Source organism: Hemitrygon akajei, chromosome 22 (genome assembly GCF_048418815.1).
Source record: "Hemitrygon akajei chromosome 22, sHemAka1.3, whole genome shotgun sequence".
Taxonomy (NCBI): Eukaryota; Metazoa; Chordata; class Chondrichthyes; order Myliobatiformes; family Dasyatidae; genus Hemitrygon; species Hemitrygon akajei.
In genome coordinates this window covers 14,848,511-15,136,868 of record NC_133145.1, presented here as the reverse complement: position 1 = coordinate 15,136,868, position 288,358 = coordinate 14,848,511, and the positions used below count along the sequence as shown (strand labels likewise).

General features: G+C 41.7%; 3 protein-coding genes across 4 annotated transcripts in view; 2 read left to right on the top strand and 1 right to left on the bottom strand.

Annotated features, from left to right (window-relative positions):
* The window catches only part of LOC140714922 (transmembrane protein 94-like), a 190,401-nt gene extending 103,936 nt beyond the window's left edge, over positions 1-86,465 (bottom strand). The window contains exons 1-16 of the mRNA XM_073026590.1: positions 86,313-86,465; positions 46,294-46,410; positions 45,215-45,342; positions 38,379-38,515; positions 36,781-36,983; positions 33,124-33,275; positions 31,613-31,715; positions 26,583-26,669; positions 24,659-24,775; positions 23,633-23,689; positions 22,202-22,306; positions 13,719-13,892; positions 12,527-12,730; positions 11,943-12,258; positions 8,625-8,798; positions 7,301-7,403 (exon numbers count right to left, since the gene is read on the bottom strand). Coding sequence (XP_072882691.1) covers positions 7,301-7,403; positions 8,625-8,798; positions 11,943-12,258; positions 12,527-12,730; positions 13,719-13,892; positions 22,202-22,306; positions 23,633-23,689; positions 24,659-24,775; positions 26,583-26,669; positions 31,613-31,715; positions 33,124-33,275; positions 36,781-36,983; positions 38,379-38,515; positions 45,215-45,342; positions 46,294-46,410; positions 86,313-86,339 — 2,204 coding nt within the window. The 5' untranslated portion in view covers positions 86,340-86,465. The remainder of the gene's footprint in view (positions 1-7,300; positions 7,404-8,624; positions 8,799-11,942; positions 12,259-12,526; positions 12,731-13,718; positions 13,893-22,201; positions 22,307-23,632; positions 23,690-24,658; positions 24,776-26,582; positions 26,670-31,612; positions 31,716-33,123; positions 33,276-36,780; positions 36,984-38,378; positions 38,516-45,214; positions 45,343-46,293; positions 46,411-86,312) is intronic.
* Positions 86,466-122,068: 35,603 nt separating this feature from the next.
* On the top strand, positions 122,069-234,060 carry LOC140714990 (transient receptor potential cation channel subfamily V member 6-like). Of its 2 annotated transcripts, XM_073026730.1 has the most exons (15): positions 122,069-122,205; positions 137,455-137,552; positions 153,158-153,280; positions 154,213-154,353; positions 158,561-158,659; positions 168,374-168,540; positions 178,625-178,774; positions 184,390-184,602; positions 190,478-190,564; positions 198,422-198,498; positions 213,151-213,316; positions 223,341-223,407; positions 224,792-225,060; positions 229,643-229,749; positions 232,924-234,060. In XM_073026730.1, the coding sequence occupies exons 1-15, from the start codon at positions 122,075-122,077 to the stop codon at positions 233,159-233,161; spliced, it is 2,133 nt and encodes a 710-aa protein (XP_072882831.1). In that variant the 5' UTR covers positions 122,069-122,074; the 3' UTR covers positions 233,162-234,060. The 2 variants fall into 2 exon arrangements, with proteins under 2 accessions (XP_072882831.1, XP_072882832.1); XM_073026731.1 differs by lacking the exon at positions 184,390-184,602.
* Positions 193,998-195,294, top strand: LOC140714991 (high mobility group protein B3-like). Its single transcript, XM_073026732.1, is given in 2 exon segments — positions 193,998-194,375; positions 194,377-195,294. Coding segments are annotated over 2 exon segments (558 nt in total). The 5' UTR covers positions 193,998-194,040; the 3' UTR covers positions 194,600-195,294.
* Positions 234,061-288,358: the final 54,298 nt, after the last annotated feature.

The following is a 288,358-nucleotide window of genomic DNA, read 5'->3' as shown; positions in this document are numbered from 1 at the left end:
CAGAATAGGATCCCTTTATTCCCACCCTTTGCTTTCTGCCTATTCCAATATTCCACCCATTCCAATATCTTTCCTGTAATTTCATGGGCTTTCATCTTATTAAGCAGCCTCTTATGCAGCACCTTATCAAAGACCTTTTGAAAATCCAAATACACAACATCCACAGCCTCTCTCTTGTCAATCTTATTTGAGATTACTTCAAAAAATTCCAATAGGTTGGTGAGGCAGGATCTTCCCCCATGAAACCATGCTGGCTTGGGCCTATCTTGTCATGCACCTCAAGGTATTTCATAATCTTGTCCTTGAGGATCAACTCCAATAACTTTCCAACTACCGATGTCAGACTAATAGGTCTGTAATTTTCTTTTTGCTGCCTCCCTCCTTTCTTAAACAGTGGAATTACATTTGCAACCTTCCAGTCCTCTGGAACCACGCCAGAGTCTACTGATTCCTGGAAGCTCATTTCCAATGCCTCCACAATCTCCAAAGCCAAATCCTTCAGAACCCGTGGGTGCACCTCATCCGGTCCAGGAGACTTATCTATCCTTAGTCCATTGGGCTTCCCAAGCACTTTCTCTCTAGTAATCTTGACTGTACCTAATTCTATTCCCTGAGACCTCTGGCTATCAGGTATGTTGCTAATGCCTTCCACTGTGAAGACTGATGCAAAATACTCATTTAGTTCCTCTGCCATCTCTGTTACCCATTATAATTTCTCCAGCATCATTTTCAATCTGTCCTATATCTACCCGTGTCACTCATTTACTCTTCATATATTTAAAAAAAACTCAGTATCCTTTTATGTATATTGCCAACTTACTTTCATAATTCATCTTTTCTTTCCTAATGACTTTGTTTCCTTCTTTAAGTTTTTAAGTCGTCCAGTCCTCAGTTTTCCCACTAATTTTTGCTTCCTCTTTTGCCTTAACCTCGCTCGTTAGCCACATTTGTGCCATTTTTCCATTCATGATTTTCTTTTTCTTAGAATATATTTTTTCCTGCCGTTTCCTTATTTCTTGTAGGAATTTCATCCAATTCTGCTCTACCGTCCCTCCATCTAGCTTACTTTTCCAATCAATTGGGCCAGTTCCTCTCTCATACCACTGTAATTTCCTTTGTTCCACTGAAATATCGACACACCTGATAACAGCTTCTCCTTTTCAAATTTGAAACTGAACTCAATCATATTATGATCACTACTTCCAAGGGGTTCCATTACCTCTAGCTCCCTAATCGCCTCAGGTTCATTACACAGCACCCAATCCAAAACAGCCGATCACCTGGTGGGCTTATGGACAAGCTGCTCCAAAAAGCCACCCAGTAGGCATTCTATAAACACCCTCTCATAAGATCCAGTACCTTCCTGACTTTACCAATTCACTTTCATATTAAAATCCCCCATAATTATCATGACATTTTCCTTCTGACACGCTTTTTCTATTTCCAGCTGTAACTTGTAGTCCACATCCCAGCTGCTGTTTGGAGGCCTGTATATAACTGCTATTAGTGTCTTTTCACCCTTGCCATTTCTTAACTCGACCCATAAGGATTCTACCTCTTCTGATCCTATGTCCATTCTTTCTAGTGATTTGATATCGTTGCTTACCATCAGGGCCACGCCACCCCCTCTAACTACCTTCCTATACACTGTGTATCCTTGGACATTCAACTCCCAATCACATCCATCATTTAGCTATGACTCAGTGATGGCCACAATGTCATACCTTTTAACCTGTAGCTGTACAACAAGGTTATCCACTTTATTTCTAATGCTGTGTGCATTTAAATACAGTACATTTAGATCAGTATCTGTTACCGATTTTGCTATATTTCTATCGCACAGCAGATTTTCCTGTCTGTTCATCTGCCTGTCCTTCTTGCCATCTTTGCTGCACAGTACCTTTGACTTATTTCTATCTTCCTCTTCCTCGACCCTAACACCCTGGTTTCCTTCCCCCTGCCAACTTAGTTTAAACCCTCCCTAACAACTATATTAAACAATCCCGTCAGGACATTAGTACCCTTTGAGTTCAGGTGTAACCCATCATTTTTGTACAAGTCATACCTCCCCCAAAATAGATCCCAATGATTCAAGAATTTAAAGAGCAAACACGAGGAAATCTGCAGATGCTGGAAATTCAAACAACACACTCAAAATGCTGGTGGAACACAGCAGGCCAGGCAGCAACTATAAGGAGAAGCACTGTTGACGTTTTGGGCCGAGACCATTCGTCAGGAATAACGAAGTCCTGACGAATGGTCTCGGCTCGAAACATCGACAGTGCTTCTCCTTATAGATGCTGCCTGGCCTGCTGTGTTCCACCACCATTTTGTGTGTGTTGATTCAAGAATTTGAAGCCCTGTCCCCTGCACCAGTTAGCCACACATTCATCTGCTTAATTCTGCTATTCTTACCTTCATTAGCACGTGGCTTAGGCAGTAATCCTGAGATTATTACTCTGAAGGTCCAGCTTTTCAATTTTCTTCCTAGCTCCCAGAAATCCTCCTTCAAGACCTCCTCTCTTTTTCTGTCTATGTCATTGGTACCAACATGTACCAAGACTTCTGGCTGCTTGCCCTCTCTCCTCAGAATACTCTGGACCCGATCTGAGACATCCTGTACCCTGGCACCATCCGGGTATCCTTGTCCGGCTCACAGAATCTCTTGTCTGTTTCCCTCACTATGGAATCCCCTTTCTTTTCAAATCTTTTTATTGCATTATAATCAGTTAAATGAACATATCAATAATAACAATATCAAGAGAACAGGATTACAATAATAGCTATAACACATAAACATAAGTTCCAAATATCATATCCAGACATGTCCACCTGATTTCTTGATAATAGAAACAGGAAAAAGTTCAAAAGATTTGTTCAGAAGAAAAAAACCAAAAAAAACCCCCCAAAAATCCCCTAAACAGAAAACAAAACAAAAAAAACCTGGGCTGCCATAATTTGTTAATTATAATCATTCTGTCCTTGACTCCGTTCCTCCTTCCATAAAAGGTTAAGTATTAGGAAAAAGAATTTTAAAAAATCAACTTAAATCATATCTATGGAAATATTGAATAAAAGACTCCCAAGTTTCCTCGAATTTAATCGAGGAATTAACTGTGCCACTCCTAATTTTTTCTAGGTTTAAACAAGCAATAGTTTGAGAGAACCACTGAAGTGTAGTGGGGGATCAAAATCTTTCCATTTAAGTAAAATGGATCCTCTGGCCATCAGCGTAACAAAAGTATCAAACGGCAGGCTAAAGATGATAAATAACTATAATCAATTATTGGTAATCCAAAAATTGCAGCAATAGGATGGAATTGTAAATCAATATGTAAAATTGCTGAAGCAATATCAAAAATGTCTTTCCAATATTTTTTCCAAAAGAAGGCAGGACCAAAACATATGGGTTAAAGAAGCAACCTCAGAGTTACATCTGTCACACATAGGATTTATATGGGAATAAAAACGGGCTAGTTTGTCTTTTGACGTATATGTTCTATAAACCACTTTAAATTGTATTAAAGTCTGTCTAGCACACATTGAATTAACTAATTTAAGAATTTTTCCCCATTCTTCTATGAATATACTTATATAGGAAATCTCCTATAACTACTGCATTTCTCCTTGCTCTCCTGATCACGGCACTGGGCAGAGTGCCAGAGTCCCGTTCGCTGTGGTTTTCCTCTGTCAGGTCAATCTTTCCAACAGCATCTAAAACGATATATCGATTTTTGAGAGAGACTGACACAGAGTCCCATCTACAACCACTCTTTGCCTTCTGTGGGTAAGCCAGTTCTGGATCTACAAAGCAATTTCCCCTTGGATCCCATGCCTCTACTTTCTCAATATGCCTTGCATGGGGTACTTTGTTAAATACCTTGCTGAAATCCATATACCGTAGATTCCGGATTTTAAGCCGCTACTTTTTTCCCACATTTTGAACAGCTTTGAACTCTGCGGCCTTTAAAACGGAGCGGCTAATGCATTATTTTTTTTCATGCCGCCGAAAACATTTTGCCTCGTAACAGTAGACCAATAAAATTGATGAGTAGTTCACAGAGGTCCAATGAAATTGTACGATAAATCAAGCGCACTTTCACAATTAAATTATTGTAAATCAGTCATTTGTACTCACCCTCATCAACATGGAAAACACTCGAAGAAAAGCATTGTGCTGCCTTTATGGCAGTTATTTAGTTTATAATATTTTCGCTTAGTAATTCATTTTCTAGTTAAAGTTAGAAGAGTTTTAACTATATTTGTTTTCTGTACTACATCGCGGGATGCTATGACGTCACACCCGGTTTCGCCGCGTCTTGTGGGATACCGGTTTGCGATAAACCGGAAGGAGGGGGCATTAGACCCGAGCGAAACGCTGCTTTTAAATGCCGTTTGCGATAAACGGGACGGCGGGGGGGAGCGGCGGAGCGAAAACGCTGCTTTTAAGTTAAAGGCGATCAATAACTTTTCCTGGTAGGCTGCAGTATATATATTTTTTACCAGTCGTTAGGAGATATTGGAATGTTGTTCAGTAAAGAAGTATACGCAACGTATATTTAAAAGTAGCCGCGTTACGGGCACGGTTCGAAAAAAAGCATTTGCAATATGTATTTGTTTTTGTTACCATATGGATTTAATTAAAAGTTAAAAAATCCTCACGTGTAATATCTTTCTGTGTAAATATCTCATATTACAACGTGGGACACCTGCGGCCGAAAATCCGGTGCGGCCTTTACAAGTAAAAAATTGATTTTATTTCTAAAATTAGAGCCAGCGGCTTTTAATCAGGTGCGCTCTGTAGTCCGGAATCTACGGTACATTACATCTACTACTCTTCCTTCAATATGTTTAGTTACATCCTCAAAAAATTCAATCAGGCTTGTAAGGCATGACCTGCCTTTCACAAAGCCATACTGAGTATTCCTAATCATATTATGCCTCTCCAAATGTTCATAAATCCTGCTTCTTAGGATCTTCTCCATCAACTTACCAGCCACTGAATTATGACTCACTGTCTGTAATTTCCTGGGCTATCTCTACTCCTTTTCTTGAATAATGCAACAACATCCACAACTCTCCAAACCTCCGAAACCTCTCCCATCCCCAGTGATAATGCAAAGATCATTGCTAGAGGCTTAGCAATCTCCTCTCTCGCCACCCATAGTAGCCTGGGGTACATCCTGTCTGGTCCCGGTGACTTATCCAAATTGATGCTTTCCAAAAGCTCCAGCACCTCCTCTTTCTTAATTTCTACATGCTCACGGCAGTCTGCTGTAAGTCATCCCTACGATCACCAAGATCCTTTTCCACAGTGAATACTGAAGCAAAGTACTCATTAAATACCTCTGCTATCTCCTCGGTTCCATACACGCTTTTTCACTGTCACACTTGATTGGGTCCTATTCTCTCACGTCTTATCCTCCTGCTCTTCACATACTTACAGAATGCCTGGGGGTTTTCCTTAACCCTGTCTATCAAGGCCTTCTCATGGCCCATTCTGCCTCTCCTAATTTCATTCTTAAACTCCTTCCTGCTAGCTTTATAATCTTCTAGCTCTCTATCATTCCCTAGCCGTTTGAACATTTCGTAAGCTCCTCTTTTCTTTTTGACTAGATTTACAACAGCCTTTGTACCCTACCATCCTTTCCGTCTCATTATGCAGAACTCCACACAAACACTCCCTGAACATTTGCCACATTTCTTCTGTAACTTCCCTGAGAACATGTTTCCAATTTATGCGTCTAAGTTCCTGCCTGTTAGCCTCATATTTCCCCTTACTCCAATTAAACGCTTTCTTAAGTTGCCTGCTCCTAACTCCCTCCAATGCCATGGTAAAGGTGATCACAACCATCTCCAAAATGCTCTCCCACTGAGAGATCTGATACCTGACCAGGTTCATTTCCCAATACCAGATCATGTACAGCCTCTCCTCTTGTAGGCTTATCTACATATTGTGTCAAGAAACCTTCTTGAATACACCTAACAAACTCCACCCCATCTAAACCCTTTGCTCTAGGGAGATGCCAATCCATAGCTGGGAAATTAAAATCTCCCACCACGACAGCCCTGTTATTAATATACTTTTCCAGGATCTGTCTCCCTATTTGCTCCTCGATGTCCCTGTTACTATTGGGTGGTCTATACAAAACACCCAGTAGAGTTACTGACCCCTTCCTGTTCCTAACTTCCACCTCCGGAAACTCTGTAGATAATCCCTCCATGTCTTACTCCTCTTTCTTTGGTAGGAAGATCAATGGACAATACTCCAGGTGCAATGTTCTGCATTAATTGAAGCAAAATACTTCTAGCCTTATAATTAATTCTGAGCATACCAAAAACCAACATACTGCTCATCTTTAGTTGTGCTGATTTGTTGCACCATATTGTTAAACTCTCAGTGTGCAAGGACACCTATCTCTTTCTTAACACAAACATTTTTCAACCATTTAAATCTTTAAAAATACATTATTCCCAAAACCTCATTTTTTCCACATAATAAATATCTGGAATGTCCATATCCATTTAATGAATCTATTTTTATTGCAGTAGTGGAACACAATTCATTATCTCCTAACCAACCCTTTCAAAACACAATGCAAGTCATCAACTCTAGAGATTTACTGAATTTCAGTAACTCTACTTTCTACAGTTTTTTTAAAACGATGCTAATCTTTTAGCTCTTCACTCACCAGTCTAGACTTATCATTCTCTATTTTACTGAGCATCTTCTTTCAAGACTTCAGACTTAATTGCTCTGCTAGCTCCTTATTCTACAATATAAATTCTGATGCCTCAAAAACTAAGATTCTCACATTATTTTTCACTAATCATTTCCTTTTTACACATCAATAGGAACTTGTGCTTCTTGCTAACATATTCTTTACGTTTCCTTACCAATTTTTCGTTGTCTTTCAGTGAATTCTGAAATCTTCCAAGTCTTCAGATTTACTTTATTGGCGACATTATGAACCTTCACTGCTGACTGCACCAGTTCTTACTTTATTGATAATTATGGCACTTCTCTTGCTATATACAACTCTAATTTCATGATTATACCTCACATTGCCATTACTGTTTGGGAACCTACTGTCAATATACACACCACAACCTTGCTGTCTCTTACCCTACCTCAACTGGATTCAAATTCTATATGATCCTTTCTTTGTACCATTTTTATTCCATCCTTTGTTATCAGGGCTCTATCCATTCCATTTTACTTTTCCCTCTAAGTTAAATAGCCCAGAATATGGAGAGATTTATTTTACTTTGTGTATCACATTAAGCAACAATGACACACCTGTCAGATCCAGAGAGGGGATAAATATCTGCACCATCCCAGAAATCTGTGCAGGCCTCCAGGATGACATCAGCTGTGCCATGAGATAACATCTGTACACTATCTGTGAAAGAGCACAGTAAAAGGATTTTCAATTCACGGGTCAATAAAACATTTCATAATCTGTTAAACACATCTTACAGAAAGACTAAACTACAATGAACGAGCACATTGATCTATATACTAGCGTGCACTGTTTTCAGATAATATCATCACTCTAAGTCAATTAATACAGTTTAAAATAAACCAATATCAGGAGATTAACAGGGTCTTTCATCTCCAAATTCATATGCTGGGAGCTCACATTAAGTTTTGGCGAATTAAGTTTTAATTCACTTTCTGCTTAAACTTTAAAATGATGTTTTACAAAAAAGATCAGTGTGCCAAATGATCCATCAATTACACTGAAAACTTCCAAAATACACCATTACCTAGTGATGTTTTGACATGTGAAATGCAGCAAGATCTCCTTGATTTACAATAGCCTGGATTTCTACTAGATTTTGACAGCTCGAAGTTACCCAGGTAACTGCTGCAAAATTTGCAACACCTATCTAAATGCAAAAGCTCCAAACCACTGGCTATGCTGCATCCAATTACTCAGTGTAAAAGTCTGGACAATCTGCTCTCAGCTACTCTATCGGTTTGCATGAGCAGATGCACTTCAATAAGGTATGTTATGGTTTAATTTTACATGTTATCTTTCAATTATTGAAGTAACTTTGTTTTAGGTCACTGTTTTAATAATATTGATACCTATTTTACCTTAACGTTTCTGCATTTATGTGACAGTGAGAAGTATTGAAAAAGTTAACAATTTTTAAGAAAATAATCCTCATCTGTTAATGGCTTCTGGGATAGTTTCATTTAAATAGATTTGCTAATAGCAAAAACATTTAAAAAGTTTTGCTTGGTCAAAAATGATGCACATTTCCTCCAAAACAATTGAAAAAGTCTTCTACATAAAAAGTAAATTAATTACAAGATGAGCCAGTACTGATTTAATGTTTGGAGTCTTACACCTGGAAAAGAGGCCCTTTAACCTATCATCATACAATCTCATTTTTATATCACAGCGTGGAAGTTTTTGTTGGTATGAAATTCATCCATCAGTGTTCTCGCCAAGTCTCCATTTTTCTGAGTTTTGTTCAAGATATTTGAGGAAGTGGTTCAACAAAGAGATTTCATCTGAATGCGAGGCCCATTACTATGGCTTGTTGCAAAGGTTAGCACTAGAGGAACGTTTCCAACATTACAATTCAAGTATTTTAATATTAATATTCACCAGTTAATGTATCTCTAACAAAAAGGCTAATCATATGACTGAGTGGTGGTCGCCTCTTGGTTACATTCAAAAGTCGCCGAGTTACTGGTTCTTTGACTATTTCTGCTGTTGGAAGCTGATACATGGTCAGATGATTCTCTTGTTTGAAGAGTTCTTTAGCACCAGGAGTAAAGCCTATAAAAAAAAAACAACACTAAATTTGTTTCTGTTTTCTTCAAAAACTTCTTTCCTTCCTTCCTCAGGTCATCCTACAACTATGGGCTGTGGTCATTGCCTTGAGTTACTTATTGAAAATTGTTCACCATATTTAGATTCTTTTGCATTCATTCACAATTCACAAGTTTTGGCAAATAAAAGACATACAGTCGGCCCTCCTTATTTGTGGGGGATTGGTTCCAGGACCCCCGCAGATACCAAAATACACGGATACTCAAGTCGGTGGACTTTAGGACCTGGTGGAGTACCGGAGCTTATTTAACCTGTCTCAGTGCAGTGGACTTTAGGACCCAGCAGAGCTCGGGACCCGCTGCCTGCAGTGTTTCTGTTCTGGAAAACAATCATGATTGAAAATAAAGTGGAAATAATAAAGCGATCGGAAAGAGGTAAAACGCCATCAGTCATTGGAAAAGCATTAGGCTACAGTCAGTCAACGACCGGAAAAATTTAAAAGGATAAAGTGAGAACAATGGAGCATGTGAAGGCCCTGCCCCGATGAAAGCTACAATTATTACTAAGCAACACAGTGGTTTAATTATTGAAATACATACTTAAGCGTTTTATATGCATAGAAAGGTAAAATATACACTATATACTGAGACAAACGTTTGATTAGCTGATGCTAAATAATACCGGATGCACCTGTTCCGACTTAGAGAACTTCCTTTTTTTTTGATTCCTGATCCGCGGTAACCTATGCATATCCTCCCGTATACTTTAAATCATCTCTAGATTACTTATAATACCTAATACAATGTAAATGCTATGTAAATAGTTGTTATACTGCATTGCTTAGGGAATAATGACAAGAAAAAAAGTCTACATGCTCAAACAACAAGTGCTGGAGAGAGAACTTCCGGGTTTCCCCGATCCGCGGTTGGCTGAATTCGCGCATGCGGAACCCGTGGATAAGGAGCGCCAACTATTCTACAAGCAAAATTGGGAAATTTAAGCTGATCTTAAAATTTCCTCAATAAACATATACAAATGCTGCATCATCTAAAACAGTGGTTCTCAACCTAGGAATATGCCACCCCCAACCAGGAAGCCACACCAGATTTTGTAGGAACAATAAGGAAAAAAAACAAGGAACTGGGGATACAGGAGTTTCTGAATGGGCTGTAAGTTTCCTGTCTTAATTACTGAAATATAAAGTATAAAAAATACATGAATGTAATTTATTTAGAACCCTGAATGAAATGAATGGAAAAATATATTAGAAGATGCAAATAAGGCATGTGAATCTTTGTCTCTGCTCCTGCTTGACCATGCAAAAAGTACCATTCAAACCCTTCAGGGCAGCCTGCTATTCTGAGCTATTAAATAGTTTTAGTTTTCATATACAGTGGTAACTTTATAATAAACATGTAATACCTATAATACGTGAAAACAGATATTGACTGTATATTAAATTAGTATAGTTAACCGAAGAAAAACTTTAGCAACTAACAGAGTCTATGGAGGACGAGGCCCACAGAGTTAAATGAAAGTCACAAGTGTGCCGCAAGCAGAAAAAAGTTGTGAACCACTGTTCTAAAAAATAAATCAGTGCTACTGAAAAATACCAGATCTGCAAGAACATAATACATATGCAACTTCTCTCTCACATACTGTAGTATTCTAGTATTCTAAATCAGGGTTCACCAACTTTTTCTGCACTGCGGACCGGTTTAATATTGACAATATTTTTGTGGACCAGCTGACCGGGGCGGTTGGGGGGGGGGGGGGTGTCAATCATGACCGAAATATAGATAAGTCAACTATGAGTCACTTAGAAGTGGCTAATACGCTCAATTTAGTTTCTAAAAGGGTTTATCTAACGAATTTAATTGAAACACATAGCGCGAATTTTCCTCGCATGAATGTAGCGATGTCAATTATAAATCACTTATAAGTCAATAGCATTTTAAGTAACTTTAAGTAACTTTTGGATATTAAACACACAGCGCATATTTTCCTTGTATGAATCATTGCAACACACCAATATCGCTAAATCAGTGGGGGCCCTGGGCTTGTTTCCCTGCAACAAGACAGTCGCTTCAAGGGGTGATGGGAGACAGCGATACTTGAAAGGGATTCTTTATGTCCAGTTTATTCCGCAATTTAGTTTTCAAGGCTCTCAGCACTTGCTTCTATCCCACTTGCTCACGTTTTTTCCGTTTAAAAGACTCAAAGGGTTTGTCTTTAAGTGCGGGGTGCTTGGACTTAAGGTGCCGAAGCAGTTTTAAGGGCTTAATTGCCTCAATAGACAGCCTCCGGGCCCGAACTCCAGCATCCCACCTGCCCACCGTCAGATGCCTTGGCCAGGTGTAGCTGGTCGTGGGTGGGGTGAGAGGACAAGGTAAGGGCCGGAGGTCCCCGTACTGGGGCTGTGGCGGTCACAGTCCAGAGACAGCGACCGATGTGCCCGCCCCCCTTGTAGGTAGGTAGGATCTATTAGCCGACAAAAGTTTGGCTCGAGGGATGACTTTCAGTAGATCGCAGCAAGATAGCTGCTCTGCTACTTACGAAACCCTGAACCCGAATTAGGTTGTCTGCGAATATTTTAGCACCTGGTTACCTCACATGGGTAATGACCTTGTGTGCGTTTAACTTCAACAGTGGGCATAACAGGGAATAAGGAAAGGTGCAGCTGACTCATATCGTTAAATCATATTGTTTCCTCACGGCCTGGTAGCACATGCTTTGTGGCCCGGTACTGGTCCGCAGCCCGGTGGTTGGGGACCACTATTCTAAATGATAGCATGTTTGCAAGCTGCAAGAATAAGTTATAAACCAAATATGACATGAAGTCTACATCCAAGGACTGAGCACCAACACCAGAATTGAGTACTTTACATGCAAATCAGAACAACATTTTTGGGCAGTCGTTTACGACTGCATTTTCTTAAATTATGAATGAACTATTAAATTATGCATTATAATTAGTGTACAATGCAATGTAATAAATTTCATTAAAGATGGCAATGACAGGGTGTCACATATATGCAGATATTCAAATATAAAATTAGGATAACAAATCCAAGAAGTGTTAAATATCCTCAGATGTTTAATCTTAAAATTAACACATCTATTAGGCACCTTAGAAACACTAGACCATACCTATGAGCCTGGCCAATTCACAGAGCCCCCAAGGAACATGGACTGGCATGGCTGCGCCGGATGTCTCTTGCAGGGCGATATTGGACAAGTGATCAGAGAAGCGGCACACTTGCTCGGTAACAGTGGAATAACAGAGGTTTAGGAGGATGTTGAGACCCAATGGTTTCAGCGAAGAGATATGGAGTTGCCAGTTCGAGTCATCAAACTGAATACTGGCCGGGTTTTGCTGGTCCTGTGAGAGACTCAGCATTTCCAGGTGGTAATCACAGATATAATCTTCTGCTTCCAAGTCCAGGTCTTCGCCAATACCACTCACCTGCAATATGTGCAGAATCAGATATATATGAATTTAGTACACATGACACATTTCTTGTGGAATCAAAGTCTGCTGAAGAAAGATGGTTGACTGATAAAGAACTGATGTCAGATTCAATCTAAATTGGAAAATAATCTATGGGTTATAAACCATTGCCACTTCTGGCCAAATTTAAGCTATTAAACAAAAAACTAGGATAAAAAATTCATTCAAAAATAAAAACACTTGGTTAACCAGATACATCTCAGATAATTTTAATCTTCATTACCTGTGTCATATCATCCTCTCCTCCTTCTATGTTTTTGCTGAAGCTGACGTTGGACCCTGACAAATGCTTACATTGTCGATTCTCACTACGTTTCCTCGAACGTGGAGTGCTTTCAATCTTTTCCTCTTTCTCCTGTCCAACCTCATTGGTAATGTTTACAAATTCCAGGCCGGTGTTGGGCAACAGAGCATCAGCTTCCTTGGGCTAGTAATTATTAAGTGTCAAAAAGTCAACTCATTTAGAACAATTTTGAAGCATACAAGGACTTCGTCTTTGAATGTGGCCATTCCCTTGCTCTTATGATACACGATTTATTTTCTTTAAATACCTATCCAACTACCATTTACATTAAGATTATATTTGTTTCTACTTTTTAAAGACATAGAATTTTGAATATAACAATATTTTCTCATCTTCCCTCTGATTTATTGCCATAATCAGAAATCTGTATCCCTTCATTTCCAGCCCCAGACTTGCCACTGGAATTTTTACTCCATTTGTTCAAAACTTCTAAGAGTTCCTGAATGCTGACACGCCCAAGATGGTAACATTAGATCACAAAATTAAATACCTAAGACAGTAATTTTGACTCTTTAGTCAGTGAAAAGTTACAATGGATGTTGTGCTCTTTTTGAAAGCAGTTTCACACCCCTATTGATTTAGTGCCCATCCAACTTATCATACAGACATTGAGCCCAGGGTTTGATTCCTACTCAAACCACACCTATTTTTAGAAGCATGCTAAGGATAAGGATGGAGAAAAGAGCAACAGGTCATCTGTTGTTCCACAAAGTGATGTGGAAACAAGTTTAGTGATGAATGCAATCTGAGGGAAGAATCAGATCTGGGTACCATGAAAGATGGAGTAAAACAGAAGCACCAAAAACATATTCAAGGCATACTTTACAACACACTATGCAGGAAGTGAGGCATGCTCAGGTGCTGAGTAATACATGAACTTATCAATCCTTCTATCCATCCATTAATAAAAATCATTGTTGCAATTACCTAACATTTCTCATTTCAAAATTGTGTTTTTAAATCTACACTTTAGATAACAACTTATTTTTACTTAAAAATGGAAGTTTTAAATTTTTAAGTAAAAGCATTAAAGTTTCCTGTAGGCCACACAGATATAGAACTGACAATCTGAACAGCAGCTCAGGTTCTAACATATCAGGAAAAACCTTACCTCATCCTTCTCTTCTTCCATCTCTGTGTGACAAAATGATCGCAGGGATAAGTCATCTTTCAGGTCCTCTAGGCTGTCATGGGGTAGCTCCACACGTCCACTGAAGAACAGAACTGTTTCCGGACTGGGATTGGGCCAGGACAGTATTCCTTGTTTGTCTACACAGCAAAGTACCTAACAATTCAAGTTAACATGATAATTATAACCTGAATTTTCTACCAGAACAAATCCAAGCTACCTGTAATGGTAACATGAATTTCAGGTATGATCTAGATAAAGGGAAGATTTTGAAAGGAAGTGATGAAAAAGTGTTTTTTTACAGGTAGTGACAAGTTCATTGATTGCCTCAGCCTCACAGACAATTCTTCAAGAGTAGCAGAGTACTAGGACTAGGGCACATAATAACAGGATCATGCCATTCTAGAGAAAAGTTAGTGTTGTATGCAGTTCTTGTACAACCCCTTTACTCTTATATTGTATGTCTCAACCAGTAAAGCACAACATATCATCTTATTTTACTTTCTTGCTACTTAGATTCCTGGGCATACAGAACAACCTTCATTTGCTCTTCCACACTGTTCAATATCTTCCCTTTTGCTTATTCTTTTGATTTTGTTATACCCAAATAGCGGTATCTCGTATTTTTATACATTAAATTCCATTTTTCACTTTCCTGCCCAACTGATGAAACCATCTACCGTACAACTTACATAATCCTGCAACTCTTTGGTCTTTGGTAGTGTTGCACTACACTTTTGGATGCTATTCTTACCAATAGCCAAACACTTATTTCAATTTTTTTTTACATGCTACACTGTAGTAATAAAATCTCTAGTATATCCAGTTTAAAAAGGAGCGAAGAATATACAATTTCTCCAGACCCTAATTCCAATTGTAATCCACCCACATTCCTGACCCCAAACCTGGCACCAGCCACAGCTCAGAGTTCAGACCCCAGCTATACACTGGACTACCAGCTCACATTCCAAACAAACATCTGAACTAGACTACTGGATTTTTTCTATATACCTTTCTGCTCTGAAGTCTTTTTCCTCAATACCAATAAACCCATGAACTATTTACTTGCCCAATCTCTCAAAGACTATATATTTAAGGACTTCATGAAGTCAAGTAATGCAAGCAGCAGTAGCTAAAAGTCCTTCAAAGCTAAAAGTAGTTGAAGGAAAACATAATTAAATCAAAATTAAAAAGCTACACTTCCACATCGCCAGGCTGCCAATTTTTTCCCCATTTGTAAGGATTTGCTGTACTTGCAGATTTAGCTGCCAGCACGTGTCCTGCCTAAATGGCTCACATCCATCATCATGAAGTGTTTCGAGAGGCTCGTCACGAGGCAGGTCAAGATCCTGCTGTCCCCCTCACTGGACCCCCTGCAGTTTGCATACCATCCCAACCCCTCAACAGACAATGCCATTGCCATCACCCTCCACCTGGCCCTAACCCACCTGGACAAAAAAGATATGTACGTTTGGATGCTGTTCATATACTTCAGTTCAGCATTCAACACAATCATCCCTCAGAAACTGATTGGAAAGCTGAGCCTACTGGGCCTGGACACCTCCCTCTGTAACTGGATCCTAAACCTCCTGACTGGGAGAGTTCAGTCAGTCCAGATCAGCAGCAGCATCTCCAACATCATCACACTGAGCATGGGGCCCCCCCAGAGCTGTGTGCTCAGTACACTGCTGTTCACTCTGCTGACCCACGACTGTGCTGCAACACACAGCTCGAACCACATCATCAAGTTCGCCGATGACACGACCGTGGTGGGTCTCATCAGCAAAGAACGACAAGTCAGCTTACAGAGAGGAAGTGCAGTGGCTAACAGACTGGTGCAGAGCCAACAACCTGTCTCTGAATGTGAACAAAAGAGACGGTTGTTGACTTCAGGAGGGCACGGAGCGACCACTCCCCGCTGAACATTGACTGCTCCTCGGTAGAGATCGTTAAGAACACCAAATTTCTTGGTGTTCACCTAGCAGAGAATCTCACCTGGTCCCTCAACACCAGCTCCATAACAAAGAAAGCCCAGCAGAATCTCTACTTCGTGTGAAGGCTGAGGAAAGTCGAACTCCCACCCCCCATCCTCATCACATTCTACAGGGGTTGTATTGAGAGCATCCTGAGCAGCTGCATCGTTTGGAAATTGCACCATCTCGGATTGCAAGACCCTGCAGCAGATAGTGAGGTCAGCTGAGAAGATCATCTCTTCCCACCATCACAGACATTTACACTACATACTGCATCTGCAAAGTAAACAGCATTATGAAGGACCCCATGCACCCCTCATACAAACTCTTCTCCCTCCAGCTGTCTGGGAAAAGGCACTGAAGCATTTGGGCTCTCACGACCAGACTATGTAACAGTTTCTTCCCCCAGGCTATCAGACTCCTCAATACCCAGAGCCTGGACTGACACCTTACTGCCCTATTGTCCTGTTTATTATTTATTGTAATGTCTGCACTGTTTTGTGCACTTTATGCAGTCCTGGGTAGGTCTGTAGTCTAGTGTAGCTGTTGCTTTTTTTTTTTACATAGTTCAGTCTAGTTTTTGTACTGTGTCATGTAACACCAAGGTCCTGAAAAACTTTGTCCCATTTTTACTATGTACTGTACATAGCAGTTATGGTCAAAATGACAATAAAAGTGACTTGACTTGAATTCCACAAATGATGGCAAGTAGCAAAAGCAGCAAAATTCTCAGTCCTATATTTGAGCATTTTTCACATGATTATCCTTCCCCTTTAAAGAGTATTGACTTAGCCTCATCTGCTAGCCACCCATCACCTATCCCCCACAATTTCCCACCGATGGAATGCTAACAATTTGCCACAAATTAATGTTTCCCAAGTCTGATTAAAGATTCTCAAGCTGAAATATTAATATGATCTTTCTCTGCAAATTCTGCCTTCCAATATTATCATGAAAATTGTGTTGTCCAAGGGTAACAACGATTACCTCAAAATAAGTAATGACAATGGAATCTTGACCAGGTCCCACCATAGTAAAATTGGAGCAGTGCTAATGATTCAAAAATTGCTAAACCTAGTGTTGGGTTGCAAGCTTGAAAGTGCTTCACAGAACGATGAGATAATGTGCCTTCAGCTTCATTAATCAAGACCAAGAGGAGAAAGCATAGAGAATTGAAGTGACAGGCAATAAAATGGAGGCAGTCACAAAAATGGAGACTAAACACAGGTGTTAGCAAAGCGGACCCAAAGTGTACTTAATACAAGGGAAGCCATATCATGAGGAATGAAGACAGTATGCCAAATTGATAATTGCCATGTCGCAAGTAAAGAATTTTTAATGACCTTGATAAAGGAAAGGAAATTAACAAGCCTACACAGTAAAAGCTAACATCATGAATGGCTGTGGTAATTTACTCCCGGGTGAGCTCAGCACCTTTTATGCACACTTTGAAAAGAATAAAAAAACTACACCCAGGTGAATCCCGGCAGCATCTGGTGACCTTATGATCTGTCTCTGAGACCGACATCAGAACCTCTTTCAAAAGGGTGAACCCACACAAGGTATCAGGTCCTGTGGCATACCTGGTAGTGAAAATGCGCCAACTATCTGGCAGGAGTGTTCAAGGACATCTTCAGTCTCTCACTGCTGCATTCTGAGGTTCCCACCCATTTCAGAAGGGCAACAATCATACCAATGCTCAAGAGCAACATGAGCTGCCTCAACAATCATCACCCCAGTGGCACACACATCTACTATAATGAAGTGCTCTGAGGTTGGTCATAGCTAGAATCTCTTCTCAGTTTCTTCACCACCGCTGCATCTGTTCCCAGGACACGGCTTTCCATTCAAGGGCATCTCCTCCATCTTTTAAAATCAGGGTTTCCCTCCCTCTATCATTGATGCTGCCCTCATCCACATCCTCCCTATTTCCCATACATCAGCACTCACTCCATCTTCCCACCATCTTAATAGTGATAGAGTCCCTCTTGTTCTTACATACCACCCCATCAACCTCTGCATCCAACACATTCTCTGCAACTTCCACCATCTCCAAAGGGATCCTACCACTAATTGTATCTCCACTTTCTGCAGGGGTCACTCTCTCCACGATTCCCTTGTCCATTTGTCCCTCCCCACTAACTCCCTTCAGGTACTTATCCCAATTCATCGAGCATCTCCATACTATCTGCCACAAAGGTGACTTACAAGTGGACAAACATTTTAATGCCTATTCTCATTCCAACATGTTGGTCCGTGGTCTCCTCTTGTGCCAGGATGAGGCCACCCTCAGGGTGGAGAAGCAACACCTTATATTCCATCCGGGTATTGTCCAACCTATAGAGGTCCACAATCTGGGCCTCTATACCTCTCTCTATAACTGGATCCTCGACTTTTTCAATGGGAGACCACTGTCAGCGAGATGATGTTATTTCAATATGCACAGACTATCAATATTGGCACACCTCAAGGATGCATGCTTAGTCCACTGAGGTACTTTCTCTACACCCATGACTGTGTGGCTAGGCACAGCTCAAACAGTATCTATAAATTTGCCAATAACACAACTATTGAATTTCAGATGGTGACTAGGTGGCGTAGAGGAGCAAGACAGATCAGCTGGTTGAGTTTGTGACAACCACCTTGCACTCAACATCAGCAACACCAAGGATTGATTGTAGATTTCAGGAAGGGGAGTCAAGGGTACACGCACCAGTTCTTATCGTGGGACCAGCAGTGGAAAGGGCGAGCAGCATGAAGATCTATCCTGGGATCAACACATTGATGCAATTAGAAAAAAGGCATGACAGCAATTATATTTCATTAGTTGCTTGAGGAGATTTGGTTTGCCACCAAAGATACTTGCAGATGTACCCTGGAGAGCATTCTAACTGGTTGCATCACAGACTCTTTTGGAGGGGCCATTTCACAGGATAAAAAAAGCTGCATCATAAACCACTTACAAACTCAGCCAGCACCATCAAAGACACCTTCAAAAGACAATGCCTCAAAAAGGCAGCATTCACCCACATTATCCAGGATATGCCTTGTTCTCATTTCTACCATCAAGGAGGTGGTACAGGAGCCTGAAGACACATACTCAATGTTTCAGGAACAGCTTCTTCCCCTCTGCCGTCAGATTTCTGAATGGACAATGAATCCATGAATATATCACTATTTCTTTTCCTTTTTTTGCACTTTTTGTTTAATTAATATATACTCTTACTGTAATTTTTTTTTAAAATATTAAGTATTGTAATGTACTGCTACCTCAAAACAACAAATTTCACTGCACGTGCCAGTGATACTAAACCTGATTCTGGCACAAGTGGAATCTTGCATGCTAATGACAGAGTAGACAGAGACCTAAAGAATATCAAAGTGAAATGTAACATTCAAAGCAGATATAACATGCAAAAACTGAGTTTTTTTACTTTAGTAGCAACCTTCTCTGGAAGGCAAATTACTGACATACAAAGATTAGATATGCCAGAGGAACCATCTGTTCAGGAACACTCCATTTAGAGTTAGCAGTTGCTTGTAAAAGGTAATAATTCAGATATTATTTGAGTAACATACACAAATAATATCAATAAAGCAAAATATCCACAGAATCTGAAATCATATCTGCTAAACTGGCATGTGTGTGTGTGCGCGCGCGCCCGTCCATCCGTCTTCAACTCCTGGTGGAGTCGTTGGGGCGCCGTAATAACAAGCTTTTTGCACCGATCTTTTTGATGATTGCTCATAATGCATGACTGGGGCATCTGAAAACTGCCGGAGCCCATCCCTCTCTAGGTTTTTGGAGCCAGCTGCATTCAAACTCGGGAGCCTTTGCTCCAAAGTCCAGCGCTGATGCCACTACGCCACCAGCCGGCCTATCATAAGTGCTCATTGGTAAAGATGGACAGTGTTATGGCTCCAGCAGCACAGAAACAAGCATGTCTACACTGCTTGATAAAAACATTTTTAACCAATGCCACTTAAACAAACTTTCTTACAATATACTGGTGTTTTACCTCTTCCACTAAAATTAAAATAAGCAAAAGATAATTTATTTGCTGATTTCTCAATGATCATATAACAAAAGGCCTTTAACATGATCATGGAAAAGGACAGAATCAGAAAGGACAGGAAAATTTTTGATTGGGGAAGGGCAAATTATGAGGCTATAAGGCTAGAATTTGCAGGTGTGAAATGGGATAATGTTTTTGCAGGGAAATGTACTATGGACATGTGGTCGATGTTTAGGGATCTCTTGCAGGATGTTAGGGATAAATTTGTCCGTAGAGGAAGATAAAGAATGGTAGGGTGAAGGAACCACAAGTGAGGTGGAGAAGCTAGTCAGATGGAAGAAGGCAGCATATGTGAAGTTTAGGAAGCAAGGATCAGTTGAGTCTATTGAGGAATATAGGGTAGCAAGAAAGAAGCTTAAGAAGGGGCTGTGGAGAGCGAGAAGGGGGCATGAGAAGGCCTTGGTGAGTAGAGTAAAGGAAAACCCCAAGGCATTTTTCAATTATGTGAAGAACAAAAGGTTGACAGGAGTGAAGATAGGACCGATTAGAGATAAAGGTGGGAAGATGTGCCTGGAGGCTGTGGAAGTGAACAAGGTCCTCAATGAATACTTCTGTTCAGTATTCACCAATGACAGGGAACTTGATGATGGTGAGGACAATATGGGTGAGGTTGATGTTCTGGAACATGTTGATATTAAGGGAGAGGTGGTGTTGGAGTTGTTAAAATACATTAGGACAGATAAGTCCCTGGGGCCTGACGAAATATTCCCCAGGCTGCTCCACGAGGCGAGGGAAGAGATTGCTGAGCCTCTGGCTAGGATCTTTATGTCCTCGTTGTCCACGGGAATGGTACCGGAGGATTGGAGGGAGGCAAATGTTGCCCCCTTGTTCAAAAAAGGTAGAAGGGATAGTCCGGGTAATTACAGACCAGTGAGCCTTACATCTGTGGTGGGAAAGCTGTTGGAAAAGATTCTTCGAGATAGACTCTATGGGCATTTAGAGAATCATGGTCTGATCAGGGTCAGTCAGCATGGCTTTGTGAAGGGCAGATCGTGTCTAACTAGTCTGATAAGAGTTCTTTGAGGTGACCAGGCATATAGATGAGGGTATTGCAGTGGATGGGATCTACATGGATTTTAGTAAGCCATTTGACAAGGTACCACACGGTAGGCTTATTCAGAAAGTCAGAAGGCATGGGATCCAGGGAAGTTTGGCCAGGTGGATTCAGAATTGGCTTGCCTGCAGAAAGCAGAGGGTCGTGGTAGAGGGAGTACATTCAGATTGGAGGGTTGTGACTAGTGGTGTCCCACAAGGATTGGTTCTCAGACCTCTACTTTTCATGATTTTTATTAACAACCAGGATGTGGGAGTAGAAGGGTGAGTTGGCAAGTTTGCAGACAACACAAAGGTCGGTGGTGTTGTGAAAAGTGTTGAGGATTGTCGAAGATTGCAGAGAGTCATTGATAGGCTGCAGATGTGGGTTGAGAAGTGGCGGATGGAGTTCAACCAGGAGAAGTGTGAGGTGGTACACTTTGGAAGGACAAACTCCAAGGCAGAGTACGAAGTAAATGGCAGGATACTTGGTAGTGAGGAGGAGCAGAGGGATCTGGGGGTACATGTCCACAGATTCCTGAAAGTTCCTCACAGGTAGATAGGGTAGTTAAGAAAGCTTATGGAGTGTTAGCTTTCATAAGTCGAGGGATAGAATTTAAGAGTCGCGGGGTAATGACGCAGCTGAATGAAGCTTTACTCTCTGGAGAGATGGAGGATGAGAGGAGACATGATAAAAGGTATACAAGATATTAAGAGGAATAGATAGAGTGGATAGCCAGCGCCTCTTCCCCAGGGCACCACTGCTCAATACAAGAGGAGATGGCTTCAAGGTAATGGGAGCAAAGTTCAAGGGGGATATTAGAGGAAGGTTTTTTACTCAGAGTGGTTGGTGCATGGAATGCACTGCCTGAGTCAGTGGTGGAGGCAGACACACTAGTGAAATTTAAGAGACTACTAGACAGGTATATGGAGGAATTTAAGGTTGAGGGTTATATGGGAGGCAGGGTTTAAGGGTCGGCACAGCATTGTGAGTCGAAGGGCCTGTACTGTGCTGTACTATTCTATGTTCTATGTTCAAAGAACATCATTACAACTCCTAGAAATGGGGATGAAATTATGATTTTGGATTTCTTTCCTATGGAGTTATCATATTTTCCCTGTGATTAGTTAGTTTTTTCCCAGGTGCTCCAGTTCCTTCATATTTACGGGTTGTTGGGCTATTAGCTAATGTAAACAGTGCTTCCAGGATAGCAGCAAAATCCGAAGGCACTTGAGATAGGTTACAGGGAAATATATGGGGCAATGGAACTGATGAAAATATTGTGACAGCTAGCAAAGATCTGACAGACCAAATGGCTTATGTCATAAAAAAATGTGAGTTAATTACACCAATTTTACAACATGCTCAGATAAATGTACTGACCGTTACAGAGCCCAAGTTCTGAAGCAGACTAGAAGTGTAGCAGAGGGTAAGAGATTTTCCTCGCAGTAGTGACCAGAAGTGACTCCAAATACAGAGCATCATTTCCTGTTGTGGAAGATCAATATTTAACCAAGTACAGAACAGAAAACAGGAGCATTCCTGCCCCCCCCCCCTCAAAAAAAAAAAACATTCTGGTGCACATACAAAATATCTGCATTACTGAAATATTTGGGAAATTTATATTATGGTTATTCAACAGCTATTGCATTTCCCATAGAAAAAGTGGAAAATGCAGGCTCCTGCCTCCCCTTTGATGATCACCAGATCCCCTTCAGTTCACAGCCTCTCCATTCAGACTGCAGCACCCAATCCCTTGGCTCAAGCCAATCACTCTAAATCCATCAACACTTCTTTTGCAAATCATTCTCACAAATGCTCTCTCCATGTCATTATCTGGATAGCTCTAAACTCAAGAACAGGGCTGCTCATAATTTAAAACAGCATTCTTTTGCCCCTTATTCTGCAGAACTAGCAAAATATATTCCAGAAACTTGACTGAGTAATGAGGAGAAAATTGTAAGAGATTATGCAGAATATTGTTTATAAAGTTCCCACAGACATCCTCATTATGAGTATGATATTACACATTTTTCTTTCTCGTTCCAAATATAAGAAAAAATGCAATCAAAGCAGTTGCATAGGTAGGTCACATCACATTATCTTCCTTGATTTCTTTCAGTCTGTAAAATAATATCAAAAATATTTAAACAACCAGACAGCTGGAGCTGGCATCTAGCTGAAGTGCATTAGCAATTCCAAAATAAAATATAAGAAATGTCAAAATCTTAACTTGGTTTAGGACCATTTTTTAAAAGAAAAAGTTCCTTCCTCCATGGGTAATCCAAGAGCTTGATCCCAGGGAGGAAGGATTACAGTAGGGGTTTAGCCATTCACAGAGGTATAAATGGGCAACATTATAAAATCTGATAAATAATTTATGCAATTTTTCAATGCTCTGTCCAAGGCCATAGCTCTTGTGGCAGACATGTGATTTCACACTGTTCAAATGACAATTCTGGATAGAATGGGAAATTAAATTCCACATTGTAATTGGTCACCACACTGCCACACTTGCAGAAGGGTTTTAACCACAGGCACTTTACATCCCAGTAAGATTGTCAGCAACCAACTTGGTTGGATACAAGGAAAACAAGAGCACACAGAATGAAATATGAATCTGACTGAAATACAAGGTTGGTAATAGTTGTCAAGGAAAATACCAAGTATTATTGAGAAATACATATTTCTTCACCCCATCTTCTACAACACATGCTTTGCTTCACAACAAAACCTAAATGAAAGATTGCATCAGATGAATGTAGATTCAGAACCCAAGAAAGCCTGGAGCTTGGTGTAACCAAAAGACTCTACCTTTGAGGAAACCACTTCTGTGTAACTGCTGAGTGTATCCTCCGAGAATTTCGCCAACTGCATGGAAAGAAACATCAGTAAATAGCAAGTTGAATTACTGAACTCACACCCCAGTAACATGGAGTATCAAAACTAGTGATCAATGGTTAAATTAGTAATCTACATTATATTTAGCTACAGTTTAGCAGTGCAACACAAAGAATCTGACTAATTTGCACCAAAATGGGCATTTTTTGTTCAAATTACATTTTCATGTAAAATATTGTATATAATTTATTTTTCTGTTGAATGCTGCTTATTTGATGTTATGTGCCTGTGTTGACGCTGCAAATAAGTTTTCACTGCACCCATGGATACATGCACTTGTCCATATGATAATAAGCTTGACTGACAAAAGGCAATTGTCCTAATGAGTTAATTCACTTTTTCTATCTCCACTGACACTATTAGACCTGCTGAGCATTTCTATTATTTTGCATTTGTATATCAACTTGAATCAGAATAGCCTGCTCCTGCACTGTACACATTATTAACCTGAACACATTATCGAAAATATATTAATCTTCCATCTTGAAGAAGTTACCTTTTGGGATTCCTAAAATTCAGCAAGTTCAGGCAATCTGGGATTAACACCCAACACAGGCTACTCACATAGCACCCTTCACGACCAGACGGTGGAACTATAAACTCCACACAATATAAACACATTCAGATACACTCCTTATCAGGTCCAAGAACTTTGACAAACTATCACAGCATCCTTGAATAGACATTCCTGCCTGATCTAGGGATATATTTTCATCCCACAAATACAACAAATTTTCTGTATCAATTTAATTAATGAGCAATGATTTCACAAAGCAGATCTAAATTTATATAGCTATATCCACAAAAGCTTTAACTATTTTGAATGTTCATCAAGAAAGGCTATTAAAAGTTTGTTTAAAATGATGTCAGCAAGCTTTGGCCTCCTCTGCACCTATCTAAGATATTGGCATCCACTGTTTGAGACAGGAGAAAACTTACCAGGCCAACAGGAGGAGCCTTGCTGAACTGTGCCAGAACTCTAGCTTCTCCATAGGCTGTGACCAACACCCACACCACAGGGAAGAACAAGGGAAGAATTGGCAGAACGCCATTCACCTAAACATAAAAAATAATCATTGCAAACTATAATTATCTTCTTCAATACACACACATGTCCCCATTAAGATCAAAATCAGCAAACAGCATCACTTGTGAATGGAAATTATTACGGAAGCAAGGATACAAGCAGGAGACAACTCAGTAGTGATGTTATGTCTTGGGAATAGCATTCTTAAGGTATTGATCCGAACACAGGTTCATATACACTACAAAAATAATTGGATTTAATGTCAATTAATTAGATTAGTTATTCTCCGCCAATAACAGAGAACATTATTCTAAAAAGTTAAAGCATTCTGATCATTAATATCCTTTAGCAAAAATATATCTGCCATCTTCAAGAGGACTTCAGTACGATTAGTTCTTAATGCCTCAAAATGGCTCAGTTGTAAAAATTCACAAATTCAGAACCTGATATTGGATTACCAGAGGCAAATCCTACCTAGTTAACCCAGAAAGTCCTCCTTTCTGAGATCTTGGGACACATATAAAAAATGATAAGAGCTGCCTCAAAGACTAGTCAACAAACATGCAGGCAGACAGGCACAAAAAGAATATCAGGACACCGTAACTAAAGAGTCTCCAGTTAAACTTTAAAAATCTTCAAAATACATCTGTTACGAATGTGCCACAACTCTGAGGGGCCGAAGGATACAAAGTAGCCCCCTCCTTTTTGAGAATCGCAAGATCGCTATTAATTTGGGTCTGGGACCCAGGAAAAGAGAGAGAGAGACGTCCAGAATACACAGGGGTTGGAATGTCTCCTGGCTTCAGCAAGGCGGAACCATTGATAACGGCTATTGTCTCTTGGAGACGGAATTGTGTATTGAGTACTGTACTATTCATTGAAGCCCTCAGGGAATGACCAGAGTGGGCTGGTTGAGGGATTGCATCATCCCAACCTGATTGACATCTGAGACCCCGTAAGGATAAAAGAGGGTCTGGGGAACAACCCCTTTAGACACACCAGGAGAAACGTATGAGACCGGTGGAGGCTTGTGTTTGTGTCCATCCTTGCCCGGATGACAAGTCCTCCACGGAACAGCCTCGCTAAAGGACGAATACGGATCAAGAGCGGATAAAGGAAAGCTGGCAAGTTTCTATTCTCAAACCCTCTCTCTCTCTCCAACAATTGAAAACCCAGCGGTCCCCAAAGGCTGAAGCCTGTATGAACTGAGTGACTTTTATATTTCCATCGGACAATACATTATCCCCTAGACAACGATAGAGCTATTTCTTATTGATTATTATTATACCCGCACTTTTAGATTTAGTATTGACGACGTTATTATCTGTATGTTTGCATTGATATTATTTTTGTGTATTTTTACTAATAAATACTGTTAAAAATAGTACCATCAGACTTCAACGGACCTCTCTATCTTTGCTGGTAAGTAACCCAGTTACGGGGTTCGTAACACATCTAAAAACAATGAATTACAGAGACTGGCATATAAACACACAAATAACTGCCAGTTAGCTCTCAAATATATCTCACAATAAAGTTAATTTTATTTTAGCTGGGTTAAATTAATCAGGATATACTGAGCTCCTCATATTTGCCCCTAACAGCAGCAGTATGAAATCCTCCGTTATGTATGTGATCTAGAGATACAGGACTCAGAGATTCATTTGCCTTAAAAACTGATGTTATACCTTTCTGTGCAGTGTGGCTTATGAGCAAACCACTGAAATAACAGCCCAACAAATAATGCACTTAAGACTTGCTGGGAGACATTAAATGCCAAACTTCGGGATTATCAAGAATAGCACAAGCTTTACCGCAACTTAAAGATAAGATTACCTGAAGTTGGAAGAAGGTAAATTTCCAGTTGCTTATTCCAGGAGCATCAAGTGCAAACCGCACAGTATTTGTAATCAGAAATGCAACCTACAACAAAAAAAAAACTGTCGATAAAAATCCCTATTAATAAGAAACCCTTCATCATACTACAAGGTAGGAGAACCCAATTGCTGGCCAAACTAACCAAGACCAATTATGAAACTGATTTCAGCATTATTTTAAATCATGTTAGAAATTTAACCGCTCGATGAAACTTCACCAGACATTTGCAATTAATACCCCTCATCATTTATTCTGCAATGATATAATCAAGGTTCCTTAGGTTATTATAGCTGGGGGAGGGGGGTAATGGAAATAAGCACCCACTAACTTATTAAATGCTCCCAACAAGTGCACCTCAAATAGTCTCTGACAACCAAGTCCAGTTCCGGCCTCCACATGTGGCTTAGCTGTGGAACTGTTTTTACTGACATGAGAAGGGGCAAAGGAAGGTTGCTGGCACCTTATAACCAGTCACTTTGGGCAGATGGGGCTCATTAACTGTGGTTGGCAGCTCATTTAGGAGAAGGGAAACTCTGCAGCCTAGTGGAAGGCTTTGGGAGTAAAGCCAAGGGGAAAAGTCCAGAATCAGAGTTCCTAAGGCTGTCCTACATTGAGTTCAATGCCGACTGGAAACTCCTGCAGTGCAGCTGGTGCCATCCTGTATCAGTCTCTGCTCTTCCTTTGGGTTCATCAGATACATTGGGGGGGGGAGGGGAGGAGAGGAGAGGAGCTTGCTACATGGGCAACAGCTTGCTCTTTATATTGTACTGCCCAGGCTTGTGTATCCAGACAGTGGTCAACCCTGACCAAAGGAGGCATCAAGATATAACACACTAGTTATTTCACTTGAGTTGCGGACACATTATAATGCACACTGTAACTAGCATTGGAACACTTCTATTTATGGTCAGTCTTACTCGACCGCAGCGCAAATCAACAGCAGACTATATCCTCCAAGAATGAGGCTGCACAAAATCTCTATTTGCTTTGAATTTTAGCCTTGCATCTGGGCAAAACTATATTTTTACCTTTTACAGTTTGGATGTAAATGCTTCAAAAAGAACACTGGGAAACCAGTTCACCTACTGCATTAACGAAAAATATGATATTCACCAAAATAATGTCAGAGACAACAGATTTTGCTGATGCTGGAAATCCTGAATGAGACACAAAATGCTAGAGGAACTCAGCAAGTCAGGCAGCATCTAAGGAGGGAAATAAGCAGTTCAGATTGAGACTCTTCATCAGGACCAGAAAGGATCAAGGGAGAGACAACAATTAGAAGGTAAGAAAGTAAAGAGTACACGTGACCATGTGAGGGGGAATTGAGGGTGGGTGATTATGTGAGAAGCAGGTGGTGATAGGTCTAAGAAGTAGAGGGCTGAAAAAGAATCTGATAGGAAAGGACAGTGGACCATGGAATAAAGGGAGGGAGGTGATGGGCAAGTCCTCCCCCCTCCACACCTCATTCTAGCTTCCCCCCATTCCTTTCCTTTCTTCGTCTGAAACATCGACTGTGTATTTCCCTCCATAGATGTTGTCTGACCTGCTGAGTTCCTCTCCCATTTTGTGTAGACTGTGCAAAATAATGTCAACTGCTGAAAGAGCATGCAATACAATGCGTCATGTCAAAGAATAACAATGTAATACTCCCTCAGAACTCCAGAGGTGGTGTGGATTTTTATATTTGTTTTCTGGGGAGAGTACAAGATCCAGAACATAGTGATCCAAAAGCAATCTTCCTTCAATCTGAGCCAAGTGATAAGCCGTGACAGTTGACAATTGTACCATCACTACTAAGCCGCATAAAAACTCAGTTCAGCACATAAATTGATTTATGTGTTTCCTGCTGAACATAAGCCTCTAGAGACATGCATTTAACAATACACACATGCTGTTCCCCCCTACCTTGTGTGTAGATCTATATCAGATGTCCTAACTACTCCACACAATGACCTTAACATCCTAAACTTTCTGGATACATTTTTTTCCCAGAATTCCACACTATAATGACTCTTAGTTTTAATTTCAACAAATCTGACAGTTTCCATTAATAGTCATTAAGAATTAAAGATAATGATTAGTTTTATTTGTCACACGCACAGTGAAGCATGAAGTGAAATAGGTCGCATACGTCAAAAACCAACAGTGGGACAGCCCACAAGTGTCATCGCGCTTCCGTCGCCAACACAGCATGCCCACAACTTACTAACCCTAACTCACGTATCTTTGGAATGTGGCAGGAAACAGAGCACCCGAAGGAAACCCACACTGTAATGGGTAGACTGAACCAACTCCTTAGAGGCAGTGGTGAGAATTGAATCCCAAATTTACAGTTGCACTATTAAATGTTATGCTACCTGCTATGCTACTGTGCTGTCCCAATTATAGCAATGAGATCACTAACTCAAAATGTTTCCAACCCAATGCAATTTTACAGCATAAAATAAAATCATGTTTATAACCAATCAAGAACTTAGCCTTTATTAGAAGGATTAGCACTGCATTCCTTAGCTTGATGGGTAGGTTATTTTAATCTGTAGACGTCTCCAAGGAAACACTACGGAACTGATCCAGACCATGAAAGGCACAAGTCTCAGCCGGATGTGAGAGGGAGAAAGGAAGGGAAAAAAACACACACACTCAATGTGAAACTGTACCACAAAATCAGTGGTCATATTCAGGCTTTGAGTTTTGGGTTTCAGAAGTTTACAGAGACCATCACATCCACGTTAGACAAAAACTGAGCTATTTCAAATTCCCCACTACCTGGCTCAAGATATGCAATCATGTCAGTTAAAGCCTTACTGCAGGTCCTTTTTAAACGTGGTGTGGGTTTTTCTCTACCATAACAGCAAGTTCTGGACCTCCATGTACCATCCACACATGCTAAATGTTTAATTTCTGTCTCTGCAATAAATATCAAGATTCTACAGTCTATACTTTTCTTTAGGCATCACTACACAATCCACTTTCATCTATACTCCCAAACGGCCAACCATTCAACAATTCCCTTATGCTGTTTGTTATCACACTTTCCAAGATAGAATTAAATTTGCCACTTTCTTTACTATCAATCGTACAAGTAAACATCTCATATATGACCCCTACAGTATAACTACAAGAAGGGGACCTTAATGGGCCCTGTAAATCCCCACACCACCTAGTCTTGTTTGCTTCTTTTTACTGTATCGAACAGCCAATTTTGAATCCAATGCTATTTTCAAGGACTCCTTGCACTTTCACATTTTCATAACTCTGACAGTCTGGATTTAACAAATGTTATGCAAGTATGTACACAGAGTATACCAAGTGCCCGGTACTCATTAATTGTCAAGTCCTAAAAGTTAATTAAGCTCAGATATGCTCACTCTTAACAAGCCAATATTGAATGACCTTCGTAAATATTATGCTATCTCTCAGAACCCATTAAAATGCCTAACACTGATGCAAAGTAGAGGCCAATTTACAAAAAAAATCATACATTAGCCATCTTCTAATACCAGCTTGAAATGAAGAACACTCTGCTCATCATTTCCATTGCTTCTTGCTCAATGTCAATGTTTGTATAATCAACCCCTCTTCAGCAGTTCAAAATATTTGCTTAGAAATATCTACATTTTCTGTCTTCACATAGATTTCCGTCTCAAATAGGAACTACTATTCTCTTTATTTTTACTTTTCTCTATTTAAACCAAAAGTAGTCTTCCTTGATTTTACCTGTATTTCCTAATTTTTGCTTGACATTTTAATTTCACCTCTGCACCCTCAATGCAACACTAGGCCTTCTATAGTGCTGAGAGCTCAGTACTAATAAAAATCTTCCTGTTTTATGCCTCATCTTTATGTTCCTCAATTGCATAGAATTGGGCACACTTGCTTTCATTTTACAGGGAACATTTGCGGACCATAACCCCTATCTTCTCTTTGTATTTTTCCCATTGCTGACAATGATTTTCAACAGCTGTTTGCAGTCAAAACACCAAATCATATTTCAGCCTAAACTGCCTGACCAACTTAAAACATTACTAGTCATTTTCATAACTTTTGAGCTTTGGAACAGTGCCTTCCATTCCAATCCCTTCACTTATATTCCTATAATCCACAGCTCCAACTGGGAATAAAATGACTAACTTGTCAGATGCTGCATACATCTTCTGCCAGTTGGAATAGGATATTTCGTGTCCCTTCTCATCCCATTCCTAACTACAATCGGGACCTGATTGAACTGAGCAGACCCACTGATTGAGTCAATGAAACTGGCTGAAAGCCACTCTTCCTGAGCCTGCTCACTCTCCCAACACGGCTGTTTCTCTGATCCTCTCCCACATGTGGTTTCTTTTCATTTCAGCTTATAAATAGTTCTCAGAATCGGAACTCTGTCATAACCTGGGGACTGCCTGTATTCTCTTTACACATTAAATGTCCTTCCATCTACTGGGATAAATTGATGGTCAATTAACCTACCAAGTAGCAGGCTATTGGAATGTGGGAGGAAATCTAGAAGAAACACATACCACCCCAGGGAGACCATGCAAACTCCACATAGACAGAACTGAGGTCAGAAGAAATCCTGGATTAATGGAGCTGTGAGGCAGTAGTTTCACTTGCTACACAACTGCACCACTCCTTAGCAAAAATTAATGCAAAGAGAAAAAAATACTTGAAATATACATGTTATATATCTAGTCTGCTGTGAAACAAGGAGGCCTGCTATTTTGGATTCAAATGGTCCTTTGGCTATGCACACTAAAGGATACAATGAAAACCTGGAAAACAGGTTTGGAAGCTGGAATTTTAACTTTTCCCTGTCTTAGGGGAGAGAGAGAAATACTCTGGTAACAAAGAAATATTAAATGAGCACAATATGCAACATTTTGAAATACATTGCATCCCTGCTGGCAGTTGAATGAGTGTTCAAGCCATTTTCCTACAACGTAGAAGTAGTTCTCCATCTCTGTATTGTAAACTGATGTGATAGAACTTACCAGAACACAAGGAACAGTGTATTTTTCCATCGCTGATTGCACTGTGTAGCGTTCGTTATCGAGTGCAGTGACCGGTCGAGAGAGCGCCAGATCCAAACTCTGCCTGATAGGCAAAACACAACCAACACCAAGATGATGCCGTGCAGGCAAACACAATCAAATCCTGTGTACGACTTATTCCACTACTTCCCCATACCCCTTCAATCTATTCACTTTCACTGGTTCATCAACACCTCTTTGGGTTTTTTTTCGCCACTTACCTACACAGTGGACAATTAATTCAATTATGATGACAACAAAGCAGGACTGAAATAACACAGCCCTGTACTATTAATGACACAAAAGCTAGAATAACAAACTGTTTAAGTGACTTCTATACAGTGCACTATTAACTAAACAATACATTGCTTGGAAGAACTCAACAGGTCAAGCAGCACCTGCAGAGGGAAAAGGACAGTACAGAAGAAAGATCTTTATCTGAAATGTTGACTGTCCATTTTCCTCTATGGATATCTAGATTCAAACATCTGCGGTCTCTTGCATCATATAACTTGGTCCACACTGCTCCTTAATCAGTTCTATATTACATAGTCTAAAAGTTTAATTTATATTAGGATTCATTCAGTACTGCACAGAAGTCCATTACCATACAGTACAATAATTTATAGAATTCCCCATACTCAGAACCATGAGCTGGAACTATTCTGTTACCTGCATTACCTGCAGCTACTCTCTGTACTGATTAGTCTAGAGCCTCCTCTATTCTTTGACAGCATATGATCTAGAACTTTCCATGGCCTACTCTATATAGTGAGTACAGTACCCTTTATGATCCATTTCTGAAAGGGAGCAAATGTTTCATCAACCTCACTGCCCAAACGCTCAAGAAACAGGCTTCTCTCTTCCACCCACTTGTTAACTCAGAACAACACAGCTTTATGTATACACAGCCCTCACTTATAACACCACTTCCACAATAATACACATGCACCAAGCGGAAGTGATCTGGGTTTAATAAATTAAGATATTGTGCTTCACTTTAATTATTGCTAAAACCCACTCCATTGTGAGGGTCACACAATTAACAATAACTACCGATTCTCCAGTGTCAAGTTTATTAATAAGCATTGTTGTAATTAATTTACTACCTTACATGCTGTACTAAAAAAAACACTGCACACCTGGTTAACTATAAATTCTCCAATACAACACAATAATTAAAAGGATAAATATAGCTACTTAGCATGAGCATTGCTTATGTAATCAACTCCTTGTTTATCCAAGGTACAAGGTTTTGCATTGTCTACTGCAGCCGCATGCAGATCAGATTTCTTATTTTATGTCCTGCAGTCATCTTTATACAATAATATTTGTCAGAGAAAAACTTAGATATCAAATATCAAATACATAAATAGTGACTGTAAAACTTAGTGTATTCCACAAAGTCACTCTAGGCTGACAGATGAAATTGAAGTACTTTCACTCACACACGAGTAACTAACTTCTCATACCTAACATTTTCAAGAACTGGAGTCCTCACTACTCTGAAGAGCCTATGCTGTTGAGGAACCTCGGGCCCTTTCTTTCCTTTTCCTCGGGGTGTTGGTGGGGGAGAGAATGGTGGAAACAAATCACCAGGTTCCAGTACTATGTGCTTGTCATCCTGCTCCAAGAAAAAACGGCAACAGACACAAAGAAGAAAGATAAATGATACACATTGTTAGCTGTTATCACTAATGTTAATAAAATACAGTCATATTAAGCAATCTACTTCTTGATGTTCAGGGAACAATATTCACTTCTGTCACGTTAACACGTTTTGCAATATTCACTTCCTTTCATCAGGATGCTGTTCAGAGATTCTGATGACAATATTTATCTGATCATGCTTTAAATTTGTTTCACTCAAGACTGAAAGTAAACCATTACCAATAACTTCCAGAAAATCCTACAGTCACACGGCTCAATCAACCCACATATTTCAATTTCTGCAACTGTATTCCTTCATCTATAACATACTAATGAATTTACATTGCATCTTTTCAATTTTATATGCAGACAAAATTAGTTTAGGCTAAGTCACTAAAATGATAAAAGACATTACTTTAGATGTAAAAGTTTTTAACATCAATGTCCTTGTATTCTGGAATGGAAACATTTCTGTGCCTGAATATCTGGGCAAAGTCTTCTCTCAAAAGTTATATTAAATTTACTTCCTTTCATAATCCTAATGTCAAAAGTGACTGCACATTTTAACACAAGTATCAGCAATCAGCAGGTTCCACAAGCCTATCCATGCCCCACTGCAGTTTTTTTTAAACAAACTTAAAAACTGGTAATAAGCTACTTTGCCCTGCAAAGCTGTTCCATCATTTAGTCAAATAAATGATCTACCCACAATTTTTCATACATTAACTGAAATACCAATACATCACTACCTTAACACTGCTTCCAAAGGCTTGAACCCCTCAAAGAACTACACCACAACTCTGACCTAAATGAATATGCCTTCTATTTTAAAGACTGGCTCATAAAAAAAACAGAAAACCTACAGCACAATACAGGCCCTACGGCCCACAAAGTTGTGCCAAACATGTCCCTACCTTAGAAGTTACTAGGCTTACATACAGCCCTCGATTTTACTAAGCTCCATGTACATATCCAAAAGTCTCTTAAAAGACCCTATCGTATCCACCTCCAGCACCATTGCCAGCAGCCCATTCCATGCACTCACCACTCTTGAGTAAAAAAACTTACCCCTGACATCTCCTCTGTACCTACTCCCCAGCACCTTAAATGTGTGTCCTCTTGTGGCAACCACTTCAGCTCCGGGAAAAAGCCTTTGACTATCCACATGATCAATGCCTCTCATCATCTTATACACCTCTATCAGGTCACCTCTCAACTTCCGTCGCTCCAAGGAGAAAAGGCCAAGTTCACGCAACCTGCCTTCATAAGGCATGCCCCCCAATCCAGGCAACATCCTTGTAAATTTCCTCTGCACCCTTTCTATGGCTTTCACATCCTTCCTGTAGTGACGCAACCAGAACTGAGCACAGTACTCCAAGTAGGGTCCGACCAGGGTCCTATATAGCCTCTCAGCTGCTAAATTCAAATCCACGATTGATGAAGGCCTTCTTAACCACACAGACAACCTGCGCAGCTGTTTTGAGTGTCCTATGGACTCGGACCCCAAGATCCCTCTGATCCTCCACACTGTCAAGAGTCTTACCATTAATATATTCTGCCATCATATTTGACCTACCAAAATGAACCACTTCACACTTATCTGGGTTAAACTCCATCTGCCACTTCTCAGCCCAGTTTTGCATTCTATCAATGTCCCGCTGTAACCTCTGACAGCCCTCCACACTATCCACAACACCCCCAACCTTTGTGTCATCAGCAAATTTACGAACCCATCCCTCCACTTCCTCATCCAGGTCATTTATAACAATCACGAAGAGTAAGGGTCCCAGAACAGATCACTGAGGCACCCCACTGGTAACCAACCTGCATGCAGAATATGACCCGTCTACAACCACTCTTTGCCTTCTGTGGGCAAGCCAGTTCTGGATCCACAAAGCAATGTCCCCTTGGATCCCATGCCCCCTTACTTTCTCAATAAGCCTTGCATGGGGTACCTTATCAAATGCCTTGCTGAAATCCATATACACAACATCTACTGCTCTTCCTTCACAAATGTGTCTGGTCACATCCTCAAAAAATTCTATCAGGCTTGTAAGGCACGACCTGCCCTTGACAAAACCATGAGACTACTCCTAATCATATTATACCTCTCCAAATGTTCATAAATCCTGCCTCTCAGGATCTTCTCCATCAACTTACCAACCACTGAGGGAAGATTCACTGGTCTATAATTTCCTGGGCTATCTCTATTCCTTTTCTTGAATAAAGGAACAATATCCACAACCCTCCAATCCTGCGGGACCTCTCCTGTCCCCATTGATGATGCAATGATCATCGCCAGAGGCTCAGCAATCTCCTCCCTTGCCTCCCACAGTAGCCTGGGGTACACCTCATCCGGTCCCAGTGACTTATCCAACTTGATGCTTTCCAAAAGTTCCAGCATATCCTCTTTCTTAATATCTACATGCTCAAACTTTTCAGTCTACTGCAAGTCATCACTACAATCATCAAGATCCTTTTCTATAGTGAATACTGAAGTACAGTAGGCCCTCCTTTTCTGTGGAGGATTGGTTCTGGAACCCCTCGTGGATACCAAAAACCGTGGATGTTCAAATCGGTGGACTTTAGGACCTGGCGGAGCTCGGGACCCGCTGCCCACAGTGTTTCTGTTCTGGAAAACGATCAAAATTGAAAATAAGTGGAAACAATAAAGCGATCAGAAAGAGGTGAAATGCCATTGATCATTGGAAAAGCATTAGGTTACAGTCTGTCAACGATTGGAACAATTTTAAAGGATAAAGAGAGAATAATGGAGCACGTGAAGGTCCTGCCTCAATGAAAGCTACAGTTATTACTAAGCAACGCAGTGGTTTAATTATTGAAATACATACATTTCTTAAGTGTTTTATATGCATAGAAAGGTAAAATATATACTATACACTAAGACAAACATTTGACTAAACAATACTGGATATACCTGTTCCGACTTAGGAGAACTTCCGGTCTTTTTTTTCAATTCGCGATCCGCAGTAACCTATGCACATCCTCCCATTTACTTTAAGTTATCTCTAGATTACTTATAATACCTAATACAATGTAAATGCTATGTAAATAGTTGTTGTACTGTATTGTTTAGGGAATAATGACAAGAAAAAAAAGTCTGTACATGCTCAAACAACAAGTGCTGGAGAGAGAACTTCTGGGTTTTCTCGATCCGTGGTTGGTTGAATCCGTGCATGCGGAACCCACGGATAAGGAGGGCCGACTGTATTCATTAAGTACCTCTGCTACTTCCTCTGGTTCCATACACACTTTCCCACTGTCACACTTGATAGGTCCTATTCTTTTCATGTTTTATCCTCTTGCTCATTCTAGGTTATATCTTTTTTCCTTCCCACTCCCACCAACCCCTCACTGTCTCCTCTTTGAAAGAGTGACAACACACTTATCACCACCCAGTACACAAGACAAATTTTCAAGACTGATGCACATAAATAAAGGAAAATAGCTAAGTTTACCTTAATACCTCTCAAAGAAGCAAAGGACTCTTGACCTGGTCTTAGTGCAATGATATCACCTTCCACTAACAAACAGACAGGAAGATTAACCAGATGCCCATCTCTATAGGCCCAGTGGAGTGACCAGGATGGAGCAGATGGCATAAAGAGGTCTGGGTATGATGTATTCTCCCATTTCAAATCCTCATTACCCACAAGAGTTTCTGCAAACATTGAAGAAGACATAAATTAGAAATTAAAACTAACTTTTACTTCACACAAATAAAAAAATAGGAGTTTTAAACATTATTTAATCGGGCATTCATAAAAGCTATCTGTTTTGAACATTCTCAATGTATTATGTATAAAAATACAATTTCAAAATAGTTTGAACAACACAGGGGGTACATTGAGGGTGCAAGTTACAAAAATAGCATGTTTTTAGAAATGGCCATCCCACAGTTTAAAAAAAATGCATTCAAGGGAACAAGTGACTGCAAGGCAGGTAAGGAAGGCAAGCAGGTAATCAAGGTGCATTGCACTTCAAAACTTTCTCAGTATTGTTAAATGGGAGAGCAAAATTTAACTTTGGATAGTCTAGCAAGGGTCCAAAGAGAATGGACAGGTACTTCTATGATCCTGGCACCAGCAAGACAACACACATGCCTGGACTCAAGGATGTCACAATTGAAGAAAGGAGGGTTAATAGCCAGAGGTCTTGACATACTATGGTATGAACAATGTGGATAAGAGGAATAAAGTCCTGATTGAACAGCAAGGATGCCCAATGTTGTATTCTCTGGAATACTTCAAGTGTTGTATACCGTTATATAGGAATACAATTATAGTACAAATGAATGGGTGACAAGAGGGGTGTAGGAGGGAGGGCTTCAGATTTCAGAATCACTGTTTCTGGAGAAGGTAGGAACTACAGAGTTTCTTCTGAAAGGGTCCATCATCATTGGGCAGAGATTCTCTGGTGGTGCTTTGGAGGAGGCTACAAAGGATTTGGTAGAAGACAGGGGCACGGTGAATATACAACTGGAGGGATTGTAGAATTAGTTATAAGAAAATTAAATCTGTCCAATAGGCAGAGTAGACATAGATTTGGCACAGAGAAAAATGCAAGATAAATAGGCATCATTTTTAATGTAAAGAGTCTAAGGCTTATTGACAAGCGCATGGGAATGTTATTTTTGCTAATACAGAGAATGGATTAAAGCAGGGCAGGGTTGGCAAACTCAACTCAAACTTCAGGAAAACCAGGAACAAATATAAAGTGATGACTGCACTGCATTAACAGTTCAGGAGCCCATTACTGCAATTCTGAGGGTGCTTATTCTAGATGGCTCTTCAAATGACACCACTTGGAAATGGAAAAAAAAATGGAGGGTTATGGGGTAGTGTGGGTTTAGTACTTTTTTTAAGATTATATGGATTGGCACAACATGGAGGGCTGAAGGGCCTGTACTGTGCTGTAGTGTTCTATGGTTCTATGAGTAGGGCTTAGAGTTTTTAAAAGGGAATGGTCCCTTTGCTGGGGTTGCACTGCACAATGCCCCACTTATTTTCTTGTTCAGAATGGTTATCAGATCCAATAAATGTTTGAGTTTATTCACCGTTTAGCTTCTTGATGATTTCTTGTAGTCTGGCAACGACCTCTCCCTTTTTCAGTCGCCCCTGTCTTCCAATCACATACAGGTTGAGGAATACCAGAAGGAACAGAACTCCTGCATTCAGTACTGCACTGCCCTGGCTATCAGAAAGTACAATTATCTGCCTTTAGTCAAAGATAGACAGTATCAAGAGCATTCAGTAACCTGAAGCAAGCACTGTGATCCCAAACAGTAATCTGCTTAAGGCCAATATTGTGAATCCTTACTTTAATTAATCTTTTCCAATATTTACAACATCTCTGCACCAATAATGTTGCAAGCTTTCAATGAAGGCTCACAGACAAAGAATTGGGAGTTAGAAAGATGTCATACTAAGCTAACTGTGATAAGAACATAGTAGTAACCCCTTTCCTTCCCCCCCCCCCCCACTTGTATCTTACTGAGTGTACAAACAGACGTTTATTGCACTGGCTCAAGAATTCATGTAAAGACAGACAATGCTAAACCACAGTAGAGGTGAAATATCTAATCTGAGACAGTTGTCAACCTAGGAAACGTTTCTATATGATCATGACATTGGAGCAGAACTAACCCATTCAGCCCATCAAGAATGCTCTGCACATATTCCTAAGCAATACTTTGTAAATGTCAAATCTCAAAAGTAGCAAAATGTAGAGGACGAGTGGCAAAATGCTTGATCAGCTACTGGATCATTTTATGAATCTAGTCTACATATAAAGATTAGCAGCCAATTTTACATAAACATAAAAGAAAAAAAATTAGAAATTGAGATAAGGGAAATCGCAAACATCTTTTTCTTAGTGTTCTAAGATGAATGCAGCATCAACTTTTAACCATTATAGAATCAGCTAAAAGTAAAACCTGAATGGCAAAAACAGAAAATGGACATGCTTACCTTATGCAACAATAATTTATATTCATTCTTACCACCTCGTTTAAGAATGAAGCTATTTATGAAATAGTTAAAATATTTTATTCACTAAGGAAAATGCAAAGTAAATCTGGCGATATAATCCCGAAGGAACTCGACCTGACCTTGACAGAACCATAGAACATTACAGCACAGAAACAGGCCTTTTGGCCCTTCTTGGCTGTGCTGAACCATTTTTCTGCCTAGTCCCACTAACCCACAACTGGCCCATATCCCTCCATACACGCTCCATCCATGTACCTGCTCAAGTTTTTTTTAAATGTTAAAAGTGAGCCTGCATTTTTACAACTTCATCTGGCAGCTCATTCCACACTCCCACCACTCTGGGAAGCACCCCCCCCCCCCCCCAATGTTCCCTTTAAACTTTTCCCCCTTCACCCTTAACCCATGTCCTCTGGTTCTTTTGCCTTCCCCTAGCCTCAGTGGAAAAGCCTGCTTGCATTCACTCTATCTAAACCCATCATAATTTTATATACCTCTATCAAGTCTCCCCTCATTCTTCTACGCTCCAGGGTATAAAGTCCTAACCTATTCAACTTTTCTCTGTAACTCAGTTTCACAAGTCCCAGCAACATCCTTGTAAACCTTCTCTTTCAACCTTATTAATATCCTTCCTGTAATTCGGTGACCAAAACTGCACACAATACTCCAAATTTGGCCTCACCAATGCGTTTTAAGAAATTTAAAAGTGGATAAATCTCCGGGTCCTGACCGGATATTCCCCAGGACCTTGAGGGAAGTTTGTGTAGAGATAGCAGGAGCTCTGACGGAGATCTTTCAGATGTCATTAGAAACAGGGATTGTGCCGGAGGATTGGCGTATTGCTCATGTGGTTCCATTGTTTAAAAAGGGTTCTAGAAGTAAGCCTGGCAATTATAGACCTGTCAGTTTGACATCAGTGGTGGGTAAATTAATGGAAAGTATTCTTAGAGATAGTATTTATAATTATCTGGATAGACAGGATCTGATTAGGAGTAGCCAGCATGGATTTGTGCGTGGAAGGTCATGTTTGACAAACCTTATTGAATTTTTTGAAGTAGTTACGAGGAATGTTGACGAGGGTAAGGCAGTGGATGTAGTCTATATGGACTTCAGCAAGGCCTTTGACAAAGTTCCACATGGAAGGTTAGTTAAGAAGGTTCAGTCGTTAGGTATTAATGCTGGAGTAATAAAATGGATTCAACAGTGGCTAGATGGGAGATGCCAGAGAGTAGTGGTGGATAATTGTTTATCGGGATGGAGGCCGGTGACTAGCGGGGTGCCTCAGGGATCTGTTTTGGGCCCAATGTTGTTTGTAATATACATAAATGATCTGGATGATGGGGTGGTAAATTGGATTAGTAAGTATGCTGATGATACTAAGGTAGGAGGTGTTGTGGATAATGAGGTGGGTTTTCAAAGCTTGCAGGGAGATTTATGCCGGTTAGAAGAATGGGCTGAACGTTGGCAGATGGAGTTTAATGCTGAGAAGTGTGAGGTTCTACATTTTGGCAGGAATAATCCAAATAGAACATACAGGGTAAATGGTAGGGCATTGAGGAATGCAGTGGAACAGAGAGATCTAGGAATAACAGTGCATAGTTCCCTGAAGGTGGAGTCTCATGTAGATAGGGTGGTGAAGAAGGCTTTTGGAACGCTGGCCTTTATAAATCAGAGCATTGAGTACAGAAGTTGGGATGTAATGTTAAAATTGTACAAGGCATTGGTAAGGCCAAATTTGGAATATTGTGTACAGTTCTGGTCACCGAATTATAGGAAAGATATCAATAAATTAGAGAGAGTGCAGAGACGATTTACTAGGATGTTACCAGGGTTTCAGCACTTAAGTTACAGAGAAAGGTTGAACAAGTTAGGTCTCTATTCATTGGAGCGTAGAAGGTTGAGGGGGGATTTGATCGAGGTATTTAAAATGTTGAGAGGGATAGATAGAGTTGACGTGAATAGGCTGTTTCCATTGAGAGTAGGGGAGATTCAAACGAGAGGACATGATTTGAGAGTTAGGGGGCAAAAGTTTAAGGGAAACACGAGGGGGTATTTCTTTACTCAGAGAGTGATAGCTGTGTGGAATGAGCTTCCTGTAGAAGTAGTAGAGGCCAGTTCAGTTGTGTCATTTAAGGTAAAATTGGATAGGTATATGGATAGGAAAGGAGTGGAGGGTTATGGGCTGAGTGCGGGTAGGTGGGACTAGGTGAGATTAAGAGTTCGGCACGGACTAGGAGGGCCGGAATGGCCTGTTTCCATGCTGTGATTGTTATATGGTTATACAACCTCACCATAACATTCCAACTCTTATACTCAATACTTTGATTTATAAAGGCCAATGTACCAAAAGCTCTCTTTACTACTCTATCTACCTGTGACACCACTTTTAGGGAATCATGTATCTGTATTCCCAGATCCCTCTGTTCTACTGTACTCCTCAGTGCCCTACCATTTACCTTGTATGTTCTACCTTGGTTTGTCCTTCCAAAGTGCAATACCTTACACTTGTCTGTATTAAACTCCATCTGCCATTTTTCAGCCCATTTTTCCAGCTGGTCCAAATCCCTCTGCAAGCTTTGAAAACCTTCCTCACTGTCCACTACACCTCCAATCTTTGTATCATCAGCAAATTTGCTGATTCAATTTACCACATTATCACCCAGATCATTGATATAGATGACAAATAACAATGGACCCAGCACTGATCCCTGTGGTACACCACAAGTCACAGTCCTCCACTACCACTCTCTGACTTCTCCCATTGAGCCAATGTCTAATCCAATTTACTACCTCACCATGTAAACCTAGCAGCTGAATCTTCCTGAATAACCTCTCATGTGGGACCTTGTCAAAGGCCTTACTGAAGTCATGTAGACAACATCCACTGCCTTCCCTTCATCCACTTTCCTGGTAACCTCCTTGAAAAACTCTAATAGCTTTGTTAAACATGATCTACCACACACAAAGCTCTGTTGACTCTCCCTAATAAGTCCCTGTCCATCCAAATACTTGTAGATCCTATCCCTTAGTACTCCTTCCAATAATTTACCTACTACAGACGGCAAACTTACCAGCCTATAATTTCCCGGATTACTTTTAGAGACTTTTTTAAACAATGGAACAACATGAGCTCTCCTCCAATCCTCCATCACCTCACCCGTAGATACCGACATTTTAAATATATCTGCCAGGGACCCTGCAATTTCAACACTAGTCTCCTTCAAGGTCTGAGGGAATACCCTGTCAGGTCCTGGGGATTTATCTACTCTGATTTGCCTCAAGATAGCAAGCACTTCCTCCTCTTCAATCTGTATAGGTTCCATGACCTCACTACTTGCTTGCCTTATTTCCATTGACTCCATGCCAGTTTCCTTAGTAAATACAGCCGCAAAAAACCCATTTAAGATCTCCCCCATTTCTTTGGGTTCCATACATAGCCAACCACTCTGATCTTCAAGAGGACCAATTAATATACCTGTAGAAGCTCTTTGGATTATCCTTCACCTTGACTGCCAAAGCTACCTGATGTCTTCATTTAGCCCTCCTGATTTCTTCCTTAAGTTTTTTTTTGCACTTTTTATACTCAAGTACTTTATTTGTTCCCTGTTTCCTATACATGTCATTCACTTCTCTCTTCTTCTTTATCAGTGTTCCGATATCCCTAGAGAACCAAGGCTCCTTATTCTTATTCACTTTGCCTTTAATCCTGACAGGAACATACAAACTCTACACTCTCAAAATTTCTCCTTTGAAGGCCTCCCACTTACCAACGACATCCTTGCCAGAAAACAACCTGTCCCAATCCACGCTTTTTAGATCCTTTCTCATTTTTTCCAAATTTGGCCTTTTTCCAGTTTAGAATCTCAACCTGAGGACCAGATCTATCTTTATTCATGATCAAGTTGAAACTAATGGTGTTATGATCACTGGAACCAAACTGTTCCCCTACACACACTTCCGTCACCTGTCCTAATTCGTTTTCTAACAGGAGATCTAATACTGCATTCTCTCTAGTTGGTACCTCTATATATTGATTTAGAAAACTTTCCCAAACACATTTTACAAACTCTAACCAGTCTAGGCCTTTAACAGTATGGGAGTCCCAATCAATATGCAGAAAATTAAAATCCCCTACTATCACAACTTTGTTTCCTGCAAACACAAAGTACACTGCAGATGCTGTGGTCAAATCAAGACGTACAAAAAAGCTGGATGAACGCAGCAGGTCCGGCAGAGTCCTGACGAAGGGTCTTGGCCTGAAACGTTGACTGCTCCTTTCAACAGTTTGTTTCCTGCAGTAGTCTGCTATCTCTCTGCAGATTTGCTCCTCCAATTCTCGCTGAATATTGGGTGGTCTGTAATACAACCCCGTTAATATGGTCATACCTTTCCTGCTTCTCAGCTCCACCCCTATGGCCTTGGTAGACAAGCCCTCTAATCTGTCCTGCCTGAGCACTGCTGTAACATTTTCCCTGACTAGCAATGCCAACCCCATCCTTCATCCCTCTGCCTCTATCATATCTGAAACATCGGAACCCTGGAACATTGAGCTGCCAGTCCTGCCCCTCCTGTAGCCAAGTTTCACTAATGGCTACAATGTCATAATTCTACGTGTCAATCCACACCCTCAGCTTGTCAGCCTTCTCCACAATACTCCTCACATTGAAATACACACCTCAGAAGATTACTACCACCACACACAACCCTTCTATTTGTGACTTTGCATGAAACTTATTTACTTATTTATAAACATAACTTATTTAACCCCCGCTCCACTATCTACCCTGGCACTCTGGTTCCCATCCCCCCGCAAATCTAGTTTAAATCCTCCCCAATAGCACTAACAAACCTCCCTGCAAGGATATTGGTCTCCCTGTAGTTCAGGTGTAACCCGTCTCTCTTGTACAGGTCCCACCTGCCCCAGAAGAGGTCCCAATGATCCTGAAATCTGAAACTCTGCCCCCTACACCAGTTCCTCAGCCATGTGTTCATCCTCCAGAGCATCCTATTCTTACCCTCACTGGCATGTTGCACAGGTAGCAATCCTGAGATTACCACCCTCGAAGTCCTGCTTTTTAACTTCCTACCAAGCTCTCTATACTCACTCTTCAGGATCTCCTCACTCTTTCTTCCTACGTCATTGGTACCGATGTATACCAAGACATCTGGCTGCTCAATCTCACATTTCAGAATGCTGTGCACGAGATCAGAGGCATCCCTGACCCTGGCACCTGTGATGCAACAAACCATCTGGGAGTCTCTGTTGCGACTACAGAACCTCCTGTCTGTACCTCTAACTATCGAGTCCCCTATCACTACCGCTTCTCCTCTTCTTCCCTCCTCCCTTCTGCACTGCAGAGCCAGAGATCCGGCTTCCGGAGCTTGTCCCAGTTAAGTCATCCCCCCAACAGTATCCAAATTGGTATATTTGTTATTGAGGGGTATGGCCACAGGGGACATGCTGACAGTGAAGCTAGGAAACGATTCCCTTTCAAGATCAACATTTCTCATCTTAAGCAGTATACAACTGCCAGCATTACAGTCTCCACAAGTAGCTGTTGTACACAACAGAACACTAAATTCCTATCTGCAAGTCTACCAAACAGCTGAAACAGATAACCAAATTTAAGAAGCATCTTACATGTGACAACAGATGTGTTCAAGGCATGTTTATCAGTAACCTTTGATGTTTAGATACATTATTCTTAGGAGTTTGTGATGTTAGGTGGCAGTTTTTTGTCATTTTCTTTGGGTTATCATAAACTTATTGGTAATTAGTCATCATCAATTAGCAGCGATGCTCCTAATTGGTTTAACAAATATTTGCTCCACTGCATCTTGTTTCTGCACCAAAAAAGATCACTAGTCTTATGACAAACACTAGATTCAATGAGATTCTGCTTACCTTCCAATTGGCTGGTTGTCATAGCAACAAAGCAGCAAGACTGCTGCTAGCAGCATGAGAGCTGCCCCTGGCCAGTGGAAGCTGGAGGTTCGGTTGCTTGGGTTGAGGAAGCCCTTAAGCCACACTTCCTACAATTAGATGGAGTGGAAGTCACATTTCCATAGAAATTACACACAGTTTAAGTATTTAACAAATATGTAAAATGCCCACACCAGCTGTGTAACTCAAGTTCCTACATGAAGCCAAAGTCAAAATAAACTCTGCATTTCAAGACTGTGAGACTGCTAACACAGAATCAGTAGTGTCATACCAAAACAAAGGGAAGAAAGATTATAAACTGACTCAGTTGTGAGTAGTAATATGTATAGTGCTATCAGAAATTTTGACTGAGGGAGTATCATCTGCAAGACTAGTTTGTGTCAACTACTAATGGAGTCTAGACCCACAGCTTCCAATGAAAGGCACCATCTCCCAGCTGAAATGTGAAAACCTCCTTGTCCATTCCTGTCTTAACTGCAGCAGGACATAAGTTCAACATGCAACAAACACCTAATGATGTGTGAAGGTATTTAGGTGTCCACTGAAGGTACAGAATTAAGGAAATAAAATTATCTATGGTTTGAATGGTGGAATGGCTGCAAAGACACAAAACATCAAGACTGTGGAAGATTGAAATGCCTCAGCTTGATCGTCGTTTCTGAACGAAGCAGTGATGAAGATAGAAGATGAGTTGATTATCATCTTCATAAATCCTATATAACTTAACTCCTAAATACTCCTAAATTCAGAAGTAGCAAATGTAATTCATTTGAGACAGAAGAGGAGATTAAATATAACCCAGTTTGACATCAAAGTAGGAAAATTGCTAGAATTTATTAGTAGGATTAGGCAAAGTCAGTACAGATTTATGGTAAGAAAACCATGCTTGACAAACTCGTTAGTTCTTTTTGCAGGTGCAACGCATTGGATAAGGGAAACTAGTGAATTTGGTGGATTTGAACAAGTGAGAATGGCAACTGCAGCCAGAACAGACAGCAATTGTTGTGGACCTTAGCTTTAGAGCTTTCATTACTCCTGACCTTCCAAGAATTCTTTTTACTCTGCTGCTTCTGGTGATCTTCTAGGATTGCAGTGAGCTGATTACGTAGCATCATCAGAGCTTGTCTGGTGGAAAGGCCCAAGTTTGCCATCTCATCCTGTAAAATAATAATAGAAAAATCTATTCTTCCTATCAAAAAGGTAGTTAAATGATCATACCACAAAAATACTCCTAAATGGGCTGAGTCTATCCTGGCAACATAGATACCAACAGTATTTCAATTAAATAAGATTGAGAATGTAACTTAACCTACGGTCATGTCAACTGCGTAGATTTGCTTTCCCGGTGCAACCGCAAATAGCAGTAATATACTGGGTTTATATATTAACATGTACAACATGCTGGAGGAACTCAGCAGGTCGGGCAGCATCCGTGGAAATGAGCAGTCAACGTTTCGGGCAGAGACCCTTCAGAGGCCAGGGGCCCTATAAAAAAGGTGGGGGGAGGGTGGGTAGGAGAAGGCTGGTAGGCGCCAGGTGAAAAACCAATAAGAGGAAAGATCAAAGGGGTGGGGGAGTGGAAGCAGGGAGGGGATAGGCAGGAAAGGTGAAGGAGGAATGTAAGACGAAAGCACTGTGTAGTAGAAGAAGGCAGAGTGAAACTGGGATGGGGGAAGGGAGAGGGAGGTTATTACCAGAAGTTGGAGAATTCAATGTTCATGCCGAGGGGCTGGAGACTACTCAGATGGTATATGAGGTGTTGCTCCACCAACCCGAGTTTGGCCTCATCATGGCAGTACAAGGACATATCCAAATGGGAATGTGAAGCAGAGATGAAGTGGGTGGCAACTGGGAGATCCTGTCTGTTGTGGCGGACGGAGTGGAGGTGCTTGACGAAGCGGTCCCTTCCCATTCCCATTTGGATATGTCCATAAATGGCCTCCTGTACTGCCATGATGAGCCAAACTCAGGTTGGAAGAGCAACACCTCATATACCGTCTGGGTAGTCTCCAGCCCCTCGGTATGAACATTGAATTCTCCAACTTCCAGTAATTCCCTCCCTCTCCCTTCCCCCATCTCAGTTTCACTCTGCCTCCTCCTCCAGCTGCCTAACACCTCTCTCATGATCCTGCCTTCTTTTACTACACAGTGCTTTCGCCTTACATTCCTTCTTCACCTTTCCTGCCTATCCCCTCCCTGCTTCCACTCCCCCACCCCCTTGATCTTTCCTTTGATTGGTTTTTCACCTGGCACCTACCAGCCTTCTTCCCACCCTCCCCCCCCCCCCACCTTCTTTAAAGAGCCCCTGCTCCCTCCCTCTTCAGTCCTGACAAAGGGTCTCCGCCCGAAACGTTGACTGCTAGTTTCCACAGATGCTGCCCGACCTGCTGAGTTCCTCCAGCGTGTTGTACGTGTTGCTTTCACCACAGCATCTGCAGTGTACTTTGAGTTTATATATTGTTGTTTAATGTCTTGACATTGATAAATGCAATTATAAATACCATCTTGTTATAGTAGGAATTTTAAATTATTCACTGATGTTTATTGTTTCCTGGGGCCTGGTTCCACAATGATTTCGAACATGCCTCTGTGCATTGCTGAACGAATTAGCAAGGAGGACAAGGGCTTCTGAGGGCTTGGAAATGTTGTGGAAGCCATCAGAAGTGGTACCCAACAGGATGATACCACAAATGTACTGCAATCCCAATACAAAGAGCTTACTTTCCTAGCCAGTCCAACATCAGACAAGGCAATGCATTAAGACAGGAACATTGAATTATAGAGAACTTGCACCCAACATAGATTTAATTCCAGTTCATCAGTGAGTGGCTGATACTTGCACTGAGTTAACTATTGTTCATGGGCACAATTCCTAGATAGCTTTATTGCAAGTGATGTCTTAGGCAAATGGATGCAAGTAAGTGATGCATGGTGAGTTATCACTTTTTTTTTCAGCAGACTACATGGCATGACCCCTGTTCACAAGGTTTTCAGCAGGTCAATCAGATCAGTTTTGAACAGAACAGAGGATGTTCTAAGTTCTGCTTAACTACAGTATGTTTGAACCTGCACAATTGCTGCCTGAGAAGCTTTCCCATTTTGGCTTTACTTTTACTTTATGACTTCTGGTAAGATGGCAGTACATTCAGATGCAGCAGCCTCTCAGGAACCAAAGGTGTTTTTGTCTTTATTTTTTAAAATTGCAAGACAATGCTGGATGTTAAGAACATCAAGTATGGCAGGTCTACCCCATCAGTAAGCTGCTCATTGGCAGAGGAGCAGGACTTGGTGTAGACTGTGTTACTGCCTACTACAGAAAGATGTCAGAGGCACTGCACAGTGTGCAATGTGCAGTCTGACAGCGAGTAACTATCTTGGAGGTTTCGCTTTGTGATTGCAAGTCCTTGTTGTGCATTGATAATGTAAAATGACGCAAGTTCATTTCCCCTGTTTATTGGTGAGAAAAAGTGGGGGAGTTGTGTGGCCTTGGTTGCAGTCTTGAGACTAAGTCTTAAGCCGTAGGCTTGCTTGTTGTAGCAGTCCAGGGGAGGGTAGCACATGAGCTGGCCCTCCTGATTCACCAGATGCTATGTCCATCATCAGGAGATCAGAATTTTAAAATAAGAGCTGGCCATCTGGGCTGAAATAAGGAATTACTTCATACAAAGGATAGCAAATTTTATTGGAAACAAGAAAAAAATCTCATCTTTTTTTCTCCAGTCCTGCTGAAGGGTCTCAGCCCAAAATGTTGACTTTACTCTTCCATAGATGCTACCTGGCCTGCTGAGTTTCTCCAGCATTTTGTGTGTGGAAAATCTTACTGGAATTACTCGAGAAAGCTGTAGAAGCTCAGTGGCTAATTTCAAAGCAGAATTTCATAGGTTTTTAATACATCAAGGGAATCAAGGAATAATTGTAAGAGCAGGAAAACAGCACCAAGGCAAAAGAAGAGCCACCATCTTAGTGGAAGGCAGAGACACTGAACAGTTTAGTTACGTTCTTACAAAATGGATTTTTGGTGGAAGTGGAGAATAGATTTAACAACAGGTTTCCTTTGCTCTGGGTAACTAAGAAGAGAACTATGCACAAAAGCAAATGTACTTGGGATTTAAGAGGGGTGGCAAGTGGGGTAATTTGCCAAAAAAATAGCCATAACATTGGAACCCTTAGTGAGGTAAGTCAGTTACCTTTGACAAGTGTATTGCATGCATTTGGAGCATCAAATTACAGTGAGGAGCAAGCCAGCAGCAGATCAAGGCAGTGTCCTGAGTAGTTTATGAAGGTGAAATTTGGGCTTAGCACTTAAAGCAGGAGCAGAGGCTTAACAGCTTTTATCCTATAATATTAGAAAAATTTTAGTGCAACCTGAAACTGTAGCACCAGCCTAATGTATAACCACTGCTTTCTACAGTTACAAGAAAAAGTTTGTAAACCCTCTGCAATTACCTGTTCTTTTGCATTAATTACTTATATTGCGTACTGATCTTCATCTAAGTGACAATAGACAATAACACAAATAATTGTACTTCTCGTAAATACTGAGTACACCATTTAAACAATCACAGTCTAGCTTCAATAAAGAAAGTAAACTTTATTGCTTTCTATTAAAGCTATTCGGAGTCAGGTGTTCCAATCCATGAGTTGAGATCGGAGGTATGGGTTGTAGAGGTGCCCTATTCTTAAAAAAGTCGCACTAAGTCAGGTTACTGACAGAGCCTGTGTTTCTCAAGAAAGATCTGTTTATGTGCACCATGCCTTGAACAAAACAACTTCCAGAGGACCTTAGAAGAGGAATTGTAGAGATGCATTAAGCTGGAAAAGGCTACAAAAGCATTTCTAAAGGTCTGTGTATTCATCAGTTCACAGTAGGAGAAATTAATCGACAAATGGAGGAAATTCAGTACTGTTGCCACTCTAAGAGTGGGCATCCTGCAAAGATTACAGCACAACATGCAATGCTGAAGGGAGTGAAAAAGAACCCAAGGGTAACAGCAAAAAGACCTGCAGAAATCTCTAGAACTTGTTAATGTTTTTGTTCATGTGTCCACTATAAGAAAAACATTGAACAAAAATGTTGTTCTTGAAAGGACACCATGAAGGAAAGCACTGCTCTCCAAAAATAAAAACCATTGTTGCACGTCTCAAGTTTGCAAAAGAAAACCTGCAATGCTTCTGGGACAATGTTCTGTGGACAGATAAGACAAAAGTTGAACTTCTTGGCGGAAATTCACATTGCTATGTTTGGAGGAAAAAGGGCACTACGCACCAATGCCAAAACCCATCCTAACTGTGAAGCACGGTGGAAGGAGCATCTTTGCTGCCTCAGGGCCTGGATAGTTTACAATTGTTGAGGGAACAATGATTTCAAATTGTATCAAGATATTTTACAGGAGTATGTTAGAGAAGCAGTCCATCACCTGAAGCTTAATGGATGATGAAGCTTGCATGATAGAAGAAGATCCGAAACACAAGAGTAAATCAACAACGGAATGGTTTAAAAAGAAGAAAATGTGTGTTTTGGAATGGCCAAGTCAGAGTCCAGACCTTAACCTAACTGAAATGCTGTGGCATGACCTGAAGAGGGCTGTTCATGCAAGGTAACCCAGAAATATTGATGAAATGAACGGCCTAAAATTCCTCCTTGCCATCGTGCAAGTCTGATCAGCGGCTACAGGAAATGTTTGGTGGAGGTAATTGCTGCCAAAGGAGGTTCTACCAGTTATTAAATACAAGGGTTTACATACTTTTTCCAGCCTGGACTGTGAATTATTAAACAATGTTCAATATAGACATGAAAAGTACAATGGTTTGTGTGTTATTACTTAGGCAGATTGCGTTTGTCCATTATTGTGACATAGATAAAGATAATATTTTTTGAGTATGTTACGTACCCGTGACAGTGGTACCCTTGTCCCGTGACTGGGGTTGAAGCTATACTGGACTTGAGGTAATGGTCTTGTGATGGTGGAGTGATGTCATTTTCCTGCCAGTAGAGGTCATGTGGCAGGTTTTTTTTAAAACAGGGTTTAAAAGGAGGACCCCTCCCTGTGAGGAGGGGCAGTTTGCGGCTGGATTTGCCATGTTGACTTCATGCCACTGCGCGATTTAATGTTATGACGCAGTTTAGTTGAAAGATGAAGTCTTATCTAATGCCTAAAGTTTAAAAGGTCATTGCCAGCAATTTCTTTACAATACTGCTAGTTGAGAATCAGTGGAGAGTGAAGATCGGAGTTCGGGAGTTAAAGATCGAGGAGAATCGATTTTGACGGTGAAACAGGTTCGACCTTGTTTGATCCTTATTCGGAAGGAATTTGTTGACTGTTCTCGTGTTAATCCCTGCGAAATAGCAGAAAGGATTGGGAATAGTTCTGTAAAGGAAAGGTTAGTGCCTTTAAGCCGTTTCGTTTTGTAAATTCTTCGTGGGAAAAAGTTCGATCTTGGGAACCGAAGCAACACGACGGAAAAGAGAATTTAAATCATCTTAAAAAGTCTCTCCCTTAAATGGACTGTGAGCATTTTGAACGTTTGGCAATACTACTTTGAAGAACTGTTTTTGCAACATCGCTTTAAGAACTGTTTACGCTGCCGCACAGCAGCTGATTTCCGGTTACGTTAGTGATTTGTTTACTTTTGGGGGGTTTGTTTTCAGTGTTTAATAAACGTGTTATTTGTTATAAAAACCCCTGCCTAACTCATATTTATTGTTGCCTGAATCCGTAACAAGTAATTAATGCAGAGAACCAGGTTCACAAATTTTGTCTTGCAACTGTACATCTATCCATTGGTTATTTATTTCCAAAGATGCTGCCTGCAGAGCTCCTCTGGCATTTTGGATATGTTGCTTTGGATTTCCAGCATCTGCAGAATTTCTCATATTTATGATTTTGGATGTTTGTAGTTTGTGTTATGACCCCAGCCCCCTCCTTTGTGAGAATCGCAAGAGCCCTAGTCAAGGGGGGGGGGGGGGGGGGGTCAAATGACCCAAGAGAGAGGGAGACGTGCGGAAGACCACGTTCCCCCGGGAAGCAGAATAAAGTGACTCTGACTATTGTCTCATGAAGACCACGTGTAAAGCCCTCGGGCAACGTGGGCTGGTTGAGAGAGAGATTGACACCGGTGATCCCGTGAGGAAGTATAAAGGAGGGTCTGGGGGGGACGACCCCTTCAGACGCACCAGAAGACATGCTAGAAATCCTGTGACAGCGTTTTGATAGCGACAGCCGGTGGTGGGGTTCGTGTGCGTCTTTTCCTTGCCTGGGATTGGCGACCCCACAACGGAAGAACGGCTTAGCTACAGGGGAGGCCACAGATGAGCGTTCATTCCCCCAACGAGGCTCCGACAAACCGAACTCCTCCAGGTTGGAAAACCGGTCGGGTAACTGTTTCATCCCATCTCTCTCTCTCTTTCTAACAAAAGTGCACCAACGCGACACCACAACGACGGCAGCTGGTGGAACTGCAGTGACCGCAAAAGACCTTTAGATATCCAGTAAATAATATATATCTACATTACCCCTAGACAACGATAGAGCTTATTTCTGATTGATTATTACTATACCTGTGCTTTAGATTGAGTTGTGTCGACGTTTATGATCTGAATGTTTTGTATTAACCATACTTTTGTGCCCCTTTATAAATAAAAACGTTTGAAAATAGTAGCATCAGGCTTCAGCGGACCTATCTATCTTTGCTGATAAGTCACCCGGTTACTGGGGAACGTAACATTTGCAAACTAAAATGACAGTTACCTAGGAATTGTGTTGCAGCTACTATTTACTGAAGAAGCCTGTTACTTGTGGAACCACATGAGCAAAGACCTGGTTATTCATGGATTTCTAAATTTGTTGGGTATCTCTCATTTGACTCACTTCCAGTGCTATAGTTACAATGTGATAAAAGCATTTTTCTACTTTTCATACTTGGGCAAAATGCCCCTCACTGCCATGACATGCTTCCTCAGGTCACAACGTACAGGAACAAATCTCGCTGCACCAAAATAAGCAGTATACTGGCTGTCACTGACAATCATTTTAGATTTAATGAAATTCCACCCAATGTTTTTCTTGTTTAAAATTTATCTTCTATATATCACTGCCAACTTTGAAAATGAGAAGTCAAAACTTTTTCAGCTAACATGGAGAACTGAAACTAACAGAAGCTTGAAATGGTGGTCTTCAGAACCATAACTTCACAAGGAGACTGGTTAACGTCCTCTACTGTTCTAAATACAATGCTTCCATGCTTCAGTAGCTCAGTCCGTCAAAGGTTACATGAAAAAACCCTTTGAAAAAAGCATTACATTTGTTAATTGCTACCATAAGGGAGGAAGTACAGGAGACTGAAGACTCACCCAATGGATTCAGGAACAGCTTCTTCCCCACTGTCATCAGATTTATTTCTTTTTTATTGAACTAATTACTTTGTAATTTAGAGATCCTGTATCTTTGCACCATACTGCTGTTGCTGAACAACACATTTCATGTCATATATAGCAAGTGAAAATCAACCTGATTTTATTCTAACTGCTATAAAAACACATTCCATATGGTGACAAGGAGGCATAAAGAAAGGAGACAGTTTGACAATAGAAATCTTGCACTCAACATCAGCAAGAGCAAGGAACTGATTGTGGACTTGAGGAAGAGGGAGTTGGAAGATCACACACCAATTCTCATTGAAGGGTCAGCGGTGGTAAGGGTGAGCACCTTCAAGTTCCAAAGCATCAACATCTCAGAGATCTATTCAATTATGAAGAAAACATTCCTTCATTACGAGTTTGAAGAGATTTGGTATGTCACCAAAGACATTGCAAATGTCACATTATCAAGCTAAGGTTAACTTAAGGATTTTACTCAAATCATTCATGGACCAATTCTTCTCCAAACCTCACCCTTCCTGAAGTGGCTATTCCTTGTGCCTGCCCACAAAGATGTGTTTGTCTAGCCGCTGCACACGGCAAGCCTGTTCCATTGGTTTGCAATTGACTTCCACAGACTTAAGCATGGATCATTACATAATTTTCGGAAGCTGTGGCATGAACGTTACAAACTATTGCAATTACTTCATCAATCAGCGATAACATCTTTTTATTCAGTGTGCAGAAGTTCAACTGGACACTCAAACATGCAGTCAGGAATTTTTAAAAATTTTTTTTAAAAGGCAAAACCCCTGCTCCAAACTTCAAAGTATGCCCATGGGAAGCAAATATTTTAGTGATAATATTTGGCAAAGTAATAGTTGAACCATCAGATTCTAAAAGTAGGAGGCTATGAGAATACAGCTTATAATTCTCCAACAATGGACTAATAATTTGCCCGGCTCCCAAACGGACAGACTCATGTCTGCCCCTACCAGACCACACTTGCTATACAACATTCATTTGTCCTATTCACCTACATTTCAACAGGATTACTTCGATGTAATTCTAGATCAAGCAATGTAGAACCCTGCAATAGAAACATAGGTAATCCAGTTGTATACCTATTTTTCATTTTAATACACTTAGCTTTTAATGGAAGGAAATATAGGGAAAACATTCTAGTGCCTTCATTATTTACAGGGCAATGAGAGGAGAAGCTACCTAATCTCGTCACAGTTCATTCCCTGTAGTTCACAGGGATGCAGGAAACAATAAAAATTCTTTCCATCTCCTGAGTTCTGCAGGCTCTTCCTACTTTCAAAATTCAGTTGTATTTTACACCAAGTCACTGACAGACTCTGCAGTTACACTATGAATAACCATAGCAGTATAGCAGAGTGTGTAAGAGTTAGTATGACAAGATTAGGTAATGAAAGATTAAATAGTAAAGTGAATGCACCAACTATTTTTGTTGTGTACATCATACTATTTAGTGCCTCTTGTATAATAAACTGGGGTCAATAATTCCCAGTCGTACCAATCTGGATCAGTTTGAACATTAAACAAAAAAAATTCATAATGAGTGTGCCCATTGTGAAATGTGCCCATTTCCTTTCATCTCAGTTGCTTTTCCTGGAACAACAGTAATGATATGCAGTGGATTCTGGTTAAGAAGACCAGTAGTTAATCAGAGCAGCCATTTAGAAACATAGAAAACCTACAGCACAATTTATTTGGGATAATTCTTAAAGAACAAAAATTAATAGAGAAAATAACTGGGATTCTCTTTATTTATTTGGGACACTATGCCACTTAATTAGGCCAGGAGACTGTTGCTAAACAGCTTCTAATTCGTGTCAGTCGCATGTATTTATGAGGCCATTAGACACTACATTGTGCTTTAGAGCAATTAATTTTTAAAAATAATGCTGGATGTGAGACCGTGTTCAAAGAGCAGTGATTTTTGCCACTGATAGCAGACAAGAAATAAGCAGAAATTCAACGTAGAACTGCTTTGCAGTTTCAAGCATTCAGGCTTGGAGAAGTCAGAAGCAGCTAGAAGAAAAAAGATGAAATAATTTCACTACAAAATGTCAGGAATTATGAAGATTTGAAGGTTTCAACTAGCTTGAATGTTACAATGAAAATGAAGATTTGGAGGATGCAATCGTCTAAAGCACTGCAGATCAAGGCAGTCCACTACCCGCACTGATTTTGTTCATTTATAGTCTGTCAAAAGAACATGGCGGATGAATTCTTTCTTTGAAAGTATTCGAAACGGGAGATAAAGAGGGCAGATATATTCTGGTAAGGGGGAATATAGACGGCAATTCAGTTACTCTGTTGAATATATACACACCCCCGGGAAGTGATATTGGTTTCTTTCAGAAAATTACTGATATTATGGTAATGGAAACAGAAGGTCTCCTGATATGTGGGGGAGACTTAAATTTACAATTACAACCAAACTCAGACTCTTCCAATAGAAAAACCTATGAAACAAAACTTTTACATAAGAAAGTCAATACACTTTTTGAGGATGTTGGTTTAATTGATATAAGGAGGGACCTTTCCCCTGACAGAAAGAATTACACTCAATATTCTGTTCCCCATTCTGTACATACAAGAATAGACTATTTAATAACATTTGGAAAAGACAAAGACAAAATAAACACCTGTGGAATTGGGACAATAGATGTAAGTGACCATTCACCTATATACTTATCTGTTGATTTTGACCTACAACCAAAGAATACTATTTGGAAACTAAATTCAAGTCTACTCAATGATCCGTACTTTAAGGAACAAATTAAAATAAATTGGTCTCTACTCAGAATTTAATGATAATGGAGAAGTTTCACCTCCCATTTTATGGGATACTCTGAAGGCAGTCTTAAGAGGGAAAATTATAGCGATATTTTCATATAAGAAAAAAAATAAGAAATAAAACATTAGAGGAATTACAAAATAGGCTGAAGGAACTAGAGAAAAAACACAAATTGAATTTGGCACAGGATACATTAGGGGAAATTAAAAGAATCAGGAATGAAATAAATAATTTGGCTACACAAGAAATCAGGAAAAACAATGTTTCTGAAACAGAGACATTATGAAAGTGGATCGAAATCTATGAAAATACTGGTGTGGAAACTGAAAAAAAAAGATAGCAGAAAATACAATTCATAGAATTAGGGACCCAAGAACGAAAATAATAAAAAATAAGCTCAGTGAAATTCAAGAAGCTTTTGAAGTGTTTTACAAAACTCTATATTCCAAAGTTCCAGGGGGAAGCATAACCCAAACTGACTCCTTCTTGAATTCTCTAGAGTTACCCACTTTAAGTGAAGAACAAAATAGAACGATGACTGCTGACATAACTGAAGTTGAATTAAAAGCTGCAATTAGTAGGCTTAAATTAAGCAAGTCACCAGGATCAGATGGGTATACGGCAGAGTGGTACAAAGAAATTAAAAATGTTTTACTCCCCACGCTGAACTGGGCTCTAAAAAAAGGCACAAATGCCACCCAGTTGGAAGGAAGCGATAATCTCAGCTATACCGAAAGAAGGCAAGGATAAAATGGAATGCCGGTCATTTAGACCAATATCCGTTCTTAATGTAGATTATAGGTTATTTACCTCCATCATGACCAAACGATAAGAGGAGTTTCTACCCATATTGATACATAACGATTAGACAGGTTTTATACGACAACGCCAGACACAAGATAATATACGAAGGACACTTCACATTATGGATCATATACTAAACAAAATAAAATCGAAGCAATAGTGATAAGCGTGGACGCTGAAAAAGCATTTGATTCGGTTAATTGGAATTTTCTTTACAGAGTTTTACATATATTTGGTTACCAAGACACAATTATTAAAACTATACAGACACTATTTGACAATCCTACTGCTAGGATTAAAATCAATGGATATTTATCAAATAGTCTTACCCTAAAAGGGGGTACGAGACAGGGTTGTGCATGGTCACCACTACTCTTCGCGTTATATCTGGAACCATTAGCTCAATACATCAGACAAAATGAAGATATCAGGGGGATTACTATTAAAGGGACAAAGCATAAATTGGCTTGTTATGCGATGACATTTTGATCTATCTAGGGCAACCAACATACTCTTTACCTAAATTGATGCAATCCTTTGAACAATATGGTCAATTATCAGGATACAAGATCAACATAGATAAAACCCAATTACTTTCATATTACTATAGCCCACCAAGAGAAATTGAAAGTCAATACCCCTGGGCATGACACACAGAATCTTTCAAATATTTGGACATCATTATGCCAAAAGATTTGGCAAAATTATCAGAATGTAATTATCAGACTTTATATTGTTACGAACCCCGTAACGGGGTCACTTACCAGCAAAGATAGAGAGGTCCGTTGAAGTCTGATGGTACTATTTTAACAGTATTTATTGGTAAAAATACACAAAAATATCAATGCAAACATACAGATACTATACATCGTCAATACTAGATCTAAAAGTGCGGGTATAATAATAATCAATAAGAAATAGCTCTATCGTTGTCTAGGGGATAACGTATTGTCCGATGGAAATATAAAAGTCACTCAGTTCATTCAGGCTGCCGCCTTTGGTTGGAGTCAAGAGAGAGATTTTTAGAACTTGCTGGCTTTTCCTTTTATGATTTCGATCCTTCCAGAGTTCCGTTGGTGTTGGTTTCTCCTTTAGCTAAAGCCGTTCTTCCGTGGTAAGGCCCCAATCCCGGCAAAGGGAAAGGACGCACGCAAGCCCCCCACCGGCTGTTGCTATTAAACGCTGTCACGGGATTTCTAGCGTCCCTCCTGGAGCGTCTAAAGGGGTTGTTCCCCAGACCCTCTTTTATCCTTACTCACGGGGTCTCAGATGTCAATCAGGTTGGGATGATGCAATCCCTCAACCAGCCCACTCTGGTCACCCCCTGAGGGCTTCAATAAATAGTACAGTACTCAATACACAATTCCGTCTCCAAGAGACAATGGCCGTTATCAATGGTTCCACCTTTCTGGGGCCAGGACACACATTCCAAACCTGTGTATTCTGGACGTCTCTCTCTCATTTCCTGGGTCCCAGACCCGAATTAATAGCGATCTTGCGATTCTCAAAAAGGAGGGGGCTACATTGTACCCTTCGGCCCCTCAGAGTTGTGGCACATTCGTAACAATATAAAAAAATTAATGAAGATGTGGCAAGATGGAACCTGATTCCTTTTTTCAGTCTCAGTTCAAGGATTGAGTCTATTAAAATGAATATACTGCCCAGACTGTTATATCTCTTTCAGACCTTACCAATAGAGATTAATCAAAATCAATTCAATTCAATGAATGGAACAAGATGCTATCAAGGTATATTTGGCAGGGTAAAAGGCCTAGAGTTCATCTCAAAACTTTGCAATTAGCAAAGGAAAGGGGGGGGGGGGGGGAGAGATGAGGCCTACCTTCTCTTAGAGATTATTATTTTGCAGCATAGTTGAGAGCTGTGATATGTTGGTGTAACCCATCATATGACGCTCAATGGAAAAACATTGAGGAGCGGGTACTTCCCATCCCCATACAAGCTATTTTGGCTGATAACAACCTGCAAAGGTACATAAATACTATTGATAACCCATGGGTGAAATTGACTCTTAAAATATGGAAAACTACTATAAAAGAATATAAGCCAGAGGGAGATATTGCAATTCTTAAATGGCGTGCATATGACTCAGATTTTACACCAAATAAATTGGATGCTAGATTTAAGGACTGGACAGCTAAAGGAATAACAGTTCTTTGCAACATAATGAAAGAAGGAACACTGTTCAGTTTTGAAATGCTTAAAGAGAAACACTTATTAGAAAAACAAGATTTTTAACGGTATTTACAGATGCGACAATATGTTAATAAGACGCTTAAAAATGTAACCAAAGCAAATACATGCTTGATAGAGCTTTTTAGAAAAGCATATAATTCAGATAATGGTAGTAGAATCATTTCAAGCATGTATAAGGGGTTGTCAAATCTTAAAACACATTCGACTTCATACATTAAAATAAAATGGGAGAAGGAAGGAGGGATAATTATATCTGAGGAAGAATGGACAATATGGAGATATCAATGGAAGTGTACCAGTTCACAGAAATGGAGGGAGTTTGGATGGAAAAACTTAATATATTTTATTACACCCTCTCAGAAATCCCATTATGATAGTAACCTCCCTGTTTGCTGGAGAAATTGTGGAAATCAAAATGCAAATCATTATCATATTTTTTGGGACTGCCCTGTTATCAAAAATATTGGAGGGGGATACACAATGCCCTACAAGACATCTTTAAATGTGAAATACCCTTTTCACATATTTCACATTTATTATATATATGAAGTATATACAATAAATAAATATATATAACATATATGTTTATATATATATATAAAACAACATATATGGAGTAAGACCATATATTTTGGATATATACCTCAAGAATGGTTGAAAAGAGTTAAATGTTTAATGAATATACAGTTGGTGGCTGGTAAAAAGACTCTTACTAGGAAATGGTTATCACAGGAGAGTCCAACTTTAAATACATGGATGGAAATTACAATGTACATTTACAAAATGGAGAAGATAACAGCATCTGTTAACCATAAGCTGGAACAATTTGATTCATACTGGGAAAAATGGTTTAACTACATAATGCCTCATAGGCCTGATTTTATTCTCACAAGTCAATGAATCTGTTGTAAAAAAAAAATCACTTCCTACTTATACATAGTTCTTTCCTTTTGCTTGTTTTTTCTTTCCACTCTTTTCTATAAGTGTATACCTCAAATATATACTTTGTGGAGATTTGTGATATATATGATTATATGATATATATGTACAATGTCTGAAATGCATCTTATGGATACATTTGTTTGATGATGAACTTCAATAAAAAAATAAATTACAACTTTGATAACTACTAGGAACTAACACAGTTTTATAGACCTGTAGAGATAATGGTAGTGTTCAAATTTGTTATGTATTTTATTTAAATACACAATTTGTTACTCAGTTAAACAGCAGATTATCTCTTAAAAAAAACACCTTTTAACTATTTGCATGAAACTTCAGCTAACTGGGGCAGCCACTTAATTGGGCCAACATGTACATGTCCCATGATGTCCCAATTAACTGGAATCTGCTGTGGAGGTAGTCCCTGAGTTACGAACATCCAACTTACGGTCAACTCGTACTTACAAACCGAGAAAGGAGAATGCCGTCCGCCATTTTAAGTTGTATCGCGACGCCGTCCACGATTTTAAGTCATTGCCGTTGACAGTGCTGAGTGTTTAACTTCGTATTTGGCTTAAATTTTTCTTAGTAAGATTCACCCTGACCCCGACCCACCCACCCCCTTCCCCCCCCCCCCCCCCCCTCCCCGGGTTCTGGTCGGCTGGTGGCTCGAGAATGGAGGTTCCTGAGTTTGATCTAGTGACAGGTTGATATCGATCCAGTGACTCCTGTAGCATTCGTGCTGGGTTGATGTTGAACTCGCAACGTGACCTCATTAAAAAAAACACTGCCACCTCCAGTTTAAATTCCCACATGGAATATTGTGGAGGATCAAATACCCAAACCCAGCACAGCCCCCACTTGTCCCATTTAGCTTGTTCAGTGCGGTGGAGTTTAGGACCCAGGGAATCCAATGCAGTGGTCCTTAGGACCCAGCGGACTTCGGGAGCCAGCATAGCTCGGGACCCGCCGCCCTCAGTGTTTCTGTTCCATTGACGCAAAGCGATCGTGATTGAAAATAAAGTGGAAATAATAAAGCGTTTGGAAAGAGGTGAAACGTCATTGGTCATTGGAAAAGCATTAGGCTACAGTCGGTCAACGATCAGAACAATTTTAAAGGATAAGGGATAAAGTGAGAATAATGGAGCATGTGAAAGACCCTGCCCCGATGAAAGCTACAATTATTACTAAGCAACGCAGTGGTGTAATTATTGGAATACCTAAGTGTTTTATATGCATAGAAATGTAAAATAAGTACTATATACTAAGACAAACATTTGACTAACTGACGCCAAATAATACCGGATGCACTTGTTCGACCTACATACAAATCCAACTTAAAGACGGAGTCAGGAACGGAACTCATACGTAACCCGGGGACTGCCTGTATTTGAAGTGAGACATGGATGAATGATGACTATGGATATAAACGTAATTTTGTGTAACCACTTAAATGTGGAAAATTACAAATTTACTTCCAGATTGCTTCAATAAATTAAAAAGTGACACAGCCCAGTTAACCCTTAAAATTGTTAGTGTTTCAAATTTCAAGTATTTTATTTTTCACATCATAATTTTTCATAATCTAAAATCCATAATACAGATACAATTCTAAGCAAACTGGAATCTGCTACAAGCATTTGGTATTTGCTATTATTAGAAAAATGAACATTCAAATTGGACTACACAGGGACCAAAGGGAATATTTCCTGGAATATCATGTAAAATAATCATTTGTCTGCAACAATATCCTTTGCTACAAGCTGATAGTGATTAATGATTATGAAAAACAAACAACATCTTCACTGTTAATTTTCAGGTGGAGTAAACCTCTGTAATCCTTTTGGGTAGAGAATTGGACCCATTTGAAAAAATTTCGTATCTTAGACCTAAAGTGCACTGCAGATGCTGTGGTCAAAGCAACATGTACAACACGCTGGAGGAACTCAGGCCAGACAGTATCCGTGGAAACAAGCAGTCAACGTTTCAGGCAGAGATCCTTCATCAGGACTGAAGAGGGAGGGGGCAGGGGCCCTATAAAGAAGGTGGGGGGAGGGTGGGAAGAACGCTAATAGGTGCCAGGTGAAAAACCAATCAGAGGAAAGATCAAGGGGTGGGGGAGGGGAAGCAGGGTGGGGATAGGCAGGAAAGGTGAAGAAGGAATGTAAGGGGAAAGCACTGTGCAATAGAAGGCGGCAGAATCATGAGAGAATCATAATAGGCAGCTGGAAGAGGTTTGGGGAGGAGGGCTTAAGTAAGAAGCTGAAAGATGATAGGTGGAAAAGGCAAAGTGCTGGAGAAAAAGGATTCTGTTAGGAGAGAAGAGTGGACCATGGAAGAAAGGGAAGGAGAGGGGCATCATGAGGAGGTCATAGGCAGGTGAGGAGAAAAGGTTAGAGGTCAGTGGGGAATAGAAGAGAGAAAGGAGTAGGGATTTTTTTAAAACCAGGAGAAATCAATGTTCATGCCATCAGGTTGGAGGCTTCCTAGACAGAATGTGAAGTGTTGCTCCCCCGTCCTGACAGTGACCACATCGGGGCGGTAGAGGAGACCATGCACTGACATGCTGGTATGGGAATTGGAATAGGAATTAAAATGGTTGGCCACTGGGAAATTCCGCTTTTGGTGGATGGAGCAGAAGTACTCAACAAAGCAGCCCTCCAATTTACGTTTGGTCTAACCAATGCAGGAGGCCGCATCGGGAGCACTGAATACAACAGATGACCTCCAACAGATTTGCAGGTGAACTGTTGCCTCACCTGGAAAGACTATTCGGGGCATAAGGAAGGAGGTGAATAGGCATGTGTAGCATTTCTGTTGCTTGCAGAGATACATGCCGGGGGGAAATTAGCGGGGTTGGTGTGGTATAGTCCAGATAGCCATGGGAATCACTATGTTTATAACAGATATTGTTAGACAGTTTGTCTCCAATATCCTTATCCTGGGAACAGATGTGGCAGAGATGGAGACAGAGAGAGATTGAGTAAGGAGAGAAGAGTTAGAAATGCACCAAGTAAATTTAAGGGCAGGGTGGATGTTGGAGACAAGTTGATGTGGAACTTCCTGATTTCCATAGCTACAGTATCTTGACTGTAACCCTTCACAATATCTCCAGTAAAAATGCTATTTCCTTTCCAGGACATCAGAGATGTCCTTCAAAGAAAGGGATTTCCCTTCCTCTATCATAGATGCTGCCCTCACAGCATCCCCTCCATTTCCCAGAACCCCCTGCTCTCCCTATCTGTCATCTTGCAAAATGAACCCTTGTAAGGTGACAGGCCCCCGATGGGGTACGTGGTAGGGCTCTGAAAACTGGGTCTTGTTCAAAGACATTTCAATCTCCCATTACTACAGTCGGAAGTTTCTCCCTGCTTCAAAAGGGCAACAATCATATCAGTGCCCAAGAAGAGCAAGGTGGATTGCCTCAACAACTGTCGTCCAATATCACTTACATCTACAGTGATGAAGTGCTTTGAGAGGTTGGTAATGACTAGAATCAACTCCTGTCTCAGCAAGGACCTGGTCCCACTGCAATTTACCTATTACCACAATAGGTCTACAGCAGATGTGATCTCATTGGTTCTTCATGTGGCCTTGGATCACCTGGACAATACTAATTGTATTGCCAGGCTGCTGTTTTTTGATTGCTGCTCAGCATTTAACATAATCATTCCTATAGTTCTAATCGAAAAGCTCCAAAACCTGGGCCTTTGTACCTCCCTCTGCAACAGGATCCTTAACTTCCTCATTGAAAGACCAGAGTCTGTGCAGATTGGAAATAGCATTTCCACCTTGCTGATAATCAACACTGACACACCACAAGGATGTGTACCAAGCCCACTGCTTTACTCTCTCTACAGCCATGACTGTGGCTATGCACAGCTCAAATGCAAACTATAAATTTTCTGCCAGCTATTGTTGGCAGAATTTCAGATGGTGAGGAGAAGATGTACAGAGGCAAGATGTATCAGCTAGTTGAATGGTGTCACAGCAAGATGAAGCCAGTAATGCCAAAGAACTGATAGTGGACTTCAGAAAGGGAAAGATGAAGGAACACACACCAGTCCTCATAGAGGGCTCAGAAGTGAAACAAGTGAGCAATCTGAAGTTCCTGGATGTCAACATCTCTGAGGATCTATCCTGGGCCCAGCATATCAATGCAGTTACAAAGAAGGCATGACACTAGGAGTTTGAGAAGATTTGGTAAATCACCAAAGATGCTCACAAATTTCTACAGATGTACAGTGAAGAGCATTCTAACTGGCTGCATCACCATCCGACATGGAGGCCACTGCACAAGATAGAAACAAGCTGCAGAAAGTTGTCAACTCAGTCAGCTCCATCATTTGCACTAGCATCAGCAGCACCTAGAACATCTTCAAGCAGCAATATCTTAAAAAGGCAGCACCCATCATTAAATATCACTATCTTCCAGGATATGCCCTCTTTCCCAACATATGCCGGTGATATTAAACTGGATTCTGATTCTTCCCACGGCCTTAACAGGAATCGAGTTTCTCATGTGCTCACCTACCACCCCATGAGCCTCCACATTTAACATCATTCTCTGCAACTTCCACCATCTTCAATGGGACTCTACCACTAAACACATCTTTACCTCCTACCCCCCAGTCCCCACTCTCTGCTTTCCACAAAGACTGCTCTTATGTCCATTCATCTCCTCCCTCCCCTCTGTTCAGAGCCCCAGACACCCCTTCCAGGTGAAGCAATAACTCACCTGCAAACTTGTTGGGGTCATCTACTGTATGCGGTGCTCCCAATGCAGCCTCCTCTACATTTGTGACACCCAACATAACTTGGAGGATCACTTAGAGAATTTCCCAGTGGCTAACCATTTGAATTCCTAGCCCTATTCCCATTCTGACATGTGAATCCAAGGCCTCCTCTTATATCATGATGAGGCCACTCTCAGGTTGGAGGAGCAAGACCTCATTCTGTCTGGGTAGCCTCCAACGATGGCATGAACATCCAATTCCTCTTCTAGTTTAAAAAAAATCCTCCCCCCCCCCCCCCCTTCTCCACTCTGGCTTCTTACCTCTTCTCCTCACTTTTCCTCGTCCCTTTCTCCCAGGGTCCACTCTCCTAGCCGATTCCTTCTTCTCCAGCCCTTTGCCTTTTCCAGCCTCTTATTTCACCCCCCTCCCAACACACCTGTCTTCATCTATCACCCTCTAGCTTGTCCTCCTTCCCCTCCTCCCATCTTCTTATTCTGTAATCTTCTCTTCCTTTCCAGTCCTGACAAAAGGCTTTGGCCCGAAATATTGACTGTTTATTCAATAGATGCTGCCTGATCTGCTGAGTTCCTCCAGCATCATGTATGTTGCTGTGGATTTCCAACATCTGCAGAAACTCTTCTGTTATGGAATAAAGATTGCATAAATCTATTCTTTTTATAGATTTGGTTATAAACTGCTGATTTTCTGGTTGCTCTAGGAGGATCTACGTCATGCTTTTAAAATTGTAAAAGCCAACATCTCAAAATGTTTTTGAATCCAGACCGACTTTACTCAAGTGAAAATTAATGCTTACTCATCTTTGCAAGTTTTACATAAATTAATCTGAGCTCGTCGACAATTATATACTCAATGGACACTTTATGAGGAGCCTCCTGTACCTACATTTAAATTGCAGTAAGAGGCAGAGAGGGAAGAGGTAAAAAAAGCTCGGAGAGAAGCTTTTTTTTAACTGATCGCAGCAAAGAGGCTAGACTGCGCAGGCACGTGATGTAGCGTGCCAAAGGTTTAAGGAGAGGAACTTTTCAATGGTTATTTAAATCGCAGCAAGAGGCGGAGAGGGAAGAGGTAAAAGAAGCTCGGAGAGAAGTGTTTTTTTAAACTGATCGCGACAAAGAGGCTAGACTGCACAGGCACGTGATGTAGCGCGCCAAAGGTTTAAAAAGAAAGACCGCCATACGGCCATCGTTGGAGTGGACTGAGGCAGAGTGGGACGACTTTGGCTCAATCAGGCTTTGGTGAGAACAGGCAAAGGCGAGGTTTGAACGGGATATGACTGCGCAAGCGCATGAGGCAGCGGGAGAATTTAAAAAGCAAGCAAAGGCTGAGTACAAGCTTCACTCTAGGTGAGGAAAGCCCAGGTAAGCTCCTTTAATTAATCTAATTAGATTAGGAGTAGGTAATGGAGGCAGCAGTTAGGGCAGTTGAGTGCTCCGTTTGCAGTATGTGGTGTCATGACCTCAGCCCCCTCCTTTGTGAGAATCGCGAGAGAGAGAGAGAGAGAGCCTTACGGTTTGGAATGTGGGCTGGTCGCTCAACAAGACAAAAGCCTTGGACATAGCCATTGTCTTGGGAGACACCTTTGTGGAATAAGGAACTGGCCTACGTGCAAACCCTCAGGGCAATGTGAGATGGGTGATGGGGGAAAGATTGCCTCGCCCCCCACCCTGATGGACATTTACAACCCTGCCAGTCCAGATAAAAGGTGGGCTGCCGAGGCGGGGCCTCAGACGCACCAAGGAGACACACGAAGAAGACACGATAGTGCTTCACGTCGGAGCGGGAAGCCATTCTGAAGGAAGCCACGTGCGTTAGATTCCGGATCGGGAGTCTGTGGCTGGACCCAAGAGGAAAAACCGCTTTAACTAACAGCAGGGATTTGCTTCGCAAGGACGACAGGCAAGTGTTCCTCTTCTCTCTCTCCAACACGTGAAATGCCAGCGGTTCCCGAAACGGGGAAGCATGCAGACTTTGAGTGACTCTAATATTCAATTGGACTCAGTATCCCCTAGACAACGATAGAGCTCATTTTTGATTGATTATTACTACACCTGTGCTTTAGATTGAGTTTTGACGATGTATATGATCTGAATGTTTTGTATTAACCATACGTTTGTGCCCCTTTATAAATAAAACGTTTGAAAATAGTAGCACCAGGCTTCAGCGGACCTCTCTATCTTTGCTGGTAAGTCACCCGGTTACTGGGGAACGTAACAGTGGGAAATCAGGGCGAGCACTGTTGTCCCTGATGACTACACCTGCAAAAGGTGCATCCAGCTGCAGCTCCTGACAAACTGTGTTAGGGAACTGGAGCTGGATGAACTTCGGATCATTCGGGAGGCAGAGGCAGAAATAGACAGGAGTTTCAGGGAGATAGTCACCCCTAGGAGTCAGGAGACAGGTAGTTGGGTGACTGTCAGGAGAGGGAAGGGGAGTAGACAGGAAGAGCAGAGCACTCCGGTGGCCGTTCACATCAACAATAAGTATACCGTTTTGGATACTGTTGGTGGGGACGACCTACCAGGGACAAGTTGCAGTGGTTGCGTCTCTGGCACCGAGACTGGACCCTCAGCTCAGAAGAGGAGGGAAAAGAGGAGAGCAGTAGTGATAGGGTATTCGATGGTTAGGGGGACAGATAGGAGGTTCTGTGGAAGAGACTGAGAATTTCGGATGGTCTACTGCCTCCCTGGTGCCAGGGTCCGCGATATCTCGGAACGAGTTCTCAGTATTCTAAAGAGGGAGGATCAGCAGCGGGATGTCATGGTCCATGTAGGGACCAATGACGTGGGTAGGAAGAATGAGGAGGTCCTGAAAGGTGAATTTAGGGAGCTAGGCGCCAAGTTAAAGGACAGGACCTCCAGGATAGCAATCTCAGGATTGCTACCACTGCCACGTGCAGGTGGATTTAGAAATAGTAAGATAGTGCAGATCAACATGTGGCTGAAGACATGGTGCAGGAGGGAGGGCTTCAGATTTATAGATAATTGGGCAGTTTTCCAGGGAAGGTGGGACCTGTTCCGGCGGGACGGTTTACATCTGAACTGGAGGGGGACAAATATTCTTGCAGGTAGGTTTGCTAGACAGGCTCCAGTGGATTTAAACTAGATACGGGGGGGGGGGGGGCACCAGAGTGTAGGAACAGATGTATGGGAGAAGGAAGAAAAAGACAGTAAAGTTCTTTGTACTGTTAGAGATAAACAGAGAGGAAGAGGTGGAGAGTTTCTTAAATGCATTTATTTTAATGCTAGGAGCATTGTAAGAAAGGTGGATATGCTTAGAGCATGGATTGATACCTGGAAATATGATGTCGTAGCTATTAGTGAAACATGGTTGCAGGAGGGGTGCGATTGGTAACTAAATATTCCTGGATATCGTTGCTTCAGGTGTGATAGAATCTGAGGGACAAGAGGGGGAGGTGTTGCGTTGCTTTTCAGAGAAAATATTACAGCGGTGCTCTAGCAGGATAGATTAGAGGGCTCATCTAGGGAGAGTATTTGGGTGGAATTGAGGAATGGGAAAGGAAAGCATTGGTAAGGCCAAATTTGGAGTATTGTGTACAGTTCTGGTCACCGAATTCTAGGAAAGATGTCAACAAAATAGAGAGAGTACAGAGAAGATTTACTAGAATGTTACCTGGGTTTCAGCACCTAAGTTACAGGGAAAGGTTGAACAAGTTAGGTCTTTATTCTTTGGAGTGTAGAAGGTTGAGGGGGGACTTGATATAGGTATTTAAAATTATGAGGGGGATAGATAGAGTTGACGTGGACAGGCTTTTTCCATTGAGAGTAGGGGAGATTCAAACAAGAGGACATGAGTTGAGAGTTAAGGGGCAAAAGTTTAAGGGTAACACGAGGGGAATTTCTTTACTCAGAAAGTGGTAGTTGTGTGGAACGAACTTCCAGTAGAAGTGGTAGAGGCAGGTTTGGTATTGTCATTTAAAGTAAAATTGGATAGGTATATGGACAGGAAAGGAATGGAGGGTTATGGGCTGAGTGTGGGTCAGTGGGCCTAGGTGAGAGTAAGCGTTCGGCACAGACTAGAAGGCCTGTTTCCGTGCTGTAATTGTTATATGGTGATATGGTTAATAAAGTGCCACAGAATGTAAATTCAATGTTTGACACATTGTGCATTCATAGATGGCCTTCTGCGCACCATTGTTGTAACGCATAGTCATTTGAGTTACAATCACCTTCCAGACACCTGGAACCAGACTGGCTATTCTCCTCTGTCCCCTCTCATTAACAAGGTGCTTACACCCACAGAACTGATGCTCACTGGATATTTTTGTTGTTCGCATAATTCTCTGTAAACTTGAGATTGTTGTGTATAAAAATCCAAGGAGATCAGGAGTTTCTGAGGTCCTCAAACTACCCTGTCTGGCACCAACAATCATTCCATGGTCAAAGTCACTTAGATCACATTTCTTCCCCATTCAGATGCTTGGCCTGAACAACAACTGAACCTCTTGATCTGAACCTCTTGATCATGTCAGGCACATGATTGCCCAATTAGATATTTGCATTAAGGAGATTTTACAGGTGTACCTAAAAAAGTGGCCTAAAAGTGTACCTAAAAAGAGTGTAGACTTAAAATGAGACTACTTCTTGAACGAAAATCTGGATTGCTTCTTTCCTAAGATTCACCCTAGCCATCCTGGACCTCCAACTTGGTATATACAGTGGGCTCAAGTTAATGGGACACATCGGGACCAGTAGTGCGTTTTGGCCCTGTTGTCCCAACAGCTGAAGTTTCATGGAAATGCTTAAAAAGGTTTAAAACAGACCAACGGCCATTTAACTAAGTAACAAATCATGCATTTAAATGAAATACAGACCAAATCAGGAGACTAACAATACTATATTAAACTATACATTAGTTCCTAATAGTTATCGGAGGAATTTATCCAGTGTACGCTCCCATGTTCTTTTCATTAATTGTAAATGAACAAAATCAGAACAAACACCTTTTTGTGGCATCTTGGTAAGTGTCAGAAAAATTTTTAAAGTCAAAATAAAAAAATATTATCAAGATCACTTTTCTTGGATTGCTGTCCAAGATGATGAAATAACACAAGCTCATGCAACTGACTCATTTAAAAAGTGTTTGCTCTAAGCATGTTGTAGTGTCTAATCACCAACAAGTTCACACAACTGATGCTAGTTAGAAACTGATCAGCAATAGTCTCCTGACCCAATTAAGCGCATAGTGTCCCACTCAGATACACGCATCACTCATTAAATAAATCCTGTTTGCTGGAGATGCTACATTATTGAATATTACCACAGTTTAACTTCTAATAGCCTAAATCCTATATGGCCTGATTACTTATCTAAAGCTGAATGAATCGAGTAAAACATTCTTCCATAACTTCCTCACTCTTTTAAAAAAAAATTGTAACCTGCTTCCAATTGCCCAACAGCTGCAATAAGAGTTTAAAAAGCTCATTTACTAAATAAGACTTTGAAGTGCCTTTCATTCCAATACTAACTTGCAGCAAACCTTTATTTCTAATTTCTGGACTTTTTTTAAGGCTCTAAGGACACCTACCAGCTGCTATTGGCCTCAGATTTGTAACAGGACTGTTAGCAGACAAATCAGCTGTGGAAGAATCACAAACTGAGCCTACTCCTCTTTTTATCTAATGACAGCAAACAGTCCAATTTACTGACAGTGAGGACAACTATCTTATCTGATTTTTGCTCCCTTTCCTCTAGGCACTCTGGCTGCGGCACCTAAACAGAATCAGAATCAAGTTTATCATCACCGGCATGTGACGTGAAATTTGTTAACTTAGCAGCAGCAGTTCAATGCAATACATAAACCAGCAGAGAAAAAAATAATAACAAAATAAAAACATAATACGATTTATACGTAAGTCGGAACAAGTACATCCGATATTATTTAGCGTCAGTTAGTCCAACGTTTGTCTTATAGTATATATTTTACCTTTCTATGCATATAAAACACTTAACATATGTAACATAGAAACATAGAAAATAGGTACAGGAGTAGGCCATTTGGCCCTTCGAGCCTGCACCATCATTCAGTATGATCATGGCTGACCATCCAACTCAGAACCCTGTACCTGCTTTCTCTCCATACCCCCGATCCCTTTAGCCACAAGGGCCATATCTAACTCCCTCTTAAATATAGCCATGTGGCAGAGAATTCCACAGATTCACCACTCTCTGTGTGAAGTTTTTCCTCATCTCGGTCCTAAAAGGCTTCCCCTTTATCCTTAAACTGTGACCCCCTCGTTCTGGACTTCCCCAACATCGGAAACAATCTTCCTGCATCTAGCCTGTCCAATCCCTTTAGAATTTTATACATTTCAATAAGATCCCCCCTCAATCTTCTAAATTCCAGCGAGTACAAGCCTAGTCGATCCAGTCTTTCTTCATATGAAAGTCCTGCCATCCCAGGAATCAATCTGGTGAACCTTCTTTGTACTCCCTCTATGGCAAGAATGTCTTTCCTCAGATTAGGGGACCAAAACTGCACACAATACTCCAGCTATGGTCTCACCAAGGCCTTGTACAACTGCAGTAGAACCTCCCTGCTCCTGTACTCGAATTCTCTTGCTATGAATGCCAACATACCATTTGCCTTTTTCATCGCCTGCTGTACCTGCATGCCCACTTTCAATGACTGGTGTACTATGACTCCCAGGTCTCGTTGCACCTCCCTTTTTCCTAATCGGCCACCATTCAGATAATAATCTGTTTTCCTGTTCTTGCATCCAAAGTGGATAACCTCACACTTATCCACATTAAATTGCATCTGCCATGAATTTGCCCACTCACCTAACCTATCCAAGTCAGCCTGCATCCTCCTCACAGCTAACACTGCCACCCAACTTCGTGTCATCCGCAAACTTGGAGATGCTGCATTTAATTCCCTCGTCTAGATCATTAATATATATTGTAAACAACTGAGGTCCCAGCACTGAGCCTTGCGGTACCCCCACTAGTCACCGCCTGCCAATCTGAAAAGGTCCCGTTTATTCCCACTCTTTGCTTCCTGTTTCCCAACCAATTCTCTATCCACATCAATACCATACCCCCAATACCGTGTGCTTTAAGTTTGCACACTAATCTCCTGTGTGGGACCTTGTCAAAAGCCTTTTGAAAATCCAAATATACCACATCCACTGGCTCTCCCCATCCACTCTACTAGTTACATCCTCAGAAAATTCTATAAGATTCGTCAGACATTATTTTCTTTTCACAAATCCATGCTGACTTTTTTTAAAAAGTGGGGTTACATTAGCCACCCTCCAATCCTCAGGAACTAATCCAGAATCTAAGGAATTTTGAAAAATTAACACTAATGCATCCACTATTTCTTGGGCTACTTCCTTAAGCACTCTGGGATGCAGACAATCTGGCCCTGGGGATTTATCTGCCTTTAATCCTTTCAATTTACCTAACACCTCTTCCCTATTAACATTTATTTCCCTCAGTTCCTCCATCTCACTAGACCCTCGGTCCCCTACTATTTCCAAAGATTATTTATGTCTTCCTTAGTGAAGACAGAACCAAAGTTCAATTGGTCTGCCATGTCCTTGTTCCCCATGATCAATTCACCTGTTTCTGACTGTAAGGGACCTACATTTGTCTTAACCAATCTTTTTCTTTTCACATATCTATAAAAGCTTTTACAGTCAGTTTTTATGTTCCCTGCCAGCTTTCTCTCATAATCTTTTTTCCCTTTCCTAATTAAGCCCTCTGCTGGACTCTGAATTTCTCCCAGTCCTCAGGTGTGCCGCTTTTTCTGACTAATTTGTATGTTTCTTCCTTGGAATTGATACTATCCCTAATTTCCCTCGTCAGCCACGGGTGCACTACCTTCCCCGGTTTATTCTTTTGCCAAACTGGGATGAACACTTGTTGTAGTTCATCCATGTAATCTTTAAATGCTTGCCATTGCATATCCACCGTCAACCCTTTAAGTATCATTTGCCAGTCTATCTTAGCTAATTCACATCTCATACCTTTAAAGTAACCCTTCTTTAAGTTCAGAACCTTTGTTTCTGAATTAACTATGTCACTCTCCATCTTAATGAAGAATTCCACCATATTATGGTTACTCTTACCCAAGGGGCCTCGCACAACAAGATTGCAAATTAACCCTTCCTCATTGCTCAATACCCAATCTAGAATAGCCTGCTCTCTATTTGGTTCCTCGACATGTTGGTTCAGAAAACCATCCTGTATACATTCCAAGAAATCCTCTTCCTCAGCACCCTTATCAATTTGGTTCACCCAATCTATATGTAGATTGAAGTCACCCATTATAACTACTGTTCCTTTATTGCACTCATTTCTAATTTCTTGTTCAATGCCATCCTCACCCTCACTACTACTGTTACGTGGCCTGTACACAACTCCCACCAGCGTTTTCTGCCCCTTAGTGTTATGTAGCTCTACCCATATCAATTCCACATCCTCCAGGCTAATGTCCTTCCTTTCTATTGCATTAATCTCCTCTCTAACCAGCAACGCTACCCCCACCTCCTTTTCTTTCCTGTCTATCCCTCCTGAATATTGAATATCCCTGGATGTTGAGCTCCCATCCTTGGTCACCCTGGAGCCATGTCTCTGTGATCCCAACTATATCATATTCATTAATAACTATCTGCACATTCAATTCATCCACCTTGCTACGAATGCTCCTCACATTGACACACAAAGCCTTCAGGTTTGTTTTTACAACACTCTTAGCCCTTATACAATTATGTTGAAAAGTGGCCCTTTTTGATTTTTGCCCTGGATTTGCCTGCCTGCCACTTTTACTTTTCACCTTACTACTTTTTGCTTCTACCCTCATTTTACACCCGTCTCTCTGCATTTGTTCCCATTAGTTTAAATCCTCCTGAACAGCAGTAGCAAATGCTCCCCCTAGGACATTGGTTCCAGTCCAGCCCAGGTGCAGACCATCCTGTTTGTACCAGTCCCACCTCCCCCAGAACTGGTTCCAATGCCCCAGAAATTTGAATCCCTCCCCCTTGCACCATTTTTCAAGCCACATATTCATCTGAAATATCCTCCTATTTCTACTCTGACTAGCACGTGGCACTGGTAGTAATCCAGAGATTATTACCTTTGTGGTCCTACTTTTTAGTTTATCCAACTCCCTAAATTCACCTTGTAGGACCTCGTCCTGTTTTTTACCTATATCGTTGGTACCTATGTGCACCACGACCACTGGATGTTCACCCTCCCACTCCAGTATGTCCTGTAGTTGCTCAGAAATATCCTTGACCCTTGCACCAGGGAGACAACATACCATCCTGGAGTCTCGTTTGCGGCCGCAGAAACACCTATCTATTCCCCTTACAATCGAATCTCCTATCACTATAGCTCTCCCACTCCTTTTCCTTCCCTCCTGTGCCACAGAGCCACCCATGGTGCCATGAACTCAGCTGCTGTTGCCTTCCCCTGATGAGATATCTCCCCCAACAGTATCCAAAACAGTATATCTGTTTAGGAGGGAGATGACCTCAGGGGACTCCTGCACTACCTGCCTACTACTACGCTGTCTAGTGGCCACCCCTTCCCTTTCTGCCTGTGTAGCCTTTATCTGCGGTGTGGCCAACTCACTGAACGTGCTATTCACGACTTTCTCAGCATCGCGGATGCTCCAGTATGAATCCAATCGCAGCCCCAGCCGCTCAAAGCGGTCTGCCAGAAGCTGGACACACTTTCTGCACACATAGTCGTCAGGGACACTGGAAGTATCCCTGATTTCCCACATGCTGCAGGATGAACAAACCACCGGGCTGATCTCAGCTGACATGACCTACCCAATATGTTGCCTCAATTTTTGAAACGTTCTCCTTTTAAAGGAACTCTCCCAGCCTTAACTCACTTGGAGTGAAGCTTGTCCTCAGCCTCTGCTCGTTGAAACCTCTCGAGACAAAGCCTTCCTACTCTGTCTCCCTCTACTCCGGAGCAGGTGACATTGTAGTGGGCGACGTCTAACTGCTCCCTTTAAATTCTCCCTCTGCCTCAAGGTCTGACTTACATGTACTTGCGCAGTCGTGCTCCCATTAAACTGCTGAAGAAAATGACCAACTTCCACAAACTGCTCCCTTTAAATTCTCCTGCTGCCTCACAGTCCGATTTACAAGCGAATACGCAGTCGTGCCCCCATTAAACTGCTGAAGAAAAATTCCAATAATTAAACCTGTGTTGCTTAGTAATAATTGTAGCTTTCATCAGGGCAGGGCCTTTCACATGCTCCATTATTCTCACTTTATCCTTTAAAATTGTTCCGATTGTTGACCGACTGTAGCGGAGTGCTTTTCCAATGACTGATGACATTTCACCTTCCTTCCGATCACTTTATTATTTCCACTTTATTTTCAATCGCAATCACTTCCCGTCAACGGAACAGAAACACTGTGGGCGGCAGGTCCCAAGCTCCACCGCACTGAGACAGGTTAAATGGGACAAGTGGGGGCTGTGCTGGGTTTGGGTTTGGGATCGGGATCCTCCACAATATTCTGCGTGGGAATTTAAACTGGAGGTGACAGTGTTTTTTTTATGAGGTTGAGTTGCAAGCTCGACATCAACCCGGCACGGATGAAGAGCACTCGGGAGGGGTCTCTCACTGCATTGAACTTGGGAACCTCCGTTCTCGAGCCCGGCGCTGATCTCACTGCACCACCAGCTGACCGGAAAGGGGGGGGGGGGGTGGGGGGGAGATCAGGATGAATCTTGCTAAGAAAAATTTAAGCCAAATACAAAGTTACACACTCAACACAGTCTCAATGGCAACGACTTAAAATGGCGGACGGCGTCGCGATTCGACTTAAAATGGTGGACGGTGTTCTCCTTCCTCGGTTTGTAAGTACGAGATATTCGTAAGTCGAATGTTCGTAACTCAGGGACTAGCTGTATTGAGTAGATTTTAAAAATATGTGCAAAAACAGAAATACTGTATATTAAAAAAGTGAGTTAGTGTCCAAAGCTTTAATGTCCATTTAGGAATCAGATGACAGAGGGATAGAAGCTATTCCTGAATTGCTGAGTGTGTGCCTTCAGGCTTCTACATCTCCTACCTGATGGTAACAGTGAGAAAAGGGCATGCCCTGGATGTCCTTAATAACGGATGCTGCGTTTCTGAAGCACCGCTCCCTAAAGAAGTCCTGAGTACTTTGTAGGCTAATGCCCAAGATGGAGCTGACTAGATTCACAACCTTCTGCGGCTTCTTTTGGTCCTGTGCAGTAGCCCCTCCATACCAGAGTGATGCAGCCCGTCAGAATGCTTTCTGACTACAACTATAGAAGCTGTACTGTGTACTGTGAAGAACTATAGAAACACCACTCTTGCCTCAGTTTAATTTGTTCAGAATAGGTGAACATGCCAAACAAAACTGTTAAGATCTGCCCACCCTATCTTCCTCATTTGGTCCCATGCTCTACCTGCCTTTCCTATCAAATTCCATTATCATCAGCCCTTGCCTCCATAACCCCTCAGCTTATGTCGTCATTCCCACCTTCAATTTGCCTATCACACCTCACCTGGAGCCACCCATCACCAGCTGGCTTTTGCCCCAGCCCTGTCCATCTTCCCTGTACTTTTAGTCCAGATGAAGGGTTTTAACTATCCTTTTCCCTCTACGGATGCTACTTGCCATACTGAGATCCTCTGGCAGTTTTTTTACCCCACTACAGATTTCAGGCTCTAACCCAGGCATTTTAAGAAGGGGAGAGAAAGAGAATATCAACTAACCAACATCTGAACAGTCTGCAGATGCCAACACCTTGATTTGTACACAGACTGAGCTCTGCACATTACAAGCCTGTGGTAATATGTAAAATTCAAAGAACAGCAGCAAAGAAAGTTCAACACCCTCTTTTTAATTTCCACAGTACACATATGATTTACTATTCCTCCCTGCCTTTGCACAGCTATTTTAAGAGGGGTATCTTCTTTTCAAGGCATACCAAGTTCTGCACACAAAACTTGCCACAATTTTTCAAACCACAAAGATTCATAAAGTTCTAAATGTTTAATCTTAAAAGCACTAGGCAGAATAAAAACAAAAGCTGCAGCAAGTTGTGCTTTGCTGTATTAAAGCCTTTCATTACAATACTGACACAGTCTGAACATATAACCTCAGTCAGGAGACTGGCTGAGGCACACTATTGCTTCTTTTAAAGTGCATACACAAGAGGAAAGAATGTTTTACAAAAGGTGGCAGAGAAATTGTCTTTACTTAGAAAGGAATATTCTTAAATCAAATGAATGTAACAAAAAATCTCCTTGCTTGAATTTTCAATGAACTTACATAAAACAAGATTGGCACAGTTATTCTCATATTTCGAGGAACTGATTGACAGATTCAAATCTGCTTTGACTTTAATGGTTATCTTGGTGATTGGTAGAGGCTCCAAATAAAATCACTCAGATGTAATAGATCTGTAAAGACCTCCACCAGTTGTTCTGGACAAACATGTCTGTACTTCTCCAGGAATGAGAAAAACACAAACCATTGAGCCAAGCCCATCAACTTTAAACAAGTAAATACCTTAATTACAATTAATCCAGAGGTCCAGTTCACTAACTCCAGTGGGCCCCTTCCCCCACCAAGCTACTCAGTCTGATTGCTCAAGTTACTGTGAGAGGATGTCTTATTTTCTTCAAACACACCCACTCAGTTAACCTACATGACAGTGATCTTAGTTTCCGGGCCTAATGTCCCATAGCGTCATCAGCAGGTCATACCCCACCCCACACTGCCAAGGCCACAGAGCTGCAGCAACCCAGCCACCAATATCCCCGTCTCCTCTACTAAACCCACAAAAGTTGGGTGGTAAAGCAAAAAATCATTAAAAGTTGTGAGTACCGTAGATTCTGGACTACAGAGCGCACCTGATTAAAAGCCGCTGGCTCTAATTTTAGAAATAAAATCAATTTTTTACTTGTACAGGCCGCACCGGATTTTCGGCCGCAGGTGTCCCACGTTGTAATATGAGATATTTACACAGAAAGATATTACACGTGAGGATTTTTTAACTTTTAATTAAATCCATATGGTAACATAAACAAATACATATTGCAAATGCTTTTTTTCGAACCGTGCCTGTAACGCGGCTACTTTTAAATATACGTTGCGTATACTTCTTTACTGAACAACATTCCAATATCTCCAAACGACTGGTAAAAAATATATATACTGCAGCCTACCAGGAAAAGTTATTGATCGCCTTTAACTTAAAAGCAGCGTTTTCGCTCCGCCGCTCGCCCCCCTCCTTCCCGTTTATCGCAAACCGGTATCCCACAAGACGCGGCGAAACCGGGTGTGACGTCATAGCATCCCGCGATGTAGTACAGAAAACAAATATAGTTAAAACAGTTCTAACTTTAACTAACAAATGAATTACTAAGCGAAAATATTATAAACTAAATAACTGCCATAAAGGCAGCACAATGCTTTTCTTCGAGTGTTTTCCATGTTGATGAGGGTGAGTACAAATGACTGATTTACAATAATTTAATTGTGAAAGTGCGCTTGATTTATCGTACAATTTCATTGGACCTCTGTGAACTACTCATCAATTTTATTGGTCTACTGTTACGAGGCAAAATGTTTTTGGCGGCATGAAAAAAAAATGTATTAGCCGCTCCGTATTAAAGGCCGCAGAGTTCAAAGCTGTTCAAAATGTGGGAAAAAAGTAGCGGCTTAAAATCCGGAATCTACGGTAATTGGTTAAATGGCAGTGGCAGCCAAAGTGCTTACTTTTCCTCATGTTTCTGCAGCACCAGGGGAAAACACTAAAAATGGAACATGCTCTTTATAATGATATCACATTTCAAGCAAAATTCTTCAATAAATGTGATATTCACAACATAAAAAGACTATAAAAAGACAAAGTACGGGAATGAGAGTGATGAGCACAGGTGGTGAAATACTGTCTCGCCATTATTTATTGTCCGATCTTTATCTGTCAAAATACATTAAGAATACAAGCTGCAATGCCACATGCAATTACAAATGCAAAAAAAAGGTTTAAATATACCAGATACTCATTATCCATAGCCTGAAGACCTTTACATGCCAATCTGTAGAATTTCCAACACATCAATAAAACTGGTTGACCTGAGTATTATGTGAAATTAACAATCAGATTCTGGATTATTCTACTTCAGTGAATATATGGCTTTAAGATTATACTTTTTTTTAAAAAAAGTACTGTCAGAACAGTTGTCTCATGAATAATTAGACTATTTTATGCAGGATACACTTTTTTTAAGTTAATATCCACAAGTCAAAGACCTACCACTTACTCAAATTATTTACATAGTTCTGAATTTTTAGTTTATTCACTGTAACATACATTCATATATGCAATTAGGATTATTCAGTTTATGATCAGTGGAATTACTCCCACTGAGTCAGAGTAATACAGCACAGGTCCTTCAGCCAATGAGTCTGTGTCAATCAGGGTGCCCAATTTCCTGCAGACATGCCCCTCCATGTATCTGTACCAATCCAAGAAGTTCAAAATTTTAGCCTCCACCACTTCCTCCAGCAGCTTGTTCCATATACTCACTGAAGTAATCACATTCAATTCCCACTCCAACGACCTGATGCAAATAGACAGGCTGCCACTTCAAGCAGAAGCCAACACGTACAATGTTACTTCTGATATAAAGTATTACTTTTAAGATGAGATCTTAAAATACAGCCTCACATCTGATGCAAAAGACATTGCACCATTCCAAGAATAGGAATGTCCCTCAGTTGCCTTTGTCAACACTTACTCCTCAACCAACACCAAAAACAAAGCATCTCTGTGCTATATGTGGGATCCGATTGTACATGAGTTGGCTCATGTTCTACTCAACAGGCTACAAACAGTTCAGCTGTGTAAAATGTTTAGGAATGTCCTGATATTGAAAAAGGGAATAACTGCTTAACTTTGGGAAAAGGACAACATCAAACAGCCATTCACATGAAATTTATTTGAACCATATGTAACCAGACAACAATACTTTATGATCAAGAATACAAATGCCATAGTTCCTTGCTCTAAATAGATTTTTGGCAGCATTAGCAAGCCACTCACTGGCAGTAAGAAATTGTATGGTTTTCTGAAGACCACATGAATTGTTCACATTTCTAATTAAATGTTAATATATAGAACCAAAGAACGCTACAGCACAGTACAAGCCCTTCAGCCCTCCTTGTCGTGCCGATCCATATAATCCTTAAAAAAAAGTACTAAACCCACACTACCCCATAACCCTCCATTTTTCTTTCATCCATGTACCTGTCCAAGAGGCTCTTAAATACCCCTAATGTTTTAGCCTCCACCACCATCCCTGGCAAGTCATTCTAGGCACTCACAAACCTCTGTGTAAAAAAAACTTACCCCGATGTCCCCCCTAAACTTCCCTCCCTTAATTTTGTACATATGCCCTCTGGTGTTTGCTATTGGTGCCCTGGGAAACAGGTACTGACTATCCACCCTATCTATGCCTCTCATAATCTTGTAGACCTCTATCAAGTTCCCTCTCATTCTTCTACGCTCCAAAGAGAAAAGTCCCAGCTCTGCTAACCTTGCTTCATATGACTTGTTCTCCAAACCAGGCAACATTCTGGTATATCTCACCCGCTTCCTTATCCTTCCTATAATGAGGTGACCAGAATTGAACACAATACTCTAAGTGCAGTCTCACCAGAGATTTGTAGAGTTGCAATATATGTATAAGATGTGTGCACATTAAGTGAAGTTGCTTTGTTCAATGTTTATAGCTAAAACAACTGAAAATATTTCTACCTCACAGCTCGAACAGCAAAGCTGTTGCCCATTTTTTTGATGTGCTACATCTCCCTTGCAAATTTCCATTCTGACAGACCTACACCCACCAGTATTGCATACTGCTGTTACGCAGTAACAGACTTGCACCCATTCACTTCTGCATGCCACTGTACTACATAAATTTTACAGTGACAGTACAGTGTACCCGATCTACAGCTGGTTCTGGCTTTAAGCCCAAAGTGGGATCAGGGCAAGAACTAGGTATCACATCACTGGGTCTCATCTCGAGTGGTGAAGTCCTTGTTCCAGCACTAGAAAGGACCCAATCTCAGCTGTAACCAGAGTATAGGTTGGGATGTGGCATATGGATCAAACATTCTACATCACAGTGCTACAGGAAATGTCAATTCACTTTCATTTAGGTAAATGAAAATACTCAATTGTCATTGAGATCATCAGCCACAATCTTCATTGTGGAGATGAGAGCCAATATTGAGATTAACTAGGACCTCCACTAAAATATACAAATTTCAGCACCCATTCTGAATACAGATGTGAAAATTAAAGGATATGAAGTCCTAATATGTGTGATACAGGTTTCCCCTGCTATTCGAAGGTAGAGTGTTCCTATAAAATGGTTCGTAAGCCAGAATGTTGTAAAGTGAAGAAGCAATTACCATTTATTTATATGGGAAAAATCTGTGAGCGTTCACAGACCCAAAAAATAACCTACCAAGTCATGCCAAGTAACACATAAAACCTAAAATAATAGTAACATATAGATAGTAAAAGCAGGAATGATCTGATAAATACACAGCCTATATAAAGTAGAAGTACTTTTCTGCAATTATTACAGCACTGTCCACCGTAGCGAAAATCTCACGCAAGCGCTCATGGCAGGAAAAACTCGGCGCAAGTGCTCTCGGCAGCACTCGCGGCAAAAACACTCAGCGCAAGCGCTCTCGGCAAAAGCACTCTTTCCAGTAACCTTTAAGCTATAAAGCTGCCAAATCATACCAAATAACACATAAAAATACACAGCCTATATAAAGTAGAAATAATGTACGTCCAGTGTAGTTTCACTTACTAGAATCGCGAAGACAGTGAGCACACTGATTACGGCGTGTTAGGCTGAGTCGCCGGAGGTTAGGGTGGTGGGAGACTCGGGTGTCATCTCATCGTCGTCTTTTTCCATCAGGGCAGGCAGGTCAACTTCTTCTATGTCTGCCTGCCTTGATGTCGAAGGTCGAGTTTCATCATCTGCTCTGGTTGATGTGGAAGGCTTGAAAAATGACAGTATGCTTGACTGCTTAGCCTCGTGCATTTTTCTATCATACAGTTCTTTGTAAGCACTCAAACCATTCTGCAAATATGCCCTAAACCTATGTACCCTTTCAAAATTAAAGTCATTTTTCTGCAATCATTACAGCGTTGTCAATCGCAGCGAAAATCTCACACAATTGCTTCATGTTCAGTTCCTGGACGACTTCACTTTTGGGCCGTTCACTACAGCGTTCGGTTTCAATTGTTATCCTTTTTTCCTCATCAGCTCTTCATCTGTCAGTTCTTGGTCATGGGGTGCCAAAACCTCTTCAACATCATCTTCATCAACTTCCACAAACCCTTAGCCAAACTTATTATATCCTTACTTCGTTCACCACGATCAAAACAATTTATTATGTCTAGTTTTACACTAAGTGTAACACCCATACGCGCTCTTTTAGGCTTTTCTGATACTTTACAACTCATCCTGCTAACGGATGCACAAAATAAATTGACATAAAGCACAGATGCTCATAGGCACGTGTTCAAGCAATGCCGACTAGAATGCAGTTCCGGGGGAGGAGGTTGGCTGACGTTTTTCGCGCGCTGCCTTTTTTCATAACAGCGGGGTATCGTAAAGTGAACGTTCGAAAAACGGGGGACACCTGTACATATAAAAAACTGATATACTGTACTTAAACAAGATGGCAGCCTCATTAACCCCACACTATTGCTCATTTCTGTTCTTCATTTTTTCAAGCTGACACCAGTCACAAGCTCCTACCATAAGCCAACTGTCAAATCTATCAGTGAAGCCATCATTCATGATTTTTGTAACCTTAGATTTAATTACATATACACTCGGATGGTTTTCCATCTTCTGTTCACAAATGGTAACTCTCTATATTATCTGCTACCCATATCACATTAACTAGTACCCATTCATTGGTTCTTTGTCATGCCACATTAAACATAAAATTCCCACCCTTTGTGCCATCTTTTCTCACCTCCCCAACATATGTTTACTGTGACATTTTTCCCCATCATCGCACAACTGTCTTTTCAACAGTCCACTATTGACTTTTTCCCTCAACTACTCATCTCACCTTATAGGCTTCTTAGAAAACTTCTCTGGCTAACCCCTTGCAACACCAGCTCTTTGTCAAGGCATTGTTTCATTACACTTCTGCCAGCAAAATTTTAAGTACAGCCTGATCCCTTCCCAGCAAGACATACCCTTCTCCTCATACCTTCTTTAAAACATATGGACCCTTCTTTCCTGAAACAAAATATGCAACTACTAAAAGGAAACAAATAACAGGAAGGATATGCTTGAAAAGGCAAAAATGCTATCTTACAATAATATTGATTCTATAACATACACATTTTAAAAGTAGTTTCCACTCTGAGTAGTGCAGTGGAAGATTCATTTAGAGAAATACTCAGGATAATTGAAACAGCTTTCACAAGTACTTAAGTTCTTGGTAAATTGCCTAGAGTTCAAGTCAGAGGGTGAACTGTCTTACTAATTCAGGAAGGTTATAGGAAGCAAAACAAATAGGTTGTAATGTCCTTCAAGCATGGGTACTGTTACGGCCACAAGGCATATTGATGCTGAGTTCGTTCAAAGGTTGGTTTCAATGCAAGTTGGAGATTGGAATTTGCAATATGGAATGATTAATTAATAGTGTAGGGTACTACTGGTATTCTCTACACCAAAAGGGTTTTTCTTTCTTCTTTGCACAATGACAGCAATTTTTTCCTCTACAGTTTAATAAGAAGTTCTTCACAGGCTACAACAAAAGTGCAACACAATATTCTGTGTTATTGATATTTCATTCCATATGGTCAAAAACAAGGATAAGCTGTGCAGATCATGTACCAAACCCACATCCAGCATTATTCAGGTGCCTTGCCGTTAGGCTTGGGCGATCATGTCTCTCCATCCATCACAGTCCCTGACCCTCCAAACTGTAGTTGTTGCCTCCCATTTCTAACCATGATGTTAATCCATCTATCATTTTGTCTGCCACTGCTTCTTTTTCCTTCCACCTTTCCAGTTGTAACTAAATGTTCTAATGTCTCTCTGCATGATATGTCCAAAGAATTTTGATTGTTGCTTTTTGATTTTTTTTAAGTAACGTACGTTTTGTTTTTGTTCCCTGTAGAACTTCTTTGTTGGTTATCCTGTCTGTACATGATATGCATAGCATTCTTCTGAGGAACCACATCTCTGCTGCATTGATTCTTTTCTCCATTGCATTCGTGATAGTCCATGACTCGCAGCCATACATCAATATAGGAAGAATGTAGCAGCTGAGAGCTCTAAGGTGGATGTCAATTGTTATTTTCTTGTTTGTTAGGATACTACTTAGATTTAAATCTGCAGCAGTTGTGAGTCAATTTAATACAATAACTTAATGCTTAGATATCCAGGTGAATAATAACTGATAACACAAGAAATTCTGGAGATGCTGGAAATCCAAAGCAACACAAAATGTTAGAGAAACTAAGCAGGTCAGACAGCATTTGTGGAAATGAATAAACAGTCGACTTTTCAGGATGAGACCCTTTAGCAGGACTGAGAAGGGGAAAATGCCAGAAATAATAATTGGTAAATGGTTTACTGTTAGTTTATAATAATTGATACAATTGGTTTACTGCTGGTTTATAATGATGGTTCACTGTACCAAGGTAAACAGTAACAGAGTGCAGAATAAAGTGCTAGTTCAAGGTAAACAACAATGAGCAACACCATAAGGCAGTTGTGGTCAACAGTCCATCTTAATGTACTAGGGAATCATTCAATATACATAATAGCAGGATAGAAGCTGTTGAGTGCTAACAATCCTCACTGCACAGTAGTCTAGTGAGACAAGAAGCAAACTATAGATCCTAGAGTTGTTTCAAAAGCTCAAAAAAATGAACAGAGCAGCAGAGTATGAGTATTCAGAACCAATTAGTCTATGCCTTACAGAGCTTTCCCACAATTCCAATATTCCCTTCATGCTGGTTTCCCTTGTGGATATTTTTTTTACTGAGAAAAATGTTTATTTTAACAAACAATATCTAGGAGGAAGTAAAAACAGTTTCCCACGAGAGGGTTTGGGCAATTTCTGACACCAAGGACAAAGTTCAAGCTTTTCCCTTACCCTATCTTGATCTATTAAATTAATCTGAGACACTTGGAATTCTTTTTTACAAACAGTTAAGAGTTTTTCACATAATTGCTCCACTTGCTTTGCCCTGAAAGAGTTGACATGAAGAGCAGGAAGATAACTTTACTTCTATAACTACACAAAGGTTAACTATAAATTTAGAGCTCTAACATTAAATACTCCAAAATACAAATGGATGCAGTAATACTAAAAGCACCAATAAAATATTCCAGAAGGCAAACGTTTAAAATGACATCAAAATTGGTATAGCATTATTATTTCTTGTGAAGGCACCATCCCAAGCAAACAAATCATTCTGATAATTTTAAGATGAGCCAATGTCATGGTGAATACACAATACCTCATCACCATCCCTGTTCCTTGCAAACCCCAACACAGATACCTCAACCATAACTAGTTTTCCCGAATACACATCTTTCACCAGCCCCCAACCTCGTCAGTACAGCTTCCCAATCCCAGCAGTGTAGCCCCCCCCCCCCCCACACACCGCATCCCAGTGAAGACTCTTCTACACAGCAAGAGTGTGTGCCAGGGAAGACACTCCTACACTAGAGAACCCCCCCCCCCCCACCACCACCACCACCACCACAACCACACACACACACCATGCGCCAGTGAAGACACCCCTACAATGCGAACACTCTCCCTCCACACCGTGAGAGCGCGCAGTGTAGCCCCCCCATACATAACACTAGTGCGCGTGAAGGTGCACGAGTTACCCCCCCCCCCCCCCCCACTACGCGTAGGTACATCACCCTACGCCACGAGAGCGCGCGAAGGGACAGCCCCCTCCCTCGCCGCGAGAGCACGCGAAGGTGCAGCCCCACTACACTGGTCAATGCCGTCCCCCGCCCGGCCTCTTCCTCCCCAATCCCTGGGCTCAGTGTCTATTCGCCTCCTGCAAACAAAGAGCTGCGACAGAATCCCCCGCAGTTCGCTACCTGGCCCTTCGGCTCCCTCATCTCCATGGCGGTGGTGCGAGAGAGGCTGAGCCGAACCGGATTGTCCCCGGAGCCAAGGCCGAAATTCAGACAGCATCTGAACACCAACCGCACCACCCAGCTTCCACTGAGCTCGCCCAGCCGCGCAAGCGCACTACCGGCCGTCGAATCGGCGGGGAGGCAGTGCGCTTGCGCACTGTCAGAGACGGTGAGGACGTTTGCGGAGGACTTCCTGATGCAGTATTTTCTTTCACAAATATCCCAAAGTGTTTACGGACAGTGCAATACTGGTTAAGCATCCCTTTCGGTCGTGAACAGTTTACTTTCATTGCGGTTCTGTAGTGGCTGAGGAACTCCGCAGACTCTGCCACAAACGTGAAGACAAATAGAGACCGCATATGCTGGAATCCGGAACAAAATGTAAAGGTGCTCAACTGGTCATACAGCATCTGTAGAGTGAAACCTGCATCTGGACTGAGGGGTAAAGGAAAGTAAATCAGTATAAGTGGGAGTAGTGGACACACAACCCACTGGTGTGAGCATCCTGTTTTCCAATCCTACGTAACCAAGACTCTGGAGTTCTTGTCTGCTGAGTTCCTCCAGCATTTTGTGTCCGTAACCAAGACTCCTGGTGCTTGACTCCCAAACACATTCACCACCAGTTCACGAGTTGTTCTGTAAGTTTTGTTCATCCTTCTCCATTCACCAGGTTCTTTCTGACCATCAGCCCTCTTCCCCATCTCGTTCTTCCTATCAGGACCAGTCTCTCTCAGCACCTGCTTCCATCCGCTTATCGGTGCCTCCTCATTTGGTTACATCCATCATCTAACGGCCTTTATCCTACCCCTCTATGTTGTATACTGACAATTCTTCATCTTCCCTCACAGTCCTGACGCAGAGGCTCGATGCAAAACATGGACTTGCATCTTGTGCCTCATCAAATGAATCAGAATCAGGTTTATTATCAGTGAAATGTGGCGTGAAATTTGTTAACTTAGCAGCAGCAGTTCCATACATTACATAATCTAGCAGAGAGAAAATAATAATAAAATAAAATATAATAACAAATAAACAAGTAAATCAATCATGTATATTGAAACCAGAAGTACTGTATATTAAAAAAAAGTGAGGTGGTGTCCAAAGCTTCAAAGTCTATTCAGGAATCGGATGGCAGAGGGGAAGAAGCTGTTCTTGAATAGCTGAGTGTGTACCTTCAGGCTTCTGTACCTCCGACTTGATGGTAACAGTGAGAAAAGGGCATGCCCTGGGTGCTGGAAGTCTTTAATAATGGACACTGCCTTTCTGAGACACTGCTTCCTAAAGATGTCCTGGGTGCTTTGTAGGCTCATGCCCAAGATGGAGCTGACAAGATTTACAACCTTCTGCAGCTTCTTTCGGTCCTGTGCAGTAGCTCCTCCATACCAGTGATGCAGCCTGTCAGAATGCCCTCCACAGTACAGCTATAGAGGTTTCTGAGTGTATTTGTTGACTTGCCAAGTCTCTTCAAACTCCTAATAAAGTATAGCCACTGTCTTGGTTTCTTTTTAACTATATTGATATGTTGGGACCAGGTTAGATCCTCGGAGATCATGACATCTGGGAACTTGAAGCTGCTCACACTCTCCACTTCTGATCCCTCTATCACGCCACATCCCTCTAACATTGGTATGTGTTCCTTCGTCTTACCCTTCCTGAAATCCACAATCAGCTCTTTTGTCTTACTGACGTTAAGTGGCAGGTTGTTGCTGCGGCACCATTCCACTAGTTGGCATATCTCACTCCTGTATGCACTCTCGTCACCACCTGAGATTCTACCAACAATGGTTGTATCGTCAGCAAATTTACAGATGGTATTTGAACTATGCCCAGCCACACAGTCATGTGTATATAGAGAGTAAAGCAGTGGGCTAAGCACACACCCCTGAGGTGTGCCAGTGTTGATAGTCAGCGAGGAGGATATGTTATCACCAATCTGCACAACTGTGGTCTTCCAGTTAGGAAGTCAAAGATCCAATTGCAGAGGGAGGTACAGAGGCCCAGGTTCTGCAACTTCTCAATTAGGATTGTGGGAATGATGGTATTAAATGCTGAGCTATAGTAGATGAACAGCTTCCTGACGTAGGTGTTTGTGTTGTCCAGGTGGTCTAAAGCCGTATGGAGAGCCATTGAGATTGCATCTGCCATTGACCTATTGTGGTGATAGGCAAATTGCAATGGGTCCTGGTCCTTGCTGAGGCAGGAATTCAGTCTAGTCATAACCAACCTCTCAAAGCATTTCATCACTGTCGATATGAGTGCTTCTGGGCGAAAGTCATTAAGGCAGCCCACATTACACTCCTGCTCATTGGTTGACACAGGTTTTCAGAACCTTACCAGGTACTCCATTGGGCCCTTCCGCCTTGTGAGGGTTCACTTTCTTTAAAGGCAGCCTAACGTCAGCCTCTGAGATGGAGATCACAGGGTCATCAGGTGCAGCAGGGATCTTCACAGCTGTAGTTGTGTTCTTCCTTTCAAAGCGTGTATAGAAGGAGTTGAATTCATCTGGTAGTGAAGCATCACTGCCATTCATGCTACTGGATTTCGCTTTATAGGAAGTAATGTCTTGCAGTCCTCACCAAATTTGCCGTGAATCTGATGCTACCTCCAATCTCATTCAAAATTGTCTCTTTGCCCTTGAAATAATCCATTGCAAATCATACCTGGTTTTCTGGTACAGGCCTGGGTTGCCAGACTTCAATGCCACAGATCTACCTTTCAGATGCTGCTTGATCTGCTGAGTTCTTCCAGCACCTGCACCTTGTGTCATCATTCTGAGATTTCCCTTGCAAGTGAAGAGACTCAAGGTTCTCAAAGCCAGGAACCGTAGGATGCACTGATTCAAAGATGAACAAGCAGCATTTCAAGTGTATAAGAAACCACAGTGGGACAAACACCAATTGCTTTTTTCCTGAAAACGATTATCCAGTTCCCTTTTGGTTGTAAAGGATGAAGAGCAGATACTAAAAACAGAATCCTGGAAAAATCTTAGTAGTTTGGGTAGTAGGAGGCACTGTAGCATAGCAACTAGTGTAACGATTTACAGCACCTGAGATCAAGGTTCAAGTCCTGCCACTGCCTGTAGAGTGTTCTCCCGTTGGCCATGTGGATTTCCTCTGGGTGTTACGGTTTTCTCCCATGTTCCAAAGACGTACGGGTCAGTAAATTATGAACATGCTGTTTTAGTGCCAGAAGCATGGTGGCACTTATAAGCGACCCCCTGAACATCCTCATGCTGACACAGAAAACACATTTCACTTTACATTTTGATGTATGTGTGGCAAATAAAGCTAAGCAAATATTTAATGCCCCTGAAGATTCTCCATGGATGCCTCTCTCTTTCAATGCTACATTACCTCATGGGTATTTACAACATTTTGTATTTCTGTTTGCTTTGAATTTAATGCAATTTTATTCTGATTAGATATTCAGAGGAAGGAGAGGTAAAAAAAGGTCAAATTACAAAAAAAAAGAGGCAACGGTTCAGGCACACTAATCTCAATTTAGCTAATGCTATTAAAACAGTCAAAACATTAATAAAATGAATTTCTTAATGTGAAACATTCAAAATGCTAACAGAATAAAATCTAGAAACAAAAATCCTAGCATTTGTATTTTTAAAATGAGTTGTTTCAACATTCAAGAACTTGATTGTAGTTTGTAAAACTTTTCAATAAAATACAGAAGAAAGTTCTTCTATTTGAAAAGCACTTTTTATCATTGCATGATTTCCCAAGTCAAGGCAGTACAATCCAATAAACAGCATAAATGCTTTAGTTATAGAAGGATAAATATTTGCAAGGGCAGTACAGAGAACTCACCTTTTGGTTTGAAACAGTGACCTTTAGTGTAATGCAGTATTCTGTTGTGAGTGCAGTGCCCTGACTAACAGCTACAGAGAAATAAGCTACTACACAATGTAACTTTCCTTAATTTCATTTAATATCAAGTAGATTTAATAGGGATTTCAATAGGGATACTGATGCCCTCATCGGTTAATCCTAACAATAAACTTTCCACCTCATGGACTTGATTTTGCAGAGCATGAATTGTATTTTGAAATAATTGATACTAAGTAGTCCAGTCCTTGAAGATTTGGCCAAACTTAACTCATGGATTCAAGCCAATTACAAATAGAGTTTAAAACTTTCCAGCTGTGGAACATTATTAACTCAAACAACTAATAGTATATTTAACATAAAATACTGTACATGGCTTTTTATTTCGCTGCTGAAACAAATCTATTTTTTCTCTCTCCACAATGCTAATGTGTTGATTATTTCTAGCATTTTCTGCTTTTATTTCAGTATTAGTGAGCTAATTAGTGAGCATGAAGGGGTTGGTCTTGTCATTGCTGCCTTCCTCTGGCAGTCACTTCAAGATGTGATAATGCCAGGTGTTGTAACAGAAGTAAAGTAAGGTTTTCCATGGTATGAGCAGATGTCAGTTGTGGCAGGAAAAGAGGAAAAAACTGAGGAACTTGCATTTATGTAATCAAAAGAAAATCTGCAGATGCTGGAAATCCAAGCAGCATACACAAAATGCTGGAGGAACTCAGCAGGCCAGGCAACCTCTATGGAAAAGAATATAGTTGATGTTTTAACCAAGACTCTTTGTCAGAACTGGAGAAAAAAATATGAGGAGTCAGAGTAAGAAGGTGGGGAGAGGAGAAGAAGAAACACAAGATGATAGGTGAAACTGGGAGTGGTGAAGTAAAGAGCTGGGATGTTGATTCATGAAAGAGATACAAGGCCGGAGAAAGGGGAATCTGATAGGAGAGGACAGAAGACCCGAGGGAAAAGAATAGGGGGAGGAGCAACAGATGGAGGTGATGGGCAAGTAAGGAGATAAGGTGAGAGAGGGAAATGGGAATGGTGAAGGAGAGGTAGGGTGTTACTGAAAGTTCGAGAAATTGATGTTCAGCCATCAGGGTGTAGGCCATTCTCATTTCCATTTCCCTCTCTCACCTTATATCCTTACCTGCCCATCACCTTCTTCTGGTGCTTCTCCCCCTTTTCTTTCTTCCAGGGCCTTCTGTCCTCTCCTATCAGATTCCTCCTTCTCCAGCCCTGATTGTCTTTCACCAATCAACTTCCCAGCCCTTTACTTCACCATCCCCCCACCTTTTCAGTTTCACTGATCACCTTGTGTTTCTTCTTCCCCCACTTTCTAACTCTGATTACTCATCTTTTTTTTTCTCCAGTCTTGATGAAGGTCTCGGCCCCAAAAGTTGACTGTACTCTTTTCCATAGATGCTGTCTGGCCTGCTGAGTTCCTCCAGCATTTTGTCTGTGTTGCATTTATATGATGCTGTCATGGCCTCAGATAACTGGAAAGCTTTACCACCTTGTCGTTATGTTGATTCCCTAACTGGAAAGTCACCATTAGCTGGAAACAGACCTGTCTATCCGCTGCAGGTAGTGTGCAGTGCCCACTGGTACAGTGATTCAGAGTAATCGTTATGATTAGAGAGAAGGTGAGAAGAAACTTCACTAGGTACAGGTTTGCAGCTCACTGACTGCATTTGTGAAAAAAAGAATGGTATTGAAGAAATTAACGAGATTGGAAGGCAACAAATCTCTAGCATTGGGTGACCTACATCCTAATGTTTTGAAAGAGCTGGCTATGGAGATACACACTTGTTCCACAAATTCTAGAATAGTTCCTCACTGGTTTAGAACTGATCATCACTTTTGGTTGGAGCTTATTAAAGACCATTGGCTTTTTTTCTCTGTTACCAAATCTTATTCTCTAGAATTTTCTGAAGAGCTGCATTAATTCTATCATTTGTTCATTATCAGCTCTCTTACCTTCTCCACTAAATATATGGAAGGAACTCCAAAGACATCTTTATCAGCAAGATTGGGCTGTCCAGTCAAATTCACTGGTATTTTAGCAATAGCATTGCCACACCTGAGGTCAACATGAACTTGTAAACTGATGGGTGAAGTAGTTCAGTGGTTAATTTAATAAATTAGATTAAATTAAATTAAATTATTTAATTAATTTAATTTGACAGGAAGAGCAGAGCAACCCTGTGGCCATTCCCATCAACAATAAGTATACTGTTTTGGATACTGTTGGTGGGGACGACCTACCAGGGACAAGTTGCAGTGGTTGCGTCTCTGGCACCGAGACTGGACCCTCAGCTCAGAAAGGAAGGAGGGAAAAGAGGAGAGCAGTAGTGATAGGGGATTTGATAGTTAGGGGGACAGATAGGAGGTTCTGTGGAAGAGATTGAGAATCTCAGATGGTCTGTTGCCTCCCTGGTGCCAGGGTCTGCGATATCTCGGATCGAGTTCTCAGTATTCTCAAGAGGAAGGGTGAGCAGCTGGATGTCGTGGTCCATGTAGGGACCAATGACGTGGGTAGGAAGAGTGAGGAGGTCCTGAAAGGTGAGTTTAGGGAGCTAGGTGCCAAGTTAAAGGACAGGACCTCCAGGATAGCAATCTCAGGATTGCTACCACTGCCACGTGCAGGTGGATTTAGAAATAGTAAGATAGTGCAGATCAACATGTGGCTGAAAACATGGTGCAGGAGGGAGGGCTTCAGATTTATAGATAATTGGGCAGTTTTCCAGGGAAGGTGGGACCTGTTCCGGTGGGACAGTCTACATCTGAACTGGAGGGGGACAAATAATCTTGCAGGTAGGTTTGCTAGATAGGTTCCAGTGGATTTAAACTAGATATGAGGGGGGAGGGGAACCAGAATGTAGGAACAGATGTATGGGAGAAGGAAGAAGACAGTAAAGTTTTTTGTACTGTTAGAGATAAACAGAGAGGAAGAGGTGGAGAATTTCTTAAATGCATTTATTTTAATGCTAGGAGCATTGTAAGAAAGGTGGATGAGCTTAGAGCATGGATTGATACCTGGAAATATGATATTGTAGCTATTAGTGAAACATGGTTGCAGGAGGGGTGTGATTGGCAACTAAATATTCCTGGATTTCGTTTCTTCAGGTGTGATAGAATCGGAGGGGCAAGAGGGGAAGGTGTTGCGTTGCTTGTCAGAGAATATATTACAGCGGTGCTCTAGCAGGATAGATTAGAGGGCTCATCTAGGGAGACTATTTGGGTGGAATTGAGGAATGGGAAAGGTGTAGTAACACTTATAGGGGTGTATTATAGACCACCTAATGGGGAGCGAGAATTGGAGGAGCAAATTTGCAAGGAGCTAGCAGGTATTTGTAGTAAGCACAGGGCTGTGATTGTGGGAGATTTTAATTTTCCACACATAGACTGGGAAGCCCATTCTGTAAAAGGGATGGAGGGTTTGGAGTTTGTAAAATGTGTGCAGGATAGTTTTTTGCAGCAATATATAAAGGTACCAACTAGAGAAGGGGCAGTGTTGGATATTCTGTTAGGAAATGAAATAGGTCAGGTGACGGAGGTATGTGTTCGGGAGCACTTTGGGTTCAGTGATCACAATGCCATTAGTTTCAATATAATTATGGCAAAGGATAGGACTGGACCCAGGGTTGAGATTTTTGATTGGAGAAAGGCTAACTTAAGGAGATGCGAAAGGATTTAGAAGGAGTGGACTGGAGCAATTTGTTTTATGGGAAGGATGTAATAGAGAAATGGAGGTCATTGAAAGGTGAAATTCTGAGAGTACAGAATCTTTATGTTCCTGTTAGGTTGAAAGGAAAGGTTAAAAGTTTGAGAGAGCCATGGTTTTCAAGGGATATTGGAAACTTGATTAAGAAAAAGAGAGAGATCTACAATAAATATAGGCAGCATGGAGTAAATGAGGTGCTCGAGGAATTTGTGCATGGAGGTTACGAGGAAAGTAATATTGAAGTAGTAAAATGGATTCAACAATGGCTGGATGGGAGATGCCAGAGAGTAGTGGTGGATAACTGTTTGTCAGGTTGGAGGCCGGTGACTAGTGATCTGTACTGGGTCCAATGTTGTTTGTCATATACATTAATGATCTGAATGATGGGATGGTAAATTGGATTAGTAAGTATGCAGATGATACTAAGGTAGGTGGCGTTGTGGATAATGAAGTAGGTTTTCAAAACTTGCAGAGAGATTTAGGCCAGTTAGAAGAGTGCGCTGAATGATGGCACATGGAATTTAATGCTGATAAGTATGAGGCACGACATTTTGGTAGGAATAATCCAAATAGGACATACATGGTAAATGGTAGGGCATTGAAGAATACAGTAGAACAGAGTGATCTAGGAATAATTCCCTGAAGTTGGAATCTCATGTGGATAGGGTGGTGAAGAAAGCTTTTGATATGCTGGCCTTTATAAATCAGAGCATTGAGTATAGGAGTTTGGGATGTAATGTTAAAATTGTACACGGCTTTGGTAAGGCCGAATTTGGAGTATTGTGTACAGTTCTGGTCACCGAATTCTAGGAAAGATGTCAACAAAATAGAGAGAGTACAGAGAAGATTTACTAGAATGTTACCTGGGTTTCAGCACCTAAGGTACAGGGAAAGGTTAAGCAAGTTAGGTCTTTATTCTTTGGAGCGTAGAAGGTTGAGAGGGGACTTGATAGAGGTATTTAAAATTATGAGGGGGATAGATAGACATGGATAGGCTTTTTCCATTGAGAGTAGGGGAGATTCAAACAAGAGGACGTGAGTTGAGAGTTAGGGGACAAAAGTTTAAGGGTAACACGAGGGGGAATTTCTTTACTCAGAAAGTGGTAGCTGTGTGGAACGAGCTTCCAGTAGAAGTGGTAGAGGCATGTTGGGTATTGTCATTTAAAGTAAAATTGAATAGGTATATGGACAGGAAAGGAATGGAGGGTTATGGGCTGAGTGCGGGTCAGTGGGACTAGGTGAGAGTAAGCGTTCGGCACGGACTAGAAGGGCCGAGATGGCCTGTTTCCATGCTGTAATTGTTATATGGTTATATAATTAGTTATCAAAAATTGTGGACTTATGATCTAGAGAAGCAAGTTCAAAGTTTTAACATCAAGCTTGGAATTTTAAAAGTAATTCATTTAACTGGTAGTCATAAAACAAAGCTGCTCAGTTATCCCCTTTCGCTAAAGGGAAAGAAATTGTTACCCATTCTGTCCTAGGTGAAAATCCAGATTCACACACAATATAATTAACTCATACCTGTCTTCTGAAATTACTCAGCATGCCACTCTGCTGTATCAAATAGCTATGAAAATTGGACAAATCCCACAAATCTTGGCACCAGACACATCAAAGGTATACTCTGCCTCCTCACCAATAGCTGAAGACTGTTCCACACTAGTCATAGAATTACACCTTTCAGTCAACAATCCCGAAACTCTCCATTACCTGCTCTATTGGTGGGATGGTACTACCAGAGATGAAGACACAGGCATAAATGCTTGGGATGAAATATCTTTGAGAGACCTGAGTATTTGTTCTGAACCTCAAGAAGTGCCATGCAGGCAGAGATACCATCCGAATTTGACAAAATAACATCTATTCAAGTCTGCTGTCAATACTAAACCAGATAGGATTGTGAATACAGAGAATAATGTAAAGATACTTCAGATGGGATCTGGGAAAACTGAGAACATGGCAGATGGAACGTAATGTGAGAAGGTTTCAAGTGCACATAACGGAAAAACAGAGTGCTAAAAGTACTGAGAACAGGTAGTGCTGATGCTTGTATATAAGTGATTCAAGGCCAACATGTAGGTGAAGCAACTGATTAGCAGGTCAAATGGTAAGCTGGCCTTCTGTGCAAAAAGTTTACTACGGAAGTAAGGAAGTCTTATTGCAATGGAATTGAACCTTCTTGAGAGCACACTTGAAGTATTGTGTGCAATTTTGATCTCTTTACCATGAAAAGGATGTAATTGCCATTGAGGGAGTGCAGTGAACATTTACTGGACTAGTTCCAGGAGTGCAGGTTTTGCTATATCAGGAGAGATAGAGTAGACTGGGACTATATTCACCAGACCTTTGAAGAATGATAGGAAATCTCATCAAACCTGACAAAATTCTTTAAGAATTTGACAGGCTGGAATAGGGCGGGTGGTGGGGGGGAGATGTTATTCCAGCTGATCAACCCATGACTGAATAATGACCAAAGATTCTAGGGCCAGGAGGCACACAGTGAGAACATGGCAAGACAACTTAGGACTCAGGAAAGGAGGAGGTTCCATCATTGTAGTAATTCAAAATTTAGAATGATAGGTTTATGAAAATTAAAGGTATTGAGTGATATAGGGTTAGACTGGAAAATGACTCTAAGGTAGAAGATAAATCATGATCTTGATGGATATTGGAGTAGGTTTGAAGAACCAAGCTCCCATATCTTGTTCTGATCAACTCAAACTCTTCCCCCTCAGCTGAATGGATTTTTCTCTCACGTTTTGGTCAGTCAAATGGAATGTAAAATAGTCATGTAATTGCTGTGGCTATAACAGCAGATCAGAAGCTAGGTATCCGGCAATGAGTGACTTGCCTCTTGAGTCACCCACTACAGGAAATTCAGTTACTGACCTGCACCAAGTCTTGCCTTATGTTAGATACTCATAAATTCAATGTTCAAAGTTCATTTATTACCAAAGTATACACATGTCACCATATACAACCCTGAGATTTATTTTCTTGCAGACATACTCAGTAAATAGAATAATAACCATAGCAGAATCAATGAAAGACCTCTCCAACTTGTGCATTCAACCAGTGTGCAAAAGACAACAAACTGTGCAAATACAAAAAGTAAGAAATAATAATAAATAAACAAGCAATAAATATTGAGAACATGAGATGAAGAGTCTTTGAAAATGAGTTCATAAGTTGTGGGAAAATTTCAATGATGGGGCAAGTGAAGTTGAGTGAAGTTATCTTCCTGAAGATAGGTCTTGGCCTGAAATGTCAACTGTTTATTCTTTTCCATAGATGCTGCCTGGCCTGCTGAGTTCCTTCTGCATTTTGTGTGTGTTGCTTTGGATCTCCAGCATATGCAGACTTTCCATGTTTATGAGTCCCTAGGTTGTTGGAACATTTCAATGATGGGGCAAGTGAAGTGATCCCCTTTGCTTCAAGAGCCTGATGGTTGAGGGGTAATATCTGTTCCTGAATCTGGTGATGTCCTGAGGCTCCTGTACTTTTTTCCTGATGGCAGCAGTGAGAAGGGAGCATGTCCCAGGTGATGGCGGTCTCTGATGATGGATGCTGCTTTCCTGAGATAGCGTTTCATGTCGATGTGCTCAGTGGCAGGGAGGGCTTTACCTTGATTTATTCATTATTTTTGCAGGTGTAGCATCCATGCCCCCAATTTACCCCCCATTCATCTAGGGTGAACTGCTGTCGCCCGCCAATAGTATGATACTTCGGTGTAAGTATGGTGTAATGCCCATACACGCACACAACACAAATAGCAGACAATACACCAAAAGCGAGTAAATAATTGCAACTTTATAGTTATTTCTTAGTGATGGGTTAGTAGAAACAGATAACCTAAAGGCGCCAAATCAGTAAGTTCATCAGTTTGTGCACGTAATATTTTAATATGTTGGAGCTCATGCCTCCGGTTCCATCCACAACGACCTTCCAAGCCTTCTGTCACCTTCTGAACCACCAATGCCTGGTATCCGCCACCCTGGAATCGCTGTCTGCTCCTCACACGTCTGTCCTCCTTGTTCTCCTCCTGAAAAAGACCGCAAACTCCCACTCAGCTTACATGTACAAGATAGCATAACAATTCTCCATTGGTTATTTCCCCCCTTATCTGCATTCATAACCCAAACATTCCAGACACAGAAACCCATCACAGCATTAAATAACATTACAGAGAAGCTATTTCATTATAACAATACAGAGAAGCCATTTTGTTAGCCTGAATAGTTAACACCACAGTTACTTGTACTGAGAGCCCTACACAGGATTTTCTGTTCAAAGGTGCTAGTGTTTCCATATCAATCTGTAATGCAGCCAGATACACAGCTACAGAAGTTTGTCAGAGCTTTAGATGTCATACTGATTATCACAAACTCCTAAGGAAGTAGTGATGCTGCCGTACTTCCTGTGTAATTGCCCTCATGTGCTGGGCCCAGGGCAGGTCCTCTGAAATAATAACACCAAGGAATTTAAAGTTGCTGATCCTCTCCATATCTGATCCTCTGATTAGGACTAGCTCATGGACCTCTGGTTTCCTTCTCTTGAAGTCAAGAATCAGCTCCTTGGTCTTGCTGACATTGAGTAAGAGGTTGTTGTTATGACACCACTAAGCCAGATTTTCAATCTCCCTCCTTTATATTGATTCATCACCACCTTTGATTCGGCTATGACAGTGGTGTCATCAACAAACTTGAATATGGCATTGGAGCTGTGCTTAGCTTCACAGTCTGAAAGAGTGAAGCTTCAACTATGGTAGTAGCTGAAAATTGGCAGGTGGAATGTAATGCAGGCAAGCATGAGGCATCGCTTTTTGGGAGGTCAAACCAGGGTAGGACATACTCAGTGAGTGGTAGAGCACTGAGGGCTGAGTAGATCCCGGAATACAGATCCACAATTCCTTGAAAGAGGAATCACAGATACATAGGGTCAGAAAGGGAGCTTTTGGCACATGGGCCTTCATAATTCGAAGTACTGAGTACAGGAGATGGAATGTTATGAGATGATGCTGAGGCCTAATTTAGAGTATTGTCTGAAGTTCTGGTCACCTACTTAAGAGAGGTAGGACTGCGCAGGCGTGTGACATCAGGCAGTAAAGCGTGGAAGATTTAAAAGGGCAGAAATCCTGATTCGGGTTTAATTTGGAGAAGGAAGTCTGAGAATCGGAGCGGGAGTGCGGCGGGAGCCATTTTGATTTTTTCTTCTTCTCATTGGAGTTAAGAGAGGCGGGACTGTGCAGGCATGTGATGTCGGGCAGGGAAGCGCGGAAGATTTAAAAGGAACACAGCCTTATACAGCAGGCAGCATCGTCTGCAGACAGTGGAGTGAGCCGGAAGCAGAGTGAAGGCTTAAGGGCTTTGGTTCAATGGGCTTAGGTGGAAACGGTCGAGGCAAGGTAGGTTTAGTTTTCAATTTTTCCTGTTATTTGAGGAAAGGGGGAAGTATGAGTGTGAGGGCAGCTTATTGTTCTCGGTGTCGAATGTGTGAGGTCCTGGACATCCACATTTGCGCCAGGTGCACCGAGCTGCAGCTGCTAAGGGACTGTGTTAGGAAACTGGAACTGCAGCTCGATGACCTTCGTCCGGTCACGGAGAGTGAAGAGATGATAGAGAGGAGTTACAGGTCATACCGGGGCCACGGGAGGCAGACAAGTAGGTCACGGTTAGGAGAGGGAAGGGGAAGAGTCAGGTACTAGAGAGTACTCCAGTGGCTGTACCCCTTGACAGTAAGTACTCCTGTTTGAGTACTGTTGGAGGGGGGGGGGGGCAGCCTACCTAGGGGAGGCCTCCGGCACAGAGTCCGGCCCTGTAGCTCAGAAGGGTAGGGAAAGGAAGAGGAAGCCGGTAGTAATAGGAGACTCGATAGTTAGGGGGTCAGATAGGTGATTCTGTGGACGCAGTCAGGAGACCCGGATGGTAGTTTGCCTCCCCGGTGCCAGGGTCCGGAATGTTTCTGATCACATCCAAGATATCCTGAAGTGGGAGGGTGAGGAGCCAGAGGTCGTGGTACATATAGGTACCAATGACATAGGTAGGAAAAGGGAAGAGGTCCTGAAAGGAGAATATAGGGAGTTAGGAAGGAAGTTGAGAAGAAGGACCGCAAAGGTAGTAATCTCGGGATTACTGCCTGTGCCATGCGACAGTGAGAGTAGGAATAGAATAAGGTGGAGGATAAATGCATCGCTGAGGGATTGGAGCAGGGGGCAGGGATTCAAGTTTCTGGATCATTGGGACCTCTTTTGGGGCAGGTGTGACCTGTACAAAAAGGACAGGTTGCACTTGAATCCTAGGGGGACCAATATCCTGGCGGGGAGATTTGTGAAGGCTAGAATGGGGAGACTTTAAACTAGAATGGTTGAGGGGTGGGAATCAGATTGAAGAGAGGAGATTAATTCACAAATAGAGAAAGCTAGTAGACAGTGTGTGAGGGAGGATAGGCAGGTGACAGAGAAGGGGAGCGCTCAGACCAAAGATGTAGGGGGCAAGGAAGAAAAAGATAATAAAGTTGTTTGCACCGTTAGGGATAACAGAGAGTAAGAGGAGGCGAGTTTCTTAAATACATCTATTTTAATGTTAGGAGCATTGTAAGAAAGGTGGATAAGCTTAGAGCATGGATTGATACCTGGAAATACGATGTTGTAGTTATTAGTGAAATATGGTTTCAGAAGGGGCGTGATTGGCAACTAAATATTCCTGGATTTCGTTGCTTCAGGTGTGATAGAATCGGAGGGACAATGGGGGAGGTGTTGCATTGCTTTCAGAGAAAATGTTACAGTGGTTCTTTGGCAGTATAGATTAGAGGGCTCATCTAGGGAGACTATTTGGGTGGAATTGAGGAATGAGAAAGGTGTAGTAACGCTTATAGGGGTGTATTATAGACCACCTAATGGGGAGCGAGAATTGGAGGAGCAAATTTGTAAGGAGATAGCAGATATTTGTAGTAAGCACAGTGTTGTGATTTTGGGAGATTTAAATTTTCCACACATAGACTGGGAAGCCCATTCTGTAAAAGGGATGGATGGTTTGGTTTGTAAAATGTGTGCAGGATAGATTTTTGCAGCAATACATAAAGGTACCAACTAGAGAAGGGGCAATGTTGGATCTCCTGTTAGGGAATAAGATAGGTCAGGTGATGGAGGTATGTGTTGGGGAGCACTTCGGGTCCAGTGATCACAATGCTATTAGTTTCAATATAAATATGGAGAAGGATAGGAATGGACCCAAGGTTGAGATTTTTTGATTGGAGGAGATGCGAAAGGATTTAGAAGGAGTGGATTGGGACAATTTGTTTTATGGGAAGGATGTAATAGAGAAATGGAGGTCATTTAAAGGTGAAATTTTGAGGGTACGGAATCTTTATGTTCCTGTTAGGTTGAAAGGAAAGGTTAAAAGTTTGAGAGAGCCATGGTTTTCAAGGGATATTGGAAATTTGGTTCGGAAAAAGAGAGAGATCTACAATAAATATAGGCCATATGGAGTAAATGAGGTGTTCAAGGAATATAAAGAATGTAAAAAGAATCTTAAGAAAGAAATTAGAAAAGCTAAAAGAAGATTAGAGGTTGCTTTGGCAAGTAAGGTGAAAATAAATCCAAAGGGTTTCTACAGTTATATTAATAACAAAAGGATAGTGAGGGAGAAAATTGGTCCCTTAGAGAATCAGTGGACAGCTATGTGTGGAGCCAAAAGAGATGGGGGAGATTTTGAACAATGTCTTTTCTTCTGTATTCACTAAGGAGAAGGTTATTGAATTGTGTAAGGTAAGGGAAACAAGTAGGGTAGTTATGGAAACTATGATGATTAAAGAAGAGGAAGTACTGGTGCTTTTAAAGAATATAAAAGTGGATAATTCTCCAGATCCTGACAGGATATTCCCTAGGACCTTGAGGGAAGTTAGTGTAGAAATAGCAGGGGCTCTGACAGAAATAATTCAAATGTCATTAGAAACGGGGTTGGTGCTGGAGGATTGGCGTATCGCTCATGTGGTTCCGTTGTTTAAAAAGGGTTCTAAGAGTAACCCTAGCAATTATCATCCTGTAAGTTTGACATCAGTGGTGGTTAAATTAATGGAAAGTATTCTTAGAGATGGTATATATAATTATCTGGATAGACAGGGTCTGATTAGGAACTGTCAACATGGATTTGTGCATTGAAGGTCATGTTTGACAAATCTTATTGAATTTTTTGAAGAGGTTACTAGTAAAGTTAACGAGGGTAAAGCAGTGGATGTTGTCTATATGGACTTCAGTAAGGCCTTTGACAAGGTTCCACATGGAAGGTTAGTTAGGAAGGTTCAATCATTAGGTATTAACATTGTAGTAAAATGGATACAACAGTAGCTGGATGAGAGATGCCAGAGAGTAGTGGTGGATAACTGTTTGTCAGGTTGGAGGCCAGTGACTAGTGGTGTGCCTCAGGGATCTGTACTGGGTCCAATGTTGTTTGTCATATAAATTAATGATCTGGTTGATGGGGTGGTAAATTGGATTAGTAAGTATGCAGATGATACTAAGATAGGTGGCGTTGTGGATAATGAATTAGGTTTTCAAAGCTTGCAGAGAGATTTAGGCCAGTTACAAGAGTGGGCTGAAAGATGGCAGGTGGAGTTTAATACTGATAAGTGTGAGCTGCTACATTTTGGTAGGATTAATCAAAATAGGACATACATGGTAAATGGTAGGTCATTGAGGAATGCAGTAGAACAGAATGATCTAGGAATAATGGTGCATAGTTCCCTGAAGGTGGGATCTCATGTGGATATGTTGGTGAAGAAAGCTTTTGGTATGCTGGCCTTTATAAATCAGATCATTGAGTATAGGCGTTGGGATGCAATGTTAAAGTTGTACAAGGCATTGGTGATGCCAAATTTGGAGTATTGTGTACAGTTCTGGTCACCGAATTATTGGAAAGATGCCAACAAAATAGAGAGAGTATGGAGGAGATTTACTAGAATGTTACCTGGGTTTCAGCACCTAAGTTACAGGGAAAGGTTGAACAAGTTAGGTCTTTATTCTTTGGAGTGTAGAAGGTTGAGGGGAGACTTGATAGAGGTATTTAAAATTATGAGGGGGATAGATAGAGGTAACGTAGATAGGCTTTTTCCATTGACAAGAGGACATGAGTTGAGAGTTAGAGGGCAAAAGTTTAGGGGTAACACGAGAGGGAACTTCTTTACTCAGAGAGTGGTAGCTGTGTGGAATGAGCTTCTGGTAGAAGTGGTAGAGGCAGGTTCGATTTAGTCATTTAAAAAAAAATTGGATAGGTATATGGACAGGAAAGGAATGGAGAGTTATGGGCTGAGTGCAGGTAGGTGGGACTAGGTGAGAGTAAGCATTCGGCACAGACTAGAAGGGCCGAGATGGCCTGTTTCCATGCTGTAATTGTTATATGGTTATATATTAACAAGATTGAAAGAGTACAGACTGGAGGACCCGAGTAAAAGGAATGTTTTAGTAGGTTAGGAATTTGTTCCCTGGAGTGTAGGAGAATGAGGGGAGATTAGATAGAGGTATACAAGATTATGAGGAGTATAGATTGGGTAAATGCAGCAGCCTTTTTCAACTCAGGTTGGGTAAGACTAGAACTAGAGGTAATGGGTTAAGGGTGAAAGTTGAAATGTGTAAGTGGAACATGACAAAGAACTTCTTCACTGAGAGGGTGTTGAGAATGTGGAACAAGCTGTCAGCAGTAGTGGTGGATGCAAATTTGATTTCAACATCCAAGACAAGTTGGATAACTATGTGGATGGGAAGGGTATAATGGGACTAGGGAGAATAATAGCTCGTATGGACTAGATGGGCCAAAGTGCTAGTTTCTGTGTTGTAGTGCTCTATGACTTCATTAACTCTGAAGAAGGCATGTGCCCTCATCAGTCAGGGTATTGAATTTAAAAGTTGGGAAGTCATGTTGCAGATTTATAAAACTTCTGTTATGCCACATGTGGAGCATGTGTAGTTCTGGTCATCACATTTACAGGAAAGATGTGAATGCTTTAGAGAGGGTGCAGAAGAGATTACCCAGGTTGTTGTCTGATTTAGACAGTAATAGCTGTAAGGAGAGGTTGAGCAACTATGAATTGTTTTCCCTGGGGTGTGGAGGCTGAGGGGAGATCTAGAGTTATGAGAGGTTAGAGTTATATGCAGAATCACAGATAGCTGGAGTCTTTTCCCCAGAATGGAAATGTCAAATACTAAAAGACACAGGTTTAGGTGAGAGGTGAATGCTTAAAGGGATTTTCAAAGACAATTTTATTTATATATACTGTGTAGAGTGGTAGGTGACTAGAATGCATGGCTTAGTGTGGTAATGGTGGTGGGTTTCAAGTAGAAAGCAATGTTAAAGAGCCATTTAGCCAGAAACACGAACAGGCACAAAATAGAGAGATAGGGATCATGTGTAGGCAGATGGATTAGTTTAAATTGGCATTATAGTCAACTAAGTCATCATGGACCTTGATGTTCTAATACTCAAAAATACCAACATCATTGCGGAGAACGTTTGCTTGGTTATCACATGGCAGCACCTCTATTTCCTTAGGAGTTTGCAGAGATTCAGCATGACATCTAAAACTTTGGCAAATTTCTATAGATGTATTGTGGAGAGCACACTACCAACACTATATGTCGATAATCAGCCAGAGAGCTCAAATGATGTATAAAAATCTTCACGAGCAGCACCTCAATTAAAGAACTGGAAATCCTAGCAGGATCTCCACTCTACTGATGCAAATAGTGATGCGCAGATCATTCTGAGAGTATTCTGTACAGCTGTGAGTTTTTTTCTTTCAGCTCCTTGGCGAGATGTCTGCAGCCAGCTCTGCTGATCTTATCTTATGGTGGGCCCGGAAAACCTTCTGGTCCACCACCACACAGGGTATCCCTTCTGTCCTGTATCTTGTTGACTAGGATTTGCATGTCCTTCTGAGTAAGTCTGGGTGCTCCCACTCTCACCCCTAAAGTCTCCACTTATCCCATGACAGCCATTATGTTTGTGGTTACTATGTAGTTGTCATTGGATGTGCACCTTTAAAGGCTGGTGTCCTACTGTAATTGCTAAGCAACAACTGGATTTCATTGGGCAAGGATTTCTTGGGAATTAAGATACAGAGGGATCATTGGGTCTTGGTCCAGATCATTGGGTTTTGGTTCAGAGTTCACTGAAAATTATGATGCAAGAGGACAAGATTGTCAAAAAGGCAGATGGATACTTGCTTTCACTGGTAAGGCTATTGGATCTCTTATTTTTCTGATCCAGGGGTCAAGAATTGCAAGGTTTTAATTCTTAATGATTGAATAAACTTTTCTCAGGCTTCCAGCTGGGTACAAGTATTAATTTTAACCGATGTATCGATGACAAATTCTGCCACTTTCATCAGGGATGAGGCCAGGGCATGTCTAGTCCAGTGGTATTTATAACCCCATGGTCCATCCCTCCTGATTGGTTAGTCCTCATCTGATCAGATGACAGGGGTATAAATACCCCTGGACTAGGCAATAAAAAGAAAAGAAAGAAGATGATGCATCTGAAAAATCTATCACCTCTATAATCCGGATATCAGAAATTTCTGAGATAAGAATCCAATCAACAGTTACACAATTTAAGCACATTGTTAATGTGCTACCACTTAGCCAATGAAAATTTATGTCAGTAAAACTATCAAGCAATAGTAAATCAAGGCAACTGGACTTGATGTGTTGTCTAGAAGATTTTGTCGCTCATCCGAGAGGCTTCAGCAATTCTGATCCATGGTGGGTAGTTTTTCAGCTTAAACTCTGTGAGTTGTTTAAATCTATACCAATCTATACCAATCACATGAGGTATAAAGTCATAGAGGTAATGAGAAGGTCATTAATCTTACCTTTGCTTGAATGGAGGTGTGAACTGTTATGGAGACTTTGGGGTAGAGATGTTAGGACTGCATTGTAAGTAGCTGATAGGTGGTCTCTTATTCCACCCCCAATGTTCAGGGATGGGTTTTCCAGTTTGACAAAGATGGCTTCTTCAATCCCTCTTTTAAGCCACCTGTCCTCCCTGTCCAAAATGTGCACATTATTATCATAAGGCCATAAGACATAGGAGCAGAATTAGGCCATTTGGTCCATTGAGTCTGCTCCACCATTTAATCATGGCTGATTCTTTTTTTCTCCTCCTCAACCCCATTTCTCCCTGTAACCTTTGATGCTATATCCAAACATGAACCTATCTCTGCATTAAATACACTCAACAACCTGGCCTCCACACTTGCATGTGGCAAAAAAATTCCACAAATTCACTACCCTCTGGCTAAAGAAATTTCTCCGCATCTCTGTTTTGAATAGATGCCCCTCTATCCCAAGGCTGCACCCTCTTGTCCTAGACTCTCCCACCATGGGAAACATCCTTTCCACATCTGCTCTGTCTAGTCCCTTCAACATTTGAGAGTTTTCAATGAGATTCCCCCAACATCCTTCTAAATTCCAGCGAGTACAGACCCAGAGCCATCAAACATTCCTCGTATGATAACCCTTTCATTCCTGGAATCATCCTTGTGAACCTCCACTAGAACCTCTCCAATGCCAGCATGTCATTTCAAAGATGAGGAGCCCAAAACTGTGCACAATACTCAAGGTGAAGCCTCAGACAATGAGTGTCCCTTGTCCTTTAGGTGTAGATATACAGCAGGATCTTGACCTGAGGTGTTAGCCCTCCTATGCTGGGCCATCTGTTCATGAAGTGGTTGTTTTGTCTTGCGGATATACAGATCTGTACAGTTCTCATTGCACTGGATAGCATATGCAATATTGCTCTGTTTAAGTTTGGAGAGTAGGATCCTTGCAGTATCAGTAAAAACTACAATTCAAACTACGATTTTAGTCTTGCATTAATTCAACTAATATCTTAAATAAAACATAAAAATAAACAACTGATTCCAAAAGTTCCCCCTTTGATTCTATAAGGGATTCTGGCAGATAAAACTTAAAGTATCTATATAACAGAATAATATGAAGGAAAATATTGAGAGTTAAGGATTTGTTAATATTGGTCTTTTGAGTATGGAAACCAGATTGTAGCTTAGTTTCTTATAGATGTGGCTGTGGCTTTCAACAGAGATGACTTTGGAATAAATACTTGGAGTTGCTTATCTTGTAAGAATTAGACTTAAGGATATGAGACAAGCTGTTTGTTAACACAAAGTTGTACAGAGGACTGAATTTTCAATTTTTGGCTGTTGCTATGTATATAGTTTATCACAAAAGAACTGCATGTGAACCTAGGTTAGCTTTTCTAATTCACAAGTTTAATTGAACAGCCTTCGCTTTTGCAATCGATTTGTACATAGATAAAAGGAGCTCTGCTCATTGTATTATTAGGAGTTTGAAACCCACTGTTAGAGGTTCCACTCCCCAAGATATCACAAATCGAATAAAGCTCTCTCTACTTTGAAGTTAGTGTCTAATTTACTTGATCAATTTTAGTCAAATTTCCTTAACAAATTAACTTCCCAACAGTAATCAAAAACTACTTCTTAAAAGCATTTATAGTACTGCATCATGATTAGATTCATTTGGAATGCTTATATGAGTTTGAGCTATTCTGAAAATACTCGCTTTGAAAAAAACAAAAATAGGTAGATTGGGGAATAGTTTGAGGTGTGTGGTATGTAATGACACACTCAACAATTTGAATCATTAATGGTACCTGCATATTCATGTGATACCCGTAAGTATACGTTGTGAGTCATTTCAACCAGCTCATTTCAATAAGTAAGTGAAACAGGCAGCAAATATAATAACAAAAAGCATCAAAATAAAGACCATTATGTCCAATAATTATATTCATGCTTGAAGCCTTCTCTCAGTATGTGTCTTAATCTGGAGTCACTTTAGCTTGCTTGCGGTGGCTGGCGTGTAGCCGCTTACTTTATCCTTCGATCTTAACTGCTGATAGATCATTAACAGTACTTGGTAAGGACCTTCCCACCGAGCTCCCAAGGGTTCTTTATGTGGTTTCTTTACCAGGATTCATTTGCCAGTAATCAGTGAATGTCCTCCTACTGATGGGCCTCTCCAGGCAGCAGAAACCTGTTGAGAAGCAGAATGAGCAGCTTGTGTTAGTTTTTCACAATAATCAATTAAACTATCTGATATAACGTGCATATCATCCTCTCTGAGGTCGAGGGCTCCCAACAGAGACATAAGTTGCCCCATCATCACTTCAAATGGACTCAGTTCTGTTTTCTTGTTTGGGTTTTCTCTGATGCTACATAAAATCAAAGGAAGAGCTATAGGCAATGGTACACCTTCCTTCTGATAATTAGTCAGTCATTGTTCAATGATGCTATTCATTCTTTCAACTTGTCCTTATGTGGGCAATGTAAAGACCATTCAATGTTCATCAGTTGACATAATACTTGACCAACATTTCCAATGAAATGTGTTCCTTGTTCAGAGTCAATGAGACATGACAATCCCCATCCATGAAGGTGGTCCTTCATCAGTTTTGGCTGTGTATGTGCCAGTAGCTTTTCATGCTGCAATAACTTCCCATCCATCTTGAAAATTTGCCCACTATTACTACAACATCTTAATATCCTTGGCACTTTAGTAAAGTAATGTAGTCCACCTATAGATGTAATACTGGACCAGGAGGACTTAGTTGATGTAGCTTTTCCATTGATCCAGGTTTTGTTTTAGAAACATAGAAACCTAGAAAATCTACAGCACAATACAGGCCCTTCTGCCCACAAAGCTGTGCCAAACATGTCCTTACCTTTGAACTACCTATGCTTACCCATAGCCCTCTATTTTTCTAAGCTCCATGTATCCATCCAGGAGTCTCAGTCTTCATCAGTGACGCAGTGTTTAACTTGGTTTTCATGGTTTCAGTTATTGGGTTTTCTTCCATCACTTTGATTTTCTTTATTCCTTCTTTTGTTGCTCTTTTTACAATTTCATCTGCAGATGCATTTCCACAGCTTCCCATTGTGGTCATTTTAGAGTGACCTTTACATTTCAATACTGCAACTTCTGATGGTAGTGGCATGATTTCCATCAGTTCTTGTACTAGTTTGCCATTCTTACATCATAAAAGAAATTTTTTATATTAAAAAAAAAGTACACCCCCTACCAACTACCAAAGAAAAAAAGCTGATGGATGATAATGGATAATTAGAAAAAAACATATTCACTTAAAAAGAGAAGATAGAAATATACATGAAAGTCTGTGCACTGTTAAACTTTATAAATTGGAAAAGTAATTTAGGAAAGGTCCCCCGCCATTCTTGATTGGAGTTGCCACAGCTGTAAGAAACACTTAGTCTGCATAAATTTCCAAAGTTATGAATGGCTCTGAAAGCATATCGAGAATCTGTGTAGATATTAGCTGACCTTCCTTCAGCTAGATTACAGGCTTTAATCAAAGCTTTCAGTTCTGCTGCATTGTGTCAGGAGCCCTGTTTCCTGAGGCCATCACTTCATTTTCTGTGACAACAGCCCAATCAACCATTCAACTTCCTCCCTCAATGGTTGAGGAGCCATCAGTATATGGAATCAGATCTGGGTTCAATAAAGGCACTTCTTTGTGGTAATTTGCATCTTCTTGGCATGTTATTGTTCTTGCACAGTCAGGATCATCATAGTCTTCCACATCCACTGATAACAATGTAGCTGGATTCACTGGACTTGCTTGTTGGATGATATTAGGTGCCTCAAGAACAGTGAATCACTTGGACCACCAAGCAGCTGTAACTTGATCATAGTTCATAGTTAGTAAATTTGCATGAAGTGTTGCCATCAAACATTTAAAATCTGATCCAGCACACTGTTAGAAACAGTCATGACTGCTAGGTAAGTTGGTTGCACTGCTCATAGACATGAATGTCATCCTAAGGCTACTTTGTTCCATTTGGCAGAGTAATACCCAACAGGACACTGCTGATCTCCATGTTTTTGAGTTTAAAATTGGCATCATGTAGCCAGGCTTCTCATAGACATACAGGGTAAATGCCGCCCCCCTCCCCATATCAAAGATTCCCAATGCAGGTGCAATACTTTAAAATTTAAAAAGCTTCCATCTGTTCTTCATTAAGAATCACAGTGTTGTTGGTGGTTGCTGTTTTTCAGCAGGCGGGTCAGGGGATGAGCACTTTCAGTGAATGGATTGGCTCTGTTGCAGTTGTACAAAACCCAGAAATAATCAAAGTTGCTGGACTTTTATTGGTGGTTTTGCTGATTTAACAGCCTTTGCTCGATCTTCGGTGATTTCCCATTTGCCTTGGGAAATCCTGCCCCAAGTAAATCACTTCCTTTTGTTGCTATTGTGACTTGTTCAAATTTGCCTTATGTCCCTTGAGGACTAGATAACCAAGCAGACATAGTATATCATGTTCAAGCTGATCTAAGAGCATTTAGGATGTCATCCACATACTATATGATAGTTGAGTCTATGCTTAGAAAGCCCCGTAGACACTGTCTCTAGGCCATGTGATTAGGTGGTAGGACTATTGTGAAGTCCCCATGGTGGCCTTGTCCACTGATATTATTGACCACCAACTGCAAAAGCCAACCATGGTTGACATTCAAGTGCCAGTGGTACTGACCAGGAAGCACTGGCCATACTGATTATTGTAAACTACTTATATGATGGGTTCAGGGTGTCGAACATAGTTGATAGATCTGCCACCAGAGGGTTTAACTTGTCAATACGTTGACTGGAGATCCTATAATCCATCATCAGGCTCCAAAAGGTATGATGATGCCTTCTGTAGATGTTTTGCTTTGATGATATTGCTTGGCACTAGGTGGTATCTTCCCCGTAAACTTGACAGGATCCATTTCCAGCAGGCCACAGTAACTTTTGTCTCATGACCATATAGGATGGTTAATGTGGATTTTTTCAACTGTATAATTTTACCTTCCATGAATTCAGGAGTGGAATTTAAAGTCAATAGGACATCTATTCCAAGAAGGGGTTGCAAGAAGTCTCCCACCCAAAATTATATTTCTTGTAGGGGAGGACCAAATTGTACTTCAACTGGTCTGTTTTTGATTAGTTAAATTCTCTGTCCTCCAGCACCATGTGCATACCTACGCATGCTAGTCAATGGCACATTGCATTTTGATCAATCGCTTCAGTTATGCACATTAATCCTGCTCTTGTTAGTCTCAATCTATCCATGAAGGTCGACTTGAGATGGTCATATATAGTCTTCAATTTGATCTTAATTTATTCCTAGGACTCCTGAATAACTGAGCCAAACTGTCCTATAATAGTCTTCATATTCAGAAATATATTCTGAAGGCTTTTGTTTGTATTCGACCATGTTCTTCCAATCAATCTGGCTTGTCCTTCCAACCATGCCTTCATTTCTTCCCAACCAGCTGGTGAATTCTTTTTGTCATCTTCTATATAATCTTCAACTCATGGTGTCAACTGGTTTATTTGCTGAGTTGTTAGCATGGTAGCTAACATTTGAATGCCATCATATGGATTCGATTTGTATATATTCAAGCCCAGTGTTGACGCGTGGCCAAATGGTTAAGGCGTTTGTCTAGTTATTTGAAGGTTGCTAGTTTGAGCCTTGGCTGAGGCTTGTGTGTGTGTCCTTGAGCAAGGCACTTAACCACACATTGCTCTGCGACGACACCGGTGCCAAGCTGTATGGGTCCTAATGCCCTTCCCTTGGACAACATTGGTGGCGTTGGAGAGGGGAGACTTGCAGCTTGGGCAACTGCCAGTCTTCCATAAAAAAACTTGCCCAGGCTTGCTCCCTGGAAACTTTCCAAGGTGCAAAACTATGGTCTATCGAGACTAATGGAGGCCCACATTCAAGCCCAAATCTTTGTTTCCTTTTTTAGGATGTGGAATTTATTTGAAATTTTTCTGGATCTGGTGGTTGATGATAAACCTCCCGTATCCTTTCATACTCTCTATCTTCATTCTTGTGTGTTCTTTTTTCCCTTAGTCTTTACTGGGGCTGCCGGAACAATTACAGTACTTTATTACTGTCATCATCACTGAACCACTAGGGGTCTCTGTTGAGTCACTGTCTTAGACACCTTGCAGTTCCTTGAAACTCAGGGTGTTCCTGTTTCTGAGAACTATTCAGAGCTAGCTGGCCATCAAATGATTGACATTGCTCTTAACACCACCCACCAAAAGTCTCACACAGAACTGCCTCATTTCACTTTGCAGCTCTGATTAGAGCTCCTGACTACGGACATACTTTGCATGTTTTTCTTTTACACGCTTCATTAACGCAGAGAACTGCTGTTTAGATTTAGTGGCAGCCCCATTGGTACCATAATATTAGGTTATAACATGAAGGAAACTTATTTGTCCAATACTTTAGAATTTATATTGGTTTCTGGGTTTTTCTGATAATTTAAACCAGCCACCTAGGTCGCACAACCACAAAAATTTTAATAGGATCCGCCATAGATAAAATAAAACAAGGCCTCTGCTCACTCTTAAACTCCCTTTAAATGATGTACTGAAGATATTTATTCTCAGACAATTAAGGAACGGAGGAAATTGCCTTATCTCCCAACTGTGCACTTAAAACTTACTTTCTTTGTCCAGTTTTCTTCAAGTAATCATCCCACATTTGGGCACCGAATTGTTGGATCTCTGTTATTTTTCTGATCCTTAGGGTTCTTCCAGGGGTCAAGAATGGTGAGGGGTTTTAATTCTTAATGATCATTTATGTTAAAGTTTAAACAAAGATATATATGAGACCAAGTGAAGAGCTGAAAAGGAAAGCAGAGACTTAATGAAAAGAAAAAGATGGCACCTCTGAAACAATCCACACCTCTATAATCTAGATAACCAAAATCCCTTAGATAAGAATAAACCAATCATCGTTTGCATAATTGCATCGTGTGGGTAATGTGCTAACACTTAGCCAATGAAAAATCATGTCAGTAAAAACTACAATTTTAGTTGCATTAACTCAATTAATATCTTATAAAAAATTAAATGAAAAACAACCAATTCCAACAGAGTGTCAAGTATAAGAGTAAGGGAGTCATGCTGCAGCTGTATAAAACTTCAGTCACACTTTGGCCCAACCTGTCTATGCCTGCATTTGGCCCATATCCCTCTAAATGTTTTCTATACATAGAGAACATAGAGAATCTACAACACATAACGGGCCCTTTGGCCCACAATTTTGTGCCAATTATGTAACCTACTTTAGAAACTGCCTAGAATTTTTCTACAGTGTAGCTCCATTACCTATCTAAGAGGATCTTAAAAGACCCTATTGTATCTGCCTCTACCACCATCGCTAGCAGTGCATTCCATGCACCCACCACTCTCTGTGTGAAAAACTTACCTCTGACATCCCCCTTGTACCTACTTCAAAGCACCTTAAAACTAAGCCCCCTCATGTTAGCCATTTCAGCCCTGGGAAAAAGCCTCTGACTATCCAGACTATCAATGTACTTAATTATCTTATGCACATCTATCAGGTCACCTCTCATCCTCTGTCACTCCAACGAGTAAAGACCAAGTTCACTCAACCTATTCTCATAAGGCATGCTCTACAATCCAAGCAACATCCTTGTAAATCTCCTTTGCACTCTCTCGATAGTAACCACATCCTTCCTGTAGTGAGGTGACCAGAACTGAACACAGTACTCCAAGCAGTCACTAATCAAGGTCTTGTATAACTGTAACATTACCTCATGGCTCTTGAACTCAATCCCACAATTGATGAAGGCCAACACACTATAAGCCTTCTTAACAATACTGTCAACCTGCAAAGCAGCTTTAAGTGTCCTATGGACACAGACCCCAAGATCTCGCTGATCCTCCACACTGCCAAGAGTTTTACCATTTATATTATATTATGTCTTCAAATTTGAACTACCAAAATGAACCACTTCATACTTATCTGGGTTGAACTCCATCTGCCACTTCTCAGCCCAGTTTTGCATTCTACTGTAGAATGCAAAACTCAATCCCACTGTAGCCTCTGACAACCCTCCAGACAATTGTATTTCTATGTTATATTGACTGTCCTGTTGTACATCTATCTATTATAAAGCACTATAAATTGCACATTGCACATTTAGACAGAGACATAATGTAATGATTTTTACTCCTCATGTACCATCAGTAAACTTACTAACCCACCCTTCTACTTCCTCATCCAAGTCATTTATAAAAATCACAAAGAGTAGGGGTCCCAGAACAGATCCCTGTGAAACTCCACTGGTCACCGACCTCAATGTAGAATATGAACTATTTACAATCACCTTTTGCCTTCTGTGAGCAAGCCAATTCTGCATCCACAAAGCGAGGCCTCCTTGGATCCCATGCCTCATTCAAGTCAAGTCAAGTCAAGTCACTTTTATTGTCATTTCAACCATAACTGCTGGTACAGTACACAGTAAAAATGAAACAAAGTTCCTCCAGGACCATGGTACCTCATGAAACAACACAAAACTACATTAGACTTCAGACCTACTGGACTACATAAAGTGCACCAAACAGTGCAAGACAGTACAATAATTAATAAACAAGACAATAGGCACAGTAAAGGGCAAATTAGAATATAATAATAAATAATGTAAATGTAAACAATGTAAGCAATGTTTTAGTAGGAATTGAGAAAGAATTGAGCAAAAATTGAAAAGAGAGAGAGAGAGAGAGTGTGTGTGTGTGTGTGTGTGTGTGTGTGTGTACCTATCCAAGTATATATTAAATGTTGTAATTCTACTTGCCCCATCTACTTTATCTGACAGCTAGCTCCATATACTGTACCTGCCTTTTATTTATTGAGATAGAGTGCAGAGTAGGCCCTTTTGGCCCTTTGAGCTGTGCAATCCCCCAATTTAATCCTGGCCTAATCATGGGACAATTTACAATGAACCTATGAACCAGTACTTCTTTGGGCTGTGGGAGGAAACCAGAGGACCCAGAGGATACCACCCACATGGTCACAAGGAGAACGTATAAAAACTCCTTAGAGCTGAACCCAGGCAGGAATTGAACCCAGGTTGCCTGTACTGAAAAGCATTGTGCTAACCTCTATGCTACTGTGCCCCTCAGTTTCCTATCAAATTGTTCCCCTCTCACCTTAAACTTGTGTCTTATTACTTCTGATTTTTTTTTTCCTGGGAAAAAGGCTGAATGCATTCACCCCCTCTGAACTCTTCATGATTTAATACATCTCTGTAAGGTCACTTCTCAGTATCCTAGGCTCCAAGAAATAAAGCCTGCACTCTTTTCAATTTAATGATGCCTTTCTTTTAACTGGGTGACTAAACTGTACACAATGCAGAGATGCAGGAGAATGCAGATATTTGCACCTGGAGCAACACCAAAAGTACAATAGGTCAGGCGCATCTAGGGTGGAAAGTGGACGATTGACATTTCAGGCCAAGATTTACATTGAATTGAGAAGAAGGGTCTTTTATATTTGAAAATAGACTTTATTAACAATAAAATATATAAAAAGGAAATAATGATGCATAAAACTGTTACATTCATGTTTTCTCTGAAAGTGTAAGCTTTGAAAGAAAAAGGCACAAACACCATTGTCATACTCATGGCTCCCTGAGGTGATACACCTTCTGATTATTCAATAGGCTTCCCCACCCAACTCAGCCCCTCCATGTGCAATATTGGAAGGAGCCTAGATTAGTGTCTTAGCATTGGCTGCACCCGGCTTCAGTGAATCCACCATGACATACTCCTGCAGTCTAGATGGTGTCAATTAGCTACATTCCTTTACGGACATCTCAATCTACAGGAAGACGAAGAAGTTTTGGGCAGACCAAAGGACGTTTTTCACTGAATTGATTACCTTCCAGCAGTACTTAATGTCTGTCTTGGTGTATATCCCCACTAACAGCCTGTAGATCAGAGAGCCCTCTGTTATACAGTGTTGGGGATAAATCAGGACACAGATCCTTGCATCCATCTCCACACTCTCTTTGCAAATCCACATTCTGCAAAGAGGTGGGTGATTCTCTTCCCCCTACAGCTGTCCCAAAGGCAGCATACGTTGGGGGTTAACATGATGGCCTATAAAGCTCTGACTGGGGAGGCACCTCTTACCATCAGCCAAGCGATGTCTTGGTATTAGTTGGCTAGATCTGGAAATGGGATGTTCTGGCAGATGGTTTGACTCCACCTGGCACCAAGTACAGCAGCCATGAGAGCATATCGCACCTCATGACTAAGTTCTTCCCAGTTATTGATAGGAAGTCCAGCTGAAAGGCCTTGACCCAAAAAATCTACCTCCACTTCTCAGATGCTGTTTGATCAGCTGAGTTTCTCCACAATATAGATGGCCAATATCCCTACCCTACAGTTTTCCTGCAGCTGGCAAATGAATAACATTGCCGACCCAAATGATAAAGAGAAACAAAAGTAAATGGTTTGTGTGAGATTAACCACACTGAAGATAATCATCACCAAATTGTTCATGCTGGAAATGTTACTGTATGTTGCCTCATTTAGAAATATAGAAACATAGAAAACCTACAGCAAAGTTGTGCCGTACATGTTGTTATGACCCCAGCCCCCTCCTTTGTGAGAATCGCAAGAGCCCTAGTCAAGGGGGGTTCAAATGACCCAAGAGGGAGAGAGACGTGCTGAAGACCACGTTCCCCCGGGAAGCAGAATAAAGCGACTCTGACTATTGTCTCATGAAGACCACGTGTAAAGCCCTCGGGCAAAGTGGGCTGGTTGAGAGAGAGATTGACACCGGTGATCCCGTGAGGAAGTATAAAGGAGGGTCTGGGGGGGACGACCCCTTCAGACGCACCAGAAGACACGCTAGAAATCCTGCGACAGCGTTTTGATAGCGACAGCCGGTGGTGGGGTTCGTGTGCGTCTTTTCCTTGCCTGGGATTGGCGACCTCACCACGGAAGAACGGCTTAGCTTCAGGGGAGGCCACAGATGAGAGTCCATTCCCCAACGAGACTTCGACAAACCGAACTCCTACAGGTTGGAAAACCTGTCGGGTAACTGTTTCATTCAATCTCTCTCTCTCTCTTTCTAACAAAAGTGCACCAACGCGACACCACAACAGACGGCAGCTGGTGGAACTGCAGTGGCCGCAAGAGACTTTCAGATATACAGCGAACAATATATACATTACCCCTAGACAACGATAGAGCTTATTTCTGATTGATTATTACTATACCTGTGCTTTAGATTGAGTTGTGACGACGTATATGATCTGAATGTTTTGTATTAACCATACGTTTGTGCCCCTTTATAAATAAAAACGTTTGAAAATAGTACCATCAGACTTCAGCAGACCTCTCTATCTTTGCTGGTAAGCCACCCGGTTACTGGGGAATGTAACAATGTCCATACCTTAGAAATTACTAGGCTTACCGATAGCCCTCTATTTTTCTAAGCTCCATGTACCTATCCAAAAGTCACTTAAAAGACCCTATCATATCTGCCTCCACCACTGTTGCCGGCAGCCCATTCCACGCACTCACCACTCTCTGTGTGAAAAACTTACCCCTGTCATCTCCTCTGTACCTACTCCCCAGCACCTTAAACCTGTGTCCTTTTGTGGCAACCATTTCAGCCCTGGGAAAAAGCCTCTGGCTATCCACACGATCAATGCCACTCATCATCTTATACACCTCTATCAGGTCACCTCTCATCCTCCACGCTCCAAGGAGAAAAGCCCAAGTTCATTCAACCTGTTTTCATAAGGCATGCTCTCCAATCCAGGCAACATCCTTGTAAATCTCCTTTGCTCTCTCTCTATGGTTTCCACATCCTTCCTGTAGTGAGGCGACCAGAACTGAGCACAGTACTCCAAGTGGAGTCTGACCAGGGTCCTATATAGCTGCAACATTACCTCTCAGCTTTTAAACTCAATCCCATGATTGATGAAGGCCAATGCACCGTATGCCTTCTTAACCACAGAGTCAACCTGCACAGCTGCTTTGAGTGTCCTATGGACTCGGATCCCAAGATCCCTTTGATCCTCCACACTGCCAAAAGTCCTACCATTAATACTATATTCTTCCATCATATTTGACCTACCAAAATGAAGCACCTCACACTTATCTGGGTTGAACGCCATCTGTCACTTCTCAGCTGAGTTTTTTTAATGTTATATTACTCACCCTCCTTCCTTGTGTCCAAGAAAAAGAGGTGCAAAGGGACTTGGGAGTCTTCATCCAGGACTCCCTAAAGGTTAACTTACAGGTTGAGTTGGTAGTTAGGAAGGAAAATGCTTTGTTAGCATTAACTTTGAGAGGACTAGAATATAATAGCAAGGCTGGCATTGGAGAGGGGCCAGAGGAGGTTCATAAGAATGATTCTAGGAATGAAAGGGCTAATGGATGAAGAGCATTTGATGGCTCTGGGCAGTGTTTGCTGAAATTTAGAAGAAAGATGGGGGATCTCACTCAATTTGAATATTGAAAGGCTGAGATATAGTGGATTAAAAAAAAGAATGTTTCCTATTGTGGGAGAGTCTAGTACCAGAATGCATAGCCTCAGAATAAAAGGACGCCTCTTTAGAAAAATTTTTAAACCAGAAGGTGGAGAATCTGTGGAATTCATTGCCACTAATGGCTGTGGAGGTTAAGTCATTGTGTATATTTAAAGTGGAGATCGATAGGTTCTTGGTTTCAGTCAGGACTTCAAAGGCTACGGGGAGAAAGCTGAAGAATGGGGTTGAGAGGGATAATAAATTAACTATGATGGAATGGCAGTGCATTGGGCCCAATGCCCAAGAATTGGGTCTTATGGTCTTACGATCTTATGGTTATTACCTGCCTTCACCTTAAAACCATCAGTGCTATTTGCCACAGCTGTTTCAGGTGGTAACAAGTTGCAGTGTTGTGGAGACACTGTACAAAATGAAATATTCAGTAGATTTGACAGAGATGCCAAAAAGTGTGGGAAGAAGAAAGGAGGGGGACTCGCTGTCTACATTAACGTAAGATGGTGTAACCCCGGGCATGTGAGTACAAATATCTCCGTTTGTGAAAGAGATATTGAGCTGATCGCCGTGAGTATGAGGCCATATTACCTGCCGCGAGAATTCGCAAACGTCATTGTGGTGAATGTGTATGTCCCGCCGCGTGCCGACGCAACGGTAGCGTGTGACGTCATCAGCTCCGCTGTTGCTAGGCTTCAGACACAGCACCCTGAGGCACTGGTGTTAATTACAGGGGACTTCAACCATGTGACTTTGGACAAGACACTACCTGCTTTCTCCCAGTACGTGGATTGTTACACCAGGGGTAATAGGACTATTGACCTACTGTATGCAAACGTAGAGGATGCATATAGTGCATCCCCGCTGCCTTCACTGGGGAAATCTGATCACAACCTGGTTTTGTTACAGCCCAGATATAAATCAATTGTGATGAGGCATCCCACTACCACACGCTCTTTTAGAAAGTGGACTCCTGAAGCTGAACAGGCCCTGAGAGACTGCTTCGGTACTACTAACTGGGATGTACTGCAAGGGGGGCTCTGTGGGGGCGTTGAGGAGGTCACTGAATGCACAACGGACTATATTAACTTTTGTGTGGATGCCGTTGTCCCTGTTAGAACTGTTCGCTGCTATCCCAATAATAAGCCCTGGATCACTAGTCACATCAAAGGCCTCCTAAACCAGAAGAAGAGGGCCTTTAAAGATGGTGATCGGTTGGAGCTTAAAAGAGTTCAGAAGGAACTCAGAGTACAGATAAGGGGGGCAAAGGAGCAGTATAGGAGGAAGCTAGAACAAAAGCTGCAGAAAAAAAGCATGAAGGAGGTGTGGGATGGGATGAAGATCATCACCGGATGCGGTGCAAAGCGGGGGGCAAACATAAGTGGAGATGTGGAGAAAGCGAACCAGCTGAACAACTTCTTCAATAGGTTCGACAGCACAATCTCATCCTCACCGCAGAACTCCACACCAGCCTTACTTCCCTCACAGGAAAATAGCCACTCACAGGAGACCTTGCCCACGCCCAGGATTACGGCTGCACAGGTGGAAGGTCAACTGAGGAAGATCTGTACCAGAAAGGCGGCGGGACCGGATGGAGTTTCCCCACGATTACTGAGGGCCTGTGCGACTGAGCTGGGAGAACCACTACAGCGCATCTTCAACATGAGCCTGGAGCAGAGAAGAGTACCCAGACATTGGAAAACATCCTGTATTGTCCCGGTACCGAAGAAACCACAACCAAAGGAGTTGAATGACTTCAGACCTGTTGCCTTGACGTCGCACGTGATGAAGACCATGGAGCGGCTGATAATACAGAATCTGAGGCCACAAACCAGGCATACCTGGGATCCTCTTCAGTTTGCGTATAAGGAGAAGGTGGGAGTGGAGGATGCTATCACGTATTTGCTGCACAAATCCCTCTCTCACCTAGATGGGGTCAGTGGTGCTGTGAGGATTACATTTCTGGACTTCTCTAGTGCCTTTAACACCATCCAGCCCAAGATCTTAAGGCACAAACTAACGGAGATGGGAGTAGACTCTCACATGGTGGATTGGATAGTGGACTACTTGACAGATAGACCTCAGTATGTGCGGTTGGGGGACTGTAGGTCTGACACGGTGGTCAGCAGCACAGGAGCGCCGCAGGGGACCGTGCTCTCTCCAGTCCTGTTCACCCTGTACACATCAGACTTCCAATATAACTCGGAGTCCTGCCATGTGCAGAAGTTCGCTGATGACACAGCCATAGTGGGGTGTGTCAGGAATGGACAGGAGGAGGAGTATAGGAAACTGATACAGGACTTTGTGATATGGTGCAACTCAAACTACCTGCGTCTCAATATCACCAAGACCAAGGAGATGGTGGTGGACTTTAGGAGATCTAGGCCTCATATGGAGCCAGTGATCATTAATGGAGAATGTGTGGAGCAGGTTAAGACCTACAAGTATCTGGGAGTACAGTTAGACGAGAAGCTAGACTGGACTGCCAACACAGATGCCTTGTGCAGGAAGGCACAGAGTCGACTGTACTTCCTTAGAAGGTTGGCGTCATTCAATGTCTGTAGTGAGATGCTGAAGATGTTCTATAGGTCAGTTGTGGAGAGCGCCCTCTTCTTTGTGGTGGCGTGTTGGAGAGGCAGCATTAAGAAGAGGGACGCCTCACGTCTTAATAAGCTGGTAAGGAAGGCGGGCTCTGTCGTGGGCAAAGTACTGGAGAGTATAACATCGGTAGCTGAGCGAAGGGCGCTGAGTAGGCTACGGTCAATTATGGAAAACCCTGAACATCCTCTACATAGCACCATCCAGAGACAGAGAAGCAGTTTCAGCGACAGGTTGCTATCGATGCAATGCTCCTCAGACAGGATGAAGAGGTCAATACTCCCCAATGCCATTAGGCTTTACAATTCAACCGCCAGGAGTAAGATATGTTAAAGTGCCGGGGTTGATTGTATTTAATGTATTTAAGTAAACTACTTAAGAACTTTTTAAAAGCTATTATTAATGCTTTTTGAGAGAGTGATTTAGATGCATATCATATTTTTACTGAGTTAAGTATTGTATGTAATTAGTTTTGCTACAACAAGTGTATGGGACATTGGAAAAAATGTTGAATTTCCCCATGGGGATGAATAAAGTATCTATCTATCTATCTAACTGATTGTTTGTATTTGTCATTGGGAGTCTTGTCATCTTGTGATATACTGTAGCCCAGTGAAAACTGTGAGATCTACACTTGACCCTCATTCCCTTGCCAACTAATCACTCTGCAACATCATAGTTTGCCAAAAGCAAAAAAAAATCTCCTGGCTGTTGTGACTACATTTTCAGTAGGAGTGGCCATCACAAGTCAGCTGCTGTCTTACAAACTTCTTCAGTGTTTTCTTAAAGGGGCTTTGCAAACCTGTCTTCGAATAAGCACAGGACAGAGAGAGGTACTCCCTCATCTCAAACTGTATAGCCCCTCTTGACCTTCACTTTGCATGAAGCCTCATTTTCTGCATGTGGCAAGTATCACCTTTCTCTGTTTTTTTCATTGTCCAGTGGATAACAAAGGGTTAAATCATGAAGTGAATGCAGTACGAGTCTCGACCAGAGTGTATGTGGGTCCTGCACAGGAGAAGGTTCACAGGAAATTCTTGCCAACTTCAAGGACATTGATGACTTAAAGGGATTCTTTGGGAATCGAGGACCCTGTCTCCCAACAATCATTCATTCTGGGTTATAACAGAAGAGTTGGTGGTAACCAGCAAAGATGTTGGGATTTCTCTCAGAAAGCGGAAAGTGGTCCGTCTCCTGCTGGGTCAACAAGCTCATGTTGAAACTCCAACCGGAGATTGCATGGGAGGAGCGAATCAGCAAACTTCATGGGCGACAGCAGAAGAGGTGAGAGCTAAACACTGATTCTTTCCCTGTGCATGAGAGAGGGTCTGAAATCTTACAGTGTCTATAGTTTCAATTGCTGCTGGAAATGGGGCAAAGCTAGACACCAAATGCAGACAACTATCTGTGATAGCTCAATGGATGGTGGCCAAGCTCACATTTGGTAAATAGTGACACCTTTGGAGTCCAACCAGCAGTTTGTCTCCCTGAGTTCCCAGCAAAAGTCCTTACACAGTACATTGCTCTATTTCTAAATTGAAAAATCCTAGGTGAACTGATGACCGACATCCTGAGGTGGTGAGTAGTGATGGTCCAACGGTGAGTTTGTACCAAATTTGGGGCACTGCTTTGTTTGAAGGGCATTATCAAACTGAATGACTGCCCTAGGAGACTTTCAACATATATCTAGCAAGAGCTGTTCGCAATGTGAGTATGTTAGTGGAAGCCTTGCAACAGGGATATGTGTAATTAGGGGATGCATAATGGAAGGTTTTGTCATAGATGTTCTATAATGGGATGGTGTTCTATAATGGGATAACAGGATAACAGTGAAGCATGAGTATGTGTCATTATATAGGTACTGTATGTAATAGGATGGCTACCTGATATGGCAGGATGCATTGAGGGGTCCTAATAGGATAGTGTATGGTTGAAGCTTGTGTTAGGTGACATAAGAGCATAAGACCATTGAATCTATTTGCTCATGCCATTTGATTATGGCTGATTTGCTGATTTTCTGGTTTATTATCCCTCCCTTCATCTCCTGGTAACCTTTGATGTCCTTACTAAACAAGAACCTCTGCTTTCAATGTACTCTGTAACATAATTGTGTGCATGATGGGGGTGGGGGGGGGGGGGGAAGAAGGAGGTCCACACTTGAGGATACTGTACATTTGCTTTAGGGCAGTGTTTGTTCTTCAGTTGTCTTGTTTCCCTTTTGCTGCTGGCCCATGGCCTCACTCTGCCAAGCACATAGCTGATATTTAGCAGCCACCCATGTTACAAGAACTGATGGCCCAATCAGTGGAGGGAACAGGCCACAGTGGTGAATCCATGGGCATTCAGGCTCATTCTGACAGCCCAAGCAATGGCAGGAGCAGGCCACATCAATGAGGTTTCTTGCGGGTTGGCGGCGCTTGTTTAAAAGTACAGAAGGGATAAGTGGGGTGGCCATTGTTGGGAGTAGGCCAGTGGTGAGAGTAGGTGTCAGGCTTTGGCCCTAAGGAGGCTTCAGCTCGAAAGAGGCATTACCTCTGGGTAAGTTTATGTTAAGATTCCCTTTTTTTTCTCTTACTGTACCTAGTATAGTAAATAGTATAGTAAACCATTTAGCAGCTTAATGTTCCAAGGTTCCGATGTTTCAGACGTGATAGAGGCTGAGGGATGAAAGGACTAGCATTGCTAGTCAGGGAAAATGTTACAGGCAGGACAAATTAGAGGGCTTGTCTATCAAGGCCATATGGGTGGAGCTGAGAAACAGGTGTTACGTTCCCCAGTAACCGGGTGACTTATCAGTAAAGATAGATGGGTCCACTGAAGTCTGATACTACTATTTTCAAACGTTTTTATTTATAAAGGGGCACAAACGCATGGTTAATACAAAACATTCAGATCATGTACGTCGTCACAACTCAATCTAAAGCACAGGTATAGTAATAATCAATCAGAAATAAGCTCTACAGTTGTCTAGGGGTAATGTAGATATATATTGTTTGCTGGATATCTAAAAGTCTTTGCGGTCACTGCAGTTCCACCAGCTGCCGTTGTCGTGGTGTCGCGTTGGTGCACTTTTGTTAGAAAGAGAGAGAGAGAATGAAACATTTACCCGACAGGTTTTCCAACTTGTAGGAGGTAGTCGGAAGTCTCGTTGGGGAATGGACTCTCATCTATGGCTTCCCCTGTAGCTAGGCTGTTCTTCCGTGGTGAGGTTGCCAATCCCAGGCAAGGAAAAGACGCACACGAACCCCACCACCGGCTGTCGCTCTCAAAACGCTGTCGCAAGAATTCTCGCGTATCTTCTGGTGCGTCTGGCGCCCCGCCTCGGCAGCCCACCTTTTATCTGGACTGCCAGGGTTGTAGATGTCCATCAGGGTGGGGGGGGGGGGGGGCGAGGCAATCCTTCCCCCATCACACATTGCCCTGAGATTTTGCACGTAGGCCAGTTCCTTATCCCACAAAGGTGTCTCCCAAGACAATGGCTATGTCCGAGGCTTTTGTCTTGTTGAGCAACCAGCCCACTTTGCCCGAGGGCTTTACACGTGGTCTTCATGAGACAATAGCCAGAGTCGCTTTATTCTGCTTCCCGGGGGTACGTGGTCTTCAGCACGTCTCCCTCTCTCTCTTGGGTCATTTGACCCCCCCTTGACTAGGGCTCTTGCGAATCTCACAAAGGAGGGGGCTGGGGTCATAACACAGGAAAGGTATGACCACATTAATGGAGTTGTATTATAGACCACCCAATAGTCAGTGAGAATTGGAGGAGCAAATCTGCAGAGAGATAACAGACAACTGCAGGAGACAGAAAGTTGTGATAGTAGGGGATTTTAATTTTCCACATATTGATTGTGACTCCCATACTGTTAAAGGTCTAGATGAGTTAGAGCTTGTAAAATGTGTTCAGGAAAGCTTTCTAAATCAATATATAGAGGTACCGACTAGAGAGGATACGATATTAGATCTCCAATTAGGAAACAAGTTAGGACTGGTGATGGAAGTGTGTGTAGGGGAACACTTTGGTTCCAGTGATCATAAAACCATTAGTTTCAACTTGATCATGGATAAAGATAGATCTGGTCCTCGGGTTGAGGATCTAAACTGGAAAAAGGTCAAATTTGAAGAAATGAGAAAGGATCTAAAAAGCATGGATTGGGACAGGTTGTTCTCTGGCAAGGATGTCGTTGGTAAGTGGAAGGCCTTCAAAGGAGAAATTTTGAGAGTGCAGAGTTTGTATGTTCCTGTCAGGATTAAAGGCAAAGTGAATAAGAATAAGGAACCTTGGTTCTCTAGGGATGTTGGAACACTGATAAAGAAGAAGAGAGAAATGTATGACATGTATAGGAAACGGAGCAAATAAGGTACTTGAGGGTATAAAAAGTGCAAAAAATACTTAAAAAAGAAATCAGGAGGGCTTAAAGAAGACATCAGGTAGCTTTGGCAGTTAAGGTGAAGGATAATCCAAAGAGCTTCTACAGGTATATTAAGACCAAAAGGATAGTAAGGGATAAAATTAGTCCTCTTGAAGATCAGAGTGGTCGGCTATGTATGGAACCAAAAGAAATGGGGGAGATCTTACGTGGGATTTTTGCGTCTGTATTTACTAAGGAAAATGGCATGGAGTCAATGGAAATAAGGCAAGCAAGCAGTGAGGTCATGGAACCTATACAGATTGAAGAGGAGGAGATGCTTGCTATCTTGAGGCAAGTCAGAGCAGATAAATCCCCAGGACCTGACAGGGTATTCCCTTGGACCTTGAAGGAGACTAGTGTTGAAATTGCAAGGGCCCTGGCAGATATATTTAAAATGTCGGTATCTACGGGTGAGGTGCCGGAGGATTGGAGGAGAGCTCATGTTGTTCCGTTGTTTAAAAAAGGCTCAAAATGTAATCCGGGAAATTATAGGCTGGTAAGTTTGACGTCCGTAGTAGGTAAATTATTGGAAGGAGTACTAAGAGATAGGATCTACAAGTATTTGGATGGACAGGGACTTATCAGGGAGAGTCAACACAGCTTTGTGCATGGTAGGTCATGTTTAACAAATCGATTAGAGTTTTTCGAGGAGGTTACAAGGAAAGTGGATGAAGGGAAGGCAGTGGATGTTGTCTACATGGATTTCAGTAAGGCCTTTGACAAGGTCCTGCATGCGAGGTTAGTTAGGAAGATTCAGCCGCTAGGTATACATGGTGAGGTAGTAAATTGGATTAGGCAGTGGGTCAGTGGGAGAAGTCAGAGAATGGTAGTGGAGGATTGCTTCACTGAGTGGAGGCCTGTTACTAGTGGTGTGCCACAGGGATCAGTGCTGGGTCCATTGTTATTTGTCATCTATATTAAATGATCTGGATGATAATGTGGTAAATTGAATCAGCAAATTTGCTGATGATACAAAGATTGGAGGTGTAGTGGACAGTGAGGAAGGTTTTCAAAGCTTGCAGAGGGATTTGGACCAGCTGGAAAAATGGGCTGAAAAATGGCAGATGGAGTTTAATACAGACAAGTGTGAGGTATTGCACTTAGGAAGGAAAAACCAAGGTAGAACATACAAGGTAAATGGTAGGGCACTGAGGAGTGCAGTAGAATAGAGGGATCTAGGAATACAGATACAAAATTCCCTAAAAGTGGTGTCACAGGTAGATAGGGTAGTAAATAGAGCTTTTGCTACATTGGCTTCTATAAATCAAAGTATTGAGTATAAGAGTTGGAATGTTATGGTGAGGTTGTATAAGGCATTGGTGAGGCTGAATTTGGAGTATTGTGTGCAGTTTTGGTCACCGAATTACAGGAAGGATATTAATGAGGTTGAAAAAGTGCAGAGAAGGTTTACAAGGATGTTGCCAGGTCTTGAGAAACTGAGTTACAGAGAAAGGTTGAATAGGTTAGATCTTTATTCTCTGGAGTGTAGAAGAATGAGGAGAGACTTGATAGAGATATATAAAATTATGATGGGTATAGATAGAGTGAATGAAAGCAGGCTCTTTCCACTGAGGCTGGGGAGAAAAAAACCAGAGGACATGGGTTAAGGGTGAAGGGGGAAAAGTTTAAAGGGAACATTGGGGGGGGGGTGCTTCTTCACACAGAAAGTGGTGGGAGTGTGGAATGAGCTGCCAGATGAAGTTGTAAGTGCGGGCTCACTTTTAACATTTAAGAAAAACTTGGACAGGTACCTGGATAAGAGGTGTATGGAGGGATATGGGCCAAGGTGCAGGTCAGTGGGACTAGGCAGAAAAATGGTTTGGCACAGCCAAGAAGGGCCAAAAGGCCTGTTTCTGTGCTGTAATGTTCTATGATTCTATGGTTCTAAATGGCTGTTGTGTGTTCTTCATGCCATATGTTAGAGTCTCCCAGGGAACTACATCTGTGTGAAGTGCATCTAGCTGCAGCTCCTTGAAGACCGTGTTAGGGATCTGGAGCAGGAGTGGGATGACCTTCAGCCTGTACGGGAGAGTGAGAGATAATCAATCAGAGTTACAGGGAAGTCACCCCGAAGTTGCAGGAGGCTGGGTGACTGTTAGGAGAAAGAGTAATATGACTAGGCAGTTAGCACAGAGCAACCCGTGGCCATTCCTTTCAATAATAAGTGTATCGTTTTGGATACTGTTGTGGGAGATGACATTCCAGGAACTGCCATGGAGACCAAATTACTGGCATAAGTCCGTGGTGCAAAAGGGAAAGAGGGAGAAGAGGGAAGTGATAGTGATAGGAGACCCAACATTCAAGGAGCAGACAGGAGATTCTGTGGATGTGAAGAGGACACCTGGGTGGTATGCTGCCTCCAAGGTGTCAGGGTCAGGGGCGTCTTGGATTGTGTCCTCAATATTTTGAGGAGGGAGGGTGAGCAGCCAAATGTCTTGGTATCACTGACATAGGAAGGAAAAGCAAAGAAATCCTGAAAGATTTCTGAAAGGCAGAAAGCTGAGAAGCAGGATCTTCCGCATAGTAATTTCTGGATTGCTGCCTGTGCTATGTGCCAGTAAGGGTAGAAGCAGGATGGTTTAGCAGATTAATGAGTGGCCTAGAAGCTGGTGCAGGGGGCAGGGCTTCAGGTTCTTGGATCATTGGGATCTCTTCTGTGGGAGGTATGACCTGTTCAAAAGTGATGGGTTGTACCTGAATCCAAGGGGGACCAATATTCTTGTGGGCAGGTTTGTTTGACCTGTTGGGAGGGTTTAAACTAATCTGGCTGGGGGGTGGGAACCAGAATGTAAGGACCTGGATAGGATAGATGGTAACAAAGCAAAGATAGCAAGCAGTCAGACTGTCAGGAAGGGCAGGCAGATGATAGGAGATAATTGCAGCCAGCATGATGAATATCAGTGCATTCGGCATGCAGAATCAAAAAGCTAGCAAATACAGTATTCAAAGTGTTGTATCTCACTGCACGGAGTATAACAAATAACAAATTGCTGCACTATTACAAATTGTCATGTTTGTAGTTGTGGCTATCACTGAATCCTGGCTGAAGGATGGTTGTAGTGGAGCTAAATGTTCATGGTTACATGTATCTGAGGGATAGGAGGGTAAGCAGAAGGGGTGTTCTGGCTCCGCTGGTAAAGAATGGAATTAAATCAGTAGAAAGATGTGACATAAGATCAGAAGATATTGAATCCTTGTGGGTTGAGTTAAGAAACTGCAAGAGTAGAAGGACTCTGATGGCAGTTATATACAGGGCTCGCAACAGAAGTTGGGATGTGGACCACTGATTACAACAGGAAATGGAAAGGCATGTCAAAAGGGCAATGTTATGATCGTCATGGGAGATTTCAATATGCAGATCGATTGGGAAAATCAGACTGGAAATAGATCCCAAGAGAGTGAGTTTTTTGAATGCCTAAGAGATGGCTTTTTAGAGCAGTTTGTCATTGATCCTTCTAGGGGAGTAGTTATATTGGACTGGGTGATTAGGGAGCTTAATGTAAAAGAAACCTTAGGAGGCAGTGATCACAATATGATGGAGTTCAACTTGAAATTTGATAGGGAGGAAGTAAAGTTTGATGTAGCAGTATTTCAGTTGAGTAAAAGAAATTATAAAAAATAAAAATAAAGGCCAAAATAAATTGGAAGGAGATGTTGGCAGGGGTGACATCAGAATAGCAATGGCATGAGTTTCTGGCAAAAATGAGAAAGGTGCAGAATAGATGTATTCCAAGAATGAAGAAATAGTGAAATGGCAAAATAGTACAACTGTGGCTAACAAGGGAAGTCAAAGCTAATGTAAAAGCAAAAGATAGGGCATACAGCAAAGCAAAAATCAGTGAGAAGATTTAGGACTGGGAAGCTTTTAAAAACCTACAGAAAGCAACTAAAATTCATTAGGAGGGAAAAGATGAAATATGAAAAGCAAGCTAGCAAACAATATTGAAGTGGATAGTAAAAGCTTTTTCAAATATGTAAAAAAAAAAGAGATGAGAGTGGATAAAGGACTGCTAGAAAATGAGGCTGGAGAAGTAATAATGGGGGACAAGGAGATGGCAGATGAACTAACTGAGTATTTTGCATCCTTCTTTACAGTGGAAGACATTAGCAGTGTGCCAGATGTTGAAGGGTGTGAGGGAAGAGAAGTGAGTGCAGTTACTATTACAAGGGAGAAGGTGCTCAAAAAGCTGAAAGACCTAAGGGTACATAAGTCACCTGGACCAGAAGAACTTCACCCTAGGGTTCTGAAAGAGGTAGCAGTAGAGATTGTGGAGGTAATAGTAATAATCTTTCAAAAATCATTGGACACTGGCATTGTGCCAGAGGACTGAAAAATTGCAAATGTCACTCCATTTTTTAAGAAAGGAGGAAGGCAGCAGAAAGGAAAGTATAGACCAGTTAGCGTGACCTCAGTGGTTGGGAAGATATTGGAGTCAATTGTTAAGGATGAGGTTATGGAATACTTGGTAACACAGGACAAGATAAGAAAAAGTCAGCATGGTTTCTTTAAGGGAAAATCTTGCCTGACGAACCTGTTGGAATTCTTTGAGGCGATTACGAGTAGGATAGATAGAACATAGGACATAGAATAGTACAGCACAGTACAGGCCCTTCAGCCCACAATGTTGTGCCAACCCTTAAACCCTGCCTTCCATATAACCCCCACCTTAAATTCCTCCAGATAAAGGGAAAGAAGTGAGTTGTACATTTAGACTTTCAGAAAGCCTTTGACTAGGTGCCACAAATGAGTCTGCTTACTAAGTTTAGAGCCCATGGTATTACAGGAAAGTTGCTGGCATGGTCAGAGCATTGGCTGATCAGTAGGAGGCAGCGAATGGGAATAAAAGATTCCTTTTCTGGTTGGCTGCCAGTGAATAGTGGTGTTCCGTAGGATTCAGTGTTGGGACTGCTTTTTATGCTGTATATCAATGATTTAGTTGATGGAATAGATGGCTTTATTGGCAAGTTTGCAGATGATATGAAGATTGGTGGAGGGCTAGGTCATGTTGAGGAAATAGGTAGGCTGCAGAAGGACTTAGAAAGATTAGGAATGAAATTAGGAAAGAAATGAAATACAATGTTGAAAAATGCATTTTCATACATTTTGGTAGAAGAAATAAATGTGCAAACTAATTTCTAAATGGGGAGAAATCCAAAACTCTGAGAATCCCCTAAAGGTTAATCTGCAGGTAGAGTCTGTGGTGAGGAAGGCAAATGCAATGTTAGCATTCATTTCAAAAGGTCTAGAATACAAGAACAGGGATGTGATGCTGAGGCTTTATAAAGCATTGCTGAGGTCTCACCTTGAGTATTGTGAACAGTTTTGGTCTCCTCATCTAAGAAAAGCTTTGCTGCCATTGGAGAGGGTTCAGAGGAGGTTCAGAAGGATGGTTCTGGGACTGAAAGGGTTATAGTACGAGGAATGTTTGATAGCTCTGGGTCTGTACTCACTGGAATTTAGAAGATTGAGGGGGGAACTCATTGAAATCATTTGAATGTTGAAATACCTAGACAGAGTAGATATGGAAAGGGTGTTTACCATGGTGGGAGAGTTGAGGACAAGAGGGCACAGCCTCATGATAGAGGGGTGTCCACTTAAAACAGAGCTGTGGAGAAACCACTTTAGCCAGAGGATGGTGAATATTCTACTAAGAACCTATACTGTAGAAAAGATAACTCCTGTGGGAATAACATCCATAACTGCAATGAGCCCTTCTGGCTTGTACAGGGAGCTGGAGAGCACTGGGCTCCAAAGTTTCTAGAGCACATGAACTGATTAATTCAAGTACTCTAAAGGTTGAGTGGAACCCATGGAAATGCCAGTGTCCCAATAACCAAGAAGAATGGGTCTGTCAGGATCTATGGTGACTTTAAGCTCACTATTAACCCAGTACTGAAAGTAGATCAATATTTTCTGCCCAGGATAGAGGACATCTTCAGTAAAGTGGAGGCCTACAGATGGAGGTGGAAGAAGAGTCCAAAGAATTTCTCACCATAAACATTCACAATGGGCTCTATCATTATAGTAAGGCTTATTTTCGGAGTATCATCTAAACTCTCATTCTGGCAAAAAGCTAAGGACCAGGTGCTGTAAGGCTGCCCAGGCACTCAGTGTTACCTGGATAACAACATTGTTACTGGTAAGGAAGACAAGGAGCATTTCCAAAATCTCAAAAGACTGTGAAAAAAGTTAGAAGATTATGGGCTCAGAGCATGTTCACACAACAAGTGTGAATGTTTTAAACCAAGCATCACATATTGTGGTCACACCATTGATGCACAAGAATTACACAAGTGTGCTGAGAAATTTCAAGCAATGGTGGATACCACAAGACCAAAGGACGTGTCACAGTTGCAGTCCTTTTAAGGATTTGTCAATTACTACGGCAGGTTCCTGTTAAACCTGGCTACTGTGCTTCAGCACTTGAACTCAGTTCAGGAAGAAATGGCAATGGACAAAGCAGTGTGAGGCATCTAGCTTCAAAAAGGCGATGTTAGACACTGTACTCACACATTATGATCCGCATAATCTGGAGAAGCTTGCCTGTGACGCCTTGCCTTATGGCACAGATACAATTAGGTCACATGTTATGAATAATGGCAATGACTGCCCCATAGTCTTTGCATCATGTTGCCTTACCACTGCAGAGAAACATTACGCATATTGACAGGAAGGCCTTGAGTCTGGTTTGGGGTGTAAAACGTTTCAACCAGTACTTGTATGAGAGAGAGTTTACCCTCATTACTGATCATCAACCACTAGTGTTTATTTTCATTCCACAGAAGGATGCTTCATTAACAGTAGCAGCATGAATACAGAGATGGGCTCTGTTTCTTGAAGGACACAATTAAAAGAACAAATTCAGGAGGACAATTAATCATGGAAATGCTGGAGGATGTCCAGTTAACCCTTGGAAAACAAAATACCTGAAAAATTTACAAAAGAGGGCACTCTTCTTGACGTTTTCTCCCTAACACAAATTGAATTTCTCCCTATTACACCAGAGATGATCCAAATGGAAACTAGCAAAGACCCTATCTGTTTCAGGCCTACATGGTCACCCATAATGACTGAAATGTGCAGCAAAAATACCATTTCCCCCATTTTTATCACATTGGGATGAACTTGTCCTTGATGAAGGTCGTCTTATGTGGGAATTGAGAGTTGTATCATCCAAGTTGAGAGCTAAAGTGTTAGAGGAGCAACATGCTGGCCATTTAGGCATGGTCAAAATGAAGGCATTGGCTTGAAGCTTTGCCTGGTGGCCTGGGATAGATCAGCAGATAGAGCAGCTTGCCATGCACTGTTCGGGATGTCAACATGTGGAGATGATGTCAAGAGCAGTGCCTTTTCATCCCTGGGAATGGCCTGCATTGTCCTGCCCCAGAGACAACTCCAACAACCACCATGGAGGAGGCCCCAGAACTTGATATTGTTTCACAGCCACAAATCTCACCTGCCAAGCAGAGGGAACCCCCTTGTCGGGAAAGATATTATCCCAGAAGAGTAATAAAGCTTCCACAACAATTAAAATCTTTAGGTCTGAATGGGACAATTTAAAACCTACTATGCAGTAGATGTCTGTATAATAGTCGTATTATTTAGTATATTATGTAAGTAGTTGGGTTACATTCTCTATTGACATGGAGTTTATAGCTAAGCAGGGAGGAGTGTTTTATGTTTAATATTTTGGTAATTGTTGAGTAATATTGTAAGTATATTGTTTGATTAAGCATTGTTCATTTACGTAATTGATTGCAGGTTATCTGTAGAAGTTCATAAATGGCATACATCATCACACCACCACGTGATATATGCACACCTCACTTAAAGTAAAAACCTAATTTAGACTCACATTTCGGACTCTCTGTCTTTTCCTTTAAATTAGGTTTATACTTTGGAGTTATAAAACATAACAGTAGCCATGCCAGTTTCCAGCAGAGCAAATCCACCAATGCCATTCTCCCTCGTAACATTTCCCTACATCTTTGCAACATTTTCTGACCCAACACCCATCAACACTCCTTGGATTCTTTTGCCTCTTATTTGCACTGAGGGATAATTTACAGTGGAAAATTAACCTACCAGCATGTCTTTGTGCTGGTGGAGGAAACTTGAGCACACAGAGTAAACCGACACAGGAACAGTGGGATCATGCAAACTCCACAAAGAAAGCACCAGAGGTCAAGATTGAACCCTGAGGCAGCAGCTACCTGCTGCTTAGTCATTTTACTCAAAATTTAAAAGAAAGACTTGCAGTTAAAAGGGCATTCCATAAACTCTATTTGTTTTCACAAAACAGGACGGTACTCAAAATAGAGAGAAAATAGAGAGAAACTTCAGTGGATCGAGCAGCATCTGTGGGAGAAGGGAATTGTCAGTGTTGTGTTGAGTCCTAATGCAAGGTTTTGACCTCAGATATCGACAATTCCTATTACTGGAAGTTAGAGAAATCAATATTCGTGCCATCATTTTGGAGGCTACTCAAATGGAATATGAGATGTTTCTCTTCCAATCTGAGTTTGGCCTCAACATGCCATTACAGGTGGCCTTTCAGAATGAGTATCAGAATCAGGTTTATTATTACTGGCATGTGTTGTGATTAATTTAGCAGCAGCAGTTCAATGCAATACATAATATCAAAGAAGAGGAAAGAAAATAAGTAAATCAATTACATTGTACGTATATTGAATAGATTAAAAATAGTGCAACAATCCCCAGAAATAATACATATTAAAAAAATGAGGTAGTGTTCACAAGTTCAATGTCCATTTAGGAATCGGATGGCAGAGGGGAAGAAGCTGTTCCTGAATCGCTGAGTGTGTGCCTTCAGGCTGCTGTACCTCCTACCTGATGGTAACAGTGAGAAAAGGGCATGTTCTGGGTGCTGTAGGTCCTTAATAATGGACGCTGCCTTTCTGAGACACTGTTCCTTGAAGATGTCCTGGGTACTTTGTAGGCTGGTACCCAAAATGGAGCTGACTAAATTTACAACTCTATGCTGCTTCTTTCGGTCTTATGCAGTAGACCCCACCACCCCCCATACCAGTGATGCAGCCTGTCAGAATGCTCTCCACAGTACACCTATAGAAGTTTTTGAGTGTATTTGTTGACATGCCAAATCTTTTCAAACTCCTAATGAAGTAAAGTCGCTGTCTTACCTTCTTTATAACTGCATTGATGTGTTGGGACTAGGTTAGGTCCTCAGAGATCTTGACTCCCAGGAGCTTGAAACTGATCACTCTCTCTATTTCTGATCCCTCTGTGAGGGATTACCTTTCCTGAAGTCCACAATCAGCTTTTTTGTCTTACTGACACTGAGAGCAAAGTTTGACAGGCATTTCACAATGGGAATGGGAAATCAAATCGAAATGGATAGTCACTGGAAGATCCTGTCTTTTGCGATGGTCAGAGTGAAGGAGCTCGACAAAGATGTTTCCCAATCTGCATCGGGTCATGCTGATATAGGGGAGGCTGCAGTGTGAGCACCAGATATGGATGATTCCAACAGACTTGCAGGTGAAGTGTCACTTGTAAGAATGTTTAGGGCTCTGAATGCAGGGATAAATGCCAGGAGGGGAATCAGCAAGGAGGGAATAGTGAGCAAGCGAATCATGTAGAGAATGACTTCTATGAAAGTGGAGTGGGTAGGAGAAGGAAATATGTACCTAGGGGTAGGTTCCTTTTGTGGACAATGATGTGCTGAATATGATATTGACATGTCAGTTCATGGCTTCCTCTACTGTCGTAATGAGGCCAAAGTCAGATTGGAGGAGCAACACCCTATATTCCATCTGGGTAGCCTCCAACCTGATGGTATGAACATTTACATTCAGTGGTCACTTTGTTAAGTACACCTGCTTGTTAATGCAGGTGTACTTAATATTTAATCAGCCAATCAGGTGGCAGCAACTCAATGCATGAAAGCATACAGACGTGGTCAAGAAGTTCAGTTGTTGTCCAGATCAAACATCAGAATGTGGAAGAAATGTGATCTAAGTAACTTTGACTGTTGGTGCCAGATGGGTTAGATTTGAATATCTCAAACTGCTGATCTCCTGGGATTTTCACACACAACTGTTTCTAGAGTTTATAGAGAATGGTGCAAAAAAAGATAAAACATCCAATGAACAGTAGTTCCGAGGACAAAAACACATCAGAGAAGAATGGGTGGACTGGTTTAAGCTGATAGGAAGGTGACAGTAACTCAAGTAACCATGCATTACTTATTTTTTTACTGAGTTAAGTATTGTATGTAATTAGTTTTGCTACAACAAGTGTATGGGACATTGGAAAAAAGTTGAATTTCCCCATGGGGATGAATAAAGTATCTATCTATCTATCTATCTATCTTACAACAGTGGTGTGCAGAAGAGCATCTCTGAGTGCACAGCACATTGGACCTTGTTATGTGTCCTCTCTCATTGAAACGGAGACACTTTTTTCTCCCTTATTAGGGAGAGAGAGTGCCTGTGGTATGTTGAATACCGGGTGAATGAGCGGATGTATATTGTATACATTCCTCTGATATTAAATGTACCTTTGAAACCTTGGGCCTTGAAGTAGAATCACTAAAAGTTAACACACACATACAGGAGGTAATTAAGAAGCAAGAGCATAAGAGTACAGATGCCTTGCTGCAATTATAGGTGGCTTTCGTGAGGCCATACCTAGTATATTGTATACACTCCTACTCTTGCTAGCCAAGGAAGGACAGATCTGCAGCAAAGGGTTGATAGTTTTATTCTTAAGAAGGCAAATTTGTTTTATGAAGACAGTAAGTAAATTGGGTCTCTGGTATTTCACTAGCAGGGCTGTCTACCTGGGGTCATAATCTTATAACAAGGGGTCATCCATTCAAAAGTTCAAAAGGTTCAAAGGTTCATTTTATTGCTAAAGTCTGCATATACAATGCAACTCTGATATTTATATTCTCTAGATAGCCATGAAATACAGAAAAGAGAAAGGACAGACCACTCCCCACACAAAAAGGAAAAAGAAACAAAATTTGCAAGCCTCAATTTCCCCTCCCATGCACAAAAGCTAATAGATCACCCACATGGAAAATGGTGGCTAGAACATCAAACCCTAAACCCCAATCCCCTCCCTTGCAAAAAAACAGACAATAACATCAAACTCCTAACCCTCTCTCACAGAAATGAACAGTGACAACAGCACCAAACCCCAAGTCTCCTTTCTCACAGAAAAGAACAGCAACAACAATATGAAACCCCCAACACATACACACAAAAAAGATTGCCCAAGCATAACCCAAATCCTCAACCCCTCCCTCTCAAAAAACTAACATATTGCCCACTCAGACCCCAGCCCACCAATTGACAACAAGAAAGAAATCACAGAAAACAGCAGGAGAGCAATATAAACTACAGTCCAATAATTACATAAATCTTAGAATTTCAAAAATATCCTCCTGTCAGAATTGAACTCAGTCCTTCTGTGAAGAACAAGCTGACCTGCAGCCTTCTGAACGCCACTGACCAAGCTATCAACCTGTCAACCCGTGGCCTCTGTGGTGAGCAACTGCTGACCTCCTTCATAATTGCCTCAATGCTTCAATCTTTCTCAGCGCCTCAAAATGGAGTTAATCATGGCCCCCACCCTGTCTCTGGTCTTCTCAATGAGGAGCTCTCGGTCCTCTCCAGGGCCAGCAGAGTGTTAGATCATTCAATCAAACTCCAAACTGCACATCACAGACTCCAACAGTTTCCAAAATGCGATCAAGACCAAAAGAACAAGCAGATGGTGGAGAAAAAGTGAAACAATTGAAGACAGTAGCTGGAAGATGTCGCCTGGAATTGTTCACTGGCGCCATCTTGACCAGACCTCCTTTGCCATTTTGAATTGTGAGTTGTGAAGAAAGTTCTTAGCACAGTGGGTAGTAAGCCTTTTGAACTTTCTGCTCTAGAGGGCTATAGGAGCTTCGTTGCTGAATGTATTCAAGATGAAGATTGATAGCTTGCTAGACATAAAGAGGACTGAAGGACAGGTAGTTAGTGCAGAAAAGCGGTGCTGAATGGTGGAGTAGGTATGAGGGAACCAAATGGCGTGTTCCTGCCTCTGTTTCTCATGTTCCAAAGTCTTCACTGTGCCATTTTCTCCCCTTAGGATCACTGAGACACCTCTGTTTTCAGCTGCAAGAGTAAATGATGTGAGCGCCATTAAAAAACTCTTGGAGTCACCAACTGTGGATCCTTTTGAGAAAGGTGAGAGCCTGTAATTTATTATGTAGAAAGAGAATTCCTAAGCATTTTCTACACTGTTCTAAGTGTTGACTTTATATTACTCCATTAGCATTTGAATAACTGAGCATTCAGAAGGCTTAGCAAATCTACACCATGGACTGACTAAAGGAGTGGAAATGCAAGTCTTTGATGGTTTGAAGAGTCATTCTACCAAGTTCCACTTCCATTTTACTGAATTATTAGACAGGATTACAAGTTGCAGGATCAGCCCCACCAGCAACTATTAGTTGTTAAGGCTGGAGCTCTGGAAATGCTTCCTTGAGCTTTGCCTTTCTACTTCCTTTCCTGATGCCTTAAGCTGCAATATTTGTTTTGTTCTTTGGCTTGAACAGTCTCTATAAAATTCTCCTAACATTCTAGCAACATTAAACTATATTATCTGATAATCAAAGGATATTGAAGTGCAGCAATTGGGTTTTGAACTTGGACCATGCCTTCACCTGGGGGGAGGGTGAAATTTCAGTGCCAGGGATTTCCCAAGCCAGTGGGAAATTTGAGATCAAGCAAGTAGTGGTCATTGATCTATGCCACATCTCCAGATTGCAGCGTTATCAAAATGATCAGTTTTTCATTTTATGAAAAAAAAACTGATCATTGTGCTTGAGTAGGGGCAGCAAGCAATATGGGCATATATGTTTATCAGACTTGAGGATCTTCTGAAATTTCAAGGAGTAATAGTTTGCGCAGGTACAGTTCAGTGTGGTCTTCACATGAACCGCCCCAAGAATAATAGAAAAACAGAAAAGGCTCTCACATTCCGAAATGTGTGTGATTATCCTCTTGGTCAGTTGATTCTATGCACATTGGAAGATTGTATGACTTTCATTCCACACTATCCCCTGTGCTCACCTTTTTCAGCTGTCATACCAGTCTGACGGATGACTGTTGAGACCTCTAATGTTGCCTGGAATGAAAATAGAAAATGCTGGAAATCCTTAGAAGGCTAAGTAGTGTCTGTAAAGACAGAAATAGAGTCAACATTTCAGATCAGTAGCCTTTCAGCAGAAGTAAGAAAAGTCAGAAAGTCAATATTTCAGTGTGAAAAAGATGAAGAGGACTTTGGAGAACAAAGGGAACATCTTTGGTTGGGTAGAGACCAAAGATATAGATGGTGTTAGAGTTGCCTGAGAGAGACAAGTCTTATTGGTCATTGAAAGATATGGCATGGATCGGCCTTTCAGCCCACTACGTCTGTGCAGACCATCAACTTGTACTATTCCACTATCCTACATTAATCACACATTAATTTTTTTTCTTGTTATTTGTAACTGATCTGTCTGGACAACTTCTTCAAGAGTACCAATTTTGACGCTTGCTAACCATTTGCTCTTAATATGTCTATATTATGTCCTTGAGATTATTTTTCACCTTGTCTGCTACCTCATGATGCCTATACTTGCTATGCACTTCCTTCTTCTTCTTAACCAGGGCCTTAATATCTGTCAAAAACCAAGGTTCCCAAACCTATTAGCCTTGCCTTTTATTCTGACTTTATTTCTGATACACTCTGTACTCTCAGAATTAGACTTTTGCAAGCCTGCCACTTCTCAAGCATCATTTTGCCAGAACAGAACCTATCCCAATCCACACCTACCAGATCTCTTCTAAAGCCATCAAAATTGGCCGTTCTCCAATTGAGAATCTCAACTTGCAGACCAATTCTATCCTTCTTCATTATTATATTGAAACAGATGGAATTAATATCACTTGAATCAAAGTGTTCCCTAAACATACATCTGTCCCCTGTACTGTCTCATTCACTAAGAGGAGATCCAGTATTGCACCCTCTCTAGTTAGGAACTCTACATATTGATTAAGGAAACTTTCCTGATTACACTTGACAAACGCTATCCCATCCAATCCTTATACAGTACAATATGAGCGACCTAGTCAATATGTGGAAAGTTGAAATCTCCTATTATCACAACCTTGTTTTTCTTGTAATTGTCTGCTATCTCTCTACAAATTTGCTCCTCTAAATCCTGATATTGGGATGTTTGTAATATATTCCCATTAATTGGTCATCTTTTCATATTCCTAAGTTCCACCCACATTACTTCTGTAGATGAGTCCACTAGTATTTCCTCCCTGAGTGCTGCTGTGACATTTTCCCCAGTTAGTAATGTCACCCCTGCTCTTTTATTATGTCTAAAACAATGGAACCCCAAAACACTGAGCTGCCAATTCTGCCCCTCCCCTTGCACTAAGTCTCACTAATGGCTAAAACATGTAATTCCATGTGTTCATCCATGCTCTGAGTTCATTACTGTACCCACAATATGGCTTGCATTAAAATATAAGCAACTCAGAACATTAGCCAAAGTTCAAAGTACAATTATTACCGAAGTACAACCTTCAGATTCATCTCCTTACAGACAGCCACAAAACAAAGAAATCCAAAAGCAGGGATGTGATGTGAGGTTTTATAAGACATTGATGAGGCCTCACCTTGAGTATTGTGTACAGTTTTGGGCTCCTCATCTTAGAAGAGATGTCATAGCATTGGAGAGGGTCCAGAGGAGGTTCACAAGGATGATTCCAGGAATGAGGGGGTTATCATATGAGCAACGTTTGATGGCTCTGGGTCTGTACTCGCTGGAATTAAGAAGGATGGGGGGGGGGGATCTCATTGAAAGCCTTTGAAGGCCTTTTGAATGTTGAAAGGCCTAGACAGACTAGATGTGGGAAAGGATGTTTCCCACAGTGAGAGAGTCTAGTACAAGACAGCACAGTCTCAGGATAGAGGGGCATCCATTCAAAACAGAGATGTGGAGAAATTTCTTTAGCCAGGGATGGTAAATTTGTGGAATTTGTTGCCATGTGCAGCTGTGGAGGCCAGGTCGTTGAGTGTATTTAAAGCAGAGCTTGATAGGTTCTTGTTTGAACATGGCACCAAAGATTATGGGGAGAAGGCTGGGTAATGGGGTTGAGGAGGAGAAAAAAAAAGGATCAGCCATGATTGGAGCAGACTCGATGGTCAAATGGCCAAATTCTGCTCCTATGTCTTATGGTATTATGGTCATATAACCCATTAAAAAAAGATCAACAAACACCCAAGATGCAGAGAGTGAACAAAAATAAAACAAATCATGCAAACGATAAACACCATACTCAGCATTTCAGTTTCTACTTTCCCCATGGCCACTCCACTTTCTGATGTATCACTCTGGTTCCTATCTACCTGCAAATCTAGCTTAAACCCACAGAGCAGCATTAGTAAAACTTTTCCCAAGGATAGTGGTCTGGTTCCAGTCCAGGTGCAAGCCATTAAGTTTGTGCAAGTCCCACCTTTCCTGGAAGAGAGCCCAGAGGCCCAAAGCGCTGAATCCCCCCTTACTCCACCATCTCCTTAGACATGTAACTTCAATACCTTCCTATCTCTGGTCTTACAAACATGTGGCACTGGTAGAAGTCCTCAGATCACTACCCTGTAAGTTCTGTCCTTTAACTTGGCAGCTAATTCCCTGAAATCACTTTGCAGGACCTCGTCATCCTTCCTGCCTATGTCATTGTTACTAATGTAAACAATCTCTGGCTGCTCACTCTCCCCCTTAAGGATTCTATGGACTTGATCCGAGACACATTTCACCCTGGCACCTGTGAAGCAATGTATCATCTGGGAGTCTCATTGTTGCCATAGAATCTCCTGTTCTTCCCTTTAACCGGTGAATCCCCTATCACCACTGCTCATCTCTTCTATCCCCTTTCCTTTTGAGCCACAGAACCATATTCAGTGCCAGAGACCTGACTACTCTGGGTTTCCTCTGCTAGGTGTCTCTTACCCCCCGAAGTACCCAAAACAATGTACTTGTTATTGAGGTGAACAGTGGTAGAGGAACCCTTTCCCTCTCCTGGTGGTCACCCAGTTACCCATGTCCTGCAACTGAGAAATAACTGCTTCCCTATAATTCTTGTCAATCAACCCCTCAACTCCAGAATGATCATCCAGTTCCAGCTCCAGTTCCCTATTGCGGTCTGTAATGAACTGCAGTGGGTAGCGTGTGGAGAGATGTCTCTATCAAAGGAGGTGTAAGGTGTTACTTCCCTCTGCTAGTCTGCAGGTCACCCTTGGACAAGGTGTAGCACCTGCTTAGCCCCCTCAGTCTGGGTCATGTGAAGCCTTGAGAGCAGGTGGTGGATGGTCTTATGAGCAGCTGGTGCATTTCACAAGTCCTGGTTATGTGACCACTGACGCCAGGCAGACAATCTCTGAAGAGTATTGATAATGGCTGGGGTCACCTGTCTTGTAAAGATACTATCCAGAAAAAGGCAATGGAAAACCACTTTTGTAGAAAAACTTGCCAAGAACAATAATGGTCATGATCAGTGCACTAGTGCTGCAGAATCAAAAAGGGTAGCATATACAGCACTCAAGGTGTTATATCTCAATGCATGGAGTATAACAAATGAGGTGGATAATCTTGTTGCACTATTAAAAATTGTCAGGTATGATGTTGTGGTCATGGTTGAAACATGGTTGTAGCTGAGAGCTAAACAGAATAAAGTGTGTATGGAACTGGAGGAGATGGCGGGGAACTTAATGAATACTTTGCTTCAGTATTCACTACGGAAAAGGATCTTGGCGATTGTAGGGATGACTTGCAGCAGAATGAAAAGCTTGAGCATGTAGATATTAAAGAAGGGGATGTGCTGGAGCTTTTCGAAAGCATCAAGTTGGATAAGTCACTGGGACCGTACTGGATGTACCCCAGGCTACTGTGAGAAGCGAGGGAAGTGATTGCTGAGCGTCTGGCGATGAACTTTGCATCATCAAAGAGGACAGGAGAGGTTCCAAAGGATTGGAGGGTTGTGGATGTTGTTCCCTTATTCAAGAAAGGGAGTAGGGATAGCCCAGGAAATTATAGACCAGTGAGTCTTACTTCAGTGTTTGGTAAGTTGATGGAGAAGATCCCGAGAGGCAGGATTTATGAACATTTGGAGAGGCATAATATGATTAGAAATAGTCAGCATGGCTTTGTCAAAGGTAGGTCATGCCTTACGAGCCTGATTGAATTTTTTGAGGATGTGACTAAAGGTACATTGATAAAGGTAGAGCTGTAGATGTAGTGTATATGGATTTTAGCAAGGCATTTGATAAGGTACCCCATGCAAGGCTTATTGAGAAAGTAAGGACGCATGGGATCCAAGAGGACATTGCTTTGTGGATCCAGAACTGGCTTGCCCACAGAAGTCAAAGAGTGGTTGTAGACAGGTCATATTTGCATGGAGCCGGTGACCAGTGGTGTGCCTCAGGGATTTGTTCTGGGACCCCTTCTCTTTGTGATTTTTATAAATGACTTGGATGAGGAAGTGGAGGGATGGGTTAGTAAATTTGCCGATGACACAAAGGTTGGGGGTGTTGTGGATATTGTGGAGGGCTGTCAGAGATTACAGTGGGACATTGATAGGATGCAAAACTGGGCTGAGAAGTGGCAGATGGAGTTCAACCCAGATAAGTGTGAGGTGGTTCATTTTGGTCGGTCAAATATGATGGCAGAATATAGCATTAATAGTAAGACTCTTGGCAGTGTGGAGGATCAGAGGGATTTTGGGGTCCGAGTCCATAGGACACTAAAGCTGCTGCACAGCTTGACTGTGGTTAATAAGACATACAGTGCATTGGCCTTCATCAATCATGGGACTGAGTTTAAGAGCTGAGGAGTAATGTTGCAGCTATATAGGACCCTGGTCAGACCCCACTTGAAGTACTGTGCTCAGTTCTGGTCACCTCACTACAGGAAGTACGTGGAAACCATAGAAAGGGTGTAGAGGAGATTTACAAGGATGTTGCATGGATTGGGGAGCACACCTTATGAGAATAGGTTGAGTGAACTCGGCCTTTTCTCCTTGGAGCGATAGAGGATGAGAGGTGACCTGATAGAGGTATACAAGATAATGAGAGACATTGATCGTGTGGATAGTCAGAGGCTTTTTCCCAGGGCTGAAATGGCTAGCACGAGAGTGCATATTTTTAAGGTGCTTGAAAGATGGTATAGAGGAGATGTCAGGGGTAAGTTTTTTATGCAGAGAGTGGTGAGTGCATGAAATGGGCTGCCTGCGGTGGTGGTGAAGGTGGAAATGATAGGGTCTTTTAAGAAACTCCTGGATGAATACATGGAGCTTAGAAAAATAGAGGGCTATGTGTTAGCCTAGGTAGTTCTAAGGTTAGGCACATGTTAGGCACAGCTTTGTGGGCAGAAGGGCCTGTATTGTGCTGTAGGTTTTCTATGTTTCTATGTTTCTAAATGTCCAAGGTTACACATTGTATCGGAGGAATAGGAAGGTAGGCAAAGGGGGTGGTATGACTCTGCTGGTAAATAATTGAATCAAACCAGTAGAAAGATGTGACATAAGATCGGAAGATGTTGAATCCTTGTGAGTTGAGTTAAGAAACTGCAAGGTTAAAATGCAGTTTTAACTGGGATGTGGAGCAGAGATTACAATGAGAAATAGAAAAGTCGTACCAAAAGGGCAATGTTATGATAGTCATGGGAGATTTCAACAGACTAGTCGATTGGTAAAATCGATTGGTAATGGATGTCAAGAGAGTGAGTTTGTTGAATCCCCACAAAATGGCTTTTTAGAACAGTTTGTTATTGAGCCTACTAGAAGATCAGCTATACTGGATTAGATGTTATGTAATGAACTGGAGGTGATTAGGGAGCTTAAGGTAGAAGAACCTTTAGGAGGCTGTGATCACAATATGATTGAGTTCAACTTGCAATTTGATAGGGAGAAAGTAAAGTGGTATGAGAGCGGAGTTGGCCAAAGTAAATTGGAAAGAGATGCTGACAGGGATGGCATCAGAGCAGCAATGGCTTGAGTTTCTGGGAAAAAATGAAGAAAGTGCAGGATAAATATATTCTGAAAACAAATAAATACTCAGATGGCAAAATAGTATAACCATGGGTGACAAGGGAAGTCAAAGTTAATGTAAAAGCAAATGAGAGGGCATACAACAAAACAAAAATCAGCGAGAAGACGAGAAGATATAGGATTAGAAAGCTTTTAAAAATCTACAGACAGCAACTAAAAGGATTATTGGGAGGGAAAAGATGAAATATGAAAGAAAGCTAGTAAATAATATTGAAGTGGGTAGTAAAAGCTTTTTCAAGTATGTAAAAAATAAAAGAGAGAAGAGAGTGGCTATGTAAATGCTAGAAAATGAGGCTGGAGAAGTAATAATGGGAGACAAGGAGATGGCAAATGAACTAAATGTGTATTTTACATCAGTCTTTACTGTGGAAGACACTAGCAGTGTGCTAGATGTTGAATGTATATGAGGGAAGAAAATTGAGTGCAGTTACTATTATAAGGGAGAAGGTGTTCAAAAAGCTGAAAGACCTCAGGGTACATAAGTCACCTGGACCAGATGAACTGCACCCTAGGGTTCTGAAAGAGGAGTCAGTGGATACTGGGGAAGCATTAGTAATGATCTTTCAAAAACCATAGACTCTGGCGTGGTGCCAGAGGACTGAAAAATTGCAAATGTCACTCCATTCTTTAAGAAAAGAGGAAGGCAGTAGAAAAGAAATCATAGACCAGTTAGCCTGACCTCAGTGGTTGGGAAGATGTTAGAGTCAATTGTTAAGCATGGAGTTATGGAGTACTTGGTGACGCAGGACAAGACAGGGCAAAGTCAGCATGGTTTCCTTAAGGGAAAATCTTGCCTGATGAACCTGTTGGAATTCTTTGAGAAGATGACAAGTTGGATAGATAAAGGAAATCTAGTGGATGTTGCATATTTGGACTTTCAGAAGGCCTTTGAGAAGGTGTCATACATGAAGCTGCTTACCAAGTTAAGAGTCCATGGTATTACAGGAAAGTTACTGGTTTGGTTAGAGCATTGGGTGATTGGTAGGAGGCAGCGAATGGGAATAAAAGGATCCTTTTCTGGTTATCTGCCAGTGCCCAGTGGTGTTCCGCAGGCATTGGTGTTGGGACTGCTTCTTTTTATGCTGTACTCTATATCAATGATTAAGATGATGGAATAGATGGCTTTGTTGGTAATTTTTCAGATGATACAGAGGTTGGTGGAGGGACAGGTAGTGTTGTGGAAACAGGTAGGATGCAGAAGGACTTAGACAGATTAGGAGAATGGGCAAGAAAGTGGCAAATGAAATACAATGTTGGAAAATGCATGGTCATGCACTTTGGTAGTAGAAGTAAATGTGCAAACTATTTTCTAAATGGGGATAAAATTCAAAAATCTGAGATGCAAAGGGACTTGGAAGTCCTTGTGCAGAACCCTCTAGAGATTAACTTGCAGGTGGATTCAGTGGTGAGAAAATGTAATGTTAGCATTCATTTCAAGAGGTCTAGAATACAAGAGCAAGGATGTGATGCTGAGGCTTTATAAGGCACTGGGGAGGCTTCACTTTGAGTATTGTGAACAGTTTTGGGCTCATCATCTAAGAAAAGATCTGCTGGCATTGGAGAGGGTTCTGAGGTGGTTTACAAGGATGATTCTGGGAATTAAAGGGTTATCATATGAGGAGTGTTTCATGGTCCTAGGTCTGTACTCACTGGAATTTAGAAAGATGAGGGAGATGTCATTGAAACTTTTTGAAGGTTAAAAGGCCTAGACAGAGTAGATGCGGAAAGCATGTTTCCTGTGGTGGATGAGGCTGGGACAAGAAGGCAGAGCCTTAAGATAGAGGGGCATTCATTTAAAATAGAGATGCAGAGAAATTTCTTCAGCCAGAGGATGGTGAATTGGTGGAATTTGTTACCACAGGCAGAGCTTGATATGTTCTTGACTGGACACGACATCAAAGGTTATGGGGAGAAGGCTGGGGAGTGGTGGAGGAGGAAGGAAAAAAAGGATCAGCCATGATTGAATGGCGTAGCCGACTGGATAGACCAAATGGCCTATTCTACTCCTATGCCTTATGATCTTATAATACAAACAAACAAATAAATGAACTGCAGACAGATGTGTTTCTTACAGGGTAATCACAGAGCAGTTGATATTGTGAAAGGACAACAAAACTGAAAAGGACTGAGGCAGTGATAGAGCATAGAATATGAGTATTAGTTCTCATGGCAAGGAATGGCATGAAGTGAAGAATGGTCTTGTCCCAGAAAAACAAGAGATGAGGTAAAAAAAAGATTGGTAAGAAAGTTGTTTGATATACAGTGTAATTGAGGAGTGAACTGAACAAAGAATAAGCTTATGGCAAAGTGAATGTAATAATCATGTGAGACCTTTCATCTGTAATGGATCGAGCAAATGAATTTAAATGATTTATTTACAGTGTACTATGAAGAAAGTTTTCTGGAATAATGCATCATGGAACTAGTCAGAGAACAGATTACCTTTGACATTATTTTATGTATTGAGTCAGTTCAAATTAATAATTCATAATAATTAATAACAAATTTTGGGGAGTGGAAGTGGGGGGAGGAGGAATAGACTGGAATTTTTTCTCCTTCTTAAGGAATCACTGATCTATTGGATTTCTGAACTAAAACCAACTCCTGTCTTCTCCTATCATTTCACATTTCCCCCTCCCCCTCCTACTTTCAAATCTCTTACTATCTTTCCTTTCAGTTAGTCCTGATGAAGGGTCTCGGCCCAAAACGTCAGCAGTGCTTCTTCCTATAGATGCTGCCTGGCCTGCTGCATTCCACCTGCATTTTGTGTGTGTTGCTTGAATTTCCAGCATCTGTAGATTTCCTCTTGGTTGCTAAGTTATGAGGTTGCGTGGTTAAAGTCGATTGGGAAATCAGCTTCAAATGTTTGCCAGGAAGATACTGTAAATAATGGCTATTATTTTAAAAACTTTTTCAAAATTTTTGATTAATAATTATTCCATAGAGAAATCAAATTCTCCAGGATAAAAATGACTTCTCCATGGTAACTATGGAAATTAAAGATGGTTAATGATTAAAATGACATTTATAATGTTGCCAAGACAAGTGGTAAGCCTAATATACACTGTATTAGGTAGCTCCTGTACCTAATTAAGTGGTCACTGAGTGCATGTTTGTGGCCTTTGCTGCTGTGGCCCATCCAATGGTGTGTTGTGCATTCAGAGATGCTTTTCTGCACACCACTGTTGTAAAGTTGGTTAACTGAGGCTACGTCCACACTACACTGGATAAATCCATAACTGAAGCTTTTTCTCTTCGTTTTCACCCTCTGTCCACACTAAAATGGCATTTTTGTCCCCTGAAACCGGAGCTTTACAGAAACGCTTTCCAGGATGGGTATTTTTGAAAACGCTGCTCAGGCAGATCAGCGTGGACGGGGTAACCGGAGAAATCTGAAAATGCTATCAGATGGCAGCGTGCTATTTCATTGTTTTCTTGAACGCAACCTAACAATTTCAGAACAGACAGCAACGAGACTGAAGCCAGAAGAGTTAGAAATGTACCCACCAAATACTTTGACCCATAACTTACTGAATAAATAAGTATACTCACTTTGCCCTGTTTTCTGTCCTTGCTCCTATGAAGGTGGTTTACCTATTTATGCAAGTACTTCTCTGACAATAGATGTGTAACAGCCTAATGTAACATTGTATGGAAATACAAGATAACACTGATGCAGGCTTTTTTTTATACGTTTAACAAGGTGCTTTATTAATGCAACAGAGTTAGTCAGTTTTTCAATGTTCTTCGTCAGCCAGGTCAATCTGTCCGTGAACTCCCTGTCGGTTGCCAACATACGCTCCAGTATTTGTTTTTTTAGTTTTAAGTTCTCCTGTGTGAGAGCCAACAGCTGTCCATTGTTTCAAGTTTTTCTAGTCTGTAACTGAACAAACACGCACTTTTACGGCGAGATTCGACACCAAACATGTCGTTTGTTTTCAGTAGATGTGTCCTGCGCATGCGCAGGAGGAGGAGATTCGCCGAAATCTCCGTTTCAGTGTGGATAGAGATATTTTCAAAAACGCATAGTGTGGACGCCTATCGTTTTTACGTGAAACCGGCGTTTTCAAAATTATCCGGTCTAGTGTGGATACAACCTGAGTTACTGATGCCTTCTATCAGTTTGAACCAGTCTGGCCATTCTCCTCTGAACTCTCTCTTTAACAAGACATTTTCACCCACTCACTGAATGTTTTTGTTTTTGTTTTTTTTCACACCATTCTCTGTTGAGACCCTTCATCAAGACTAACTTCCTGACAAAGGGTCTTGGCCCGAAATGTCGACTGTGCTTCTTCCTATAGATGCTGCCTGGCCTGCTGCGTTCCACCAGCATTTTGTGTGTGTTGCTTGAAATACCACATTTGTTTTAAGGAAGGAACTAGCAGGAAAATGAGTGGGAATTGTTGGTATGTTCAGGAGAAACTGCAAGAAATAAGAGCTGTTAGATTTGTTTTTGTTCAAACCAGTGAGATTAAAAAATTACACTGGCAATAATTTTACATGTTGAAATAATGGTGTTTTTTATGGGAATCTTTCAGCTGGAAAATAAAATAGCTGGAACAAAAGAACATCTGTCAATAAAAGATGAAACAAGCCTCCCAAAGGATATTAAATTCAAAGTAAATTTATTATTGAAGTACAGTATACATATGTCACCATATGTATTCATTTATGTATTTACCCTGCGAATAGCCAGTTCTGGATCTACAAAGCAATGTCCCCTTGGATATTTGATAAGTTAGCACAAGAATGTTACATGAAATAAGAGCTCATCGTGTTGCAGGTAACCTAATAGCATGGAAAAAGGACTGGTTAAAGGATAGAATGATCTGCTTCCAGATTGGTAAACTGTTGCCAGTAGAGCGCCACCAGGTTTGGGCCTGAGCTAGTCATCTGTTATATTAACAATTTAAATGAAAAGATAGTCTAACGTATCAATACTTGATGATGTTATCAAGCTCTTTGGGAAAGAAAACCATAAATAGGAAGCAACATCAAAAAATGTCACAGGGTAAATTACTGTATATCATAATTTGCCAGAAAGAGAAATATGAAGGACCATGTGGTTCAAGATTTGGTAGGAAAAGTAGAAAAAAGAGTTGGAGCTGGGCCATTGATGTTCTCAATATGTTTCATTTAATGCTAATGCTTATTTCAATGACGAACAAAACATTGTGGCATTTGGAAAAAGAACAGAATAACATTTCGGTGGTTTTCATCCCAATTTTTGTGTTAAAAATTTTACATGGACAATTCATAATGGCAGTTGCCTGTGGTGACCACTGCAGCCATGTCATTTCCATAATGAAGAACTGGAAAACTTAAATAATCCCTCTTCATGCAGACGTGGAGCAGTCTCAGCCCGAAATGTCACCTGTTTATTCTTTTTCATAGATGCTTCCTTGACCTGCTGATTTCTTCCAACATTTTGATTGTTGCTTTGGAATTCCAGCATCCGCAAACTTTCTTGTAATTATTCTTTACTGTGCCTAATCCCCACCACTGGACCGACACCACTGGATTCTTTTGTCATATGGTTAACATTGCAGTTTACATATTTGCTGAGTGTTAATGTAGAAAGACAGCAATAATTAATGGGACACTCAGCAATTCTGTTTGAAATATTCTGAGCAATAATAACTTGTAATTGGTGGATAAAGTGAGTATCATATCAATGAAAGATTGTGACCCTTTAATTCATATTCCATTGCCAATCTACAGCAGGATTTGCTGCTTGTTTATTTGTGGCTGAGAAACACAAGTCGTAAGTCACTTCCTAAAATTCCAATTTCTATTGGTAATTTCAGGAGAGGCTGCTGTGAACAGGACGACATCATTAGCTATATCTCTGACGCACTTAGATGAATCATTCCTGAATGTTCCCAAACAGTTCTGTTCCATTGGTAACTTATCAACCTAACAAATACAAAGCAGCTCTTAAATGCAATTTCCACATGGAAATAGTCTGAAAATAAATCCATTTTCTAGATAAGTGCTCTTTCAAATGTTGAGAAACTAGTGTATGCCAGTGTATGGGACCCTTGGTGTGCCCAGTTATGAGATACAGAGGGCACATTTGCAGGTTCAATAAACAGAAAGTAACAGAAATTCTTCAATGCAGTTATTTGGGAAAATAAACCATACAGTACGTTTGACAATGTGCTGGGTGGTGACATAGCAACAATCTCTTGCTCAGTATCAATAAAACCAAAGAACTGATTATAGACTTCAGGGGAGGGAAACCAGAGGTTCACGAGTCAGTCCTCATCAGAGGATCAGAGGATCAGAGGTTCAGAAGGTTAGCAGCTTTAAGTTCCTGGGTGTTGTTATTTCAGAGGATCTGTCCTAGACCCAGCATATAAGTGCAATTGCAAAGAAGGCATGGCGGTGTCTCTACTTGCTTGGGGGTCTGCGGGGTTCAGCAATGCATCTAAAATTTTGACAGGCTTCTGTAGGTGCTTAGTGGAGAGTGTATTGACTGGCTGTGTTGTGGCCTGTTGTGGAGGCACCAGTGTATTTGAAAGGAAGATCTGACAAGGATGGTGGGTTCGGCCCAGTGTGTCATGGGTGGGCCTTCCGGCTATTGAGTAGATCTGCATGAAACGCTGTCGTAGGGTAGCAGCATCCAGGCCATGCTCTTTTCTTGCTGCTGCCATCAGGAAGAAGATACAAGAGCCTCAGGACTCATACCACCAGGTTTAAGGACAATTACTATCTCACAACTGTCAGGCTCTTGAACAAAGGATATAACTATACTCATTCATTGAGATGTTCTCACAACCAATGATCTCACTTTAAGGACTCCTTATCTTGTTATCGCATGTTCTCATTATTCATTACTATTTATTTATTTATTTATTTATTTATTGAAATTAGTTGTCATCTGCACTCTAGTTGATCTTTTATTGATCCTGTTATAGTTACTATTCTATCGATTTGCTGAGTATGCCCACAGGAAAATGAATCTCAGGGTGAATACATAAATGAATACATATGGTGACATATGTATACTGTACTTCGATAATAAATTTACTTTGAACTTAAGATCCTTTGGGAGGCTTGTTTCATCTTTTATTGACAGATGTTCTTTTGTTCCAGCTATTTTATTTTCCAGCTAAAAGATTCCCATAAAAAACACCATTATTTCAACATGTAAAATTATTGCCAGTGTAATTTTTTAATCTCACTGGTTTGAACAAAAACAAATCTAACAGCTCTTATTTCTTGCAGTTTCTCCTGAACATACCAACAATTCCCACTCATTTTCCTGCTAGTTCCTTCCTTAAAACAAATGTGGTATTTCAAGCAACACACACAAAATGCTGGTGGAACGCAGCAGGCCAGACAGCATCTATAGGAAGAAGCACAGTCGACGTTTCGGGCCAAGACCCTTTGTCAGGAAGTTAGTCTGGCGTTCCACCAGCATTTTGTGTGTGTTGCTTGAATTTACAGCATCTGCAGATTTTCTCGTGGTTAGTATTTCAAACATTAGTTTCCCCTTTATAAAATTTATAAAATTTAAATGACTCCTGTAATGTTTATCATTTTCTAAGTACTTAGTTACTAGTGAATTTTGCTGACAACTGTGATTTTTGGAAATTACTTAGATGAGGAAGTGAAAGGGTGGGTTAGTAAGTATGCAAATGACTGAAAGATTGGTGGTGTTGTGGATAGTGTAGAAGGATGCCAATGGGGCACTTTACCCCCACATTCCAAAGATATACAGATTAGTAAAGGTTAGTTGTTGGCATGCTATGTTGGCACTGGAAACATGACGATACCTGTGGGGTGCCCCCAGCAGATACTTGGATTATATTAGTCATCGACGCAAACAACGCATTTCACTCCTTGTTTTGATGTACATGTAATAAATAAAGGTAATTATTATCTTTAATAAGATGATAAAAGACATACATAGAATGTACAGCCAACGCTTTTTCTCAGGGCAGCATTGACTAAATGTACAATGTTATTACATTTTTTTAACTTAACGGGCTGGGCTGACTCTTACTGCTGCTTCCTCGTATCTGGAGGGTTTCCAGGGCCCTCTGAGTGTCTTTCCATGTCACCTCTTCCACGAGGATTTTGAGAGTGTGCTTGAAAAGCGGGTAACCACCTCTGTACCCAGCACACAGTGTGCCTTTATGTGCTTCCCAAGCTGTACAGAGTACTCCAGCCTTGGTTGTAATTGATCATCATGCTCCCTTTAAGCTTTGCAGGTTTATTCAGGCAGTGCATGGGACTCCTGAATTTATTCCTCACTGTCATGCATTGAAGTGCAAAACAGCACCAATAGTGGTGCTTAAGTACATAAACTGGGAGAGTCACTCGTTTTGGTACATCTTTTCCAGCAGTCAAAAAAATCAAAATGCTGGAGGAACTCAGTGGGTCAGGCAGCATCTGTGGAGTGAAAAGGACAATCAATATTTCAGACCAAGAAGAAGTGGGAGAGGAAGGTACCCTTCCTATAGCAGCTCCTTTCTTGCTCCAGATACCAACACCTGCAATTTCTTGTCTCACCCCCAAATGTTGACCCTGCCTGAACTTTTTATCAGGTTTTCAACAATATCTGTTGATCCTTGGAGATCCCAATACAAGCTTAGAGAGTCAACCACTTAATGTAAACCAGTGAATGAGTTGAAACAATGCCTTCTATAATTAACAAGACATTATTGATTACCTCCTGGTAGGTGTGATGGGCGAGACAGCATTGCACATTGCTGCATTGTACAATAATAATGAATATGCAAAAGCGCTCCTTGAAGAAGTGCCGGATCTCATCAATGTACCAGCCACCTCCGAGCTGTATGAAGGTAGAATTTACAGTTCCATTCACTTCTTGTAGCCTTTCGTAGTATGCTGGTGGAACTAGATGTTAATGTTAATGTTTTTTAAATAGCTAAAATTGAAAATACAAAGTAGTTTGATGTAATTAATACTGTGTTGACAAAAGACTTTAGATTTCAGATGGTTATTGACTGAGGTTTGGAATCATGTGATGGTAGCTGAAGAAGGGCTAATTTTTGGTGGGCAGCTAGTGGGGATAGAGAATATGTGAGTTGTGGTGTTTGTGTTAGATTAAGGAATTGGAAGATGTTTAAATTGGTTCTCATATATATGAGGTACAGTGTAAAACTTCATTTTGTCTGCCATCCAAGCAGATTATTTCATTAGAATAGTGCATTGTGGTAGTATGAGGGAAAACAATAACAGAACACAGAGTAAAGTGTTACATCACAGAGAAATTACAATGCAGGCAGACAGTAAGTTACAGGGACATAACAAAATTGATTGTTAGGTCAAGAATCTATCTTATACTAGGGGATCACTTAACATACTTTCAACAACTGTCCTGGAGCCTGGTGGTATGCACTTTCAGGCTTTTATGTCCTCTGTCCGATGGGAGGGGGAGTAGAGAGAACATCCGGACTGGGTGGGTTCTTTGATGATGCTGGCTGCTTTGCTGACGCAGCAAGAGGTATTGACAGAGTCTGTGGAGGGGAGGCTGACTTCTGTGATGTGCTGAGCTGTGTTCCTAACTCTCTGTAGTTTCTTGTAGTCATACAGAGAGCTGCCATATCAAGCCATTATGCATTCTTTATGCATACGATGTGCTCTATGATGCATGATTAAAATTTGTGAGGGTTAAAGATTGTCATGAATAGAATTGAGGGGGTGGGTTGGGGGTTGGGTAGAGAGTAGTACTTACTGATGGAAATTGACAGCATGTAATTTTCCTGAGTAGGGAATACAGCTCTACATATTGCCGTGGCAAATGGGAATTTTCATTTGGTTAAAGAACTGATAAACCGAGGAGCCAATGTAGCATCATCACGTGCAACTGGGATCTTCTTCAAAAGAAGTGAAAAGAATTTAGTTTATTATGGTAAGAGTATCATAATTTACTTCAGACTGTTTATGAATGCATAACCTTTTCCTTTCTGAAACCCAGCTGGACTTTTACATGAATTTTGATCCCTTCACCATGATCAAAACATTTGTGCAGGATTCTTCAAAGGAATTGAGGAATTCTCCCATTTTTCTCCATTCCCCAGCACTCTAATTTCCAAATCTTATTCTTCTGCTGAATTTATTTTTTATGGAGATATTAGTTTTGTGTATTTGTTGCCTTGCTTTCAGTCACTCCATTTAAAAGAGTGGCTTGCTTTAAATACCATTTTTCTGTCATTTGGCTTTGATGATTGTCCGATCAGTGCATTCCAAATTTAAAACTTACTGAACTCCATTGTCATGTTTTGTAACTTCAAAACATTAAAATAATTCAAAGGAATCGGGAAATGTGAGTCTAACTTCTAGTTTACTTCAAGCAAGGCGTACACGTATCATATGGTAGCATGATGTTGTATGCAATTCACGTATTTTTATGTATAACCTGTAATGAGTTATTTAAATGAACAAGAATGTGTAATCAAACAATATGTATATATACAAGTTCACTAAAAATATTATTGAAATATTAAATACACAACCGTGGTGAATCTCTATAACTTTATCTGAAGTAGGAAAAGTGAGAAATTGCTAAAATTTCTGAAATTTCTTAAACATAAAAGAGCCACTTCAGAGATAATATCAGTTGCACACAGTAGCTAGAGAGTATTGTAGACCAGTAAGACCTAGTGGGACATCGTTCTCAAGTGGTGACACAGATAGACAGGTTGGTGAAAAAGGTGCTTGGTAGTCTAGCCTTCATGTTCAACACACTGATTACAGGTGTTGGAATGTCCTGTTACAACTATACAAGCTATTGATGCAAGTGCACCTGTGCACAGTTCTGGTCAGCCCACATAGAATGGACATCATGAATTGGAAAGGATGTAGAATTGTAACAATGTCATGTCACTGGGACTGGAGTGTTTAAGTAAAAAGGAGAGTTGGATAGGCTGGGATTACTTTCCCTGGAGCGAAGGAGGCTAAGGGGAGTGACCTTATAAAACCATAGAATTATGAGGGTCATTGATAACGTAAATGCTCTCAGCTATTTTTACCTGGGGTAGGGGAATCTAAAACTAGAGGGCATAGGGTGAGAAGAAAAAGATTTAAAAGGAATCTTTCTTCTCGGGCAAATTTTTTTACATAGAAGTTAGAGGATGTACAGAAGGAGCTGCCAGAGGAAGTGGTGGAGGAAGGTACAATTACAATATCTAAAAGACATTTCTACAGTAGATAAGAAAGGTTTAGAGGGATATGGGCCTAACATAGGCAAATGGAACAAATTGGTGAGTTTGACTGAAGGGCTTGTTTCCATGTAATATAATTCTATGACTATGATCACTTTCACTATTGAAAGGTTAAGTGACAAGAAATCTAAAGATTGCAACTAGATCTGGAGTGAAATAAATACTTTCCTGAGCAGAGCACAAGAATATACTTGGAGATACATGATAAAGTAGGGAAAATGCATCAGCCATGATGAAATAGCGGAGCAGACTCAATTGGCCAAATGGCCTAATTCTGCTCCTATATCTTATGGTCTAAAATATCAATTTGAGGTGGAATACTGTGTTAAAACAGAACAGACCCTTCCATATCAATATAAGAATATGGAGCAGAAACTGCTTTGATTGCACATTAGAATTTCATTGTACCTACAACATTTCGCCACTAATATCTTTTGGGTCCTACACTGTGGGGAAAAAGTGCCATCCCTTGTTAACCTAACTTACATCACTGAATAGAGACATTGAAAGTACAAGAATTAAAAACATAGTTTCTAGAGTTAAGAAATACCTATGGACTGTGAAGAGTGTTTTGCCAAATATTGGCATGCTGTTACAATTGTAATTCAAGGAAGATGAAATATGCAGAAGAAAGTACATTACAAGCAACTTTTAACATGAGCAAAAATCTAATATATGATCCCTGTTTGATCCTTTTTATTTCCTAAAAAGACATTCCTGTTGAAGAGGACAGTTATGATGAGAAAAGATATCTTGCATAAAATCAGGCCCATCTATTAGGTCCACATAAAATCAGATCCACATATCTGGGATGTGAAATCATCCCCTCAGTATCCTTACTCTATCCAGTGATCTGAATCAAAACTTTCCCAGCCTATTTTGCTTCTTTTTTCTGGCTCATTGTTTTTCATTCCAAACATTCTTATTGAGATTTTTTTTCTTCATGTCAGCTTATCTATGTAGGTGATGCTTGTGTTAAGGGAGCATCCCAGCATTGGGATACGTTCCTAGAAAACAGCCTGTACCTTAATTTTCTGTAGAATGAAACCACGTTGAAATGGAACACATTTTGTCTTTATCTATTTACTCCTTTCACATAAATTCTGTGAGTGAATTTTATTCCATATCTCAAAATTTTGGGTAGTGATTTGTGATTGATGTAAGGGTGAATTTCTGTAACCCATATAGTTACACAACCAAAGGAGTTGAATGACTTCAGACCTGTTGCCTTGACGTCGCACGTGATGAAGACCATGGAGCGGCTGATAATACAGAATCTGAGGCCACAAACCAGGCACGCCCGGGATCCTCTTCAGTTTGCGTATAAGGAGAAGGTGGGAGTGGAGGATGCTATCACGTATTTGCTGCACAAATCCCTCTCTCACCTAGATGGGGTCAGTGGTGCTGTGAGGATTACATTCCTGGACTTCTCTAGTGCCTTTAACACCATCCAGCCCAAGATCTTAAGGCACAAACTAACGGAGATGGGAGTAGACTCTCACATGGTGGATTGGATAGTGGACTACTTGACAGATAGACCTCAGTATGTGCGGTTGGGAGATTGTAGGTCTGACACGGTGGACAGCAGCACAGGAGCGCCGCAGGGGACCGTGCTCTCTCCGGTCCTGTTCACCCTGTACACATCAGACTTCCAATATAACTCGGAGTCCTGCCATGTGCAGAAGTTCGCTGACGACACGGCCATAGTGGGGTGTGTCAGGAATGGACAGGAGGAGGAGTATAGGAAACTGATACAGGACTTTGTGATATGGTGCAACTCAAACTACCTGCGTTTCAATATCACCAAGACCAAGGAGATGGTGGTGGACTTTAGGAGACCTAGGCCTCATATGGAGCCAGTGATCATTAATGGAGAATGTGTGGAGCAGGTTAAGACCTACAAGTATCTGGGAGTACAGTTAGATGAGAAGCTAGACTGGACTGCCAACACAGATGCCTTGTGCAGGAAGGCACAGAGTCGACTGTACTTCCTTAGAAGGTTGGCGTCATTCAATGTCTGTAGTGAGATGCTGAAGATGTTCTATAGGTCAGTTGTGGAGAGCGCCCTCTTCTTTGTGGTGGCGTGTTGGGGAGGCAGCATTAAGAAGAGGGACGCCTCACGTCTTAATAAGCTGGTAAGGAAGGCGGGCTCTGTCGTGGGCAAAGTACTGGAGAGTATAACATCGGTAGCTGAGCGAAGGGCGCTGAGTAGGCTACGGTCAATTATGGAAAACCCTGAACATCCTCTACATAGCACCATCCAGAGACAGAGAAGCAGTTTCAGCGACAGGTTGCTATCGATGCAATGCTCCTCAGACAGGATGAAGAGGTCAATACTCCCCAATGCCATTAGGCTTTACAATTCAACCGCCAGGAGTAAGATATGTTAAAGTGCCGGGGTTGATTGTATTTAATGTATTTAAGTAAACTACTTAAGAACTTTTTAAAAGCTATTATTAATGCTTTTTGAGAGAGTGATTTAGATGCATATCATATTTTTACTGAGTTAAGTATTGTATGTAATTAGTTTTGCTACAACAAGTGTATGGGACATTGGAAAAAATGTTGAATTTCCCCATGGGGATGAATAAAGTATCTATCTATCTATCTAGTCATAACACGGGGTGAGGAGGGTTCATTTGCAAATAGGTCAACTATTTGGAGTTACTTCCATCATTCTAAGTTGGGTTAAAACAGATTTGTGCTGTTCCAAATGACTAGGTTGAAACGGAGAACAATAGCAGACTGAGAGTGGCCTTTTCTCATCTCTTAATTGTTCTTGTCTTGATTGCTTTCAAGGATATGATCTAGTTGGCTACCTTCTGCTTCCTTTGATTTGACTCAGTTTATGTTGTCTTGAGCTAGTTCCTCTGAGCTGCTATCATTTTGTTTCAGGGGAGCATGCACTGTCGTTCGCTGCTTGTGTTGGAAATAAAGAGATTGTGCAGTTCTTGATTGAAAACGGAGCAGATATTAAAGCACAGGATTATCTGGGTAAGTGTCGTGTCTGTGCACAGCTACATATCAATTAAACAAAAGCACAAACACAGGAGATGCTTTAACTGGTATGTTCATGTTGCATCGAGAGAGCAAGAACAATGCACATGCACAGATAACAGATCGATATGTATTGCTAAGGTGGGGGGGGGGGTTATTGTTCCAAAAGTATTAAATACTTACATTACATTTTCTCCCCTCCTTTAGATTAATGCACCATAAAACTGTATATATACAAAACATTCAATTTCCCTTTCATAAACCCGTATTCCTAATAAACATGCTTTCACAATACCAGTCCATAACTAACGTCACAGTCTTTTGGGTGGTGCACCTTTTTTTTCAGGATAGTGCTTCTGGACCTGTGGAGTGGCATCTGGTTTGGTAGGTGTCTTGACTAAGACAACATTTTCAGTTTCCGGTGTCATGTTGCTGTCTGTGACACCATCACTGAGAGGTAAGTCCGGTCTTGTTGGATGCAGTTGAGTCAGGTGTCTTCTTCAGTTGAGCATCCAGTATCTGATCTGCTAGGACTTCCTTTCAAATCTCAAAGCTTCTTGCTGCTTCACTTGGCAACTGGCTGAACTGTTTATACTGTACTTCCCTCTGTAGGTCTGTTTTCAGGAGGTCTATGTGAGATCTCAGATTCCTGCTCATCAACAGCCTTGCAGGTATTTGATTTGTCATCACATGAACAGAGTTCCGATACACAAAAAGGACATTGTCTACCTTGTGCTGTAGAAAAATGTCCTCCTTGTCCATCGCTTTAATTGACTTCATGAAGGTTTAGATAAACCTTTCAGCTAACCTATCCATTGCTGGGTTGTGAGGAGCTGACTTGAAACGCCTGATGCCATTTTTCTTCATGAATAGTTGGAATTCTTCTGACGTATATTATGGTCCGTTGTCACTCATAATTTGTTCTGGTAAGCTGCGTCTAGCATAGCTAGTCCTCAGGACAGATACAGTCATTGCTGAGATGGTTGACTTCATTGGTATAACCTCTGGCTACTTCGAATAAGCATCCACAGCAATCAGAAACATGTCCATGAATGCCTCATCAAAGTCAATAAGCACTCTTAGCCATGGTGACAATGGCTTCTCCCATGGGTGTGATGGTGCCTGTGGGGGGGTGGGGGGTGTATTTTGAACTTTTTGGCATCCCAAGCAGCTTTTGGCCAAGTCTTCAATCTGTTTATCTATTCCTGGTCACCATACGTAGCCTTAGGCAAGACTCCTTATCTTGACTATATCCAGGTGTACTTCATGCAGATTCTCTAACACAGTTTAGAGGGAACCACAACACAAGATCCACACATCAACGTTCTTTGACATACCGACAGTTGGTCTTGTCTCACTGAGAACTCTGGTAACACAGGATTACCGTGAGCTGGACATCCTTTCATGGTGGTTTCATAGACGTTTGACTATGTTGGACTATTCCTTGTTTTCCTTTGCATTTTCAGAATTTGTTACCAGAAAATAGTCCACCAAATGTGGTGTGGAACACCTGATGGGTCACAGTTTGAAGACTTTTCTTCTTCAGTTGTCAATAGTGGAAGCCATCAGCTTTGCTGTGTTGTTTGGTACCCTTGAACTCCTAGGAACAGTGCCCAAAATTGTAACTGGGTAGCAGTCATCACTGGAATTCCCTTCCTGGGATTGAAAGTGGGCACAAGGGGCTGGTGATCTAAACTTTTGTTCATAGAGGTGGTGGTGGAACTTCTTTATTCCCCATACTAGACTAAGGGCCTCTTGGTCAATCTGTGCTTAGTTGCATTCTGTGATTGTCAGTGATCTGGAAACAAATGCAATCGGGTGCTCAGATCCATCTTTCATAATGTGTCACAAAAGGGCTCCAATGTCATAAGGGGATGCATTGTACACTAGTCTGATGGGCAGGGTTGGGTCATAATGGGTGAGCAGTTCATTGGATGTTAATAGACTCTTTGTTTCCTTGAATGTTTTTTCACATCTTTCTGACCATTCTCACTTCACTCATATCTGTAACAGTGCCTTCAATGGATGTAGCAGTGTAATAATGTTTGGGAGAAACCAGTGGTTTACAAGGCTCAAGTACGACCTGAATTGTGACACGTTTTCCAGTCTGGGTGCCTGTAGCACTGCTTCAGTCTTCTCTTGTGACTTATGTAAGCCCCGATTGTCAATGACATGTCCACAATATGAGATTTCATTCTTGAAAAACTCACATTTCTTGCTCTTTGCGCACAGACCTTACTCATTCAGCCTGGTAAGCACTTTACCAAGGTTCTGGAGGTGTCCTTCATCATTTTTGTCAGTTACAATGATTGTGTTCCTGGGATATCTTGGAGCACTTGGTCCAGTGCTCTTTGCCGAATTGCTGGAGTTGATGCGATGCCAAAGATGAGACCCTTATACTGGAACAGTCCCTTGTGAGTGTTGATTGTGAGGAACTTCCTGCTGGACTCCTCAACCTCCATTTGCAGATAGGCATATGACAAGCATATCTTTGTAAACTTCTCCCCACCTGTCAAAGATGCAAAAATGTCTTCTATTCATGGCAGGGAATACTGCACAGTACGCAGAACCGGGTTGATGTTCACCTACATATGTGAACGGCTCCAGCATTCCCTTTCTTGATCATTGGGACAATGGGCATGGCCCAATTGGTCCACAGCCTTGGCGAGAATTCTAGATGCCTCCAAGTTCTGCAGTTCAGCATCCACTTTAGGATGTGTAAAATACTGGATGCGTTTTATAGAATCTTGGTATTGCTGTTTCAATTCTGGCCTTCATGCCTTTGAATTTACCAATACCCTTCTCATTAATTTTAGGCAGTCTCTGGTTAGTGCTACCATTTGGGCTGCCATTGCTTGTTGATGTCACACTGAGAGCTTTGATTGAGTGTCAGTCTAGTTGGATTTTCTCAACCATTCACGACTGAAAAGTGCTGACCCTCCACTTTTCAATACAGAAAGCTCTAACTGTTGTGTTTAGCCTCTATAAGTTAAATTTACTTTCAGTTTGCCTTTGGGTGAAACTTTTTTGCTTGTGGAAGTCTTTAGCATCACTGAGGTCTTCTCTAATAGTATTTTTGAAAACAGTCTGTTGTAGTCAACCTCTGGAATTATAGACAAAGCTGACCCTGTATCCTGCTCCATTTTCAGTTTTACACCAGATACATCTATTTTAATCTATATTATATTGCGATCTGCTTCAGTAATACTATGCAGTTCCAGGCATGACAGTTCAGCTTTGTCAGACTATATGTTGTCTGATTCTGTTTTACCTTCGGTAACTTAATGCATTTGCTTAGTTTTGCATTTGAGACTTTTCACTCGGTTGTGCTCTTTGTCTGCCTTGCACATTCTCTCTATGCGACCTTGTCTGTGACACCTTCTGCAGACTTCTTATTTGAACCAAAAGTCATTAGCATCATGGGAAGATTTGCCACATTGAAAGCATCTTTGGATGAAGCACAGAAGATTTAAAAGGACGGAAATCCTGATTCAGATTTAATTTGGAGAAGGAAGTCTGAGAATCAGAACTGGAGTGCTGTGGGAACCATTTTGATTTTTTCTTCTCATCGGGGTTAAGAGAGGCGGGACTGCGCAGGCGTGAGCCGGGAGCAGAGTGAAGGCTTAAGGGCTTTGGCTCAATGGGCTTAGGTCGAAACGGGCGAGGCAAGGTAGGTTTAGTTTTCAATTTTTCCTGTTATTTGAGGAAAGGGGGAATTATGAGTGTGATGGCAGCTTGTTGTTCTCAGTGTCGGATGTGGGAGGTCCTAGAGTCTCCGAGCCTCCCGGAGGTCCACATCTGCGCCAGGTGCGCGAGCTGCAATTCCTAAGGGACCGTGTTAGCGAACAGGAGCTGCAGCTCGATGACCTTCGTCTGGTCAGGGAGAGTGAGGAGCTGATAGAGAGGAGTTACAGGCAGGTGGTCACACCAGGGCAACAGGAGGCAGACAAGTGGGTCACAGTTAGGAGAGGGAAGGAGAAGAGTCAGGTACTAGAGAGTACCCCAGTGACTGTACCCCTTGACAATAAGTACTCCTGTTTGAGTACTGTTGGAGGGGGACAGCCTACTTGGGGGAAGCAACAGTGGCCGTGCCTCTGGCACAGAGTCCGGCCCTGTGGCTCGGAAGGGTAGGGAAAGGAAGAGGAAGGCAGTAGTAATAGGGGATTCGATAGTTAGGGGGTCAGATAGGCGATTCTGTGGATGTAGTCAGGAGTCTCGAATGGTAGTTTGCCTCCCTGGTGCCAGGGTTCGGGATGTTTCTGATCGTGTCCAAGATATCCTGAAGTGGGAGGACGAGGAGCCAGAGGTCGTGGTACATATAGGTACATAGGCAGGAAAAGGGAAGAGGTCCTGAAAGGAGAATACAGGGAGTTAGGAAGGGAGTTGAAAAGAATGACTGCAAAGGTAGTAATCTCAGAATTGCTGCCTGTGCCACGCGACAGTGAGAGTAGGAATGGAATGAGGTGGAGGATAAATGCATGGCTGAGGGATTGGAGCAAGGGGCAAGGATTCAAGTTGCTGGATCGTTAGGACCTCTTTTGGGGCAGCTGTGACCTGTACAAAAAGGACGGGTTACACTTGAATCCTGGGGGGACCAATATCCCGGTGGGGAGATTTGCGAAGGCTACTGGGGAGACTTCAAACTAGAATGGTTGAGGGGTGGGAATCAGATTGAAGAGACTAGGAGAGAGGAGGTTAGTTCACAAATAGAGAAAGCTTGTACACAGTGTGTAAGGGAGGATAGGCAGGTGATAGAGAAGGGGAGCGCTCAGACCGAAGATGTTGGGGAGAAGGAAGAAAAAGAAGATAGTAAAGTTGTTTGCACTGTTAGGAATAAACAGAGAGTAAGAGGTGGAGAATTTCTTAAATGCATTTATTTTAATGCTAGGAGCATTGTAAGAAAAGTGGATGAGCTTAGAGCATGAATTGATACCTGGAAATATGATGTTGTAGCTATTAGTGAAACATGGTTGCAGGAGGGGTGTGATTGGCATCTAAATATTCCTGGATTTCTTTGCTTCAGGTGTGATAGAATTGGAGGGGCAAGAGGGGGAGGTGTTGCATTGCTTGTCAGAGAAAATATTACTGTGCTGTTTTGGCAGGATAGATTAGAGGGCTCGTCTAGGCTATTTGGGTGGAATTGAGGAATGGGAAAGGTGTAGTAACATTTATAGGGGTGTATTATAGACCACCTAATGGGGAGCAAGAATTGGAGGAGCAAATTTGTAAGGAGATAGCAGATATTTGTGGTAAGCAGAGGGTTGTGATTGTGGGAGATTTTAATTTTTCACACATAGACTGGGAAGCCCATTCTGTAAAAGAGCTGGATGGTTTGGAGTTTGTAAAATGTGTGTAGGATAGTTTTTTGCAGCAATACATAGAGGTACCAACTAGAGAAGGGGCATTGTTGGATCTCCTGTTAGAGAATGAGATCGGTCAGATGACGGAGGTATGTGTTGGGGAGCACTTCGGGTCCAGTGATCACAATGCCATTAGATTCAATATAATTATGGAGAAGGATAGGTCTGGACACAGGGTTGAGATTTTTGATTGGAGAAAGGCTAACTTTAAGGAGATGCAAAAGGATTTAGAAGGAGTGGATTGGGACAATTTGTTTTATGGGAAAGATGTAATAAAGAAATGGAGGTTATTTAAAGGTTAAAAGTTTGAGAGAGCAATGGTTTTCAATGGATATTGGAATCTTGATTCGGAAAAAGAGAGAGATCTACAATAAATATAGGCAGCATGGAGTGAATGAGGTGATCGAGGAATATAGTAAGAAGAATCTTAAGAAAGAAATTAGAAAAGCTAAAAGAAGATGCGAGCTTGCTTTGGCAAGTAAGGTGAAAATAATTCCAAAGGGTTTCTACAGTTATATTAATAGCAAAAGGATAGTGAGGGATAAAATTGGTCCCTTAGAGAATCAGAGTGGACAGCTATGTGTGGAGCCAAAAGAGATTTTGAACAATTTCTTTTCTTCAGTATTCAGAAAGGAGAAGGATATTGAATTGTGTAAGGTAAGGGAAACAAGTAGGGTAGTTATGGAAACTATGATGATTAAAGAAGAGGAAGAACTAACACTTTTAAAGAATATAAAAGTGGATAAGTCTCTGGGTCCTGACAGGATATTCATAGAACATAGAACATAGAACATAGAAGAGTACAGCACATTACAGGCCCTTCGGCCCACAATGTTGTGCCGACCCTCAAACCCTGCCTCCCATATAACCCACCACCTTAAATTCCTCCATATACCTGTCTAGTAGTCTCTTAAACTTCAAATATGATATTGTAGCTATTAGTGAAACATGGTTGCAGGAGGGGTGTGATTGGCATCCAAATATTAATTTAAATATAAATATTAATATAAATATAATTCTCTTAAACTTCTTAAAATTCCTAGGACCTTGAGGGAAGTTAGTGTAGAAATAGCAGGGGCTCTGACAGAAATATTTCAAATGTCATTAGAAATGGGGATGGTGCTGGATATTGCTCATGTGGTTCCATTGTTTAATAAGGGTTCTAAGAGTAAACCTAGCTATTATCGGCCTGTAAATTTGACGTCAGTGGTGAGTAAATTAATGGAAAGTATTCTTAGGGAATGGTATATATAAATATCTGGATAGACAGGGTCTGATTAGGAACAGTCAACACGGATTTGTTCATGGAAGGTCATGTTTGACAAATCTTACTGAATTTGAGGGTAAAGCAGTGGATGTTGTCTATATGGACTTCAGTAAGGCCTTTGACAAGGTTCCACACAGAAGGTTAGTTAGGTATTCAATCATTAGGTATTAATATTGAAGTAGTAAAATAGATTCACCAGTGGCTGGATGGGAGATGCCAGAGAGTAGTGGTGGATAACTGTTTGTCAGATTGGAGGCCGATGACTAGTGGTGTGCCTCAGGGATCTGTACTGGGTCCAATGTTGTTTGTCATATACATTAATTATCTGGGTGATGGGGTGGTAAATTGGATTAGTAAATATGCAGATGATACTAAGGTAGGTGGTATTGTGGATAATGAAGTAGGTTTTCAAAACTTGCAGAGAGATATAGGCCAGTTAGAAGAGTGGGCTGAAAGATGGCAGATGGCGTTTAATACTGATAAGTGAGAGGTGCTACATTTTGGTAGGATTAATCAAAATAGGACATACATGGTAAATGGTAGGTCATTGAGGAATGCAGTAGAACAGAGTGATCTAGGAATAATGGTGCATAGTTCCCTGAAGGTGGAATCTCATATGGATAGGGTGGTGAAGAAAGCTTTTGGTATGCTGGCCTTTATAAATCAGAGCATTGAGTATAGGAGTTGGGATGTAATGTTAAAATTATACACAGCAAATTTGCCAAATTTAGAGTATTGTGTATAGTTCTGTCATCGAATTATAGGAAAGATGTCAACAAAATAGAGAGAGTACACAGGAGATTTACTAGAATGTTACCTGGGTTTCAGCACCTAAGTTACAGGGAAAGATTGAACAAGTTAGGTCTTTATTCTTTGGAGCGTAGAAGATTGAGGGGGGACTTGATAGAGATATTTAAAATTATGAGGGGGTTGACGTGGATAGGCTTTTTCCATTGAGAGTAGGGGAGCTTCAAACAAGAGGACATGAATTGAGAGTTAAGGGGCAAAAATTTAGGGGTAACATGAGGGGGAACTTCTTTACTCAGAGAGCGGTAGCTGTGTGGAACGAGCTTCCAGTAGAAATGGTAGAGGCAGGTTTGATATTGTCATTTAAAAAAATTGGATAGGTATATGGACAGGAAAGGAATGGAGGGTTATGGGCTGGGTGCAGGTCGGTGGGACTAGGTGAGAGTAAGCGTTCGGCACGGACTAGAAGGGCTGAGATGGCCTGTGTCCGTGCTGTAATTGTTATATGGTTATATGGCTTTTTGCACCATTCATGGACATTTTGTGCATTTCACAATTTAACCTCCTTTTCTGAAGTTCTGCTGCATTCGTTGCTACGTTCTCTAATGATATTGCAATGGTCACTGCCCGTTCTAAAGTTAGGTCTCTTTCTCCCAGTAGCCTTGTTTGAGTGCTTTGGCTGAGTATGCCACATATAAGCTTGTCCCTTCATGCATTAGAAAGTCTATCTCTACAGTCACGATACTGGGAAATTTTGCGAAGTTCTGCAATGCATTCAGAAAGGCTTTCATCTTCTGACTGGTTCAATTTGTAAAATTTAAATCTCTCATCTATTACCAGTGGATTAGGGCTCAAGTGATTTTGTAAAATTGTAACTACCGGTATTTCTTCAAATGTCACTCTTGCTGGCTTTGCAGGGGTTGCTAAATTCAGTAAGATACTGCATGCTCTTGCACCCATTAAGCTTAGAAATACAGGGGCTTTCTATAGTTCTTCCATGTTGTTCGCATTACAATAGTTCAACCTCTCAATATATGACTCCTAGCTTTCATTAGCGCTATCAAATTTGTTAACTTTCTAGCTTGAAGTCCTTGGCAAGTTTTTTTCACTTTAAATTCAGTGTGTATTTCACTGTTACTCAGGTATTCCTTCGGCCTTCTTGTGCTGTTTTGGACAGAGAGAGAGAGGGAGGGAGAGACAGAGGGAGAAAGAGGGAGGGCAGAGGGAGGGAGAAGAGAGAGAGAGAGAGAGAGAGAGAGAGAGAGAGAGAGAGAGAGAGAGAGAGAGAGAGAGAGAGAGAGAGAGAGAGAGAGAGAGAGAGAGAGAGAGAGAGAGAGAGATATGCATGTGTAGACAACCGTGCACATAGAGGTGGGGTGTTCATACATTACAGTAAAGGTCAATAATGGAAAGTGTGAAATGTTATTGACTTATAATTCAAGGATTGGATCAGAAAGCACTGACTGGTGATAGTAACCCTAAAGTATCTTTGATACTCAAGAGATTGCAAGAGGGTGCCGAGGGCTGTAGACGTAGCTAACTCCATCACTGGAACAGCCCTCCCCATCATCAAGGACATCTTCACGAGGCAATGCCTCAAGAAGATGGAATCCATGAAGAAGGACCCTCACGATTTGGGGCATGCCTCTCCTCATTACTTCCATCAGGCAGCTGCAGCAACCTGAAGACCTACACTCAACAATTCAGAGATGTCTTCTTCCTTTCCACCAACAGATTTCTGAATGGATATTAGATTGTTTTTTTTCCTTTTTTGTACTATTTATTTATTTTGTAACCTACTGTAATTTTATCCTTGTATTATTCTGCTGCTGCAGAACACCAAATATTATGCCATATAAGGCACTGATAAACCTCATTCTGATTCTGATTGCATAGTCATATTGATATTCCCGGTGCATTCCATAAGTAAGGCACTATCAAAGATTCCTAATGTTGGATGAAGCAATAAACTGTGCAGCTGCTCTCTCAGATTGTTGTATGATCTTATAGCATTTTTAAAGGGGGAGTTCTCCTGTTATTTATAGCCAGTGTTTAGTCCTGAACCAATGTCTCTATTTAACCCTGAATCATTTGAGTGACCCTGTGCATTAACACTCCAAGATCCTCTTCTTAATTGCCTAGAACACAACCCATATGACCAGCTCAAAAATTGTATCTGCTTTCTGGAGTAAGAAATCACATGGCTGTCTGTGGGTGCTGTCTGCAGTCAAATTTGCTGCCATTTTCCTTCATTCATGCTTTAGGATACTTTAGGGCTGTGAAGGGCACAATGTAAGTGCAAACCTTTGTTTCTTTCTCCCAACATGTTTATTTCAGGTAATACTGTTCTGCATCACCTGGCATTACAGCCTCAAAGTTATGCGGCAGAGATGTATGATTTTATCGTGTCCCTAGATCCAGAGAATGGAAATACCACAGAAGCAATTACAAACAATAATGGACTGACTCCCTTCAAACTGGCTGCGCTGGAAGGAAATGTAGAGGTGAGGAAATACTTAATATACATCCATTCTCACAACACATACAGAAAAATGAAAATTTGCCAGGTATGCAAGAAATTAGGAAGAATTGTTACACCTACGTAGTGCTTAATATTATCCAGAATCTAATTCATAACCAGGCAGAGTTCAATTTATTTTGAACTCAGGTGGTCAAACAAGAACAACAACCAGCTACTGTCCACTATCCAAGGAATATAGAGGGTGTACATGCAAAGTCTTCCTGCTGCAGATAGTGTGGCTAAATACAAACTTTTACACAGCTATGCGGTGCTATACAGGCAATATGTGGTATCAACACCATTTCATAGATATTCCATTCTACTATGTTAGTGTGTTAGCCAGTGTGAAACTGCATGTCACTCTCAGACTCAACGCAATGCCTCAACTAACATATAATCTGCTTTACACGGTAACAGATAAGGTATAGGACAAGCTCCAACCATGGTCATAAAAATCTTGTTGCTATAGAGCAATATATTGATTATTGTTATGGAATGCTTTCAAAGTGTCTGGAAATTACTTTAACTCTGCAATGCATAAACTTTGCTATCTAAGAAACAACTCAAAAGAAGAGAAGCCAGAAAAAAACAAACTTCTGGAGAAACTCAGAAAGTCAAGCAGCATCTGAAGAGGAAAATGGACAGTCAACATTTCAGGTCAAGATCCTTCATCTGGACTGGCATACAATACTCCAAGTGTAGTCTCGCTAACATCTTGTACAGTTGTAACATGATGTCCCAGTTCCTGTACTCAATGTCCAGACCATGAAGGGAAGCATGCAAATGCTTCATTTACCACCCAGTCTGACAGTGTCACCACTTTCAGGAACTATATAATTATAATCACCACTTTCAGGAACTATATCACTCTTAGATCATAAGATCATAAGACATAGGAGCAGAGTTAGATAATTTGGCCAATCGAGTCTGCTCTACCTTTCCATCATAGCAGATTTATTATCTCTCTTAACCTGATTCTTCTGCCTTCTCCCCATAAACTTTAATGCCCTTACTAACTAAGAGCCTATCAACCTCTGCTTTAAATATACCCAATGAATTCCACAGATTAACTACCCTCTGGTTAAAAAATTCCTCCTCATCTTTATGTTTTGTGACTCCAAAATATAAAACTAATTAAAAGCAAAAACCACAGAGCTAGGAATGTGAGTTTAACTCGGATTTTTTAATTTAAGTGAGGTGCGCAAATACTGTGTGGTGGAGTGATGACATATGCCATTTACATACTTGTACGTATAATCCCCAATGCATTATGTCAATGCTTAATCAAACAATATTATCTACAATGTCTCTGTCTTTGGAGACAGCTTATCCACCGATGTCTATTATAAACCCACGGACTCTCACAGCTACCTGGACTATACCTCTTCCCATGATGTTACTTGTGAAAATACCGTCCCCTTCTCTCAATTCCTCCACCAAGCACATCTTTCTCTCCCCTCCACTTTCTGCTTTCTGCAGGGATCACTCTCTACGTGACTCCCTTGTCCATTCATCCTTCCCCACTGATCTCCCCTCTGGCACATATCCTTGCAAGCAGAACAAGTGCTACACCTGCCTACACCTCCTCCCTCACTACCATTCAGGGCCCCAAACTGTCTTTCCAGGTGAGGTGACATTTCACCTGTGAGTCTGTTGGGGTCACATACTGCGTCCGGTGCTCCCAGTGTGGTCTCTTATATATCAGTGTGACCCAACGTAGATTGAGAGACCGCTTCACTGAGCACCTGCACTTCGTCCGCCAGAAGAAGTGGGATCTCCCAGTGGCTATCCATTTTAATTCCACTTCCCATTCCCATTCTGATATGTCAATCCATGACTTCCTCTATTGTCATGATGAGGCCACACTCAGGTTGGAGAAACAACACCTTATATTCCATCTGGGCAGCCTCCAACTAGATAGCATGAGCATCGATTTCTCAAACTTCTGGTAATGCCACATCCCTTCACCATTCTCCATCCCCTTTTACCTCTCTCATCTTTTCTCTTGCCTGCCTATCGCCTTTCTCTGGTGCTCCTCCCCTCTGTTCTTTCTTCCATGGCCTTCTGTCCTCTCCTATTAGTTTCTGCCTTCTCCAGCCCTGTATCTCTTTCACCAATCAACTTCCCAGCTCTCCACTTCAATAACCCCATCTCCTGATTTCATCTATCACTTTGTGTTTTTCCATCCCCTCCCCCAACCTTTTAAATCTACTCCTCATCCTTTTTTCTCCAGTCCCGCTGAAGGGTCTCAGCCCAAAATGTTAACTGTACTCTTTTCCAAAGATGCTGCCTGGCCTGCTGAGTTCTTCCAGCATTTTGTGCGTTGCTAATATATCTACAATATTACTCAAATATTACTGATATATTAAATACACAACACTCTTCCCTGCTTAGCTATAAACAACTCAATATAGAATGCATCTCAACAATATACACAATATACTACACAATACAGATATCCACAGCATTGCAAATTTTAAAAATGTTCTATTCAGGCTTAAAGGTGGAGGCTTTCTTGCTCTTGTGTAATTAGGTCTTTCCTGACATGCCTGCTCGGCAGGTGAGTCTTGTGGTTGTGAAACTGTCTCAGGTTCTGGGGCCTTCTCCATGGTGGTTGTACGAGTTATCTATGGGACTGCAGGAAGTGGTTCTGACAACTCTGGGCATCTTTGTTCCCCTTTTCTTGTATTTTCTCTCTGGATCTATTTCATTCCTTGCTTCTCTCCCAGTCCTGGCTTTTTTCTCTCTATTCAACCCACTTTTTCTTTATCATGTTCCTTCTCTCTTTCACACATTTCTCTTTCTCACTCACATTGGTCAAATAGCCTAAATGAAAGGAGTCCATGAAGATACAAATCCAGTTTTCATACTTCCATTGCCTCCTTTCTTTTTGGCCTTCCATTCATCTAACTGGGCTTTAGTCTTTGGATCTACTTTTACAAGCAGCTTTTTGTCTCCCATTTGAAGTTCATGCAATAAACTTAATGCACACAGAGTAAATTCTAGTTCTTTATACTCACAAAAGCCCGTATACTGTACTTGCAACTTTCCTGAAGCTCCTTGAACTCTCTTCCAGCCAAGCCACATTTCACAAATAACTGACTGATTAACATATCAGAAGCTTTTCTCAGATATGTCACTGACAAAATCTGTTGGAGTCGGACTACTGCATTTGTCACTTCCTCTGAGCAGTATGGTTTTTCCTTGGTCCAATTTGCTTTCCAACCAGAGACACAGAGCTTGGCACTAACACCTGAGTTCCTTCTGTTGGGCAGTAGTTCGTGGTATACAGCTTGGAGACAGATGTGGCACCATCCAGTACCTTTCATGATTCGCTTTCAGTTGGCTTTATTGCAGAGGATGTGGCGAGCAATGGTGGATAGATTTCCAATCAAGTTGTAGTTGTCTCAGCCAATCACATCACCACAATGCTAGCCCTCCTGTTTTTACTGCATACAAAACCAATTTGGGTTGCTGGTTGTTGCATCCTACTGGAGTTATATTTTTTCCTATGTAAGTTCTTAGTTGGATATCTGCAGGGTTCAGTTCAGTATCTTTGAAATGCCATTCAAACTTATTTTGAGGTATGACTGAAATTGCCAAGTCAGTATCCAATTCTATTTTTATCAATTTGCCATTCACTTCTGTTATAAGCCATTTTGCTTGTCTATTATTAGTTTTTGCTTTGTAAAACTTAAGGCTACTCAGTCCAATATGCTCTTTGTATATGTCCTACTTTGTTACATTTTCTGCAAAGTTTTCATAGAAACACAGAAACATAGAAAACCTACAGCACAATTCAGGCCCTTCGGCCCACAAAGCTATGCTGAACATGACCCTACCTTAAAACTACCTAGGCTTTACCCATAGCCCTCTATTTTTCTAAGCTCCATGTAGCCATCTAGGAGTCTCTTAAAAGACCCTATTGTTACTGCCTCCACCGCCACCGCTGGAAGCCCATTCCATGCACTAACCACTCTCTGCATAAAAGACGTACCCCTGACATCTCTTCTGTACCTACTTCCAAGCACCTTAAAACTCTTCCCTCTTGTGCTAGCCATTTCAGCCCTGGGGAAAAGCCTCTGACTATACACATGATCACTGCCTCTCATTATTTTGTACATATCTATATCAAGTCACCTCTCGTCCTCCGTTGCTCCAAGGAGAAAAGGCCGAGTTCACTCAACCCATTCTCATAAGGCATGCTCCCCAATCCAGGCAACATCCTTGTAAAACTTCAGCTCCAGCTCCAGCACATTCTCTTCCTTAATATCAATATGCTCAAGCTTTTCAGTCTGCTTCAAGTCATCCCTACAATTGCCAATATCCTTTTCTGTAGTGAATACTGAAGCAAAGTATTAATTTTAAGTTCAAGTTCAAGTCACTTTTTATTGTCATTTCAACCATACCTGCTGGCACAGTACACAGTAAAAACGAGACAATGTTCTTCAGGACCACGCTGCTACATGAAACAATACAAAAACTACACTGAACTACATAAAACAATACAAAAAACTACACTACACTACAGACCTACCTAGGACTGCATTGTTCACAAAACAGTGCAGGCATTGTAATAAATAATAAACGAGACAATAGGCACTGTAAAAGGCAGTAAGTTGGTGTCAGTCCAGACTCTGGGTATTGAGGAGTCTGATGGCTTGGGGGAAGAAACTGTTACATAGTCTGGTCGTGAGAGCCTGAATGCTTCAGTGCCTTTTCCCAGATGGCAGGAGGGAGAAGAGTTTGTATGATGGGTGTGCGGGGTCCTTCATAATGCTCTTTGCTTTGCTGATGCAGCATGTGGTGTAAATGTCTGTAATGGCGGGAAGAGAGACCCCAATGATCTTAGCTGACCTCATTATCCGCTGCAGGGTCTTGCGATCTGAGATGGTGGAATTTCCGAACCAGGCAGTGATGCAGCTGCTCAGGATGCTCTCAATACAACCTCTGTAGAATGTGGTGAGGATGAGGGGTGGTGGGAGATGGACTTTCCTCAGCATTCACAGAAAGTAGAGACGCTGCTGGGCTTTCTTTAGTATGGAGCTGGTGTTGAGGGAGCAGGTGGGATTCTCTGCCAGGTGAACACAAAGAAATTTGGTGCTTTTAACAATCTCTACCAGGGAGCTGTTGATGTTGAGCAGAGAGTGGTCGCTCCATGCCCTCCTGAAGTCAACAACCATCTCTTTTGTCTTGTTCACATTCAGAGACAGGTTGTTGGCTCTGCACCAGTCCATTAGCCATTGCACCTCATCTCTGTATGCTGACTTGTCGTTCTTGCTGATGAGACCCACCATGGTCGTGTCATCGGTGAACTTGATGATATGGTTCGAGCTGTGTGTTGCAGCACAGTCGTGGGTCAGCAGAGTGAACAGCAGTGGACTGAGCACACAGCTCTGGGGGGGCCCCATGCTCAGTGTGATGATGTTGGAGATGCTGCTTCCGATCCAGACCGACCAAAGTCTCCCAGTCAGGAAGTCTAGGATCCAGTTGCAGAGGGAGGTATTCAAGCCCAGTAGGCTCAGCTTTCCAATCAGTTTCTGAGGAATGATTGTGTTGAATGCTGAACTGAAATCTATGAACAGCATTCAAACGTACGCGTCTTTTTTGTCCAGGTGGATTAGGGCCAAGTAGAGGGTGATGGCAATGGCGTCATCTGTTGAACGGTTGGGATGATACGTGAACTGCAGGGGTTCCAGTGAGGGGGGCAGCAGGGTCTTGATGTGCCTCATGACAAGCCTCTCGAAACACTTCATGATGATGGATGTGAGTGCAACAGGATGGTAGTCATTAAGGCAGGACACTGAAGACTTCTTCAGCATAGGGACAATGGTGGTGGCCTTGAAGCACGTTGGAACGATGGCGCTGCTCAGGGAGATGTTGAAGATGTCAGTGAGAACATCTGCTAACTGGTCTGCACATCCTCTATCACTCTGTCAGAAATATTGTCTGGTCCAGTAGCCTTCCGTAGGTTGACCCTGCACAGGGTTCTTCTCACATCAGCCACGGTGAGACACAGCATCTGGTCATTTGGAGGAGGGGTGGACTTCCTCGCTGCCACGTCATTTTCCACCTCAAAATGAATGTAGAAGTTATTCAGTGCACCTGGGAGGGTGGCATCACCTGCACAGTCAGGTGATGTTGTCCTGTAATTGGTGATGTCCTGGATGCCCTTCCACATGCGCTGCGTGTTGCTGCTGTCCTGGAAGTGACTGTGGTTTCACTGGGTGTGTGCATGCTTTACCTCTCTGATGGCCCGGGACAGTTTGGCCCTCACTGTTGTTAGGGTTGCATTGTCACCTACTCAGAAGGTGGAGTCATGGTTCCTCATCAGCGCACGCACCTCCACGGTCATCCATGGCTTCTGGTTAGCACGTGTAGTGATGGTCTTGGACACAGTGGCATCATCGATGCACTTGCTAATGTAGCTAGACACTGATGCCATGTACTCCTCTAAGTTGGTAGAGTCGCCATCGTTTGCAGCCTCCCTGAACATGTGCCAGTCAGTGTGCTCAAAGCAGTCTTGAACAGCAGAGATGGCTCCTGCTGGCCAGCTTTTCACCTGCTTTTGAACTGGTCTGGAGCACGTGACGAGCAGTCTGTATGCTGGGATTAGCATAACAGAGATGTGGTCTGAGTAACTGAGGTGGGTTTAGTACCTCTGCTCTTTCTTTCGGTTCCATACACACTTTTCCACTGTCACACTTGATTGGTCCTATTCTCTCATGTCTTATCCTCTTGCTCTTCACATACTTGTAGAATGTCTTGTGGTTTTCCTTCATCCTGTCTGCCAAGGCCTTCTTATGGTCCCTTCTGGCTCTCCTAATTTCATTCTTAAGCTCCTTCCAGCTAGCCTTATAATCTTCTAGAGTCCTATCATTACCTAATTTTTCTGAACCTTTCGTAAGCTCTTCTTTTGTTCTTGACTAGATTTACAACAGCCTTTGTACACCACGGTTCCTGTACCCTACCATCCCTTCCATGTTTCATTGGAACGTACCTACTCAGAACCCCACACAAATATCCCCTGAACATTTGCCACATTTCTTCCGTATGTTTCCCTGAGGACATTTGTTTCCAATTTATGCTTCCAAGTTCCTGCCTGGTAGCCTCATATTTCCCCTTACTCCAATTAAACGTTTTTGTAACTTGTCTGTTCCTATCCCTCTCCAATGCTATGGTAAAGGAGATAGAATTGTGATCACTATCTCCAAAATGCTCTCCTACTGAGAGATTTGACACCTGACCAGGTTCATTTTCCAATACCAGATCAAGTACAACCTCTCCTCTTGTAGGCTTATCTATGTATTGTGTCAAGAAACCTTCCTGAACACACCTAACAAACTCTACCCCATCTAAACCCTTCACTCTAGGGAGATGCCAATTGATATTTGGGAAATTAAAATCTCCCACCACAAAAACCCTGTTAATATTACTCCTTTCCAGAATCTGTCTCCCTATCTGCTCCTTGATGTTCCTGTTACTATTGGGTGGTCTATAAAAAAAAACAGTAGAGTTATTGACCCCTTCCTATTCCTAACTTCCACCACAGAGACTCCGTAGACAAACCCTCCATGACTTCCTCCTTTTCTGCAGCTGTGACACTATCTCTGATTAGCAGTGCCACACCCCCACCTCTTTTGCCTGCCTCCCTATCCTTTCTGAAGCATCTAAAGCCTGGCACATGAAGTACCCATTCCAGCCCCTGCACCATCCAAGTTTTTGTAATGGCCACAACATCATAGCTCCAAGTGCTGATGCATGGTCTAAGCACATCCGCTTTATTCATAATACTCCTCGCATTAAAATAGACACATCTCAAACCATTGGTCTGACTGCATCCCTTCTCTATCATCTGCCTATCCTCCCTTTCTCACGGTCTCCAAGCTTTTTCTATTTGTGAGCCAACCTCCTTTTCCTCTGTCACTTCAGTTCAGATCCCATCCCCAGCAATTCTAGTTTAAACTCTCCCCAATAGCCTTAGCAAACCTTCAGGATATTAAACACAAGGTACACTGCAGATGCTGGGGTCAAAGCAACATGTACAATAAGCTGGAGGAACTCAGCAGGTTGGGCAGCATCCTGATCCCATCTAAACCCTTTGCTCTAAGGAGATGCCAATCAATATCAGGAAGGTTAAAATCTCTCATCACAACAACCCTATTCACTGTTCCAGAATCTACCTCCCCATCTGCTCCTCAATATCCCTGTTACTTGCTATTGGGGGGGTCTATTGGGGGGTCTATAAAGAACACCCAGTCAAGTTATTGTCCTTTTCCTGTTTCTGACCTCCACCCACACTGACTCAGTAGACCATCCCTCCATGTCTTCCTCCTTTGCTGCAGTCGTGACATTATCCCTAATTAGCAATGCCGTGCCCCCATCTCTTTTGCCTCCTTCTCTGTTCTTTTTGAAACATCTAAAGCCTGGCACACTCAGCAGCCATTCCTGATCCTGAGACACCCAAGTCTCTGTAATGGCCACAACATCACAGTTTCATGTATTGATTCATGCTGTAAGTTCATCTGCCTTGTTTATGATACTCCTTGCATTGAAAATGGCACATCTCAAATCATCAGGCTGAATGCATCTTTGCTCTAACATCTGCCTATCCTTCCTCACAAACTCCCTACAAGCTGTCTCTACATGTGCTTCATAATGAAGATGTTTAAAATGCGGTGTGGTGTGAAGGCTTCTTGCCAAGTGTGAGACACGGTTGCCGTAGGACAAGAGAATGTATATCAACAGGGAGTCTTCATTGAAGAGATTTAAGTGAGTTTGAGTAATTTGCATGTATGCATTGGGCAACAAAGCGATTGTCAGCCGAGATGGGAGACTTGCTGAGTGAACTTGGATGGTGGCAGCTGAGTTTTGAATGATTTGAAGTTTGGGGCAGTTGGGAGACTGGTCAAAGAGAGGACTGGAATGATGAAGTTCAGAGGTTCAGAGTCAAGAATGAAGATTTACCAGTAAGTAGAATACAGTAGGAACAGGGATTGTGGAGGAGAAGGTCGGTCATTCTTGTACTGGAGAAGATTATGAGTTAAAAGTTCAGTTTTGAGGTCATAAGGGATGCCAAAATTGTGAAGGTCTGGTTTAGGTTCAGATGATATTTAAGGAGGGTTTGAAATTGAACAGGAATAGGATCAATGATTATGATTGGTGAGGTTGGCTCCAATATTTAAATAGATGTCCATTCACAGATTAGATATCAACTGTACAGCCTGGCATTGCAGTGAAAGTGGAGAGATTGGAAGAAGCAATAAAGCATTAGAGTTTGTCTCATCAATGCTTCTTTTCTTTAGATGATATTGTCAAGCAGCATCCCAAAGCTGATTGAGAGGGATCAGGATTAGGTTATAGGAGAGCAGTGTAAGTGGAAGAACTGGATGCATAAGGCTGAAACCAAGCAAAGACAGTCCCATTGAGTGGGATCATTGAAGAAACTAATGATGTACAGGTTGTTGCTGGGTTACTAATATGTTCCACTTTTACTGATGTCCACAAGCTGACTAAGTTAGAAGATACACAAAATCCTTCAGTATGGTAATCAGACTTCCACAGTATTGTAATGAGTAGTGATAATGAGAACCAATTTACATGGATTTTCATTTATTGCCCTCTGATGCTGGGCTACAAAGGTACAGAATCGGGATGTCCCATGCTCAGTGGCTGTTTGAATGGGTGTCTGCAGATTTTTGATTTTCAGTTCAGAGCTGTTTACAGGACTGAGCTGTGGACGAGTTGTTTGTCATGCTGTATTTCCGAGTGTATGTGAGAAGCAAAGCTTCAGTGATCATTACTCTGTGAAATATCTATTTAGTTTGCCTGTTTCTTTATTTAACTGTCTATCATGGTTTCTACCTGGCTCTTTCAACTGCTCTTCCTCTCTTCAAGGGAAACTACTGAGAGAACATCTCATAATCTGAACCACCTTGTTATCTCCACTCTTCATGTCTGGAGTACAATAGACATGAGCCACACCAGAGCCACATCACGTAGAGCAGAAAACCATACAGCCATTCTCAAAACCAGATCTAATGCGGGATTTATTTTATGTTTTGCAGCTGTTTCAATATTTAATGAAAAAGAGAGAGTGTCATGTTCAATGCTTTTTCAAGTCGATCTCTGGCACTTTCTGTAACCTCTCTGGCATTGACTCCTGGGACGATGACCACTCAGTCCTCGAACTGATCCTGTGCAATAGAGAAGATGAGGTGAGATATTGAGTTCTGGACAGAACCAAACATTGAAGGTGGCTGAATAAGTGTTAATTACTGAGTCTTTGAAATGTAGTACAACAGAAAAAGGCCCAATTGGACCATGATATTTGTCATGATGCCAATGTAAACTGCACATCTGCCTGTATGTGGTGTATATTCCTCCATTCCTTAGGCCCCCCCCCCCCCGCCCCCACTGCCATTCATGTGTCTAAATGCCCCTTTCCCAACAGTATGTTCTGGGCACCTACTGTTGTCTGTGTGTAAAAAAAAAACTTACCACTCAGATTTCTTTTAGAAAATTCCCATCCTGCCTTAAAACTATGCTCTTTAGTATTTGACATTTTCATCCTGGGGTAAAGAATTTGACAATGTATCAAATTTCTCTCATAATTTTATATACAGTACTTCTATCAGGTTGTCCCTCAGCCTTCTACACTGCAGAGAACTTACTTTTGTCCAACCTCTCCTGAGAAACAAAGAAACATAGAAACTTACAGCAATTACAGGCCCTTCGGCCCACAATATTGTGCCAACCATGTAACCTACTCTAAAAACTGCCTAGAATTTCCTTACCTCATAGCCCTCTATTTTTCTAAGCTCCATATACCTATCCAAGAGTCTCTTAAAAGACCGTATTGTATCCACCTCTACCACCATCGCTGGTGGTACACTCCACACACCCACCACTCTCTGTGTGAAAAACTTACCTCTGACATCCCCTTGTACCTATTTCCAAGCACCTTAAAACTATGCCCTCTCATGCTAGCCATTTCAGCCCTGGGAAAAAGCCTCTGACTATCCACATGATCAATACCTCTCATCATCTTATACACCTCTATCAGGTCACCTTTTGTCGTCTGTTGCTCCAAGGAGAAAAGGCCAAGTTCACTCAACCTATTCTCATAAGATACGCCCTCCATTCAAGGCAACATCCTTGTAAATTTCCTCTGCACTCTCTCTACAGTATCCACATCCCTCCTGTAATGAGCTGACCATAACTGAACACAGTACTTCAAGTGAGGTCTAACTAAGGTCTTATATAGCTGTAACATTACCTCACGGCTCTTGAACTCAATCCCATGGTTGATGAAGGTCCCCATTCCATACGCCTTCTTAACAGCACTGTCAACCTGCGCAGCAGCTTTGAGTGTCCTATGAACACAAACCCCAAGATCTCACTGAAGTAAGGTTCACTGGTTTATAATTTCCTGGGTTATGTTTACTCCCTTTCTTGAACAAGGGAACAACTTTTACAACAATCCAATCCTCTGGTACTTCTTCCGTCCTTACTGATGATGCAAAGATCATTGCCAGAGGCTCAGCAATCTCTTCCTTCACTTCCCACAGTAGCCTGGGGTATATATACCTCATCCGGTCCTGGCAACTTATCTAACAATCGCTTTTAAAAGCCTCAGCACATCCTCTTACTTAATGTCTATACACTCAAGTATTTCAGTCTGCTGTAAGTCATCCCCACAACTGCCAAGATCCTTTACCCTGGTGAATACTGAAGCAAAGTATTCATTAAGTACCTCCATTACCTCCTCTGACTCCAAAGGTTTCAAAGGTACATTTAATGTCAGAGAAATGTATATAATATACATCCTGAAATTCTTTTTCTTCACAACCATCCATGAAAACAGAATGTCCCAAAGAACGAATGACAGTTAAATGTTAGAACCCCAAAGCACCCCAGCTCCCCCCTCCCACACATAAGCAGCAGCAAAGCAATGCTCCCCCTCCCCCACCAGCAAAAAAAAAGCATTGGTGTCCCCCACTGAGTACTCAAGCATCAGTAACGATGCAGACTTGCAGTACCCCAAAGACTACTTGTTCACCTGGTTATTCGGCATACCACAGGCTCTCTCTCTCCCTCATAAGGGAAAAAGAGGTGTCCCCATTTCACAGTGAGAGGGAAGACATAACAAACAACTCACTGATTTACGATGTTAAAAGTCTGTTGTGTCATTTTTTCTGAGCTCTGTGCCGAAAGAACTCGGGTCTCTGAGCATACAGCCAGCAGCTGTATCCATTTCAGTCTCTGTCTCCATGACACACCAATTTCCTGCGGTGGCACTGACCTAGAGTCCGTCCGCCTCCAGAACCATGAAATCCTAGAACTCTGAAGGTGTGGTAGTCTTCTAGTCCACGTCCTTGGCATCTCAAATAGCAGCCAGTCGTGAGACCCCGAGAGTGGTCCCATTCCCTCAATGAACCGAAGTCAGCATGTAGCTCCTGGTCAGGGTCTTCAAAAGAACTCTGAAAGGGAAAAATAGAGATACTAAAGATGGAAATAGAGCTGTTTCCGAAGATGCAAGCAAAGGAGTCGCAATTAGGTGCCGTCGTCCTCCTAAGCTTCACCCAGACACACGTTTCCACTATTGCACCTGATTGGTCCTGTTCTCACAATACTCATCCTCTTGCTCGTCACATACTTGTAGAATTCCTTAGGGTTTTTCTTAATCCTGCTTACCAAGGCCTTCTCATGGCCCCTTCTAGCTCTCCAAACTTCATTCTTAAGCTCCTTCCTAGCAACTTAATAATTTTCAAGACTTCCAAAAGTACCAGGTTTCTTGAACCTTTCATAAGCTTTTCTCTTCTTCTTAACTAGATTTTCTACATACATTGTACACCATGGTTCTTTAACTCTACCATCCTTTTTCTGCCTCAATGGAACATACCGTTGTCAAACTCCATGGAAATGTTCTCTGAACATTTACCACATTTCTGCCTTGCATTTCCCTGAGAACATCTGCTCTCAATTTACATTCCCAAGCTCCTGCCTGATGGTGTCATATTTCTCCCTACCCCAATTAAATGTTTTCCCAAATTGTCTGCTTCCATACCTCTCCAGTGCTATGGTAAAGAAGATAGAGTTGTGATCACTACCTCCAAAATGCTCTCCCACTGAGAGATCTGACACATGACCAGGTTCATTTCCCAATACCAAATCAGGTACAGCCTCTCCCCTAGTTGACTTAACTACATATTGCATCAGGAAACCTTCCTGAATACATCTAACAAACCACCCCATCTAAAAAACCCCTCTAAGGAGATGCCAGTCAATATTAGGAAAATTAAAATTTCCGATCGCAATAACCCTATTATTATTGCACCGTTCCAGCATCTGCCTCCCTATCTACTCCTCAATGTCTCTGTTAGTACTGGGGAGTCTATAAAAACATCTAGTAGAGTTATTGCCCCCTTCCTGTTTCTGACCTCCACCCACAATGATTCCGTAGACAATCCCTCAGTGACTTCCTGCTTTTCTGCAGCTATGAAACTATCCCTGATCAGCAGTACCATCCCTCCTTTTTGAAACATCTAAAACCCGGCACATTCAGCAGCTATTCCTGCCCCTGAGTCATCCAAGTCTTCTGTAATGGCCACAACATCATAGTTTTACGTAGTGATCTATGCTCTAAGTTCATCCACCTTGCTCATGATACTTCTTGCATTAAAATAGTCATATCTCAAACCATCTGGCTGAGTGCCACTTTGTTTTATCATCTGCCTATCCTTCCTCATAAACTGTCACTACTTGTGTGCCAACTACCCCATCCTCTGCCTCTTCACTTTGGTTCCCACCTTCCTGCAAATCTAGTTTCAACCCTCCCAAACTGCAATAGCAAACCTCCCACCTAGGATATTGGTTCCCCTCCAGTTCAGTTGCAACCTGTTCCATTTGTATAGGTCACCCCTTCCTCAGAAAAGGTTTCAATAATTCAAGAACTTGAAACCCTGCCCCCTGCCCTCTCCTCAGCCACTCATTCATCTGCGCTGTCTTCCTGTTCTGTTCTAGCTCATGGCACTGGGAGTAATCCAAAGATTGCCACCTTGGAGGTCCTGGTCTTCAGCCTCTTTCCTAACTCCCTATACTTACTGTGCAGGACCCCTATCCCTCTCCTGCCTATGTCTTTGGTACCAAAATGTATCACAACCTCCGGCTACTCACCCTCCCCTTCAAGAATATTCTGCGATTACTCAGAGACATCCTGGACCCTAGCACCTGGGAGGCAACACACTATCCTGATATCTCTTTTGCTGCCGTAGAATCTCCTATCTGTCCCCCTGACTACTGAGCCCCCTAGGTCTATTGCTAAGCGTGACTTCACCCTACCCTTCTGTGGCTCAGAACTGACCACAGTGCTATTAGTCTGGCTGCTGCTGCCATGCCCAGATAGGTCATCCTCCTCAGCAGTATCCAAAGGGCTCTACCTGTTGCTGAGGGGAATGGCCACAAGGGGACCCTGCACCGACTTCCTTCTCCCTATACCTCTCTCGGTGTTCATTCATCTACTCCTCCAATTCTGCACTCTGGGTGTAACCACCTGCTCAAAAGTCATATCTATCAATTGCTCTGCCTCCTGGATGATCCTAAGTTCATCCAACTCTAGCTCCAGCTCCTTAACGCAGTCTTTCATGAGCTGGCGTTGGCTGCATCACGCAGATGTAGTCATCAGGGAGACAATCAGGTTCCATGAATTCCCACATCCTACGGAGGAGCATTATGCTGCCATATCTGCCATCCTGCCTGCACTGTACAATGGGCAACCAAGACCAAATCAGCAATAACGAAAGGAAAAACTAACCCTTCTAACCTGTTTATTTGGCCTCAGCCTCTTCTTGTCAAAGCCACTTGAGTCAAACCTGATGGTCCTACACTCACTGCCAGCCTACTCACAACAATGTCCGCCCTGCTTGCCCCTTCTGTACTCTTACTTAATTTGCAGTGCTCTGCTCCCGATGCTGATTGGACCTCTGGAACATACACATGCCCGTGATGCTCTCCTTTTATATTAGCTTTGCCGGCCTGCGAGTAAACTCTTTGAAGTGCTCTGCTCCTAATGCTGATTGGACCTCCTTATAGCTAACATTTTCTAATCCAGGCTACATCCTGATGAATCACTTTTGTACCCTCTGCAAACCCATTCTATAATGCAGTGACCTGAATTGGACACAATATTCTGATTGTGACCTATCAGAAGTTTTATACAGTGGCAACATGATTTCCTGACTTATATATTCAGCACCATGACCAATGAAGGCAAGCAGGCCATATGCCTTTCTCATCTTGCTCCCTACTTATGTTGCCACTTTCATTGAGCAAAAACTTGCAATGTCAGGAATCTTTTTTTTTACTGCATATCATTGCGCTTAAGGGTGCTGCCATTTACTACATACTTTCTTCCTACATTTGACCTCCCCAAAGTACAACACCTCACATATCTCCAGCTTAAACTACAACTGCTATTTCCCTTGCCACATTTCCAACTGCTCCATATCATGCTGAATCCTTTAACAAATACAGAAACATAGAAACATAGAAAATAGGTGCAGGAGTAGGCCATTCGGCCCTTCGAGCCTGCACCGCCATTCAGTATGATCATGGCTGATCATCAACTCAGAACCCCGTACCTGCTTTCTCTCCATACCCCCTGATCCCTTTAGCCACAAGGGCCATATCTCAGGTTGGAAGGGCCAACCTTCCTCAGTATCCATAACTCCAGCAGTTTTTGTGTTGTCTGAAAAATTACTAGTCAGTCCACCTACATTTTTGCCCAAGTCATTTATGGATATATGTTTCTACTTTGCCTTGTTTCTTACAGGCCTTGAGGATTCTCAACATCCCTGCAATCAAAACACTGATTCACTTCAAGTGGAACAAATATGGAAAGTATTATTTCCGAGTTCTTGCTTCCATCTACTTTATTTACATCAGCATATTCACAGCGTGCTGCATCTTTCGTCCTCTTGTACCACGGCAGAATAATGTCACAGACCCAAGAGATACTCAGATTTTGGAAGAGGCACCATTAGATGTTAGTACTTTGACATTGTTCCAATGGACTGGTTCCAGCTACTGTGGCTCTTTGAACTGGGGAGGGTGGTTCCTGTGGTGTTACCCTCAATGTATCCTGAACTTATTAATGGCAGAGAACCTAAGGGACACACTGATGTAACCTCCATACTGCTCTAGTTACCCAACATCAGTCTTGAGCTCCAGTGCTGACTATATGGGGTTACATGTTCTCCTTGTGAACACGTAGGATTTTTTCACGCATTCCAAAGCCATTTGGGTCAGAAGATTAATTGGCCACAGTTAATTGCTCTTGTGTGGATGTGAGAATGTGGACAATAAAAAAAGGATTATTGTAGGATTAATCTAAGTAAATGCTTGATGGTCAGTGCAGATGCTATGGGCTAAAGGTCTCTATGCACTGAACTACTATGAAAAAGTAATAAATAAGTAAGTCATTCATTGCTGGCAATATCTAGCAGGAAACCTAGGCTGTAACTCAACAAGTTGCAAGGTCTTAGGTGGAAAGAAGCACATTGTTGCTTCAAATCAATCATGGCTGATTTTTTAAAAAACCTTATTCTCCCACCTTCTCTTCAAGCTGCTAACCCCTTTTCCAATTAAAAACCTATCAATCTCTGCCTTAAATCCAGCTGAAGTGTTGGCCTCCATGGGTTGTGGTCTGAATGACTAGTGGACACCATAGTCAGGTTAAGGATAAACTAATTATGCAAGATTCCTGGAGGCTTGGCAAAGTTGTTTCATGGTTGTTCATGGATTGCTTTGTGACTCATGATCTACTGTGTTAACAACATGTCTCTCTACAGTTAGAGTAGTCCAGGCACAGGAGCATTGCTGCAGAAAAGTCATCTCAGCCTTTGATAACCTGTCAGGGTCCGGTCCAGAACCGCGTTCCAGGTTTTGATCCGGTCCGGGGACTCCAGACTCCGGGTCCTGCAGTTGTCCCTCCCGTCACCCGTGATCTAGTTAGGACCCTCCTGGTTCAAGGAGGCACACCTGTAACTCATTGAGCTGCAGGTGTTTATAAGGGGCCTTGGGACTGGGACCAGGCGGGTGGTCGTTTTGTTCTGTTCCCCGTTTCTCCGCTGGTTCCGAACTCTGCTTTGCATTCTGTGATTCTGCCCGGGCTCTGATCTTCTCTTCATCATGCTTCTCTGCCCCGTGCCAGTACTACCAGGTTGGTCCGCTCCCCCACCTTTCTTCCCATGCGCTGGTTCCGCTTCTCCGCTCGTTTGTTCTGTTTGCGCGGTCGCGCTGTCTGCCTGCCGTTTCCGATTTTCCCGTTATCATGACTGTTGTGTTGGTCACCCTGGACCTATGCCCGTTCTTACCCCTTGCCTCCGTCGGGCAGGTCCGGCTGACCTGCCGCTGCCCGACGGTGGTTCTGCCTGTTCCTATCCCTTGCCTCTGTCGGGCAGGCCCAGCCGGTCTGCCGCTGCCCGGCAGGGGTTCTGCCTGTTCCCATCCCTTGCCTCCATCGGGCAGGTCCGGCCAACCTGCCGCTGCCCGGCAGAGGTTCTGCCCTGTCCTTCTCTTCTGCCCGAACCCTGGGATAGTGCCCCGCACTCGCCTAGGGGTCCGTTAGTGCCCAGGCCTCCGATGTTTCCGCCTGGGAGACGGCCCTACCCGGGACATATGCACATATGCCCTACCCGGGAAATAAATGTGGGTAATAAGTAGTGAATTCTCAGGTCTTGTGCATATTATGAGGCAGGATGTATTTGCAGTCATTAAGAAGTGGAAGAACTTGGAGGGTTATGGGCTGAACACTGGCGACTGAGACTAGCAAGAAGGATGCTGTGGTTGGTGAGGACCAGTGGGGCTGAACTCAGAGTACCTAAACTGGGCCCAACACTTCGTTACAGTCATGGAGAAGGAACGCCAGAGGCTATACTTCATTAGGAATTTGAGGATGTTCAGAAAGCCATTAATGACTCTTACAAATTTCTCTAGTTTTAAAGGTCGGCACAACATTTTGGGCCAAAAGGCTTGTACTGTGCTCTATTGTTTTATGCTGTATGTACAGTTGGGAGCATTCTGACTGGTTACATCACAGCCTGGTATGGAGCCTCCAGTGCAAAGGATCACAAAATACTGACACATCCGATTTTCCCTTCTCCTTCTCAAGTTATAGTTTAAAACATATCATATTATGGTCACAACCTCCTAATGGTTCCTTTACCTCGAGGTCCCTGATCAAATCTGGTTCATTGCACAACACTAAATCTAGAATTGCCTTCTCCCTGGTAGGCTCCAGTACAAGCTGTTCTAAGAATCCATCTCGGAGGCACTCCACAAACTCCCTTTCTTGGGGTCCAGAACCCTTGGAGTAGAAGAACTGCTCTTTCTAAGTACAGACACTCTCAAGATTCTGAATATGATTCTGAAAATTGCCCATAACCCAAACTTTCTGAAAGTTAGAAACACTGCTGGCTGAGAATGCAAATCAAATATCGTACACCCATTGAAATCCTACACACATCCTGTGGCCTTCAACAGTGACAAGGAGGTTCCGGATTGCATTGAATTGTATTGAACTGCTGCTGCCAAGTTAATAAATTTCACATCACATGCCGGAGATGAAAAAAACCTGATTCTGATTCTGGATTGAATCTATTTCATGTGTCCTACACATGTACAACATAAGACTAACTAAAGTTTGAAGTTAATAACTCATCTCCTTCTACCTTAGGCCACAAACTTATCAATCATTTCTTGTGTGTATATATAAATATGTGTGTGTATATGTGTATGTATGTATATACAAAGGTATATATAGACACACACCTTATATACTACATATATATCTTATTTTAATTTATAGTTCTTTTTAATTATTATGTACTGCTGCCACAAAGCAACAAATTTCATGACATATGCCAATGATATTAAACTGATTCTGATTCTGCCATTCCATCATATCAGATTTATTATACCTCTCAACCTTATTCTCCTGCCTTCTCCCCATAACCTTTGACACCCTGACTAAGCAGGAGCCAATCAACATAGAGCCCAGGGAAGGCTCTTTTCTGCCCCGTTCTCCTCTTCTGCTCGAACTCTGGCATTGTGCCCCGCACCCGCTTAGGGGTTTGCCCAGGCCTCTGATGTTTCCGCCTGAGGGGGCGTCCCAACCCGGGATATATGCGGCCCGCCCAGGGAGGGCTCTCCGCCAGCTTATCTGCCTGCCAGCCTGCCTGAACCCTGGGGACCTGTCTACCTGCCTGCCTGAACCCCGGGGACTGTCTACCTGCCTGCCTGAACCCCGAGGACCTGTCTACCTGCCTGCCTGAACCCCGGGGACCTGTCTACCCGAACTCGAAATTCAGGAGCCTGCTCCGCCCTGCCTGCCTGAACTTCGGGAGCCCGCTTCACTCTGCCTGCCTGAACTCTATCTACCTGAACCCCAGCTCTACCCTTTAGTGCCATGGCATCCCCATCCTGTCCTTCCCCTAGTACTTCAGTGTCTGCGGCCTGTGTTTGGGTCCATCCGGCCGTGTTTCTGACATAACCTCAGCCTCTGGACATTTTGCTCCATAGAAAGCTGAAGTTAGGAGCTTGAGTCCTTGCATTCTAACAAAATTGGATCATAAGTCAACTTACCATACTCTTTTGGGGCTCCTGAACATGCTTGTCATGGCTTGTCAATGGAAACATTTATTCTGACTACTGCATAACCATCACTAACCATGGCAGAGAGGAAATAGCAGTCATAGAATCATAGAGCTGTACAGCATGGAAGACATGTCCTTTGGTCCAACTCATCCACGCCAAGATGAGTACCCAAGCTAATCCCATTTTCCTGCAAATAACCCATAATCTCTAAAACAATTTTTTTTAATCCAAGTACCTCTATATATGTTTTTCAATTGTTCCCACCTCTTTTGTGTAGCTCACTTTAAGAACAGTTGAAGCTTGTCTACCACCAGTGTCACTCCTGGATGCCTCTAAATTCCTATATAGAATGTTATACTCCTGAAAAGTGGTTGAGTTTTATACTTTTGGACATAACCATATAACAATCACAGCACGGAAACAGGCCATTCCGGCCCTCCTAGTCCGTGCCGAACTCTTAATCTCACCTAGTCCCACCTACCCGCACTCAGCCCATAACCCTCCACTCCTTTCCTGTCCATATACCTATCCAATTTTACCTTAAATGACACAACTGAACTGGCCTCTACTACTTCTACAGGAAGCTCATTCCACACAGCTATCACTCTCTGAGTAAAGAAATACCCCCTCGTGTTTCCCTTAAACTTTTGCCCCCTAACTCTCAAATCATGTCCTCTCGTTTGAATCTCCCCTACTCTCAATGGAAACAGCCTATTCACGTCAACCCTATCTATCCCTCTCAACATTTTAAATACCTCGATCAAATCCCCCCTCAACCTTCTACGCTCCAATGAATAGAGACCTAACTTGTTCAACCTTTCTCTGTAACTTAAGTGCTGAAACCCAGGTAACATCCTAGTAAATCGTCTCTGCACTCTCTCTAATTTATTGATATCTTTCCTATAATTCGGTGACCAGAACTATACACAATATTCCAAATTTGGCCTTACCAATGCCTTGTACAATTTTAACATTACATCCCAACTTCTGTACTCAATGCTCTGATTTATAAAGGCCAGCGTTCCAAAAGCCTTCTTCACCACCCAAGTGCGGAGAAAGACACACTGAGGTGGGTCAATAGTTCACTGACTTTAATGAGAACTGTTGCAGAATTTAAAGAAAAGAAAAACAATAAACACTAGGCCAACAGGGCTGTTAACTAAAACTCTCAAACTGAAAATTAAATGCCAACACTATGGCTGGCAGCAATAACTAAATACTAAATGAATACTGCTCCTTTACAGCATCGGTCAAAATGGTAATACTGTTTCCCAGAAAAACACAAAGGTATGCAGGAAGTGTAAATGTTGCTGTGCTTTTAGTGAAGTCTTGACAAGACCAGAATGAAAAGAAGAGCATTGAGTACCACCATAATGAAACTGTAATTAGCTGGAACGTGCATACTTACAAGCGAGCCTTCCAAACCTGATGTGCAGCCTGCCTATGCAGGCTTGTAGACCCCACGGCAGAGTCTGTGGTTGTGACCAATTTATTCCTTTATGTTCTGCAGCTTCCATAAATGGGATACAACATAGAAAACTGCTTCCATGCAAGTGATTCACAGTGTTTCTTGAACAAACAAGTTGCAGTTTCAGTGTGGTATCCTCAACAGAGGCATCACATGAGGAACAACGTCATTCATATAAATACTCTGCTTATCAGCAGCATGCATCATGCAATGAATTCCAAAGTGCATCTTTGATAGAAAGGCACTTTTACTTTGGAATCACGCAAAGAATCTTTAAATTTCACCAGCATGATACCTACAAATTGGTACATGTTTTATTATTGTCCACGTACCAAAATACTCCTGAAGCTTACATTTGATTGCCTTCCACAGAGTCTACCAGGGACCTACCAGGGAAAAGGCAAGAGCAGAAGAATGCAGAATATAATCCACAAGTTACACCTATAGAGAAAGTGCAATGCATGTAGACAAAGAAGATGCAAGGGCCACAAGGACATAAACTGAGAGATTAGGAATTCATCTTTATTATACATCATAGGGAAGAATCTCTATCCCAGTGGCTCATAGAAGCATTTATGTGGATTTTCTGTTCTTTAAAACTATTTAATAAATTATTATAAACATACCAAAGAGGTCCATTTCACAATGGGGTGGAAAATATAACATTGCTGGCTTTTGTAATCCAATCAGAAGCCAGCTGTGTCTCAGTGAGGTATTGCCATACAATTTGCTATCAGTGATAAAATAAAGGTAATTACCTGCACTCATTCTTTCAACCATTTACTCTTGTTTCCAGCTGTGCTATATATCAACAGAAGATTATATCCGCTTGGTGGGGGAATTAATTTCTGTCTTTGGAGCCGTTGCCATTCTTCTTGTAGAAGTAAGAGCATTTTTTTTTCATTTGTAGGATGTTTGTAAGAAATAGAAGCAATCATTGTCTTTAAAAAATATCCCTGTCAAAGTGTCATCAATGGCAGATAAATGGAAACCATACATGTAAAGTTCTATATTAAATTAATTTATCCTTGAAGAGAGCAAAAACTTTGAGATCCAGAACTGTGGAAAAGGATTCCATTAACCAACACAGATAATTTGTCTAGGGTTGGTGTTAACTGCCCAACCCTTTACTACTATCTATAGAATGTAAAACTTCTGCTAGTGATATACAATCAGAAATTACTCTGAATTAAAATTGTTCAGTTGTACCAGCCTATGTGGTACAGTGGTACAGCTACTGGAGTCACTGAGAGAACCGGGTTCAATCTTAACCTCAGGTTCTAGCTTTGTGGAGTTTGCACATTTTTCCTGCAACCATGCATGATTCTTCCAATTGTTCCAGTTCCTTCCTGCATCCTAAAGATGGGCAGATTGATGGGTTAAATGGCAACTCTGAGATGTTCTTTGAGTGAAGACAGGTAGTGGAATCTATAGGTGGTTGAAGATTGGGGGAGAATAAAAAGCGGGATTAATGTAGGACTAATATAAGTAGGTGGTTGATGGTCAGCATAGACTTGATGGGCCAAAAGGCTTGATATTGTGCCATATCTCTTTATGTCACTATGATCATTAGTGAACTACTTATAGAAGTGATCTGAGGAAATATTCCAACCCCTTTCCTCCCACTGAGCCAGGTGCAGGTCAGTGGTTTAGGAAGAAAAATGGTTCGGCACAGCCAAGAAGGGCCAAAAGGCCTGTTTCTGAACTGTAATGTTCTATGGTTCTATGGGTCGATTATGTGCCATGTCATACGACATCATCATTATGTGCCATGTCGTATGATGAGGGCGATCATGGTCTATCCACACCATGATTGTTCCTGCTAATTTTTTTCTACAGAAGTGGTTTGCCATTGCCTTTTTCTGGGCAGTATCTTTACAAGATTGGTGACCCCAGACATTATCAATACTCTTCAGAGATTGGCTGCTTGGTGTCAGTGGTCACATAACCAGGACATGTGATGCTCACCAGCTGCTCATATGACCATCCACCTCCTACTGCCATGGCTTCACGTGACCTCGATCTGGGTGGGGGAAGACTAAGCATGTACTACACCTTGCCCAGTGGAGAGCTGCAGACTAGCAGAGGGAAGGAGAGCCTTTCACCTCTGTAATAAATTGATAATGCATATGTTAAATACTGGACTAGAGGAGGGAGTATGGGTCCAGGTGAGTCCTGCTCACTTAAGGAAGCTGAAATGTTTCCTATAGCTTCTCCTTTCCAGGTGTAGTGATCGCTGTAGGACCACTATTTGGCTTGCTATTCAGGAGGTGACTCACGTATGGCCTCACCTACACTACTGTACCCATAGCAACACCTTCACATGGTGTCCCTGTTCTTACTGAGTTTGTTATGTCAAGTGTCCACCGGTATAACTGGGCAGGCAGGCTGGGCTCATCAGCCTTGGTTGGCAGCCAGCCTAGGAGAAGGACAACTCCAATTCCAAACCCAGGTAGATGGGACTCATTAGCCTTGCCTGGCAGTCTGTTTAGGAGAAGGAAAACTCTGATACTTAACCTACAGCCTTGTGGTCACCGCAGTTATCGCAGCTCGCTGTGCCATTGTGGAACATCCCTGGCCTAAAGAGTGGACTCAGTCCAGGTGCACCAATCCTCATTATAAACCTGTACAGCACAGGCAGGAAGAAAAGTCCTACAGCAATGGAGATATTCCCTCCTGATCTTTGCAAGCGAAGAAACGGCCATTATCAGAAGGGAGTATTCAAAATATATTAGCAATGTGAACTGAGAATGGATAGAACTGGGAATTCTCATGGAAGATGATTCACACGTAAGGCAGAATAGATCATTTTCTATAACTGACAATGTGAATTTTATTTGATTCTTGTTAGAGGTATCAGCCTTCGATTCAATATTCAAATTTATTTATCACATGTACATCAAAACATATGTGAAATGCATCATTTGCATTAACAACCAACACACCCAGGAATATACTAGAGCACCCACAAGTTTTGCTACAAGAGTTGGTACTATCTTTTGCACCTTGACCCTGTAGTAACACTGTCCCATTTGTCTGTATTGATAAGTATTCATGTATGGATAAATGACAATCCAACAAATTGAGTTCTGGTGCCACCATAGCATGCCCACAATGCTTAGCAGAACAACACAGAACACAAGAAATGACAAAACAAGCCCTGTTCCCCACCCCCCCCCCACACACAGACATACACACACACACACACACACACACACACACACACACACACACACACACACACACACACACACACACACACACACACACACCACACCCCCCCCCCCCCCCCCCCCCCCGTTGTTGGCCTTCAGCCTTCAGCGGCTTTAGTCTTGAGCTTGCAGATGTTGAGCTTCGATTTCCCCAGCTGACTAGCAGAGATTCACGAACACTGATTCTAGCCAATGGGCCTTGACTTCCAGACTTCCAATTCAACTTTTGGACCTCAGTCCTTGGTATTTTCCCCAAACCCTAGGCCTCAAACCATGGACTCACCTGGACATTAACCCTCAAACTCCAGTCAAACTGATTCACATACTCAGGAGGTTATTGGCCTCTGGAACCTGCTGACAACTTGCTGACCCTGGGGGGAGGGGCACACCAGTCCTCATTTATGCTGTCTGCCTGCCCAACATGCGACATTAGTCATCTGACCACGGATGTCCCATGTACATGCCTCTGGCCTTCAAACATGGAGCTGAGGCTTAGATCTGATCTCTAATTTCCCTATATTCCTGTCCCTAAATCTTAACCTGATTCCCTAACTCCACTCTCTATCCCTTAAGACCATCCCTATAAACCCAAAATAAAATCTAAACTGCAACCTTGATGGCGACTACAGCTTGACACCTCTTAAATAAAACCAGATTATTCTTCCCATCCAATTCAACATGGGGAACCAAGTCAGAGACTTCTGCATCAATTGCCTGCACATTCCTGTGTTCATGAGGGATTTTTGGTCTTAGCTGGTGATGAGGTTGGGGATGGCTGTGGGAAATGGCAGTAGTGAGCCAGCATCCTGTTGTACATTCTGCCCAACTTTCAAATATCAGTGTAAGTCATCCAGTCAAGATGCTGCTGAGCTGCAATGTCTATCAATATTGTGCCTCAGACTTAGTTGCTTTTTTTAGGTTTGTCGGGATGGTTTGGGGGACAGCATAGAGAGTTAGAGGTCAGGTTAGTGTTTAGGGGCAGGGATGAGGTAGAGTTAGAGGTCAGGGTAGTATTTAGGGGCAAGGATGAGGGAGAGTTAGCGGTCAGGGTAATGTTTAGAGTACAGTGATGCGGGAGAGTTAGAAGTCAGTTTAGTGGAGAGTGAGCATCCGCCATCCGACCGAGTGTCCACCGGAAAATAGCAAGATGGCAAAACGTGATCCTAAGAAGCCAAGAGGCAAGATGTCCTCCTATGCTTATTTCGTTCAGACCTGCCGTAAAGAACACAAGAAGAAGAGTCCTGATATACCGGTTAACTTCTCAGAATTTTCTAAAAGATGCTCTGAAAGATGGAAGACCATGTCCAGCAAAGAGAAGGCCAAATCTGAAGAACTGGCTAAAGTAGATAAGGTACGCTATGACTGGGAAATGAAAAATTATGTGCCAACCAAAAGTAGTAAGAAGAAGAAAGACCCCAATGCACCAAAAAGGCCTCCATCTGGATTCTTTTTGTTTTGTTCGGAACATCGACCAAAAATCAAGTCCCGGTTTGTCTATTGGTGATGTCGCAAAGAAGCTTGGTGAACTGTGGAATGCATGCAGTGAGGAGGAGAAGAAGCCATTCAATAGCAAGGCTTATAAGCTGAAAGAGAAATATGATAAGGACGTTGCTGATTATCGTGCCAAAGGCAAAGTGGATGGTGCAAAGAAACCCCCTGCCAAGAAGGAGGCATATTGTGATGATGATGATGAAGATGATGATTAAAATGTATATTTGCCTCTGCATAATTACTTGCTATGTAACTGAAAGCATTTAAACCCTGTTACAAGTGTTGCAACCTTTTAATTTTGTTATTTGGTGTGTATATGGTCTAAGGCAAAAAGTAGCTTGAGTTTTAAACTGTACAGGCCTTTTTGTAATATTCACACTACAGCGGTGAACATTGAGCTATTAACTCATCTTTCTATAAACTCGCAATTTCTTGTACAGAAGGGAGATTTAACCAGATTAAAATGTATTTATGTGGTGTTTTGTGTTTAAGTGCAGTATAGTTTAAAGTGCCATTGTAGCCAATTCAATTTGAGATTGCTGTAAGTATGAGGAGAAATGAAGCAATCAAAGTTTTAAAAAAAATCAGAGTTGTCAGTAGGTATTTGAAGCCTGCCATGCTTGTAACAACATCACTGTGTCTACTATACTAGACCTATCATACAATGCGCTTTTGACTTCATTCAGGATTTAAGCTATGTTTATTGAAGCAAAATAGCAAGATGGCAGCCACACTCTGGTAGTAACTACAATTAACAAGACCTGTTGGATAGGAAAAGGAGGTAATAATTTAACATTGGCCTCCTGTGCCTACACATAGATGATTTCTGCTGCACTTCCAAGGGGTTTATAGAAAGCAAAAGCCAAATCCAAATGGCTGTGAAAGGGCAAATGAATCTTCCTATTTCTGCAAATTGATTTTCATTTGTGTATTAAGAATAGAATTGCTCCATTAAAATAAAAAGATTTGTTTTGAGACTAATAGACCTACTGTGGCTAGGTAATATGCATCCTCTTAAAATGTTTGCAACTTTACAGTTGGTGCAATTTGGGAACAATTGAGCATGATGCTTTAAAACTTTCCTTTTTATATATTTAAAAAATCAACATTAAATGTTGCTTGTGGTGCTACATGACCCTGCCTAAATACTTCTCGGGCTTAGTGGTGGCTCCCAGTGTTGCTTCATTGAAATCCTAGTGACAACCCTGAACATTCTGTACTTCAAATGATCTTGTAACTAAGGTATATTTTCTTTTTTGTATGTTTAGCATGCTAAAATGTGTTTTGAAGTAAATAAAACTGGATTAAATTTGAAAAAAATGAAGTCAGTTTAGTGTTTAGGGACAGGGATGAGGGAGAGTTAGAGGTCAGGGTAGTAAATGAAAAGCCTGGACTTCAAGTCCAGGTCAAAGCGCTCCATCAGTGTTCCTGGAAGTTGTGTTGCAGGTGTTGAGGAGACCAGTGATCCCTAGCGAAAGGTAGAGGCCCAAAGGATTCATGATGACCTGGGTCATTGCCGTCAAAGGTCTGTACCAGCCCAGAAGTTGAGACTCGAAGGTCAGTCCCATAATGTCAAGTTCTGGGTCTAAGTCTGAAGGTCAAACCTTTGATTGGCTAGTTCTGGGACAAAGTCCAAGGCATTATGTCTATAAGTCTGAGAATCTGGGGCAAATGACTGTAGGCCCAGAGTCAATCTGTCTTGGGGTTGGAGGCCTGCTTATGTGTGTAAATTGGTGGGCGGGTTGAGAGGGATGTGAAAAGGGCTTGTTTTGTTGTTGTCTTGTTTTGTTTTGTTGTTGTTGCTGCTTTTGTTGTTCTGCAGAACACTGTGGGTGTACGATGTTAGCGTTGGAATGTGTAGCAACTCTAATGGGCTGACCCAGTACATCCTTGTGTGTGCTGGTTGTTAATGCAAATGATTCATTGCACTATATGTTTTGATCTATGTGAGATAAATAAGTCTGAATAAATCTGAATCTAATAGATGGATGGATAAATTATTGATCCCAAAGGAAATTACAGTGTCACAGTAGCAGTACAAGTGCAAAGATATACAAATATTAGAAGAGAAGTAAGAAAGAATAAAAAATAAGTTACCTCAAATGGTCTAACAGAAGGGGGTAATCACTTCCCTGGCTATAGGTTGACTCATTACAGACCCTAATGGCCGAGGGTAAGAATGATTTCGTATAGCACTCTTTGGAGCAGCGCTGTTGTCTTAGTTGTCTTACTAAAAGTGCTCCTCTGTTCAGTCAAGGTGCCACGCAGAGAGACATTGATCAGAATTGTGAGGATTTTCCATAGGGTCTTTTGTCCCACCACAGCCTCCAGTGTGAGTCTTATTACAGAACCAGCCTTTCTAATCAATTTATTGAGCCAGTTGGCTTCATCTGCATTGATACCATTGCCCCAACACCCCAGCACAACTAATCATGCAAATAAGCTCCTATAAAGTCTATTGTTTCTTTTCTGGTGTTGGCTGAGGGATTCTTATTAGCCAAGTTGCTGAGCAGTGGCAGATACTTCCTTTTTCCTGATTCCAAACGAGCTGAAAATGAAAACTTGCCCTGAGATACCAGAGGATAGCCAATGTAGATTCCTGTTTAAGAAAGGCTGTAAACATAAACCAGGAAATTATAGGCTGGTGAGCCTGACATTAGTAGTGGGAAGGTTATTGGCAATAATTCTAAGGGACTGGATATATAAGTATTTGGATAGACATGGGCTGATTATGGCTTTGTGCATGGTAGTTCATATCTAACTTATAGAGCTTTTCAAGGAAGTTACCAGGAAAGATGATGAAGGCAACAGAATTGATGTCTACATGGCACTTGACAAGGTCCTGCATTGGAGGATGGTTAAGAAGGTTCAGGTGTTTGGCATTCAAGATGAAGCAGTAAATTGGATTTAGACATTGGCTTTGTGGGAGAAGCCAGAGAGTGGAAGTAGATGGTTATCTCTCTGACTGGAGGCTTATGACAAGTGTAGTGTGACAGGGTGTAGAGGTGCTGGTACCATTGTTTTTTGTCATCTCTATCAATGATCTTGATGATAATGTGGTTAACTGGATCAACAAACTTGTGGATGACACGAAGATTGGGGGTGTAGTTGACAGCAAGAAAGGCTATCATGGCTTGCACAGGATTTGAACCAGCTGGAAAAATGGGCAGAAAAATGGCGGATGGAATTTAATGCTTACAAATGTGAAGTGTTGCACTTTGGGAGGACCAACCAGGGTAGATCTTATACATTGAATGGTAGAGCACTGAGGAGCGCTGTAGAACAAAGGGATCTGGTAATACAGGTCCATCATTCATTGAAAGTGGCATTACAGTGAGATAGGTTTGTAAAGAAAGCTTTTGAAACATTGGTCTTCATAAATTTAGGTACTGAGTACTGGAAATGTGATGTTATGTTGAAGTTGTATAACACATTGGTGAGGCCCAATTTGGAATATTGTGTACAGATTTGGTCACCTATCTACAGGAAAGATGTAAATAAGGTTGAAGGAATACCAAGATAATTTATAAAGATGGTGCTGGATCTGGAGGACATGAGTTATAAGGAAAGACTGAATAGTATAGAACTTTATTCCTTGAAATGTAACAGATTGAGAGCAGATTTGATAGAGGTACACCGAATTATGAGTGGTAAAGATAGGGTAAATGCAAGCAGACTTTTTCCATAGAGGATCTAAATCAGAGGTCATGGGTTAAAGGTGAAAGGTGAAAAGTTTAAGGGGAACATGAAGGGAAACTTCTTCACTCAGAGGATCGTTAGAGTGTAGAATGAGCTGCCAGCACAAGTGGTGCATGAACGTTCAATTTCAATGCTTAAGAGAAGTTTGGATGGGCAAATGGATGGTAGAGGTATGGAGGGATATGATCTGGATGCAGGTTGATGGGAGTAGACAGTTTAAATGGCTCAGCATAGACCAGATAGGTCAAAGGACCTGTTTCTTTGATGTACTTTTCTATGACTCTGAGATATCAAGAAATAACATTTGTTAGATGCTTATTTTAATTATCTCTCCACAGATTGTTGATTTTTTACGATATAAAACATCAGGGTATTTTGGGAAAACTACTCTTGGAGGCCCATTTCATGTTATAATGTAAGTATGATAACAATACCATTTTAATTATGCTGGTGTTAGTGTGTTGTTAATTGTAGTTTTTTTTTACAATTCTTTTTTTAACATTTTGTCCTTCAAGCCATCCTCCATAGATAGCCATGTCAGGTTTCATAGTCATCTCAGCTGGTTGTTCTTCTTGTAGGATGTGTTAAGTTGCTTTGTTCTGGAATGTAAAGACCATAAGGGTGATGGAGATAAATTCAATAATAACTTCCCAAAAAAGAAAATTGGATATACAAACGTTGTATATTTGAATAAAAATGTGTACTTATTGAGAGTATGATGCACTGGATTGGTCCTTAAATTTTGATCAAACCATAACAGCAAAACAGAATTCTGTAAATTTCAAGAACTGTACTCTGATTCTTCCTCTCTGTGTAACCACTCTTTCATTTATCTATTTTATAGGAAAAGCCTGAAGCTGCCTTGCCTATCCATCTTTTGATTCTCTGTTCCTAAAATGTCCTGTCTTTCCCCACCTTTAAAAGCTTTCTTCAAGTTTCTGCTTTCATCTCCTTCCCGATTTTCTCTTCTTCTCTTTTTGTGCATTCCACAGTGCATTGTTCCCAATTTATCCATTTTAAGACATGAGACTTATTTCTCTCTCTCATTACCAGTTTTTCTTCCATCTGTCTCAATTTTTCTAATTCCACCTGTCTTTCCTTCCCTTACACGTTTTTGACTCTCCCCATTCTTTTACTTTATCCTGCTTTATACTACCTTCTGCTCTTTCTTTGACTCTTGCTTCATGTACCCCTTCACTCATTAAATATTTCCCATTGGAAACATACAAAAACAGTGCTTGGTATCTTGGTATACTATTCCATTAGACCATGACTGTACAAGGTTAGTTTCATAACCCTTATAAACCTACATAATAGTCAAACTCAGAGTAAATTAATTATCAAAGTATGTCACCATATAGTACCTTGAGATTACTTTTCTTCTAGGCATTCATAGTAGAACAAAAAATATAATAGTCAATGAAAAACCACATGCAAAGACCAACAAACATCCAATGTACAAAAGAAGACAAATTATGCAAGTATAATAAATAGATAGATAAGCAAACAGATAGATAGATAAAGAAATAGATATAATAAAACAAAACTGAAAACATTGTAGAGTCCTTGAAAGTTAGTCCATAGGTTGGGGAATCAGTTCAGAGACGAAGAGAGTGATATTTTCCATGTTGGTTCATGAGCCTGGTAGTTGAAGGGTATGAACTGTCCCTGAATGTGGTGGTGTTCAAAGTTCAATGTATTTTTTTAAACAAAGAATGTATACCACCTTGAGATTTCATTGATTCAATATAATCAATGAAAAAATACACACAAGCAAAGACTGACAAACAACCAATGTGCAAAAGACAAACTGTTCAAAAAATACAATAAATAATTAAGTAAATAAATAATACTGAGAACACGTATCATCGAGTCCTTGAAAGTTGTGTATAACTTGTTAAGTTATAATAAGTTGTGTATCTGTTCAGAGCTGAAGTGAGTGAAGTTATCCATGCTGGTTCAGGAGCATGATATTGGAATGATAATAACTGTTCTTGAACTGTTCCTGTGGGACCTAAGGCTTTTGTACCTCCTTCCTGATGGCAACTGGATCATGGAGGTCCTTGATAATGGATGCTAATTTCTTGTGGCGGTTCTCCTTGTAGATAAGCTCAGTGGTGGGGAAGGCTTTTCCTGTGATGGACTGGACTGTATCCTCCACTCTTTGGGCATTGGTGTTTTCATACTAGCTGTGATACAACCAGTCAGGATACTCTCCACCATTCATCTATAGAGGTTTGTCAAAGTTTTAGATGACATGCTAAATCCTAGAAAGTAGAGTCGCTGTCATGCCTTCTTTGGGGTGGCATTTATGTGCTAGGTCCAGGACAGATCCTCTGAAGTGATAACACCAAGGAATTTATAGTTACTGACCCTCTCCACCTCCATTTTCCTGATGAGTACTGGCTTATAGACCTCCTTTTTCTTCCTTCTGTGGACAATAATCAACCCTTTGGTTTTGTCGATATTGAGTGAGAAGTTGTTATGGCACCATTCAACCACATTTTCAGTCTCCCTCCTATATGCCAATTCATACCACCTTTGAATCATCCAACAACACTGGTGTCATCAGCAAATTTAAATATGACATTGGAGTGTACTTTGCTGATGGTGATTGTGGAGATGTTGTCAATCTGTACTGACTGGGATCTGTAAGTGAGCAAATAGAGGGAACAGGGAGGTATCAAGTCTAGGTCTTGGAGCTTAGTGTTGAGGGGATAATAGTGTTGAATGCTGAACTGTAGATAATGAAGAACATATGGATCTATGCATCTTCATTATCCAGATGTTGCAGAGTTGCATTAAGAGTGAGTGAAATGGCACCTGCTGTTGACCTTTAGAGACAGTAAGCAAATTGAAACGGGTCCAAGTCATTCCTGAAGGAGGAGATGATATGCTTCATGACCAACCTCTCAAAGCACCTCTTCACAGTATGTGTAAATGCTACTGGGTGTATAGTCATTGAGGCAGGTTACCATGTTCTTCGTGAAGCCTGCTTGAAGCAGGTGGTTACCATAGGCTGCAAAGTGAGAAGTTAAAGATGTCAGTAAACATCCAGCCAGTTGATTAGCAGTGGTCTTTAGTATTTAGAGGATTCTCTCCTGTCTGCCTCAGAGACAAAAGTTGCAGGGTCATCAGGGGCTGTGGGAGTTCATGAAGTTGTCTCCATGTTTTGTTGGTCAAAGTGAGCATAAAAGGTTTTGAGCTCATCTGGGGGTGACATAAATTGTTGTCATTTATGTCGCTTGTTTTTGCTTTGTTGGAGGTGACAGCATTCAAGCCCTGCCGCAGCTGCCAAGCATTCTTCTGTAATTCAGTTTTGGTCCAGAATTGCCACTTTGCTTGTGAGATGGCACATATACTGTTAATTATTAACATCCATTTTGATATTGCCAGCTTAGACTCCCCTCCTTCCAATCACACTCAATGATGTGGCCAATGTTTTGAAGCACATCGATCCAGATTTTCAATCCCTATGTGTGGACATGGCTTCTAGGTATCTGCCCAAATAATCTCACTCTAGTTTTTAATTTTTGTGCAATAACAGAAAAGTTACTCTAACTGAATTTGCGTTACCAGATTCTGAAATCATTATAAATTTATCAGTTGGATTTCTCCTAAAGTCTGTACTCAACAGAGTTCAAGCCAAGTCTGTGATCATACAATCATAGTTTAAGCAATTTTAGCTCTTGTCATACTTTGGTGAGTCTGCATTTCACCTGCTCAATCCTCCTAGAGTCACAATGAAGAAACAGTGCAATAACTTCAATAGGTCCAGCTAGACTTTTAGATGAGTATTGGTTAACTATCACCATTTTCATTTCAGCTCCTTTGAAATGAAGTACAATTTTCTATTAGCATTTTCATACTTGTAAATAGATTTCCATGACATTACCCTCATCATAAGAAGACTCCCTCACCATGAACACTACTTCACTTTTATGTTGCTCTCCTTTTGCTCTACATATTTAATTGTGTATTTACCGTAAGTATCAGTTTTAATATTACTGGCATATCTCATGAAATTTGTTGCTTTATGGCATTGAAAGACATAATTGTCATAAGGGGACAGGAGGCTGGACCCAAATGCAGGATGCAGGCACTGAAGTACTAGGGGCAGGACGGGAACAACTAAACGATAGACAAGATGTGGTGACTGTGGTGTGCATGAGTGACGTGATGTTCAAGGTTATTCTGGGGTTCTGGGAGAGTCTTAGAGTTTGGGCAAGGAGGATCCCAGAGTTCAGGCAAGGCAGGATCCCGGAGTTCAGGCAGGGTCTAGGAGTTCACTGAGCAGGCCGCATAACTCCTAGGCAGGGTCCAGACCTCCCAGGCAGGAACACGGGGGCCTGAGCAGGTTGTAGGGCACCTGGGTAGGTTGCGGGGCACATCCCATCGGCAGCGAGGGATGGAAAGGGGCAGAGTCCCCCACCGGGCAACGGCAGTCCAGCCAAGCTTGCCCGACAGAGGCAAGGGATAGGAAGGGAACTAGGACCAGGGTGACTGCCAGACTTACTCGAAGAACTCATCTTTAATGAGGGGAACTCCAAGCCAGGGCAACCAGAGGAACAGGGTAAGCAGGATTACACCCTAATTCCACACAGTCCCAGAGCCCCCTATATACACCGCCAGCCGATGGGCATCAGGTGCGCCTCCTTGAGCCCCAACAAGCCATGATGAACCACAGGTGTGACTAATTGGGCTGAAGGGAGAAAGGAGGGATGGCTACAAGACCCGGAGTCTGGAGTCCGTGGACCGGATCAGGATCCGGAATGCGGGCTCCGGACCGGACAGTAATATTAATAATTTTTTAAAAAACTATAAATTACAATAAAATAATGTATAAACAATTAAGTAGTGCAAAAAGAGAGCAAAAAACAAAGTGAGGTCTGTTCCTGGGCTCATTGTCCAGTTAGAAATCTGGAAGACACAAAGTATACTGCAGATGCTGTGGTCAAATCAAGACGTACAAACAAGCTGGATGAACTCAGCAAGTCGAGCAGCATCCGTTGACTGCTCCTTTTAACGGATGTTGCCTGACCTGCTGAGTTCATCCAGCTTGTTTGTACGTCGAAATCTGGAAGAAGCTGCTCCTGAAATGTTGAGTGTGTGTTTTTAGGCTCCTGTAGCTTCTCCCAGATGGTGCAATGAGAAGGGCATGCCCTGGGTGATGGGGTCTTTAATAATGGATGCTGCTTTTTTGAGGCATTGTCTATTGAAGGTGCCTTTGATGCCACGGAGGCCCATGATGGAGCTGGCTGAGTTTGCAACTTTCTGCAGCTTTTCCCAATTCTGTGAAGTGGCTCCTCCATGCTTGATGATGAGGCAATCACTTAGAATGCTCTCCATGGTATATCTGTAGAAATTTGCAAGAATCTTTGGCGATATACCAAGTCTCCTCAACTCTTAATGAAATGTGGCCACTTTTGTGCCTGTTTTGTAATTGGATCAATATGCGGATAGATCTTTAGAGATGTTGCCATCTAGGAACTTGAAACTACTCACCCTTTCCGTTTCCAGTGACGTCATTGTCGAGAATGGCAGCTTAAGTCACTAGCTCCTCCGGAAAAACGTGTATTAAGCCCCGTTAACCCATCAAATATAATATTTTTTGAAAAATATTTGAACTGAAAAGAGGGGCAAGAATGAGGAAAAGGAATGGAAATAAAAAAAGCGACACTGCGGAGCCTGTGTCCGAGAGGACTGCAGCGAGCGTCTCTCCTACCTGACCATGTGCTAGCAAGGCGGACGCCGGGCCTCGTTCAGGCGAAGCGGCAAATATGTTCGAAATCCTGAAAGAGATAAGGGAGTTCCGGAAAGAAATAGAGCAGCAGCTCCATGATATTAAGTCAGAGCTCACCAGCGTCAATCAAAGATCACGTTCAAAACATGTAACGGATATTGAGTAAGACAATAAAAATATTACATCACCAAGAAGGTAAACTGCTTGACCTGGAGGGAAGATTACGGCGGAAAAATATCAGAATCTACAACGTTCCCGAAGGAGCAGAGGGTTCGTCTATGACGGAGTTTGTCGGAAAGTTACTGTGGGACACGCTCGATCTTCCCCCGGCTATGGAGCTGGAAGTCAAAAGAGCCCACTGTGCATTAGTCTTGAAACCTACCCGGGATAGAAAGCCACGCTCAATAATAATTAAATTCCTTCGGTACAGCACCAAGGCGGAGATTCTACAAAGGGCATGGGGTAAGAAGAGAGTGTTTTTAGAGGATAAATTAATATATTTCGACCAATATATTTCGACCCTGCGATCCTCCAGAAATGCAAAGAATACTCTGAAGTAAAGTGAGTACTAAAGCAAAATAAGATTAGATCTCAAACTCCGTACCCTGCTAAACTTCGAGTGTTTTATGACAATGGGACGCGGTTGTACCAGACAGTGGAAGAGGCGACTACAGACATGAAGGCCAGAGGGTTGCCCGTCAGCGTGACCAAAACAAGGGAAAGCCTGGCTGAGGAATTATCCTGCTCTGCTTGGAAATAGTGCGAGAATCGAGAAGGCAGGAGACGGGAGGAGGCTGAGAGAAATATATCAGGAAGAGACCAGGAGTTTCCCAAAGACAGTCCTCACCCCCTTCAGAGGAGCCATCAGGTTTGGCTAACTTTAAAAATGTTGAGAAGCTAAACGGAAGCAAAAGTACACGGTGATAGGTACCTATCTCGAGAAATACTTATTATAATGTGGATTTTATATTACTTAGTTGTTGTTCTTTAATCGCTCACTTACTTCTTTTTCCCCACCAAAATGAGAATATGTGTGTATGTGTGTAATATGTGTGTGTGTGTGTATATATATATATATATATATAGGAGTACACAGGGAAATCTTTTCTGTGTAATGGATTTGTTCACTAACTTTTATGAATACTGCAATGGGGGCCCTCAACTCACAAATAGGAGGGGTTATCCCCCACAGCTAGACATTTCCTCTAGCTCAACGCAGGGTCATCTACTAGAGACCTCAGCCTTGGAATCACACGTTCGTTGCCATTTTTGTTATTATTTGCGTTTCTTGGTTCTTATTTGTTCAGGGAGTAGATCGATTCAGTTTTATTCTAATTTCAGTGATACATTGACAGATAAATACAGATGGCTAAGGACAAGGTAAAATTAATTTCTTTTAATGTAAATGGGCTATTAAATCCAATCAAACGTAAGAGAATTTTATCCAAAATGAAAAAAGAACAAGCCCATGTAATATATTTACAGGAAGCTCATTTAAGTGATAATGAGCATAAAATAGTAAAGCGAATGGGCTTCACTAATCTGTTTTTCTCCTCATATAAATCAGGACATAGGAGAGGAGTTGCTATTCTTATCTCAAGTAAGCTAAATTTTGAAAAAGTATTCGAAATGGGAGATAAAGAGGGCAGATATATTCTGGTAAGGGGGAATATAGACGGCAATTCAGTTACTCTATTGAATATATACGCACCCCCGGGAAGTGATATTGGAAGACTCTTCCAATAGAAAAACCTATGAAACAAAATCTTTACATAAGAAAGTCAATACACTTTTTGTGGATGTTGGTTTAATTGATATATGGAGGGACCTTTTCCCTGACAGAAGGGATTACACTCATTATTCTGCTCCCCATTCTGTATATACAAGAATAGACTATTTCATAACATTTGGAAAAGACAAAGACAAAATAAACACCTGTGGAATTGGGACAATAAATGTAAGTGATCATGCACCTATATATTTATCTGTTGATTTTGACCTACAACCAAAGAATACTATTTGGAAACTAAATTCAAGTCTACTCAATGATCCGTACTTTAAGGAACAAATTAAAAAAGAAATTGGTCTCTACTTAGAATTTAATGATAATGGAGAGGTTTCACCTCCCATTTTATGGGATACTCTGAAGGCAGTCTTAAGAGGGAAAATTATAGCGATATCTTCATATAAGAAAAAAAAAAGAAATAAAACATTAGAGGAATTACAAAATAGGCTGAAGGAACTAGAGAAAAAATACAAATTGAATTTGGCACAGGATACATTAGAGGAAATTAAAAGAATTAGGAATGAAATAAATAATTTGGCTACGCAAGAAATCAGGAAAAACTTAATGTTTCTGAAACAGAGACATTATGAAAGTGGATCGAAATCTATGAAAATACTGGCATGGAAACTGAAAAAAAAGATAGCAGAAAATACAATTCATAGAATTAGGGACCCAAGAACGAAAATGATAAAAAATAAGCTAAGTGAAATTCAAGAAGCGTTTGAAGTGTTTTACAAAACTCTATATTCCAAAGTTCCAGGGGGAAGCATAACCCAAATTGACACCTTTCTGAATTCTCTAGAGTTACCCACTTTAAGCGAAGAACAAAATAGAAGGATGACTGCTGACATAACTGAAGTTGAATTAAAAGCTGCAATTAGTAGGCTTAAATTAAGCAAATCACCAGGATCAGATGGGTATACGGCAGAGTGGTACAAAGAATTTAAAAATGAGTTAATTCCTGTTTTACTTCCCACACTGAACTGGGCTCTAAAAAAGGCACAAATGCCACCCAGTTGGAAGGAAGCGATAATCTCAACTATACCGAAAGAAGGCAAGGATAAAATGGAATGTGGGTCATTTAGACCAATATCCGTTCCTAATGTAGATTATAGGTTATTTACCTCCATCATGGCCAAACAATTAGAGGAGTTTCTACCCATACTGATACATAACGATCAGACAGGTTTTATACGACAACGCCAGACACAAGATAATATACGAAGGACACTTCACATTATGGATCATATACAAAAAAATAAAATTGAAGCAATAGTGATAAGTGTGGATGCTGTAAAAGCATTTGATTCAGTTAATTGGAATTTTCTATACGGAGTTTTACATAGATTTGGTTTCCAAGACACAATTATTAAAGCTATACAGACACTATATGACAATCCTACTGCTAGGATTAAAATCAATGGATATTTATCAAATAGTCTTACCCTAGAAAGGGGCAAGAGATAGGGTTGTGCATGGTCACCACTACTCTTCGCATTATATCTGGAACCATTAGCTCAATACATCAGACAAAACGAAGATGTCAGGGGAATTACTATTAAAGGGACAGAGCATAAATTGGCTTGTTATGCGAATGACATTTTGATCTATCTAGGGCAACCAACATACTCTTTACCTAAATTGATGTAATCCTTTGAACAATATGGTCAATTATTAGGATACAAGATCAACATAGATAAAACCCAATTACTTTCATATTACTATAGCCCACCAAGAGAAATTGAAAGTCGATACCCCTGGGCATGGCACACAGAGTCTTTCAAATATTTCAGCATCATTATGCCAAAAAATTTGGCAAAATTATCAGAATATAATTATCAGCCTTTATATAAAAAAATTAAGGAAGATGTGGCAAGATGGAACCTGATTCCTTTTTTCAGTCTCAGTTCAAGGATTGAGTCTATTAAAATGAATATACTGCCCAGACTGTTATATCTCTTTCAGACCTTACCAATGGAGATTAATCAAAATCAATTCAATTAATGGAACAAGATGCTATCAAGCTATATTTGGCAGGGGAAAAGGCCTAGAGTTCATCTCAAAACTTTGCGATTAGCAAAGGAAAAGTGGGGATGGGGCCTACCTTCTCTTAGAGATTATTATCTTGCAGCATAGTTGAGAGCTGTGATATGTTGGTGTAACCCATCATACGACACTCAATGGAAAAACATTGAGGAGCGGGTACTTCCCATTCCCATACAAGCTATTTTGGCTGATACCAACCTGCAAAGGTACATAAATACTATTGATAACCCATGGGTGAAATTGACTCTTAAAATATGGAAAACTACTATAAACAAATATAAGCTAGAAGGAGATATTGCAATTCTTAAATGGTGTGCACATGACTCGGATTTTACACCAAATAAATTGGATGCTAGATTTAAGGACTGGACAGCTAAAGGAATAACAGTTCTTTGCAACATAATGAAAGAAGGTACACTCTTCAGTTTTGAAATGCTTAAAGAGAAACACTTATTAGAAAAACAATATTTTTATTGTTATTTACAGATGCGACAATATGTTAATAAGATGCTTAAAAATGTAACCAAGGCAAATACATGCTTGATAGAGCTCTTTAGAAAAGCATATAATTCAGATAATGGTAGTAGAATCATTTCAAGCATGTATAAGAGGTTGTCAAATCTTAAAACACATTCGACTTCATACATTAAAACAAAATGGGAGAAGGAAGGAGGGATAATTATATCTGAGGAAGAATGGACAATATGGAGATATCAATGGAAGTGTACCAGTTCACAGAAATGGAGGGAGTTTGGATGGAAAAATTTGATAAGATATTTTATTACACCCTCTCAGAAATCCGATTATGATAGTAACCTCCCTGTTTGCTGGTGAAATTGTGGAAATCAAAATGCAAATCATTATCATATTTTTTGGGACTGCCCTGTTATCAAAAAATATTGGAGGGGGATACACAATGCCCTACAAAACATCTTTAAATGTGAAATACCCTTAGAGAGTAAGACCATATATTTTGGATATATACCTCAAGAATGGTTGAAAAGAGATAAATATTTAATGGTATACTGTTGGTGGCTGGTAAAAAGACTCTTACTAGGAAATGGTTATCACAGGAGAGCCCAACTTTAATTGCATGGATGGAAATTACAATGGACATTTACAAAATGGAGAAGATAACAGCATCTGTTAACCATAAGCTGGAACAATTTGATTCATACTGGGAAAAATGGTTTAACTACATAATGCCTCATAGGCCTGATTTTATTCTCACAAATCAATGAATCTGTTGTAAAAAAAAAATCACTCCCTACTTGCACATAGTTCTTTCCTTTTGCTTGTTTTTTCTTTCCACTCTTTTCTATAAATGTATACCTCAGATAAATACTTTGTGGAGGTTTGTGATATATATGATTATATGATATATATGTACAATGTCTGAAATATATTTTATGGAAATGTTAGTTTGATGATGAATTTCAATAAAAAAATAAATTAGAGAAAAAGAAACTACTCACCCTTTCCACTGCTGATCCCTCAGTGAGGACTGGTCTGTGTTTCCCCAGCTTCCCCTTCCTGAAATCAATTACTGGGTCTTGCAAAGGAAGGTACAGGGGCCCAGGTTTTGAAACTTGTTGATTAGAACTGAGGGGATGATTGTTTTGAACACTGATCTGTATTCAATAAACTGCAGCCTAACATGGGTATTACAATTGTCCAAGTCATCTGATACCCGAATGGAGAGCCAGTGAGATTGTATCCACTGCAGACCTATTGTGTTGATATGCAAATTGCAGTGGGTCCTGTTCCTTGCTTAGCCAGGAGTTGAGACTGGCCATGACCAACCTCTCAAAGCATTTCATCACCGTAGATGTGAGTGCCATTGGCAATAATCATTGAGGCAGCTCACCCTGCTGTCTTGGACTCTGGTATAATTGTTGCCTTTTTGAAGCAGGTGGGAACCTCTGACCGTAGTAGTGTGAGATTGAAGATGTGCTTGAACACTTCCACCAGTTAGTTGGCACAGGTTTTCAGTATCCTATCAGGTACACCATCAGAGCCTGACATCCTGTGAAGGTTCACCCTCTTGAAGGATGTTCTGAAGTTGACCTCCGAGATAGAGATCACAGGGTTGCTACATGCTGCTGGGATTCACACAGATGTAGTTTTATTCTTCCTTTCAAACCATGCATAAAGAGCATTGAGTTCATCTGGGGGTGAAGCATCATAGCCATTCATTATGTTATGTTTCACCTTGTAGGATATAAAGGCCTGCAAACCCTGCCAGAGCTGATGTGCATCCGATTCCGTTTCTAACCTCAATCAAAATTATTTTTTTGTTTTTAAAATAGCCTTTTGTAGGTCATACCTGGACTACCTCTATAGTTCTGGATCACCAGTTTTTAATGCCACAGTACCTCAGCACACTATGAATATCCTGGTTCATCCATGGCTTTTGGTTTGAGTATGTCTAGTATAGAGCGGCAGGGTGGAGGAACATTTTTACCAAAGGAGGTGTAAGGCACTTCTTCCATCTGCTAGCCTGCAGGTAACCCTTGGGCAAGGTGTAGACCTTGCAGAGGGTGATGATAACTGTGACATATTCATTCAGATTCAAAGATGAGTCTCTGAATATTGTCCAGTCCACCAACTCAAAGCCGTCCTGTAAGCACTTCTCTGCCTCCCTTGACCATTTCTTCTTGGTCCTTAATACTGGTGCTGCGGTTTTTAGTCTCTGATGGGAGTAGAAGTACAGTCAGGTGATCACACCAAAGTGTGAAAGTCTGGTTTTAGGAGTGTGGTGGCTCCTCAGGTTCCACAGATGATATGCTGGTGGTCGTTGTTCAGAAACTTCTTCAAGCTGGCCTGGTTGAAATCCTTAATTGTGTACACACACACACACACACACACACACACACACACACACACACACACACACACACACACACACACACACACACACACACACACACACACACACACACACCCCCCCCCCCCCCCCCCCCCCCCCCCCATTGGATTCCAGTTAATTGGTCCATCACTTATTGGGACAGCAGCTTATTGAGACAACTCTTAAAGAACAAAAAATATTCAAGAACATAGCTGAGATACCCTTCATTTATTTGAGACATTATGCTGCTTAACTGGGACAGGAGACTTTTGCCCAGCTGTTTCTAACTATCATCAGTCATGTGAACTTGTGTGCCTGTTAGACACTAGACAATTCTTAGAACGACATTGAGTGCAAGGTTGTTGCTATGACAGTACTCAACCAGCTGACCTATCTTGCTCTTGTATGCCTCATTTGTGTATGTTTGTGTTCAAAAGCAGTGATTTTTGCCACTAACTGTTGGTGAGAAGTAAACTGTAAGATAAAGGATCTTATACTTTCCTGGTGTATATGATGAATAAAATTTTCTTGGGCTTTCAGTCGGGTACAAATATCAATTTTAGCTGACGTTTCGATGACAAACTGCCATCTTCATCATGGATGATACCTGAATGTGTCTAGTCCAGTGGTATCTATATCCCCATCGTCTGACCCTCCTGATTGGTTAGTCCTCAACCAATCAGGTTTCCACTGCCCCACCCTGTTTATGATCGAATTCCAGTTCTTACTTAGAGCGAGGCCTTCGTCTTTGTTAAAATTCTTTTCCTCTAGCTTCTTTTACCTGGCGGTTCCAAAAGCCATTGGTGTGACATAGTAGTTTTGTGCCATTGAAGTCAATCCTCTGGCAGTATTCTGCTACCACCAATTTTTCTGGGTAACCCAAACAAATACACCTCTTGTGCTGCTCTTCCGGCATGCATCCTTTGTAAAAGCTATTTCAGACCTGGAGAGTCTCCATAAGGAAATAAGACAATTACGCACAACATTCCTAAAGAATGGATACAAGGTAAAGGAAATCAATAAAAAAGGCTGACAGAAAAGCCAGGAAAAACCAACAATGAGGAGGAACCATTGCTACAGCTTGTCTTACCTATATTTCCATGGTTTCTGGAAGGATCACCAGGATCCTGAAGAAATAGGGGATTAATACCATCCACAAGCCCATAAGGAAGCTCAGGTCACAGCTTATGTGGGACAAAGATGACCTGAGACTCGGGTTGGATGGCATTTACAAGATTCCCTGTGAACGCAGAGCAGCATTTATTGGCCAGACACAGTGGAAACCAGCATCAAGGAGCACAGGAAGTGTGTCCAAACATGACACGACAAACACCTTCACCAGAGGTGCTACCATTTCCTGGACAACCTATATATCGCAGTGTACACTAGATGAATTCTTCCTTTCAACTACTAATAGGAAATAGGGACCCTCTGTTGGTCAGGTTGACTGTGTCCCTCTTGTCTATGTGATACAGCAGCCAGTACACAAGCCAGATCAGTAGGATATGGAGAGCAAACAGTTGCTCATGCAGCAGGCTTATCGTCTCCATGCAGCTGATGAATCCAAATGACGGCAGGGACCGACACAATTAGGCACCAGTGGCATCGCAGGAGTTGCCAATCAGTGTTGAGTTCAACACAGGACTGTTTTAGGAGCAACAGCTCCGGATTTTTTTCTAAAAGTTTACTCCTGAAGCCTTCCCCATGAGTGGGTACAGCTGCAAGGCAGTGGAGGTTTGAGATTAGAGCTTTCCTTCTCCTGAGCTGCCAACCACAGCTGACAAGCCCATCTACTACTGGTTTTAAAGAGCCTTCGCTTTTGGCCACATGGCCAGGAGCTGGACTTAGTTGTTAGAGACTATTTGAGATGTACACCATTAGGAGCATAGAGTAGGTAGTGGGAGCTTATCCCCATTACTACCTCTGGCTATATCTACCCAATAGGAACTAACACACACTTATTTAGTACTAGAGCAGTATTGATAGTGTTCTAATTTGTTCTATATTTTATTTAAGTACTGTACATATTTTGTTACTCAGTTAAATGGTACTTTGTCTTTTTTATACCTTTTTAACTATTTCCAGGAAAGTTTTGTTAATGGGGCAGGCGCTCAATTGCACCAAAATGTCCCAATTAACTGGAATCCACCACACACACACATACACAATGTATATATTCTTCTTGTAATATATGTCTTTTTAATGTATTGCACTACATTGTTGTCTTTAAAGCAACACATTTCACAACATACAGTATGCCAGTGATGTTAAATCTGACTCTGATACAGACTGGACCATAATCCTTTGATCACTCTGTACTAAAGTGGAACTTTTTCTTTGTTCCAAACATGTTAGCTCTTGTAAAAAATGTGTTTTATGTATGTTCAATTAATATTTTGTTTGCAAATGCTTCTTGAGTGATTCTGCCACAAGTAAGTTTTTCACTGTGCATACTTTTCACTATTCACATGACAATGAATTCAACTTTTGTTTTGTCTTTGATTAAACCTAGCTGCTGTTTCACAGTTTCTCACCATTTAGAGGATACTGTGATCTATCTCTCTTTGCTCCTAAGTAAATGATTTTTCCAATAGTGAGCTTCACTGCACTGTACCCATTGTTCTCCTCCCTTTTCCCTCAACAGCAGCTGCTATGCATTCCTAGTGCTATTGATTTTCATCCTTCGACTTACAAGTGCAGGCATTGAAGAGTTCTTCATGGCCATTGCCATTGCCTTGGCCTGGTGCAATTCCATGTACTTTGCTCGAGGGTTCCGGATACTTGGGAATTTCACCATCCTACTCCAAAAGGTAACTAAGCCAGATACTTAATTGTACTCAACACTTCATCATGAAATGTAAAGGAGGCTTGATCCAAAAGCAGAGCAGGGGAGATAATTTAGCAGTAAATTATATTTTACTAATAAACTGCAAAATAACAAGTCATGAGAGGACACAAAATAAGAGAGAAAAGAGCCTGGTGTAACACAAGGTCTGGGTGCCATGGTAGCGTAGCAGTTAGCGCAATGTTTGAAGCGATGGAGTTCGGAGTTCAATTCCCAGCATTCACTGTGAGCCTGTACATCCTCTCTGTGAAATGTGTGGGTTCTCTTCAGGTCCACCTGTTTCCTTCCATGGCCCAAAAACTGTTAACCATGTAGGTTAATTGGTCATTGTAAATTATCCTGTGATTAGGTTAGGGTTAAATTGAAGTTTCCGGGATTGTAGGACAGTACCATTCAAAGGGCCGGAAGGGTCTATTCCACACGGTATCTCTAAATAAGTAAATATATAAGATGAAGGGAGTTTTGTGTGAGTCTGTAAGGAGGAATTGGATGGACTCACAGTGCTCCCAGATGCTCATATGCATCAGCTGCGTGCATGCAGTGACCATCCCAGACCCCAAGGGACGTCCATCAATGAGTGTGATGCAGAAGGGGTGAGAGATAGGTTCTATAGGGAGTCCAATCTGTAGAGTTTAGTCCGGAAAGTTGCCTGTTGTGCTGGTATCCACCAGAATCTCCTGTGTGCTTGGAACCATTGGGCTGTGAAGGACAGAGAGAATGAGCTGGGCTATAGTGCTGGAATGAGGGGCTGGGGGGAGCTTAACAAATAGAAGGCCCCTCATTTTCACAGGAGCAGTTGGTATTAGATGTGTGGGTGATTGGCAGCTCTGCAGTAAGTGCACAAATTGTTTCTCCACCGATACTCACGCTCTTGGGGTTAAAGGAGCTCTCCTTAACTGCATGTGTTCTGGAAGTGTTGATGAAGAAGGTCAGAAATGGTTCTGGGAATAGAACTAGGACTCTGGCTGATGATATGGAGGGTTGTTCCATAAGATGCTAGTCAGTTTGGAGGACCAGTGGGCATCTCGCTGGTAGGTAGCTTCTCTTTCAAACACCCTGTGATTGTAATGGGCCAGCAGTGCTTCTGCATTCCAGCTACACTCTGCCACGAGGGTCTTGAATTCCAACATGAACCGTGAGCCTTGAAGCATGCACAAGTGTACGGGATTCACTGAATCCTGTACACTTCCTGAATGGTAGAAAACCTGGCGCATCTCAATGGTAAAATCTTTTTGTCCATCAAAAGCCTCTGTAGTCCATCTGATATACAAACGTTTGTACATCAATCGTTATGGTATTGTCCCATATAGAGGAAAGGGAACAATTTGGAAAGTGACTATATGTGACTTTTGAATGTGAGTCACAGTGACCAGGTTTCTGGCACTGAATCTGGTGCTGTGACTCAGAAGAGCAGAGGGGTCAATTTTAACATTCAGATCAGATTCCCATTTTTGTCTTGATTTATGAATTCCTAATTTAATTGTCTGCTTTTGAATCAAATTATACATACAAGGTGTAAATTTTTTAATTTTTCCTTTCTGAATTAATATTTCTATTTCACTAGGTTTTGGTATCAACATTGTTTGTCCCAGCTTTTCTCGTAAATAAGCTTTTCTGATCTGATCTGAATGTTAAAATTGATGGAAAAAATTGGTCAAGATTATGTTCTGATAGTATGAGAAATACAATAAATGTTCGACTTAGATTAATACAATATAATTTTTTACATCAATTATATATAACACCACAGAAAATAAATAGATTAAATTCAAATATGTCTGACTAATGTTTTCGATGTAAACAAGAAATTGGTACTTTTTTACATTCTACTTGGTCTTGATCTAAAATTCAACCATTTTGGATTAATTTAAGATTTTTATTGGAACAAATTATTGGAGTACAAATTCCACATACTCCATTGCTATTTTTATTAGGAGACATTGAAGGGAAAATAACGAAATTTAAATTGAATAAGTATCAGAAAAAATTTATAAAAATTGCTTTGGCAGTAGCCAAAAAAGTTATTGCAGTTACTTGGAAATCTGATTTAAATTTAACTATGGATCGTTGGAATAATGAAATACATAGTTGTATTCCATTTGAAAAAATTACGTATAATTTAAGAAATGAATATGAGATATTTTTGAAAATTTGGTCACCATACTTACGAAAGATAGGATTAGATACATAGGTCCTTTGAAGATAAAATTATAGTAATTGGGGAAAGTGAAAATAAATATCAAAATTATTTTGAACTCCATGGAACATGTGGGGATCCTCCGATATCCAGGCAATCTTTCTTCTCTTTTCTTTCTTTTTTTTTCTTTTTCTTTAGATAAGGGTTAAGGGGGGAGGGTTAAGGGGAGGGGGGAGGGTTAAAATCACTTTTCTTACCATTTCATTTTTACATTTATTCTTGTAATTTCTAAAATTCAATAAATATATAATATTAAAAAAAAGAAGAGCAGAGGGGTGAAGAGGGTGAAGAAGGGTGAAGAGCGGTGATAGGAGATTCTATAGTCAGAGGAACAGAAATGGTTTCTGTGGGTGTGATAGAGATATCTGGATGGTACATTACTTCCCAGATGTCAGGGTCAGGGATGGCTCAGATCCAGTCCATGGCATTCTCAAGGGGAAGGTGAGCAGCCAAAAGTCTTGGTACATATTGGCATCAATGACATAGGTAGACAAGGTGAGGAGGTCCTGAAGTGAAATTTTAGGGAGCTAGGTAGAAAGCTGAAAAACAGGACCTCCAGGGTAGAAATCTTTGGATTGCTTCATGTGCCATGCACCAGTGATGGTAAAAATAGGAAGATGCGGCAGGTGAATACGTGGCTGAGGAACTGGTGCAGGGGGCAGGGATTTACACTTATGGATCATTGGGATCTCTTCTGGAGAAGGTATGACTACAAAAGGGATGGGTTATACCTGAGCCAGAAAGGGACCAAAATCTTTGCGGACAGCTTTGCTAGATTTGTTCGGGAGGGTTTAAACTAATTTGGCAGGGTGTTGGGAACTGGAAAAGATAGTGCTGAGGATGAGATAATTGGTTTACAAACAAAGGCAATGTGTAGTGAGACTCCTAGCAAGGAGAGACTGTTGATAGGGCATAACTGCAGTCAGCAGGATGAGTTTCAATGTAAAAGGTGGACAAAATCGAAAAGGGTGAATACAGGATTGAAGGTGTTATATTTGAATGTACACAGTATACAGAAAAAGGTGGATGAATTTGTAGCACAGTTACAGATTGGCTGGCATGTATGATGCTGTAGGCTTCACTGAAGCATGGCTGAAAGAAGTTTATAGCTGGGAGTTTAATGTCTGAGGATACACACTGTTTTGAAAGGGCAGGCAGAAGGCAAAGGGGAAGGTGTAGATCAGTTGTTAAAAAGTAAAAACAAATCATTAGAAAGAGGTTGTTAACTTCAGGAGGGCATGGAGCAACCACTGCCCGTTGAACATCGATGGCTCCTCGGTAGAGATCGTAAAGAGCACCAAACTTCTTGGTGTTCACCTGATGGAGAATCTCACCTGGTCCCTCAACACCAGCTCCATAGCAAAGAAAGCTCAGCAGTGTCTCTACTTTCTGCGAAGGCTGAGGAAAGTCCATCTCCCACCCCCCATCCTCATCACATTCTACAGGGGTTGTATTGAGAGCATCCTTGGCAGCTGCATCACTGCCTGGTTTGGAAATTGCACCATCTCGGATTGTAAGACCTGCAGCGGATAGTGAGGTCAGCTGAGAAGATCATCGGGGTCTCTCTTCCTGCCATCACGGACATTTACACTACCTGCTGCATCCGCAAAGGAAACAGCATTATGAAGGACCCCATGCACCCCTCATACAATCTCTTCTCCCTCCTGCCGTCTGGGAAAAGTTTCAAAAGCATTCGGGATCTCACGACCAGACTATGTAACAGTTTCTTCCCCCAAGCTATCAGACTCCTCAATACCCGAAGCCTGGACTGACACCTTGCCCTATTGTCCTGTTTATTATTCATTGTAATGCCTGCACTGTTTTTGTGCGCTTTATGTAGTCCTGTGCAGGTCTGTAGTCTAGTGTAGCTTTCTCCGTGTTGTTTTTTTTTATGTAGTTCAGTCTAGTTTTTGTACTGTGTCATGTAACACCATGGTCCTGAAAAACGTTGTCTCATTTTTACTATGTACTGTACATAGAACATAGAACATGGAATAGTACAGCACACTACAGGCCCTTCGGCTCACAATGTTGTGCCGACCCTCAAACCCTGCCTCCCATATAACTCCCCACCTTAAATTCCTCCATATACCTGTCTAGTAGTCTTTTAAACTTCACTAATGTATCTGCCTCCACCACTGACTCAGGCAGTTCATTCCATGCACCAACTACTCTCTGAGTGAAAAACCTTCCTCTAATATCTCCCTTGAACTTCCCTCCCCTTACCTTAAAGCCATGTCCTCTTGTACTGAGCAGTGGTGCCCTGGGGAAGAGGCACTGGCTGTGCACTCTGTCTATTCCTCTTAATATCTCGTACACCTCTATCATGTCTCCTCTCATCATCCTTCTCTCCAAAGAGTAAAGCCCTAGCTCCCTTAATCTCTGATCATAATCCATACTCTCTAAACCAGGCAGCATCCTGGAAAATCTCCACTGTACCCTTTCCAATGCTTCCACATCCTTCCTATAGTGAGGCGACCAGAACTGGACACAATATTTCAAGTATGGCCTAACTAGAGTTTTATAGAGCTGCATCACGTTCTTAAACTCTATCCCTTGACTTATGAAAGCTAACACCCCATAAGCTTTCTTAACTACCCTATCTACCTGTGAGGCAACTTGCAGGGATCTGTGGACATGTACCCCCAGATCCCTCTGCTCCTCCTCACTACCAAGTATCCTGCCATTTACTTTGTACTCTGCCTTGGAGTTTGTCCTTCCAAAGTGTACCACCTCACACTTCTCCGGGTTGAACTCCATCTGCCACTTCTCAGCCCACTTTTGCGTCCTATCAATGTCTCTCTGCAATCTTCGACAATCCTCTGTGCTATCTACACCACCAACCTTTGTGTCATCTGTAAACTTGCCAACCCACCATTCTACCCCCACATCCAGGTTGTTAATAAAAATCATGAAAAGTAGAGGTCCCAGAACAGATCCTTGTGGGACACCACTAGTCACAACCCTCCAATCTGAATGTGCTCCCTCCACCACAACCCTCTGCCTTCTGCAGGCAAGCCAATTCTGAATCCACCTGGCCAAACTTCCCTGGATCCCTTGCCTTCTGACTTTCTGAATAAGCCTACCGTGTGGAACCTTGTCAAATGCCTTACTAAAATCCATGTAGATCACATCCACTGCACTACCCTCATCTATATGCCTGGTCACCTCCTCAAAGAACTCTATCAGGCTTGTTAGGCACAATCTGCCCTTCACAAAGCCATGCTGACTGTCCCTGATCAGACCATGATTCTCTAAATGCCCACAGATCCTATCTCTAAGAATCTTTTCCACCGGCTTTCCCACCACAGACGTAAGGCTGACTGGTTTATAATTACCTGGACTATCCCTACTACCTTTTTTGAACAAGGGGGCAACATTCGCCTCCCTCCAATCCTCCGGTACCATTCCTGTGGACGACGAGGACATAAAGATCCTAGTCAGAGGTTCAGCAATCTCTTCCCTTGCCTCATGGAGCAGCCTGGGGACTTATCCATCCTATTGTATTTTAACAACTCCAACATCTCTTCTCCCTTAATATCAACATGTTCCAGAACATCAACCTCACTCATATTTTCCTCACTGTCATCAAGTTCCCTCTCAGTGGTGAATACCAAAGAGAAGTATTCATTGAGGACCTCGCTCACTTCCACAGCCTCCAAGCACATCTTCCCACTTTTATCTCTAATTGGTCCTATCTTTACTCCTGTCATCCTTTTGTTCTTCACATAATTGAAGAATGCCTTGGGGTTTTCCTTTACCCTACTCGCCAAGGCCTTCTCATGATCCCTTCTTGCTCTTCTCAGCCCTTTCTTAAGCTCCTTTCTTGCTACCCTATATTCCTCAATAGACCCATCTGATCCTTGCTTCCTAAACATCATGTATGCTGCCTTCTTCCACCTGATTAGATTTTCCACTTCACTTGTCACCCATTGTTCCTTCACCCTACCATTCTTTATCTTTCTCACCGGGACAAATTTATCCCTAATATCCTGCAAGATATCCCTAAACATTGACCACATGTCCATAGTACATTTCCCTGCAAATACATCATCCCAATTCACACCCGTCAAGTTCTAGCCTTATAGCCTCATAATTTGCCCTTCCCCAATTAAAAATTTTCCTGTCCTCTCTGATTCTATCCTTTCCCATGATAATGCTAAATGTCAGGGAGCGGTGATCACTGTCCCCCAGATGACCCAGTTCATTACCTAATAGTAGATCTAGTATGGCATTCCCCCTAGTCGGCCTGTCAACATACTGTGACAGGAATCCATCCTGGACACACTTAATAAACTCTGCCCCATCTAAACCCTTGGAACTAATCAAGTGCCAATCAATACTAGGGAAGTTAAAGTCACCCATGATAACAACCCTGTTATTTTTGCACCTTTCCAAAATCTGCCTCTCAATCTGCTCCTCGGTATCTCTGCTGCTACCAGGGGGCCTATAGAATACCCCCAGTAGAGTAACTGCTCCCTTCCTGTTCCTGACTTCCACCCATACTGACTCAAAAGAGGATCTTGCTACATTACCCACCCTTTCTGCAGCTGTAATAGTATCCCTGACCAGTAATGCCACCCCTCCTTCCCTTTTCCCCCTTCTCTATCTCTTTTAAAGCACTGAAATCCAGGAATATTGAGAATCCATTCCTGCCCTGGTGCCAGCCAAGTCTCCATAATGGCCACTACATCATAATCCATGTATGTATCTAAGCTCTCAATTCATCACCTTTTTTCCTGATGCTTCTTGCATTGAAGTACACACACTTTAGCCCTTCTATCTTACTACCTTTACACCCTTTATTCTGCTTCTCTTTCCTCAAAGCCTCTCTATATGTTAGATCTGGCTTTACTCCATGCACTTCTTTGACTGCTCTATCGCTCCAGGTCCCATCCCCCTTGCAAATTAGTTTAAACCCTCCCAAACCATGCTAGCAAACCTACCTGTAAAGATATTGCTCCCCCTCGAGTTCAGGTGCAACCTATCCAATTTGCACAGGTCCCACCTTCCCCAGAAGAGATCCCAATGATTGAAAAATCTAAAACCCTGCTCCCTGCACCAACTCCTCAGCCACGCATTGAACTGCCATCTCTTCCAATTCTTACCATTACTATCACGTAGCAATGGCAGCAATCCTGAGAACGCCACCCTTGAGGTCCTGTTCTTCAGCCTTCTGCCTAGTTCACGAAACTCACACTTCAGGACCTCATCCCTCTTCCTGCTTATATCGTTGGTACCAACATGTATCACAACTTCTGGTTGCTTTCCTTCTCATACCAGGATGTCATGCACCCAGTCAGAGACATCCCAGACCCTGGCACCTGGGAGGCAGCAAACCATGCGGGTATCCTTCTCACGTCCACAAAATCTCCTGTCTGCTCCCCTGACTATAGAGTCTCCAATGACGACAGCTCTCCTCTTCTCCATCCCATCCTTCTGCACCACAGGGTCAGACTCAATGCCAGAGGCCCTGCTACCATGGTTCACACCTGGTCGGTCATCCTCGCCAACAGCATCCAGGATGGTAAATTAATTATTCAGGGGAATGGCTACAGGGGTGCTCTGCACTACCTGTCTACTCTCCTTCGCTTTCCCCCTTCGGACTGTCACCCAACGACCTGCTTCCTGCAGCCTAGGTGTGACTACCTCCCTGTAGCTCTCATCTATGACGGCCTCATTCTCCCTTATGAGTCGAAGGTCATCCAGCTGCTGCTCCAGATTCCTCACACGGTCTTCCAGATCACCCAGCCGTAAGCACTTCTGGCAGATGTGACTCTGTGGGAGAGGGGAGTTCCCCCAAGACTGCCACATCTCACAGTTATGGTCGAAATGACAATAAAAATGACTTGACTTGACTTGACTTGACATGGGGTGACAAGTGGTGTTCCACAGGGGTTTGTGTTGGGACCGATTCTTTTTACGTTACATATCAGTAATTTGGATGATGGAATCGATGGCTTCGTTGCAAAGTTTGTGGATAATACGAAGACAGGAAGAGGGGCAGGTAATTTCGAGGAAGTAGCTACAGAAGGACTTAGATGGATTAGGAGAATGGGAAAAGAAATGACAGATGGAATACAGTGTCAGGAAATGTGTGGTCATGTTCTTTGGTAGAAGAAATGAAAGGGAGAGAAAATTCTAAATGGAGAGAAAATTCAAAAATCTGAGGTGCAAAGCGACTTGGGAATCCTTGTGCAGGATTCCCTACAGGTTAATTTGCAGGTTGAGTCTGTGGTGAGGAAGGCAAAAGTGACGTTAGCATTCATTTCAAGAGGACTAGAATATAAAAGCATGATGTAATGTTGAAGCAAATTAAAGCACTGGTGAGGCCTCGTTTGGAGTATTGTGAGCAGTTTTGGGCCCCTTATCTTTGAAAGGATATGCTGAAACTGGAGAGGGTTCAAAAGAGTTCATAAAAGTAATTCCAGGATTGAATGGCTTGTCATATGAAGAGCGTTTGATGGCTCTGGGCCTGTATTCACTGGAATTCGGAATAATGAGCAGTGACCTAATTGAAAACTATCAAATGTGTAAAGACATTAATAGAGTGAGATGTGAAGAGGAAGTTTCCTAAGGTGGGAGAGTCTAGGACCAGAGGACATGACCTCAAAATAGACAGCATTCTTTTGGAATGGAGATGAAAAGGAATTTCTTTAGTCAGAGAGTGGTGTATCTGTGGAATTCTTTGCTACAGGCAGCTGTGGAGTGAAGTCTTTATGTATATTTAAGGCAGAGGTTGATAGATTCTTGATTAATCAGGGCCAGAAGGGATATAGGGAGAAGGCAGGAGACTGGGGCTGAGGGAAAATAGTTCAGCCATAATGAAATGGCAGAGTAGACTTGATGGATGAAATGGCCTAATTCTGCATCTACCTCTTATGGTCTTATGGAGTAATGGTTCACCAGCTCAACATAGTTTTCATTTATTGGAATAAGGATCCTTGTGTAATCAAATAGGTCAGGTGGATGGTTTCAAGTTCCTGGAACTATCAGAAACAATGAATCAATTACTATTTTCATCCCATGTTGTTTGGTTCCTCTAAAGGAATAATGGAGAAATTTTACAAAACTTTAGCTACTGTACAGATGAATGGTCCCTTGTGCTGGATTTAAAACTGTGGATACTGTGACTCTTAGGACTAAGATAGTTCGACTTTTATTACTTGAGAGTGTCATGGAGGAAGAGGCTTGATGGCCTGATTGGCCATTACTTAGTTCAAAAGATTGAGCCGCATAATGAAGGCAAACGGGTAAAGCTGAAGGTAGAAAAATTCATCTCTGCTGCAACGTGCATTCCCTTTATTGTGTATGCTTTTTTATGATTCAGCAGCATAATAATGTTTAGGTCTCATGAAATAAGTCTCCCTAAGAAGTTCAAGCATTGTAGACCCCATATTAATTGGTAATCAGTCAAATAACATTAATTTCTCTGATGTTTTAGGGAGGTACTGCTGTGTGCCTGGGAAGTTATTATTGTCAGGTAATCAATAAGCATTTTCCTATATTTGCTGCTGTAAGGGTTTATACTTGTTTGTAGTGTAGACAGGAACAATTATCTGAACCTCAAGAGCTTCTGCAGATTCACGAAATCTTGAACAAACACAGAAAGTGCTGAAGGAAGTCAGCAGGTCAGGTAGCATCTATGGGGGGGGGGGGGTAATAATCAGTCAGTGATTTGGTTCGAGACACACTGAGTTCCTCTGGCATTTTGAGTGTGTTGCACAGTTACCTGAATGATTGGTTATTGACAGCAAATATTAATTACCAGTTTTCTTTATTTCCCCTTCAGATTATTTTGGAGAAATTTTTGACATTTGTGGTATTAATGACAATGGTACTAATAGGATTTACCACAGGTAAGTATAAGTAAACTTCTCTCCAATAATGTTCTATTGATGTATGTAGAATTTTCCCATGGCGATGTACCACCCTGATATTGATTATAATTTTGTTAAAAAGAAAATAGACTGTTTTCTTCTTTTGTTCTAGTTCTTACATTATAAAACTTACATTTGAATCAGAGTAACAACATAAAAGCTGACCCCACTAAATTCACTTCAGTACGTTATCCTACAAAGCCACATTCCTTGTGGTGTTCACATTATTAATCCATGGCTGTCTTTTTCCTTTACTCCATTTAAGACTATAACCATCATTGTATATTCTGTGAGTATTTAGGATTGGGATTCACTATATAATAGGATGGTGAATATAGATTTGATTGTGGCATTCAAGAGAGTTGCATAATGACTGTAATGGAGGGGGAATTGTAGGAATATGTGAATATAGTGAACTGGATTCCTCTTTGAATGCCAGTATGGATGGACTGGATAGCTTCCTTCTGCGCTGATTCTATGACTTTTTTCCCCAAATGTATTACTGTTATAGCATTGAACTGTCTAGAACTTCTTTGCCTTTCTCTAACTCCTCACAATCCTGAATGGACCTTCTCCTCTACTGTAAACATTGTTGGCTTTATATTTATTAGTTTCAGTTTTGATATCACCAGTGTATGTTGTGATCTACAGTCCTCTTCAATTTAGCCTTATTAGAAATTCTGTATTATTCTGCCTATACCTAGTTTAGAACTGTCATGGCTCTGGTTGGCTGTTCCCTTTTAAGTCTTCTTTTTCCCTGATTATGCCCTAATTTCAGTTGTTAGATCTCCATTTGCTCTAGTTACTCAATTACAGTACACCTGGTTTTCATCAGAGACTATGAAATAAATACGATGGCGTCACTATCACAGGTTGCCAGTTTGTTGGTCCATTCCCATGTGATAACTTCATTTCTCGACTGCTTATAACTGTTTGTTCCAAGTTCAGCTCCAGTTTCAAGATATTCCATGAAAAGCCCGTCTCCATGTCAAAACTCCGTATCAGAGCTCCGTGTCAAGATTCTTCCTGTTTGTTGTTAAACGTTCACGCCTACGCCAGCATCCCCAACTCAATCTCTGTGCCTGTGTCCTGCACTTGGGTTCTCCTCATTCGCTCCGTGCAACAAGAACAAACTATAAAGAACTTCACTTGAACTATCTATCCATCCTAAAAGCAAATCCATTGGGCACACAGTTTCTTTCTTCTCTGTCACCCTCTCACTATCCTCATGACTAAATATTCCTTAATTATTTTAGCCGTATCTTTTGTGGCTTGTTGTCAAATGCTGTTTTAATCCTATAAAACACATACATTATTGTTAGGTTTGGAGATTGATGCTGATATTTGTTTCTTTTCATTCCAGCGCTACATTTGTCATTCGAAGAGCTTGATCCTTCTGAGTGGCTGCATTTTCATGGCTTTAAGAATCTGATATTCCTGGTCTTCATGCTCTTTTTTGGGCTCCTTGATATCCCACTGAACTATGACAAGTATACTCCTTTCATGGTCAAGATTTTATATGTGTCCTACATTATGATAACCTTCCAGATGATGGTCATTCTCTTTATCTTCTTGATGGCCCACACACTCCGACGGGTGATGAAGAATTATGATGTATTCTGGCAAGCCCAGGTGCTAGGTTCATATACATTATAATATCTGTTTGTGTCTGGAGTATAGGAAAGAAATGTTTTGATTCCACCATGTCTTTTGGTTGCTCATGTTCCCATCTAATGCCTCGGGATGTTTTGATTATGCAAAAGGCATTGGGCAGGATTACATGGTATCTGGTCCATCACCCATGGTAGCTGGACCTGTGGCCACACTAACCTTTGGTAGCTGCCTAGCTCTGAAAATCTGACTGCTGTTGATACCTCATTCAATAGGCAAAACTGTCAGACAGCCAGTTCACTTGTTCCAGATACCTCTGATGATCAGGGGTATTTGAATGTTGAATACAAATTAAGTCATTAAAAAATTAAAACTTAACTTAAAATACACATTTGGTTGTTATTAAGTAATTAAGGACATATAATGCAGTTAGATAAAGAAAATTAAACATGTATGTTCCTATACATGCCTTCAAATCAGGGTGGATGATCTCATTCAGGTGACTCAGGCTGCTCGAGATGAATCAACTGTTACTGGGTCCAGATACAATGTTTATCCAGCTTCATGGTTCCACTGCCCCTGCACTTAACTCAGTATCAGCAGGGACCTTTATAATGGTAGTAGGTTATCTGTAATCTTGTACTCAAATGCTATTGCAAAGTGGTTAGTTTCCCTAATTGTCTGTATCTTCTGTTAACTTTCAGCACACCAAATTGCTCTGAACACCAATATCTTTTAATTTCCCACCATTTTCCTTACCAAAGTAGAAACCATTTCATGTTTCCTTATTCTACTTCATTTACCATGTCTTCACATAGCCTACTAAGCCTACCTTAGCCAAGTCTTCACTTATCCCCTACAGCTAGCTACTCTGCATGTTTCTTGCAATTTTCACCACCACCCAGTGATATATGATCAACATTCTTACCTCTCACCTCCTCACCCAAATCTATGACATAAATAGTGAACATTTTGTTTTAATATTGGTCTTTTACATTTAATGCTCTCCGTTTCCTATAAAACACATTGTCATTCATCTGTCAATGGTTTCAGATACTTCCTCAAAAGTTTACAGCACATTTGTCAGATACAGAACCATAGAACCATAGAACATTACAGCACAGAAGCAGGCCTTTTGGCCCTTCTTGGCTGTGCCAAACCATTTTTCTCCCTAGTCCCATTGACCTGCACCTGGCCCATATCCCTCCATACACCTCTCATCCATGTACCTGACAAGTGTTTCTTAAATGTTAAAAGTCAGCCCGCATTTACCACTTCATGTGGCAGCTGATTCCACACTCCCACCACTCTCTGTGTGAAGAAGAACCCCCCATGTTCCCTTTAAACTTTCACCCTAAACCCATGTCCCCTGGTTTTTTTCTCCCCTGGCCTCAGTGGAAAAAGCCTGCTTGCATTCACTCTATCTATACCTATCATAATTTTATATACCTCTATCAAGTCTCCCCTCATTTTTCTACGCTCCAGGGAATAAAGTCCTAACCTATTCAACCTTTCTCTGCAACTCAGTTTCTCAAGTCCCGGCAACATCCTTGTAAACCTTCTCTGCACTCTTTCAACCTTATTAATATCCTTCCTGTAATTCGGTGACCAAAGCTATATGCAATACTCCAAATTTGGCCTCACCAACGTCTTATACAACCTCACCATAACATTCCAACTCTTATACTCAATACTTTGATTTATAAAGGCCAATGTACCAAAAGCTCCCTTTACTACCCTATCTACCTGTGACGCCACTTTTAGGGAATTTTGTATCTGTATTCCTAGATCCCTCTGTTCTACTGCACTCCTCAGTGTCCTACCATTTACCTTGTATGTTCTACCTTGGTTTGTCCTTCCAAAGTGCAATACCTTACACTTGTCTGTATTAAACTCCATCTACTATTTTTTAACCCATTTTTCCAACTGGTCCAGATCCCTCTGCAAGCTTTGAAAACCTTCCTCACTGTCCACTACACCTCCAATCTTTGTATCATCAGCAAATTTGCTGATCCAATTTACCACATTATCATCCAAATCATTTAATATAGATGACAAATAACAATGGACCCAGCACTGATCCCTGTGGCACACCACTAATCACAGTCCTCCACTCAGAGAAGCAATCCTCCACTACCACTCTCTGACTTCTCCCATTGAGCCAATGTCTAATCCAATTTACTACCTCTCCATGTAAACCTAGCGACTGAATCTTCCTAACTAACCTCCCGTGTTGGACCTTGTCAAAGGCTTTACTGAAGTCCATGTAGAAAACATCCACTGCCTTCCCTTCATCCACTTTCCTGGTAACCTCCTCGAAAAACTCTAATAGATTTGTTAAACATGACCTACCACACACTAAGTCGTGTTGATTCTCCCTAATAAGTCCCTGTCCATCCAAATACTTGTAGATCCTATCTTTTAGTACTCCTTCCAATAATTTACCTACTACAGACGTCAAACTTACCAGCCTATAATTTCCTGGATTACTTTCTGAGCCTTTTTTAAACAACGGAACAACATGAGCTATCCTCCGATCCTCTGGCACCTCACCCGTAGATACCAACATTTTAAATATATCTGCCAGGGCCCCTTCAATTTCAACACTAGTCTCCTTCAAGGTCCGAGGGAATACTCTGTCAGGTCCTGGGAATTTATCTACTCTGATTTGCCTCAAGATAACAAACATCTCCTCCTCTTCAATCTGTATAGATTCCATGACCTCACTACTTGTTTGCCTTATTTCCATTGACTCCATGCCAGTTTCCTTAGTAAATACAGATGCAAAAAACCCATTTAAGATCTCCCCCATTTCTTTTGGTTCCATACATAGCCGACCACTCTGATCTTCAAGAGGTCCAATTTTATTCCTTACTATCCTTTTGCTCTTAATATACCTGTACCTGGTATATGGTCAGTCCTGTATAAGTCATGTTTGCTCTCTTGATCAACTCAACATTTTGTAAATATTCAGTTTCTCTTCCCTTAATTATAGATTGCAATCATATCTTAATATGGGTCTTTTTCTCCTTGGGTTTTCTTAAATAACAAATTATGTTACTACTTTCTAGTCTGAAGGGACAATGCTTAATTCTACTGCTCTTGCAGTGTGCATATACAAAGCTATGCAGTGAGTTAAATACCTTGTCAGAATTCACTTGAGACAGAACCTTCCTTGTGGATATTTAATGAGATCTTACTTGTGAAACTGCAGAAAGTTATGTAAAATACTGTAGGTATTAAACTCAATACAGAATTGCCACATACCTGAATATACTAATACTGTTGATTACTCTCGCAATTGGTGCTAACCAAGGTAACACACTCATGCAACACTTCATAACTTGCTATGTAAACAAAAGTAAACTCATGACGTAATGATATCTTAATAATGATAGGTGATAAACATAAAAATCCTTCAAAATATATCTAGTAAATGTTTACCAAGATTAACAAAACTTAAGACTATTAGTTTCAAGGACAAATAAAGAGATAGCGATGGATGCCTTTCTACAGTGTGCTTCAACCTAAGTATAAATTAACCTGCACACGAAATACTGTAACAATCAGGTTATGTCCAGGAAGTGATGTTTGTACAAAATAAACTGCATACAAAACAATGAATTGTACCTCTAGTGGCCAGAACATGAATGAAGGGCACTTTGATAGACTGTGGCTGCTGAATCTACTGTTTATTCATGTATTTTCATTACAACCCCTAGGGTAGAAACAATCAACTCCTGGGGAAATGTCAACTTAAGAGATTCTGCAGATGCTGGAAATCCAGAGAAACACACACAAAATGCTAGAGGAAGTCAGCAGGTCAGCTAACGTCTATGGAGAGGAATAAACTGTTGATATATTAGGCTGTAACCCTTCATCAGGACTTTGATGAAGGGATGAAGGGTCTCTGCCCAAAACATCAACTCTTTATTCATCTTTAAATATGCTGCCTGATCTGCTGATTTCCTCCAGCATTTTGTGTGTGTTACTGGGGGAAATATCAATTTTTAGTACCATTATTTTCTGAATTCTATTTTTTTGCATGTATTTATCCACCCTGGATTCACCACTGATTTCTTTGAATGGTAAATAATCCAACAAATCTTCATCCAGTTGAAAATGGATAAAAAGTAATTATTCTATGATACTGGTACTTATTTATTCTTATGTAATATTACCAGCACCTAGTTTCAAAGGATTTACACTAAATTATAAAACCTTTCTGTGCTAAGCTGATATCCTTTACAAGTTTCTCATTTGTTCAGTCCTCTTTGGCCCTTCTTTGCTGTTCCTTGTTCTTCTCAGTTTTGTGACTGAGCAGACTTCTTAGCAATTTAAGCATGCTCTAACTGAGTGGCAGGTGAGTATGCTGTGAGGTAGTCCTGGCTTGATTCATTAAATTAAAAAAAAGTTCCATTTATTCAGGGTTTTTCTTGAATAAAGTTTTCTTCCAACTGTTTTCCATGTGTGACATTTGAAAATCAAAATGAGACTGCTAGTAAGCAGGTCAAGCAGCACCTGTTGAAGGAGAAATAGAATTAACATTTCAGTTCAAAGAACTTTCAACAGAACCATAAAGTGTGTTTCTCTCTTACAATAGATTACAGCATCAACAATTCATATGGAGAGATGGCTTCCAAAACACTTCTGGTCTCGTGCTGGTACCTGTGGTGTGAACCTTGGACTTGATAACAACTGGTATATCTGGTGAGAGCTTAGCAGCAATTCCAAAGGACCACATCAGCACCAATTAACTGGACTTAGACAACATGTGCTCATTTCCCAGTCATACATCATTTACTTGTACACAGGAACAGCTCAACCTTTGTCACCAAACTGCTCCGAAACTCCAGCTCAGAATTGTCAATTTTTATACAGATATTGATCCAATCAAAAGTTTGTGCTCTTCCTAGTCATATTATTGTCATATAGGTAACTAGAAACATAGAAAACCTACAGCAAAATACAGGCCCTTCAGCCCACAATGCTGTGCCAAACATGTACTGACTTACTTTAGAAATTACCCAGGGTTACCCAGAGCCCTCTATTTTTCTAAGCCCCATGTACCTATCCAGGAGTCTCTTAAAATACCCTATCGTATCCGGCCCTACCACCGTTGCCTGCAGCACAGCAGCTTTGAGTGTCCTATGGACTTGTATCCAAGATCCCCCGATCCTCCACACTGCCAAGAGTCTTACCATTAACGGTACTAATCAGAATATACTGTTCAGGTGTTAATAAGCAATAAAATTGATGCATTAATGGACACTAATACCTTAGATTTAGTAAAATAACTGTTCAATAGCTAGTGAGTGCCCTACAATTTTTCATAAACATTCTTGTCTTGTCTTGGTATATCCTGGTGACCTTGGGTCCCAGGCTGAACAATGAGACTGTGTAAAGAGGAGCTAGGTTCTCAAGGCTGTGTTCAGCTTGTGTAGCTGTACAATGTCTGCACACAGTCTCTGTCACAACATCATCTTAACCCTTGCTGCAACTTCCACAGCCTCTTCATTTGGTTGTCACCCCTTCCACTACCCTCCATGCTGACTCTCCTCACCACTGGCACATAATAGTTAGTCATCCAGTCATGTATAGCTAGTCATCCAGTCATGTATAGATAGTCATACAGTCATGTATAGCTTGTCATACAATCATGTAATAGTTAGTCATACAGTATATATCGCTAGTCATACAGTCATGCAGACATGAAAACAAGCCCTTTGACCTAACTGGTCCATGACAACCAAGATCTCAATCGAAGCTAATCCCATTTGTCCGCATTTGGCCCATGTCCCTTTAAACCTTTCCTATCCATGTACCTGTCCAAGTACCTTTTAAATGCTGTTAATGTACCTGCCTCACCCATTTCCTCTGGCAGCTCATTCCATATTTTGACCACCCACTGAGTGACAAAGTTGCCTCAGATTCCCATTAAATCTCCCTCCGCTTGTTGTCTATATCATCTAGTTCTTGATTCTCTATCCCTAGGAAAAAAACTGCATGCATTCACACCATCTACCACTGCCAGGATTTTATACACCTCTATAAGACCACCCCCTTATTCTCCTAGACTTCAGTGTAAAGTGTCCCAACCTGTTCAATCTTTCTATGTAATTCAGTCCTTGCAAAATCTTTTGTAAATTTCCTTTACACTCTGTCCAGTTTAATGGCATCTCTCCTGTAGCAGGGTGATGAAAGCCAAATATAATATACCAAATGTGGCCTCACAATATCTTTTAACTGTAACTTAAAAACATCTCTGCTTCTGTAGTCAATGCTCTGACAGATGTGCCAGAAGTGTGAACCATCTACAAATGCACTACTATTACTCACCTACACCAGTATTATGGTACCTCCCAAACATGATCACTACCATGAGAAAGGACAATGCATTGGGTGCAGGGGGACACCTGGTTCCCCTCTAAGTCATGTTTTGGAAAGATATCACTGGTGCTTCCTTGGTTTAAGTTCTAGAATTCCAGCCAACAGTTCTGTCGGAGCATTTCCACTGGAAGGACTGCAGTAGTTAAAGAAGATGACTCATTACAACCTTCACAAAACATTTAGAGTTGGCAATTAATCCTGGCCATGTGAGTGATGTCTAGATCTCAAAACCTGAACCAATACGTAATTGAAAATTTAAAACAAAACTGTAGATGCTAAAAATCTGGAACAGAGGTAGAAAGTGCTGGAAACAGTGGAGGGAGAAACCATTAATACTTCAGGTTGAAGATGATCACAAGTGAACAGAAGTGATTAAGTCGGAATAGGTACAGCCACTAGCAAACAATCATCAATAAGCAAAAGAATGAAATGTGGGAAATCTGAAGTAATAATCACTTGGAGATTCTCAGCAAGTCAGGCAGCATATGTAGAGGGAAACACAGAGTTAATATTTCACATCATTGATCTATCAGTACTTAATCCAAATGTGAGTTCTCCCTAATATTCAAACAATAGTGTTTAGAAGCTGATGCTCAGTACTGTGGTGCTGGGAAATAGCCCCATCTCTGTTTTATATTGGCTGCCACAGAATTTGAAGTAGGAAAGTACGTGAATGTAAAAGATGCCATGCTTAACTTGCTGTTTACTTCTGATGCATTTTGCACATTGAAACACACCCCTTCAGCCTGTTCATTCACTTGTTCATCTGTAAGTTAAACCACTGGGGTATGAAACTTAGCAGAGCAAATCTCATGTTTGAGCCCTCACTGGCCTTCTAAGCCATGTGGCCAGGACATAGAAGCTCATTGTTAGTTAGAAGTATGCAACCTCCCTGTTGGAAAAGTGCACAGAATAAGCCTGCATTGCTTTGCGATTGTCTATCAAAGGCTCAGCACCTACCTGGGGTCTCTTCTCCAGGGCTTAGGTGTCATTGGTGATCAGAGTGTTGTGTACAATGTGGTCACTATTGGACAATATCTTTTGATGGCAGTAGTCAGGTTAATAGGATCAAAAAGTGGGCTCTCAAGGGTGAATGGTGTGAGCAATTATTGGGAGCAATGCAGATGTGGTAGGACTTATAATGAGGACAGGTTGAATGAGAGGACTTTTCCCTTTGGAGAGAATGAGGATTGGAGGCATATTGATAGAGGTGTATAAAATGATGGGAAGAGTAGATACAGTGGATAGGCAGTGTGTTACATGGAATACAGTGACGTTTCACTACTCATGATACACTCTGAGAAACAGCAATAAAGGGAAACTTAATCTCAGTCACATCACTTTGATTAAGTTTCAGTACCCACATCTCTCCTTTCCAACTTCCCACAAATGTTCATCTGCTGCTTCTTGTTTGTCTTGTGAGCTTGAAATATTGGAGGTGTTGCAGAGGTGCAGATTGTAATTGAATGACCTCTCTCTCTTTCGGTTTCACAGGGTGGATGACAACAATAGCCACAGTGCTCTGAAGAGCTCCTGCAATTCTAAGCATGCAAAGGAAGAATTCCCACAATCTGGGAACAGTGTGGAGAAAGAGCTGGACCATTCACCTGCTGTTGCAGATAAAGATGGGTTCAACCCTGGCATGGAGCTTCACTTTCTCCACAGCAAGTCAAAGGCTCACCTCTCTGGTGGTGCTCACACTGAGGTTAAAGAGGCTGAGCACTCTCTGTAAACTCCCTGGGATACTGTATACGAAGTACCATATTAACTTCAACAATAGTGCATTACCTTCCCATTCTCCTGTCTGTTACAGGAGAACTTTACTTTGTATGGACAAAGACATATAGTATAATAGGTTCTGGTCCTTTGACACTGTTATCAGTTGCTCAGGTCAAGCATAAGTTGGTGAGCAGTGACATAGCCTTCTATCCTTTATTGGCCAACTTGTTTGAACCTCTTGAAAGTTAATGAAGCTCATTACTCATCATATAAATCCATAAAATCTTGTGTTTGATTAATGGCTCCAATGATTTGTAATATATAGCCTCGAGTAAATTAAATGTTGGGAACTAATTGGGAGCTTCAGATATCTGACATTATAAAATAGTTTACCTAGCATGACTTATGGCAGGAATTTAATCTACTTTAAGTGAATTATATATAGAGAAATATACATCAGTAAGTGATTTACTGTGTAATGTAAATGTGGATTTGTGTCATGGATACTTGGAATATAACATCCCTTAGAAAAATAACATATTGACTGCATTAATGCCAAAAGATATCTACTGGAATTCATGATTCGGATTGACCTACACAATTAATGAAACTTCTGTTTAATAGAGTGATATTTTAAAATATGTATTTGCTTATTTGCCTAAAATGTGACTTTTTTATGGTGGATATTCTATTCAGCAATTTCTCAGCCATTCATCTTGTAATGATGGCTTTGATAGCAATCCAGACCATAGACTTCCCAGAGAAAGGAAGTTTGGCTAGGAAGGGAAAATTTGGCTGAAATTTAAGAACATTCCGGAATGGTGGATGAAGGTAATGACAGATCCCAAGGAATCCATACAGACGATACTGAGAATAAACTTAGGTCAGATATTTGAGGGGATGGGTGATGTAATCCCAAACAAGAGAAAATGTGCAGATGCTGGAAATCCAAGCAACACGTGCAGCACCTATATTGAAAAGAGTACAGTAAACTTTTCAGGCTGAAACCTTTCATCTGGACTGGAAAAAAAGATGAGGAGTCAGAGTAAGAAAGTGGGGGTGGGGAGGAAGAACCACAAGGTGATAGGTGAAACTGGGGCTGAGGGATGGGTGAAGTAAAGAGTTGATTGGTGAAGTAGGTAAAGGGCTGGAGAAGGGGGAATCTGATAGATGAGGACAGAAGGCCAAGGAAGAAAGAAAAGGGAGAGGGGCACCAGAGGAAGGTGATTGACAGGTAAGGAGATTTAAAAGAGGGAACTCGGAATGGGGAATGTTGATGTGGGGGGCATTGCTGGAAGTTCGAGAAATCAATCTTCATGCCATCAGGTTGGAGACTACCCAGTCAGAATATAAGTTGTTGTTCCTACAAACTGAATGTGGCCTCATCGCGAAAGGGAATGGGAAGTAGAATTAAAATGGGTGGTCAGTGGGAGATCCTGCTTTTTCTGGTAGGTGTTCAGTGAAGTGGTTTCCCAATCTGTGTCGGCTCTCAACAATGTACAGGAGGCCACACCGGGAGCACCGAACACAGGAAATGATCCCAACAGACTCACAGGTGAAGTGTCGCCTCACCTGGAAAGACTGTTTGGGGCCCTGAATGGTAGTGAGGGAGGAGGTGTAGGGACAGGTGTAGTACTTGTTCCACTTGCAAGGATAAGTGCCAGGAGGGAGATCAGTGGGGAGGGACGAATGGACAAGGGAGTCAAGTAAGGGAGCGATCCCTGCGGAAAGTGTGGTGGAAGGAAATGTGCTTGGTGGTGGGATCCTGTTGAACGTGGTGGAAGTTCCAGAGAATTATGTGCTGGACACGGAGGCTGGTGGGATGGTAGGTGAGGAGAAGAGGAATCCTATCCCTGGTGGGGTGGTGGGAGGATAGGGTGAGGGCAGATGTGTGCGAAATAGAAGAGATGCAGTTGAGGGCATCGTTGATGGTGGAGGAAGAGAATCCCCTTTCTTTGAAGAAGGAAGACATCTCCTTACTTTTGGAATGAAAAATGTCATCCTGAGAGTAGATGTGGCAGAGATGGAGGAATTAGGAAAAGGGGATGGCATGTTTACAAGTAACAGTGTGGGAAGAGTAGTCCAGGTAGCTGTGAGAATCAGTGGGTTTATAATAGATATCAGAATCAAAATCTGAATCTGAATCAGATTTATTATCACTGGCATGTGACGTGAAATTTGTCAACTTGGCAGCAGCATTTCAATGCAATACATAATATAGAAGAAAAAATAAAAAATAAAAATAATAAATAAATTACAGTACCATATATGTATATTGAATAGATTAAAAAATCGTGCCAAAAACAGAAATACTGTATGTTAAAAAAGTGAGGTAGCATCCAAGGATTCAATGTCCATTTAGGAATTGGATGGCAAAGAGGAAGAAGCTGTTCCTGAATCACTAACTGTGTGCCTTCAGATTTCTATACTTCCTACTGGATGGTACCAGTGAGAAAAGGGCGTGTCCTGGGTGCTGGATGTCCTTAGTAATGGACGCCACCTTTCTGAGATACCGCTCCCTGAAGATAACCTGGATATTTTGTAGGTTAGTATCCAAGATGGAGCTGACTAGATTTACAACTCTCTGCAGCTTCTTTCGGTCATGTGCAGTAGCCCACCTTCCCCATACCAGACAGTGATGTAGCCTGTCAGAATGCTCTCTCCACATATAGAAGTTTTTGAGTATATTTGTTGACATGCCAAATCTCTTCAAACTCCTAATGAAACATGGTTGCTGTCTTGCCTTCTTTATAAATGCATCGACATGTTGGGACCAGGTTAGATCCTCAGAGATCTTGACACCCAGGTCTTCATATCAGTGGATAAGCTGTCTCCAGCTTCAGAGGCAGAGAGACTGAGAAAGTGGAGGGAGCTGACGGCAATGGAGTAGGTAAATTTGAGGCAGGGTGGAAGTTGGACGCAAAGTTGGTGAAGTTGACGAGCTCCGTATGAGTGCAGGAGGCAGCACCAATGCAGTCGTCAATGTAACGTAGGAAAAGTTGGGGAGTGACCCCAGTGTAGGGGTCCACGTTCTACATCCAGGTATAGTTCAGATTCATGCGAGTGCCATGGCTACATCTTTTGTTTGAAGGAAGTGGGAGGAGCCTAAGGAGAAATTATTGAGAGTGAGGGCAAGTAGAGGAGAGTGGTGGTGGAAGGGAACTGGTTGGGTCTGGAGTCCTGAAAGAAACAGAGTTTTGATGCCTTCCTGGTGGGAGATGGAGGTATAAAGGGACTGGACATCCAGAGTGAAAATAAGATGACTGGGGCCAGGGAGCCTGAAATCATTGAAAAGATCAAGAGTGCTTGAAGTGCCATGGATGTAGGTAGGAAAGATTGAACCAGAGTAAAACAGAGTTGAGGTCTGCAGATATGAGTTCAGTGAGGCAGGAAGAAGCTAAAACAGTGGGTTTACCTGGAGAAACGGGTTTGTGGATCTTGGGTAGGAGGTGCGGGGTGCAGGAACTATGACATTCATGGCGGTGGATGGGAGATCCACAGAATCAGTAAGGTTGGTGATGGTGTGGGAGATGATGGCCTGGTGTTCCTTAGTGGGGTCCTGTTCAAGGAGCAAGTAAGAGGAGGTTCCTGAGAGTTGTTGCTGGGTTTCAGCAAGGTATAGGTCAGTACGCCAGACTACTACAGCACCCCTTATCTGTGAGTTTGATGGTGAGGTTAGGGTTAGTGCAGAGGAAGTGGAGAGCAGAGCATTTGGAAGGAGGGAGGTTGGAATTGGAGAGAGGAGCGGTGAGGTGAGGTGGTTGTTGTCTCGTCGGCAGTTGGCAGTGAAAAGATCCAGAGCAGGCAGAAGACCAGACTGGAGTATGTCTAGGAAGAGGAGGAGGGTTGAAGATGGAAGAAAGAGTCATTGGTGTGGAGTGGAGAGTCCTTGCCAAAGAAGTAGGCATGGAGACAGAGGGAAGAAGAACTCAGCATCATGGCAGGTGCAGAACTCATGGAGGTGTGGATACAGGGGAACAAGACTGAGGCCCTTACTGAGGACAGAACGAGTGGAAGATCAGAAGGGATGGTGAAGATGCAGCACAGATGAGAGCTGGGATCAGAGAGGGGGAAGAGGGTTGGTAGTGTCTGAGAAGAGGGGAAAGTTAGGGTGTTCAGGAATGTGAGGTGAGAGGAAGATGGAGTCCCCAAGGACCCAAGAGTTGGTGGTGGGAGAAGGGGAGACGGGGGGAAGGGTTCCAGAGGCTGCATGGTCAAGGCTGGAGGCTGCGCAATCGACATTTGAAAGTGTCTGAGGTCGTTGGTGGTGGTGGAGTCCGGGTTCTGACTCTGCTTGGGATTGTTAGAACTGTTGAGGTTGACAGCAGGGATTGCGGTCTGGGGATGTCCGTGCCTGTCGGAGTTGGAAATGGCAGGTTCTGTAGTCTGTAGATGGGCGAACTTCAGATCCTTGCAGGACGTAAGAAAGTTGAAGAACCGACGATTGATGGAGGGGGTTTGTTTGATTTTGGACCAACAGAGACTTTAACATCAGCAGTGAAATGCTTTCTTTTGTTCCAATCCAATCTCCTTGCCTTTTTCCAATTACCTTTGTGAAGAAAATCTCTTTTACAATTAGTCTGCTCATCAAACGCTGGCAGTAAATTCCCAGAGTTGGTGTGAATCCTCTTCTCTCCTTCCCCTGTACTTTTCTGTAATGTTTGAATTTGTGACTTTACTTTCTCCACCCACCCACACCAATACCTAGTTCTGCTTTGCACATTTTCAGGTTTATCTATCACAGGAATATTGAAACATAAAATGAAATGCATGGTTTGTGCTAACAACTAACACCCCCAAGGATGATTTGGGGGCAGCCAACATTCCAGCACCAACATTGCATGCCCACAATGTTCAACACAATGCAACACAACACACAACACAGAACAAAACAAGCCAACAACAGCAAAACAAAACTCTTTCAAAGAACAAAGAAGAATACAGCACAGTACAGGCCATTCGGCCCACAATGTTGTGCTGACCCTTAAACCCTGCCCCCCCCATATAACCCTCCACCTTAAATTCCTCCATATACCTGTCTAGTAGTCTCTTAAATTTGACTAGTGTATCTGTCTCCACCGCTGACTCAGGCAGTGCATTCCATGCACCAACCACTCTTCTTCTAATATCCCCCTTGAACTTTCCTCCCCTTACCTTAAAGCCATGTCCTCTTGTATTGAGCAGTGGTTCCCTGGGGAAGAGGCGGTGGCTGTCCACTCTATCTATGCTTCTTAATATCCTGTATACCTTCCCAACTCCTCATACATAGAGGTCTCCAATCCCAGGATGGGCTGCATTCCGGCCTATAGTCCTTGGCTCTGGACTCTCAAACTTACAGACATCGAGCATCCAACCTCTAGTCTCTAGCCCATTTCCTGGCCTCTATCTTCAGACTTGGCAACTTCAGTCTTCATTGGGCTTTATACCTCTGGACGCACTGAGCTCTGGACTTCAGCCTTTGGCATGAGTGCAGGTAACACACTAAACATGATGCAGTCCTCTGATTTGACCCTACATCTCATACAAGGTGATCTCTTATCTCTCACTGGCTTGTTCAACATCAGGATGTGGATATGATCAGGCCAGTTGTAATACAGCATGTTACTGCTCTGTTACATATTCTGTGTAGTCTAATAAAGTTCTGATATTTGAATCAAGGGTTACTTGGCAATGGTGATCCACTCATGTTTTCAGAGAATTATTCCTGAGTGTAAGATTTGAATTCTACATCTTGAACTATGGAACATGTCACAGTAAAGAAGCCAGCCAAAATATCCATCTACAGACCAGCAGAACGGTTACATTTTACGTAAGCATCTTTGCTCTAAGCTTGGTATTGTTATAGGTTCAGTGTTGGTATTTGTTTATTATTGTCACATGTATTCAGGAAGAGTGAAACATATTTTGTTTGCATGCCAACCAGGCAGACCATGCCATACACAAGGTGCAACAGGGTAGAGAGAAAAGAAACAGAATGCTGGAACTCTGTGGGTCAGGCAGCATCTGTGCAGGGGAATATGAAATTGACATTTCGGGTCAAGAGTTGCAACTACAGAGAAAGTGCAGTGCAGGTAAACGAATAAACTTACCTGTTCACAAAAAGTATAGAGTAGATTTTCCATTGACATGAGTTATTGCTGAGTGTATTCAATATAAAGCAGGGCAGAGAGTGCCAACAACCTGTTACCACCCAGTTCATAAAGGGATCTTTGACATCATCACCTCTTTCAACCAGTGGGTCCATTATTTCTACAGCCACTTCCTCTAAATCTCACAGATGCAGGCTGACCTGGTTCAGTGATTTGTCTGCATTTAGCCCTGTAAATTTCTCTAATACTTAATCCCTTATGACTGGGATTACAAGTTTCACTATGTTATTTGAAATCAGGTTGTCTGTTATCTTAGGGATACCTACACGGTAAAGACTGATGCAAAAACTTGATTTAATATACACAGTGGCCACCTTCTAGAACAACTGATGATATCCACGCTGTAGAAACCATGGAGTCTCCACAGTGCCTGTTCTGCCCTGAAGTCCACAACCATTGGCATCAACATATCTGTGACCTGACCCGGTTCATTACCTAATATTAGATCTAGTATGGCATTCCCTCTAGTCAGCCTGTCAACATACTGTGACAGGAATCCATCCTGGACACACTTAACAAATTCTGCCCCATCTAAACCCTTGGAACTAATCAAGTGCCAATCAATATTAAGGAAGTTAAAGTCACCCATGATAACAACCCTGTTATTTTTGCACCTTTCCAAAATCTGCCTCCCAATCTGCTCCTTGGTATCTCTGCTGCTACCAGGGGGCCTATAAAATACCCCCAGTAGAGTAACTGCTCCCTTCCTGTTCCTGACTTCCACCCATACTGACTCAAAAGAGGATCCTGCTACATTACCCACTCTTTCTGCAGCTCTAATAGTATCCCTGACCAGTAATGCCACCCCTCCTCCCCTTTCCCCCCCTCTCTATCCCTTTTAAAGCACTGAAATCCAGGAATATTGAGAATCCATTCCTGCCCTGGTGCCAGCCAAGTCTCCGTAATGGCCACTACATTATAATTCCATGTATGTATCCAAGCTCTCAGTTCATCACCTTTGTTCCTGATGCTTCTTGCATTGAAGTACACACACTTTAGCCCTTCTACCTTACTACCTTTATAAACCTTATTCTGCTGCTCTTTCCTCAAAGCCTCTCTATATGTTAGGTCTGGTTTTACTCCATGCACTTCTTTCACTGCTCTATCGCTCCGGGTCCCATCAACCTTGCAAATTAGTTTAAACCCTCCTGAACCATGCTAGCAACCTACCTGCAAGGATATTGCTCCCCCTCGAGTTCAGGTGCAACCCATCCAATCTGTACAGGTCCCACCTTCCCCAGAAGAGATTCCAATGGTCCAAAAATCTAAAACCCTGCCCCCTGCACCAACTCCTCAGCCACACATTCAACTGCCATCTCCTCCAATTCTTACCATCACTATCACGTAGCACTGGCAGCAATCCTGAGAACGCCACCCTTGAGGTCCTGTTCTTCAGCCTTCTGCCTAGTTCCCAAAGCTCACACTTCAGGACCTCATCCCTCTTCCTGCCTATGTCGTTGGTCCCAACATGTATCACCACTTCTGGTTGCTTTCCCTCTCGTACCAGGATATCATGCACCTTGTTAGAGACATCCCGGATCCTGACACCCAGGAGGCAACAAACCATACGGGTTTCCTTCTCACGTCCACAAAATCTCCTGTCTGCTCCCCTGACTATAGAGTCTCCAATGACGACAGCTCTCCTCTTCCTTCTGCACCACAGGGTCGGACTCAGTGCCAGAGGCCCTGCTATCATGGTTCACACCTGGTCGGTCATCCTCGCCAACAGCATCCAGGATGGTAAACTAATTATTCAGGGGAATGGCTACAGGGGTGCTCTGCACTACCTGTCTACTCTCCTTCGCTTTCCCCCTTCGGACTGTCACCCAACGACCTACTTCCTGCAGCCTAGGTGTGACTACCTCCCAGTAGCTCTCATCTATGACGGCCTCATTCTCCCTTATGAGTTGAAGGTCATCCAGCTGCTGTTCCAGATTCCTCACACAGTCTTCCAGATCGCCCATCCGCAAGCACCTGGCAGATGTGACTCTGTGGGAGAGGGAGTTCCCCCAAGACTGCCACATCTCACAGGAGAGGCACATCACCGTCTCTTGAGGCATTGCAAAGACTAATTGGGAACAAACTCGTCCTCTGCCTCTTCCCGTCGAAGCACTCCTTCACTGGCCCACTCACTCACTGGCCACTTTCCACAGGCCACTCCGCTTGAGGTAACCCTCTGTTTATTTGTTTGAGCTTTTCAAACTGCTTGGTCACCTGACCTCGATTGCCCAATCAGCTGCTTTCTGCTGAATCTGAGCTATTTAAATCTTGATTGTCTAATCAACGGCTTTCTGCTGAGGTATTCAAATCTTGATTGACTTGATTGCACAGTCCAAATGCCAAAACTGCCAGAATCTCTCGAGTCAAAGCCTCAAATCTCCACTCTTTCACTGGCCCACTGACTCACTGGCCACTTTCCACAGGCTAACTACTAACATAATTTATTTTTACCCCCGTTCCACTATCTACTCTAGCACTCTGGTTCCCATCCCCCTGCATATCTAGTTTAAACCCTCCCCAATAACACTAGCAAACCTCCCTGCAAGTATATTGGTCCTCTTATAGTTCAGCTGTAACCCGTCTCTCTTGTACAGGTCCCACCTGTCCCAGAAGGGGTCCCAATGATCTAGAAATCTGAAACACTGCCCCCCTACACCAGTTTCTCAGCCACGTGTTCATCTGCCAGAGCATCCTACTCTTACCCTCACTGGCACGTGACACAGGCAGCAATCCAGAGATTACTACCCTCGAGGTCCTGATTTTCAACTTCCTACCAAGCTCTCTGTACTCACTCTTCAGGACCTCCTGACTCTTTCTACCTATGTCATTGGTACCGATGTGTACCACAACATCTGGCTGATCACCCTCCCACTTCAGAATGCTGTGCACACGATCAGAGACATCCCTGACCCTGGCACCTGGGAGGCAACAAACCATCCGGGAGTCCCAGTCACAACCACAGAATCTCCTGTCTGTACCCCTGACTATTGAGTCCCCAATCACTACCGCTCTCCTCTTCTTCCTCCCTCCCTTCTGCACTGCAGAACCAGACTCAGTGCTAGAGATCCGGCTGCCGCAGCTTATCCCAGGTAAGCCATCCCCCCCAACAGTATCCAAATCGGTATACCTGTTTTGAAGGTGAATGGCCACAGGGGAACCCTGCACTACTGCCCTTTCCCCTTCCTTCGCCTGACGGTAACCCAATTACCTGTGCCCTGTTCCTTAGATGTAACTACCTCCTGGAAGTTACTATCTATAAACTGCTTGGTCTCCCGAATGATCTGGAGGTAATCCAGCTCCTGCTCCAGTTCCCTAACGCGGTCTGTTAGGAGCTGCAGCTGGATGCACTTCTTGCAGGTGTCATTGTCAGGGAGACCTCCGTCTCCCTGACTTCCCACATCCTGCAAGAGGAGCATTCCAACATCCTGCCTGGCATATTCTCTAGTCTGAACAAATAAAAGAAGAAAAACAGAAACTTACCGGAACCTACCCTCGCCTCTGCCTGTTTCTCGCCGAAGCCTGATTGAACCAAAGCCATCCCACTCCGACTCAGACCACTGCAACGATGGCCGCTATGACGATGGCCGTTGTATATGGTGGTCTTTCTTTTAAACCTTGGCGCGCTACGTCACACGCCTGTGCAGTCTTGCCTCTTTTCCCAGATCAGTTAAACAAAAGAAAACGACCTGTCCTCAGCGATGTTTCAGTCTTCCACTCTCAGCCTCTTGCTTTGATTGAAAAGACCCTTGAAAGTTTTTCCTCTCCCCTTTAAACCTTGGCACGCTATGTCACATGCCTGTGCAGTCTAGCCTCTTTTCCCCGATCAGTTAAACAAAAGGAAAATGACCTCTGGAAAGAAGTGAGGTTGCATGTGACTCTGTAAGCTGATCTGGAATAGATTTGGGACAAAAGTGCCTGGTTTTATTGACTGATTGAGATACAGTGTGGAACAGGCCCTTCTCGCCCTACAAGCTGTGGTGCCCAGCAATCCCTCGATTTAACCCAAGCCTAATCATGGGACAACTTGTGAACACTAATTAACCCACCAAATGGTAGGTCTTGGAATGTGGGAGGAAACTGGAGCACCTGGAGGAAACCCATGTGGTCACAGAGAGAACATACTGTACAAACTCCTTATAGCCAGCGGAGGGAAATGAATGCAGGTCACCTGTACTGTAAAGTATTGTGTAAGCACAACACTACCATTTTGCTCTCATCAATAGCGGCTCAACTTTGGATGAGCTTTATCAACAAGGTGGAGGGGCACAGATGGGATCATGAATGCCTTTGTCTTGGTACAGTATTGGTATTATTCTACTATTGTCACATGTACCAAGATACATTGAGAAGCTTGCTCATACAGATCCAATCATTACACAGTGCATTGAAGTTGAACAAGGTAAGTCAATAACAATACAGAATAAAGGGTCTGTAATTGTGGGCCAAGAGTCTGTACTGAGCTGTATTATTCTATGTTCTATGTTCTATTGTGGGTGACACTTCAACAACATTGATAATCAAAGTGTTGGATTCCCATTCACAACGTCCCTTTGAGCACTAGAGTCCAGAGCATTGATGAAAACAGGCAAGGTTTCCTCTGCAACACTCAGACAGAGGCTAAAAACCAGTATGATGTTTAGATTCGGGAAGGACAGACTCCAAGTTAGAAACATGGAAAACCTATTGCCCAATTTTGGCCCTACAGCCCACAAAAGCAGTGCTGAACATGTTACCTAGGATTACCCATAGCCCTCTATTTTTCTAATTCTATGTACCTATCCAGGAGTCTCTTAAAAGACCCTATCGTATTCACCTCCACCACCGTTGCTGGCAGCCCATTCCACACACTCACCACCTTTGCATAAAAAAACTTACACCTGACATCTCCTCTATACCTACTTCCAAGCACCTTAAAACTGTGCCCTCTCATGCTAGCCATTTCAGCCCTGGGATAAAGCCTTTGACTATCAACACGATCAATGCCTCTCATAATCTTATACACCTCTATCAGTTCACCTCTCATCCTCCGTCACTCCAAGGAGAAAAGGCTCCCCAATCCAGGCAACATCCTTGTAAATCTCCTATGCATCTTTTCTATGATTTCCACATCCTTCCTGTAGTGAGACAACCAGAACTGAGAACAGTACTCTAAGTGGGGTCTGTCCAGTGTCCTATATAGCTGCAACAATACCTCTCGGTTTCTAGACTTAATCCCACGATTGATGAAGGCCAATGCACCGTATACCTTCTTAACCACAGAGTTAATCTGCACAGCAGCTTTGAATGTCCTATGGACTTGTGTCCAAGATTCCTCTGATATTCCAAACTGCCAAGAGTCTTACCATTAATTCTGTATTCTGCCATCATATTTGACCTACCAAAATGAACCACTTCACACTTACCTTGGTTGAACTCCATCTACCACTTCTCAGCCCAGTTTTGCATCCTATTAATGTCCTGCTATAACATCTGACAGCCCTCCACACTGTCCACAACACCCCCAACCTTTGTGTCATCAGCAAATTTACTATCCCATCCCTCAACTTCCTCATCCAAGCCATTTATAAAAATCAGAACAGATCCCTGAGGCACACCACTGTTCACCAACCTCCATGCAGAAAATGACCCATCTACAACCACTCTTTGCCTTCTGTGGGCAAGCCAGTTCTGGATCCACAAATCAATGTCCCCTTGGATCCCATGCCTCCTTACTTCTCAATAAGCCTTGCATGGGGTACCTTATCAAATGCTTTGCTGAAATCCATATACGCTACATCTACAGCTCTACCTTCATCAATGCGTTTAGTCACATCCTCAAAAAATTCAGTCAGGCTCGTGAGGCACAACCTGCCTTCGACAAAGCCAAGCTGACTATTCCTAATCATATTATGCCTCTCCAAATGTTCATAAATTCTGCCTCTCAGGATCTTCTCCATCAACTTACCAAGCACAGAAGTAAGACTCACTGGTCTATAATTTCCTGGGCTATCTCTACTTCCTTTCTTGAATAAGGGAACAACATCCGCAACCCTCCAATCCTCTAGAACCTCTCCCATCCCCATTGATGATGCAAAGATCATCACCAGAGGTTCAGCAGTCTCCTCCCTCGCCTCCCACAGTAGCCTGGAGTACATTTTGTCCGGTCCCAGTGACTTATCCAACTTGATGCTTTTCAAAAGCTTCAGCACATCCTCTTCTTAATATCTACTTGCTCAAGCTTTTCAGTTCACTGTAAGACATCCATACAGGCTTTTTCCAATGAGGCTAGGGGAGAAAAAAAACAGAGGTCATGGGTTAAGGGTGAAGGGGGGAAAGTTTAAAGGGAACATGGGGGGGGGGCTTCTTCACGCAGTGAGTGGTGGGAGTGTGGAATGAGCTGCCAGATGAAGTGTGGAATGAGCTGCCAGATGAAGTGGTGAATGCGGGCTCACTTTTGACATTTAAGAAAAACTTGGAAAGGTATATGGATGAGAGGGGTTTGGAGCGATATTGCCCAGGTGCAGGTCAGTGGGACTAGGCAGAAAAATGGTTCGGCACAGCCAAGAAGGGCCAAAAGGCCTGTTTCTGTGGTATAATGTTCTATGGTTCTATGGTTCTACAATTGCTAAGATACTTTCCTGTAGTGAATACTGAAGCAAAGTATTCATTAGGTACCTCTGCTATCTCCTCTACTTCTATACACATTTTTCCATTGTCACATTTGATTGGTCCTATTCTCTCACGTCTTTTTCGCTTACTCTTTACATACTTGTAGAATGCCTTGGGGTTTTCCTGAATCCTGTCTGCCTTTTGGCTCTCCTAATTTCATTCTTAAACTCCTTCCTGCTAGCCCTATATTCTTCTAGATCTCTATCATTACCTAGTTTTTTGAACCTTTCAAAGCTTTTCTTTTCTTCTTGACTAGATTTACAACAGCCTTTGTGCACCACGTTTCCTACCATCCTTCCCCTGTTTATTGTTTTTCTTTTACTTTAAATTCTGCATCAGTTCTCATTGTATCATTTCTTAATGCATGAATTACTAAATGACAATAAATGAGGACTGAGTGTCCTCATAATCTAATCTAATCTAAGGTCAATGAACTGTTGACCCACTTCTTTCTCTCTCTCTCTCTCTCTCTCTCTCTCTCTCTCTCTCTCTCTCTCTCTCTCTCTCTCTCTCTCTCTCTCTCTCTCTCTCTCTCTCTCTCTCTCTCTCTCTCTCTCTCTCTGTCTCTCTCTCTCTCTTTCTCTCCCCCCCACTCCTTTCCTCTCCTCTCCCCTTTTGAATTCTTACACATACCTTCACATCATCCACAAGAGAAAGTTTAACTATTTATCCTTGGCATTCAATAGCATTGCCATCACCATCAGCATCCTGTTTGGTGGTCACCATTAACCAAAATAATATCTGGACCAGTTACATAAATACTTGGCATCAGGCATATACAGTACATGGTATGCTATTACAATTGATAAACCTGAAAATCTTGTGACCATGCATAAAAGTCAAGTCACTGGGACCATGGAGTACTGATACACAAGAGATTCTGCAAATGCTGGAAATCTTGAACAACACACACAACAAACTGGAGAAACTCAGAAGGTCAGACAGTGGTCAGGGTCATTTATTGCATCTGGTACAACCTCCTCTACATCAGTGAGATGCAAATTGGGGGATTACTGTGTTAATAATCTTTGCTCCATTGGCCAGAACAGCTAGAATCTCACAGTGGCCACCCATTTCAATTCCACTTCCCATTCTCACAACATCATGTCTGTCCTGGTATCCTCTACTGCCATGATGAGGCCAAATGTAGTTAGAGGAGCAACATTTTATGTTCTATCAATGCATGAACATCCATTTCTTGACTACCAGTAGCCACTTTCCTCAGTTCTCTCCCTCCCCTTTGTTTTCTCTCATTCTGGTGGCCCTTTCCCACTTTCTTACTCTTCCTCAACCTCACAATATGCCCATTACCTCCCTCCTGTTCCCCACCTCCTTCCCGTTTGACTGCCAAAAGACCTTCAGGAAGATTTAGCAGACCCTGGAGTGGTGGTGCACTGTTCTACTGTGCAGCGACACCTGCACAAATATGACCTTCATTGAAGAGTCATCAGAAGAAAACCTTTCCTGCATCCTCACCAGAAAATTCAGCATCGGAAGTTTGCAAAGGAACATCTAAACAAGCCTAATGCATTTTGGAAACCAGTCCTGTGGACTGATGAAGTTAAAATAGAACTTTTTGGCCGCAATGAGCAAAGGTATGTTTGCAGAAAAAAGGGTGCAGGGTTTCATGAAAAGAATACTTTTCCAACTGGTATGCGTGGCAGTGGATTGATCATGCTTTGGGCTTGTGTTGCAGCCAGTGGCATGGAGAACATTTCACTGGTAGAGGGAAGAATGAATTCAATTAAATACCAGCAAATTCTTGAATCAAACATCACACCATCTGTAAAAAAGCTGAAGATGAAAAGAGGATGGCTTCTACAACAGGATAATGATCCTAAACACACCTCAAAATCCACAATGGACTACCTCAAGAGGCGCAAGCTGAAGGTTTTGCCTTGGCCCTTGCAGTCCCCCCGCCCCCCCATCATCGAAAATCTGTGGATAGACCTCAAAAGAGCAGTGCATGCAAGACAGCCCCAGAATCTCACAGAACTAGAAGCCTTTTGCAAGGAAGAATGGGCGAAAATCCCCCAAACAAGAATTGAAAGACTCTTAGCTGGCTACAGAAAGCATTTACAAGCTGTGATACTTGCCAAAGGGGGTGTTTCTATGTACTGACCATGCAGTGTACCCAAACTTTTGCTTCCGGCCCTTTTCCTTTTTTGTTATTTTGAAACTGTAAAGGATGGAAATAAAAAAGTAATCTTGCTTAAAATATTAAAGAAATGTGTCATCTTTAACTTTATGCCTTTTGGAAATCAAGTCATCTTTTACTCGCTTAGCTATTCACAGTAACAGAAATTTTGATCAGGACTGCCCAAACTTTTGCATACCACTGTATAAATACAATGTCACTTTGCTATCTGAGCAGTAGTGAAAGAGTTTAAGGCATCAGCTTCCACTAGGAAGATACCTTCAGAAACTGGCTCTGATTATCCTCAGCCTTCTCTGACCAATTGTCAATGTGTTTGGCTCTGATATCATCCATTCTCCATCTGACAACCAGACCAATCTCATCACCTGTCTTCCTGATTCTCCCATCATCTACTTGTGAGTTCCCCCATTAATTACATCCAATCACTATATCCCATTGCCTATCTGATAGGAGCCTCATGATCAGCCCAAAAAATTACAGCATTTGACTACACAGAACACCGTTATCTTCCCGACCATCTTTCAACTCAATTGTCATTTGTAACCCATATCTCACACCGTTGGCATGCGTCGGGCCCTGACACCCCTTCCCCTCCATACCGATCAATCCTTTGTCCAACCTCACTCTCTGGTCCTCTCCCAAGACCTTGATTCTCCGACCACTTTCTTTGTGATTCCAAGTCTGACTCCCTGACTTTCCCTGAGTCATCTCCTCCTGACCCCTCCCTGTGCAGTGCCCTCTCTGTGATCCCTTTTCTGATCCTTCCTCTCTGAACCCTGTCCCCAGATAAGATCTATCCTGAAGACACAAAAACAATAAAATTGAATATTGGAATAGGAAGACATAAGAGATAGAAGGTGCAGAAACCTGGAGCAAAAGTTAAGGTGTTGAAGGAACTGAGATGGATCAAACAGCATCTCTAAAGGGAAATGCACAGTTGAGGTTTCAATGCAATTTGTACAATGGGAGGAAAGGAAGAGATAGCTGGGGCAAAGGCAGAGAATTTTGCATTTTGGTTGGTGTGGTGATAGAATATTGAAGGATAGCTTTACTTAAGAGCTGCAGGGAGAAGCCGAGTGATTGGAGACCAGTGAGCTTTTAGGTTTGTGGTATGGAATTTAATGAAGAAAATTCAGGCTGCCTATCATATAACATCCTCTGATATGAAATCTGCAAATTAACCTTTAGGGAAACCTGCACAAGTGCTGCCAAATCCCTTTGCTCCCCATTTTTTTGTATTTTCTTACGATTTAGAAAATAGTCAACCCTTTCTTTTTTTCTACCAAAATGCATGACCATACACTTCCTGACATTATATTCCATCTGCCATTTCTTTGTCCATTCTCTTAATCTATGGCCTCTATACTTCCTCAAAACTACTTGACCCTCTGTCTATCTTTATATCATCTGCCAACTTTTCAACAAAGCTATCAATTCCATGATCCAAATTATTGACATATACCATAAAAAGAATTGGTCCCAGCACAAACCCCTGTGAAGCACCATTAGTCACCTGTAGACAGCCAGAAAAGGCTCCCTTTATTTCCAGACTTTGCCTTCTGCCCATCTGCCACTGCTTTATCCATGGCAAAATCTTTCCTGTAATACCATGGGCTCATAGCCTATTAAGCAGCCTCAAGTGTAACACCTTGTCAAAGGTCTTCTGAAAATCCAATTTCACAATATCAACCGATTCTCCTTTGTCTATCCTACTTGTTATTTCTTCAAAGAATCTCAATAGGTTTGTCAGGCAGGATTTTCCCTTGAGAAAACCATGCTGACTACGGCCTATTTTAATCATGTGCCTTCAAGTACTCTGAGACCCCATCCTTAATAATCAAGTCCAACATCTTCCCAACCACTGAGGTCAGATTAACTGGCCTATAATATTCTTTCTTCTGCTTTTTTCCCTTCTTGAAGAGTGAAGTGACATTTACAATTTTCCATTCTTCTGGAGCCATTCTAGAATCTAGTGATTCTGGAAAGAACATTACTAATGTCTTTATGATATCATCAGCCACCTCTTTCAGTCCTCTGGGGTGTATACCATCTTGTCCAGGTGTCTTATCTACCTTCCAACCTTTCAGTTTCCCAAGAACTTTCTCTCTAGTTATGGCATTTTCACATACTTCACACACAGGATGCACTGTATATAGTAACTATTAGGGCAGTAAGGAATATTGATGAACAGATGAGCCTTGGGGCTTAAGTCCATTGCTTTCTGAAAGTGGCAACACAGGTGAACAGGGTGATGAAAGCACATGGCATGCTTACCTTGTCAGATCAGGGATAGAAGTTGGGATATTCTATGGTGATTTTTTAAAGCACTGATTAGACGGAGTATTGTGTGAAGTTCTGGTAATCACAGGATAGAAAGAATGTGGTTGTGTTGGACGGCCTGCAGAGGAGATTCCTGGATTGGAGGACTTTAGTGGTAGGGAGAGATTGGAGGATTGTAGCTATGGGAGATATTGGCTAGGCTGGGCTGTTTTCCTGGAGTGAAAGAGGGTGACTTGATATGAAGTATATAAGATAAGAAGCATAGACAGGGTGAATAGCCAGAATCTATTTTTCCCATAATAGAGGCATTAAAAATAAATGGATATAGGTCTAAGGTGGGATTACAATATTATGACTTTATCCCCTCCCATATGTTCTCCAATTTGACTCATCCATTCCTGGAATTTTTCCTGTCATTATGTTGTCCATGATCTCTTCCCTCCAAAGTAAGGACAGGTCAGAGGAAAAGTTTGACCCAGCACACAGAATGTCCACAGATATGGCAACATAGCTTATCATAAATCCTTCAGTGGGAAAATCTGCTTGGTGTGATGGTGTCATGACTACAACCTTTCCTCAATGGCTACCAAACAAAAGAGCTCATTGACTTCAGGAAGGGGACAGTGCACATACTCCTCTCTACATCACAGTGTTGCGGTCAAGAGGATTTAGAGCTTCAAGTTCCTAGGTGTGAACTTCACCAGTATCTTGCTCTGGTCCAGCCACGTTAATGTCATGGCTAACAAAGCTCACCAACACTTCACTTTCCTCAGAAGGCTAAAGAAATCCGGCATGAACCCGTCGACCTTTCCAATTTTTATTGCACCTTAGAAGCATTCTATCTAGATGCAACACAACTTAGTTTGGCAGCTGTTAGACCATAAGATCATAAGATATAGGAGCAGAAGTATGCTATTCTTCCCATCGAGTCTGCTCCACCATTCAATCATGGCTGATCCAATTCTTCCAGTCATCGCCACTCCCCTGCCTTCTCCCCATTCTCTTTGATGCCCTGGCTAATCAAGAACCTATCTATCTCTGCCTTAAATACACCCAGTGACTTGGCTTCCACAGCCGCTCATGGCAACAAATTCCACAGATTTACCACACTCTGACTAAAGTAATTTCTCTGCATCTCTGTTCTAAATGGATATCCTTCAATCCTGAAGTTGTGCCCTCTTGTCCTAAAATCCCCTACCATTGGAAATAACTTTGCCATGTCTAATCTGTTCAGACCTTTTAACATTTGAAATGTTTCAATGAGATCCCCCCTCAATCTCCTGAACTCCAGGGAATACAACCCAAGAGCTGCCAGATGGTCCTCACATGGTAACCCTTTCATTCCTGGAATCATTCTCATGAACCTCCTCTGAAACCTCTCCAATGTCAGTATATCCTAAGAGCCCAAAACTGCACAAAATACTCCGTGTGGTTTCACGAGTGCCTTATAGAGCCTCAACATCAGATCCACGCTCTTATATTCTATACCTCTAGAAATGAATGCCAACATTGCATTTGCCTTCTTCATCACCAACTCAGCCTGGAGGTTAACCTTTAAGTGTATCCTGCACAAGAACTCCCACGTCCCTTTGCATCTCTGCATTTTGAATTTTCTCTCCATCTAAATAATAGTCTGCCTGTTTATTTCTTCCACCAAATTGCATGACCATACACTTTTCAACATTGTATTTAATTTGCCACTTCTTTGCCCATTCTCCTAAACCATCTAAGTCTGTTTCCTCAACACAACCCGCTCCTCCAACTATCTTTGTATCATTGGCAAATTTTGCTACAAATCCATTAATCCCATAGTCCAAATCATTGACATACATTGTAAAAAGCAGCGGTAACCGGCAGCCAGCCAGAATAGGATCCCTTTATTTTTTGCTTTTTGCCGATCAACCAATGCTCCACTCGTGTTAGTAACTTTGCTGTAATTCCAACCTCCTGTGCAGCACCTTGTCAAAGGCTTTCTGAAAATCCAAGTGCACCATATCCACTGCATCTCCTTTGTCTACCCTGCTTGTAATTTCCTCAAAAAATTGCAGTAGGTTAGTCAGGTTGGATTTTCCTTTCAGGAAACCATGCTGGCTTTGGCCTATCTTGTCATGTGCCTCCAGGTACTGAACTCCGTAATCTCATCCTTAACCATCAATTCCAACAACTTTCCAACCACTGATGTCAGGCTAACAGGTCTATAGTTTCCTTTCTGCTGCCTTCTTATGTAGCGGAGTAACATTTACAATTTTCCAATCATCCAATACGATGCCAGAATCTATTGATTCTTGAAAGATCATTGTTAATGCCTCCACAATCTCTTCAGTTATTTCCTTCAGAACCTGAGGGTGCATTCCATCAGGTCCAGGAGATTTATCCACCCTCAGACTATTAAGCTTCCTGAGCACCTTCTCGGTCGTAATTTTCACTGCACATATTTCACTTCCCTGACATTCTTGAATCTCTGGTATACTGCAGACGCATTCAGTTCATCTGCCATCTCTTTATCATTCATTACAATATCTCCAGGTCATTTTCCATTGGTGCTATATCTACCCTCAACTCTCTTTTACCCTTTATATACTTAAAAAAGCTTTTAATATTTTCTTTGATATTAGTCACAAGCTTCCTTCCATAAGCCAACTTTTCTTTCCTAATGACCTTCTAAGTTTCCTTCTGCAAATTTTTAGAAGCCTCCCAATCCTCTATCAACTTTGGCTTCCTTGTATGCCCTCTCTTTTGCTTTTACTTTGGCTCTGACTTTACTTGTCAGCCACGGTAGTGTCCTTCTTCCATTCGGAAATTCTTATTTGGAATATGTCTGTCTTGCACTTCCCTCACTTTTTGCAGAAACTCCAGCTATTTCTGCTCTGCTGTCCTTCCTGCTAGTCAACCTTGGCCTGTTCCCCTCTCATGCAATTGTAGTTTCCTTTATTCCACTGAAATACCAACATATTGGTATTTATTTTCTCCTTCTGAAATTTCAAAGTGAACTTGATCATATTGTGATCACCTAAGGGTTCCTTAAGGATTCTGCCCATGACCACAAGAAAATGCAGAGGAATGTAGATACAACTCAGAACATTGTGGAAACTGGTTCCCCTCTGTGGACTGTATCCACACTTCTCACTACCTCAGTAAAGCAGTCAGGATAATCAAACCCCAAACATTCTCGCTTCCATAGATATAAAAGCCTGAAAGCACATACCACCAGACTGAAGGACAGCTTCTATCCCACTTTTATCAGATTCTTGAATCGATCTTTTGTACAATATGATGTACCTTTGACCTCCCAAGATGTACTCCTGACCTTGTGACCTCAGATAGAACAATGTTTTACCTTGTCCTATGTGAATGCACTGTGTAATGATTTGATTTGTATGAACAGTATGCAAGGCAAGCTTTTACATGTGACAATATTAAGCGAATACTAATACCATACAGGAGAAGCAAGTGGCAAAGTTGAATGAGCTGGCTCCAGTTTGAAACTGTTTACTTGGATTTTGTAGAATTCCAGCAGCTACCTGGTGACTGTGGCTGTGGTGAGAAAGATGCAGTAATGAATATTGACTCTCAGCAGCTGGAATCTGCAATTCTTGCTAACCTTAAAGAAGAAAGGCAGAGAAGTAGGGTATCAGTGAGGGCAAGGTGCAAGTAATATATCCACACACCATCCACAGACTGTGTATAGAAGGGACAGTGACTGGTATTGGATTAGTGTGAGTGCGTGTTAGAGGGTTAGCTGGATACTGTGGGCCAAAGCTCCTCCTTGAGAGCCTCTGCTGCTTGTGGTCCTATTTTATTAATTAATTAATTAATTAGAATATTGAGATGCAGCGTGAATGGGCCCTTCTGGTCCTTCAAGCCGTGCTGCTCAGCAATCCCCTGATTTAATCTGAGCCTAATCATGGGACAAATTACAGTAACCAATTAACCTACTAACCGGAACGTCTTTGGACTCTGGAAGGAAACAGGAGCACCTGTTGGAAACCCATGCAGTCATAGGGAGAACTTATGAATTCCTTACAGGCAGCGGCATGTATTGGACCTGAGTCGTCTATACAGTAAAGCGTTGTGTTAACCACTATGCTTCTGTGACACCTCTTCAATTCTACATATGGATTAAGGCATTGATCATCATCAGTAAAACTCAGATTAGGCATTACATTAATGGGTTAATCCAGTACAAACTGGATAAGCAGTCTGGCATCTTCTGCTATGTGAGCCTCAGGACTTGTTCCTGACCACAGCCTCTGCCAGACGGTAATCAGTGCTGTCTGACGATACTCTGCTATTGTGACAGTGCTGTTGGTTGCGGTCAATAATATGTTCCCCAAATGACCCATGAGGCAAATTGATCAATGAGAGTCAGTGTGAAAATAAAACAAAGACCTGCACCTTTCCTAACTCCCAGTTGAAAGCAACAAAATATTTTTGAACCACAGCCACTTTAAATGCAAGGTTTCACAGAGCAGGATCCCACAGCGGCAGGATGATAATGATCAGATAATCTTTGGCAATGTGGGTTGAGATTTAAGCATCAGGGTGGGCACCAGTGACAACAGGCTTTTCGCTTAAAGGTGCTTATTTTAATGAAAGTCACAGACCTAGAAATAGAAGAGTAGCAATACAAGAAATAGAAGCGTGCCCTTCAGCCCACAACATCTGTGCCAGATACGATGCTGAATTAAACTAAATATCTTCTGCCTGTACATGATCCATATCCCTCCATTCCCAGTATATTCATGTATCTATGGTATCTACAAGGGTCTCTTAAACACCTCTATTGTAGCAGAGCCTGACAATCTATTCAGAGTACCTATCACTCTTTGTCCTGTTCGTCTGCTTGTCACTCTTAAACTTTTCTCCTCTCACTTAATTGCTCGTCTTCTAATATTTCACATTTCTACACTGGGAAGAAAAGGTTGTGAAATCGGGAATAAAACAAAATCTTGGAGACATTCAGAAGGTTAGGCAGTACCTAAGGAAAGAAACCTGTCAAAGTTCAAAGTAAATTTATTATCAAAGCACACACACACACACACACACACACACACACACACATATATATATAAATATAATGTATATGTAAGGGATGTATGAATGTATGTGTATATATATACACACACATTCATACATCCCTGAGATTCATTTTCTTGTGGCCATACACAGTAAATTCAAGAAACACAGAAGAATCAATGAATCAATGCACCCAACAGGACAATCAACCAGCATACAAAAGACAAGCAATCTGTGTAAATACAAAAACAAATAAAATAATAATAATTAAGTCATAAATATTGAGATGAAGAGTCCTTGAAAGTGAGTCCATCGTTTGTGGGAACGGTTCAGTTATGGAGTAAATATGGTCGAGTGAGGTTATTCCCACTGGTTCAAGAGCCTGATGGTTAAGGGGTAATAACTGTTTGTGAACCTGATGACCTGCTGATGTGGGTCCTGAGGCTCCTGTACCTTCTTCCTGATGACAGCAGTGAGAGCATGACCTGGATGCGTGGAATGGGCTGCCGGTGACGGTGGTGGAGGCGGATACAATAGGGTCTTTTAAGTGACTCCTGGACAGGTACAGGGAGCTCAGAAAAATAGAGGGCTATGGGTAACTCTTGGTAATTTCTCAGGTAAGGACATGTTCAGCACAGCATTGTGGGCTGAAGGGCCTGTATTGTGCTGTTAGTTTTCTATGTTTCTATGGATAAAGCACGTCCTTGATGATGGATGCTGCTTTCCTGTGAGAAATCTCACTACAGATGTACTCAATGGTGGGGAGGGTTTTACCCATGATGGGCTGGGCTACATCCACTACTTTTAGGAGGCTTTTCCATTCGAGGGCGTTGGTGTTTCCACACCAAGCCATGATGCAACTAGTACTCTAGTTTATCAAAGTTTTAGATGTCATGTCAAATCTTCACAAACTTCTAAGGACGTAGAGGTGCTGCCGTGATTTCTTCATGATGGCATTTATGTGCTGGACCCAGGACAGATCCTCTGAAATGATAACACTGTGGAATTTAAAGTACCAATCCCTCCATGAGAACTGGCTCATAGACCTTTGGTCTCCCTCCTGAAGTCAATAATCAGGCCTTTCTGACATTATAACCATATAACCATATAATAATTACAGCACGGAAACAGGCCATCTCGGCCCTTCTAGTCCCACTGACGCTTACTCTCACCTAGTCCCACTGACCCGCACTCAGCCCATAACCCTCCATTCCTTGCCTGTCCATATACCTATCCAATTTTACTTTAAATGACAATATCGAACCTGTCTCTACCACTTCTACTGGAAGCTCGTTCCACACAACTACCACTCTCTGAGTAAAGAAATTCCCCCTGGTCTTACCTTTAAACTTTTGCCCCCTAACTCTCAGCTCATGTCCTCTTGTTTAAATCTCCCCAACTCTCAGTGGAAAAAGCCTATACATCGAGTGAGAAGTTTTTGTTGTGGCATCTCTCAGTCAGATTTGCAATCTCCCTCCTATAAGCTGATTCGTCACCACCTTTGGTCTGCACAGTGGTGTCATCAGCAAACTTAAATATGGCATTGAAGCTGTGCTTAGCCTCATAGTCATAAGTGTAAAGCAGGTAGAGCAGGGGGCTAAGCACACAGTCTTGTTGAGCACCTGTGCAGATGGAGATTGTGGTGGAGATGTTTTTGCCAATCTGAATCAGTGGGGGTCTGCAAGTGAGTTAAATGAAGGATCCAATTTCACAAGGACATATTGAGGCCTAGGTCATGAAGCTTATTGATTAGTTTTGAGGGGAAGATGGCATTGAATGCCAAGCTGTAGTTGATAAACAGCATCCTGATGTGTGTGTCTTTGCTGTGACCTGTCTATGCTCTTATGGTACAGCTCCAATGCCATTTTAGATTCTATGCTTAAAACTCCAGAGTAAAGCCTGACCCTGAGTCCTCCTGAAGTCAGAGGAGTGATCGCTTCCTACAGAGCAGACAGCTTTGCACTGTGATCCTTGTGTACTACTCCGATCAATATTGATGAAGTGGGAATGACAACATTCTAATTATGCAGGCTGACATCCCTAGCCAGAATAGGAAAAAAAGGTTCATGTGTAAGACATCAAGTAGTCCATTTCCCACACTCTCATGTGCTGGCCCGTATATTCAGGGATATTTGTGATCTTCACTCATGATTTCCCACGTTGTGTCAACAGTTATGAAAAGAGAGGTGAGAACAAATCATCTCCCATATCTACTTTCTGACAGCCAGGATGACAGACACATATAATGCCCATCTCTATCTGTCAGGTGTGGCCATGCTGTGTCTTGCCTTAGTCCAAACCCTGGGTTTTTTGTATGCAGCAGGTAAGAAAACACAGCATCACCAGAGCTGAATGTTTCTAGCCATTGTTATTATATTTGTTACAGTAATTAGGAACATAATTTTCAGAAGGTATTCACAAACAATTTATTTTCTACCATCTTAAAGCAAATTCTCAGTGTCACTTCAAAGAAGTACAGGAGATCCCTTGCCCAATCCCTTTAGTAAACACAGGAAAAATATAACCTGGGCATTTATATTGCTGTTATCTTTTTGGGATCCTGCTGTGCACACATCTCATGTATTTGACAATCGTTGAAAACAGACTTGAGTGATCCTAGCGATGCAAAATAACCTATGTCTTTTGAGCCTTTAAATGACTAATAAATAGTAAGAAAAATACAAGACAAAAATAATCATGACCTTTTCTCCGGGGGTTTTCATGAAAAAAATTCTAGGTTTTCTACACTGCAGCACACAGTAGAAGCATTGGCAATAAAACACTCTGGAACACAAAAGTCATGAAAGTTCTTTTTTTTATATTTCTTATTATTTATTACTTATTTAAAAGTTCGAAAGATATCGTTCCTTTTACATTGATACTTCTGGATGAATGGAAGTTAAAGGGCATGGTCCCAAAGTTGTGGTAGCCCAGAGCCTAGACTGAAAATCCAGTGTAGCTCAAATTCCATGGAATTTTAATATAATTAATAGACTGAATTTAAATAGATAACTGAAGTACCATTTCAGTTCACGGACATCCTGGTGGGAGGCAATATGATGCCCTAATCTCCTCAACCCTATGTGTGACTCCTAACGCACTGCAATATAATTGATTGCCCTCTAAAATCGCTTAACACTGTACTCAATCTGCTAATTAAAATCAAGGCAAGATGAAACAAAATGGAGCACAAGATGAATAGGCTTAATTAATATGGACGAAGCTGCACATTTCCCAATACATCATGAGAACTCCCTCTCCAACAGCACCCTCTCATCCTTGTATCTATTTAAGTTTTTCTTAAATGTTAAAAGTGAGCCCGCATTTACCACTTCATCTGGCAGCTCATTCCACACTCCCACCACTCTCTATGTGAAGAAGCGCCCCCTAATGTTCCCTTCATATTTAACTTTTCCCCCTTCACCCTTAACCCACATCCTCTGGGTTTTTTCTCCCCTAGCCTCAGTGGATAAAGCCTGCTTGCATTCACTCTATCTGTACCCATCATAATTTTATATATCTGTATCAAATCTCCCCTCATTCTTCTACGCTCCAGGGAATAAAGACCTAACCCATTCAACCTTTCTCTGTAACTCAGTTTCTCAAGTCCTGGCAACATCCTTGTAAACCTTTCTGCACTCTTTCAACCTTATTAATATCCTTCTTGTAACTTGGTGACCTAAACTGCACACATTACTCCAAATTCCGTCTCACCAATGTCTTATACAACCTCACCATTACATTCCAACTCTTATACTCAATACTTTGATGTATAAAGGCCAATGTACCAAAAGCTCTCTTTACGACCCTATCTACCTATGACCTTTTAGGGAATTTTGTATCTGTATTCCCAGATCCCTCTGTTCTACTGCACTCCTCAGTGCCCTACCATTTACTTTGTATGTTCTACCTTGGTTTGTCCTTCCAAAATGCAATACCTCACACTTGTCTGTATTAAACTCCATCTGCCATTTTTTAGCTCATTTTTCCAGCTGGTCCAAATCCCTCTGCAAGCTTTGAAAACCTTCCTCACTGTCCACTACACCTCCAATCTTTGTATCATCAGCAAATTTGCTGATCCAATTTACCACATTATCATCCAGATCATTGATATAGATAACAAATAGCAGTGGACCCAACACTGATCCATGTGGCACACCACTAGTCACAGGCCTCCACTCAGAGAAGCAATCCTCCACTACCACTCTCTGACTTCTCCCATTGAGCCAATGTCTAATCTAATTAACTACTTCACCATGTATACCTAGCGACTGAATCTTCTTAAATAACCTCCCATGCAGGACCTTGTCAAAGGCCTTACTGAAGTCCATGTAGACAACATCCATGCCTTCCCTTCGTCCACTTTCCTGGTAACATCCTCAAAAAACTCTGATAGATTTGTTAAACTCGACCTACCACACACAAATCCATGTTAACTCTCCCTAATAAGTCCCTGTCTATCCAAATACTTGTAGATCCTATCTCTTAGTACTCCTTCCAAAAATCTACCTACTACCTATGTCAAACTTACCAGCCTATAATTTCCCAGATTACTTTTGGAGCCTTTTTTAAACAACAGAACAACATGAACTATCCTCCAATCCTCCGGCACCTCATCCGTAGATACTGACATTTTAAATATATCTGCCAGGGCTCCTGCATTTTCAACACTAGTCTCCTTCAAGGTCCGAGGGAATACCCTGTCAAGTCCTGGGATTTATCTACTCTGATTTGCCTCAAGATAGCAAGCACCTCCTCTTCTTTAATCTGTATAGGTTCTATGACCTTACAACTTGTTTGCCTTATTTCCATTGATTCCATGCCAGTTTCCTTAGTAAATACAGACGCAAAAAACCCATTAAGATCTCCCCTATTTCTTTTGGTTCCATACATAGCGGACCACTCTGATCTTCAAGAGGACCAATTTTATCCCTTACTGTCCTTTTGCTCTTAATATACCTGTAGAAACACTTCGGATTATCCTTCACCTTGACTGCCAAAGCAACCTTATGTCTTCTTTTAGCCCTTCTGATTTCTTTCTTAAGTATTTTTTGTGCTTTTTATACTCCTCAAGCACCTTATTTGTTCCCTGTTCCATGTCATACACCTCTCTCTTCTTTATCAGAGTTCCAATATCCCTTGAGTACCAAGGTACCTTATTCTTATTCACTTTGCCTTTAATCCTGACATACAAACTCTGCACTCTCAAAATTTCTCCTTTGAAGGCCTCCCACTTACCAATCACATCCTTGCCAGAGAACAACCTGTCCCAATCCACACTTTTTAGATCCTTTCTCATTTAATCAAATTTCGGCCTTTTTCCAGTTTAGAACCTCAACCCAAGGACCAGATCTATCTTTATCCATGATCAAGTTGAAACTAATGGTGTTATGATCACTGGAACCAAAGTGTTCCCCTCCACACACTTCCATCACCTGTCCTAACTTGTTTGCTAATAGGAGATCTAATATTGCATCCTCTCTAGTCGGTATTGATTTAGAAAGTTTTCCTGAACACATTTTACAAGCTCTAACCCATCTAGACCTTTAACAGTATGGAAGTCCCAATCAATATGTGGAAAATTAAAATTGCCTACTATCACAACTTTATGTTTCCTGCAGTTATCTGCTATCACTGTGCAGATTTGCTCCTCCAATCCTTGCTGACTATTGGCTGGTCTATAATACAACCCCATTAATGGTCATCCCTTTCCTGTTTCTCAGCTCCACCCACATGGCCTCGGTAGACAAGCCTTCTAATCTGTCCTGCCTGAGCACTGCTGTAATATTTTCCCTGACTAGCAATGCCACCCTTCATCCCTCTGCCTCTATCACGTCTGACACCCTGGTTCAGAGGATCCAGAAGGTGGCTCACTTCTCAGGGAGAGCTGTGCTGAGAAATACCATGTCCCAAATATTGAATTTAACTGTGAGGGAGATTACACTCCTCTGACTGTGAGCCTAGCACATGAGTGAAGAAGGCCAGACAAAGCATCTTCAGCTAGATGCTCTCAGCCTGAAATCGTCACCCAGTTTGCAATGAATATTAAGAAACAGCTGAGTGCATGCATTCAGCAATGGTATTAATATCCGCCCAGATGTCAAAGTCCAGTGTATTATCATATGCAGAAATACCTGTGTGTACACATGCAATGAAAACAGCATCACCAGCACATAACATTTGATACACAACATTCACAAAAAAATCTTAAATTAAACATAATTTATGAAACACTCAGGTTCTGTCGGCTGCGTAAGTCTAGGGAAGACAAATGTGTGAGATTGAAGTGCAAAACCCAGACACCCCCTGTTTGTGTGGATGCTGCGTGATTCGTTACCCTGTCACAAATAAGTACCACAAAATAACAGACACCACATATAATTAAATGATTTAGCTTTATAATTCTTAATTTGACTAAAGCGTTAGTAAAGAAAAACTAAAAAAAAAGTGCCCATTTAATGAAACAGTCTAACGTGCACAAGTTGGAGCTCATGGTTTCCCCTTCAATGATCCTCCTTCGGATTGATCATGGTCTGGCTCGTGGTTGAGTTCTACAACCTCTTCTCTCTGGCGTCTTCTCCCTTCATCTCCCACTGAACAAAAAACCCAGCTCACATGGTGTCAGGCACACAACACCAAAACACGCTCCTATTCCAAAGTACCCATTATCTCTAACCATAACTCAAATGCTGCTTCTACAGAAAGACTATTATGTTAGCAGTGAAATCTTTCCCAGGATGTTACACTCTCCCCTGAGCAAAATTAGTCATGTCCTCATGACATTGAGATAATTTGCCACCCCTTCATACAAATTACAAAGTCCAACCTAGGTGTAAATGGCAGTGACATAGCTTACCAAGGTGATAGGTGCCACACTCTGTTCCCCTGGTGCTACATAGGCCAGCCTATCTAGTGGTCTCCTGATTCTTTGAGACCTCCTTACCACATCATCTAATTCTACAGGTTCAGACATTTCTTGGGATACTTCTGGTCTTCATGGCAAAGCCTCCCCCGGTCTATCACTCGTGCCCTCCTGTAACTTGGACCTCTCTGTCACTTGGCTGAGCCCCGCTTCATCCTTTTCATGGTCCTGCTGAAACACACATAACCCCCTAATTTCACCAGACTCAGCATGAGAAAGGCTGGAAGTCTCTTCCTCAATCAGTGGGGAGTTAGCAAAAGACAGTATTTACCACATCCCCGTTTCCTCATTCTCAGGGGTGGGAGCTAGTCTAATCTCTCCTGCTGTTGGCCCTTCAGTCACTCCGCATCGCTGCAGAGTCCTCTTACGAGGTGTAAGCTCCAGGTTGGGCTCTGGGTCAACCCGCACCTCTTGTTCCAGAGGCAGAAGGTGGTTCTGAAGGAGAATATTGACAGACTCATTCCCATCCTTTGGTTTCACCCGGAAAACTGGTACATTTGGCATCTGACTCTCCACTACATAGGGCATAGCTATCCTGTGGTCAGTCAACTTTTTCTTCCCAGGTAGCCCCAAATTCCTTATGAGGACTCGGTCTCACAGCATGAACAGGGAGAACCTAACCTTTTGATCATACCTCCTCTTATTTCCATGATCCTGCTTGGCAACTGCGACCTCAGCTAATACTTTAGTTTTTTTCAGCTCCCTTCTCATATCAGACACATACTCTAGATGTCTTCAGTGGTAGGTCTTTCTTGCCAGTCCCAAAACAAAGGTCGATGGGCAACCTCGCCTTGTACCCAAACATCAGGTAATATGGCCAATTTCATTTCATGTACAGTTGTAGCAGTGGATCAGATGCCCGATATGTTGACTCCACTTGTTCTTGCTGATTTCCAGGGTTCTAAACATGTCTAGCAACATCTGATTAAACTGAGAAATCTCATTTGTGTGCACCGCAAAATATCAGACAGTACACCATATACAATTAAGTGATTGAACTTTATAAATCTTAATCTGGATAGAGGGTTAGTAAAGAAAATAAAAAGTAAAAGGGCCCATTTTAAGGAAAAAGTCCATTGCGCATCATTAGAGCTCACTATTCGTTCATTTGTTCCCGTCAGCCTCCTACCGTAGCCGACCCTCGGACCCTCACTCCTCATTCCACTCCGTCCGGTGGTCTTCCAACTCTCTCCAATCATATCCCCTCTCTTCATCGCTTCCCGACAAAAGACTGCGAAAATCTCTCTTCCAGACTCAGAAGAAAGAACAATATTTTTCCCATTGGATAACATACATTCCAAAGCCCTGTTATCTCTAGTCATAACCCAAACATTACTGCTACAGAGAAACCATTACATTAGCAATGAAACATTACATAGAAGCCATTACATTAGCATAAGCGTGTTACACTGGTATTTGGCTCTATTGACAATAAATCCATATTCACCACATCAAAGGACTCCGCACCCTTCAAGTGGGGCAACTGAGCGGCCCTCATAGGTAGCGTCTTCCTCCGTATACATTGAATGCATAACTTGTAGTACTCTTCGACCTCTGGCTTCATTCGAGGCCAGTAGAACCGATCTCAGATCCAGAATCATCAAGAAGTGACTTCAACGCAATCCTTCGACACTTCTCTGGCCGAATCAGCTGAGATCACCAAGGCCAGTCCAGCCGTGATGTGACCTGATATAGGATCTGGTTCCTCAACTCCAATCTGGGCCACTCTCTCAGTAATGGATGCACCGCAACGTGTTTCATCTTCTCCGCTTGGGCCATGTCTCTCTTTTCAACCACTGAACGAATGGTACTGATGCCCAGGTTATCTTGCTGAGCAGCTGCCACTTCCCCAGGACTCAATTCTGTTAATTGGTTTGTCTTCAGAGCAGTCAGGTTACAGTAAGCTTCTGGAATGGCATTATCAGAAGTTCCCAATTGATCCTGTCCCTGCTATCTGTCAGCTTTAACTGTGATGGCAAACTGACACATGACCTTCACCCCTCAGGGCAGGAATGCTCTCTCACTCTTCGTCCCTGTCCAGCCTTTCAGGCGCATGTTGAGACAAAGCATCAGCATCGATGTTCCTACTTCCTGATCGGTACTTCAGGCTGAAATCATAGGAAGACAACGTGGCCAGCCACCAATGGCCTGTGGCATCCAATTTTGCCGAAGTCAAAATATAATTATAATATAATATAAAATATATAAATCTCCTTAGATTCTGGATTAGTTCCTAAGGATTGGAGGGTGGCTAATGTAACCCCACTTTTTAAAAAAGGAGGGAGGGAGAAACCAGGGAATTATAGACCAGTTAGTCTGACATCGGTGGTGGGGAAAATGCTAGAGTCGGTTATCAAAGATGTGATAATAGCACATTTAGAAAGAGGTGAAATCATCAGACAAAGTCAGCATGGATTTGTGAAAGGAAAATCATGTCTGACGAATCTTATAGAATTTTTTGAGGATGTAACTAGTAGAGTGAATAGGGGAGAACCAGTGGATGTGGTATATTTGGATTTTCAAAAGGCTTTTGACAAGGTCCCACACAGGAGATTAGTGTGCAAACTTAAGCACACGGTATTGGGTGTATGGTATTGATGTGGATAGAGAATTGGTTGGCAGACAGGAAGCAAAGAGTGGGAGTAAACGGGACCTTTTCAGAATGGCAGGCAGTGATTAGTGGGGTACCGCAAGGCTCAGTGCTGGGACCCCAGGTGTTTACAATATATATTAATGATTTAGACGAGGGAATTAAATTCAGCATCTCCAAGTTTGCGGATGACACGAAGCTGGGCGGCGGTGTTAACTGTGAGGAGGATGCGAAGAGGATGCAGGGTGACTTGGATAGGTTAGGTGAGTGGGCAAATTCATGGCAGATGCAATTTAATGTGGATAAATGTGAGGTTATCCACTTTGGTTGCAAGAACAGGAAAACAGATTATTAACTGAACGGTGGCTGATTAGGAAAAGGGGAGATGCAATGAGACCTGGGAGTCATTGTACACCAGGCATTGAAGGTGGGCATGCAGGTACAGCAGGCAGTGAAAAAGGCAAATGGTATGTTGGCATTCATAGCAAAAGGATTTGAGTACAGGAGCAGGGAGGTTCTACTGCAGTTGTACAAGGCCTTGGTGAGACCACAGCTGGAGTATTGTGTGCAGTTTTGGTCCACTAATCTGAGGAAAGACATTCTTGCCATAGAGGGAGTACAAAGAAGGTTCATCAGATTGATTCCTGGGATGGCAGGACTTTCATATGAAGTCCTGGATCGACTAGGCTTATACTCACTGGAATTTAGAAGATTGAGGGGGGATCTTATTGAAACATATAAAATTCTAAAGGGATTGGACAGGCTAGATGCAGGAAGATTATTTCCGATGTTGGGGAAGTCCAGAACGAGGGGTCACAGTTTAAGGATAAAGGGGAAGCCTTTTAGGACTGAGATGAGGAAAAACTTCTTCACACAGAGAGTGCTGAATCTGTGGAATTCTCTGCCACAGGAAACAGTTGAGGCCGGTTCATTGGCTATATTTAAGAGGAAGTTAGATATGGCCCTTGTGGCTAAAGGGATCAGGGGGTATGGAGAGAAAGCAGGTACAGGGTTCTGAGTTGGATGATCAGCCATGGTTATACTGAATGGTGGTGCAGGCTCAAAGGGCTGAATGGCCTACTCCTGCACTTATTTTCTATGTTTCTATGTTTCTATAAGTTAGGGGATTGCTGCCTATCCCCACCTCAAACTTGGCACCATAAGTCACTCTGGTTTAGAGTAGTTATCTGTGGTTTATCCACCACAGCCCATTTCAATGTCAGGAACTCCAACTTGTGCATGGGATAGTTTTTCTCAGAGGGCAACAGATGCCGGCTGACAAACACAACAGGTCTCAACCCGGTGCCCTGATCTTGATACTGGATACTCCCTAAGCCCTCTCTGCTGCCATATACTGTACATATGGCAACCGGGGGTCTGTAAAAGCCAGCACAGGTGCCTGTGTCAGCAGCTCCTTCAGTGACTGAAAGGCCTCTTCACATTTAGCATCCCACCTCAGTCCAAAAGGCTCCGAAGGGCAAAGATACTCCCCACTCTCCTGTCCTTTTCAACCCCCTCCCTTTCTTCCCCAAGGGAGGGTAACCACACATAAGCTGATATAAAGGGAGATAGTACCCACAGAAAAACCAAGGAATGAGTGCAGAGTGCTCACAGTCTGGGGCCTTTGCCATGTGGTCACCACCTCTATCTTAGACGAATCTGTAGTTACTCCATCCCATGAGACTATGTGCCCAACATAGCTGACAGACATCTGGCAGAACTGGTACTTGTCCAGGGAAAGTTTTAACCCTTCAGATTTCAGGTAGCTCAGCACCTTCAGTTGCTTCATGCTCCTCCAAAGTGGACCCAAACACTGTGAGGTCATCCAGATGCACAAATACCTCAAGAAAATTCATATCCCCCACCATTTTCTCCATGACATGCTGGAAGATCGCAGGGGTTCCTGGTATGCCCAGGGGCATCCTTTTGAACTGAAAGAATCCCAGTGGACATATAAATGCCGTCTTCTCTTTTTCAGCCTCACTCATAGAGATCTGGTGATATCTACTCCTCAAGTCCAGCACACTGAACCATTTTGCACCACTCAGACAGGCCAACACATCTTCGGTCCTTGGGTTGCAGACTGGTCGGAGACTGTAACCCTGTTCAGAGTCCTATAGTCCACACACATCCATACTTTCCCATTCTTCTTCCTGGCCACTACTATTGGGGAGGCATAGGGGCTTCCCTGGACTCACTGATGATTACAGCTTCCTTCAATTTACAGAAATGCTACTGAATGTCTTCCTCCTCTGCAGTGGCCAATCACTGCGACCTTTCTCTTAATGGAGTGTCCTCGGTCACCTGAATGGTCTGGTGAGTGCTCTTGGAACAACCCACATCAAACTCATCAGTAGACAAGACACCTTCCAGTTTCAACATCTTCTCTATGAACCTTCTCTTCTTACCTGCAGGTGCCAGGGAGTTCCCAAAATTGAATGACTCAGTTGTCAACTTTCCCCCCATTGCAAATAGTTTCCCCCCAGCTTGTCTAACAGGGATGATAGACATTACCATCACCAGGAAGAGATGTGCCAGAGGCATTCCCTGCTTGAAGGTGACCTCACTCTTCATACTGTTCCTGACAATTCACTGCCAACCTGTTAGCCTGTACAACTGAGGGCTTCTGCAGTTCAGGCCTCACTAGTACCCCAGCAGGGACACCTAACTCCCCTCATGGTCTTAGGAGCATCCACTAAAAGGCCTCGGCCTCAGGCATTCCGGGAAATTTGGGGTTTCCCATCACTCTTGCTACTTCTCCAGACCGTAACATGATTGGCTTTAACTGGGTGAACCACACAGTCCCTTGCCTAAGCTCATTATCCAGCCCAATGCAGCCATGAATTTCCTCAAAAGCAGCTCGAAACACCAGGTGAACGGACAATGTCCTCAGAAAGCTCTCTCCAGCACTCTCCTTGCAGGCTCCCATTTGCCTTCTCACAATGGGAATATTTGTCCCCACAAGAATTGAAATTCCACCCCTCTCAATGGGGTTCGGACAAACCAGCATTAATGCATCAAGGACCTCAGCCACTCCCACATATGCCTCCGAAAATGCCAGCTTCACTGACAAATAACCATTATGTGGGGATAATCACCCACGAAGACCCGGGATCTCTAGTGCACTGAGTGCCGTCAATGATAAATACATCAAATACTGGTTGTAAAAGAACAGCATAGCAAAGTAACTTGTGACCCTGTGTCAAGTACAGCTCGAGCATAAATACCCTTGATCCATAGAAACATAGAAAAACTACAGCACAATATAGGCCCTTCAGCCCACAATGCTGTGCCAAACAAGTACTTACTTTAGAAATTATGTAAGGTTACCCATAGCCCTCTATTTTTCTAAGCTCCATGTACCTATTCAGGAGTCTTTTAAAAGACCCTACCATATCCACATCCACCACCATCGCCAGCAGCTCATTCCACGCACTCACCACTCTCTGAGTAAGAAACATACCCTGACATCTTCTCTGTACTACTTCCAAGCACCTTAGACTGTGCCTTCTTGTGATAGCCATTTCAGCCTTGGGAAAAAGTCTCTGACTATCCACATGATCGTGTGGCACATGGCCAAGTAGTTAAGGCATTGGACTAGCGATCTGAAGGTCGAGAGTTAAAGCCCCAGACGAGGCAACGTGTTGTGTTCTTGAGCAAAATACTTGACCACACATTGCTCCAGTCCACCCAGCTGAAAATGGGTACTGGCAAAATGCTGGGCGTTAACCTCACAATAGACTGGCCTCCTATCGGGGGGGGGGGGGGGAGTCTCGTACTCTCAGTTGCTTCACTCCATGGAAACTGGCACATGCACCGGCCTGATTAGCCTATAAGGCTCAGGACAGACTTTAACTTTAACTTATAGACCAGTGAGCCTTACATCTGTGGTGGGAAAGCTGTTGGAAAAGATTCTTAGAGATAGGATCTATGGGCATTTAGAGAATCATGGTCTGATCAGGGACAGTCAGCATGGCTTTGTGAAGGGCAGATCGTGCCTAACAAGCCTGATAGAGTTCTTTGAGGAGGTGACCAGGCATATAGATGAGGGTGGTGTAGTGGATGTAATCTACATGGATTTTAGTATGGCATTAGACAAGGTTCCACATGGTAGGCTTATTCAGAAAGCCAGAAGGCATGGGATCCAGGGAGGTTTGGCCAGGTGGATTCAGAATTGGCTTGCCTGCAGAAGGCAGAGGGTCGTGGTGGAGGGAGTACATTCAGATTGGAGGGTTGTGACTAGTGGTGTCCCACAAGGATCTGTTCCGGGACCTCTACTTTTCGTGATTTTTATTAACGACCTGAATGTGGGGGTAGAAACGTGGGTTGGCAAGTTTGCAGACAACACAAAGGTTGGTGGTGTTGTAGATAGTGTAGAGGATTGTCGAAGATTGCAGAAAGACATTGATGGGATGCAGAAGTGGGCTGAAAAGTGGCAGATGGAGTTCAACCTGGAGAAGTGTGAGGTGGTACACTTTGGAAGGACAAACTCCAAGGCAGAGTACAAAGTAAATGGCAGGATACTTGATAGTGTGGAGGAGCAGAGCGATCTGGGGGTACATGTCCACAGATCCCTGAAAGTTGCCTCACAGGTAGATAGGGTAGTTAAGAAAGCTTATGGGGTGTTAGCTTTCATAAGTCGAGGGACAGAGTTTAACAGTCGCGATGTAATGATGCAGCTCTATAAAACTCTAGTTAGGCCACACTTGGAGTACTGTGTCCAGTTCTGGTCGCCTCACTATGGGAAGGATGTGGAAGCATTGGAAAGGGTACAGAGGAGATTTACCAGGATGCTGCTTGGTTTAGAGAGTATGGATTATGACCAGAGATTAAGGGAGCTAGGGCTTTACTCTTTGGAGAAAAGGAGGATGAGAGGAGAGGAGATATGATAGAGGTGTACAAGATATTAAGAGGAATAGACGGAGTGGATAGCCAGCGCCTCTTCCCCAGGGCACCACTGCTCAGTACAAGAGGACATGACTTTAAGGTAAAGGGAGGGAAGTTCAAGGGGGATATTAGAGGAAAGTTTCTCACTCAGAGAGTGGTTGGTGCGTGGAATGAACTGCCTGAGTCAGTGGTGGAGGCAGATACACTAGTGAAGTTTAAGAGACTACTAGACAGGTATATGGAAGAATTTAAGGCGGGGGGTTATATGGGAGGCAGGAATCGAGGATCGGCACAACATTGTGGACTGAAGGGCCTGTAATGCGCTGTACTATTCTATGTTCTATGTTATCCACACGATCAATGCCTCTCATCATCTTATACACCTCTATCAGGTCACCTCTCAGGTCACCTCCGTCGCTCCAAGGAGAAAAGCCCAGGTTCACTCAACCTGTTCTCATAAGGCATGCTCCTCAATCCAGGCAACATCCTTGTAAATCTCCTCTGCACCCTTTCTATGGTTTCCATGTCCTTCCTGTACTGAGGCAACCAGAACTGAGCACAGAACTCCAAGTAAGGTCTGACCAGGATCTTAAATAGCTGTAACATTACTTCTCAGCTCTTAAACTCAATCCCATGGTTGATGAAGGCCAGTGCACAATACCTTCTTACCTTCTTAACCACAGAGTCAACATGTGCAGCAGTTTTGAATGTCCTATGGACTTGGATCCCAAGATTCCTCTGATCCTCCAAACTGCCAAGAGTCTTACCATTAATCTGCCATCTTATTTGACCAAACAAACTGAACTGCATCACACTTATCTGGGTTGAACTCTATCTGTCACTTCTCAGCCCAGTTTTGCATCCTATCGATGTCCTGCTGTAACCTCTGACAGCCCTCAAAACTATCCACCACACCCCCAACCTTTGTGTCATCAGCAAATGTACTAAAAAAATCCCTCCACTTCCTCATCCAGGTCATTTATAAAAATCACGAAGAGAAGGGGCACCAGAACAGATCCCAGAGGCGCACTACTGGTCTCCGACCTCCATGCAGAATATGACCCATCTACAAACACTATTTGCCTTCTCTGGGTAAGCCAATTCTGGATCCACAAAGCAAGGTCCCCTTGGATTCCCATGCCTCTTTACTTTCTCAATAAACGTTGCATGGGTACCTTATCAAATGCCTTGCTGAAATCTATATACACTACATGTACTGCTCTACCTTCATCAACATGATTAGTCACATCCTCAGATAATTCAATCAAGCTCATAAAGCATGACCTGCTTTTGACAAAGCCATGCTGACTATTCCTAATCATATGACTTTCCATATGTTCATAAAACCTGTCTCTCAGGATCTTCTCCATCAACTTACCAACCACTGAAGGAAGACTCACTGGTCCATAATTTCCTGGGCTATCTCTACTCCCTTTCTTAAATAAGGGAACAACATCCACAACCTTCCAATCCTCCGGAACCTCTCCCATACCCATTGATGATGCAAAGATAATTGCCAGTGGCTCAGCAATCTCCTCCCTTGCCTCCCACAGTAGCCTGGGGTACATCTCGTCTGGTCCCGGAGACTTATCCAACTTGATGCTTTCCAAAAGCTCCAGCACATCCCCTTTCTTAATGTCTATATGCTCAAGCTTTTCAATCTGCGGTAAGTCATCCCTACAGTCACCAAAATACTTTTTCGTAGTGAACACTGAAGCAAAGTATTCATTAAGTACTTCAATTATTTCCACCAATTACATACACACTTGATCAGTCCTATTCTCTCACATCCTATCCTCTTGGTCTTCACATACTTGTAGAACGTCAAGGGTTTTCTTCAATCCTGCTTGCCAAGGCCTTCTCATGGCCCCTTCTGGCTCTCCTTTTTTTTTGTAATTTATTTTTTTATTGAAGTTCATCATCAAACAAACATTTCCATAAGATGTATTTCAGACATTGTACATATATATCATATAATCATATATGTCACAAATCTCCACAAAGTATTTTTCTGAGCTATACACTTATAGAAAAGAGCGGAAAGAAAAATCAAGCAAAAGGAAAAAACTATGTACAAGTAGGGAGTGTTCTTTTTTTACAACATATTCATTGATTTGTGGGAATAAAATCAGGCCTATGAGGCATTATGTAGTTAAACCATTTTTCCCAGTATAATTCAAATTGTTCCAGCTTATGATTAACAGATGCTGTTATCTTCTCCATTTTAGATGAAAGCATTGAGAATAACATCAGCAAATTTGCTGATGATACTAAACTGGGTGGCAATGTGACATGTGATGAGGATGTTAGGAGAATTCAGGGTGACTTGGATAGGCTGGGTGAGTGGGCAGATACTTGGCAGATGACGTTTAATGTGAATAAGTGTGAGGTTATCCACTTTGGGAGTAAGAACAGGAAGGCAGATTATTATCTGAACGGTAAGGGAGAAATACAAAGAGATCTAGGAGTCCTTGTTCATCAGTCACTGAAGGTGAATGAGCAAGTGCAGCAGGCAGTGAAGAAGGCTAATAGAATGTTGGTCTTTATTACAAAGGGAATTGAGTACAGGAGCAAGGAAATCCTCTTGCATTTGTACAGAGCCCTGGTGAGACCACACCTGGAGTATTGTGTACAGTTTTGGTCTCCAGGGTTAAGGAAGGATATCCTGGCTGTAGAGGAAGTGCAGCGTAGATTCACGAGGTTTATTCCTGGGATGTCTGGACTGTCTCACGCAGAGAGGTTAGAGAGACTGGGCTTGTACACGTTGGAATTAAGGAGATTGAGAGGGGTTCTGATTGAAACATATAAGATTATTAAGGGATTGGACAAGATAGAGGCAGGAAATATGTTCCAGATGCTGGGAGAGTCCAGTACGAGAGGGCATGGTATGAGAATAAGGGGTAGGTCATTTAGGACAGAGTTAAGGAAAAACTTCTTCTCCCAGAGAGTTGTGGGGGTCTGGAATGCACTGCCTCAGAAGGCAGTGGAGTCCAATTCTCTGGATGCTTTCAAGAAGGAGCTAGATAGGTATCTTATGGATAGGGGAATCAAGGGATATGGGGACAAGGCAGGAACCGGGTATTGATCGTAGATGATCTCAGAATGGCAGTGCAGGCTCGAAGGGCCGAATGGCCTACTTCTGCACCTATTGTCTATTGTCTAAATATGCTAAATTTAATTTTTTTTGTAATTTTTTTATTGAAGTTCATCAAGCAAACATTTCCATAAGATGTATTTCAGACATTGTACATATATATCATATAATCATATATATCACAAAACCTCCACAAAGTATTTATCTGGGGTATACACTTATAGAAAAGAGTGGAAAGAAAAAACAAGCAAAAGGAAAGAACTATGTACAAGTAGGGAGTGATACAACAGATTCATTGATCTGTGAGAATAAAATCAGGCCTATGAGGCATTATGTAGTTAAACCATTTTTCCCAGTATGAATCAAATTGTTCCAGTTTTTGATTAACAGCTGCTGTTATCTTCTCCATTTTGTAAATGTCCATTGTAATTTCCATCCATGTATTTAAAGTTGGGCTCTCCTGTGATAACCATTTCCTAGAAAGAGTCTTTTTACCAGCCACCAACAGTATATTCATTAAATATTTATCTCTTTTCAACCATTCTTGAGGTATATATCCAAAATATATGGTCTTACTCTCCAAGGGTATTTCACATTTAACGATGTCTTGTAGGGCATTGTGTATCCCCCTCCAATAGTTTTTGATAACAGGGCAGTCCCAAAAAATATGATAATGATTTGCATTTTGATTTCCACAATTTCTCCAGCAAACAGGGAGGTTACCATCATAATGGGATTTCTGAGAGGGTGTAATAAAATATCTTATCAAGTTTTTCCATCCAAACTCCCTCCATTTCTGTGAATTGGTACACTTCCATTGATATCTCCATATTGTTGTCCATTCTTCCTCAGATATAATTATCCCTCCTTCCTTCTCCCATTTTGTTTTAATGTATGAAGTCGAACCTGTTTTAAGATTTGACAACCCCTTATACATGCTTGAAATGATTCTACTACCATTATCTGAATTATATGCTTTTCTAAAGAGCTCTATCAAGCATGTATTTGGCTTGGTTACATTTTTAAGCGTCTTATTAACATATTGTCACATCTGTAAATACCAATAAAAATCTTGTTTTTCTAATAAGTGCTTCTCTTTAAGCATTTCAAAATTGAACAGTGTTCCTTCTTTCATTATGTTGCAAAGAACTGTTATTCCTTTAGCTGTCCAGTCCTTAAATCTAGCATCCAATTTATTTGGTGTAAAATCAGAGTCATATGCACACCATTTAAGAATTGCAATATCTCCCTCCAGATTATATTCTTTTTTAGTAGTTTTCCATATTTTAAGAGTCAATTTCACCCATGGGTTATCAATAGTATTTATGTACCTTTGCAAGTTGTTATCAGCCAAAATTGCTTGTATGGGGATGGGAAGTACCCGCTCCTCAATGTTTTTCAATATCATGGGTTGCACCAGCATATCACAGCTCTCAACTGTGCTGCAAAATAATAATCTCTAAGAGAAGGCAAGCCCCATCCCCCCTTTTCCTTTGCTAATTGCAAAGTTTTGAGATGAACTCTAGGCCTTTTACCCTGCCAAATATACCTTGATAGCATCTTGTTCCATTCATTGAATTGATTTTGATTAATCTCTATTGGTAGGGTCTGAAAGGGATATAACAGTCTGGGCAGTATATTCATTTTAATAGACTCAATCCTTGAACTGAGACTGAAAAAAGGAATCAGGCTCCAACTTGCCACATCTTCCTTAATTTTTTTATATAAAGGCTGATAATTACATTTTGATAATTTTGCCAAATCTTATGGCATAATGATGCCGAAATATTTGAAAGACTCTGTGTGCCATGCCCAGGGGTATCGACTTTCAACTTCTCTTGGTGGGCTATAGTAATATGAAAGTAATTGGGTTTTATCTATGTTGATCTTGTATCCTGATAATTGACCATATTGTTCAAAGGATTGCATCAATTTACCGGTAGGTAAAGAGTATATTGGTTGCCCTAGATAGATCAAACTGTCATCCGCATAACAAGCCAATTTATGCTCTGTCCCTTTAATAGTAATTCCCCTGACATCTTCATTTTGTCTGATGTATTGTGCTAATGGTTCCAGATATAATGCAAAGAGTAGTGGTGACCATGCACAACCCTGTCTCGTGCCCCTTTCTAGGGTAAGACTGTTTGATAAATATCCATTGATTTTAATCCTAGCAGTAGGATTGTCATATAGTGTCTGTATAGTTTTAATAATTGTGTCTTGGAAACCAAATCTATGTAAAATTCTGTAAAGAAAATTCAAATTAACCAAATCAAATGCTTTTTCAGCATCCACACTTATCACTATTGCTTCGATTTTATTTTTTTGCATATGATCCATAATGTGAAGTGTCCTTCGTATATTGTCTTGAGTCTGGCGTTGTCGTATAAAACCTGTCTGATCATTACGCATCAGTATGGGTAGAAACTCCTCTAATCGTTTGGCCATGATGGAGGTAAATAACCTATAATCTACGTTAAGAACAGATATTGGTCTAAATGACCCGCATTCCATTTTATCCTTGCCTTCTTTCGGTATAGCTGAGATTATCGCTTCCTTCCAACTGGGTGGCATTTGTGCCTTTTTTAGAGCCCAGTTCAGTGTGGGGAGTAAAACAGGAATTAACTCATTTTTAAATTCTTTGTACCACTCTGCCGTATACCCATCTGATCCTGGTGACTTGCTTAATTTAAGCCTACTAATTGCAGCTTTTAATTCAACTTCAATTATGTCAGCAGTCATCCTTCTATTTTGTTCTTCGCTTAGAGTGGGTAACGCTAGAGAATTCAAGAAGGTGTCAATTTGGGTTATGCTTCTCCCTGGAACTTTGGAATATAGTGTTTTGTAAAACACTTCAAAAGCTTCTTGAATTTCACTTAAAAACACAAAATGCTAGCAGAACTCAGCAGGCCAGACAGCATCTATGGGAGGAGGTAGTGACGACTTTTTGGGCCGAAACCCTTCATCAGGAGTGAAGTAACATGGGATGGTGGAGAGGGGATAAGAAGTGGGGGGGAGGGATGAAGTAGAGAGCTGGGAAGTGATAGGCTAGAGGGAAATGGGCTAGGGGGAAGGTGGAGAATTATGGGAAATAAAAGAGAAAGAAAGGTAGGGCTGGGGGGAGATAATAGTGAGGGGGGAAAAAAGAGAGAGAAAGAGAACCAGACTGAAATAATAGATAGGGATGGGGGTAAGGGGGGGGGCAGGGGTATCAACGGAGGTCTGTGAGTTGGATGTTCATGCCAGCAGGCAGGATACCTAGGCGGGAGATAAGGTATTGCTCCATCGACCTACGTGTGGCCTCATCTTGACGGTAGAGGCGGCCATGGACAGACATGTCGGAGTGGGAGTGGTCTGTGGAATTGAAGTGTGTGGCCACAGGGAGATCCCGCCACTGCTGGAGGACTGAGCGCCGGTATTCGGCGAAACGGTCTCCCAGTCTGTGGCGGGTCTCCCCAATGTATAAATGGCCACATCGGGAGCACTGGATACAGTATATCACCCCAGTTGACTCGTTGGTGAAGTGGTGCCTCATCTGAAAGGACTGTCTGGGGCCTGGGATGGTGGTGAGGGAAGAAGTGTGAGGGCAGGTGTAGCACTTCTTCCGTTTTCAGGGATGAGTGCCCAGAGGGAGGTCAGTGGGGAGGGATGGGGGGTATGAATGGACAAGGGGGTCGCGTAGGGAGCAATCCCTGCAGAAAGCCGAGAGTGGGGGTGGGGGGGAGGGGAAGATGTGGCTGGTGGTGGGATCACGTAGGAGGTGGCGGAAGTTATGGAGGATTATACGTTGGATCTGTAGGGTGATAGGTGAGGAACGGGGGACTCTATCCCTGGTGGGCTAGCGGGGGGATGGGGTGAGGGCAGAGGTGCGTGAAATACGGGAGACACGATGGAGGGCAGAGTTGATAGTGGACGAAGGGAAGCCCCTTTCTTTCAAAAAGGAAGACATCTCCTTTGTCCTAGAATGAAAGGCCTCATCCTGAGAGCAGATGCGGCGGAGGTGGAGGAATTGAGAGAAAGGGATAGCATTTTTGCAGGAGACAGGGTGGGAGGAGGAATAGTCTAGGTAGCTGTGGGAGTTAGTAGGTTTGTAGTAGATGTCAGTGGATAGGCTGTCTCCAGAGATAGAAACAGAGAGATCTAGAAAGGGGAGGGAGGTGTCGGAAATAGACCAGGTGAATTTGAGGGCGGGGTGAAAGTTGGAGGCGAAGTTAATGAAGTCGACGAGCTCAGCATGTGTGCAGGAAGCAGCGCCGATGCAGTCATCGATATAATGTAAGAAAAGAGGAGGACAGATACCGGCGTAGGCTTGGAACATAGATTGCTCCACATGGCCGACAAAAAGGCAGGCATAGCTAGGACCCATGCGGGTGCCCATGGCTACACCTTTAGTTTGGAGGAAGTGGGAGGAGCCAAAGGAGAAATTGTTAAGGGTGAGGACTAATTCCGCGAGGCGGAGAAGAGTGGTGGTAGAAGGTGACTGGCTGGGTCTGGAATCCAGGAAGAAATGGAGAGCTTGGAGACCTTCCCGGTGGGGGATAGAGGTATATAGGGACTGGACGCCCATGGTGAAAATGAGGTGGTGGGGGCCAGGGAACTTGAAATCTTTGAAGAGATGTAAAGCATGGGAAGTATCACGGACATAGGTGGGAAGGGATTGAACAAGGGGAGATAAAACAGAGTCGAGATAGGCAGAAATGAGTTCAGTGGGGCAGGAGCAAGCAGAGACAAAGGGTCTGCCTGGACAGGCAGGTTTGTGAATCTTAGGTAGGAGGTAGAAACGGGAAGTGCGGGGTGTGGGAACTATAAGTTTGGTGGCCGTGGATGGGAGATCTCCCGAGCTGTTGAGATCAGAAATGGTTTGGGAGACAATGGACTGGTGCTCCCTAGTGGGGTCATTGTCCAGGGGTAGATAAGAGGAGGTGTCAGCGATTTGTCGTCATGCCTCAGCTATGTACAGGTTTAGCGTGTCTCCGCAACCAAAAAATGTGCCTTTGAATTTCACTTAGCTTATTTTTTATCATTTTCGTTCTTGGGTCCCTAATTCTATGAATTGTATTTTCTGCTATCTTTTTTTTCAGTTTCCACGCCAGTATTTTCATAGATTTCGATCCACTTTCATAATGTCTCTGTTTCAGAAACATTAAGTTTTTCCTGATTTCTTGCGTAGCCAAGTTATTTATTTCATTCCTAATTCTTTTAATTTCCTCTAATGTATCCTGTGCCAAATTCAGTTTGTGTTTTTTCTCTAGTTCCTTCAGCTTATCTTGTAATTCCTCTAATGTTTTATTCCTTATTTTTTTCTTATATGAAGATATCACTATAATTTTCCCTCTTAAGACTGCCTTCAGAGTATCCCATAAAATGGGAGGTGAGACCCCTCCATTATCATTAAATTCTAAGTAGAGACCAATTTCTTTTTTAATTTGTTCCTTAAAGTACGGATCATTGAGTAGACTTAAATTTAGTTTCCAAATAGTATTCTTTGGTTGTAGGTCAAAATCAACAGATAAATATGTAGGTGCATGGTCACTTACATCTACTGTCCCAATTCCACAGGTGTTTATTTTGTCTTTGTCTTTTCCAAATGTTATGAAATAGTCTATTCTTGTATATACAGAATGTGGAGCAGAGTAATGAGTGTAATCCCTTCTGTCAGGGAAAAGGTCTCTCCATATATCAATTAAACCAACATTTGCAAAAAGTGTATTAACTTTCTTATGTAAAGATTTTGTTTCATAGGTTTTTCTATTGGAAGAGTCTAAGTTTGGTCATAATTGTAAATTTAAGTCTCCCCCACATATCAGGAGACCTTCTGTTTCCGTTACCATAATATCAGTAATTTTCTGAAAGAAACCAATATCACTTCCCAGTATATTTTCAATAGAGTAACTGAATTGCCGTCTATATTCCTCCTTACCAGAATATATCTGCCTTCTTTATCTCCCATTTTGAATATTTTTTCAAAATTTAGCTTACTTGAGATAAGAATAGCAACTCCTTTCCTATGTCCTGATTTATATGAGGAGAAAAACAGATTAGCGAAGCCCATTCTCTTTAGTTTTTTATGCTCATTATCACTTAAATGAGTTTCCTGTAAATATAGTACATGGGCTTGTTCTTTTTTCATTTTGGATAAAATTCTCTTATGCTTGATTGGATTTAATAGCCCATTTACATTAAAAGAAATGAATTTTACCTTGTCCTTAGCCATCTGTATTTATCTGTCAATGTATCATTGAAATTAGAATAAAACTTAAACAATCTACTCCCTGAACAAATAAGAACCAAGTAACTCGAATAATAACAAAAATGGCAACGAACATGTGATTCCAAGGCTGAGGTCTCTAGTAAATGACCCTGCGTTGAACTAGAGGAAATGTTTAGCTCATTTACTAATGAGTAATGAGTAATTTCATACTGGGAAAAATAGTTTAACTACATAATGCCTCATAGGCCTGATTTTATTCTCACAAATCAATGAATCTGTTGTAAAAAAAATCACTCCCTACTTGTACATAGTTCTTTCCTTTTGCTTGTTTTTTCTTTCCACTCTTTTCTATAAGTGTATACCCCAGATAAATACTTTGTGGAGGTTTTGTGATATATATGATTATATGATATATATGTACAATGTCTGAAATACATCTTATGGAAATGTTTGCTTGATGAACTTCAATAAAAAAAATTACAAAAAAAATAAATTTAGCATATTTAGACAATAGACAATAGGTGCAAAAGTAGACCATTCGGCCCTTCGAGCCTGCACTGCCATTCTGAGATCATGGCTGATCATCTACTATCAATACCCGGTTCCTGCCTTGTCCCCATATCCCTTGATTCCCCTATCCATAAGATACCTATCTAGCTCCTTCTTGAAAGCATCCAGAGAATTGGCCTCCACTGCCTTCCGAGGCAGTGCATTCCAGACCCCCACAACTCTCTGGGAGAAGAAGTTTTTCCTTAACTCTGTCCTAAATGACCTACCCCTTATTCTCAAACCATGCCCTCTCGTACTGGACTCTCCCAGCATCTGGAACATATTTCCTGCCTCTATCTTGTCCAATCCCTTAATAATCTTATATGTTTCAATCAGAACCCCTCTCAATCTCCTTAATTCCAACGTGTACAAGCCCAGTCTCTCTAACCTCTCTGCGTGAGACAGTCCAGACATCCCAGGAATTAACCTCGTGAATCTACGCTGCACTTCCTCTACAGCCAGGATATCCTTCCTTAACCCTGGAGACCAAAACTGTACACAATACTCCAGGTGTGGTCTCACCAGGGCTCTGTACAAATGCAAGAGGATTTCCTTGCTCCTGTACTCAATTCCCTTTGTAATAAAGGCCAACATTGCATTAGCCTTCTTCACTGCCTGCTGCACTTGCTCATTCACCTTCAGTGACTGATGAACTAGGACTCCTAGATCTCTTTGTATTTCTCCCTTACCGTTCAGATAATAATCTGCCTTCCTGTTCTTACTCCCAAAGTGGATAACCTCACACTTATTCACATTAAACGTCATCTGCCAAGTATCTGCCCACTCACCCAGCCTATCCAAGTCACCCTGAATTCTCCTAACATCCTCATCACATGTCACACTACCATCCAGTCTAGTATCATCAGCAAACTTGCTGTGTTATTCTCAATGCCTTCATCTAAATCGTTGATGTCAATCGTAAACAGCTGTGGTCCCAATACCGAGCCCTGTGGCACCCCACTAGTCACCACCTGCCATTCCGAGAAACACCCATTCACCGTTATCCTTTGCTTTCTATCTGCCAACCAGTTTTCTATCCATGTCAATATCTTCCCCCCAATGCCATGAGCTCTGATTTTACCCAACAATCTCCTATGTGGGACCTTATCAAATGCCTTCTGAAAATCAAGGTACACTACATCCACTGGATCTCCCTTGTCTAACTTCCTGGTTACATCCTCAAAAAACCCCAATAGATTAGTCAAGCATGATTTGCCCTTGGTAAATCCATGCTGGTTCGTCCCAATCTTATCACTGCTATCTAGATTATTTCTATGATTTCTATGATTATTGGAGAAAAGAACAAATCTGTGAAATGTACTGCGCACCTGAGAGAGTTATTGTTTGGGGTCAATGATGAGACTTTGCCTCAGATTGTAAAAACCTCTGTTCCAGCAAAACTAGCCCCTCTTTCCAATTTGAGGAACTAATTGTCAAAAACATTTCCAAAACAGATATTGCTCAAAGCTGATGGAAGTCAGTTCTCTGGTAATTCTAGTAGATTATACCACACATTAATCCCTCCTGTGTTCCATTTTCTCTGAATATTTGGCATCTATCTCAGTGTGATGGATCGTGAGTAATAGTACATCTGCAAGAACTCTAATTGCCCTGAGCTGTTCTGGCAGAGTTTTGATCTTGATTAGCTATCACATGCAGATGGTTAAAATTCTGAATAGGTATGAAGGTATTGCAAGCTAATAAGACTAATCCACAGATAAGGCTGGCTCTCATTCATTCATGCTGAACGTGGTGTAATATTTTACTGCTCTTAACCCTTAGAGAGATTGAACCTGGAGACAATAAGTAGGCACACTAATGATAGGAATGAAAGGTTAACAGTGCCTGTATTGGACCTGGAGCATCAAGCGTTTATTTCCCTCCATAGATGCTGCCTGATCTGCTGAATTCCTCCAGCATCTTGTGTGTGCTGCTCTGGATTTATAGCATCTGCAGAATATGTTGTACTGTACTGTACTGAATATGCCTGTACTGGAGTTGAGCTCTTCCTCACTTTAAAAAAAATCAATATAATGGAAGAGAAGGCCAGTACCAAGTAACATTCGTGATTTAAATCTTTTCAACAGCAAAATGAGATTTAATTCAAAGGTGAGACATAAGGATTCGTGGGGCAAAGCACATGATCTGTTTTGGGGCTCAGATGATTTACATGGTGTTATCATAACCTCACGTTACCAGAGACCTGAATTTGATTCCGACCTTCAGTACTGTGTGCTTTGACTTTTTGTGGTCTTCCTGAGGGTTTCCTATGTATGCTCTGATTCCCTCTCACATTTCAAACTTTGTTAGGTTAATTAATCACTGTGAGTTACTCCTAGTTGAAGGTAAGTGGTAGAATCTCGGGGGAGTTGATGATAATATGGAGGGCATTAAAAATAAAATGAGATTAACGTAGGATTAGCATAGTGGACTTGGTTGGCCAAAGGGTCTGTTTTCATGTTGTACCTCTCTTTGACTAGGATCATCATACCTACATGGGACTCTCAAATGGAAAACTTAAAAGTTGCTTCTCAAAAAGTAACCTATTATTGAAGATTACAAATTCGAAACGTTTATGTTCAGGATTCCTGTCTCACGCAGCATCTACATTTACACTTCCTCATTTGGATTCTGCTGCTTTCATGGAATGCCAAGATTGCTGGGATGTAGAGTGATGAATCAAGCCTAAGATAGTGCATGACTTGCAGGGGAGGGGAGGATGACCTGTTGGATAAGGACAAGTCTATCCAACTTCTTTAACCTGTCCCACCAGCAGCAGATCTACATCTTGACTTCACACAAATGAGTGGAGTCTACAGTCTGCTTTTTGTTGATGACACTAATGACATGCTATCAGCGCTGTACAGGTTGCGAGTGGACCTTTGTTCCACAGGTACTAAATGCAAGAATAATTTTCACCTAAGCTTCACTTTCACAGTCAACATCACATCAACTTCACAGTTGATGGTGGCTTGGAGCTCAGCCTTCTAAGTGAGTGCCTTTTCCAGTGATGGATGTCTGTGCTAGTTTGATAACAGAAAGTGTGCTGAACTTGGGTCCGAAGTAGAGGTTACATGGATTAAGCAGTTTTCTATTCATCCAGTAGCTTAGCTCTTCTCCAGTGGGAACCTTTTTAGTTAGGTACTCTGTTGTGGTAAAAAAGATTGGCAAAGACACTTAAGAATGATGACACAGCCTTGCTCGATGCCAGCTGCACTGCCTTTTTAACACTGAATAGATTAAGATAGTTACACTGCACAAGTTACACATATGACGCTGTGACACACTGTATGGAAAGAGTCAAATTTGATTCCTCTTTGGTATAAGCTGAAATATGTAACACAAGTTGGAAGTTTGAAGACAAAGTGGTATTAGTCTAGGATGTAAGAATATTTTAAGAAAGTTCAAGAAAACCAGTCCATGCTTTTGAGAGTCTATAGCTTTTGAAAGTATCTAATGGTAGAAAGCATGTTTGTCTATAAAAGTACTCAGTAAAATTGATGTTAGATTTTGAAGGGATCTTAAAAGATATAAAAAGGGGCAATTTCTTTGTGCAATTGGGAATCTTCTCTTAGGCTGGGTAACATTGAGAGGGAGAGAGAGAGACTGGAAAAGCTGTTAGGCATCGGCTGTTCCCTCTAGAAGTATATTGTATGGAGTAGCTTAGTAATTGGTTTATAAATATTATTTTGTCTTCTTTACTACTTTATGAAACATTTTTCTTTTTCTATTTTATTTGTTATATGTCTATTTATAGAAAGTAATTTTTTACAACCTTTTACTTTGTGGGTATCTCTTGCTGCTGAATCAGAGAAGATCAAGGAACAAATTTTAAAATATTTTCATTTTATACCATTCTTTGCAAAGACAGGACAGCTCAGTCTTTTAAAGGCAGAGGAGGGGGAGTTGCTTTATGATTAACTCATCATGGTGCACATACCTGTCTCAGTCCTGCTCACCCAACCTGGAATTTTGAGCAATCAAATGTCATCCATTTTATCTATCAAGGGAGATTGGCAGGTAGTGATGTGCATTCCACCTCAAGCCAACATCAGGTAGGCATTAGAGGAGCTGTTCACCATAATCAACAGGCACAAAGCAGCGTACCTGATGGCTTCCCTATCATTGCAGGGAGATTTCAATCATGCCAGCTTAAAGATGACTCTGAACAACTACCACCAACATATCACCTGTGGAACCAGAGGAGCCAACACAGTTGACCATTGTTATACTACCATCAAGTACCCTTACAGTGCTTTCCCACATCCACACTTTGGAAAGTCCGATCACCTGGTTGTACTTCTACTCCCATCATATAGGAGTAAAGACTACAGCACCAGTGGTGAGGACCAAGAAGTTATCATTAAGAGAATCAGAGGAGCACTTACAGGACTGCTTTGAATCAGTGAATACACCACAGTTGTCACTAAATTCATCATGACCTGTGTGGATGAGTGTGTGCCTTTGAAAATGTACTAGACATACCCAAACAAAAGCCATGCATGAACCAGGAGATTATAGAAACATAGAAAGCCTACAGCACAATACAGGCCCTTTGGCCCACAAAGTTGTGCTGAACATGTCCCTACCTTAGAAATTACTAGGCTTACCTATAGCCCTTTATTTTACTAAGCTCCATGTACTAAAAGCCTCTTAAAAGACCCTATTGTATCCGCCTCCACCATTGTTGCCAGCAGCCCATTCCACGCACTCACCACTCGCTGAGTAACAAACGTACCCTTGACATCTCCTCTGCACCTTAAACCTATATCCTCTTGTGGCAACCATTTCAGCCTTGGGAAAAAGGCTCTGCCTATCTACATGATCAATGCCTCTCATCATCTGGTACACCTCTATCAGGTCACCTCCCATCCTCCTTCGCTCCAAAGAGAAAAGGCTGAGTTCACTCAACCTATTCTCATAAGGCATAGAAATCCAGGCAACATCCTTGTAAATCTCCTCTGCACCTTTTCTATGGCTTCCACATCTTTCCTGTAGTGAGGCGACCAGAACTGAGCACAGTACTCCAAGTGGGGTCTGACCAGGGTCCTATATAGCTGTAACATTACCTCTCAGCTCTTAAATTCAATTCTGCAATTGATGAAGGCCTTCTTAACCACAGAGTCAACCTGCGCAGCTGCTTTGAGCATCCTATGGACTCAGACCCCAAGATTCCTCTGATTCTCCACACTGCCAAGAGTCTTACCATTAATACTATACTCTGCCATTAGTAGCTAGCTGAGGGCTAGATCTGTGGCATTCAAGACCGGTGATTCAGAGCTATACAAGAAGTCCAGGTACAACCTATAGAAGATATTTTAAAAAAAATTTAAAATCTGATTGAGTTTAGAAAAGGAATTGGTTTCACATCAGACCTGGCAGGGTTTGTAGGCTTTTACTTCCTACAAAGCAAAACTTAACTTGAATAGCTGTGATGCTTCAGTCTCAGATGAGCTCAATGCCTTTTATGCATGATTTGAAAAGGAGAATAAAATTTCACCTGTGTGAATCCCTGCAGCATCTGAACAGTAATCTCTATCTCGGAGGCCAAAATCAGAACATCTTTCAAGAGGTTGAATCATCACAAGATGTCAGACCCTGATAGTGTACCTGATTGGTTGGACACTGAAAACCTGGCTCACCCAACAGGTGAGAGTGTTCAAGGGCATCTTCAATCTCTCATTGCTGCAGTCTTAGGTTCCCACCTGCTTTTAAATGGTGACAATCATACCAGCGCTCAAGAAGAGCAGGGTGAGCTGCCTCAACAATTATCGCAGAGTAGCACTCATATCTATTGTTTTGAGAGGTTGGTCATGGCCAGAATCAACTCCAGCCGAAGCAAGGACCTGAAACTGCCTATTTACCTGAATTTCCCTATTGCCACAATAGGTCTAAACAGATGCAATCTTATTGGCTCTCCACTTGGCCTTGGAGCACCTGGACAATAGTAATACCTATGTCAGGCTGCTGATTATTGACAGCATCAGTAGAAAGGTTAAGCAGTTTCCAGCTCCTGGGTGTCAAAACCATTGGGTATATTTAAGGTAGATGTTGGTAAATTCTTTATTAGTCAGGGTGTGCAGGGATATGGAGAGAAGGCAGGAGATTGAGAGGGAAATGGATCAGCCATGATGAAATGGCAGAGCAGGCTCGATGGGCCAAATAGCCTGATTCTGATACTATATCTTATGGTCTTATGGTCTAAGACACACATTCAGTGTTTCAGGAGCAGCTTCTTCACCTCCACCATCAGAGTTTTGAATGGACAGTGAATCCTTGAACACCTCCACATTAGTTTTTCTCCTCTCTTTTTACATAATTTTTTAATATATATTTTGTATTAGTTTTAGAAATAGTTTTAGAAATAGTTTTTTAGAAATAACTATGTATTGCAACGTACTGCTGCCACCAAACAAAAAATTTCACAATATATGCTATTGATATTAAATTGGATTCTGATTCCCTCATGGGTGAGGTAAAGCTTACAGCCTGATGCTAAAGTCTAAGATTGACCTTATCGTTGACCATGGAATCCAACTCATATCCCTATCTTATTAATCTGTAATAAGGTCTGAATCTTAATGATGTTAGATGACTTCTAATGGCAATGTTGATGACTCTATCCATCACTGTGTTGATAATGGAGAAGAGTCTGATGGTGTGTTAATTAATGAGGTTGATTGTCCTGTTTTTATTTGTAGCTGGGATGCATTTGGGCAATTTTCCAACTAGCTGGTAGATTGCCATATTATGATTGCACTGAACTAGATTGGAAAGGGGTGTGATGTTATAGTTTAGATAGTGGGAGAACTGAGAAACCAACTCCATCCAGTCCATGAACAACTGATTAACTGGTCAAATTGATTACCTGTGATAACTCATAATTCACCCAATGACATGCACCATGCACAGTCTGCCAATGGCCTCTTAATGTTGTTCTTGATTTTAAGTCCATCTGTGGCCTCATCCCCAGTGGCGTATCTAAGGTATGGCAGGTATGGCACGTGCCCTGGGCGCCACTTGAAGAGACACTTGAAGGCACCACTGAGCAGTTTCTATTAAAGTCAGACAAGCCATCCTCAGATACTGAAAAAAGAATTTTCTTCAGATGTATGATCTGTCTTTGATTATCATGGATGAGAAGCACTAGGATGGCCTTATTTCAGAGCATTGTGTAAATGTCAACCAGTTTTACCTTGACATTTGTAAGCAAAGCATAAAACTGGTTAATATCCCAGAACATGTTGACATTAAGAATGTGCTGGACCTTTTATAAAATATTAGTATAGGTAAGTCACTGAGGCCAGACAGGAAATCTCCCACATTGCTATGGGAAGCAAAGAAAGAAATTGCTGCTCCTTTGGCGATGATATTTCTATCCTTATAGGCCACAGGAGTAGTACCAGATGATTAGAGGGTAGCAAATGTTATTCCTTTGTTCAAGAAAGGGAGTAGGGATAATCCTGGGAATTATAGACCAGGGAGTCTTAATTTGGTGGTGGGAAAATTATTGGAGATGATTCTTAGGGACAGGATTTACAAGAATTTGCAGAGCATAATCTGATTAGAGGAGGTCAACATGGCAGTGTGGCAGAAAGGTCATGCCGTGTGAGCCTGAATGAATACTTTGAGGATGTACCAAAGCATATTGATCAAAAGCAGAGCAGTGGGTGTGGTGTATATGGATTGTAGTAAGGCATTCAACAAGGTTCCAGAAAGTCTGGAGGCATGGGACCCAGGGACACTTGGCTGTGTCGATTCAGAACTGGCTTGCCCTTAGGAAGCAGAGGGTGGTAGTAGATGGAGAGTATTTGGCTTGCAGGTCAGTGACCACAAGGATCTGTTCTGGGATCCTTGCTCTTTGTGATTTTTATAAATGACTTGCATAAAAAAGTGGAAGAATGGGTTATTAAGTTTGCAGATGACACAAAGGTTGAGAGAGTTGTTGAGAGTGCAGAAGGTTGTCGTGGGTGACAACAGAACATTGATAGCTGGAAAAAGGCAGATGAAATTTAACACAGATAAATGTGAGGTGTTGCACTTTGGGAGGGCAAACCAGTGTAAGACTTACATGGTGAGTGGTAGGGCACTGAGTATTGTGGTAGAACATAGGAATCTGTGAATACAGATCCATAAGAAGTGACATTAGAGATAGAAAGGCAGCTTTGAGCACATTGGTAAATTTGAAATATTGAGTATAGAAGCTGGGATGTTATGCAGAGGTAGTTTAAGACTTCACTGAGGTCTAATTTAGATCATAGAACACAAAACAGTATAGCACAGGAACAGGGTCTTCGCCTCAGAATGTTTTGCTGAACAAATTAAAATAGTAATCAAATGGCCACATGAACTAGCTCCTTCTGCCTTCACAATGTCCATGTCCTTCCATTTTTCTCATATTTATGTGCCTAAATAAAATGTATCTTAAAAGTCCTGAATGTATCTATCTCTACAACATCCCCAGCAGTGCACTCCAGGCACTCACTAGACTGTGTAAAAACAACTTGCCTCTCACATCTCTTTAGAAACTATCCCCTCTCACCTTAAATTCATACCCACTGGCATTAGCCATTTCAACCCTGGGAAAAAGGTACACTCTACTCTATCTATGCCTCTCATAATCTTATAAACCCCTATCAGATCTCCCTTCAACCTCCTTCGCTCCAGGGAAAACAACCCAACTTTGTCCAACTTCTCGACATAGCA

Coding starts and splice junctions, on each gene's coding strand:
- LOC140714990 (XM_073026730.1), top strand. CDS start 122,075: ATGTTGGGATTTCTCTCAGAAAGCGGAAAGTGGTCCGTCTCCTGCTGG. Junction 154,354..158,560: donor AAAGAATTTAGTTTATTATG/GTAAGAGTATCA, acceptor ATTTTGTTTCAG/GGGAGCATGCACTGTCGTTC. Junction 198,499..213,150: donor GGCCCATTTCATGTTATAAT/GTAAGTATGATA, acceptor TTCCCTCAACAG/CAGCTGCTATGCATTCCTAG.